Source organism: Lissotriton vulgaris, chromosome 8 (genome assembly GCF_964263255.1).
Source record: "Lissotriton vulgaris chromosome 8, aLisVul1.2, whole genome shotgun sequence".
Taxonomy (NCBI): Eukaryota; Metazoa; Chordata; class Amphibia; order Caudata; family Salamandridae; genus Lissotriton; species Lissotriton vulgaris.
In genome coordinates this window covers 1,331,182,569-1,331,440,862 of record NC_141696.1, presented here as the reverse complement: position 1 = coordinate 1,331,440,862, position 258,294 = coordinate 1,331,182,569, and the positions used below count along the sequence as shown (strand labels likewise).

At 44.7% G+C, this 258,294-nt stretch overlaps 1 protein-coding gene across 1 annotated transcript; it reads right to left on the bottom strand.

The window, feature by feature from the left end:
- Window positions 1-15,881: 15,881 nt before the first annotated feature.
- On the bottom strand, window positions 15,882-219,575 carry LOC147698690 (matrix metalloproteinase-20-like). Its single transcript, XM_086933491.1, has 10 exons — window positions 219,414-219,575; window positions 185,084-185,328; window positions 154,351-154,499; window positions 154,140-154,265; window positions 109,213-109,374; window positions 82,640-82,784; window positions 81,352-81,485; window positions 78,171-78,327; window positions 33,563-33,666; window positions 15,882-17,146 (listed from the first exon to the last, which is right to left on the bottom strand). The coding sequence occupies exons 1-10, from the start codon at window positions 219,534-219,536 to the stop codon at window positions 17,046-17,048; spliced, it is 1,446 nt and encodes a 481-aa protein (XP_086789617.1). The 5' UTR covers window positions 219,537-219,575; the 3' UTR covers window positions 15,882-17,045.
- Window positions 219,576-258,294: the final 38,719 nt, after the last annotated feature.

Sequence of the window (258,294 nt, the reverse complement as noted above, 5' to 3'; positions counted from 1 at the left end):
GGTTCATCCCTGAACTTTTTGCCTTCCTCCTAGCCTTTCTTCTGACTTGGTGTTGGTGGTTTTAGGACTCTGGGCACTTTTGCACTGCTCTCCTGTGTAAAGTGTGTGTGCTGTCTGTGGTGAACATGGTAAGATTGGTCTACGCCTGTTTGGCTTATTCAAATTACCTGTCAGCCCCTTGTGAAGTGGTATCTCAGATACCCAGGGCCCATAAATTAAATGCTACTTGTGAGCTTGCAGCGCTGATTGCGCCACCCACCAAAGTAGCCTTTCAGACCTGTCTCATGCCTCTGCCATTGCAGGGCCTGTGCGCGCAGTGTTACTGCTGCTGTGACATGGCACCTAAAGTGTGTGCCATGTCTGTGACCCCCCCTTTTACTGCATGTCAGTCACCCCTAAGGTAGACCATAGCTAGCCCTATGGGTAGGGTGCATTGTAGGAAACAGGTAGGACATGTATCTTAAGTGTGTGACATGTCGTGGTAGTGACAAACAGCCATTTTGGTTTCTCACTGCTGTAAGGCTGCCCTCTCATGGGAATGCATTGGGGATTCCCTGATACGTGTTTCAGTGGTAATTTCTGATATGAGAGGAGCAGCGTGGTCAAGTTTGGTATGTTCGGAATAGTGATAATAAATGCAGCGTAATGGTGTGTGCAGATTTATGATCACTATTTTATAAATGCCACTTTTAGAAGTTGGCATTTCTGTGTGCTATGTCTCTGCCTGCCTGATGTGTATTGCATGTCTGGCTCTGGAGTGACAGGGGCTGGTGAGGTGTGTGGCTCCAGGGAGGGCAGGGTGAGTCTGCGCTAGGCTGAAAGGGCAGATCTGCATTTGGAGTATTGAAAGGAGTAGTCCCTGACTCTGAATAGGTCTGTGCCTGCCTGGGTGAATGCTGGCTCCACCCCCCTATGGTGTGTCTGAGCACTGGGCCCCCACCTGACAAAGGAGGGTGTCAGCACTGCACACAAAGTGCTCCAGTACTCCCCAGAAGCAGATGTGCCAGGGCAGAACAAAGAGAAACCCTGTATAAATATTGGGGCTGTGACCCCATGTTTGTGTGCTTTGTGGGTGCTTACTTGTGTTATGCCTGCTGGACTTCTGGGCCCCAGGAGGAACCACCACGAGGGATTGCCCCTCCACTGAGGGCCCTGTGAGCTGGCCTGCCTGGGCCCAGCTCTGCCTCTAATAGTCTTGGGCTACGTATCCTGGGAAGCACACTCAGCGCGAAGAATGCCCCAGGGATCGTGAGGCCGGCAGCGATGAGCAGCAACCCTGAAGCCAGGCAAGCTGCCTGGTTGTAAACAGGGCCATGAAGAAGAAGTTGCCAGCCGGAAGACAGGCAGTGGAAGGCTTGATTGGAGGCAGGGTTTGGACCAGGAAGTCAAGAGCCCCTTGTGCTTTTGCCGAAGAGCGAGGCGGGAGTCCTGAAAAGAGATGGAGCCTTGAGGGCAATCACAGCAGGCCCATGAAGGGACCAGAGCCTCGTGGGCTCCATATCGAGGTCCTGGGTGCCGGCCACCGAGACCGGAGGAGTCAAAGGAGATCTCTGGTGAGTGGGGCCTGCAGAGACACACTGTCGGTGCCTGAATCCGGCCCAGAATAGCCCAGGGGATTGGGGTTGAGCATTGATCATGGTGGGTGCCGCGAGTGCCCCAGGAGGAGCCCAGTGAACGGGGCTCCCTAGGCACTGTTAGTGCCAGCACCTTGCCTGCACAGCTGCACTGCAAGTGCACGGGCAGCTGCACTGAAGGGGGCATTGCTTTTTGGCTCACCACGAGGAGCCCAGAGAACAGGGCTCCCTAGGCACTATTGGTGCAGGAGCAGATCATTCCCAGCTGCACTGTAAGAGTGTGGTCAGCTGCAACGTGAGGGGCATTGTCTTTGATCTCTAGAGAGACCCGGGTGGATTACACCCTCACCCTCATTTCTGGTGCTGGGATGTTGGGTCTGCACCCTGCCGCTGTGGCAGCTGAGAGCCCTGACTTTTGGGACAAAGGGCATTTGCGGGGAAGTCCCAGATGCGCCCCCGAGGAAGGTCAGTTGGCCGGTGAGTACCTGCGGTACTGGTAGGGAGCAAAACTCTAATGTTGCATAATGTGTTTATGCCCGATGTCATGCTATGATGTTTATGCCTAATGAGATGCAGACATAATGCGTTTATGTTGCTTCTGATGATGCTGAGTACAATATTTTACTGGTAGTTACTTATTTTGTTCATGCTTGCATCCTGATGGTCTGACAGTGGCCTGATTGGCCCTGTCATGTATATAATGCCCTATAAATTACTACCTGGTGCCAGTTGGCACAGTATATACTGTGTGATTGGGATTATAATGTGTTCATGATAATACAAAGGCTACTTTTTTTTATAACCTTGTTTTTTGAGGTTATAGTGTACTCAAGATTGCAGCTTGTGGTTGGTTGGTTAGTTATGCAAGAAAGAAACTGAACAGGAATCAGTTGTATTTCAGAGGTCCGAGATCTGGATGATTTGAGGTCAATTCACATTTATCAGTAAAATAAATGTAGAACCAACAAGCAAAACTAGAACACATCTTGCAGCTATTAGTAGACACAGTTGCATTTGCCCTATGGAGGTGTGTCTCTTGCTCCCATTGCAATGATAGTTTGATGTATTTTTGCAAATAAATAATTCAATTTACGCTTCCACTTTTGGTGCACTTATAGGGTAAGCCAACACTCAAGAACAATAGTAAAAATGTCAGTGATCTTCAAGGAGCAATTCTGGGCCTGGGTGAATGTGAGATTGAAATTCTGGCACCTTGACTACATAAAAAAAACAACATCAAAAAGTGTCCTTGCTCAATTGTGGTCTTTGGATGGCTACAGTTTTTTCAGATTGTCTGTGAATGAACTTGCAGCTTCACAGAAGTCTTTGCACCTCTAAGGAAGTGACACACTGAGCACCCGACAGCTGAATGGTTGTCGATTTGATCCTGATCTTTGGGTCTGCTATCTTTGAATCCTAGTGGAGCCTGCATTCCAGCAGGCTGGGATATGAGTCTGATGATGGAAGCTCCTCAAACAATGCTTACTAGCAGCTCACAGATGCCGGAAAAATTGGGACGTACAACAGCTTCTGACTTAAACCTAGCACTATTTTTCTCACCAAACTTTTGTTTAGAGATATTCTGTCAATGGAGCAGAAACATGAATTGTAGATCTTGTCTTCATTTAACTCTCAACACAATAATGTGGAGGAACGGGAAAGATGTGCATAGGTGTGTGGGGCATCTAGGACCCTGGAGTGATGATGGACTAGTTAAGGTCTCCAGTTGGGTCACGGGTAATAGATGTTTGGGACGGTTGTCTTCTAGAATGTAGCCTGGGACCACCTAATCAAGGGGCTATGGTTCATCAAGATGTGCGAATAAGACTGTGGTAAACAAGAAGGGTCCATTTTGGAAGTTTGATATGATGTCCCATTAAGCGGTAAATGTTTCTATGTGCTATATATTGCTAAATCTTTAAAAACTCATATCTTCGGTTCGCTACATTAGAGTTTTTTTCATTTTGATGTCATTTTAAAGATCAAAATATTTCCCATGTTTATAAATTGGTGTTGGATTTTTATTGTGTGTTGTGTCTGAATTATTTACTGAATCAGTGTTTTTAAATGCTTCACATACCTGTCTCTGAAGTTAGGCCTACCTTCTGGCAGCCAAGCTGCCAACGGTTGATCATGGGAATACTTTTCTATTCTGAGCCTGAGACTGTGTTAGTGGCCTTATTGCCAGTGGTAGATATATATTTATCACTTCTAATAATCCACTTTTTAACAATAGGAATGTTGGTTTAAAATAAAATTGGACCCATCAAAGAGAAGTGGCATTCATTTATATTGATGCCAGGTTTTAAAAAGGCTTGTCATTTTTCATAAGTTGGTTCATTTACAACTGCAGCCAGGAATCGAATAACTGAATCCTGCTATCAAATCCATCTTTGACCAGTGCCCCATTACTACGAGTTTACTATCTGTGCTTAGGAGTAGTAACACATTCTAATGTTGCTGTCCTGGACAGGGTAGTGAGGACCACAAGTAAAGATGGTTCATTAGAGGGAATAACTAAAGTAATAGCTAATTATTTAAAGTGAAGCATTTCGTAATTGCTATGAGGTAGTATAAATATTATTATAGCCCTATAGCCCACAGTAGTGGGCTATACCGGCTATTAAAGGCCCACTGAATCGTTAAAGGCTACGAAGGGCTATAAGAACATTCTGCCACTAGAGGGCTGAATGTTCTAACAAATTAAACAAAGGGTTCTCGAAGCTCGAGGGGATATAAATCCCCTCGAGCTTCGAGAAGCCTTTGTAGAACATTGGAATGTTGCTAACATTGGAATGTTGCTCTGCGGGCCTTTACCGGCCCGTAAAAGCAAGGAGCACTCCATTGTCTGCAATGGAGCTCCCAACATTCCAATGTTCTAATATGGAATATAAATGATACACCCAATGTCTGTCACAGTTTTAAAGTATGTGTATGATAAGTACCAAAATTACAGTATGAACACCCGCATAATCAAAATGGCAAATACAGTATTGACTTGAATTTTAGTTATACATAGGAGATCATATATGGCTTCACTTTTTAGATCTTAAATGTAATTGTCACAGATCTGACATTTATAGGGTTATGGTGTCTGTAGCATGAGTCATGTGAATGTTTGAGTCATTAATATTGTTTATGAGTTGTAAGATTAATAATTTTGGGCAGATGTCAGCTGAGCCTTCAAAGTACATGTTTGTATAAATGTTGTTTCAAATATTACAAAGTTAGTCTTTATTTGCAATATATTTGGATTCACATAGAAAGCTTTTGTTGGTGTGGGATTTTGATGTAGGGATTTTATTAGGCGCTTCATTTACTATAAAGGTTGTCTACTGGTGTTGTCACACTGACAAAAGTGGTCCTAAGAGACTAATCCGCGTAGATGTATACAGAATTATGTTAAAGAGGCATCACAAGGCAAGACAAACTACAAGGATTTTCCCAGGTGCAGGAATTGCATTCTACAATTTAGTTGCATACACAAGAAAGGAGAGTCCACCAAAGCTGCCTTTTCTATCACAGGATTCCATGGTACCGCCAAGCATTGGCAGTTCACTGGTGGTGTTGGCGGTACAAGGGCGGTTGGGCCCAGCTTGTGATGGGGAGGTCGGACCACCGGCGGTGCAGTGGCTGAACCCCCAGTGCCAGCTCCCACGTGTCTGGCGGACCAACACATAATTAGGGCCATCGTTGACAGGGTGGGCCCCCAGGATTGGTTGATAGATTTTTAGTGACTTGAGGGCCCATTATGATGTCGGGCGGATCGCCACCGCCATGTTGGCGGTGGCGATCCGCCCGACATAAATGCCCGCCTGCCACCCATTTCCCCCGCCATATTACTATGGTGGGGGAACCGCGGCGGACAGAAAGACCGTCCGCCGCTTTTCCACCCCGGTCTCCTTGCGGCCGGGGAGTAAAATGTTTAATATGGTGGCGGTATAAATAGAGAAGGAGAGTACCCTGCCTCAGGATATATAGGCCCTGGCTAGGGGGTCCTAACTGATGTGTATGGAGGGGTGATTAACCTAGGGGTTGACACTACATATAACAATCACATGGTCAAATCAAAAGGACTATACAGTTCAAGTTTTAGAAAATATATATTTTTTTATTATTGTTTTCTGATAACAAGGATATTACAAAAGATTTTTTTGGGAAAAATATATTTTTTGTATATCATAGGTACATATAAGTCATAAATAAAACAAACAGATATGGGGACAACAATATCAAGACAATTCGTCCTACCCAGTAACAGCCAATCTTTACACACACAGTATCATTCACTTCAATCCCTACTCACTCTTTCTCTCCTAATATCATACACCATTCATTCTATCATTCATTCTACTATTCCTTGCGAACACAGCACATAGGTGGTCAAATCGGGATGTTCGTCCGGATAGATGGTTTTAGCTACGGGTCCTGATGTAATGAGGACAATGACCGTATTCCTGGAGACATACGCCGACGCGCGTTTCGGTGACAGGCCAATAAGGCCGCACCTTCGTCAGGGCAAGGGGCAGTATACTGGGACGGGCACAGGGATAAAAACTCTGCAATATAGAGAGCAAAACAAAATTCATTTTACTTTTCTGTATAATCATGTACTATTCAAAATACAGTTCTATGCTAGCAACCAGCTTTCATCACCATAGATCACTACATTTTTCAAACGTTTAAAAAAACATGTTTCCAAAATTTCAGTAAGTTATTTTTTCCGTCTGATCAGCCTTGGAGCAATGCTCCTACATTTGACCGGTGATCGCCATGCTATGTCAACCCTCTAGAGACACTCCCTAAAATAGATTCCCTAGTACGTGGAATCTAGAAGGCATCATGATAGCCTTAACTGTATGGACCATAGAGCACATTTAGCACAACAAAAGAATCTTCACTTGCATACAGGTATATCTTCCTTTTATCATACACATTCACTTAGATTATAGTCTCTCTCAGTGCTCCTCTTGAGTACACGCATGATTCTATATTACAGACCAAGGACAAAGTTTTGGGACGGCAGCAAGTTCAACTAATCATGATTTGTCAGAATGGATCCCAGTTGGGGACTAGCCAGTGTTTTATAACCATGTACACAGCTATTAGGTTATTCCTCCGCCATTTAGAATCAATATTTTACCTGATTTTGTATTAGGTTCTGCTATTCAAGTATATCAGGCTTCAGATGGCGTCATAGGGATGCATGGGCGCCGATGCTGTTGTTGTTTCAAGGGACAGGCTACAAGCAATTTGAATCCTGTGAGGGGGGCAGATAAGTAACCTCTTATATCTCTAGAAGAATCAGATTTTAATAATTAACGTATACCCCTAATCTTCTCTGAGCTTATTGCCATATGGTGTTATCAGGTGTCCCTCTCTACAATTCTCTTGTTTTTTAGCCAGATCGGAACTGTCATATAGAATCTAGCTGGTAGGTACTTATCTTTTTGCCAATAGAGCACAATATAATACTGCCGGTGTTAGAACCACCTACCAGTATGGGTTGGCTCCTTAGCGTTATGCTTTATAGCACCCTTGGGTTTTGGCGATCATCTGGGTTCTAGACAGTAATTGGCACACATAGAGCCTATCGAATAAAACATTGTTGGGTCAATATAGCATCATGGCCACATTTAGTAGTTTATTATCACTATAAGGCGATAGCATGTTTGAGGGACATTTCTTAATACCTTACATCGCTACCCCCCAGCGCAGTTGTTATAATCAATACATACCGGGGGTGCAAGCTTATAGTGGTGATATATTTCGATTCAATCTTCATGAGGCGCAGAGGTGCACAATTCTATAGGGCATCTACGAGCCTAAGGATGGAGACAGCGGTTGAAGGAGCTAATAAACCCAACCCTTACAGCTTCATATATCGCGTTCGTTATCTAATTTTATTTACCTTTCAGGCTTCAAATAGGCGTTTTTAGGCGGGGATTCCAATCGTGTTCTGACCTATCGGTTCTTTCAATAAGTGCATTCAGAGGGCGCAGAAGTGCAGAATTCTAGAGGGCATCTGCGAGCCTAAGGATAGAGACAGCAGTTGAAGGAGCTAATAAACCCAACCTTTCTCGCTTCATGTTTCGCGTTTGTTTTCCCATTTCATTTACCTTTTAAAGGTAGAGTAGCCGTTCCTAGGCGGGGGTTTCAATTGTGCTCTGTTATGTCGGTTCCTTTCATGGGTAGCGGGTGGAAGCGATGCCGTCTTACAGTTCCGGGCCACCTTCGTAGGGTGCTGGCTGATGCACCGCCTAGGGAGGGGACAGTAGAGAGTATTTTAAATGGGGTAACCCCGAGCGAAGTTTCTAATTTTCGAGGCACTTGATTTGAGTGCTTACCTTTGTCCCGGAGGCTGTTATCATCAAGCTGGGATTCCGCCGACTCGGTCTGTCGGCCAATGGATGGATGCCGGATTCTCTCTTGTTTCCGGCGTCCTAATTAAGTACCGTCATGTTCGCGCCTCCTGGGATTGCCTTATCAGCTGGTCCCGATTGAAACAGTAGAAACAATTGAAGGACTATCACTCCCTCTATGCACTCAGTCGCCATCTTTTGTATACCGCAGGCGCTATTTTTTGAGGTATTATCTGAGGTAGTTTGGCGGCCATCTTAGTGCAACCGGTCGTCAGCTGTCAAAATAGCCTTTCCCATTACTGTGGGTCATACTGTCAACATACGTGTAGTCATATAAATATTAGAGAGGAGGGTGACACTTAGATCGATTGTCTGAAAATTAAAGTGTGACTTCTCTCTTTTTAAACTCTGAAACGCCACAGTGTTGTTATAGAAAGGCCTGATGCCAGGGGCATTCCTCATTCAGACCTTTTTTAACAGAGTCCAAATAAAAAATCCAAAAGACCTCCTGTTTCTTTCGGAGGCATGTTGGTTCAGTTCCAGGATTGGCTTTTATCTTTTCCAAGATAAACCAGCGAATTTCCACATCTTTGTGGTCTTTCTCTAGCCAGTGAGTCACAATAGGGGCTGCCGTCTTTTTGTTTCTTATATTGGACTTATGCTCCCCTATTCGTACCCCGCATTCTCTGCCAGTTTCTCCAACATATGGGAGATTGCACGGGCACAGAATAAGGTAGATGATGTTGCTAGTGCGACAATTGGTTAACGTAGCATTCCTGCTAACTGAGATGGTGCGTGTATTGGTGATGACTGTATCACCCACCATAGCCTGTGGACAAATGTGGCATGTCCCACATTTATGGTTGCCATATATTGGACCCATTCCTGTCAAGGTGGTTTGTTTGTTCGTGGGGGGTTCCTGTATTTTTCCTTTTACTAGATGGTTTTTTAAATTCTGGTTTTTCTTAAAGGCAAAGATGGGTCGTCGTAAGTGTGTTTTCTCATCCTCCAGATTCAAGATATGCCAGCTCGAATTTACAGCCTGCCTGATCTTGTGGTTCATTTCGGAGTGACGAGTTACACACACTAGTTGATTCAGTTTCTCCGATTCATTCTCCGTAAACAAAGCTTCCCTGTTTGTGTATCTGGCTCGTTTGAATGACTCTCTGATCAATCTCGGGGGGTATCCCCGGAATCGGAGTTTTTCCTGAAGTATGTCAGCCTGGGTCAAAAAATCTTGTAGGTCCGTGCAGTTCCTTCTAATCCGAAGGAACTGACTGTAAGGGATACTATCCCTCTGGCTGCGCGGATGGAAGCTAGCATATTGAAGCAAGGTGTTTCGAGCTGTCGGTTTGGTGTACAAAGATACTTTGATGACGTTATTCTGATGTTCAATCCAGATGTCTAGAAATTCAATTCTAGACCTGCTGGTGTGACTGGTAAATTTCAGATTGGTATCCGCCACATTGAGCCATTCAATGAATTCAGTCAGTTGTTCTTCTGCCCCCCTCCAGATAAAAAAGATGTTGTCAATGAACCGTTTCCAGTTCATGACGTTCTCGAAAAAGGGGGCCATTTCGTTAAAGATATTCGTCCTTTCGAATTCCCCCATATACAGGCAGGCAATGCTAGGGGCACAGCTTGCTCCCATACTAACACCGGAGGCCTGTCTATATAGGGTGTTATCGAATTCAAAGTAGTTCTCAAATAATACCACTTTGAGACATTGTAGGATGAATTCAGAGTTGGTTATGCTGGTATTCCTGGAAAGTACAGTCTCAATTGCATTGTATGCTCCTTGTTGTGGTATATTCGAGTACAATGCCTCCACATCAAGTGTGACCATTATTTCAGAGTTTTCGTGGAATGGACTCCCTTCCACTTGCTGGATAAAGTGCCCAGTGTCCCGTACATACGATTTCAGTTCTGTCACCATTGGGTTTAAAAATTTATCGATGTACTTCGATAATGGCTCGGTGGCGGAGCCAATGGTTGAGACTATTGGTCGCATGGGAGGATCTACACTATTTTTATGGGTTTTTGGTAAACCGTATATAATAGGTATTTTGGTATTGGATGGCGTAAGATACTCTGCTTCAGCTTCACAGATGTGGTCTTGGTTAACCGCTTTTTGGACCATTACCAGTATCCGTTTTTTCAGGGCATTTTCGGGGTTCCTAGTGACACGTATGTAGTGGCCTGAGGATGATAATAGTTCATTCATTCTCCTTTTGTAATCAGTGGTATCTAGCAGTGTTATCCCACCACCTTTATCACAAGGTTTAATTGTGATATTTTTGTTTGTTTCCAAATCCTTTAGGGCTTTCTTTTCCTTGATAGATAGATTGGCTTTAGGTAGGGGCACATATTTGGTCATCTTGTTGATTTTCTGCATGACGTTTTTTTCAAATATATTGACCTCAGGTCCCACCATCTCCAAAGAAGGTGTAAAAGAAGATGGGGGTTTACAACCAGATCTGTTGTTTTCATTGTTGGTGGGGGGTGCTTCCAGGAAAAACTTCTGGAGGCGTACTTTCCTAAAGAACAGTTGTAAATCTTTATTCAATTCAAATTTGTTAAAGTTGGAGGATGGTACGAATGAGAGGCCCCTAGATAGAAGTTGGATGGCCTCGGGGTCTACAGTTTCATTGGACAGATTGAATACAGGGAGCCCCCTTATGTTCGCCAATACTGATGATGGCGAGTCTGCACATACATCTGCGGTTGTCCGCGACCCTGATGGTAACTCCTCGTTTGGGGGGTTCTCGATGGGGGACGGGTGTTGCCCCGGCGGTTCCCTAAAAAACGGTTTGGTTGGTAGTTGCGGTCATATCCTCCATTTCTATTTCCCCTGTTGGGATTGTGCCCTTGATTTGGGTTATGTCCCTGTTCATAGCTTGGGTCATATTCCTCAGGGGTATCCCCCTCGGAGTCGGTCGTTTCAGAAAAGGTGGTGACCTTCCTTCCTTGTCCCCACCTTGGTGTCTGTCCTCGAGGGGCATTTTCTTCTTGGGTAGTATAGAAGTTGGTCCCTAAGTAGGGATAAGCCCTTTCTTGTGAGAACATTCGGACGTCCTTCCTTAGTTTTTCTGTTTTCCTTTTAAGAAGGCAGTCAGAGAAGGATTCCAATTCAAATTGGATTTCTTCAAGCTTCCTTTTTCCCTCATCTACTGAATCTCCCTCCTTCAGCTTATCTTCCAATTCTCTGATTTCTTTTTCAAGGATCTCCATAATGGTCCGTGCCGTTTCCACAATCAGCATCATCCAGTCCCTGGAGCAACGGTTGGAAATAAGGGCCCATCGCTCCAGGAACTGTCTGATTTCGATGAACATTCCAGGGATGTTACGGACTCTAAGCCCAATGGGGATAGTACCAGCTTGTAAATAGTCTAACATGAACGTAGCATGTAGTTCTGTTCTCTTGGATTTTTTCCGGAGATTTAACAATTTATTCAAATCTCCATTTAGTCCTTTGGGTACAGTGAAATCTTGATTGCCATCCACTGGGAGGCCAAGCATTTTAGCAAAGTCGTCGTCCGTAAAACCAAACGTTTTTATGGTGTCCATTCTAGTTCTTTTTCTGGGTGGGATTGGTATAAGGCAGGGAGGATGTTAGCTGGTTAATAGAGATAGGCTAATAGGATACCAATCGTCTAAGTATGGCATTAATTTTTATAGTTCACTGGGCCTCAGTTGATATTAAGCATAGATCATGGGTGTGTCACTTTCAAAACCCAAACAAATTGTCCTAACACTTACAAACAACCACTCAAGCTCCACTTGTACATTCTCTAGGTCCATTCAGTCACAAGAACCCGACAGCTGACGACCGGTTGCACTAAGATGGCCGCCACACTACCTCAGATAATACCTCAAAAAATAGCGCCTTCGGTATACAAAAGATGGCGACTGAGTGCATAGAGGGAGTGATAGTCCGTCAATTGTTTCAACTGTTTCAATCGGGACCAGCTGATAAGGCAATCCCAGGAGGCGCGAACATGACGGTACTTAATTAGGACGCCGGAAACAAGAGAGAATCCGGCATCCATCCATTGGCCGACAGACCGAGTCGGCGGAATCCCAGCTTGATGATAACAGCCTCCGGGACAAAGGTAAGCACTCAAATCAAGTGCCTCGAAAATTAGAAACTTCGCTCGGGGTTACCCCATTTAAAATACTCTCTACTGTCCCCTCCCTAGGCGGTGCATCAGCCAGCACCCTACGAAGGTGGCCCGGAACTGTAAGACGGCATCGCTTCCACCCGCTACCCATGAAAGGAACCGACATAACAGAGCACAATTGAAACCCCCGCCTAGGAACGGCTACTCTACCTTTAAAAGGTAAATGAAATGGGAAAACAAACGCGAAACATGAAGCGAGAAAGGTTGGGTTTATTAGCTCCTTCAACTGCTGTCTCTATCCTTAGGCTCGCAGATGCCCTCTAGAATTCTGCACTTCTGCGCCCTCTGAATGCACTTATTGAAAGAACCGATAGGTCAGAACACGATTGGAATCCCCGCCTAAAAACGCCTATTTGAAGCCTGAAAGGTAAATAAAATTAGATAACGAACGCGATATATGAAGCTGTAAGGGTTGGGTTTATTAGCTCCTTCAACCGCTGTCTCCATCCTTAGGCTCGTAGATGCCCTATAGAATTGTGCACCTCTGCGCCTCATGAAGATTGAATCGAAATATATCACCACTATAAGCTTGCACCCCCGGTATGTATTGATTATAACAACTGCGCTGGGGGGTAGCGATGTAAGGTATTAAGAAATGTCCCTCAAACATGCTATCGCCTTATAGTGATAATAAACTACTAAATGTGGCCATGATGCTATATTGACCCAACAATGTTTTATTCGATAGGCTCTATGTGTGCCAATTACTGTCTAGAACCCAGATGATCGCCAAAACCCAAGGGTGCTATAAAGCATAACGCTAAGGAGCCAACCCATACTGGTAGGTGGTTCTAACACCGGCAGTATTATATTGTGCTCTATTGGCAAAAAGATAAGTACCTACCAGCTAGATTCTATATGACAGTTCCGATCTGGCTAAAAAACAAGAGAATTGTAGAGAGGGACACCTGATAACACCATATGGCAATAAGCTCAGAGAAGATTAGGGGTATAAGTTAATTATTAAAATCTGATTCTTCTAGAGATATAAGAGGTTACTTATCTGCCCCCTCACAGGATTCAAATTGCTTGTAGCCTGTCCCTTGAAACAACAACAGCATCGGCGCCCATGCATCCCTATGACGCCATCTGAAGCCTGATATACTTGAATAGCAGAACCTAATACAAAATCAGGTAAAATATTGATTCTAAATGGCGGAGGAATAACCTAATAGCTGTGTACATGGTTATAAAACACTGGCTAGTCCCCAACTGGGATCCATTCTGACAAATCATGATTAGTTGAACTTGCTGCCGTCCCAAAACTTTGTCCTAGGTCTGTAATATAGAATCATGCGTGTACTCAAGAGGAGCACTGAGAGAGACTATAATCTAAGTGAATGTGTATGATAAAAAGAAGATATACCTGTATGCAAGTGAAGATTCTTTTGTTGTGCTAAATGTGCTCTATGGTCCATACAGTTAAGGCTATCATGATGCCTTCTAGATTCCACGTACTAGGGAATCTATTTTAGGGAGTGTCTCTAGAGGGTTGACATAGCATGGCGATCACCGGTCAAATGTAGGAGCATTGCTCCAAGGCTGATCAGACGGAAAAAATAACTTACTGAAATTTTGGAAACATGTTTTTTTAAACGTTTGAAAAATGTAGTGATTTATGGTGATGAAAGCTGGTTGCTAGCATAGAACTGTATTTTGAATAGTACATGATTATACAGAAAAGTAAAATGAATTTTGTTTTGCTCTCTATATTGCAGAGTTTTTATTCCTGTGCCCGTCCCAGTATACTGCCCCTTGCCCTGACGAAGGTGCGGCCTTATTGGCCTGTCACCGAAACGCGCGTCGGCGTATGTCTCCAGGAATACGGTCATTGTCCTCATTACATCAGGACCCATAGCTAAAACCATCTATCCGGACGAACATCCCGATTTGACCACCTATGTGCTGTATTCGTAAGGAATAGTAGAATGAATGATAGAATGAATGGTGTATGATATTAGGAGAGAAAGAGTGAGTAGGGATTGAAGTGAATGATACTGTGTGTGTAAAGATTGGCTGTTACTGGGTAGGACGAATTGTCTTGATATTGTTGTCCCCATATCTGTTTGTTTTATTTATGACTTATATGTACCTATGATATACAAAAAAATATATTTTTCCCAAAAAAATCTTTTGTAATATCCTTGTTATCAGAAAACAATAATAAAAAAATATATATTTTCTAAAACTTGAACTGTATAGTCCTTTTGATTTGACCATGTGATTGTTATATGTAGTGTCAACCCCTAGGTTAATCACCCCTCCATACACATCAGTTAGGACCCCCTAGCCAGGGCCTATATATCCTGAGGCAGGGTACTCTCCTTCTCTATTTATATTGTTTTTTCCCCCCTACTACCTGCCCATATCCTAAAGATACCCACGGGGAACCCCCTTCTTTGTCTAATATGGTGGCGGTGTCTATGAGACACCGCCAGTCATATTATGATGCCCTTCCTGACATGCTTTTCCATGGCAGCAATGCCGCCACGGAAAGCCATGTGGAGACTCCCTGCGGGGGCCCGTTGTGGGCCCCCTGGGAGTCCGGGGAGTGGGGGGTGCACATGGGGGTACCTATGGTACACTCCCGCATTTCAAAGTGCAACATGGCAGGCACCGCGCGGTGCCTGTCATGTTGTGCTTTGAAATGCACAACGTGCATTTTTACCATTGCGGCGGTAAAAATACAGGATGCGCCCGCCTGTGTGACGGGCGCATCCTAATGCTCAAGATGGGACCGCCGCTCCTATGGCGGGCGGTCCCGTTTTGCACGAGGATGGCGGGCGGGCAAAGTCCGCCCGCCATCCTAATGGGGGCCTTAGTGTCTAAAGGAGCACTAGACATCATGACCTGATTTTTTTTTGCAGATTTTGCTTTGACTTGATTCACATTTTGGTGGGATCACGGGAAGTGGTGAGACGACAATACACAAAGAGGTCCTGTGGCACCAATCTCTATCATGATAGAACCATGGCTGGGTATACAGACAAAATATTGAGTACAAAATATCAAATTACACAAATATCGACTTCAAAATATGGAATGGACAAAATATCGACTGGACAGAATATAGTCATAAAAAATATCATTTTTAAGATAAGTAATGTAATATCGATTTTTATAAATGTAGAAAGTCAAAATATCGAAGTGTATAATATAGGTTAATAAAATTATCGAATTTTTAATAATATTGAATTTTTTAAAGTGTTTTGTATGTTAGTATATGTGTGCAAAGTGTATATTTTTTTGTAATTTATTTTAAGTAATGAATTTTATGTTATTTAATGTTATTCAGTGCCTTGAGACCCACAGGTGATAAGTGCGCTTCACAAATACACTTGTTATGTATGGAAGCAAATTGACAGGTGGGTTGCATAGAATGAAGAACTTCACACAATCCTCAAGGTGACCGTACTGGGGGTTCATGCGTGGTAGCGCTTAATCATTTGTCATGGGACAGATCCTCAGATATGCATCTAGTTTCAAAACTCAGAATGGTGGAACCAACCCAATGAAAGGGTGATGTCAGGTTCACATTGAAAGGATAGACTATGACTTACCATTCAGATTGGTTTGGTCCATTCGATGGTCCCCATCTTCAAACTCAGTAAAATATTCAATAATACCTTGTGACATTTGTCTTGTTGTCAAATACATTACAATTAGACATCACAAAACAAGCATAAGTGGCTAAGGCTGATGCAAAACTAAAGCTTTACAAGTTCCAAAATGTTTAAATATTTTAATAAATGAAATAATGATTATATTATCTTAATAATTTATTCAACAAACGTTTTGAGCGATTGTACAGAAATATATAACATCAGAGTATTACGAAACACAGAGTAGCGATCACTAGTGTCAGCAAAACAATTAAATACAATGCATGAACTTTTTGTGAGTGTAAAACCACACACATATATTTTGCTAGGTTAAATGGCCTATTTTTTAGATTTAAGAGGTTAACAAATGAATGGCGGAATAAGCTATGATCTCCCAAACAGATGTCTCCCACATTGTTGAAGGAGCTACAAAGAATTACAGCACGGTTTGTTTTGTGCAATAAAACTGTGCAATTCGACCTTTTCTTCACACAAGAAGTAAGACCAAAGTGTTTTGAGTTCTTTATGCATCCTTTGGAAATTAATTAGAGAAGGCGATTGTGTTTGTGTGAGCAAAACCTAATTAAGAAAAGGTCTATAATAGTGACCGGCATTAGGGGAATATGCTGTGTTCACTGATGCACATTTCTGGATAATACATATATAAAAGTATACAGCAACCTTTTGTAAATTAAACTAGGACACATATTTCATGTGACATTAAACATGTTCAGAATATGTGTACATTTACAAGAACACTTCAAAGTTAACATTAGAGTTGGTAAAACCTGCCTATAGCATGTTGCACTTTTGCAGCAGCATAGGACGAGTAGCCATACGAAAATACAATATAAATGTATGACGACAGTAAATGGAATGTTGAGAGGTACAAACAGTGAGCTGGGGGCAAGGGGATGAGGTGAGAGGAAGTTAGATAAATTATGTGCTGAGAAATTATCAATCGTTTACGGCAAATGTGTGTGTGTATGTACAGAGTGCTAAGTGACAGATAGAAATGTAAAAGCAGTCTCACACAGAGTAAATACATAACCTACTTCCTTAAAGTGTTACAGTGAAGGCAAAATAGCAATGTCCATAAGGATGAGATTGTAGGTGAACTGAAAAGAGAAAATTCTTACATATTTTTTCGATATAGGTGTTAATATGGAATCGTGGTAGCTATTTGGATATTTATTGCCGTTTCTTATTATCATATAATCCTTCTTGAATAAAAACCCGCCTAGCAAGGCACACAGTGGTCATTTCCTTGGGTTTGTTTGTAATAACTGATTGTTGTTTTGGAAGTTTTATACAGTCCTCTTTTTTCTAACATCCAATCCAGGAACTGGATTTCACAACATTTACCACCTCTTCTTTTTCAGTGTCGTACTTGTAAGCTTTGGAGCCAGAAAAGAAATAAATATATCCTAGAAAAAAAGAAAGGTACACTCACATTAGAGGACAATATATAAAATGTACATGCTCTAGACGTGAATTTAGCGCTGCCATAAACAGCAGATAAAGCAATAAACATGTTCTCACATATTGTGAATCATAAAGCAGTCAAATAATAAGATTTGCTTTTCTTACATATAAATGTAAAACGAAAAATGCATTCCAAGATTATTTGCTTTTTTTTATATACTCCTATATTTTAAGGTGGGGATTAATGCAGTCCAGAAGAAATGGGGAAATTGACTATTTTAATGTTATTTTTTTCTTAAGGATAAGGCAGAGTTAGATTTCAAGCAGATAAAAAAAGTTAGATCAAGAATGGAATTGTTAGAGAGAGGAGAGAAGAGGTAGAGGGAGGTGGCAATAAACCTTTAAATCAAAAATGGTAAATAAGGGCCTTTTCAAAAAGACATTCTAGATTATGTGATGTAATAATCCTACAGTACTCTTTTATGTTCTCTTACATGCGTTTATGAGTTGACCCTAAGACACTTAAAATGGTAATAAAATTAGAATATTCAGGTATGTACATTTGCAAATTAGTACAAGCAGAAAGGACAGTACCCTCTATTCTGTGCCATCTATTATCTTTTACTAATAGGGTGTTTGATGTTTTGTTCCTATTCACAAATGTATCTAACAGTATGTAAATAGTACACTGAGATGGCATCAACAAACATTTCAGTGCAAAACCCATTAGCAAGAGACTGGCATGATGTTGTATCAGGACACCAGATGCCAAATATTAGGAAACAGAATGCTATTGGTCATCTGGACTATTATTAAAAGTCAGCATTGCCTTGTTCCTTTTAAGCCACGTTATTTGGCTGTTGAGCAGGATATTTGTCCACACAGTCAAACATGTCTTTATGTGAGCTATTTGTGCCATGCAAAGCGGGAAGTTAGTATTTGCTAACATGTATACTTTGCCTGAATTCATGTTTAAGCCCTGAGACTGACATTGATGTCATATGCAAATGGTTTATTATTTGGATAAAAACTCAAAAATCCAAATATCATAATCAGTGATTCCTAATGTTTTAAGTTATGAAGGTTTTATGTTATATTCAATGCAATAGAACTAGATAAATAAACAATTACACCATTGGGCTGGACAGAGTATAGAACTAAGCTATGGATATTGGTACAAGATTCAAAGGTCTTCAGCACAATAGCGGTGTGCCATGGGAAAATTCTTGTGCCTTGCTTTGAAATCGAAATTTGGTATAAAAGTCCTTGTCACTCTGTTCTATCGATGCCTCAAAAAATGTGCCCCCGAACACAATCTCTGTCAAGATGAACCACAAAAGTCACTAAATAAACCTGTACTTAACCCTCTGGTTGCTTGGCATGAAAACAATCAGGCTTAATTTAGAGGCAATGTATACATTATTTATGCTGCACTTAAACAGTACTAAAGTGAAATCACAACAGAAGAAAAAACCCGAACCAATTGAGAAAAATACACAATATGACACTAAAGCAACAAAAATCCAATAGATAGAACTGTAGATATGAATCTTTTCAGTTTCCAGTAGAAGTAGCGCCAAAAAGCACAAAGCTCCAATCGCGGTAATCTAGTCCCGCTGGAATAGGTCAAAGTCAAAATTTAAGGCTGGAAATAATGGAGCATGGGTCGCATACAGGGACCTGGTGTGGCTCAGCGGAAAGGTTACCATCTAACTTAGCCCACTTTCACTCAAGAATCTCTCCTCAACAAGGCCATTGAAGGTAGAGCAGCGCGGTGAATCAGTAGATGGGCTCGCTGATGGCAGGTTGCTGAAGTCCGAGGCCTTGATCAGAACTTCGCGCTAACAGTGAGGTCATTGTCGGTGCAAAGAGCTGGTTGACAATTATTACTTCACCTTGGCAGGAATCTTGTGGCGGTTGTTGGCAATACAAAGAGCTCTATGCGGCAAAGTCTGGGGTCTGTATCTGAGAAGGGCTTATTTGCAGTTGGATGCAGGTTACACATTGACCTCGGCAAAGTCTACTCATGTTTACGGGGAAACTGTGTACACTTTGCTTGTCAACACTAAGAGCCTAGAACTTCTGGATTTTCTCCTGAGGTCAATTTTTTTCAATTTAGGGTTGGAGGAGTACACTCTAACACCAGCCACATGACGAGGACCGGGTGAGCAATGCTTGGGGGCTAGGAACTTCTTCAGCAGAAGGCAGTTGCAGATCCAGTTGGTAGTAGTCAGCTGGGAACCTGCAGGAAGGCCTCTGGAAGCTTGTATTGTCCATGGAGGTTAGCCATCTCATCCTTGGAGTCACTTCCGGGGTTCTGGGTTCAATGCAAGCAGGTCAGCCTTCCTTCAGGCTACAGGCAGTAGGGTAGACCTTCTTCTGAGTTTCCAGAGGTCTAGGAGTGTTTTTTCGGATTCGGAGGGTACCACCGTTGTCTAACCAGAAAACTGGTTCTGATTAGTTCTTCTCTTCCCTAGGACAACACAGGCACCTTCTGAAGTCTGTAAGCGTCTGGGTACAACCCTCAAGCTATCCTTTGAAGCTCAGGAAGGACTGAGTACAACTGCTTTAGGCCATCCTGCTCAAGAGAGGAACACCCTTTTCCACACCGAAGGAACTTTTGTCCCCTGCCTGGAAGGAATACATATCACACCACAGGAGAGCCATCATCAGTATTGTGACCAAGGACATTGGTAGAAAGGCATATTTGGTTGAGGCAGAAAAATGCCAACTTTCTAAACCTAAAAAGAACAATTGATGGACAGAATGCTGCACAATGTCAAACATTCACCCCAGTACAGAGATGTGGGCCTAAATCCATCGTTTTTTTGCTCCCCGTGCCATTCCAGTTCAGGCCCAACCATATGCAAATCAGTCTTGACCCTGTTCTCCATGGGAACAGTCTAACGCCAACTGCCAAACCAGGTCCTCCCTGGACTGGAAACAAGCACCCTGGGACTGGTTTCGGAGCATCATCCCTCATCAGTCAGGCTAGTTTGACTCAAGTCTCTTGATTGGGGTGGATTTTTTATTTGCTCTGCATTATCATCTATGTGTCTTTTGCTTAACTTTCTAAATCTGGCGTTTCAAAATAGAAATTAAAAATCCAGCTTTATTATTAAGGATGATTTTAAATCACAATTTAAATGATTGGAAGGCGTATTTCTCTAGCTTTTCCTGAACTGAAGCCACCACTTATTAAATGTAATAAGGTAACTCATTGTTAGTCTATGCGAGAGCTAACCTTCACCTCAGGGAATGTAAATCTTAAGTACACTTAGCCTACTTTATAAATACCATGTACCCTGCCCTATGAGCATTTTAGGCCTACCATAGGTGTGAATAATGCATATTAAAAAGGAAGGTTTAGGTCTGGCCGAAGGTTTACTTTACCAGGTCGACACAGCAATTTCAAAACTGCACTACCGACTGCAGTGGCAGGCCTGAGACATGTTTATAAAGGCAACTTTAGCAGGTAATGCAAGAGTGACGAAGCCCACTAGTAGCATACAATTTACAGGCCCTAGGTGCATGTATTACCATATACTAGGATTTGTGAGTAAGTTAAATGCGCCATTTAGGTGTATACCAATTTTACCATGTATGAAAGTGAGAGCACAAACACTTTATTGCTGGTTAGTAGGAGTAGAGTGCACAGAGGTCTAATGCCAACCAAAAACGGATTCAGTTAAGGAAGGCAAACATCTGGGGTCACACTGTAAAAATATCCAGGATCAACATATGCTGTGCAGACACGGTGCCAGGAGTAGAACAGGGGGATCCAGTTGACCTATTGAATAATATCCAGTTTTTTGAAGGAGCACTGGCAGGACATTTACTGGACCTGTGCCCAGCTGAGAAGAGCCCCAACAACTTCCATGGGTCTGATGGAACCAATCCAGAAGTAATAGCAAGAATGATAAATAGTTAAAAATAATTTCATCTTATCATTCACGATTTGTAGAAATTCATATCTTTTGTCGGCAGGAATAATATCTACCTTTACCAATTGTGAAAAACTATGCACATCCAGCAGCTTCCCTTCACCAGAGTAGAAACCGTTTGGTCACAATACAACGTTTTTGCCTTTTAGTGCTCTTAGTGTTTGCATTGCTGCAATTTGCGTTCTCTGATCTTGCAAAACATAGGCACCCACCTCTGAGCTGGCTCCACTTGGCAGTCTACTTGTTTTCTCTAATGATTCAAATCATTTCACAGAAACCGTTCTGTGTGTGATGATCAGTACGCTGATCGGCCTGCAGTCCAATACCTACTCACAGATGATGGACAAGATGAACTCACCTTTAAGCCATCCATGATACCAGGTCCCAATTTTTATTCACAATTGGGTTTTGTCTTTTAAACAAGATTTCTACTGCTCCCATAGACTTAGATTGAAACACATTTTTTAATTGTATCTTATGGAATGGTTACATTTTACGTAATACCATTTACAGTAATCTGGTGGCACAGTCTTCCTCAGTGGTGTGAGAATAATATTTTTGTCCCCCTCACATTATTAAGCCAGATGCATTCATCTGTTGTAGAGAATCCAGATTAGGTATACTATCAATTTAGGTTGATTCTAAAGAATAATTGAGACAAGAATAGGTGCAACAGCAATTGCTTTTCCAAACTTACATTGACAGAGTGTCCTACATTTGGTTAACTTTGTTAAATGGGAAAAAAGGTTCCTCTAGTAAAGTGTATAAAAGTTCAAGAGAGCCTAAATGTGCTTCATGAGGTTACTGTCTTCATCTGGTCCATACACATATTGCAAATTATAATTTGAAAAGTGATAAGAATAATAATTGTACAATTTTTTCACAATTGTTCAATCTATGATTAAATAAATATTTTTAACATTGTCATATTGCATTTTAATATTTTATATGGTTTTGTAACGGATATGTTTTGAAACACAATCTTGAATGACAAAACCTAAATGCAAGACTAAATTAAAATCCAATACATTTCTTGAAACATTTAAACTGTGGATTGTAAGGTCTTTTTTGAGAACCAAGTTAAAAAGGATAACAAAGGATTATAAATTTGCTATTTGCTGAAGATTTGCCCATTCTGGAGGTTCACCCCAAATGTTTTGCTGTTTTGCTGAACCCTATTTTTGTTGACCTTAGAGCTCTGTACACTTTACTCCTGCTAACCAGGTATAAAGTGCCTATTCTCCCCGTTTAAACATGATAAAAATGAATGTGCACCTGATTGGTGCCAATTGTATCCATGGCCTGTAACTTAGATGCTATCTGCAGACAGCTGCACTCATTGTGCCATCTACTGCAGTGGCACTGTAAAGCATGTCTCCAGTCCCACCATGGTTGTCTGGCTTTGTAGTTTTAAACTGCAAATTACCCTGCCAAAATAACCCTTTTTGGGCAAACCTTAACCCTCCTTTGTGATATTTATAAGTTACCCCTAAGTAGGCCTTATTGCCCAATCAATCAACAAGGGTTGGTAAAGAGCAACTACTCACCCGTGAGGTTCTCAGGGTACTGGGGGCAAGGGGGCGGCTCCTTTGAGTATTGGGTTCACCCGACAATCCAGGTCTTGAGGTCCTTCCTCAACTGGGGCAATGTGGGAGATTGCCAGAGGTGGTCGGGGGAGGGTGTTCCAGGCTTTGGCTGTCCATAGAGCAGGGTGTATGGTATATGAAATTAGGCCATGTAGATGTTTAATGTTAAGCATGTCCTTCCAGTGAAAATGCTACCAAAGCTATTTTCAATGTAGCAGAGTTGGCCGTTTCATAGGAAAGCATTGGGATACAATATAATGCTTAATAAATGTTATCTTTGCTAAGGAAACAGTTACAAATGTAATTTCTTGACTATTTGAAATATTTAATACAATCCCAAGTGGCATTTTGTGGAAAGAAGTTTTTAGAAAGTCATCTTTGCCCTACTCGAAGTCCCTGGAAGCTAAACCTCCATTTTAATCTATCCCTTCTGCCAACAAGTAATTAACATTAAGAATAGATGGGAATGAGGTGTGATCTTGCTCCCAGGATCAAACAATTGACTGACATGAATGGGCTGAGATGAGAAATCTGAACCTGACAGAATATGAAGGGGAGGCTTGGAGGATCCTTTTTGGACTACAAAGTGTAATTTTATCCTTGAATGTCACATCCTGATTGATAGGGTTGCTTGGGCTTTTTGTATGACACATGAGGCACAATCCAAAGACGTCCCCTTCATAGGCAAATGCAAGCTGACACCTGCGCAGGGCCATAGTACCATAGTACCATAGTACACTTCCCCCCCCCCCCACCCAGGCCTCTGAGCCAAAGATTTCTGTAACTGAAGACTTTGGTCATCTTCAAAACGCCCAAAATGTGTAGGATTTGCCCCAGGCACATTTACCCCATTGGTTAGGAGGTCCCCAGTGGTAATTCCCATTCACTAGTGGAGTGGTGTGGCTCACTGGTTGGAGGCGGCAGACCCGGAAGCAGAGGTCGGCCCTGGACCAGGGTTCGATTCCCGACGCGGCAGGGTCTTGGGCCATGGTCAGCCGACTCGATAATTCTCGCCTTGGTGCCTACTCCAACCATGGGTCCCACTCAGCAACCCTGGGCAATAGCTTGCTAAATCTCTACTAACGGCCCCATCAGCGCCGGGGATGCTTGTCTTCACCTTGGAGATGCCCAGGAGGGACCATCTCACAGGGATAGCCAGGATGGGTTCCCCAGCGGTATACAGCGCCGGGACGCCCCTTTGCTGGGGCAGCTGTGCGCTTTACAAGTATACGACATTTAACTAGTGTTATGAGGCTTACATTTAGTTTATATTTTAGTTTCTTGTTTTAACATGTTTCCTCCTTGTCAGAATGACCCTTGCACGCATTTGTTGCTCTGTAGTCTGTGCATTGAGTTCCAGGATCGTACAATTCAGAATGTGATGTATTGTTTTATTTTCTATGCTGAAAAGGAGATAACTCTTCAGGTCTAGTTTAATTAAAACATTGTCCTGCACCTTTGACACAGTGTGATTAGATTGCCGTTTTGTTATTTAAATGATGTCCAAGCTGACGTCAGTGAGAAGTTCACTTCCACCAGATTCATCATGGAACGCTGCTGTAATGCTGTCCTACTGTCCCGACTTTCAACCTGAAAAGGAAGATAGCTGTAAACTTGGAAGTGCATCCGCGGATGCACTGAACCTGGCTTCCTGACATACAGTGACAAGGTATGGGGTTAGATCATTCCAACAGACCTGGAAGATAGGGTTCTTCCAATATGTTCTCTCTAGCATAGAGATAAGTAATAGATAGGAGTAACGGTAGCAATATTTTGAACAATTACCATGGTTGAAGTGTTTGTCGTTTTACCTATTCCATTAATAGTTATTGCAATAATATGTCTAATCTTTAGAGCTTTTCAATAAATGTTTGAAAATGCAATAATGTACCTTTTCTTTGTTAACATTTTGGGCATGCAAAAGTGACAAAATAAAAGGGTAGATCTGTTACCACGATTGTCGTGGGAATCTGAGAGCCACGTTCTAGGTTACTGACAACATCTATAACTCTGTAGGTTTAGGAGTTTAGATTCGGTACTGTGAGCTAGCCAAACAGACCAACACTTACTGAATATATAAGAAGAATTATTGTTGTTTTAAGTACACAATCATATTAGATCTATAGGAACTGTATAACACTAGATTGTGCCAGGCATTATTGTAGGACCTTGAGGCACCCACATCAGTACAGTCCTGGACCTGTGGAGGATCAGAAGAACACTGAATCTCCTCTCTGAGAACTAGAAGACAGAACCTGCTTTGTCTCTTGTTCCCATGACAAAGAAGTAAACTCTTAGGGGTCATGAGGCTTACCTCCTGTGAGAGCTACATGGACTCAACAAGCTAAAGTATGCTTTTTTCTGTAACTGCCTAGCTGATGAGTGGCAACATGACCTAGACTTGACCCTACGTGCCCCCTGCCATGTAAGGTCCTAAGTACCTCTGACATCCTGGGGGGCTTTAGAAGTATACTCCTGGGACTTAAATTACTAAAGTCAGACGGTAAAATCTTTGAGGAGGATGAATCTGGTTGGTGTATCTGACTGGTGCTCCATGACCCTCAGCGTCAAATTGCGCCGAGGTCCTGGGTTGCCTCATCCTTTGACTATCATTGATTCTTTGTGCTTCTTGGTGCTATTTTTACTTAAAACATTATATATCTGGTTTCTCTTATTGGATTTTTGTCACTTGGTGTAATTTTGTTTAGTACAGTTTACTCTATTTTTCTAATTCATTTTGAAATTGTTATTGTGTGGCATTTGAATTTTATAACTGTTTTAGTTCTGCATAAACATTTTACTCATTGCCTCTAAGGTAAGCCTTTCTGGTCTGTGCCATAGCTACCAGGAGCATGACCTAAAGTTTCTTTAATGATTTTAGAGGCTGACCCTGACAAGAATTGTGATTAATATTTGAGGTGGGTCCTCACATCGCTCAACTAATAACCCAATTTCTCTCACTATTCTATCAGCTAAATCCAGCAGTACTCCAGTTAAACAGTTAACTTAACTCTCTCCACTCAGTTTTTTGACACATTCAATGAAATTCTATTTCTCACCAGGCCCAGTTGACCGACCTCCAACACATGCTTTGGTCATGCCCCAGTGTTGTCAGCTATTAGCATGAAATACACACTCACCTGGCACCATCGAACAACTCATTGCACTGAACTCATGGGAGGCGATGGCCTTAGGTATCTTTCCTAGGAGGAAGAACCATAAAGTATGGGCACATTTTGCCAATCTTGCCATCCTGCTGGCTAAGCATCTTCTCACCATACATTGGAAAGCCTAAAATTCCCCGGTGATTTCCCAATGGCACAGAACACTTCTCCTTTGCGAAAGGCATAGAGCACTGCTCTATTTTGGAAGGAATCCCAGTGGTGGTGCCCCATTGCGGTAGAGTGGAACACCATGCTTACCCAACTTAAGGAGTTGGTTAGAGAAGTCTCCCCCTTCACCTTGACCCAATGAAATAAACCCCTCCATACTGGGTTGGTGTCTCCCTTCCATCCCGTAATGCCGGGGGGTGGCCAGGCTACTCATGGGACCACCACCTCATTCAAACTCTGTCTCCTACGACTTCTAGACCATGCCTACCTTTTCTCTCCTATATACCCCCTTGACGATCTGGATCATGCTGATACCCCGTTGCTTCTTTTTCCTCACACTTTTCCCTCATTTACCTGACCCCCCCTGTTGATTACAGGTTTTATTCTTGCTTATACAATACATCCACCCCTTAGGAGCACCTTGAATGCCTAAGCTCAGGCCCTTGATTGATAAATTCCACACGGATTTACAGCATGTGACCCATGCTATTGTATACTCTGTAAAGTATTTCTATTTGAGAATGTTTACTGTTTCCCATACCGCCTATTATGCATTGTTCATCCACCTCTTATTCGTTCTTTTAATGCTGTAACATGACTGTCGGTTATTTTTATGATTTGCACAATGTAACCAAAGTAATCACTAAAAACCGTAGTGAGAATTATTTAAAATAAAAATTATGTGAGTAGACATTCATTGTGAAGATTTTTAATTCTAAATTAAAGTCTCTGGTGCTTAACTGAATTACACATTATAAGCAAAATCTGCACTAAAGTATAGTTTCTCCCCACTTAGATCTACAGGGTTCAAGGAGATATCAATATCAATCTTAGTTTAAACTTGAATCCCAAGTGTAGATCCACTGTCCCTTTCACCATGACCACACCTCTTTTGGGGCATCAAGAATTATCATGTTTCACTGGCTCAGCAATATTAAGATTCCAGAGCTGGCCAGCAGTAGGATCAAAGGCCTTCCTATACAATGGAGCAATTAGCAGTGCTTGACCAAGTTCCTAGGGGAGCAAGGGGAGAGAAGGTAATCTGCATCTGCTAATTAACTGTTCACATTCCACCTGGCCTAGACAAAGCAAAGAACACAGAAATATAGCAGGAAGGCCAGACCTCAGCAGCCACACACATGAGAGGCTCCCCTTTGAAGCATTGATGAGAAGGGATCAAGCAGCTGTATCAGTTGGAGACAGAGATAAGACTCTCAGGGAAGGTCCTTCCATAGACCACAACACTCATTATCTGAAAAGACCCACAAAGCTGTGCATGAAGGGTGGGGTGGGGTAGAGTGATGAAGTGGCGCTCAAGGATTGCCCAGGGGTGCCTTGTTTCCGAAATGTTCTATCCTCACTTAAAAACTCCTACACTAGTAAAAGACTGTTGAGAAGAAATTGAACCCAGGAGCGACAATGGGGAACTGCGAGGATGAACCGTAGGACTTTAACACCAGCTGGCACCCAGGACTAGGATGAGTGTCTCCAGGGTCAGGGGTGATGTTTCCCTTATAAACCCTGAGGAACAGGTGTGAAATTGACCTGCTAAGGGATCCCTCATGGTTCCATTGGCCCTTCAAGTACTCAGGGGTTTGTGGAACCTGGAGGGTGCTTCAGGGAAGGTTTTTTACCTGTTGGCAGCAGTGGGGCTGTGGAAGACACCCTCCAAGAAGTAGAGAGTAAAGGGATGCCAGGTAGAGGTCAGGGCTGGTGAAGGGAGCAACTAAAACCAAGCTCCCCAACCAAAGTACTCTTTAGAGGGCAGGAGACCTGAAGAGGATGGTCTTGGTGGCGAGAGTTCTCCATTAGGAGCAAAACAACAACTTCCTTGTGAAAACGAGTCCAAGGGGGACCGGAGAAACAACCTTGAAAGGTTGATTCCCTGGGGGGACCAGGCAAAGACCAAAGAGTGTGGTGTTTTGTGGCAATTTCTGAAAATTACCCTGCAGAGGGTCAATCACTCAAAGGTTGGTGCAACCTCAACAATCAAAATTTTGAGGAGAAGGGAACATGCATGGGGTACCCTTCCCAAGCCATCTTTCGTGCAAGAACTCCATGTCCCAGGATAGGATGCAATTGACATTGTCCCAAGTCAACTTAACTTCCCAGGACTAAAGAAAATAGTATGGAGTGTCACAGCACTCTGGTAAACCAGCTCCCAGGGACCCCGGAGCCGCAGTTGAGATGTGGTGCGCCTACTCCACTCGCATGCTCATGTTTGGGGGGTGGAGAGAATGCTGTCAATAGCACTCCACCCGTACTCCATGTTGGTGGGATAATGAGCACGCTGGCTCTGACACGGGCACTGGACAGGGAGTCAGCTGTGCAGCATGAGAGTAAGTTCCCTGAGCTGTCTTTATTCCAACAAAGAATGAGGCATGATGGGACTGAGGCACCTGTACCATACAAAGGAAAAGTATGTTTTGAGGTCAATTACCTACAAAGAAAAAGCCTCTCTGCCATGTGGCGAAAAGCTGCTACTATAATATTCATACTATTGGTCCTAGGAAGAGCCCCATTAGACTTTGTAAAGGGCAGAAATGTGCATATTGGAAGAGATGTGGTGCGGCGGGTGGAAGAGGTGTGGCGCAGTGGGCAGGGTGCCTGATTCTGGACTACAGGGTTCACGGTTCGATCCCTGGTGCTGGCAGCAGGTTAGCCCAGCATCATGTGACTCTGGGCAATAGCTTGCTTAATCTTCCCGAGGGCCCCCAGTGCCGGGACACCACTTCGGAAGTAGCTGTGCGCTTCACAAATACTGGTATTTCATATTGTATTCATGCTGGTGGGCCGAGGGAAAGTCCCACAAGCCTTTACACAGGGCAGATATGTGCATATTTGTTGTATGTGGGCCTCACAGTAGGCAGGTAGTTTCACAAAACAGGCAATAGAACCAAAACCAGGGGCAGTCAGGCACATGTAGAACAGAGATTCCTTGTGGATGAATCAATAATAAACACATCAATGACAATACCTCACAGAGAACTGAATGTGATAATGAATGATCACAAAGGCCCTTAGAAGGTTGTATAATCAATCAATCAATCAATCAACATGTGTATAGTATAGTACAATCCCCCCTAGAGGTATCTTAATTCTGAGGGTGTCATGTTGCCATCAAAACGTCAGGTCTTGAGTTTCTTTGTGAAGTCCACCAGGGAGGGTGCTGTTTGGAGGTGATGGGGCAGGTTGTTCCAGGTGTTGGTGGTGAAGTAAGAGAAGGAGTGGCTCCCGCAGCTGCTGTGACCAATGTGGGGGGTGTGTACAAGGGTGTGGGAGGAGGAGCACAGGTGTCTAGGGGCTGATGGAAGCTGAGTCGATGGTTGATGTAGGATGGTCCTTGATGATATAGAGTTTGTAAGGCTGCATGAGGATCATGAACTGGCATATCTTCTTGATGGGGAGCCAGTGGAGTTTTCTGAGGTGGGGGTAATGTAGGTCAGTTTGGAGAGGCCTAGGATGAGTCTGTCAGAGTGTTCTGTATAGTCTAGAGTCTTTTAAGGAACTGGGAGGAAATTCTGATATAGAGAGCGTTGCCGTAGTCAAAGCGGCAGGTGACGAGGGCCTGCATGGTGGTCTTTCTGGTGTTGATTGGGATCCATCTGAAGATTCTGCGGCGCATGTGGAGGGCGTAAAAGAAGGACAAGGTGACTGCATTGATGCCTTTTTATGTGAGTATTGGTCCGAGTTCTGCTGGCCACCAGCTGTGGTTCAATACGGAGGTGTTCTTCCTGAATATCAGCACTTTGTATTGTTGGAGTTGAGTTTGAGGCAGTTGACTCTTGTCCATTTGGCTACATTGGTCCTGGCATTGCGGAAGTTGGTTTTGGCATTGAAGGGGTCCTCGGTGAGTGAGAGGATTAGTTGAGTGTTGTCTGCATAACAGATTATGTTGAGTCCGTGGGATATGATGATGTCAGTGAGGGGGGTAATGTAGATGTTGAACAGAATGGGGATGAGTGATGATCCTTGGGGTACACTGCATATGATGTGAGGAGATGAAGGGAGGCAGTTGGGTGCTCTGTGTGCTTCCTCTAAGAAAAGAGGCGATCTGCTTGAGGTAATTTATTGAATGCCGATGTTGAGGAGTCTGTCGATGAGGGTTTGGTGGGGGATGGCGTCAAACACAGCAGAGAGGTCGATGAGGATCAGGGATACAGTTTCTCCACAGTTGAGGAGAGTTGTGATGTCGTCTGTGGCATTAATCAGCACAGTCTCAGTGCTATGGTAGGCATGGAGTCCTGATTATGAGACGTTGAGTAAGTGGTTTCGTTCTAGGTGTTCGGTGAGTTGTTAATTGATGGCTTTCTCAAGTACTTTGGCTGGGTAGGAGAGCAGGGAGATCAGTCGATAATTTTTGAGATCGCTGGGGTCAGCCAATGGTTTCTTTAGGAGTGGTCTGACCTCTGCGTGCTTCCATCTGTCCGGGAAGGAGATGTAGGTGTTGAGGATGCTAGTTCTGTGCTGATAGGGTCGATTCTGAGGTTGAAGAGATGGTGAGAGCAGGGGTTGGTGGGTGCCCCAAAGTGGATAGACAACCTAACGGCAGTGGTGGTCTGAGTGGGGAGCAGAGACTATGTGATGATGGTTTGGCTTTTGTTAATTGGTTTGTTGAGGTTGTGGAGGCTGAGAATGGTGGGTTGGGGTTCAAAGTGTCCTCGATGGTGGCAATCTTGCTGTAGAAGTAGTCTGCGATGGTGTTGTAGAGTTTGGAAGGGGTAGATGGTTTTGTCTGTGGCTGTTGGGTTGGAGGATTTCTTTACTCTTTTAAGAAATTCTTGCGTGTTGTTGGCCGCTGTATTGATGTTGGCAGTGATGGCTGCTATGTTGGCTTTCTTGAATCACAGGTGATAGTTGCTGAGGGCTGCTTTGTGAGCAACTCTGCCAGAGGGGTTCTTAGTAATGTGCCATAACTTCTTGAGTTCATAGCAGTTGGGATTGGTGGTTCTGAGCTCTGAGGTGCACTAGCTGGCTTGTTTTGGGGTTATGATGGCTTTTGCTAGTCCCAGTGGGGAGACTCTGTCAGCACATTTGGTGATCCAGGAGGAGAAATTCTGGATGGCCTGGTAAAGTTCTGCTGAAGCTTAGGGTAGGGTGGTTGGTAATGAAGGCCTGTGTCCACTGAGTCCCGGATACTTTGCCCCAGCTGTGGTGGAAGGAGCTGAGGTGCATAGTGTAGGTATGTTGGGCATCAGGGATGGTAAAGTGAACAATGCCGTGGTTGGCCCAGGTGAGTTCTGAGACATGGCTGAATTTGATTCTGTCGCTGGAGGAAAAATTGGAGATGAGTGTGTGTCTGGCTTTGTGCGAAGGTTAGGTGACCAGTTGGGTGAGGCCAAGGTTGTTCAGATTTTCCAGGAGAAGGATGGAGTTGGCGTCGTCTGGGTTGTAGATGTAGAAATTGAGATCACTGAGTAGGACATATTGGTGTGAGTTAATAGCTATGGGGCAATGAAGTTGGAGATGTCATCGCTGAAAGCTGGTCGGCTCCTGGGGGTCTGTAGGCAAGGATGTCTCTTATCGTGGTCTTAGCATCAGTCTGTAGTCAAACGTTGAGGTGTCCATGGGAGGTGTAGGGTCATCATTAGTGAAAGTGCATCAGATGGTTTCCTTGACGATACATTTACTGCCTCATAATGGTGCTAAATATTCATGTGATCACAGTGAGTAAAGTTAACCGGTGCAGGGTCTGTATTATAAAATCACCAATTGATCAGAGAAAGTTTTGCACTGTTTGAGTCAGAAATGCTCAAGCACCATACAAGTTTATTGACACAATGTCCTAATTGTTATAATCGTCAACAGTGTTTTGACCCTTAATGATTCAAGTGTCATCATCAGGATGTGGTAAATCATATGGAGAACGAGTTGATTTCTGATGATAGCGATCATTTGTTCATAAAGAAGCTGACATTCAAACTAAGAGGAGTGGATGGGGCATTATATCTGAATAAAACATCTTACTCAGGTGATATTGAACTACTATGGGACACTGGTTTCCATTCAATAGACGTAACTGGTTTCTTACCAGGTTTGACCTGGCTTTCCTCAAGCAATAAATCACAATACTACTATCAAAAATTAGCTCATGCTTCATAGATTTACTAGGTCCTGATGAGGACCCTTGAATTACTTGTTTGAATTCTTTATCTGTATTACAAGTAAAAGCCCGGCCAGCCCTTCAGGGTTCCTCACAGGTCTTAACCAGCTGGTGCAGTTCTATTCTGTTCTTACATATTTATGTTTGGCACCATCCAAGTTCTTACCTTAATTTGGGTTTGAAGCATCTGCTGTATGATACTGGACTTACACCTTCACATCTGGTACTGATTTGCTATATTTCCTTCATTATTCTTTTCTTCCCCTCCCAGATCTGCTATTCTTAGCTACTGTGATGTTTTGATGCACCCTTTGTAACTGTTTTGTTTGATATGTATTTGACACCTGTACATCCCTGATCACCCTCCCTCCCATAATTGTGAAGGGCTCTGATATCCCTCTGGATCATGTTTGCGCTATATAAACTTTATAAATAAAATAAAATAAGTAAATCCAGTGGGTGGGGGTGACTCCTGGCTTCCCTCTAACCAATGGGTGTATAAGTTGCCAAGGCTCAATCCTTCCCACTTTTGTAGCAGGCCATCTTTGCCTTCCTGTAAACAATACCACAGTGACCATTACACACAAAACCCTAAATGGGTGAACCCTTCCTCCCTTGTGCAGGACCTGTGTGCCCAACCAGAGGCGTGGCCAGGCAGATGAGCTTTGCTATCCTCTGTGGTCACAAAACACATATTTAAGGGTAGCGTCCCTCTTACTCGGATTGGTGCCAGCCTGGCTGGGGGATCAAAAGGTTGCCATCTCCAGTTCTCAACTTACATTTATTTGTGAAAGGGCAGGCCAGGAGTTAATGAAGTTCCTGAGCCTACCTAAACTGGTCTTCCTACAAGGGGAAGATAAATACCTCCCTACACCCAGGCCATTGTTTTTGCTCTGACAGCAGTTTTTTTTTACCTCATTAAGGTCAAGCACTGGCTGGGCAGCTCCTGGAGAGATAATGCACAAAGCCAGGTCTACCATTGGTAGTAGATAGGGATTTTTGTCAAAACTATTGGTGATAGCGAGGGAATGCCCATGTACCACAGTTAAAACGCTCCTTGGTGCAAAGCAGCACAAATAAATGCAAACAGTTACTTGTGGTTCCCATGCAAAAAAAGGAACACTTTTTGTCAATTTTTGTGACTTTCCACCTGTGCAGTGTTGATTAATCTGACCCTAAATAATCATCAGCATAGTAGCGTCTTATACTTCTTGAGGTTGATTACTTAAGCATCATTAATCTCTGCAATAGCAACACCTGTTGTTATATACGTTAAATTACAAGAGCACAGCTGTAATATAGAGTGAAATAATGTATTTACTATAAAGAATCTGCATGCATTATCTAATAATAGGATTGTATAGGGATTTCTGAAACTGCTTTTTTACAATAACAATTAGTTATTAAAATAGATCACACTTTATAAAAATATAAATGTTCTTTAAATACTTACCATTCACCTCTTCTGCTGCATCTATGTTGCCTCCAATGCCTGCAAACTCATCTTCAATACTTTTAGGATACTCTGTTCCCATTTTCTTCTCAGTTTCATCATAGCTTTGAAGTACAGAATATTATTGCAATTGTTAGTCAATGATAATAAAATACTATATAAAACAGTTGCTACAAATGCTTGCTGTTGGATTGTATGTAGCAAAAACAATCACATGCTTGTCAAACTCAAAGAGTATTTACCATGGTAAAGTGAAAATACAAACATATGTGTATAAAATACATTTATAATTACAATGTAGAGGATATATGACAATTACAACGTTGAAAATCACAAATTGTATCCTTCATGACCACTTATAATATAATTATTTATATTAAACAAAATTTCTACCCTTTACAGTGTTCCACTTCCTTTTGACTAGGCTTGTCTCAAATATACATACATAGAAAGGAGACATGGCATCCCATATACATGCTTTTGGCTATTCACACTGATTCCAACACAGCACGCATGGTTACTATGTGTGCTTTAGTCACTCTATACAGTGCATGCACATGAACAAAAAAAAGGTCTGCCAAAGCAGAAACATGCTCCAATCAACCAGTGGTAGTACCAGGAGTACCTGTGAAAAGCCTTCTCCTAAACAAATCATGCCCATTCTTACTCATCACATAGGCTGCATTAAAATAGGTAATGGGAACACATTTGTGCTGGTAATATGAATCAATTTTTCCTATGAATTTACTGAGACACATCACAAGGATTTTGGAACTGGGTTTGGTATTGGAATTAATTAAAAGAAAAATAAGGTAGTATGAACCCCTTTCTACTGTTGGTTTTGTTATGTGGACACATTAGGCCTGGTTCAGAACTTCACCATTTTGCATTCTCATGTTTTCAAGTAGCCTTCCTTCCCAAACATAGTGACATTTGACACATATTTGCTTGCGTGCCATACAGGATAATTTTCTCTTGAATGGCTTTGCTTGCCTATCCAGTTCATATGCATATTATGACAATAGCTTGAACATTCTGTACAAGGGCTAAATTTAATGTGCAAAATGTTGTTGTTTGTTATTGTCCGCTTGACGACAGAACTATTACGAAGGAATCAACAATAGAGGCCTGACTGGGTCTTCAGTATCGCAACACGGATGATGTTTAATATATAAATAACAGCAGTCCCTTGTTTAAACAGAGGAGCATTTCACTGAGACTGAGAGGTCATTCCATGCTGGAATTCCAGCCCAGCTGATTCCTGTTTACATCTTGAGAGAGATGAAGCCCAGCTCTCCACCAAGATGAGCTGCCTGATGACACTTACTCACAGGTAACAGTGGAGTTAAATCACCTTGCAGGTATTTGGGAGATTCGCCCAGTCTAGACACACTAGGTTAGGTAGTGCTAGGTAGAAGTACAATATATCACAGTACTCATACACAAGCATATATTTTCTGGAACAACAAAATGGTTGAACTGCTTATCTGTAGCAACACAAGAACAAGTTCCTTGCCATGAAAGAAAACCTGTTGTTGTATATTAATATGTCATCCCTAAAGTGTGCTTGGTACAGCTTTGGTAAAGAGGCATTGTACACTAATATACCCCAAGATGAGTCACTATACGTTGCAGCCAACATTTTGGATAAAATGAAAATTCCACACATGGTTTCCACAGACTGTTTGGTCCAACTAGCTTCAATTTGTCTGCAAAGGAATATATTTCTGTTTAAGACAGAATTGTATCTCCAAGTAAGAAGAGAAATGGATATATGGCAAGAATAATCCTTATTAATATATAAAGAATGGGTATAGGTACATTGATGCATTTCACCAGAGATAGCCAATCTATGTATGGCATATTTCAAAGAGAAATTGATATATGACAATATTAATGCTCAAAGACACCTAAGGACCTGGTATAGATACATTGGTTTTCATCTTTTGGAAAAGAAAAGAGAGGTCCCTTGGAGACTTAAAAATGTCACACATGGCTGAATAATTGGTCAATTGAGCTGAGCTTTATGATGAACCGTGGTTATCCTTATATTGAGTTTTTTGGATCTCTGGAGTTTCCAAGGTGAGGAACATCTGTCAGGAAGTATATATTCGTAACCCATTGACAAAAACACACTTCTCCATTTCACCAGTGCCCACCCATGCTCTCTCAAAGAAAACCTTCTGTATGAGAAATGTTTGTGGGTCCCAGATACACTAGCCATAGGGAAGAGTATTTTCTGATTGACAATATGCTTATAGCAATAAGATATCTTCTCAGACTTGTCAGTGGTGCCTTGAAATGTGCCTGGTGGACCCTCTTGATACACTGCTGAAGCCAAGAGTGAAGGATAATAACATCCCCCTTGACATGTGTTATCACCTACTGTCCTATTGTAAGTAGAATAAAAAAAGATCATACAAATAAAATTGAAATTACTGTAGAACTATAATGCTCCTAGACACTTTTTTCCTTTAGCAAAGGTAAAAATATTCAACTATATATAGAGAGAGCAGGCAGGGCTAATAAAACATGAAGAGCAGATGCCACTTACTTACTAGGACTTCCTACAGTGCTAGTTCATTTGAAATGCAACACGTGTAGTGTCTGTCCGTACACTCAGAACACTAAAGAAGTGATCATAAATGACACTGTTAGAAATGGGAGTATCTATTTGGCAATGGTTTGCACCTTTGTCCAAGTAGGGACCCGTCTTCCTAGTCAGGGTAAGGGGGTAGACTTCTAAAATAACCCCTGCTCACCCCCTTTGTAGCTTGGCACATGCAGACAGGCTTATCTCAGAGGCAGTGTGTAAAGCATTTGTGCACACATACAGCAATATAGTGAAAACTAACCCCGGGTGGAGCAGGCAGAGTGCAACTACACAGAGGCCCACGGAGTTGGGGGAAAACTCCGCTCTGCCCCCAACCTCCACCACCCCTACATGCGCAGTTTGTGCAAGATGTATGGAGAGGAGGAGGAGGCCAGCCCGGGGACTCCGCAATACAGGTAAGTGATGTTTTATTTCTTTTAAATTATGTTGTCACTATTATTTTATTAGGGGGTTGGAGGCGGGGGGCTGGCTAACGCCGATCCACTGTGGAGTCTGAGTTTCTTTCCCTACTCTGCGTTCTCAGGGGGCGCGGAGTAGGGAAATCTCTGCACACTCCGCTGGCAGAGCGGAGTTCTCCACCCGCGCCTAGTGAAAATACTACAAATGGACACCACACTAATTTAGAAAAATAAGTAATTTTAATCTAAACCAAACAAGACCAAAACATCAAAAATCCACAATATAATAATCAAATTATGACTTTTAGATGGTAAAAAACAGTCTGTCCATAGAAAATGATGGATGCTGCACTTTCAACACAGAGTACCTTGGATGCATCAAAACCACAAGCAAAGAAGGTCGCAAGGAAGGTGATGCGTCGGTTACTTGCTCCGGGGGAGGGGAATCATTAGTTCCTTACTGCTACGCAGGGGAGGTGATGCATCGGTTTCTTACCCAAGAGAAGGTGATGCATCAGTTTCTTACTGTGTGGGGAGGTGATGGGTCGGTTGCGTACTGCGTCCCCAGTGATGCAGCAGGCCTTGCACCTTAATGCGATGTGTGATGATCCGACACAATGCAATGCGTGAAGATCCGGGAGGCGCTGATTGTCGGGGCGGCGTTAAACAGGCGCTGCAACAATTTCAGCCACATCCCCTCGATGCGTTGCTTCTTACACAGCAGGGCCTGCGTCAGAGTCAGTGCGTTGAACTCGGATGTCAGAAATCGCTGCACGGACACGTAGCACGGCAGACACTTCACCTGCAGGCAGGGGCTGCATCGGATCTTCAATTGCGGTGATGCGTTGTAAATTCATCTCACACTGCGGCGATAAGTCGGAACCAGGGGATGCACCGGTTTTCATAATTCATTTAGTCTTTTGCAGTTCCCAGCCCCAGAAACAACATCCAGAGGCCCAGAACACTGACAGGCACCTCTTAACAACTCCCAGCAGCAGAGTTCAGGGGGGGACTTGGGGTGAAGTCTTTGTGTCCCTGAGACTTCTGTACAGAAGGCAAGCTCTACTACAAGCCCCTGGAGATCTTCCCCAAGCAGGGGACACAGCACACAGCAAAGCCCTTGTCCTTTCTTTAGCAGAAACACACTGTAAGCCAAACACAGACAGCACACAGCAAAGCGGCAGTATTTCTCTTTCAGTTTCTACAACTCTTCTCCTTGGCAAAGATTCCTCTTGATTTCCAGGAGTGATATAAAGTTCTGGGGTCTAGACCCCAATATGCATATTCCATTTCTCTTTGTTCTCTTGAGGCAGAGAGGCTCTGTGCTCAGTCAAAACCAGTTCTGTCCTCTCTGGTCCAGCTTCCCAGCAGGAGGTGGAGACAGCAATGTGTAAGGCAGACTAGGCCCATTCAGGTGAAAGGAAAACCCCTCATCCTACTTTAAATGCAGCCCAGGTCTATTCAGCCCAGGCCTGACACATCCATGAAAGGCAGGACACACATCAGCTGCTCCCAGTGGATGTCTGAGAGAATGAACATCCCTAGCCCCTATCACTCCAAAGCCAGTTAATCCACCAATCAGCCTTTCAATAGTGAAAAACAAAATACACTGCATTTCACTATCAGGACATATCACACACATCATCAGGGCTCCTACCTTTCACATACACTGCACCCTGCCCACAGGGGTAGCTTGGGCCTACCTTAGGGGTGACTCACATGTAATAAAAGGGAAGGTTAAGGCCTGGCAAGTGGGTGCACTTACCAGGTCGACATGGCAGTAGAGACTGCTTTCAGACACGGCAGTGGCAGTTCTGAGAGCCCTTTTAAAGGATGCTTGTGTGGTGGGCACAATCAGTGCTGCAGGCCCATTACCAGGATTTGACTTACAGGTCCTGGGCACACACAGTGCACTGTACAGGGACTTAGTAGTAAGTGTGAGAAGTTGGCCTGGCATATGCTGTCCACTATTCTAGTGGGCACCTTTCACCAGTCCAAACGACCCTTATTGATGGTAGGTTTAAAGACAACCTATATAGAAAGCTATCAGAGTGGTAGCTGAGGAGAGCAGCCTTCAGTCTAAGTCTTGAAGGAATGTAAAGCAGCTTGTTTTACCAGTATGCAATCTTGTGAATGACCAAATGAAAGGAGAACTACACCAGGTATATAAAATATATGTATTTAATCTAAACACATCCCTCTAGTCTCTTTATGAGGCTAGAGGCAAAAGTACACACAGGAAACGTATTTAGCACACAGTAAATTAGCAAAGTGTACGTTTTGCCCTAGGGGTCTCACAAACCATATACTAAGAAAGTGGTATAAGTACCACTATGAACATAGAGACAAGGCCTAGGGCATGTAGAACCGTTGGGGCAACCAGGAACCACCCAAGGTAGGGACGCAGGAGACCCACGAGGGACGCGTGCAGTGTCTAAACACAACCGCAAATCACCATTGACGTCTATGGAGAAAGTTGCGGTTAGAATTTTAAAGATTAGGGACACTTAGGAGTGGACTAGGAACAAGACCCTTCAGTACTGGACAGTTCGAGAGTCAAGACCCACGGAAGCACGAAGTACTTGTGTTACCTCACCCAAGGAAGCCGGGTGCATAGGTGTCTTTTCGAGTCAGGTTTAGTTGTTGTTTCCTATTGAGAGCTGCAAAGAAGTGCTGCAGGCAACCAGATGAAAAGTGTCCAGATCCAAGGGTGGATCGGAGATCTGAAGAACCTGAAAGCAGAAGGGACAGAGTCTGGATCTCTAGTGGAGTGATCAGTAAGGCGAGGAGAAGATGCCAACCGATGTCGGGTGATTTCAGGTGCAGAAGGTGAAGCTTGACTCTTCAGCCACGAGGACCAGGTGGTGTTGATGACAACCAGGAGCTGGATTCCAGCTGTCCCACATCAGATGTCGAGTGCTGCAGAGTCAGTATCCTGATTGAACCCAACAAGCTTTGGCAACAGCAACCTATTCAGAAAGCACAGATTGGCTTCGGAGCAGAACAACAAGGTCTGAGGGACTCACCCTTTGGAGGGGAGTCAGGGCACGTCTGGAGCAACCAGGAAAGATCAAGAAACAAAAGAGTTACATTTGGAGCGACCCACAAGTCGACGGACCAGGGATCGCTAAGGGGCCTCTAGCAGAAATGCTAGAAGCGGGTCCACGGAACACTCGTGGAGTGTAGGCCTACAATCTTCAGTGCAGATGGTGCTCAGGGCTTGGACTACTAGTAGCCCAATGCACAACTTCGGGAAAGCTCGGGAATTAGGTGCACTTGCAAATATGCACGGAGTCCAGGAGTTCAGGTCCCACGTCTCTCGTGATGGCTACAGGTCTCAGCTTTGCAGTGATCTCGAGTCGGCCTCAGAGATGTCTGAAAGTGTATGTCCAGTGTCACAAATCCTTCGGGATCTAGTGGATGCCTTGGAAATGCAGACCAGCAAGATGCTTCTTTGGTGCCTGTTTGAACAGGGAGTCACTCCTTGACCCCAAGGGAGATCCTTCCATCTTCTAGTCAAAATAGAATGTTGAAGTTCCAGGATATATGTTGCAGAGTTTCGTTCAGGGTAATCTAAAGTCCTAGGGACTGGGTTTCTATACTTATACTAAGTTTAGGGGTTGGGCTAACTCTAAGGTCCCACCTCTGGGAGGACCTGGGGAGGTGGTGGTTACACCCCTTCCCCTTTGTCCAGTTTCACGCCAGAGCTGGGGCTGAGAGCCCCAGCAACTGGTTTGAACGGGGGTATGCTTTGGGACCCCAGGTGTGTCCCAGGCACTGTCTGAAAAGCATTCACTGAATGCACCCACCCTGCCCCCATACACTAAAGCCTGTCTGGTGAGGTGGTTACACCTCCCTGTGACAGGAAACCTATCGTCTGTGCCTCCCCTGACGACGTTTCGTCCAGTAGCAGGAGATCAGACTCGTGTCTGTGGCAGCAGAATACATTTTGTGATGCTGGGGCTCTTTTAAACTATTACCGGTCAGAAGGGTGGAATTCTACCCCTGCCACCAGGACTAGCGGGTGGTAGGATTCCAAAGTGTTTGACACCAAACACGACATGTTTTGATGCAGCCATTCCAAAGTTAGCATTTACCGCAAGGTTATAATGCACTTAAGAGTATATGGTATGGCTGTATCACAGAACAGCTTCAGAGAAGTGATTCCAAAAGCTGCAGAGGGGCTCAGCTCATGCTTGGGCACCCTCTCACACAAAACCAAGCACCTTGCCTTCAGGATTGTCAAGGCCTGCCTTAGGAGTGACTTATAGGTTTATATATGTCTGTTTTTAAAGGTAGATATAGGTAGCCTATATATTTGTAAGGGGTGCAAGCCCCACCTTACCCAGGCTGCAGTAGCAGACCTGTGGTACCATTTTGGAAAGCTTCCCAGGGGTGGGATAATACATGCTTTAGCCCATGGTAGGCCTCTGGGGTACCTTTGACCTTGGTACCTTAGGTGCCATATACTAGGGACTCACAAGGGTAACCCAGTAACCAATCTGGAGTGTACCTAATGTGCATGCAATCAGCTTAGAGAGGAAGCAGCTAGGCTGGGGTCTTGGTTAGCAGGGCCCCAACCAGATTAAAGTCGTCATATCAGTGAAACACCAGCAAAAAGTGGGGGTAACCATAGTAAGCAGATCCTACTCTCCTACAGTAAGTGAAACAAGCCAATCATGGAAACACCAATCTATACTCACAATTTATAGAGAGAACATATGCAATTTAGCACTGATCAGCAGTGGTAAAGTGCCCAGAGCCATAAAAGCAACACAAACAGGGTCAAAAACAGGAGATCAAAAATCTAAAAGTCTGAGGATAAACCCGCTGAAAAAGTCAGGTCTAACAGACACCATTCTGGAAAAATAATTATTTTCAAACTGCAATACTGAGGATGTTGTGTATTGCATATAATGCCCATTAAACCTATATTATATTGGCCAAACATCTCAAGAGGTAAAAATAAGGATCATTCAGATTAGATTGAGAATTAGTTGTAGTATTACAGGGCTCCTCTTGGTTGCACACTATAAAGAACTGAATCAACCTCAATCATCCTCTTGACCGTGCGGTCTGAATTAACTCAGGATCCCAGGGGCATATCAGTCGAAATTCAGCTCACAAGACAGAAAGGCAGGCTGATTGTGAAATGCAATACTGTACAGAGGGGTCTGAATGATCATGATGAACTATTTGTGTTTATATGATACCTTCCGGAAGAGCAATCAAATTTGTGCTAATATAACAGTAGTGGGGCAGTGTGTAACTCTTCATGTCGGCATGGAGTGAAACACAGACATGTGGACATAGACACAAATATATAATGTAACACTTCTGCTCAGCACGACTAGAACTGTGTCCAAATGCATTTTTGGTGGCATAGGTATGCACTACAAGTGTTCAGTATTTGTACATAATTGTATTCAAGGACTGCTAGACAACCTGTACAGGTATGCCATGGGGTCAGCTGCAGCACTGTATATCACTTATGGAATTTGGGGCATATGTATGAAAATCCCTGTTTACGATTCTCAAATAGCGATTTTTTGAGTATCGCTATTTGAGAATTGCAAAAAGGGATGTATGTACAAAATCGCAATTCTTTCGCGATTTCTTAGTTTTCCTTAATTGTGATTAGCAAATTGCGAAATCGCAATTAAGGAATACTTTCCCATTAATTTCTATGGGCCAGGAGGCCCATAGGAATGAATGTGAAGTCATTCTCAATTTGCGGTTCGCAATTTGAGAATCGCAAATTGGGAATAATTTCAAGGGTGCAAGAGTGTCATAAGGAGACCCTGATGCACCCCTGAAATGAACATGTGTGCGCATATGGCGCACATAAATGCCCTAAGGGCATGTCTGTGCACCACATGGCACCTTTACAAATGCCAAAAAGTGCATTTGTGAAAGAAATCACAAATTACCACCAACTTTAAGTTGGTGGTAATTTGTGATTTCTTAATGATAAATGGCACAACTTGGGTGCTTCATACATAGCATTTAAGGAATCGCAATTTGGGATTCCTTAAATGCTTATGCAAAATTAAGGAATCGCAAACTTTGCAATTCCTTGATTTTGCGATTCCTTGATTTTGTGATGCGATTTCCCTACTACATACTGTTTTGTGAATTTTTAGTCGCAAACGCTGCTTTTTTGAGAATCGCAGCATTTGCAACTAAATAAACGGTTGATACTTATGCCTCTTAATTCCAAGATAGCGCTCCGGCTTTCCCCGGGTTGCGCCGTGGTCCGCTGACCATTCTTGTTAAAGATATGAGTACCTTCCAGTCAACAGTTCTTCTGTCCTCTGCAGTGAAGGCGTCCTGACTGCTTGGAACCAGCACTCAGGAAATCTTATATGAGCAAATATGGTGAGGTTTTAGTTGAATTTTTGCTATTCATTTGGTCGCACAACCATCCAAGGTTTAACATGAATGTTTTAGCTTGAGATAGCTGGCATACAAGGAGAGAGGACATCTTGGTATGATCCACAAATTGCGGTACAGACTGGAATGGGACACGGTGCAACTCAATTGTTTTATATTCATGTTGATGATTTTGATTTTGTTGGGGATTTTTTTTTATCCAGCAAGTAGACCTGCATATAGTATTTAGCCATGATTCCTTTTGTTTGTTAAGGCATTAAGTGCAGTCAACTGGGAACCAAATATTGTGATTTGTAGTGCTATTACCGTTTTTTATCCAGCTGGCATCCGCTTGTTTCAGGTAAGATCTCATTTAGGCCACTTTTGCCTTTATGAGGAACATCTTTATACTTTACGACTCAGACGTGGGTGTCTGGGGTCGACTTATTGTGGGTTGGAACACACCTAAAACTAATAGAGGTTCCGTACTGCTCCCTACAATTGAAGAGGACCCTTTCTTTTATAGCGCCCTTGGCTCCATAAGAGGTCTATAGGATATGAACATAATGATTGTGCCTGCACACTAATTAATTGAGATAGGAGTACCAGATAATATGGAATGTAAAAATGTGAACATGTACCATAGGCTGCTATACTGGGCTCAGTTATCCAATTGGTTTGTGATTGCTTTTTTATCTATGTTGTTTTGTAGAGGGACCTTTGCATCTCCTGGTATAATGTCCTGAGAAAGTGGTGTACCTTGTACTTGATAATTTGGGTACAATGTTCACAGCTAATATGGTTCTACATTACAGGGGTACAAAGCAAGGGCAATTAATGTGTTTGAAATAAATAGTTACCAGTAGAGACTGATTCCAATACTTTGGTTGAGAGTTTAGAAAAGCTCTACAGAAAATCCTCTTCAGACAGATGGTAAACCTCCTAATATATATAAAAAGTGGCAGACTATATATTTAAAAAGTGTACCTTCACAGCAATTGGTGACATAATAGTTATTTCCACTGTGTAGGGTCAGCTATATATTCCATATGAAAAGTCTAGATGTGATAAAATATATTTTACATCATGGTTTTGGAAAATGCTAGAAAAGTAATTTTACAATCTAATTAAATAGTAAAATCAGATTTTTGATCACTTTATAGAAAAAATAACTTCATAAAAATGCAATTTGGGCTGCTTGAGCATGAAATGGCTGAAAACCACTTCGGCCTCACATCCCACTTCTACATGCCAGAATAAATGACTGGATGGAGTTTATAATTCTGTTTGCTAGAGGGTAAGGGCCTGTTTTCTGGACCCAGAAAGGCTGAAGTATTGTCAACTGGCCGCTTAGGATGGATTGACCATCTGGGAGGGTAAAAGTAAAACACAGGATCCAGAAAAAGAACACCCTTAACACTTATCATTTCTTCTTTTGACTTGCTTATCCTAAATGGAGCTGACATGAATTCCATAAAGTCCTCCTAGGCCAGTTGGTTCCATGACAGAGGTGAGGAGAGCTAATATAAATAGGGTGTGGCTAAGGGCCTGTCCAGACGTCCCCTAAATGAAAGTTGGTTTCAGTCATCTTGAAGTTAAGCTTTCTGTGAATTTTAAAGTAAAACAGAAGACGTGCTACCAAAGAAGGTGCACATTGGGCATTAAAATAGACAGAATTGGGTAGGAAACATTGAGAAATCACTTGCTAGTGTACAGGATAAAACTGGCACCTCACTGCCACCTCCTAAAACATTCCAAGACCTGAGAAGCCTTCATCTGCCAAAGAATGTCCTGCTGGAAAAATGAAAATGCCTGACCCTGTCTAGATGATGAGGACTCAATGACTCCTTCCACCTATTGTCAAACAGGAACTGTAATTGATCTGGAAATGATAGAATGGTTGGCCTTCTATTTTTCTTCTGATCTAGAGACACAAAAAGCAGAAGGAGCCCTTCTGCCACAGTACCCTTTTACAACGCCTCAGAAACATCGGAATACAAGGAAAAGCACTTGAATGGATCACCTCGTTCCTCACCGGAAGAACCCAGAGAGTCCGCCTTCCACCATTCAAGTCCGAGGCCACCGAAGTCATCTGCGGCGTACCACAAGGATCCTCACTCAGTCCCACCCTCTTCAACGTATACATGAGCCCCCTTGCGGCCATCGCTCGCCAACACAATCTCAACATCATCTCCTACGCGGATGACACTCAACTGATCCTTTCTCTCACCAATGACCCCAGCACCGCCAAAACCAACCTACACGAAGGAATGAAAGAAGTTGCCGAATGGATGAAACACAGCCGTCTGAAACTGAACTCAGATAAAACAGAAGTCCTCATCTTAGGTACATCCCCCTCTGCATGGGACGACTCTTGGTGGCCAGAAGCCCTTGGAAAAGCACCCATCCCGACAGACCACGCACGGAACCTAGGCGTTATCCTGGATTCTTCACTTTCAATGAACAGACAAGTCAGCGCCGTATCCTCATCCTGCTTCAACATTCTTCGCATGCTCAAAAAAACATTTCGCTGGATCCCCACCGAAACCAGAAAAACAGTCACCCATGCTCTGGTCACGAGCCGACTGGACTACGGAAACACCCTCTACGCAGGTACTACCGCTAAAATCCAGAAGAAACTCCAACGAATCCAAAACGCCTCAGCCAGGATCATATTAGACATCCCGCGTAACAAACACATCTCTGGCCACCTGAAAGACCTCCACTGGCTGCCCGTCGATAAGAGGATCACTTTCCGACTGCTGACCCACGCACACAAATCACTCTACGACATCGGACCAGAATGCCTCAACTCACGACTGTCCTTCTACACCCCCTCCCGCCAACTACGTTCTTCCAGCCAAGCCCTCGCCACTGTACCCCGCATCAACAAGACCACCATGGGAGGAAGATCCTTCTCATACCTGGCAGCTAAAACTTGGAACTCACTCCCCACTTACCTTCGCCTTACCCAGAACCACCTAGCATTCAGAAAGCAACTTAAAACATGGATATTTGACAAGTAATCCTCCTCCCCTCCCTAAGCGCCTTGAGACCCTCTGGGTATGTAGTGCGCTATATAAATTCTTTGACTTGACTTGACTTATTCCAAGATCGTTCTGCGCCACACAGTGGACTAGAGCTAATAATTGCCTAGCCTGCACTGAGTCCTATTGCCTACAAGCCTGCCTGAAGGAGCTGTGGGCTGCAGGACTGACCAGAAAGAACTATCCCACTGCTAGAAAAAGTGGGACAAAAACAAGGTGTAGAAGCTTGCCTAGGGAGGGCAAGGTTCATTCCCATCTGAGATTTCTACAGTCCTTAAAATGGGCTCAGTGGCAGTAAAAGTATCTGACCTCTTGAAGCCTACTTCTTTAATCTTTGCCTTGCTGAATGGTTCAGAGAACAAAAAACATGGCAAAGTCAGAAGGTAAAACCTTAGATTGGATGAGGCACCAAATTAGCTGACCTGTTAAGTGACTTCGACAGATACAGAATCTAGCTTTATCCTTCACTGAGCTTTTGGCTCCAAAACTAATGGCTTCAGTTGAAGCTCAAGGGGCCCTTGCTGACCTCAGCCTTGGACTATGCCCCACTGAAGGGTCCTGACTTACATTTTAGTGACTGAATCCAAAGAAAAACTCTCATCGCCTTTTTTTTTTTTTTTGACAACCCATTTGGTGATTCTGACCTCCGCTCAGTTGTGGTTGGCATGAAATCACACCTGCTTCCTGGGGAACTGCAAACTGTGGGCTTTCAAGGGAACTTTACTTATTAGGCCCTTGTTGCCTAAAAATGCAAATAATTCATATCTCTTGTTTCCATTATCCAATTCCAATGATTTTTGGAGTGTTTTCATTTATTACACTTTCCTCTATTTTTTCAAAATGTGTTTGTAAATGTTATTGTATTGTGTTCTCTGCAGAAAAATAGTTGGTACTGATTGAATGTACCATAAACTTATCTGGGGATTGTCTGATGTTCGTGCCAAACCACCAAGGGTTTAGCAGAGCGTTGAGCCTAATCAGATTGTGTCTATTAAATTGGCTGGGGTCACTCCCTTCCTAATTAATAATCCGGTTTCTCTCACCTACACTCTGAAACGATCTACTAGAAATGAAGTACTGCCAGCACTGAAACAGAGATTGTCAGTGTTAATCCATCTTCCAAGCATAGCTCCACGCCCCTCAGTTTGTGTCCACATTTTGGCCACAAGCCTCAAGCTCAGTTTGTAAATTGTGACCCATGACGTCCTTCTTGCTATTATGCTGTTTCCTTCCATGCCTTTGGTACTGCCATACACCTTGTGGTCAAGGTCATTGTGAATGCTGCATGCTTTGAAATTCTGTTTATCTCATTTTAGGTCTCTCAAGAAACAGTATCTTTACATCTCTTCCAAAGTCCATGCAGTCTGTGCAAAATGGGACATTGTTGACTTCCGTATGCAGTTCTTACACCTTGTGTGATGTAATTGTGGGCGTATTACACTCTGCACTATTAACATTATTTAGGTTATTGATCTGTAATGTTTAATGCATCCAGGCCTTCACAGATTTAATGATAGAGAAAAGCAATTTAATTTCAAGCCATTTTTTTTACTGCTGTCCCTTTTTGAATGGAATGAGTTGGAAATGGCACTTTCTGCAGGGTCATCCCACACTTTTTGTTGCTTTCCTCCTCCCCTTTTCGCTGTATTCATTTTTGTTGGCTTTAGGATTCTATGCACTTTAGCACTGCTCACTAGTGCAAAAGAGCTTATGATTTGCACTCTAACCATGTTAACATTGGCTTATCCACAATAGGCATATTTAATTGACTTATAAGCCCCTAGTAAAATCCACTATATGTGCTCAGGGCCTTACAATCAAATGCTACCAGTGGGCCTGCAGCACTGATTGTGCCATCCACTTCATCAGTCTTATGAACATGTCTCAGACCTGCCACTGCAGAGCCTGTGTGTGCAGTGTTAAAATGGATCAACAGCTCGGCGGCGATGGGTAGGTGAGGAAGCTAGTACGCGGTGATCGAGAGCCATACCTCATGGGTTCCATCCTGCAGTACCAACCCGCCGAGCATTGTTGTGGCATTTAGTCCCTGACCATTAGGCATAGGACAAATCTACAGAGGTAACACAAAGTATTCCACAATTTCGGTATTAGGTATATGACACCAGCAAGTTGTTTAATGTTTGTAGACCTTGCTTTTACCCACTATAGGTCCTGATGAATCGCGGGTACTTTACCCAGGCAAGAAAACATGTTGACCAATTTCGTTCCAAATCTAATCTAGGGCCACTATACCTAACCTGCTGGCACCTAGATAGTTATATTCACGCTTTTAATTGCAGTAGGGGACCCCCAGAATAAAGTAGTTTCCGGTACCCTCTACTTCATTTTAAATCACCACCCAGGCTACATACTGCATCACCCGCACACCCGCACTTCACCATAAGGCAGGTGGATTTAAAAGATCTCCGCCAAAGAGCACCTCTTTGAGGTGAGCCCGTCGGGGATTGCACTGCCTCCCCGACGAGGAGCAACGCCGATGATGAAGCATGACACCTGTATGGGTGTCTGAGGCAAACACTTCCAACAAAATGGATGCCCAAAGGTGTCACATCTTCTCCTCCGGTCACACCAGATACACACACTTCCTTATCTAAGGAACAGTTCAGCACCCCATTTTGTTGATCCATACTTGAGGGCACTAGCTGACACTGGACCTTCCACTTCTCTTAGTGGTAAATGGTGCCCAACCAATCGATCGATCTCTCTCCCTCCTCTTGATAACTCAGGAACACCTTACCTCTGGCCTTGCGGCGTACTCCTAATCTGCTCCTGTTTAGGAAGAGCCTCAAGACCTGGCTTTTTAACCTTTAGGATGTCTTTCTTTCCCTTATCTGTCTCTGTTTTATGGTGTTATGTTTTTTCACACTGAGTTGCCTATATAAAGCGCCGGGACACTCTCACTGAGTAGCCGTGCGCTATAGAAATAAAATTATAACATAACATAACATAACATAACATAACTGCAGTTTTAAAATGCCATTTCGATCTGTCAATATAACCTTTTATTACATATAAGGCACCTGTAAGGTAGGCCCTAGGCATCCCTATGGGCAGAGTGCAGTGTATTTAAAACACGGGACATATCTTTTTGAGTTTTACATGTCCTGGTAGTAAAAAGCTGTTAAGTTCGTTTTTAGGTCAAGCCTAGAGGCAGCATGCATGCATGCACTGCTCTGTGGTGGCATGTTGTAATCCCTCTGTGGGCTTTTTGGCACTCACATGCTTTCCATTCGTTATTTTGTGTGATGTTGTAAAATGCAGGTTTTTCATTGGTGCATTGGTTGCAATTGACCCTCCTTTGTGTGCTTGGTTGGCTCCCATGGCGACTCTTACATGTACTCTTTTCCTCCTTACTCTCTATGCTGGTTGCTGTGCAATATTTCTGTATTTCCTCTCGGCTCATGTTCGGTTTGGAGGAGCGGAGCTAGTGGAGGATTGGTCTTCGGAATGCTTGTGTTTTTACAGTTTAAATACAAAGCGCTTTTTGCTGAAATAGATAATTAAGTGATCCTTATTGAGGGTAAAGGGTAAACAACAAACACGGCTGAGGTACAATTACTGAGCAGTATTGACCCCACCCGCCATAGCCTCGCTGTGTGACCCTCTGCTTTAATTTCCATTTCCTCTCAAGAGCTCCTCTACCTGGGGTGAAATTCACGCCTCTTTCGAAGAAGCGCTGGGGTAGTAGCTACTGCGTGGGGCAGAGGTAGGCAGCCTGTGGAAAGCGCTTCCTTCCGAGCACTCCAAAGGTAGTGCGTGGTGAGCACTTTGTCTGCCTCAAACTGGAGCAGCACTAAAGTAGCAGAATATCACTTGTTGACATAGTGATTAGGATGAATTAAATGCATGAAAAATGCTGTTTCTCTTTGAATGGAATTCAGTGCCATTGATGCAAGCCTCACTCCCTGTTTATGCGTGGGGTACAATTAGTGTACCTGCGGATAGGTGGCCTGCGTGAGATGGAAGCAGAGGTGGCAGCCACCCCCTCACTTCCATTTATATCTGTGCTTGATACAAGCGATGCGGGCTCAGGTGATTAAAAAAGTGTATGCAACGGCGTAATGTACCTAACACCCAGTGCTTCACTTCTGTAAAAAAAAGAAAAAAGAGCAGGGTGACAAATTTTTCTTAGGAGGTCACCTGTTAAAACGGGACTGAGCAACGATATACGGAAACTGCTCAAACCAGCCCCACTCCGTTAGTCTAATTGCACAATCTCTTTTTCCATCCATCCATCCATTCTCTTTCCTTCTCTCCTCTTTCACTTCTCCCTCTCTGGTCATTTTTCTACATTCGTCCTCCTCCTCCTCTTTCCCTCTTGAACCCTCTCCCTACCTGTTGCAGCTAATCGCAGGCAAAGTCTGGGCCCTGTTCACAAGAAAGCGTTTGAAAGTCCTCACTTTTTTGAATGCTTATTTTACAGAATCTAATAACACATTGAAATAAACTGAAAAATTATAACCAAGTGCTGCAGAAATCCACAGTCTTGAGTTGTGAAAGAACAACAGTCAGCCAATATTCTGCTAGCAGGAAGCTATACCCAGCTTCTGTTTTTGTTGAATGGCCTAGTGGTATTTGGTTATAATAGCCCCCTTCCAGGCATGTCAAATGTAGTACTTTATATAGAAAGTGGTGGGTGCTCATCACAGTAAATTGATAAACATCTCTCTTCTCACTTGCATTTTAAGAATCAGGAGAACCATCCAAATACAGTATCTTAAAGTACAGTTTAATTCATGTATGAAGGCAACGCACATTTTAGTAGATTGAACTACAGGATGTATTGTTCATCACTTAGTGTGGACATTTTTGTCCATAACATTCCCTTGACCCACCTGCGATTTGAGCAATGGAGGAAAGGATGCCATATTTTGTGTTGGCTTAGGAATAGGTCAAAGCGGCAGGCCAGTTATGCGCTAAAACCAGGGGCACTGAAATGATGCGATTCTGCATAATTATGGATTTGACACCCTTGCTATATAACCAGTCATCTGCTACATTATACATAGAAACGAAAAATGTGTTTTATCTATACCTCAAACTGATGAAAAGTTACTAAAAACAAAAAAAACAGTGACATGTTACCCGCAGTAGAAAGTAGTTTGTAAAGACTGGCTGGTCATCTTTCAGCAGCTTATTGATGCATTTGGGTGTTAAAGTGATACTAATAACAAGAAACCTTTAATAAGGAAGTAGTTCCATACCAACATGTGCAGCATTATGCCACATATTTGTGTCAACCTTTCTGCATAATTTGGCCCTATCCTAGCGCATAGTTCCAGTGGCCCTGCCTAAACATTAGCTAAGAAAGTCTGGGCATTTTTGCCGGTCCTGTGTTCCTCCCTTTCTGGTAGAATAGGGCCTTAGCACCACCTCAGCATCTGCACTGCATCACCACAGCACAGCACCAACTCAGCTTCAGCTCATGACCACCACGTCAGCATTACTCAGCACCACAACATCACTCAGCACCACCTCGGCATCATTCAGCATCACCGCATTCTGCCCTTCGAACCTGGCATCTGTTAATTCTCCCCTGGTGTCCATCCGCAGCTTGTGTTATAATGCAGGTACCATTTCTTAACCTCCATCCTCCCGTTGTTTATGTCTACCCCATAACAAAACAATCTATAACAAACACGCATTAGAACAGGCAAGAAGAAGTTCCTAACATTGAAAGAACAAAAAAAACTGGAAGACATTTTAATGTTAATTCTTTTTCTTAATAGGGCTGTTCAATTGTACATGATTTCTGCTTGGTTATATATAAGGGTACAAAATTACTTATAACACTTTTTTACCATAACTTTTCAACATGCTGCACAGCAGTCACACAGCTCTACCACATATTTAAAGACATTGGCAAAGCAAATAGCTCTGGCTTAACATTTATGAGGTCTCAAAGGTGCGATCTATTGGCTATGCCAATGCTTGTTCACTACTACAAGGCCAATCTCTCCCATATGTCAACATTGAGACTGCCATAAAACATCGTTTTAGTGTAATTTCTAATTAGGAAAAGAAAGAGAGTTTAATTTCTCTAGACTCCCAATTTAAAATCACAACTTATGATGAAGTTGGGTTTTAAATTGTAAGTCTGTAATTCCACTTTAGAAAGTTGTCACTTTCTTAATTTAACCATTCTGTGCCTCTGCCTCTCTCTGAATGCACTTCAGGGTTGGGATGACAGCTGGGATTTGTGCATTCCCTCTCTACATTCACATGAAGGAGAAGGGGTGTGACATTTGCATCCTGATGGCTCAGTGCCATACTATTGGGATTCCTGAGGTGGATTGGGAGGGAGGGACTGACCCTTGCACTTGAATAGGGATGAATAGGGCTGTGCCTGTCTCCAAACCAAGAGCTTCATAACCCCCTCGTAGAGAGTCCAGAGCCAGGGCAGGAAAGGCAGGCACCTTGTGATCATCAAAGGTTTCTTTGATGTCTCTCTCTCTTCAAAGGCTCATTTGAGTATAAGGACTGGACCACTGACACCACCAAATCAGAACTCTACTGGAACCAAGAACATTCTGCTTGGAAGAAAAACTGCTGTGCTGTAGGAGGGCTACCACTCTGCTAACCTCATTGCTGTGCTGGCCTGCTGATTGCTGTGCTATAGGAGGGACTGACCCGTTGCTACCGGCTCTGCTGTGTTGACCTGCTGCCTGCTGCTTCTTGCCTGGGATTGAGAAGGACTGGACCTGTTCTCCACATCCTTAAACCCAGGTTTCTCCAAGGGCTTGCTGGATTGCTTCCTGTTTTCTGAAGGTTCAGGGCCATAAAAGACTTCTTGCAAATCTGCTGGTGCTGATAGAGTCAGCCATCTATGAGACCTACCCTTGCCTGAGGTGCCCCCTCCAGTCCTGGGCCTCCGAAGTGGGTTCTGCAGCTGTTTTCTTAAAAACTCAAAACAGTGATCATTTTCCGCCAATCAGGAACTAAAGTAACATAGTGAATCCAACCCAGTGCCGATTCAACAACAACACAGGTCCTGACTGTGAGGTTCAATGACGATGCAGCACCGATCCGAAGACACCACTGCGAGGCAGGACTCCAACGCAGCAGTGACCCTTCGACACCGACTGTGAATCTCGACACCAATGCATTGAGCCAACTTTGTGAATCAGAACCGACACGGGAGGCGCTTGCTCTGTACAAAGTACTTTTTCAGCTGGCCCTGCCCTCCATCACGGGTGGCCTGAACTTTGGATTCGCCCCGGAATAGCGCGACCTCAAGTAACCTTCTAGAACATTGAATTTTAAACACTGTTTGTACTGTTATATTTTTGGTCGTGTTTCACTCAGATAAATATTCTCTATTTTTCTAAACTGGTGTGGAGTCCTTTTGGGGTTATTGCACTATGTCACTGTAATTAAAGTGCTGCACAAATACTTTACACATGGCCTTTTAAGTTAACCCTGACTGCTCTGTGCCACGCTACCAGAGGGTGAGCACAGGTTGGTTTAGGTGAGCATCTGACATACCCTGACTAGGATTGTGACTCCTTCTTGGACAGGGTGTATACTCTGCCAACCAGAAACCTCAAATTCTAACAGAAGTGTTTCAGCCTAATAGAAGAAATACATATCTGCAATTCCCTTTCTAGTGCTGGCCAGAGACATCTTTAATCGAAAGCGATGAGCTCTTATCAGTAACACAAAATATATAGACACATAGGGGTAATAGATCTTCCTCCTTTCAGATATTGCTTCTTGAAAGTGTCACATTCTAGAACAGCCTACACAACACTAATTTGCTGTTGAAAATTTTAGTTACGCTTGCCTTTGTACCAATCGACAGCAGTGGTACTAGTTGCATAGGCTTGCATTGCAGTTCATTGAGAATGAATTGTCCATGTATTGCAATGGAGATCATGCATCATCACAACACAGTGTATATGGCACATATGTATTAATCCCAGGGAGAGCTGAAGGTGTGCCATTGGTTCTTGATTCCTGTCCTGGATGTGTAACTTCAGTACTTTTGAAGATGACTGAAGCTCTCCACTGGAAGTCTGTCATGTTGGATGCTGGTTGGTGAGCTGTTGATGCGAGGCCCTCTGTTTTCTTACCCAGGGAAAAACCAAGCAAACCTAAGCCTGCACTAATCCCCCAACAACATGCATCTACTCCCTTATCCACGCCTGAACATTCATCCATCTATTAACCAACAAACCCTAAATATTTCATCTGTCACACATCCGTCCATGAAAGCAAATGCCCCCAGCCACACATATTAGAAAAGAGGTAACAGAAGACGTCAGGAATCACCATCTATTTGAACTTCCATCAGTGCATATTTATACATTCATCCACATACATATGTTTATTTTTCCATCAATCCTCACCCAAGTCTTTGTTCATCCTTCCACTCCCACCCATCCATGTGCTCCTAGGTGGTTGGTGGAAGAATGGAGTCCATTCTTTCACCAACCAACAGCAAGGCATTCATCTTCTGACCTGTTATTTTTTCTTTTCTTATTATAGTGCAGTATTTCTCCTTTTCATGAAACCTTGGTGATAAATAGACGGAGACCTGAATGCAACTGCTGCCTCCAGTCAAGCAGAGGGATCAACTATTTAACTTGAGTTAATGGGATTAATCATCTTCCACCCGTTTGTCTGGACCTTTTTGGTGTGTTCTGCCAGTGTATTTTGCGAGATGTCAAAAAGGACAGGTTTCGGAAGATGGTGGGCGTTGGGCTATGCCACATCCCAGAGTTCTAAATGAAGATCTTTAATGAGGCAAAAAGCAGCACACATAGAAAGAGCAAAAAATGAGGAGAAATATAAGTATTTCTCCTTGTTGCGCCACTCCCACGCCTGCTTTTCAATGACGTTAGTTTTTGGTGCTGCCTCAGATTTAGAGATACTGGTAAATCTGGGGCAGCGTGAAAAAGCAATGGGTGTAATGGGTGTGGCAGTGAGACACCCACAGCAACATCCATTCCATGCCCCTTTGACACAGAAAAATCTGTGCAAGAGTACGATATTGGTAAATATGCATTGCAGCACTGGAGCATCGTAAAAAATGACGCTCCGTTGGTGCAATGTCCTTGTAAATATGCACCCAGGTTCCACTAACATACCTTCCTGCGAAATGAACTCGAATAGGATGGAGTCAACAGGTGAACATGTAAGTTTTTGTATAAAATGAAAAAAAAACGAAATTCTATACATTGAAGTGAAATGATCGCAATTAGAACTCAGGGAGTGGCACGCCAAAGAGGACGAGTTTTCTCCTTTAGTGACAGAAACATTTTCCCATTTTCTACACAAAAGCCACCCTTTTGCCTGGTGGACTTTTATAGTGATTTCAAAATTGCTCCTACCCCTAAAAATCAATTGCACCACAAACATGTGCAGTCCTTCGACTCCCATTTAAGCAGGATCAGTATTTCACGGTAAATGCCGTTACATCAGAGTCAGTAATATGAAATGCTAACTAGGCTGGGCTTAGGTCAGAGGAGCGCCAGGCCACCAAACATGAGCGTAGTTGTAATGTTCTCTAAAGGCAGCATAGTTGCTTGTCTGGCAGTGCAGTGGTGGCAATGTTGCACAACAGTATGAGATGATAACCGCTCGCACACTGGCCCTCACTCTCATAGCAAATTGCAATACATGGGAAATACGATTTCATTAGGAATTCCAAAACAATCCTTAGAAATCAGTCTCTGAAAGAAGTCAGTTGAGCTAAAATACACAAAATGTGCTGGGTACATTCTTCGATACCATCACTGGTCCCGTGACACTTTATTGTCTTCAACGGAAGTGTATTTATTCCAATATTTTAAATCTCTTGGAACAACGCCAGGCATAAGCATGCTGCAGTTGAAATTATCAGGTGAAATTGTGAAATATTCGATTGAGAACCGAGATCAATACATCAGTGAGTAAGGCATAGCAACCATGAGTATAATGTCTGAGGTTTTTGACTAATACACTGTAGCAAACACCTTAAGCAGGTAGTGTTTGTGAGTAATCCATGATTGAATTAAAGAGCTTCTATTCTGCAAGCAGGTACAATGACTCAGTTCTTTCTTCTTTGTTTTGGAAATAATAATTTTACTAAGTTTTGGAAGGAAGGTTAGGTAAGACGTTCCGGCACCTGAGCATCAATTAATATGTGTTGGTATTTTCTTTTGATCACAGGTGCTGGTGAAAGGGGGTTCTGTCCAATTTGGACATCAACATATAATCGTCTTTAAACACAGAGATTTTTGAGCACCCACATTTAACTTGAGTGTGCAAAATACGTACTTTACAAATGCAAATTCCACATCATGGCTCACAGAATCAAGAGTGGTGGAATAGTATCTTCATTAAGGGGCTGATAACGCGAGCACCACTTTTTCTGAAACCTGCACGTAGCATCGTTTCCAGGTCACAGGGATTGGTATTCTTGGTAATGCAAATTTTACAGCATTTCAGGGGGACATTTCAAGGGGATATTCACAAGGAAGTGGCAGAGAGAGGCATTAGCCTTCTTGGCTTAACGCCTCTCCACCACTTCGGAAAAGCAGGCTGCACATATTCACAAGGACATGGTGCAGCCTTGCTTTTCCACCTGCGATGGTGCTAAGTTTCACAACTTAGCGCCAAAGCAGGCACCCTTGCACCAGAGTGCTAGGGTGTCTGCAAGTAGGGAGTTTTGTTTATGTACAGGAAGGTGTCCATTCCTGCACATAAACAAACCTAAAATGCCAGTTTGTGACTTACATGTGTGCTGCTTCATGCAGCACACATGTAAGTTACAAAACGGGACACCTTCCTGTGCATAGACAAACCATGGCATTTTGTATGCACAAGGCAACACACATGGAAAATGCAAAAACTAGGAGAAATAAAGCATTTCTCCTCGTATCACCTACTTAAGACCAGGGTTTTCCTGGTCTTAAGTTTGGCGTTAGGTCCTATTTACGCTGCCCTTGTGAATAGGGTGCAGCGTAATATCAATGGGTGTTGCGGTGAAATACCCACCCCAACACATACTGCACACCCCTTTCAAGTTAAACACACCGTTAAGTGGCTTAACGTTGCGTTGTGAATAAGCCGTAGCCCCTAACGCCGCCACAACGTCACTGAAAGTGACGATGTGGTGGCGATAGGCGCTTACATGAGAACTCTGAAATTCTGATTGTATGATAGGTTTGCCACATTCACAAGTTTAGGTTGACGTGCATCTTTGTTGGAACTTCTGGATGGGACTCCTTTCAAAATCAGGTGAACTCACAGTTATGTCTATGATTGTGGTAGTCACATACCTCCTGCATGTAGTTTCCTACCTGGAAATACACATAAATCTGAAAACTGCTGGCTTAAGTGAGTTTGCACCTGAACAGAAGTTTAGAGAAAGGGGTTTCTTCCTCTAAAAAAAGTTTTTGCAGTGAGAACCATGCAGTTTTGTGATTGGTATAGGGATGTGTGGTAAAGATCCCACCCTATGCCACCTGTCCTTAGCCCTAACAACTACTTCGACCCACCTCGAGCCCTAAAAAGTACCCCAATTCCCCCCCTGAGCTGTAAAAATGTCTCTGGACGCCTCTGAGCCCTACAAACTACCTCGACTCCCGAGCCTAAAAAGTACCCCGACCCCACCCTGAGCCCTAAAAACTAACCCGACCCCCCAAGCCCAAAAAACAAGCCCAACTCCTAATAAAAACCCGCACCCTCAGCCTGAAAACAACCCAACACCCTAACACTTAGCCCTAAAACCTACCCCAACTCTTAATAAAAACAGCCCCCAATATCCCCAAAACTCGATCCCGCCCCCACTCACCTCACTGTGTCCTCTCCTGATCCTTCCTGTTCCTGCCCATCTCAGGATCTAGAGTGCACATATACCTTAACCACACGTGTGTGTGGTTAAGGTGCATGGTTGCACTTGCGTTGGAACGGCATGCGTGGCTCTACGCGTCTTGTTCAGGCCATTTCCCCTGGTTAAGATTTCATTAGGAAAGCTAGGAACCATAGTGAATTCATGAACTGCTGGAAATTTGGTGAAGCTTGGACCGTTGGGGCTTGGTACCACCACTGTTGGAGACTTGAGCTAATGTGAGGGTCCGAATTCAGGTATCAGTAAATGTCTGCTTTCACATGTCCACTGTATGTGGCCAGAGGGTGGCTGAGACATCGCCAGTGGAGTGGTATAGCATACAATGGAGTAAAGTATTGTAGACTGGAGTGGTGCGTGGTACAGTGGAGTGGCCTGGTGTGTTGAAGAGTGCTGGAAAGTACTGCAGAGTGGGGTACAGTTGAGCGCTACAGAGTGGATTACAGTGTTGTACAGTGGAATTGCATAGAGTAGACTGCGGTACCCATGTGAATTTGTGATAAAAATCACAAGGCAGTGTTTAGGGACCAAACATGAATTTACTGAAAGTGAAAACAATTGGACACAAATGTTATTTCTTCATAATATGACAATCTTTTGTTTCGAGTATCTAGAACACATTTAACCAAAATTAAGAGACTGTATTTGCCAGGAATGTGTGAATTTTCTGAAACTGTCACGCTGATGTTTAACTTGTCTTTTTGATGATCTTGAATTCAGGGTGCACTTACTGCTGCTCCTATTTAATGGCTTGTGTGTAGTATATCTAAATCTATACTGCTAAATATTTTCATAATTTATCTGTTACTATTGGTGTGGTACTAGAATGGACCAACCAAAATATAATCTGACAAAATATTGTGTCCCATATATTGTTTACAAGAATATCTCCCATTGGTTTTAATTACAGAACATCTACACTCAATGGGATAATATCGTTGTAAACAATATTTACAAAATAATATTTCTGAATTTGTTTTGCACGTCTATGAACATCTGCTTCCTAGTCCCTATGATTGTGAAATCCGTAAATATTTTTATTTTGCCCAGAGGTGCTGGAACAATTTTCACAGTAAGGATGTTGCCATCAGTGTTATAACACAGAAGTCATAGGGATTGTGAAAAATCTAAGCGACACACTAACCACAAAGAACAAGTATACCAAATGAACCATGCAAATTCAACAGGAGAGTGGTAAGGTTTTGGTATGTATTCAGTGATCCATTTTGGAGTACATTAATACAAATTTGTAACTTAAGTATGGTGTGGTAAAGTGCTGTAATTTACAGACAGTCTACTTACATTGAAATGACCACTAAATGTGTACAGACATGCAGATTTAAATTAAACTCAATACTGCACAATAATATGTAAACATGTGGTTTGAAGGAAACTTTATTATTTGCACATACCATAGTTAAGTAGCGTGATTGGGTTTGATCCTAATAAAATGTTTGTTCCATCATACTTCACAACTACAAAAAATATGTCCTTTCTTAGCTGGTACAATATTTGTACAGTTCATTTAAGGGTATTAATTTTTTGTGTGTTTTAGAGCAAAAATGACATCCTTGCATTTCCTTTGTTGCAGGGATTCTGCTCAGGAACAGAACAATGCTTGGCACCATAGAACATCAGTATGTAGCAGACTGAGTCGCCATACCACATCAGTATCTATGAGTCTGAGTCTGACTAGCTATAGTGCCTTACTTGCCCTCCTAACCTTTCCAGAGAGGCAAGTGATTGGGCACCCCAGAACACAACACTCCCAACCCGCTCCGGGATCAGAGTAACAGGACACACCCTTTCATTCTCTCATTTGTACTTGTCCACAATAAAATAGAAAAGAGATGTGAAGGAAGTAATGAAACAAAGAACCAACGGCACCTCCTAATGCCTCCCTTTTCTCTGTGTGTTCCCCAGTTATTATTTTGAGTGTGAAGGAAGTGTAGAATCTTTATTTAAACTATTGCTTAAATGCTGTGCGAATTCTGCCGAAGTGCGGCAGTTTTAACGAGTGGGCGGGGCCGCGTCGGCCAACGGACGTGCGCAGCACTAGCCAGGTAGTGCTTGCGACGGCCGTTGGCCGACGGGAGCACGGAAGGAGTTAATAAACTTTATACAATACAGAGTCCTGTCATGTTATCTGACTCATCTGCCTAAACCCTCCCTTTTCACTGAAGCTAAGTGTTTATAAAATATAGATTTCTCGGTTCAGTGGCAGACCCCATAACTTATAGGTTGATGTTCTACATCTCAGCCAATGCAGCACTCTTGGCTCAGAACCTTTGCTCTCTGTGTGTCATTTTTCAGAACCCCTGTCCTCAGTTACATGACAAGATATGTGTTTCAAAACAGGAGCTGCATTCTTTTATTATGTCTAGGTGTTAGTGTCTGACCAGAGAGAATAACAAGGGGCATTGTTGTTTGCCCTTGCTTACGCTATTCAGACTAAATCTCAGGAAAATAATAAAATGCGAAAACGCGCTGGTTCTGCATGAAAATGCAATGTGGCACAAAAGCAAACATGATATTTCGTAACATGTGCAAAACAAAAGCGGTGACAACGTTCATATAAGGTTAACATAAGGAAATCAACAATAGGCCGTACAAGAAACACACATCTTTAACACTCCATGTACCACAGCACGGTTGTCAAATACTTTACATAATAAAATCCTGTCACTTTGCAGTTGGAGAAGCAAAAGTAAAAGTAAAAGTCAGTCTCCCTGTTAAAAGAATACGAATCAATTTCTGAAGACATAGTATGTCATTCGACTCCTGTCTTTGAAAGCACAAAGTGGCACGATAACAATTTTTTACTCCCTCTTTATTGCTCAATCACCTTTTGAAAACTCCAGCATGGTATATTTGGGGTGCTGCAGCACCCCAGCACCGCTACTTCCAGTGCCTAGGATTTTGACACCCTGCCCATTTCGGGTTTATAGTCTAACAATCTATTTGAAAGGTGGTAAATTGGAGAATAAAATTGAGTGGGCATTAGAAGAGATGAAATCGGCTATTTAAGTCTTCTAAAATTACCGGTTGTTTGAAATCCCCTCCCCACCACCCCCATGGATTTTAAAATGCTTGAAATACCAATTACATTTTAACCAATTTTTAGCAACACTTTCTTGAGAAATACTAGCCTAGTTTGACATCATTTGGGAAAAGGTGTATGAGCCCCTGTACCCCCGGGAAGAGTAAAGCAAGCTTGGCTCATTATGAAGGCAGTGTCGGTGCCTCAAGAAATTCTAGGGGCCTCATTTATGAGGCCATGCGTCAGTTTTACGCCGCTGGTGCGTCACTTTTTGTGGCGCACCAGTAGCGTAAAAAATGCGCCTTGTTGCGCCATATTTACAAAGTGACGCATCTAGGTAGATGCATCACTTTGTAAACCCCTGAGCCACATCATACCTGCGCCAGGTATAATGTATGCAAGGGGGGCGTATTGACGCAAGAAAGGGTCATGGAAGTGACACAGTGAAATCTATGAGATTTCACTGCGCCACTTCTAGGACTCAAATGCGTCAGAATCTTACGCCTGCCTCACAGCAGGCGTAAGACTGACGCAGGCCCTTTCACATGGTACTTGCCCCATTTGAAAGGACACATTGCTGAGTTGCATCACTTTTGTGACACACTCCAGCAATGCTTCACTTTTGCGCCTACAGATACGTCAGAAATACTGACGTATCTGTAACTCCTTGCAACATGATGTGTCATACCGTTAATATGACGCATCATTGGTGTCGCAAGAAGGGCGCAATGAAAAGGGACGCATCACGGTTTTCACGCAGCGATGCGTCACTTTTCATAAATGAGGCCCCCTATTTTTTGTCAATTTACTTGAAAATGGTGCTATAACATAAGCCGTATCATTGCGTTTTTCAAAATATTTAGAGCAATTCTAGACCAGCATTAATCTCAGGTTCAGTGCCACCACTGAACCATAAAGAAGCAAATATCCAAATTATGGTACTGCCCTTTGCAAAATTAACCCATTACAGGGAAATGAAGGAAAGGTATTTGTGATATTTAGTAAATGATGTATTTATACTTTTTTCTTATCCTAAATAAACAATATATTGCCACTTTGCTGGTACTGTAAGAAGTAGTTAATGATGTATCATAGCTGGAATTGGGGTTATTCCCCTATGCAATCACCCCGAACACTGACATTAATTTGGGCATAGAGGACTTTTCTGTTGAATACACTGGACATTTCGCCATATTAAAGTGCTCTATTTGTTTGCTTCTCTTGAAATGAGGCTTCACGGGGATAAGAATTGTCCGTGTGCTGGCCCAGCACTAGTGCGTGGCTATAATTCTTTATTTTTAATGTACTCCGTGTCTTTATTTAGGGTTACACACATAGTGCATTTCCTCATAGGCCTTGCATTTACCGTGGACTCATGATTTGTATGAGGATGCTGCCATCTAGCATCCATACAAAGTATTACAAAACTATGGAGTCATAAGGGAGCTTGTGCATAGCGTAGACAGTTAGGAAAGGTCTGTGTGATGGCTGTGGGTGGATTGCCGTTTTAATAACCGAGCTGGGGGTGGTGTTAGTGTTTCATTCGCACATTGCGCCGGAACTGTAACGAAAAGTGAAGTTGTTGGCTGGAAGATGAATCCACGTTACACAACACGACAATACAACACACAACAAAATGTAGGATAACGTGTACCCTCCGCTAACCGTCACTGCACAATAACACAAATCAGCACACCGCAATACAACATAAAACACAAACTAACACAATAATCAACAGAAAAATAGCCCCATCACAGCCATTCACATAACACATACAAAAGCAATATCCCGATGCCACAATAGCAACAGCACACAAATTCACAACACAAGAAATGTAACATGTCAAATATACAAAACACAATGCAGTGTAACATGAAAGCCCAACAAACCATGAACCATCACACATTTACACAATAATACAACGAAAGCATATCACCAGTGGCACATAAATAAGTCACAACACAGACTATCATAATAATGGCAAACAATATGCAGCACAATAGAGCAAAACTGTCGGCTGTGTTCTTTTGTTTCTTTGTTGGGTTATTCTTATTTAGTATTTTTCGATGTGATTGTATTGAGGTGTGCTGTTGATGTGCTGTATTTTTGGTGTACATTTGATGGGTTGGTATTGTTGTGTTTTGATACATTAGGGGCATATTATCAACGCGTGCTTAGCGATAATTTTTCTATCGCAGGCTATCTCTGGAATTTATCGCCCTGGTAGGGCGTTATTAACAAGGCGTTCCTCCAGGGTGATCAAAATTCCAGAGATAGCGAGGTTATCGCAGTTTTGCAGGGAACATCGCTAGTTTTCCAGCGATGTTCCCTGGAAAACGGCGGGGTCGTATCAGCATAATCCACCACAATGTTAGGGATAGGTAAGTCTGCATTTTAGCAGACGTTAGTTTGTGGAGTAGACAGCGGTTTTCTCCAAAAACTAACGTGTGCTAAAATGCTGGGCCAGCCTTGTAAATATCGCGATGTGAACATCAGCGATATTTGCAAGGTTGACCATCCGGGGTACGCCCAGTGATGCGCACTTTGCATCTCATTAGAGGTGCAAAGGGAGGCGTTGGGACAAAGGGTGCTAACATGCGATTATGCATGCTAGCACCCTCATGTAAATAGGGTGATAGTTTTATCTCCTCTTTTTTTTACTTTTTAAGCCAAAAAAGCAGAGATAAAGCCCTTGTAAATATGTCCCTTGGTTTCTTGTGTTATGTTCTGTGGAATGTATGTTGATTTTGTGTTGTGTGATTGCTCTTTGATTTAACAGAGTTCGATCTTTCTAGACGTGCTATTTTGTTTACATTATGATTGTGTGTTGGTATTTTTGCATTTTGTTGCTGCATTTTTATGCTATTGTGCTATGCTTCGTGTGTTGTGTTGTTTTGAGGTGTTTCTTCATTTATTTTTATTTATTAGAAATTTTACTTAGAACAGACAAGACCCAACAGGTCAGTGAGCAATTAATAGAAGAACTGATCTATATACAAGGCCAGTTTCTTCTCAAGTTGATACAAAAGAGCAGTTTCCTTTGATTTGACGTCACATCTGACTAGTTGCATTATACAATTAAAGCGTCGTTTTGTTTTCATAAACAGTTTAACGCACAATATTCTGAATTGCCAAACAAGAACAGCTGGGTGGTGTGTTGCTTGCTTCTGGTGTTTTGTTTATGGTGCTGTGTTGGCACACCGTTGCTGTCTATGTTGTTTGATGTGGTGCTATTGACAATGTTATGGTATACTGTGTTGTGGCGGCATTGCGTTGATCATTTACCTAAACTGCATTACATGTCCTTGAGTATATAAAATCACTCTTGTCGCACAATAGCATTGCCCCAACTCCATGTTCAAGACCCTGTGCTTTTTGCACCAAGCATTTTGGTACGACTTAGGAAATGAAAATGTATCTAATACATAGTATTTTAACTCCCTTTATTCATTTTTAAAGTTATTATGTTTTGCCATCTGGCTGGAAGTACAGTGAGAGTGTTATAATATTTATGTTTTAAGAATGCTGCATTCATATTCAGGTTTGCCCCTAGCTATACCGTCTCCTGAGGAACTAACTGCATTTAATAAAAAATTATGAAAGTTGTTTTCAAAAGTGGCTCTATAACTTTCCTAAAAAAATATTTTAACGTTAGTAGTCATGACACTACTTATTCATCTAAATGCAGTCTCGGTTTTATGTGGATGATGCAGAGACAGTGTCACTGCAGTGTCTGCTATTTTTCAAGTCAATTAAAAATGACAAGAGTACCCATAGCCCTAATGATGGCTTGACTACACAGTGGATGGAGTGCCATTCTCGGGTGGGATACTGCTTCAGCTGCTCACAGGAGGCCTGGTGCTTCTGGGAATTCCTGGTGCTGGAACAAAGGCCCAACTTGAATTGCTGGAAATTTTGGCTGAGAAAATCATATGCGGATTACACTGCAATTGTTGTCCCCACCTGTTTCTTTCCTACAGCACTGGAGATCGCTGGATGCTTCCTCTGACAGCTTACAACCTCTCCTGCCACCTGAAGCCCTCCACACCCCATACTTGCCACCTCTATTCATCAGGGGCCCGATTCACACAACTAACTTAAGACAAAATCCTAAACTTACTACTTATGGTATTCACAGAAGTTAGAATTTTGTCTTAAATTTGTCTTAAGACAAACTTAAGACAAAATCCTAACTTCTGTACTTCTGTGTATACCATAAGTAGTACGTTTAGGATTTTGTCTTAAGTTAGTTCTGTGAATCAGGCCCCAGGAGCACCCTCACTCCCATGCACTGCCTGCAAACAGCAGGGGAGACGAGAGAGTAGATGTGTCCTCGTAATGGGACTCTGTACTTGAATGCGTCTCAGTATTTAAAGGTCTGTGTGCTATTCTTATTTTTCTTATTCAGACTGTCAACACCTGTCTGTCATCCCCAGGGTAAGGCCCATTCAGGAGGAAGGAGAATTTGAGTCAATGTGTCCACCCTCTGGAATGCTCTCCCCATAGGTTTGCGCGCGGAACCGTGTCTTTTACGTTTCCGTAAACAACTTAAGACCCTCCTCTTCTGTTAACTCATCCTCGCTCACGCTATTCCTGATGTGGTTGGTGGCAAAAGCGCAGGGATGCTCCAGGGTAACCGAGCGCTATATAAAACCGATCTAATAATAATAATAATAATAATTCTTCATTCAAGCAACAGAAGCTGTGCATAACCTGATTTAAGTGAGGCGACACCAGCTGTGACCAGTGTGCCCGATTCACAGAACTAACTTAAGACAAAATCCTAAACTTACCACTTTTGGTATTCACAGAAGGCATTTAGTAGTAGTAAAGTTAGGATTTTGTCTTAAGTTTGACTTAAGACAAACTTAAGACAGACTTAAGACAGACTTAAGACAGGCTTAAGTTAGAATTTTGTCTTAAGTTTGTCTTATAAGTAATAAGTTTTGGACTTTGGAATTGCTTTTAATTCCAAAGTCGAATTTGACCATAGTTTTATATTTACATCAGCTTAGAAGGCAGCTCTGGCTTTAAAATGATATCAGAGACACCACAGCAGTGCACACTTAAGTGGATTAAGAGAACTGGCAGTGCTTAATTTGTAAAATAATGAGTGCTGGTGCCGGGAGCTCTCTTCAGAAGCTCATGGCTGGTGCTATACTACATGAGTTTGATTGAGTCGGTGTGCAGACCCACCCACATTTCACAGTTCTTAACCTTTGGTACCATTTTGTGGCTCTAGCACCCTTAAAAATGTGGCAAGACATTTCAAATCTCACCACTAATCAGGCCAAAACAAAAGCCTACACTAGTGAAGAAGCAGATACTATATATGCTTTAGTAAAGGAAGTTCGCGAGTTCAGTACAGCGACCGGATCTACCACGAAACAACTGAGACAACTGGAGTACATGATGAAAAAGGAAATTAATCAGCGGTTACACGCTACCACGTTGATCGAATACCATAAGGTCAAGCGGATACCTCGAGGATTACGGATTGCCCTGCGCCCCATGTTATTTAAATTTGATAAGACCTTTATGTCAAGGTGGTACGCTATTTTAAAAAAATGTTTGCTGGATTTGATTTTATTACTGGTGGAGGAGATCTCCAATGCCTTGAAGGAACTTACACAGGATATAAACAAACTAAAAGGTGACCTTAGTAGCCAAATGGAACAAGAAGATTGGACAGAGACTTTAGAAGACATCAATAGAAATCTAGACATTCATGCTCGAGAAGTACATCAGCGCAAGACCCGAAAATTCAGAAGGGACACAATAGATTATAAACTGGACGAGGTATACACGTGGGCAGACAACTACGCCCAAAAAAGAGTTTTCAAAAAACCAGGGACCACCTCATCAGAAGAGAGCCTTGCCACAGATCAAGACCTAACCATGCAAAGACCCAGTGCTGCATCAGTCTCTCAGAGCTTAAGAAAAGCTAGAGATGAAACACCAACTTTCTCAGCTACTGGACAGCCTTTTTTAGAGGCAGGCCAGGGAGGCAAAATACCTCCCGACAAAACAGCCCCTGGAAACGGAGGACCCGCAGGGGACAAATCAAAAAAACCTACACCTGTGGAAACGGGCAGACCCAGAAGAGAAGTGAAGAAATAAAACCCCTATGAATCCTTGGTGATCAATATTTCACAAAAACAGTTTAGTCAAAAGGAATTGAGTATATTGAACAAGGGATTATCATTTGTACCCTCAGATACATCTGATGCATTGGAGACTGAAGTGTCCCTTTTCAAGTTCATGAGGAAACTAAGATTGAGATGGTTCTTTTCGAGTGGTACCACAGTGGATACATCTACTTCTCAAACTCAGTTCAAACCTAAAAGCAAAATCATTTCGCCTATATCTCATAAAACATTAGACAACTTTGAAATTCTAGTCAAGAAAGATCTTGAACAAGTGAAATATTCTACATCATCATATTCTAATTTCACATTTCAAGAACGAAGGATTCTAAATAAGATGCAACAAGATCATTCTACTACTTTTCAACCAGCGGATAAGGGAGGAGCCCTGGTAATTCTTGATACTGACTTTTACCAAGGAAGTGTGAACATGCATGTTCAAAATGAGGACACATATTTTCAGCTATCACAAGACCCGCTTTGCACTATCGATGTGGTGGCGCTATACACGTCCATAGCTCATGAAGAGGGACTTGAAGCAATGGAATGGAGATTGTTAAACTTGGATTTACCATAAGAAAAAAGTGTGTTTCTTTTGGAACTACTCCATTTCGCTTTGTTTCACAGTTATTTTTGCTGGCAAAATCGGTTTTATGTGCAGAGGACGGGTACCTCTATGGGATTCCCGGGGGCACCCGCTTACGCTAACACCTTTATGGCGTATTTTGAAGAAAAGTATATACTTCATCACCCAGACTGGCAAAAAACATGCTATCATGTTCATTCCATATATTGATGACATCTTGGTCATCTGGAAAGGTCCGCGATTGAAACTGGATAAATGTTTGCAAGAACTGAATTTATTCAACAGACGGATACAGTTTACACATGACATTAATGAGACCAAAATACATTTTCTTGATATCAAAATATTAAAGACAAGCACAGGTTTGGAAACTAAAGTCTTCAAAAAACCCCACTGATATGAACAGCGCATTACATTTCTCAAGTGCTCATCCCTTGTCTTTAAAAAAACATTTACCTATCTCCCAGCTGATGAGAATCAAAAGAATTACATCGAATGAAGATATTTGTGAACAACAGATGGATGAACAGGAGAGAAGATACAGAGAAAGAGGTTACCCGGAAGTCATTTTGAATGAAGCTAGAAGGACTGTGTCCAACATAAAAAGGAAGATCTACTGCAAAAGCAAAAAAAAAAAGTGCCAAAAAAGAGGTGTTCGTTTTAAAACACTCCACACAAGCCCCCAAAATAAAGGCTATCATTAGGAATAGGTGGGAATTGATTGAAAACGAACCTGATTTTCATGGAGTCTTCACTGGAATACCATTGTTTGCTCACACTCGAGCTCAAAATCTTCGGGAACGTTTAAAATCATCGAGGACAGATAAACTGGGGGAAGTCAAGGGCATGAGAAAATGCAACAATTGCAGACAATGTTGGAACGTAATAATTGGGAAAGAATTTCGACATCCCCAATCAGGCAAAGCAATAGCTCTAAGACACACTTCAGACTGTACGACAGAAAATGTCATCTATGCGATCAAATGTCCATGTGGACTGATCTACGTGGGCAGGACCAGTAGAAAAATTAAAACTAGAATAGTGGAACATAAGAGCCGGATCCGCAATAAAAACATGAATTCCTCACTGGCAGCACATTGGGTTAATGCTGTACATACTATCCTGCAGCTCAGGTTCACTATACTTGAACACATCCAACCTCACATAGGTACTGACATGAACACCACATTATCATGCAAAGAAACACAATGGATCAAGAAATTAGGGACGGTAATCCCAGGGGGTCTCAATGTGTCAGGAATCCCCGGCCTCCGGTAAATCACTGCCTGCAAAGCATATCTACCGGAACAAACGAAAACTACATTTCCCATGTTACCTAGCGCGGCGCATCAGAATGACGATGCGCGACCAGGAAACGGGATATTATGGTGTCAGCAGAAGACGCATTGCCGATTATTCGTTCCTGGCGTTCTGGTAGGAGGTTCGTGTGTCCTGTTCTTGGTTTGTGCGTGTTCAGGTGGGCTGAAGGAAGCTTACGCTAGACGGATTTCTGATCCGCTGGATTATTAGGTGGGGCTTAGGAAGCGCCCGTCCCGGTTTGCAGATTTTCTGAGTTTGGAACCCAGTTCTGCACCGCCTTTGTGGATTATCAGGAGGGGCTTAGGAAGCGCCCACTTCGCGTTATTCGAGATCCAGATACAGGTGTTCCCCGAGCAAGGGGGGTTCTCATACTGTGCTATCCTTTGTAATACTGTTTGCATATGGTCTCCAACTCAGCTGAGTGCGGAGGTCGGATCGGATACTGAAGCCAAGTATCCGTGTACTCAAGGGGAGGAGTGGTCCTGCTGTTTCCCTGCAGAGACGTATCTGCCTGGGAGTTAAGCCCTTCTCCTCATTTCGCTGGGCAACAATTATGTTTATGTTATTTCTTCCTGGACAATACCCTAATTGACTCCCGTGTTGGTTGAGAAACTCTTAGGGTGTGTTGAGTACCGGCTGGTACTATCTTTCACTGAACAAGCGGAGGGGAAATATTATTTTCTGTACTCAGTGACAAACAAGGTTTATCCCCATTGGCATTTAGGCTCCCTTCCAGTTTTCCGTGGGTAGGTGATGGATGTTCTGCCTTCCCTTTAATGCTTTTTGATACCCTATGTATAGTGGTGGGAAGGAAGGGGCATATTCATGGTCTTCTTTATATATTTAAGCAGGAAAGCCTGGGAATTGAGAAGAAGCCTGTTCTGTCACTCTTCGTTCCCTATCACCTGTAGACCTCTTCAGGTGGGTGTCAAACATAAACGCTTTTTGGTAGAGAGTAGTTAAGCATAGAGTGACTCTCCCATTGATTCCCTGCTTTGTATATTTACAGGTCTCCATTTCCCGTTGCCCAGCTGTTCCCCTCCGGACTACCTTATTTTTTCCCCCGCTTGATCTCCTTAATAGTCTGTGTCACACAAAGCCAGACTTGGGACGATCTAGAGGTGGGCCCCTGTTAAGCATCAATCCAATCCTGAGGAGCAACGACGAGAGGCCTGACAGAATAATCGGCCCACGAGTTCTTCTCCTCCTGGTTGGGTTGAAAATAGGGATGGCCACCTTAGATGATGTCCTGGCTGCACTAGCCTTGGTACAAACAGAACTCGCCACCTCTCGACAAGAGACTGCCGCATTGCAAGCTCGGTTTGATGCCTCGCAGTGTAACCCTTTTGATGCAGGGGCCACTGCCCCTCAACCTGCCTCAGTAGTAGTGGAAATGCCTTCCCCTGTTCCTTTAGCCCCCCCAGAGCGGTTTTTGGGTGACAGAAAAAAGGTACACGTATTCATGACCCAGGTTTTGTTACACTTCACCTGTAAACCTAAGTGTTTCCTAACTAACCAAGCCAGGGTTTCTTTTTTGATTTCTTACCTGGGTGGTGAGGCAGCTCAGTGGGCGGTTCCCATAGTGAAGAGTAATGATGCCATTCTTTATGATTGGGACCTATTTAGGACTGAGTTCGAAAAGACTTTTGACAGGAGAGCTGAAACCTTTTCAGCAGATAAAGAATTACTTGTGCATAAACAGGGCTCTTCAGACCTAGTCACCTACCTAAACCACTTTAGGAGATTAATAGCGGAAACCGATTGGCCTGAAGCAAAACAAATGGTTCTGTTCTACCAGGGACTCACAGAAAACCTTAAAGATGTCATCGACCAAGTCGAACCCCAGCCTACGACTTGTGCTGCCTTTATTGATTTAGCTTTACGGCTTGACCATCGTCTAAGGGAACGAAAAGGAGAACAAAGCAGAAAGGACCGACCTCTACTTTTGGGTGAAAAAACCGTCACGGGAGAGAAATCGGAAGGAAAAACAGAACCTATGGAGATCGGAGTGGTACGGGCATCCCTAACCCCCAGTGAACGAGAACATCGCCGAAAGTTTGGGCTTTGCCTCTATTGTGGAAAGAAAGGACACTTCTTACGGGAATGCCCTGTGAAACCTAAGGGAGGTCGTTTTCGTTCAGGACAGGTGGCAGGATCTACAGTGGAAAAGGGGTCGGAAAACTCCAACGCTTGAGTTTATCAGAAGGGAGAAACTCGAGCACTCATTTCATCCCTTCAGTCACAGAAGAAGACTACGTAGAAAACCGCCTGTTCTTCTTGACCTTGGAGTTGTGGATTGACAACACTCCCAAGAACATTCGAGCAATGATAGACTCTGGTGCCACTGGCTGTTTTATGGATCTAGCGGAAGCCCGGCGTTTGGGGGTAATCCCTGTTACCAAATCTGTTCCTGAGGCAGTGTTTGCGGTGGACGGACATGAACTGGAATCTGGCCCAATCAACCAACATACGCCAGAATATGAGATGTGGTATGGGAACTATCATACCGAAAACATATCATTCAACCTCATTCATGCCCCTACATACGGGGTTATTTTGGGACTTCCATGGCTGAAAAAACATGAGCCCACCATCAGCTGGACGGATCAGTCCTTGCAATTCCACTCCACTTATTGTCAAAACCATTGCCTTAGAGAGAGTTCGCGACTTTCCATGTCTATAGCCGCTACTCATTACATTTCCACGGCCGCGGAGAAAGAAGTAACGTTACCTCGTTGCTATCAGAAGTATGAAGAAGTATTCAGTAAAGTAAAGGCGGAAGTTCTCCCCCCACATCGTAAATACGACTGCCGTATTGATTTGATGCCGGGGTCTGTGGTTCCTTGTGGTAGGATCTACGCTTTGTCACAACCCGAAACTGCACATCTCAGGGAATACTTAGATGAACTTCTGAAATTGGGTTTCATTCGTCCCTCCCGATCTCCAGCCGCTTCCCCGCTTTTTTTTATCCCGAAAGCAAAGGGGGAACTCCGTTGCTGCATCGATTACAGGGCTTTAAATGCCATCACGATCAAAAATCAGTACCCGCTCCCCTTGATACCAGTGTTATTGGAGCAAGTGAGATCCGCCACAATTTACACCAAATTGGACCTAAGAGGAGCCTATCATTTAGTGAGAGTGAGAAGTGGCGACGAGTGGAAGACCGCTTTTAAAACACGGTACGGGCTTTTTGAGTACCTGGTGATGCCCTTTGGGCTTTGTAACGCCCCAGCCTCTTTTCAATTTTTTTTGAATGAGGTGTTGAGGGACTTTTTGGACATCTTCGTAGTCGTCTACATTGATGACATCCTGATTTACTCCAATGGGGAGATGGAACATCAAAACCATGTATGTCAAGTCCTTCACGCCTTACAACAGAACCATTTATATTGTAAGTTAACGAGGTGTGAGTTCCATGTCACCACTGTTGAATTCCTTGGAGTTATGCTCACTCCTTCAGGGCAAATTATGGCTGAAAGAAAAGTGCGGGCAATCGTGGAGTGGCCGAGACCTCACAACATCAAAGACATTCAACGACTCCTTGGTTTTGCGAACTTCTATAGGAGGTTCATTGCTCATTTCTCAGACATGGTAACCCCGCTTACTAAGCTCACTAGGAAGAACACTCCTTTTGCGTGGGGTTTGACAGAACAAACAGCTTTTGAACAACTAAAAAATGCTTTCATGCTCCTGTGCTCACCCATGCCGATCCGAAACTCCCGTTTGTAGTTGAAGCAGACGCTTCCGAACTAGCTGTTGGTGCAGTACTCTCCCAAAGAAATGAGAGTACCGGTCATCTCCATCCCATTGCTTTCATGTCTCGAAAACTGAACACCGCGGAGCGTAATTACACCATTGCAGAAAAAGAACTGCTCGCAATCAAAGACGCCTTCGCTGAATGGAGGCATTGGTTGATGAGAGCCTCTCAGCAAATCACGGTATATACTGACCACCGTAACTTACAGTTTATGCGTGCTGCTCGTCACCTTACTCCTAGACAACTACGCTGGATGCAGTTTTTTGCTGAATACCACTTCATGGTAACATTTCGTCCTGGTTGTGACAACCGGAAGGCCGATGCTCTCTCGCGTCAAGAAAACAGCCCAGCCATGGAGGTCTTACCAGAGAAATGCATCATTGATCCCGAGAAGGTGGTAGGAGTGATACACACCGAGGAGTTCCTTCACAAAGTCAAAAAGGGTATGCAAACCTTTAGCTGGAAGACATGGATCCGCCTACATCCTGAGTGGAAAATCCGACAAGGATTGCCAAAAAAGGGTTCACAGCTGCTCCTGCCCACGTTAGCGTTAAGACAACAGGCATTTCGTTGGTGTCATGATCTGCCATGTGCAGGTCACACAGGAGGAAAGAAAACTTTGGAGAAAATGCTACGCACGTATTGGTGGCCTACCATCCGTCCTGATGTCCTTGCATGGGTGCAGCGATGTGACATTTGTTCTCAGGCCAAAAGTGACCATCGTCCAACGCAAGGACTTCTGCAAAGCATGCCCACTCCTGTGAGTCCTTGGGAGAGCTTTTCTGTGGACTTTGTGGTGGGTCTCCCTAAAGATCAGGGGATGACAGCCATATTGGTAGTAGTGGACTATTTGACTAAACTAGGTCATTTCATTGCATGTAAAGGGGTCCTAACTGCCAGCCAACTTGCTCATCTATTGCTCCTTCATGTGGTCAGGTTACATGGATTACCCAAGGTAATAGTTTCGGACAGGGGAGCCCAGTTCACTGCTAAGTTTTGGAAAGTCTGGTGTAACAGGTTAGGCATAGCATCCTCCTTATCCACAAGCTTTCATCCTCAGACGGATGGACAAACCGAAAGGTTGAATCAAACACTCAAGCAATACTTGAGATGTTTTGTTGACACTACTACTGAGGCATGGGTTGACTGGTTATGGACTGCTGAGGTTTCATATAATGATGCTGCGCACTCTTCTACTTCCTACACCCCGTTTTTCTGCACATATGGGTTTCACCCTCGGTTCGCCCCTTTGAGTGTCCCATCCTCCGAAGTCCCGATCCCTCAGTTGCAGTCAAGGTTAGTTCAGTTGCGGAAAACCGTACTACTAGCGAGGAGAAATCTTGAAAAGGCTAAACTGAAATACAAAGCAAAGGCTGATGAACATCGTAGGCCCTGTTCTCTTTACAACAAGGGAGATTGGGTGTGGTTGTCCACTAGAAATATTCGCTTTCGCAAATATAGTGTCTTCAACCCTAGGTTTATTGGCCCCTACCAGGTGCTTCGTCACATCAACCCTGTAGCTGTGAAACTGCGCCTTCCGGGACATTTCAGGATTCATCCTGTATTCCATGTGTCGCTGCTCAAACCCGCGAAGGGTCCTCGAACTACAACTCCTGAACCGGTGAGGGTGCAACATGATGTTGAGTACGAGGTGAGGGGCATCCTGGACTCCCGCGAGGTGAGGGGTCGACTCCAATATCTGGTGGCCTGGAAAGGGTATGGGCCTGAGGAGAACTCTTGGGAACCTGCTGGTGCCGTTCATGCCCCTAGGCTGGTGAAGAGATTCCATCTGTCTCATCCTGGTAAACCTGGAGGCAGTCAGTGAATCTTGTGAAGGGGGGGTGTTCTGTCAGGAATCCCCGGCCTCCGGTAAATCACTGCCTGCAAAGCATATCTACCAGAACGAACGAAAACTATATTTCCCATGTTACCTAGCGCGGCGCATCAGAATGACGATGCGCGACCAGGAAACGGGATATCATGGTGTCAGCAGAAGACGCATTGCCGATTATTCTTTCCTGGCGTTCTGGTAGGAGGTTCGTGTGTCCTGTTCTTGGTTTGTGCGTGTTCAGGTGGGCTGAAGGAAGCTTACGCTGGACGGATTTCTGATCCGCTGGATTATTAGGTGGGGCTTAGGAAGCGCCCGTCCCGGTTTGCAGATTTTCCGAGTTTGGAACCCAGTTCTGCACCGCCTTTGTGGATTATCAGGAGGGGCTTAGGAAGCGCCCACTTCGCGTTTTGCGAGATCCAGATACAGGTTTTCCCCGAGCAAGGGGGGTTCTCATACTGTGCTATCCTTTGTAATACTGTTTGCATATGGTCTCCAACTCGGCTGAGTGCGGAGGTCAGATCGGATACTGAAGCCAAGTATCCGTGTACTTAAGGGGAGGAGTGGTCCTGCTGTTTCCCTGCAGAGACGTATCTGCCTGGGAGTTAAGCCCTTCTCCTCATTTCGCTGGGCAACAATTATGTTTATGTTATTTCTTCCTGGACAATACCCTAATTGACTCCCGTGTTGGTTGAGAAACTCTTAGGGTGTGTTGAGTACCGGCTGGTACTATCTTTCACTGAACAAGCGGAGGGGAAATATTATTTTCTGTACTCAGTGACAAACAAGGTTTATCCCCATTGGCATTTAGGCTCCCTTCCAGTTTTCCGTGGGTAGGTGATGGATGTTCTGCCTTCCCTTTAATGCTTTTTGATACCCTATGTATAGTGGTGGGAAGGAAGGGGCATATTCATGGTCTTCTTTATATATTTAAGCAGGAAAGCCTGGGAATTGAGAAGAAGCCTGTTCTGTCACTCTTCGTTCCCTATCACCTGTAGAACTCTTCAGGTGGGTGTCAAACATAAACGCTTTTTGGTAGAGAGTAGTTAAGCATAGAGTGACTCTCCCATTGATTCCCTGCTTTGTATATTTACAGGTCTCCATTTCCCGTTGCCCAGCTGTTCCCCTCCGGACTACCTTATTTTTTCCCCCGCTTGATCTCCTTAATAGTCTGTGTCACACAAAGCCAGACTTGGGACGATCTAGAGGTGGGCCCCTGTTAAGCATCAATCCAATCCTGAGGAGCAACGACGAGAGGCCTGACACAATGACCATTATGAACTTTTATGCTTTCTATGAGCAACACTACATGACTCTAGACTGTGAGGGGTTATTTACACGCTTTTAAACGACATTCTTTGTCATCACTGTCACTTTTATTTGCTATTTTCTACTTTAATTGCTTTCTTCTATTTTTTCTATCAAAACTGATCTATTTCTTCTAGGTTTGGACTCTTTTATCGTTTTCCCGTCATTACTATAACTATTTGCCCCCATTTTACTGCAGTCGTCTAGAAATTAGCACCTTTTTAGATCAGGCGAGCTTTGTGAACTAGTCCGTTCTTTATGTCTATCACATAGAGACGGCATGCCGCTTCAACGCGGAAGTATTAGGCATTACTTTAACCGCACACCACATACCCAACAGGAGCAACGAAAACCCGTTTACAGACAGCGTTCTGCCGTAAGAGGTATGGGATATTCAACTTTGGCTAAGGCCATGTCCTCTGGAATATGGGTTTAGCCCACATGCTTATTCCGAGTACTTTTCTTATGTTCACTTTAGATTCTCTTTGGACGCAGATTACGAGAACACAGAGAGAGGGGGGGCCGTTCCTTTATATTTAGGTAAAACTGAGACTCTGTTCCCATCTTAAACCTGAGCGTGTGGCTCGCCAGATTTGTTAGATTTAATTATGATTACGTACCCTTCATTCTAGTGAATCTAGGGGCTTCGTTGAATTACACGGGCTACGTCTTGAGCCTTCTTTGATGCTTTTCCACGAATAGGGGTACGTTGTCCTTTTGGTGAGTGTTCCTCAAGCTGGTGGATTCATTGAGATCACGATATATTTATACATTTATTTATATTTTCTTGTAGCATCCACCCATTTTCATAACTCTATTTTGAGAACACGGGATATACTCGTTTTGGCCCATGCTGGACAGCAGGAGGTATACTGTTGATATCATCATCTATGTGGGATGTAGGGAAACATCACTTACGTTACTACCTGCTTTTGGTTTTGTTTTTCACTTGGTTTCATCTGCTGAAATTAAATTGATTTCATCACATATGGTTTAGAGGCACTTTGCTGTTTCCTGACTTTACCTCATCATCTTTTCTATGATTATTCTATGTCATCATTCATTACCTTTCTTATTATTATTCTATTGCTGTTTTTCCTCTGGTGGTGTCGTTTTTTGGAATGTTACCACCCACAGCTAAATGGTAACTGCTGATTATTATTCGAACTGCATTGTATGATTGCTATAACTGAGGCTACTTTATATATTTCTTGTAGATTCGCAACCTGACTGACTCCGAATATTTATTGTTTGGTATATCTACACCCCTGATGAAGGGTTCAGAGTGAACCCGAAATGCATTCAGTTGTTGACGAATGTTCCTTTTGGTATCAGAATTGAAATTATTTCATATGTCTTTATTGTGGAAACTATCAGAAATGCATTATTTTTCAATTTTCATTCAATGATTCATCATTTTATGATGTTTTGTGCAACCACTTAAGTGAAAATTTGTGTTTATGATCTGTGAAAGGTTTGTTGATCACGTTTATTATATTTAGGCCTGAGTGCCGTTGGAGCTGTGCAGAGCTTAGTCCCGGGTTTCCTTGGACTCACATTTAGCCTGTTATACCTAGGAGATACCCTCTCCCACAGCACTGCACGCATATAAAATTTAAATTGCATTCGCATACAAACATGAGTTTGATTGAGACGTTGTGCAGACCCAACCACATTTCACATGGTGCTATTAAATGTCAGGACTCTGAATAACAAAGCTGCACAGTCTTCAATCCACCAAATGCCTTTTTAATCCACTACCAGATACTAAGTTTCCCATGATATCACACTTACAGGTTTCTGATTCTCCTTTTGTGATGGTTTTCCCATCTTTCCCATCCTTCTTCTTGCTACTATGTGTGTTTTTCCCTCTTTTGCTATCGGTAAATATCTGATGAGGAAAAAAAAGTGCCGGTCCCCAAAAATGAGTGCTTGTGACCCCCACCAGCTCAAATTAAGCACTGGCTACTGGTCTTTCTAAAACCTACATGACCTAGCATATACTAGGGAATTACAGGCAGGCTGTTCTTACCAATTAGAATGTGTACCAATCAGCATATACCATTATAGCATAGAGCACTAAACCTGGACCTGGCTAGCAAAGTCCAGAAAACTTTCACAGTCAGAAACCACCAGCACCAGCATAAATCCAAAAATGGGGGGTGATCAGGGCAAAAGGTATGACGTTTCCACAGCTACCCCCACACAATTGGCAATGGTATGACATTTTGCAGGCAGACTCCCATCAACTTTTGTGTGTTCCTCATAAAAAAAAATCATTTATCCTCAACAGAAACAACAAGTGAATATTGCATATTAAGATTTTGAAGTAACTGACCTGTAATAATCTTCACCAGTGAAGAACAAAGTCTTTTTGGAATCCTTTAAGTGAACAGCTGCATCTATTTTTTCTACATGGCTTGGAAATCCAAAGTCAGATATAGGCTGAGGTGAGCCTTGCATGTTAAATCCTCTTGTTTTCCAGTAATGAGGACCTAAAACAGAAGAAAAACAACAACCCTCATTGAAACCATTGGCGATAAAGTAAGTTAAAAACAGTGAAAAGCAATTGTACAGGTAATAGCCTCTGGAGGCTTGCTCTGGCATGTACTACAGCCGTATTGAGTCTTGATATGAGTCTACAAAGAGGTTTTAATTCCCAAACAAAGGGATTGTGCACTTAAAGTTGGAGTGAGTAGACATGGCTTAGCTGCTGAGCATCAAGGTTCCTCAATAAGCTAATGACAAACAACTGTGCCTGAAAATCCTTGCTGTCCATGACATTTAGTGGTTTAAAGAATCTTTTGAGCTAATTTGCAAATGGATGTCGATTTAAACAATTCCTCCACCTCCAGGTGCCCTCACTTAGCCTCTCACTTAGCCTATCAGGCTCAGTATATAAACCGGCAGAACCAGCCACTACTTACCGGTTCTGCGAAGGAGGCACAACAGGTCCCACGCCGGCGCTGACCAGAAATCCTGTGAGTATGCTGATCATCCACCTCTACGTTGGGTAAGCGCTACCACTCTCCCTCTTTTTCCCAACAGGTCTCCTAACCCCAGTGGTCCTACCTTCGTCTCCCATATAGGGTCAACCCTTTACCACTTCAATAACCTTGAAGCTAAATCAACCTAAAACTAGCGTAAGCCATAGACCTTACGCCTCATTTTTTCACCTTCTTCACCACTGTTGAACAATTTCGTTTTTTTAAACCACTTCACCATCGAAGTTCTAGTGCGATCTTTCACCATAATGGTACCACCAGTACCATTACACTTGAGCCGCCAATAGCCTGCACCCCATCGCTATTAAGCCGGCTGTCATAACCAATGATAAATATCTCCTAGTGACTCTTTTCTCCACTGTATGTTTTGTCTCTGTCCCTTTATGTTATTTGTACAGGTGATCTTGAGAAGGGAATCCCCCCTCTCACAGTTAGATACACTTTAGGGCGTGTAGACACATAGCCTACACTACACAACCCCTAATTTTAATTACACACACTTTTGTCTGTCCTGAAGAAAGCCAGATTACTGATAAGGCACTGGCTGAAACATGTTGACACATCAAAGGACGTAGGAGGTCGTAACCCGCCTCTAACGTCCCACAGCCTTATTTTTAACCGCTGGCGGAGGCCCATTTAATAAAGTGTCCTTACCCTCTGGGTACTGGGACCCCCGCCAAGCCGTTTTAAACTCACTTACTCAACACCCTTCACCGCACACACAGTGACATACCTGCTCCGCTGTAATCAGGCGTCGTAGCACACCCGGGACACGCTAGGTGTCACTGGGTGGGCCCGATGATGAAGCATGCCACCAACTAGGTTGGTGGGTGAAAGCTTTCAAAAGACACCCAGCAGGTGCCACCACCATTTGACAAAACAATACTGAGTCACACTGATGATTATAATATAATATCATACCAACCCCATTCCAAGCTAGTCCCTTTTTGATTAATTGATTTAAACAATCCAACACTAAATCAAACAACCACAATTTCAAGTATGGGCCTCCAAAATGAACTGACAAGCAAAGTAAAATCTCTTGGACTCCACTCAACACTGGCCTAAAAATGTGGGGGTTCTGATTGTTTGGCTCACTCAGGGTGTCAGTTTCATCAATTCCAGTGAAGCATCACTAAGAGTATAATAAGGCTTGGTGCTTCAGTCTAGATCAGTGAAGAAAAGAGTTTACTGTAATGTGTTAAGGGGAAGAACTGAAACTTATCCATTCCCCAAAAGATGGGGAAAATAAATACTCTTCAGACGGTAAGGGATAAAGGGGCCAAGATTAAGCAGGATTTAAAAAATAACTTTACTACAAACTATGCAGATATGAAATGGATATATGTATGTATGTATGTAGGTGTTTTCTTCACACTGCCTGAGTTTACGTAATATATATAATGGTAATTGATGTGTAATGTATTGTTAAAGCTCTAAAGTGAAATGGAAGCATTGCCTGGTTGTGAGATGCTGCCTTTGCAATTTATGTTACATCATAGACTTTCACTGAACGTAGTTAACAACTGAAGATGTAAGTGTGTGGCTATCTCAAACCTAGTCAGATGCTATGGGGTACTACACAAAGCCAAATGTCAGAAGTAAATTTAAGTGTGTCTACATATTGGAGTAGTGGGGCTATAGTCAACAAAGGAGCAAGGCATTTTAGTGTGTCGAAAAACAATGTTCTTTAAGGAGGTGAGTCTCTTGGTTTTTTTCTGAATCAAAGGATTATTCAGCATTTCTGTTGGATACTGGGATGTTGTTCCACCCCCTGCCGGGGAAGGTCTGCGGATAATGTAGCTGGTCTTGAAGACGATGTTGGTTTGCAAGGAGAACCACTGAAGTTTCATCGGGAGATGGGTCATATGGGTTAATTTCTTCAGGAACTTTAGGAGGTCTGTTGTAGTTTGGGGGATGCTTTTCAGGGGCCTAGTGTGGAGTCTTGCATACCATGGAACAGGATTGTACACAGAAGGACAAAAGTGGGCTTTTCTGAAAGAGCTTTCATGGAGGAGTGGTTTCACTTCCTTCAAAAAATGTTATCAAGCTTTCCTCACCTTCTTGAGATATGCTATTAATGCCAAAGATTACCTAATAACTTAGCTTTGGTCGATAACTGCAAGTTGAAGCACTCAAAGCTTAGGACTTTGTTGTTGTGATTGATTTCCTCCCGTCAAGAAGAAAGGTATCAGATTTATAAAGCTATTTTGCTTACCCCAGCACACAGTGCTGGCATAGTCCATGGTGGAAATTTACATATGTAAATATGTATATATGTATGGAATAATTATGATCCACATTGCTTTCAAAAATCAATTGTTGAATACAAAAACATATTATTGATATGCCATAGCTTTCAAAAATCAATTGTCGAAACAAAAAACATATTTTTGATATGTCATGTCTCTGTCATTCTGAGAATATCCAAGTTGTGTTAGAATTTACACAGAGTATTTTGGCATGTTTTATATAAGAGATTTACAATTGCCACCAGAGGAATCTATTTGGTACCTTTAAAGAAATAAGCAATTCCTTTATCTGAGTCCTCATAGGCTGCATCAACATTTGACATCAGCTTTGGAAATGAACTTGTAATGGAACTTGGCCTGACATCTTTTAGTTGAGTCTGTCTTCTCCAGAAGGACCTATTAATTGACAAAAAAGTAAAGCATGAGTGTGCATAAAGTAGCCTTATTACAATTGCCCCGCTTAGTTATTGAGGAGTTGGGCCACTATTTGTGTAACCGGGTTGTGCACTACTACTTTGACATACAGCTATGTTTGTGCAACAAGTACAGGATATGTTGATTTATCTTGCATTTTAACTTAAGAACACCTAGATTCACATTTGTGCCCACATGCATCAACATGGCCATTTGCGATTCCTTATTAGCGAAAAATAAGGAATCGCTAATAAAGAATCGCAAATGGCTATGCATGAAGAAATTGCTAAATAAATTGCGATTTCTTAAAATTCCTTAATTGCAACTCGCAAATTGCGCATCGCAATTAAGGAATAGCTCCCCGGCCCATAGGAATGAATGGGAAGACATTCTCAATTTGCGATTTGCAATTTGCGAATCGCAAATTGAGAATGCGATTTCAAGGGTGCAGGGGTGTCCAAAGGACACCCTGTTGCACCCCTGAAATCAATCTGTGCACATATGTTGTGCACACACATGCCCTAAGGGCATGTGTGTGCACAACATGAAACTTTGAAAAATGCACAAAAGTGCATTTTTCCAAGTTTTCGCAAATTACCATGAGGTTCAACCTCATGGTAATTTGCTCCCCCTAAGTGCGAATTTGCTATTTTTTAAAGTTTCATGCATTGCATTTAAGGAATCTCAATTTGAGATTCCTTAAATGCAATTGCAAAATAAGAAATCGCAATTTTACGATTTCATAAATTGCGAACAATACAAAAATTGTGATGCTTCCCAAATAATGATATTGCATTCACAAACGGACAAATTTTGCGATTCGCACCCTTTGCAAATGCAATTTTCATTGATGCATGTGCCCCTAAGTGTAAATATAACTCAAATCCCCCCTCAAATGAGGGTTGCATTATATTAATTGTACCATCTAATGGAAGCTTCCAAACAGGGCGAAAAGCAATTGAGTGATTTTTGTTTATTCTGCTGTACTGACACAGCCTATGATCCCTCTCCTTTCTGAAATCTTTTTTAAGGTAATACATTTTGCTCCACTGTGCTGCAATAGATTACATTCTCTATCTGGAAGATATAGTAGCACACTTTCATGTTGCACATATATCATAATGCAGAAAACGTACCTGTCCTTAAAGAACAGAAGTTCTTTGCCCATGATGGTCACTGCATCAAATGATAGGATGGTGTCACACTGGTCTGTGTCTGGTGTGCGCTGTGGAACCTGAGGAAGGCGCTGTAGCCCAGTAGACTTCGGAGATTGGCGTGACCCTAAAATACACCATTGATTTATATTAGCACAGAATGCAAAATAAAGGAGAGCAGATTCTATGAAAATGTCTTATGATCAATCCAAAAACCTATATGTTCAAAGCCTAGCCTAGACTTTATATCAATCCCTTGACTCAAAACAGTTATCCAACAAATAATACGAGTAGAATCAGAGCCCTTACTTTGTTGCCATAAAAATAGACATATATAAAGTTATGATATATTTTAAGAAGCCTATTAATTTGTTGGTGCTCAAGTGTTCTTCTTGTAATGTACAACAGAAATCAACATACATCCAAAGCAACTATACCCCCATACATATCAGATCTGTTCGTCATTATGCCAAGCTAGGAAAGTACTCCTAGAGTGATTTTCCAAATGTAGACCACTAAATTTGAACATTTGAAAGGACCCAGGAACTGCTGAAAAAGCCAGGGACCAAATATTGTAGCCAAATATTGGTCTGACAATCTATCTATCTATCCATCTATCCATCTATCCATCTCTGTATCTATTTATCTCTCCATCTATCTATCTCTCCATCTATCCATCTATCCATCTCTCCATCTATCCATCTATCCATCTCTCCATCTATCCATCTCTCCATCTCTCCATCTCTCCATCTATCTATCTATCTATCTATCTATCTATCTATCTATCTATCTATCTATCTATCTATCTATCTATCTATCTATCTATCTATCTATCTATCTATCTATCTATCTATCTAGCTATCTATAGAGTCTAAATTGAGAAATATGGTTAAGGCATCTGCTCTTATTTTTACAATAGCTGGGCGACTGATGAGGCCGCACTGGGCACTGACCTGGAGGGGGGGCACTGACCTTGGGAGCGGGGGGGGGGGAGCACTGACCTCAGGAGGGGCATTATGTTTAGCAATAACTTAAGATTTAAAAACACCTGCTGTAGAGTTCCTTGTGTGTACAGATTTCAGGAAGCATTAAAAATGTCAAGATAGCTCTTGTGTTTAATGTTCCTACTAGAGAGAGAGAGATTGGAGTTCTGTCTAGCTGCACTTTTCGCCATAAAGTAGCAGAGAGGATTTAAATGCCTGCTTTAAAGAACAGATCTATATTTAATGTCGTTACACGAGTAGATTATTAAAGCCAGCCTTTACCAGTGATTTAAAACAAATGAAATGCATGTCAGAGAGGGGCTATGGAGAGATGAGGAGTACTTTTGCTGGGAGGTAGTGAGGGAATCAGAGGAGGAGGTCATGGGGGGGACTGTGCCAAAACAGATTGCTTCACCAGGTGCCACCAGCACTAAAGTCGTCCATGGGTGGCAGTATTCAGTAGTAGAGGGTATTCCGATGAGCACTTACCAGGGAGAATCAGTAAGTCCACTTCCTATTAACCTGATTATTTCCATTTTCTCTGCAATATTTTACCCTGAGACTCCACTTCACTAGCAGCACTGCCAAATTTCATACATCAGTGATTAGAGTAATGCATTCTGGGATATTTCCTGCACTACCAACAGGCCCCAGATTGCACATGCAAATCAGCTGATCAATGCTAACAGTGCGTGTTTCTAATTCTCTGTCTCTGCAATGGTGAAGGTCATTATTTAAGCAGCATGCCGCCTGCATCTGCCTCCTACATGTTACTTGCAATCAATAAAGGGGCGTGTTATGACCTCGATGTATGCGGCCCAGCTTCCAAGTAAGTGCCTGAGTGGTCTAGCTGTATATATATCTTTGGCGGTCGATTGCCAGATTTAGGTTGTGTCGACCACAAACCCAGGAATACTGGCATTGAGAGATATTAGTCAGATTGCACCAGGACAGCTTTGCCCAAGTCAGGTGGGGCTCTGGAGGGGAGAAAACGGGCAGTATTCCGGTCGAGAGAGGAGTCCGCCAGGGATGTGTTCTGGCTCCCACCCTTTTCTCTCTCTACATCAATGGGGTGGTCGAGCATCTCCTCAAACATCCATCTGACGAGCCATCCCTGGCTGGCGAACGCATACCAACCCTCCTCTTCGCGGATGATACGCTTTTAATCTCCAAAACCCCAATGGGACTCCAGAGACTTTTAGACAATTTCCAATCCTTTTGTACCAAACGAGGTCTGGTAATAAATACAAACAAAACGAAGTACCTTGTCCTCAATCCACCGAAACAACATGTGCGTTCCCCCACCCTAAACGCTGAGCTCCTGGAAAGGGTAAAGGTCTTCGATTACCTTGGGATACGCCTATCGGACAAAATGGACTGGACGCCACACCTAGATAAAATGCTGTTGAGCCACAAAAGGATTACAGGTGCCCTTTTGAGAGAGCAACGTTCCAGTACAACAAGACCTATAGGAACAGTCCTTGAGATTTACACAGCTTAAGGTGTTAGCTCTGCCCTCTATGGGGCGGAACTTTGGGGCTCTTCGTCCACTGATGCTCTGCAGAGATCCGAGAACAAATTCTGCAGAGAAATAATGTCCCTTCCACAAGGCACCCCGACACTTCCTTTATTTATGGACCTTGGCTGCACCCAGATTGGCGATATTGCGAAATTTCGCCCTTTATTACTATGGGCCCGCATCTGGCGGGTAGAAGAACTAAGCGGATATGCCAGAGGCCTCAAGGAAATTATGTCATCACCAAGCTGGCATAAAATCAAATGGCTAAAAGACATGAAAAGCTTATTAACTAAGTTGGGTCAACTTGAATCATGGCTAAATAGAACTTCACCCCCAAAGCAAACACTTAAAAAGCTCTATTGGGACTGGATTTGTTCTCAAAGAAACTCTAGCACCTCCCTGGGCAGGCTAACAGAGGACTTTCTGAGGTTCAAAGACTGTCCCAGGCGGGAACTGTACCTGGATGCAATTGGAAAACCCTTTGATAGGGCCTTGTATTTCAGATTTAGAATGGGAACCCTACCACTTAACACCTTCACTAAAAGATGGAAATCCTGTATGGAAATGTCTGAGCTATGACCATCGTGTCTTGTTAAACCGGAAACACTAGCACATTTTATGTTTGTGTGCGGCGAGTACGCTACCCCAAGGAGGGTCTGGCTCAAAAACCTATGCCGTCAGCTGGGGACTAGGAGTCATGATGTGGCAATCAGGATACTTATTTCGGACAGTAGCGTACCCTATGCTTGCGCCCTAGCCAAATTTTTATCCTGGGCCTGGGCTATCCGAGCCAAAAAGCTAAAACAATCTGTTTAATTCTTTTTTAGAAAAATTTCTTAAATTGAAAATACTGCCATAATTGCTTAACCTGCAAAACTTAATCAATTAGTTGGCTAGTTTAACATTGAACAAGCATTTTTATTGAAACTATTGTCTTTCCTAAATGTTTGGAACAGAGATATAAAATCTTTTAAATTTATTACTGTTGTTCTTAACTGTAACTTTTTATACACTGAGCTGCTTTTATGATAATGACTTTTATCGAAATAAAGCTTTTTGACTTTGACTTTGACTTTTGAGATAAAAAGGGGGACATTAGATGGGGACTTAATAACTTTTACAACTCTATGGCCTGCCCTTATGGTGCCTGTAACATCACCACCCTGGGCGCATTTATTAGACAGTCTTTTGGCTCTATCCTACATAACCTTATTGTTTTTGGTGTTTTCAACATCCATCCTTGTGGAAACCCAATGTTATCTTTTATATCACAGCTGGGCTGTTCCTGTATGAAGGGGTTCCATTTTGAACGTCATACCCAGGGGGTATTGCTGAATAATTTGATAAATGAATTGGATATTATGGCCTTGATGTCTTTAACTGACCCGCACACCACACTTCCTGTGCCAACTTTAAAAGGGCGAAGGAGGGGGTCGTTCATAGATTTTATCTTAATTTTTTCTTCCCTACAATCTTTATTTCATGGTTTTAATATTGTTGAGAGCGAATATAGTGACTATAACCCGCTTTGTGTTCATATGCAGGGTCCATTTTCAGCACAAATTGGCGAGGTAACAAACAGGGGTTCAGCTAGACCAACTGATGGTAAACGACGACTTAAATGGTCGCAGATTTCCCCAGATAAATTTTACAGTGAAGTAAATTTATCCTGTGCTCCTGAGCTAGCACTTTGCATATCTGCAGGTTCCTCATCCAGTGAAGTTATTGGCGCGGGCGAATCCATAGCGCGTAAAGTCAGTGAAATCCTAAGTGCACCGGCTGGTAGAACGGCTATTCCCGGCCCAAGATGGTTTGACTCCCACTGTTCTAAGGCGGCAAAAAAGCTGAAGGAAGCTCTGTCTACCAAACCAAGAAATAAAATTGAGGTTTGCGTATGCTGTAAAGAATACAAGTCAGCCATGGTCCGACGGAAGGGTGCCCTGAAGGAGCTGATTGACTAAAGCAATCTCAGGAACAGCTCTAGGTTCTGGAGTGTTGTGAATCGCCCCCTTTTTGGACAGGATGTGGGGGGGCTTTAGATTCGCATATCACTGAAGAGGCATGGGTGCTCCATTTTAAATCCATGTTCGACAGCCCAATAGCATACTCTCCAAGAAGGTTGGTATGTAAACGTCCCTGTAATGATTTTTGAAATAGGCGAGGTTTTGGCAGGCATTTCAGGGCTATCCACTAATAAAGCGCCGGGCCCAGATGGTATCTCTCTGGACCTGTTTAAGTGTGACCCTTTGTTCTGGGCTCCGGTACTAGAGACTGTGTTTAATGCAGCTGCAGAGAATGGTAGTCCTCAGTCTTGGGCCTCTTCCACTATAGTCCCTGTTTTCAAGAAGGGTGACAGGAACAGTTCCCACTGTTACAGGCCAATCTCCATCCTTGATGCAGTGGTTAAGGTTGTAGGGCGTACCCTCTTGCAGAGACTATCCACTTGGGCGGAGGAGCACAAGATCCTGTTGGATGTCCAGTTTGGATTTTGGTCGGGACGTTCTACTGTTGCTCAGTGTCTTAATTTATGTATGTTACTGAGCAAATATACTGTTGTTTGTCCCGGCACTGTTTACCTTGCCTTCATGGACTTTTCCTCCGCAGTTGACTGTGTCAATAGAGTTAAACTGTGGCAGTCCATGAGGGCAATAGGGGTGGATAACAGTATTGTTAATTTTTGAGAGGACTTGCATAAGTCAACCAAGGCTAACGTCAGGTTCTCTCAGGACCTTCGGGTCACCAGGGACCTGGAGACTAAGAGGGGAGTATGGCAAGGGTGCATCCTGGCTCCATTATTGTTCAATCTTTATATTAATGATTTGGATACTGCATTAAGAGCAACAGGGGTTGAATATTTGTGTGTAGGGCATTGTGGCATTCCCGTCCTGCTTTATGCAGACAATGCCGTCCTTATATCTAGGACTGCAATAGGTTTGCAATCTCTATTAAAAGCATTCTCCAAATTTATGACGGACTGGGATTTGGCAATAAACAATTCAAAATCATACATAATGCAAGTGGGGCAACAATCCCAAAAAAGTTTTCAATTTAGTGTTGGCCCTGCTAAAATCCCCCTCACTAACGTTTTCTCGTATTTAGAGGTTCTTTTTGATGATCATTTAAAATGGGATCCATTAATCCTGGGTTAAAAGGGGGGCCTGGCCAGGGTGAATGCGGCAATTTTTAATTTTGCCTCAAAAATATGGAAGAAACCAATCGGAGCCATGCTGAAAGTTTACCAAGCCAAAAGCATGGCCATAGCTAGCTATGGAAGCAGAATCTGGGGACACATTGCTGCAGATTCCCTCCAGGTGGCTGAGAATGATTTTCTGAGGCGTATGTTGTGTGTGCCACGTGGAACATCTAACTTAGCGGTCCATGAGGAACTGGGGGTCCCCTATCTAAGTGATGTCCTTGCGTCATGCCCCCTGGTGTTTTGGTTGAGGTGCTGGCTGAATAAAGAGTTAACCCTTAACCATGTAATTTTAAGAGAGTTTACGTCCCTTGATAATGCATCCCAAATTCCCCGAGAGGACCTGGCCTGGCAGTTCAGGCTGGACTGTTCCCATTGGGGGCAGGGTCAAGGCTGATTTGCACATGGCTCGGTACAAACTGGAAGGGCATGGTAAGCAAAAACACAATGGATTTAGGCCGGATCTCTGTACTGGGGTGAATGCATGACATTGTTCTGCATTCTGTCCATCAATAGTTCTTTTTGCATTTGTCACCCCGAGTGGGACGGGTATGCTCAGACATGAGTACCGTGCTCTCCATGCCACTGGAATCAAGTTACCCTGGCTGAAGAGGGTTGAAACCCTGAAATCGGTCCTAGGATGCTTGTTTTCATTCCAGGGAGGACCTGGCCTGGCAGTTCGGGCTGGACTGTTCCCATTGGGCGCAGGGTCAAGACTGATTTGCATATGGCTGGGTCCAAACTGGAATGACATGGTGAGCAAAAAAACAATGGATTTAGGCCCAGATCTCTGTACTGGGGTGAATGTATGACATTATTCTGCATTCTGTTCATCAATAGTTCTTTTTGCATTTGTAATTACATTAAAAGCAGCCTTGAAGGGGTAGGGCGTGCTGATCTATTTTTTAAGCCCGAATCCATTGTCAAGAACGACATGGAAATAATTTGGACTGCCTTCTTAACCTCAAGGAAATTAGACAGGGAGGCACGGGAAATGATGGAACCAAGTTTTCATACGTTTTTGAAGCTCAAAACAATTCCGGCAGTGGAACCTTATCTTATAGGGCCACTATCAAGACACAAGAGGTTTTTAATAACTAGATTTCGGGTGAACCTTTTTCACCTCCTGTTAGCCAGGCCCAAGGGTTACAGCTCCCTGTGGCTGCGACACACAGTCTCCACAGAATCTGCTGCATTTTAAGTTTTTATATAAGTTTTATGAAACCCCTCGAAGTTATTTTCTGGTTCCCTTTTTAAAAAGAATGAATTTTACTCAGGCCCGTAATGCCCTTATGTATCTTCAACTGCTGAAAGAGGATTGCATTCATTTTATAGTGGGGTTTTTAAAAGCTACTGTGAAATTCAGGACCTGTATGGATGTTTAGACAATGGATGACCTATGTAGGATCCATTAGTTTAGAAGGCCTAGCGTGTGCCATGAAACAAATACAATAGGAAGCCATGTTCTTCGGGCACATTGCACTTTAGGTTTTGAATGTCTCTGGAGGCTGGGTATAGGGTTTTATCTATGAAATGTTGATTTTGTTTTACTTTATAAATCATGTTTTAATGTATCACTGTTTATATGTATATGTAACCTTTGTAACTTGTATGGTTCTCCGATGTGAAACCGAATAAAGTTTTATTGATTTGATTTGAGTGCCTGAATCCCTATTGGGTATCACGTATTTTACTCTACTCTAGCTGGCGCTGGGATTGGTGTGCTTGCATATATACCACCAGGCAGCAAAGACTGAGGGCTTGGTGCTCACTTTGATACGTGGCCGGTACTCTGCTTTATGTGGTAGCAGCAGGTCAGTCATCATGTAGGGACGGCTCATACTTCGAGCCATTGATGGATCATGTACAGCGTCATGCGCCATTCTGCTGTGTGTATGGGGATCTGTCCATGTGTGAAAAGAGCACAGATCTGGCCACATGCCTCCCAACAACTCCGACCTTGACACTCAAATTCTAGGACTCGGCCCACTTCAAGGTGACATCATTCTAGGACGAAGGAGGCAATTGCGAGACCATGTAGAGAGAGGGGTGGGCAGGTGAGAGGGTGAGGAGAGCAAAGGGGGATTCAGTTGCAGGCCATGAAAGGACGCTGGAAGAGGCAAAGATGAAAGAGCAGGCAGAAATCTGAGGGAGGGATAGGAGATGGGCCTACAGGGAGGCAGCAGGACAAGAGAGAGGCCTGTCAGGGAGTGAGAGGGGCATAGGAGAGGCTTACAGGGAGCCAAGGCGGCTGTAAGAAAGCCAGACAGTGACTCCAAGGCTTAGACGAGAAACCAATAAGAATCAACAGGTCAGCGAAGGTGCCTTGACAGCAAAGCCAACAAAGCTTAGACAGAAAACAAGTATGAGCCCTCACATGCACCCAGCTTTCGAATTTCTTACAGGAACAGTTTGCTGGAGTCCCAATTCTGCTTGACATGTAGGTTAGGAAATGTAAACCAGATAGGTAGCAAGTGCCCACTTTAGAATTTCTGCCTTTTTAGCCAACGGCCCATGCCTTCAATGTGTGTAAGAGAGAAACTCAAGGTCCCAGCATGCAGTTGCTGCTGGATTAAAAAAGCAATAATGGTTAAATGTTCGAGGACAGCTGTTTGAGAAAAGGGGAAGAAGCATGCATGCACCAATTCCCAATTCAAACAGAAGACTCGTTTTTTGGGCAGAAAACTACTACATTTTAGCTTTTAACTGATTAAAATTCACACTACTACATTGTTAACATGGAAATTCATTTCACCTTTATTTTTTTCCAAATCTACCCCTTAGGCTTTTTCTTACGTGGTGGAATGTGAGGGTTAGTGACCTTCCATAAAAATGGCAGGAATGCTTCAGCTTTAGAAACTTTTATGAAAAAGTTCATTTATAAAATATATCTCAAATCGCCATTAGAATTTCTTTTTTTTCTTGTGATAAATTGTCACACAAAGACATTGAAATACCACACATAAGCAGACGGAAAATATTGAACTGTCACGCATAAGCAGTCTGAAAACTTGGCAGCTGTGGGCGATGAGTAACTTGGAATTGCTACTTGCCTAATTTAGGCAATGTACCAGGGCCGGGTGGACTGAGCTTCTTATAAAAATATACTGTAATAGTGCTAGCCCATGGTCACAGCAGTGCGGGTCTGTGCAAGAAATTACTCGCGGACAGCGGCATCGCATAAGTCAATAGAGCCTTTTGGTGCCATTCCATTTCTGGTGCTTTGCAGCTGTTTTAAGATCTTCTTTAGAGTTTTTAGTTGCCCAAATTGCTGTAATTTTTGAAATGTATATGATTCCCTCATTGCTTGATTTTTCTCGCCAGAAAGTGCCACTCATTGTTGTTGAATGTCACTCATAATGACATTGAAATTATGAAAATGTCACACATAAACAATCTGAAACCTTGGCAGCTATTCACCTATTTTGAGCCATATTGTAGCCGGACTCATAAGTCCAATAGAAGCAGCAACTCGTGTCACACTCAGTAGAGGCCCGTGGAGGGAGTTACGTGGGGCCGAAAGTGGGGCGGAAAGGCGGGGCGGGGGAGGGGCAGGGTGAGGGGTATTAAACACCGGAGTATGGATGATCTGAGTTAAGTAAACAATTAAATAAATAAAACGGATTTCAGAGCGTGCACTGTATCGCATTTTGCGATGCAGGGCGCAACAAAATTTGTTTTATGTATTTAATTGTTTACTTACCTCCGATCATTCATATTCCGGTGTTTACTACCCCCGACCCTGACCCTCCCCCACTCTGCCTTTCTGCCGCACGGAACTCCCTCCACGGGCCGCTACTGGTCAAACTGTCATTGGAACGAAGAGGGCAATATTAATGAGGCCATTTGTATTTCAAGAGCATTCTTGAACCCACTGGCATCATGGCCTATCTTTGTTTTTAAAGAGTCGTAGGTCACTTCTTAGGTCATCTGTGGGACTGGGGAGAGGCTTTGATATCTAACAGGAACAAATAAAGGAAGTCCTGATAATGCTAACGTTACACACGGTCTGTGCTGCAGCTTTGGGCTGACTTGTGTCTTAAATAGTGAACAGCTAAAGAGATTGTTGGGCATATTACCAACAACTAGCAATAATTATCGCTATGTTGGTTTAGCGGCGATATTTTTATCGCCGAGCTGCGGCGATTTTTATCGCTTAGGAGCCTTGCTATTATCAAGGTTTATCTCCTAAGCGATAAAAATCGTACGAAATGCATGAATATCGCTGTAAAGTCCGCGATATTCATGCATTACCAAGCTAATGCTCTTAGCCATGTTATCCACCTACCATTGGATAACATTGCTAAGAACTGCTCAGGGGCAGGTGTTAGCTTTTGGAGATATTCACGCTTAGCGCGAATATCTCCAAAAGTTGGTAATAGGAGATAGCGATGTTAGCGACTGTTTCCAGTCGCTAACATCTTGGCACGCCCACTTTGCATGTCATTAGTGATAAATATCACTGACATGCAAAGCGGGGCCCAAGATGGTCGCTATCTCCTACTAGCTGTCGCTAACTGGTGTTAGCGACAGCTAGGTAATAGGGAGATAATTTTATCTCCGCTTTCTTGGATTTTAAAGCCAAAAAAGCGGAGATAAACCCCCTTGATAATATGCCCCCGTGTTTTTCTATTATTGACTGAGATAAATAGTGGTAGATTACTAGGCATTTAAAGAAATGTGCTGTTTCTGTCTTAACATATTTCTATAAAAATTGCCAAGCAGAACAGAAAACATCACAGTAACATAACACAAAGCAAAATAACAACGAAACAAAAACATAATAGCTGAATAGAAAAACAGAGTGCAATACAACAACGACAGTGCAACACAGTGATAAAAAACTAATTAATGAAGCAGAACAAAACAGCAGAAGAAAACAACACAACACTACCACAATGAAGCACAAACCATATGCAGAAATATTCTTGACACATCAACGCCTCCACAAATCTGCTTTCATAATATGGAGATAAAAGGTGTTTGTCCGAAGTACTGCCTTTATTGCTACCATGAACATATAATAGCATCTATGGAACGTGTTGTGTTCTGGCTCAGGTAGTTTCATTCCGGAAGATAGACCTCTACTATCATGAATGATGTAGTAAGTAGCTAGTGGGAATTCAGTTACTGGGTTCAATCTTTGCATCTTTTGTTCAAATTTTTCACTGGCGAGAAATGGGTGTGTGGCACATTAGGGACAGCTATAGATTTGTTTTGTGCTATCCTTGAGTGAGAACCAAGCATGACCTTTATGTAGTGCCTTATTGGGCCCATATTCAAAAGAGGAGTTGAAGAGGCGAGGAGTTTCTCATCACGTGTCCCTGCCACTCCAAGCTAGGAGCATTGTCACAACCTTAACCCTGGAAAGGTGGAAAGAACCCTTCCAGGTGATTTTAATAATATAATAATAAAGGAATTTCTAAAGCGCCTGGTGACGCCATCACGGCGTGTCCCCGCGCTGTGGAGTAAGAGTCAGAAAAGTGGAGGAACCACTATCCCTCCTTAGCAAACAGATGTGTTTTCAGCAGTTTTCGGAACATGGTTTCATTGTTGGCCAGTCTGATCCCAAGTGGAAGGCTGTTCCACTGGGTGGTGGCCAGCACCCGAAAGGAGCGGCCTCCCATCCTGGCCTTTCTAACACGAGGAACTGTCAGGAGACCCATACCCGCCGAGCGAAGTGCTCTTTGGGGACGATAGGGGATGGCCAGATCCTTCAGATACCCTGGCGCTTCTGCAGAGGTTATCCTGTAACAGAAAAGGAGGGCTTTAAAAAGGATTCTTTTCCTTACAGGCAGCCAATGAAGGGCAGCCAAAGTAGGCTTGGATGCTGTTCTTTTAGGGAGTCTGAGGGCTAACCGGGCCGCCGTATTTTGCAGCACTTGCAGTCTCCTCAGGTTCTTCTCCGTAGTACCTAATAGCAGCACATTCGCATAATCCATGCGAGAGGTGACCAGAGCTTGGATCATAATACGTCTGGCCTCCAGAGGCAGTAGGTCCAGAGTGCGATTCAGGGTCTTCATAACCCCAAAGCATTTCCCCACCACCTTGTCCACATGACTCTCAAACGAGAGTTTAGGGTCCACCCAGACCCCCAGGTTCTTGGCCTCATTGCAAGGGATGGGCAGGGAGCCAAGGCAGGGCGGCCACCATTCATGAGACCAGCTCGCCCCATCTCCCCCTATCACTAACACCTCCGTTTTAGCCCCATTGAGCTTAAGGCAGTGCTGATTCATCCAGCCAGCAAGCTCCTGCATGCAGGTTTTAAAGTTCGCCGCTGCTAGTTTCGGAGACTGTGACAGGGAGATGAGCAGCTGCGTGTCATCGGCATAAGATACAAGATCTATGCCGTATGACTGAACAACCGCTGCCAATGGAGCCATATACAGGTTAAACAGGGTGGGGCTCAGGGCAGAGCCCTGAGGCACCCCCTGCTCTAAGGCCACACTGTCGGAGAGGAACATACCTCTCTGAACCTGGAAACTACGGTCCGAGAGAAAGTCCTTGAGCCATCTCCAAGCTGCCTTTGTAACCCCCGCGCTGCTCAGACACCGTAGCAAGGTGGAGTGTGCTACGGTGTCGAACGCGGCGCTGAGGTCTAGCATGATAAGTGCCATGGTGTTCCCCTCATCCGCACCCATCCGTAAAGTTTCGGTTGCTCTCAGCAGGGCAGTCTCAGTTGAGTAGTTCTTGCGAAAGCCAGACTGAGAGCCATGAAACATGTTGTTAGACTCTAGATATTCCATGAGCTGAGTGTTTACCAATTTTTCCGTCACTTTAGCTAAGTATGGAAGAAGAGATATAGGGCGGAGATTTTCCATTATATCCTGACTTACATTGGGTTTTTTTTTTATTGGTAAAACTATGGCTTTCTTCCAGTCGCCTGGCAGAGTGGCCGAAGAGAAAGACAGCTGGATAACATATCTGAACAGCGGCTCTAGCACATCCAGACTGGCATTAAGTACTTTGGGGGGGGCCGGATCACGGGGGGAGCCTGATTTAACTTTCTTGCATACAGTAACAAGTGTTTCCGCAGCAGGGACATAAAAGGTGGGTAATTCAGAATCTAATGATCCTACCTCCCAGCTACAGTCAAGATCAGGGTCATTAATCAGATTCCCCGTAAAGCTGGCATAGATGTTCGAAATTTTGCCTGCAAAATAGTGAGCAATATTGTTACAGGTTTCCACCGAATCTGCGGACGGCCCACTATTGTTCGAGACTACCGAGATCTCTTTAAAAATTTTAAAAAGTTCCTTCGAAGAGTTTTCAGCCTCCACAATGCGCTTTTTATAATGTGTGGCTTTAGAGACCCTTATAGCCTTATAATACTCTTTTTGCTTTTTCTTATAGTCTGTTTTAATCTTTGGGCAGAATCTGACTCGCCACTCACGTTCCAGCTGCTTGCAGGCAGATTTCGCAAGCTGAAGTTCCGGAGTAAACCAAGGGGCAGTTTTCCTCACCTTCTTCGTGTTTCTCTCAGTACGCATAGGGGCCGTTTTATCCAGTGCACCTAAAATGCGGTTATGAAGCTCGTGATGGGCCATTTCACAGTCCATCCCTCCTAAAGGGCCGCCTGCTGTAATTAGTTCATTGAAGGTGGACTGCGAAAAACTTTTCCATTTCCGACGCTGATACCTCTGCTCAGAATCTCTCTTAGACTCCGCCTCCGCAATCTGAATCAGGAACGGAATCACAAAGTGATCCGACCAGGGGACTGGAATCGGAGTAAGAGGTTGTACCTCAGAGCGATGACCAAAGATGGGGTCTAAAAGGTTACCTAATCTATGCGTAGGGTCCTGATTGATAAGCTCAAGCTGAAGGGAATGGAGATTGGAGCAGATGTCCTTAGCATCCATATCCGTAGGGTCGTTGAAATGAACGTTCATGTCACCGAGCACGAGGAAGCTCCTTTTCCTGATAGCTTGATGAGCGGAAACCTCCATGAGGCTGGAGCTAAACTCAAACATCCTACCGGGTGGTCTATAAACCAAAATGCCTGAGAGAGAGGTTTGGGGTCCCAAGGTAATGTTAAAAACACCAGCTTCAGAATTGTTAATGGTGAGGGGTGTTAAGGAGCATTGGAAAGGCAGTCTGGAAGCGATAGCAATCCCACCCCCCCTGCCATTCCTATCCAATCTAGCCAAAGAAAAACCGGCGGGCAGGGATTCTATGACATCAGGGTCAGATGAGCCCCCAAGCCACGTCTCAGTAAAGAACATGATGTCATAATTCTCATCCTCAAGTAGATGGTATATTTGAGTGCTATGCTTACTGAGCGAGCGACAGTTGACCATTCCCGCCTTAATCTGCCGATTGCCCTGCACCTTCCTAGCAGTGGTGTAGGGCTTGAAAGAGCACCAAGAGCAGTCCCGTAGGGATAGAACATCCGAGGTGTGTAAACACTGAGGGGCAACCTCGGGACAGAGAGCTAACAACTCCCTACTATCATATTGTATCCTGGGGGAAGTTAAGTGGCCAGAGTCCTTAGTCCCTCGCCCCGTCCTGTCGCGGACGGGCGCAGACGGGCTGGACTTTGGCTCGACTTCGGCGCGCTTCCGGCGCGCCCGCTGGACGCGTCCGCTGCGCGGACGCGGGCCTACACACATTTATAGTCGACCTAGGGGAAACTAGAGCGCTGAACTCTCCGACCTTAGCCCGGAAGTGCTGGGCTCCTCCTCCACCCTCCGCAGCAAACGCCCACAGAGGACGCGGCGGACCGGGGCGGGAGTGATCAGGTAACAGAGGGAGTTACAGATGAGGCAAAGTTTTTAAAAATACAGTATTACACAACTGTTAAAAGTCCATAGAACGCCAATGTTAAAAAACACACGCTGTTCAGTCAGCGCTCGCTCGCAGTGTCACACACACACCAGTTTCCCAGCGTGAGCGGAGAGAGTCGACCACTGCCACCGGCCAGACTCTTCTCCACCACGCGAGTGTGCAGGATAGCGGTATTTATGCTCTCCGGTAATACAGCGAAACTAGAGCGCTGAACTCTCCGACCTTAGCCCGGAAGTGCTGGGCTCCTCCTCCACCCTCCGCAGCAAACGCCCACAGAGGACGCGGCGGACCGGGGCGGGAGTGATCAGGTAACAGAGGGAGTTACAGATGAGGCAAAGTTTTTAAAAATACAGTATTACACAACTGTTAAAAGTCCATAGAACGCCAATGTTAAAAAACACACGCTGTTCAGTCAGCGCTCGCTCGCAGTGTCACACACACACCAGTTTCCCAGCGTGAGCGGAGAGAGTCGACCACTGCCACCGGCCAGACTCTTCTCCACCACGCGAGTGTGCAGGATAGCGGTATTTATGCTCTCCGGTAATACAGCGAAACTAGAGCGCTGAACTCTCCGACCTTAGCCCGGAAGTGCTGGGCTCCTCCTCCACCCTCCGCAGCAAACGCCCACAGAGGACGCGGCGGACCGGGGCGGGAGTGATCAGGTAACAGAGGGAGTTACAGATGAGGCAAAGTTTTTAAAAATACAGTATTACACAACTGTTAAAAGTCCATAGAACGCCAATGTTAAAAAACACACGCTGTTCAGTCAGCGCTCGCTCGCAGTGTCACACACACACCAGTTTCCCAGCGTGAGCGGAGAGAGTCGACCACTGCCACCGGCCAGACTCTTCTCCACCACGCGAGTGTGCAGGATAGCGGTATTTATGCTCTCCGGTAATACAGCGAAACTAGAGCGCTGAACTCTCCGACCTTAGCCCGGAAGTGCTGGGCTCCTCCTCCACCCTCCGCAGCAAACGCCCATAGAGGACGCGGCGGACCGGGGCGGGAGTGATCAGGTAACAGAGGGAGTTACAGATGAGGCAAAGTTTTTAAAAATACAGTATTACACAACTGTTAAAAGTCCATAGAACGCCAATGTTAAAAAACACACGCTGTTCAGTCAGCGCTCGCTCGCAGTGTCACACACACACCAGTTTCCCAGCGTGAGCGGAGAGAGTCGACCACTGCCACCGGCCAGACTCTTCTCCACCACGCGAGTGTGCAGGATAGCGGTATTTATGCTCTCCGGTAATACAGCGAAACTAGAGCGCTGAACTCTCCGACCTTAGCCCGGAAGTGCTGGGCTCCTCCTCCACCCTCCGCAGCAAACGCCCACAGAGGACGCGGCGGACCGGGGCGGGAGTGATCAGGTAACAGAGGGAGTTACAGATGAGGCAAAGTTTTTAAAAATACAGTATTACACAACTGTTAAAAGTCCATAGAACGCCAATGTTAAAAAACACACGCTGTTCAGTCAGCGCTCGCTCGCAGTGTCACACACACACCAGTTTCCCAGCGTGAGCGGAGAGAGTCGACCACTGCCACCGGCCAGACTCTTCTCCACCACGCGAGTGTGCAGGATAGCGGTATTTATGCTCTCCGGTAATACAGCGAAACTAGAGCGCTGAACTCTCCGACCTTAGCCCGGAAGTGCTGGGCTCCTCCTCCACCCTCCGCAGCAAACGCCCACAGAGGACGCGGCGGACCGGGGCGGGAGTGATCAGGTAACAGAGGGAGTTACAGATGAGGCAAAGTTTTTAAAAATACAGTATTACACAACTGTTAAAAGTCCATAGAACGCCAATGTTAAAAAACACACGCTGTTCAGTCAGCGCTCGCTCGCAGTGTCACACACACACCAGTTTCCCAGCGTGAGCGGAGAGAGTCGACCACTGCCACCGGCCAGACTCTTCTCCACCACGCGAGTGTGCAGGATAGCGGTATTTATGCTCTCCGGTAATACAGCGAAACTAGAGCGCTGAACTCTCCGACCTTAGCCCGGAAGTGCTGGGCTCCTCCTCCACCCTCCGCAGCAAACGCCCACAGAGGACGCGGCGGACCGGGGCGGGAGTGATCAGGTAACAGAGGGAGTTACAGATGAGGCAAAGTTTTTAAAAATACAGTATTACACAACTGTTAAAAGTCCATAGAACGCCAATGTTAAAAAACACACGCTGTTCAGTCAGCGCTCGCTCGCAGTGTCACACACACACCAGTTTCCCAGCGTGAGCGGAGAGAGTCGACCACTGCCACCGGCCAGACTCTTCTCCACCACGCGAGTGTGCAGGATAGCGGTATTTATGCTCTCCGGTAATACAGCGAAACTAGAGCGCTGAACTCTCCGACCTTAGCCCGGAAGTGCTGGGCTCCTCCTCCACCCTCCGCAGCAAACGCCCACAGAGGACGCGGCGGACCGGGGCGGGAGTGATCAGGTAACAGAGGGAGTTACAGATGAGGCAAAGTTTTTAAAAATACAGTATTACACAACTGTTAAAAGTCCATAGAACGCCAATGTTAAAAAACACACGCTGTTCAGTCAGCGCTCGCTCGCAGTGTCACACACACACCAGTTTCCCAGCGTGAGCGGAGAGAGTCGACCACTGCCACCGGCCAGACTCTTCTCCACCACGCGAGTGTGCAGGATAGCGGTATTTATGCTCTCCGGTAATACAGCGAAACTAGAGCGCTGAACTCTCCGACCTTAGCCCGGAAGTGCTGGGCTCCTCCTCCACCCTCCGCAGCAAACGCCCACAGAGGACGCGGCGGACCGGGGCGGGAGTGATCAGGTAACAGAGGGAGTTACAGATGAGGCAAAGTTTTTAAAAATACAGTATTACACAACTGTTAAAAGTCCATAGAACGCCAATGTTAAAAAACACACGCTGTTCAGTCAGCGCTCGCTCGCAGTGTCACACACACACCAGTTTCCCAGCGTGAGCGGAGAGAGTCGACCACTGCCACCGGCCAGACTCTTCTCCACCACGCGAGTGTGCAGGATAGCGGTATTTATGCTCTCCGGTAATACAGCGAAACTAGAGCGCTGAACTCTCCGACCTTAGCCCGGAAGTGCTGGGCTCCTCCTCCACCCTCCGCAGCAAACGCCCACAGAGGACGCGGCGGACCGGGGCGGGAGTGATCAGGTAACAGAGGGAGTTACAGATGAGGCAAAGTTTTTAAAAATACAGTATTACACAACTGTTAAAAGTCCATAGAACGCCAATGTTAAAAAACACACGCTGTTCAGTCAGCGCTCGCTCGCAGTGTCACACACACACCAGTTTCCCAGCGTGAGCGGAGAGAGTCGACCACTGCCACCGGCCAGACTCTTCTCCACCACGCGAGTGTGCAGGATAGCGGTATTTATGCTCTCCGGTAATACAGCGAAACTAGAGCGCTGAACTCTCCGACCTTAGCCCAGAAGTGCTGGGCTCCTCCTCCACCCTCCGCAGCAAACGCCCACAGAGGACGCGGCGGACCGGGGCGGGAGTGATCAGGTAACAGAGGGAGTTACAGATGAGGCAAAGTTTTTAAAAATACAGTATTACACAACTGTTAAAAGTCCATAGAACGCCAATGTTAAAAAACACACGCTGTTCAGTCAGCGCTCGCTCGCAGTGTCACACACACACCAGTTTCCCAGCGTGAGCGGAGAGAGTCGACCACTGCCACCGGCCAGACTCTTCTCCACCACGCGAGTGTGCAGGATAGCGGTATTTATGCTCTCCGGTAATACAGCGAAACTAGAGCGCTGAACTCTCCGACCTTAGCCCGGAAGTGCTGGGCTCCTCCTCCACCCTCCGCAGCAAACGCCCACAGAGGACGCGGCGGACCGGGGCGGGAGTGATCAGGTAACAGAGGGAGTTACAGATGAGGCAAAGTTTTTAAAAATACAGTATTACACAACTGTTAAAAGTCCATAGAACGCCAATATTAAAAAACACACGCTGTTCAGTCAGCGCTCGCTCGCAGTGTCACACACACACCAGTTTCCCAGCGTGAGCGGAGAGAGTCGACCACTGCCACCGGCCAGACTCTTCTCCACCACGCGAGTGTGCAGGATAGCGGTATTTATGCTCTCCGGTAATACAGCGAAACTAGAGCGCTGAACTCTCCGACCTTAGCCCGGAAGTGCTGGGCTCCTCCTCCACCCTCCGCAGCAAACGCCCACAGAGGACGCGGCGGACCGGGGCGGGAGTGATCAGGTAACAGAGGGAGTTACAGATGAGGCAAAGTTTTTAAAAATACAGTATTACACAACTGTTAAAAGTCCATAGAACGCCAATGTTAAAAAACACACGCTGTTCAGTCAGCGCTCGCTCGCAGTGTCACACACACACCAGTTTCCCAGCGTGAGCGGAGAGAGTCGACCACTGCCACCGGCCAGACTCTTCTCCACCACGCGAGTGTGCAGGATAGCGGTATTTATGCTCTCCGGTAATACAGCGAAACTAGAGCGCTGAACTCTCCGACCTTAGCCCGGAAGTGCTGGGCTCCTCCTCCACCCTCCGCAGCAAACGCCCACAGAGGACGCGGCGGACCGGGGCGGGAGTGATCAGGTAACAGAGGGAGTTACAGATGAGGCAAAGTTTTTAAAAATACAGTATTACACAACTGTTAAAAGTCCATAGAACGCCAATGTTAAAAAACACACGCTGTTCAGTCAGCGCTCGCTCGCAGTGTCACACACACACCAGTTTCCCAGCGTGAGCGGAGAGAGTCGACCACTGCCACCGGCCAGACTCTTCTCCACCACGCGAGTGTGCAGGATAGCGGTATTTATGCTCTCCGGTAATACAGCGAAACTAGAGCGCTGAACTCTCCGACCTTAGCCCGGAAGTGCTGGGCTCCTCCTCCACCCTCCGCAGCAAACGCCCACAGAGGACGCGGCGGACCGGGGCGGGAGTGATCAGGTAACAGAGGGAGTTACAGATGAGGCAAAGTTTTTAAAAATACAGTATTACACAACTGTTAAAAGTCCATAGAACGCCAATGTTAAAAAACACACGCTGTTCAGTCAGCGCTCGCTCGCAGTGTCACACACACACCAGTTTCCCAGCGTGAGCGGAGAGAGTCGACCACTGCCACCGGCCAGACTCTTTAATCACCATTACTGCTGTGAAATGCTCTGAGACACTAAATTGAGTGGATGCTTCTCACGCACAGAGTGAGGTGTGTGTTTGATGAAGTAGTGACATTTGAGCCAAGTCTGAGACCTCCTGTGTCCACACATCCGCACGGACCTGACAGGGTAAAGTAAAGCAGATCCCTCACCTGTTCAAGTTTCAGAAATCTCGCAAAGTGTTGTGAGAATATTCCCTGAAGACGGAGACCTGATTACTGAAAGTAAGGGAACTGTTGATTCACCACCGGAATCATTGACCAACCCTGATGAGGGGACAAGTGTGAGGAGGGAAAAATTACAATTGAAATTGGAATGGCCAACTAGTAGGAGGCAATTGAGATCTAGTGTGTCAGTTGAATGCGTGCCACAAGACATCATCAAAGACACAGAGTCCAGTGGTACAAGTGAGTCAAAAGATGATCAACAGACACCTAAGAGACACCTATAAGGTTAAATATCTCCAATGGGAAAAATGAAATATTCAATTCCTTCCTACCAGGGTTTATAACACCTCTTTTATAAAGCCTTTGTTAATAATTATAGGGCCCCCTTCCCTGGAACACCTTAGTGAGACATGGGAGGGTTCCTAATATTAAACAATTTTGGTTATTACATCACAGTGCCCATGCCACCAAAGTCAAGTTTACAGTGAATTCTACTTTTAAAAGCATTGCAGCAATACAGGGCTGCTTTTAAAATGACCTTGGGCTCTCAGCAGTACACACATGCAAGTGCAACAAAGGCTGCTGGCCTCTAAATTTAAATGCCCTATTATATACTAGGGATTTATAGGTAGTTTTTATTCCCCGGCCCTAATATCCACTAGGGACTTATTGAGTAGGTCATGCCAATTATATATGTGCCTCAATGTTTGTGTTTGTGTTTAACATAGCACTGACCCTAGGCCTGACTAGCCGAGACAAGACATAGTCAGAGTCAGCTGCCACTAGTTCCATTCAGCACAATAAATAGGGTTGAACAGCCAAAAAGAGTGACTCTCTAACATGCCCCCCAAACAAAATGTGAGGGGTCACTAACCTGCACCCAGGTAGTCCTTATCAGCTAAGTGGAAAAACCTGGAAAGCCCATCCGCATGGGCAACACCAGGTCTGTGTTCCACTGTGAAATCCATTCCATATAGAGAAACAGAGTACCTCAAGAGCTTGGGATTCTCCTCCCTCATCTACATAAGCCATCTGATAGGTCTGTGGTCAGTTTGAACACAAAAGTCAGTACCAAACAGATATGGTCTCAGCTTTTTCAGGGACCACCCCAGAGAAAAGGCTTCCCTCTCAATGGCACTACATCTTTGTTCTCTGGGGAGAAGTCGCCTCTAAGGAAGGCATCATGCTGATCAAGACCCTATTCATTTACCTGTGCCAACCCTGCCCCAATCCCTTGTTCTGAAGCATCTGTCTAAACTACAAATTCCTTGGTATAGTCAGGGGCCAGCAACACTGGCGCATCTTTCAGAGTGTCAAAAGCCTTCTGGCAGGCTGGTGTCCACACAACTTTTCTTTAACCTCTGTTTAGCTTTGAGTTCTGTCAGGGGAGCCCTAATGGTCCCATAGTTATCAACAAACCTTCTATAGTATCCAGACAGTGCAAGGAAGGCCCTGACCTGTCTCTGGGTAAGGGGAGATGCTCAATCCAAAATGGTCTGTATTTGGCCTGGAGATGCAGTACATGGCATCCACCTACCATCTGGTACACCACAGAACTCTGCCTGATTTGGCACTTTCTGGCCTTAATAGTCAGGCCTTTTTGCTGTAGGCCTGAAGTACTTCCCTCAAGTGGTTTAAGTGATTCTTCCATGTAGAACTGTATACAGCTATGTCATCCAGGTAAGCTGCACTGAACTTCAAAAACCAACCCAGGACTCTGTACACCAGCCTTTGGAAGGTGGCAGGGATATTCTTTAAGCCAAAATGCATCAGGTTGAACTGGAAATGTCCCTGTGGCATGGAGAACATTGACCTCTCCGTTGCTTCCTCAGTGAGGGCAATCTGCCAGTAGCCTGAGGCCAAATCAAATGTACTCAGATACTTAGCAGCCCCTCACCTATCAATGAGCTTATCAGCACTAGGTATAGGATGAGCATCAGTCTTTATTGTCCACAAAGAACCTTAACTCCTTCTTTCCCTCCTGTGGATTAGGTTTGGGCACCAGCACCACTAGGCTGGCCCATAGACTGCCAGAGGGCTCGATTACCCCCCAGCTCCAGTATTTTACCTACCTCAGCCTTGATTCTGTTTCTTACATGGCCCAACTACCTGTACAGCTTATTTCTGACAGGTATGCTGTCACTAGTGTATATGTGGTGCACACGCCAATCAGTGACACCTGGGGCCAAAGAGAACAGACCAGCAAATAGCACCGGCTTGTAGTTTCTGTGCAAATCCCTCCACTGACCCATCTTGCACACTTTTGAAGAGGAGGTCGGGGACTGGCTCAGTCTTCTCCTCGTCACAGTCATCTGTGACTAACAACATGGTCATGTCTGCCCTGTCATGGTAGAGTTTGTGGAGAAGTGTGGCTCAGGGGTTAGAGGCGGCAGACCCGGAAGCTGAGATCGGCCCTGGACCAGGGTTCAATTCCCCGCCTCGGCGGGGTCTTGGGCTAAATTAATTCCACGGACTCGATAATTCTCGCTCCTGTGCCTTCTCGACTCACGGGTTCACACTCTGCGACTCTGGGCAATAGCTTGCTTAATCTCCACAACGGCCCCTCGCGGCGGGATGCCTGGCTTTCACCTTTTGGATACCCTGCCGGGGTTATCTCACAGGGGAATACCAGGACGGGTTCCCTAAGCAAGCACTTAGATACCGACCTCGTTCAGTGATTTGCGCTATATAAATAGATGTACATTTACATTTACATTGTTGACATACAGGACCCGGTGAGGGCACCTAGGGGGTGTTAAGGTCTATCAGGTAGGTGACCTCACCCTTCTTAACAAGGATTGGATAGGGCCCAGTGCACTTGTCATGGAAGGCCCTACGAGCTACAGGCCTCAACACCAATACCAATTGACCTGGAGCATTCTCAGGCATTGCAGCCTTCTGATCATATTAGTGCGTTATGATTGTTTTAGTCTGAGGGTGATATGGGATAGTGAACATGTAGGTAACATCACATTGGTCCTACACCACATTCAGATAGCAGGACAGGAAGTGTGTGCCTCTATCTGGGACCATCACTCTGGTGAATAAACCCAGTAAAGCCTAGCCACTGCAGGAGCAGAGACTGTCCTGAAGGGTATTTAGTCAGGGTATCTTGTGGAATGGTCCACTACCACCAAGATATACGTATTACCTAATGCAGTGGGTGGCACTAAGGAACCAACAACTTCCATCCCCACCCTCTCAAAGGGGGTCCCAACCACTGGCAGTGGTATACAAGAAGCCGTTTTGTTGTCCCTTGCCTTGCCACTGACCTGACAGGTGACACAGGATCTAAAGAACTCCTTCACCTTCTCAGACATTTGGGCCAGTAGAAATGATTCTCCAACCGGTTTCTAGTCATAGCCTGCTCCAAATGTTCTGCCAAGGGGATATTTTGACGTAAAGTTAGAATTAACTCTCTCTACTTCTGGGGAACCACCACTCTCCAGGTAGCCCCTTTCTTGAGGTTCCTGTCCTCAGCGTAGATCAGTTCATCTACCCAGTAGATTGTAGTTTCTGTGAAATCCACTGTCATCCCTCTACTCTTGCTTCAAGGCAAACCGCCTCCAGCTGTCCAGGGTAGGACAGTCTCTCTGTCCCTGATAAAACGCCTTTCTCGTGGGTCCACCTGCTCCTGTCAGTTCTGCCAAATCTGACAGCTCTGGCAGGAATGGAGTCCGTACCTCAGATGCCAAATCCTCCCCCTCTGGGTCAGATTTCTCCTGCACCTCTGGAGTTCCCTGGTCTGGCTCACCATACCCATTTCCCTTGTACTGGGATGCTTGACCCCTTGTTTCAGAGTCCAAGCATCCCCATTTCCCTTCTGGATAGCCTTCTCACCACCTCTGACCACTCGGAAGCTTCAAGCTCATTTCCCTGTAAACAGTGGACGGTAGCACATGAGACCCAGCTACCTTCTTAGGGCCTGTCACACCTCCCCATTCCAAATCCACCCTAGCCAGGAGATGGAGCTTGGTGCTGCTGTCTGCATATGTCACCTGGTGAAACTCACCAGGTAGGATCTGCTCTGGAGACACCAGCATGTCCATAACCATAGTCACACTGGTTCCTGTGTCTCTCAGAGCCTCCACCTCTGCCCCGTTGATTTTAGGCCTCTGTCTGTACTTATCCATGCTCGGACTTAAGGCAATCAGCCTTGCAATATCCACCTCTCCCAGGTACACCAAGGATGCCTCTGTCAATTCCCTACCCCTCTCTGGGGCACTCTCCACCCACCCATTTACACTAGCAACACCTGTGGGCTGCCCACCAGTGGGGACTTCTTTGTGCAGACAGCATCTTCCTTCTTGTGCCCTGGCTGACTACAGTTAAAGCTCCAGCCCACCTTCGAGGGGTCAAAGAACCTACCATTCTTTCCCTGGTACCACCTCCCTTTCAATTTGGGTTGGTTCTGGCTCCCCACTTTGTTCAGGTGTTTGTGGATCTTAGGATGACACCTTCTCTTTTCAACTTTATTTCCCCTGTGCTTTACCTTGAGGGGGACCTGTCCTCCTTTCTTTTGATCTCCCTTCTGATGCTGACTGGAAACCTGGGATCTCACCCACTCATCAGCTATCCTGGAAAATTCCCTATGATTAGACCACTTAGAGTCCATTAGGTACCGGTGTAACTTCTCTTGCACTCAATGAGTCAAAATATGTTCTTTCATGAACAAATTATACAACCCCTCATATGTGTCCACTTGGTTACCATAAATCCAGCCTCCTAGTGCCTTCTCTGAGAGGTCCATACAGTCCACCCGGAACTGGGTGCCCACTTTCTGGGTGTCCCTGAATTTCATCCTGTACTGCTCTGGGGGTCAAACAAAATTTCTTAACTAAGCATTGCCTCATGTGAGAGTTGGATTTGCCACATCCCCCTGAAGGGTCAGGAGCCGTTCACTCCCACATATTGGAATCAGTTCCCACAAGGGTGAACCCCAATGCTTGGGCCGGACGTCCCACATCTCAAGAGCGCCCTCTCAAATGCTGTGAGCCATTTGTCAATGTTGCCCCCTTTGTGTACCTGAGCACTATTCCCTTGGGGAGCATCAGGTTAACCCCACCACCCGAAGACACCTCAACCTCTTCTACATCATCACTTCCACCATTTCTTCTGTCTCTCTCTTCCCTCTCCCACTTCTTCTCAGCTAGGGCCAGCTCCCTTTCTCTTAGGGAAAGCTCCCTTTTCTTTAAGGGACCACAGAAAGCCCCGAAAAGGGGAGCTCATCCTCCCCCCATTAACAGGAATATTGAACAGGGTGCTAGAAGAAATTGAATGGAGATCATCACCCACCTCCTACAGGTGGCTAGGGGGGTCACCCTCCCCATCAGTTTCTGGGGCTGATCTTTCCCAGGCCTTAAGGGACCTAACCAATGCTGCCTTCCTAATCGTGTTAGTAGTATTCAGGGGGCCCTGGCCTTACTCAAAACCCTCCGCTCAGCCACTCTGAGTTTAGTTAGTTTAGTCAGATCCATTTGCACTTTTGGCCGAAAATTGCTGTTTGACAGTAAGGCCTATCCATTATTTGATCAAAATAGAGTACCCTAAATAGTTGATGCTTGATAGGTGATCAGCTCTTGGGCATACGGAAGATGTGTCTCCTGAAGTAATATCATCAGTCAGGGCTAACAGCCCATTCAATTTGATGATAATAACGGGCCAAAGTTGAGGGTTTCAAGAAAATACCGTACAAGGGCGACATGATTCAATGTCTTTTTTGCAATGCCAGAAAATATAATTAGTTACAACCTTGATTTAAGGTGTAAATGGCAAAGTCCACATAGGCAAAAATGAATACACCTGTAAAGGAAGGAGACACAAAAATCTAAGCATGTTCATCAAATAAGGAAATGCGGCATAGAACTGGAAGTCCAAAGGGAAAAAAACGAATAAATTTTTACATGTTTACAGGAATAATCCTTATAAAATACAGAAGCAGCAAGTGAAGGTGATTAATGTTAGTACAGATGCAGACAGAATGACTCCTCTATAGCTTCTCTACCTGAAGAAAGCTAACTCAATTGTGTCAGATTATAAACAAGCCAAGGTACTGAGGGCTCAGTAACGCGGATGCACTAATATATCCTCGATAAGAAAGGGACAATGTGACTTAAGAAGGGCACAATTATGCCACTACACCAGGTATTTAAGGATACCCTACACCAATCAGGGTTTTTAGTAGGGGCTAAACGTACACAGTAAACATTGTTTGATGTAATTTTGATCCTTGTTGCAGTACACAGGTTAGAGCAACCATTGTGAGTCATCAGTACAACATTATCTGATGGTCCACCTTACCAACCTGGAATAATTCAGTAGAATCCCTATCTTTGCATGCCTATTTAGCACATTCACATTTTTAAGCCTGCTTAGCTGAAAGAATGTCTGCTTTTCCTTTGTCATCTCCAACATCATACATAGGACATCACTGAATCAACATCTCGGAGGGGTCTGTGCAGTTTACCCATTATGCTTGAGTTTGAGTGCCTTGAGTTTTGTAGTAGTATTATGTGTCACAACCCTAGCTGAGCAGTTGACAACTGTGTATTAAAGGGAGGTTCAGAGACTATGCAAGAGCATGGTTTTTGATTTACACAAAATGAACTACATTCCACATGGAGGCAGATGAATTGGTCTTCTCAGAATCAAAGCATTTTTGGTGACATGCCAAAGTAGGAAGCAATGCCCTGTGCATTGAATGCAGCAACATCACCACATTCAACAACTTTTTGTCCCTAATACATCACAGCTAATGTCAATGCCCATCAAGAATGCATCTTTTGCATACCATATAGCGCCTGGATTCCTTTGGCATCATCCTTTGGAAGTCGGAAACCAGCTGGATGTTGATATCTGTACGTCGGGTACATCAAGGCAGAGGGATTCGTTGAATGAGCAAGTCCAAGTGCATGGCCAAATTCATGAGCAGCTACAGTGAATAGATTGAATCCTGAAAGAATAACCATTGATTCATGGATGAATCCCACTTCTCATTCAGGGTGAAGACATTTTAACGATGGTGAAATGCAAAATGTACAAAATAAGCCACTATAAACAACGTCCATTGTTGGCATCAAACATTAAAATGTTAGTAGCCCAGGCCCCTTTTAAAGGTAGGACAACATTTAAGCCCAACTTTGTTTAATGTTCATAGTGAAGCATTATTTTAACTCACAGTAGTTACTTAGTCAAGTGTTAGTGATAATTGGTAACATGGGATAACCCCTAGAAAAGATAACAACAGCTCATAACTAAAAGCTGCACAATCTTATTGCAGATCACCTAGGACATCATATGAGATATCACATGTGACCTCAAAATTATCTTGTGGAATGAAGAGTACAAAACATAAGTATGTTCTACGAGTCTCGTTGATGCTAGGTATATATATGACATGCATGGAGTGGCATGATTATTCACTTTGATTGCACAGCACACAGCCAAGTGCGTCACTTTTAATATGGGAAAAAGTGACATACTGGTGGCCCAAGGGACTTGTAAAAAAGCGCGAGTGAATTTATCTTGATCAATATTTCTCTCAGTTAACATTTCATTTCCAGACATTACAGCTCGTTAAAAGTGGGCAAGGCTTGCCTCTTCTGCTTCCAAACTGTGCTGTCAGACATAATGCACTGACTCTGAGAAATATTGGGTTAAATGAACTGATTCTACGTGCTGCAGGTGCATAAAAAGAGGATCTCTGCTTTGCGCCAAGCCCACAGCACCCTCATGATGCAGCCCTAAAGATTCCACTCTCATTTATGGTTATACTGGCAAAAGCCGGAGTGCTAGAAGGCATGTTGGTGCTGTCCCTTTCACTGCAATGCTCATGTATGTGCTATTTACAAAATCATCTAGGCAACAGCCGCGGCCGGCGTTGGGAGTACCGGGCGGGCGGTGACGCGGGGAGGGGAAGGGGCAGGGTGGCTGGTAGTAATGTATGGATTACTGACTTTAACAGGTAAGTAAACATAGAAATAAAAAAAACGAATTTCGTTGCTCGCACTGCATCGCATTTGGGGATGCAGTGCACGCAATGACATTTGTGGCCATTTTAAACTCTGCAAACAGTGGATTCGATAGTCCTGACCTTACACTTAAAAGATGTAAAGATGTAAAGATTTGTTTCTTAGTGACGTCCAGTGTTCCCTGGCTCCTTTTGGTAGCATGGGTACATTGGCCAGCACTATAGTGTAGGGTATAGCTTCTGGGGGGATATGTATTGTGTTAGATTCACAAGGCCCTCTCATTGACAAATTACCCTGAATGTTGTTGGCTTGTGAGTAAGATTCCTTATTTCTAACATAATAAACATTTCTGGAGGGGGGTTCATTTTTTATGTTTAGCAATAGCTCTTGAATGGAACCTGAAGTCTGTACTGTGTCATATGGCTTATTTGGGCCTGTGTTATGTCATGAAGCTTGGTTGGAGGCACCCTGTAGTGGTACTTGGACAAAGGATCCAGGGGAGCAATCTGGGATATTTCCACTGGGCCATCACCTTGAGTTCCAAACTGTGTACTCAATGGCCCATCACTACCATTCAGCTAACTAGGCCTAACTCCACAATGACAGATATTAGTTGGATGTAACTGTGTGGTCTGACAGGCCATCAGGATTTTCTGTGTCTGCTTATTGGACTGGGCACTACCTATGAGCTTTTCTATCTTCTCTATGCTAACTTCTAGTCAATCCAACTTTTGAATTAGAGGGTCTATTAGTACTGAAACAACCTCCCTCATTTTTTCCAAAAGCACCAAACTTTCAGTGCCCATTGGAGTAGCCACCCTATTGGTGTTCTTAATGGTTGAATGTTTCCACTCCTCCTCCTCCTCCCCCTCCTCCTCCACCATAATCTTACTTCTTCGTCCTCTCTTAGGTGCATGCTAAGATTACTCATTGGGCGCAAGACCTTCTCGTTTTCTAGACTGATTCGTAGGCTATTCCCTATAGTGTTCTTACTTTTTTGTCCCCTGGTGATTACTTTGGGATGAGTTGCTGGGTCGTTTGTCTTTAATACTTTAGTGCATTCAGGTGTCAGATTTGGCAATAGACTGGGTAAGGAAGATCCTTGTAGGCAATCAGTTGGATTTACAGGTTCAAGCATTGTGGGCTGACTTGAATGCACTTGTGGCTCTAATGAAAATCTCCTTTCAGTGAGAGCAATTTCATGCAAAAGGGCAGATTCAGCTAGTGTCAAAAAAGTATCCAAGGTCCCAATCACACCCTGTCCGATTGCTGACTTGCGCTTTGACACTTTCTGTGCCATTTCCCTTGATGCCATATAATGTGTCTGTGAAGATAGCAACACTAAATAGCGGTGTAGAGCAGCACAATTAGACCCAAGGTACCTTAGTCTTTGTTTCTTTGTGAAAACGTCAATTTTTATCGCTTGGAGAAAGATGTATAGCCTGTCTCTGCCTCCTCCGTGAGCCCTCAACCAAACTTAAAGTGCCTCCTGGTGCTGTAAACTGACGCAATGAATTGGCACCAGGAGCAGCAGCAGGGCAGTCTGGGCGGCGTAATCCTCCTGGACCAGCGGCAGTAAAAGAGCACAGGGACAATGCAAAGCGGGATCTTCACAAGAAGTTTCAAGTATAACTAAAGGTTATGCCCAAAAATAGAAGTCTCTTCAGGAAATATGGAAAGTGAAAAATATATTGTGTCAGCTCTTTACAAGATGAAGAGCTTAACGTTCTCCTTTATTTTAGGTCTTTCAGAGGCTTCCGTCAGGTCAGAGAACTTGAGTTCATTAGAGCACATATATAAAGAAGTATTGTCATAGCCAATAGGTATCACCTTTGGGACCTTATAAGTGTTTAGCAATGCAACAGTTGATGTAGTTGCACCAAGGATATTGTGCTGGATAACAAAACACTTATAAGGTCCCTAAGGCGTGACCTATTGGCTATGCCAATGCTTGTTATTGATAGGTTTGCTTTGCTCATTCATTCCAGTCCTAAAACAGGACCTGAATGATAAAACGCTTTTGTCTGCTTAGCAACTCGGATTAAGATAAGGCTTCATAAAATAGAGACAGGAATGCCTGCTACAGCTGGGCTCTCACAAGTCATAGGTATCCCCGACGATCTCTGACACGGCCCTGCTTTAGCAAGAGAAAGAGTGAAGTGGTCAACTGTGGTGCGCAAGAACATGTCCGCTCGTGCCATTATACAAAAATATAACCATTATGAAAACATTATCTTAAAACATAAACATATATAAACAATTACACATACCTATGGGTAAGGATAAAAAATCTATGATTTTCTTTTGCAGTTTTATATAGCAGCGAATTTGACCCGAAGGTACTGGAGCGCTTTACATGAGCACCAAATATGTTAAACAAGGACACATTTGGTAGGCACAGAGAGATTAAGTGATTTGCACAGAATCACTGGATGTTGAGCTAACACCGAGATTCGAACCTGGTTCCACAGCACCTAAGTCGACAGCTCTGGCTCTTGCACCACATCCTATCCCAATGTCCTGTTTGTAGTGTTGGGCCCTAGGTCCGCATTATGCAGAAGAACGAGACACAGACACCAGGATAGTCGGCTAGTTAATGGGCCACGAGCACGTGCGCTCGGCCCCCTTTAATGACCGGGTCACCTGACTCGTGACGCCGGTGGTGGGTGGGTGTATAGTGTGGGAACAATTTCTAAAAGACTAGAACGTGTCCAGCAGGACACTACATTCCTCCCAAACTTCAATAAAAATTAAAGGAACCAAGTCCGAACCTGTGGGAGAAAATAAACGCAAAATATACCATTGCCGCAATTTTACAAACGTCACTTCAGCTACTTGATAAACGATGATGGTAGAAATCTGCAGCTGGAACTACTAGTTCACACAGGCACGATGTCCTGGTGCTCCATGGATGTGCCTTTAAGAACTTTCAGCCTTGCTCTTGTAGTGACGACAGACAGATGCCAAGATGGCAGATCTGAGGGATGTTGTTCTCTACCAATCTATCTGGTTTCTTTACTGGCGGCAGCGTGGCTTCACTTTGCAAAGGAGGGAGTGGTTGAAAGACATCCTTCTCACTGGGACGCCCTTCTTGCGGGTGTTCTCCTGCCACGAGATATCCCGGAGGCCCTCTTCATCAGGTTTCCACTGGGCCGGGTGTTCTCCGCATCGTTGCTCCAACTCCACAGTCTGCGTGTGAATGGAGGAGTACTACCTCAAAGTCTGTAGCTCCACCTGGAGGGTGGTTGTTGACTCCTGCCTTTGTGCACAAGTTCCTCTTCTTCCTGGGACGTGCAGGATAGACGGCGGTAGATCTATCTCTCTTGTCGGGACCTTCTGCCACCGGTGTCCCTGAGGCCTTTGCCCCTTGGATATCCACGGGCTGGTGTGGAGTGGTCAGTTCTCCTTCTGCAGGACGTCTGAGCGCTCTCCCCATCCAGACTTCTGCTCAATCCCAAAGGTAGGTGTTGCCAATGGTCCAGCCTGTTCATTCCTGCAGCCGACAGGTTGTCAGAGGACTTGTAAGTAGATGCCTGTTCTTCTCCTGGTGCTACCGATGCTCCCCTGGACATGTAAGTCCTTGCACTCAATGTTGTGGTGCGTGTCACCTTCTCTTCTGGTGCGTGTTGGCTTGCCACACCTCTTCACATCTTCATGGACGTTATTGTTTCTGGTGGAACCATGCCCTTTGATTCCTTTCTTCCTTTCTTCCTCGCGACATGGTCCGGTCATCTTGCTGCTCTTGTCCTCCTGACCAGGCTTCTCCGAGCGGCGTGCACTCCGCTCGTTTCTCTCTGGTCGTGTCCTGGCTCTAGGGCACTGTCTTCTTTCCACTCTGTGACTGGACCGGTCGCCGCGACTTTCTTCCTTTGATAGTTTTACTTCTGGTACTTGATGATGTCGAAGTTCGTTGCTCCATGTTCGCGGACCACGTCTTATTTGAACTTCCTGGACCTCTTGCCAGTCCACTCTGCCGATCTCAGGCAGGCTACCTTCAGTCCACGTGTCGGGTCTCTTGTTATGTGGATTCTTGCTGACCTCTGCTTCGGTCACCTCCTGTCGCAACCTTCCCGTGGGTTGGCTTCTTTGCTGGGGCAACCATTTGGCTGGTCGGCTTCTTTGCTTGGGCGACCATCTGGCTTTATCTTTCTTGAAACCAAAGTGGGTGGTTGGCTTCTTTTCCCTGGTGACCAGACTGGGGGGTCGGCGTCCTCCTGGTGAGTCTTCATGCTTCCGGTGATCTGCGTGATCACTGTTCTTTTCTATTGCAATGTTTTTGCTTTGGTGCGCTTTTGTCTGCGCTCTTCGTGTGCTTCTCTGTGTCCGGAGGGTTACGCCACCGCTCCTGTGGCTTGCTGGGCGACGTGACGTCCGGTCTTGTGTCGCTGTTTGTTGGAGCGCATGGTGCTGTGGCGGCCTGCCACGTGTGGTGTGCGACTCCTCTCTTTCCGATCTTGGGTCGCGGCCGACTCCATCTTAAGGCAGTGTGAGGGAGGACACCGTGTGTGGTCTTCGGCCTACTGCAGGGCTTCACTGTGGCGGTGGAGATGTGGGTGCTCTCCTACCTGCGTCCAGCAGTGCTTCTTTGCGGAGATGTCTCCTGGGTGCTGTTTGTGCAATCAGGTGCACTGGCGCGGCTTTCTGCGCGCTTCTGGCTTTGCGTGGTCTTTACATGCTCGGTGTCGTTTCTGGACGCTTTCTTCTGGCACTTGGGGTGACTGTGGAGTGGTTGCCGGTTGTGCCTGTTCACCAGTAAGAGCGGGTGATGTGACCTCTTCACTGGCGGTGGCTTTGGGCAGCCATGTGTGCGGTGCATGCTCTGCACCAGTATTTCTTGCGCTGTTGACTTGGACACTTCCCTTGAGGGGATGCCGTTTATGTGTTGCAGCCTCCTTGGTGTCGGTGTTTGAGCTTGGTCGGTGTTGCTTGGGCTGGAAAGTTGTCAGGCTTTCCTGAGAGCGTTCAGTGCTATGCAGCAGTCCATTTCCCTAGGAAGTCAGAGTGACTTATTGGGGTGGCGTGCAACTCACCCCGCCTTCGGGTGTTTCTCTTGGGGTTGCCGTCTTGCTTGGCTTCGCTGTCTTTTGCTTCGTGGCATGTTCCTGTGCTGTGGTGGTCTTGGCCTCCTGGTTTCTCTATCCTCTTGCCTTTCCAGGAGTGGGCTCAGGATGGCTTCACTTGCCGGCAGACCTCAGTGGATGTCTTGCTACTTCCTCCTTGACGTGCAGAGGGCAGCTGATGTGTCTTGAGGTTTGTTTTGCTCAGCGGGGCTGCATGGGAGCAGGAACTTTGAGGCACTGCTTCTCCTCTTTGCTAGTCTGTGCTGAGAGCGTGGTTGATGTTGCCTTTAGCAGGGCGCCCTGAGGCACTCTCTGGGATGTGCTGACTACTGTTGCCGGCTGATTAGCAGGACACCGTGCGATAGTCTGGTACCGTTGCTCTGTGTGGTGCAGTGCCGCCACGATTGCCATTGATCTGTTGCTTTTGCCTGCTGACGTCGGTCGTGCTGGGCAATCAATGCGCTTGACCACTCTTGGGATGCACTGGTGTGGACCCTCCTGCCCGGATCAACCTGCAACTTTCTCTTGCTGCTCCTGCTTTTCCGGTAGGGTAGTGGGGCATCAGTGCCTCTCCTCCGGCCTACCTCAGTGCTGTGGGCGCCGCCCCCATTGGCAACAGGCCGGATCCTGCCTTCGCGCTCTTGCACCTCACTGCCGGAGCTTCACCTTTCATGCGCGGCGGGGGAGGGTGTCAGCGCTGTTCTCCAGCCGCACACACAGACAGGGAGCAGCCGCTTTGTCCGCCCGCAGTGCTCGGGCATTGGCTGGCAGACAGGCACTGCTGGAGTGCTCCCCTTTACTCCGGTGAGTGTCACCTTATTCTCGACGCCTTTCACAGTCCTCGCGCGGGCAGGGGGGGGGGGGCAAGGGGCCGTGTGTAGCCGGGCGGGGTTGGCACCCACCGGCTATTCCTTTGTTTCGGCACTGTCACACAGGTGGGCTCTGCTTTCTTTAGGCAGGGCCCGTCAGCTCTCCACACACTGCGGGCTCATTCACCCCGCCGCCGCAGCAGCCTCAGTCACACGCTGCGTTGCAGGGGCAGGGGTCGCTGCTGGCAGGCCGCGGGTGGGCTCTGCTGGCCTTGCTTCACTGGGGGGCGCAGTAGCCGGTGCCAATGACCACTCGTGCAGTTGGGGCCAAAGTTTCTATTTACAGCGGGTGGGCTCCACTTTACACGCTTTCTTGGCGGTGCTAGCTGGTGGCTGCCATTCTCTCTGCTGTGACCGTTGCAGGTGGGCTCCGCTTTTGGTATCTGTCTCTGGCTGCTGCACTTGTGCATAGGCTCACCTTCGGCCAACGGGCCACTCTTGCCACGCGGGTGGGCTCCGCGCGGGCTTCACCATGGTAGGGGCTCAGTTGCGGCTGACGCGGGTGGGCTCCCGCTGGGCCTCACTTCCTTGTGGTGCAACGGCAGGTCACTCACGCCGATGCGGGGTGGGCTCCCGCTGGGCTCCGTCGTCCTGCTGTCGTGACCGATTGGGGTGGGTTCCGCTCGGCGCGCTCATTCCCTCGGGGCACTTCACATGCCCTGCAGGCCTCTCGGTGCTCCCGCATCCTGCAAGGGGGTGCCCTCTATGCGGGCAGCAAACTCCCCCTTTTTCCCTCCATTTTGCAGCCTTTGCGCGCCTGGACATGGCTCCGCCTTGTCGCCAATGTAGTGTTGGGCCCTAGGCCCGCATTATGCAGAAGAACGAGACACAGACACCAGGATAGTCGGCTAGTTAATGGGCCACAAACAAATGCGCTCGGCCCCCTTTATTGACAGGGTCACCTGACTTGTGACGCCGGTGGTGGGTGGGTGTATAGTGTGGGTACAATTTCTAAAAGACTAGAACGTGTCCAGCAGGACACTACACTATCCTTGAGTGAAAGTCTTTCTTCAGATATTTTTTCAAAGGTTACTGTCTCGAAGTATCGAGCCTTAATATGCAAGCACTGATATGAGGGAAATGGACGAAAAAATAATAGATGCTCAATACTTAGGCAGAAACATGGACACTCATTCAAGCCTGTGTATCTGCCCTATTGATTATGAGAAATGAAAACCAATGATTACCAGTTATACCAGCCCAGGGGCAACATCTGGAGATGTGTGAGGGCTTTGAACGCTGATATAAGATTCAGTCAGAACAGCCAAAGAAAACACGGAGCAGCACGGCCGAGCTGACACTAGACAGAGCGTTCCATGAAACACTGCTGGCATGAATTAAACCACATTGCTATTGTTACAAAAACACATTTCAAAGAAGACGATAGAAAATGATGTGTTTGGTGTAAGAGCACATGGTGTACATATTCTTATCTTTCTCGGCGCAAACAGGAAAAACGCTGTCACCCTCCAGGCAGAAGACCTTGTGTCTAACCCAAATGTCCGCCTCATAAAAATGTCTCTTTACGTGATGCATCACTCTCAGATGACCCGACGCGTCCTGACAATACCGGATACAGCACAGATAAACATAAAGCAGCGTCTTCCTTTTGTCCTGGGAGCTATAATACTTGTGGTAAAAGCTATTGTAACACGCCGCCATTTGGGTCTCCCTCGTGATGAGATCAAGTTGTGATATATCCATTTAGAAGAAAGAATGCACATGTACAGCCCACGGAGTGCAGTCGCCTCTCTTTGTAAATACATCTTTATAAATGTTAGCAGGAGTTTCTTTGAAAGTTCTTAGCTCTTTAATAGCTGTAGCCGTTGTTGGCACAGGAATGTTAAACAAACATCACTGAACTGACTGGTTGTTCTCTGCTTGGACAGGGCCGCGGGTTGGCTACTCAGGAGCCAGTCAGGGAAGCCGGCGAGAGGGGGTGTGTCGGGGCCCGGGGATTAGTGATGGGCGGGGAGCAGCGGCAGCTCCGCCGGTAAGACCAGTGCATTTCAGGGAGATAATTCATATAGGTGCCTGTTTATTTGTCACAGCTGCCCTGTAATCATGCAGCTCCTCTTGTCTTTATGGCCCGCAGATCGCCCTGTACGTTAGCTGCACAGTGGTCCGATCCTGTCTAGGCCGGAAGGAGCTGAGTTATGTACGGCAGCGACGTACTGGAAGGACAGTCACTGGTGTTGCGAGGCAGTCTCGGACGTCTTGGCTTTTGAAAGGATCATAGGGAATAAAAGCAGGATACAGCAGTTTCCTTACGTGGAGCTACTTGGATGGTGCTCCGTTGGAGGAAACACAACAAGCATTGGCGGCCGCGAAATGAAATAAAAAAACGTGAGTGGTGATGCGCGTGGTGCGCACGCTCGTCACTGCAAGTGCTACTTTGCTGGCGATCAGCTTGCTATAACGCGCATGCGCACGCATGCTCTTGTACGCGTTCGAGCAAGCTGTTCGCCAGCAAAGTAGCATTTCCAGAGCACCTACTAAATGTCTCGGCCGAGAACAGCGCATGCGCTGGATCGGACCGAGACCTAAAAACTAAGCAGTCGCAGGGAGCACGTGACCCCTTATTGTGTTACTTTGTTGCCAGTCCTGGATTTTCTTAATAAACAAAGAGAGACAGGCAGCCTCTGAGTTCAGCGTATCCCTGCACTGCAGGAAGAAAAACAGAATGATTTTAAATAAACGAAGAGGCAAGCTGCCTCAGAGTCCAGCGTGTCCTCACGCTGTAAAGAGGAATCCAGCCGGAATCAAAATCACTTGACCGGACTTCCCCCACAGAGCCTTTCACAGGTCCTTCAGTTACCCCCAGTAGGCTGTATTGAGGAGATGGGGATAGGTGCTGCAGAAAAAGAAGACAGCTGCTGATTCCGCAGTTGAATCACAGTTTTGCCTCCGCTGCTAAACTGCTCAACTGCTTGGCGTCATGAATCCTGGGCGCTCGTTGCTTGCTTGCAGCAGGGGCCCCTGCTGAAATGAAGCCTGGGATGCAGGCTAAGGGCTCTACTGGTGGGTGCAGGCGCAGGGTGCAGGCGCTGGGTGAGACAGCAGTTAGTGTGGATGCGGGGCAACCAAGGAGCGACCAGCTCACACGTCCGAAAGACAAATTCAACTGGTTTCAGTATTATGATTAATTTGCTAACACTTTTTTCATGCATAGAAATTCTTAGTAGCATTCCAAAGAAAAGATCTGTGATGTTGCTGCACCAAGCCAGTTTGGCAGGCAGGAGTTCATTATAGATATATTTGGGTACAAATATGAGACCAAACAAAGGCATAGGAAAGAGTGAAGTGTTTTGAATACCTACCTTCTGCCTTCTTACCAATGTAATTTTTAAAAGATTTAGATACATCAGAATCAAATGGCCAGTGTTTCTGTACACGTTTCACTATTTTGAATATCTGATAATAACAAATCTCTTTTACTTTGTTAACTTTTTGGGGGATTGCATCAACGGTATTCTTTACATATCAATTTTTTATCAATTAGAAAGAAATAAGAACCACACAATAAGGCAAAAGTATAAAAATATTGCATTTTAATTTTTTTAATGTTTCATAATAAAATGTTATCTACAGTACATGATTTAAATCACTATCATTTTGGGGACTCCAATTCAAATATTGGTCCTTCTATACGACTCTGTATATATTCCCTCCAACCTACTGAAAATGTTGGGACTACATTATTGCTTAAAGAAAATGGAAGTTTATCGACAAAATAGTGTCATCTTATTTAGTCACATTGAAAAACTGAAAGAGGCTGTGTATTCCAAAACCTGGTAATTAAAACTGTGCCACCAGCATCAATATGAAAATAAATGTTTGATGGGCCTCTTTGAGATTGTCTCTATGAAGTATGCTCTCCAGCATGTTGAACTGGGATTTAAACAGATATTCTGACATGGAAAATGCCTCGAGTATTCTACGATATACTACCAAGAGGGCTTAAAGCAAGGGCAGGATCATACCAAGTTGATCCAAACACCTGTGCCACTCTTCTGAAACCATGGTCATGTATCAATAACATGTGAGTTTATCTTATGAAGAAAAGAGGGAGTGCAATTCAGTAGCTGAACTCTTAGAGATTTACTCCCAGAATGCCTCTGGTGCTAAGCTCTCATATTTCCTGCCATACAGGAATATAAGCTCTGCACATTATCAAATGACAAAAGATAGTCCTGACAACATAACTTCGAAACATCAACTACTACAATATCCTAAGGGCAAGTATACAACTATAACTATAGGTTTACTGTTCTTCACTCCACACCCACGTACCTTAATTAAGAATTAATTGTGTTTCTGGCTCAAATGCAGAAACAAAACCCCTGAATTTTATCAGTTAATGTTACCAATGCAAACAACATAGGCCATAACAGATGCTGCCTGCCATGCTGTTCTCTTGATAGCTTTTTGCTTTGTTTCTGTAGTGTTAAATGTCTGGAGGGCAGCCCAAGTTATGGTCTGTGATGTGTGCATTGGGGCCCTGAACTGTTACTTCAGTGGTTTTGCTCCAGAACTATAACAGTTTTAACTGTGGTTTTAGGTAATGTCATTGTTGTTTAGGTCTCGCATAGGCAGCGCATGCACTGCCTCTCAGAGGCATCAAGTAATCTGTATGTTACCTGAAACTCTGCCAATTGCCGGGTAATTTCTCCTGCCGCTTGCCATTTGTTTAACGTTGGTATAGCTCCTGTTAGCTGGCTTTTTACTGGCTGTTGATCGGATACTGACTTCCGATTAGTCCGGAAGCAGCTGTGCCTAACTACTGTTTTAGTCCGCTTTTGTGTTGTATGTGTGTTTGAGGGGAACTTTCTTTTACATACTTACTTTCATACATAATGAGGACGGAGCTCATCGCTTTTGTGTTGTATGTGTGTTTGAGGGGAACTTTCTTTTACATACTTACTTTCATACATAATGAGGACGGAGCTCATCATGAGCACTGTGCTGTTAATTATACAGAGCTCCTTGTTTGTTAATTTAATCCCCTGCGCGTTGCAATGCTTTCACTTTGATAAAGGCGCCTCTTATGCACACCGCATTTTTCACCCCCATGCTATGCTGTGCTTTCAGTTCGCTTTTACTTTGATTAAGGCGGCACGCGCCTCCTATGCACACCGCATTTTTGACCCGCTTACAGTTCCAGGCAGCCCGGGACAATGGCAGCCACTTCTTTGAATAGGTCTCGCATGTACAAGAGTTTGAGCTATTGACAATTCATTTTATTTATGTGTTAATTAGCAAAACAGATAAATAAAAGGCATTGTCATTTACAATGCCAATAGCTTAAATTCTCGCAAATGCGAGAATGATTGCATTGCAAATGCTTGTTTAATTGTATGTTTAATTTCCAACATGAACTATAGCTGCACAGTGACAAATGCCAGTGTGTCATTTTTGATTCTGCTGCATATTCCATTGGAAATATATTTTTGGAATTCCCTATAACTTGGATCACCATCAGTGGATCTACACCAACCTTGGCACTCACTAAGTGTAATCAACTGAGGTCTGGCATGCCAAGTTTCCTGCAGGGGAAAAAAAGTTAAAAGGGAGGCCAAAAAATCTATTTTTACTTTAGCCTTTGTAGGAACTCTTACTAGCACCTTCTGCCAAAACCACTTAATGGATTTATACTAAACTTGGTATGAATGGGAAGCTTTACTCAGAAGGCATGCTGTTGTTGGTTTGGTAAATCCGTTGAGTAATTTCTGAGATATTAGAATTTGAAAAAAGGAGGAAGGTGAGCTTGAAGGAGTTTTTATCTTATTTCTATGACGAAAATAGATCCCTTATTTCTTCACTTATTGCAATATTATCTGTAGGAAATTCTTTCAGTTGAACATCTTTGAATTCATCAAAATGGCATTCAGATTGCTAACTTTTTTTATCAATGCAGAATGTTAGCTCTTTAGTTGTTCATTGGAACACTGTGGTGAATCTGCAGTGACTGTGGTGAATTTGCGGACAGATTGCTACGGAGGATGGAAGTACATAGTTATTCAGAAATTAGACTTTGTTCTCATATGGCTCAGGAAGATAGCACAAATTGATTTTTTAAAAAACATACTCCCATTTTAGCTTCTGGAGCATTTTCCATAATCTTTATGAGAAAATCATGAGAGAAAACTGTTTACTCTCCAACATGTTTTATCAAATATCAGCCATGGAATCAGCATTTTTTATGGGGTCAAATATCCTTAAAATAAACCACAATTCCTAAAATAGGTACCACCAATTAACAATTTAGGTTATGACTAAACCCTATTATCACCCTTCATATGAGCTCCTTTTTGTGACCCTCAAAAACAAGATATCTCTACAGTGCATTTCAGTGGTGGCCATGTCCTAAAGTTCCAGTAATGGCTGCCACAAAATGTTGTTTATGTGGTGTCCAGCCAATCAAGATATGGGTAAATATTTTGGGACCCTTACCCCACATACCCCTAGAGGTAGGGTGTGCTCACCCTTCCCAATGATATGTTTCATAATGCATTTTCAGGATGCGAGCACCATGACTGTGCATGCAAAACATATTCTTCATCTTGCCGCCACGCAATCAGGATTGATCATTCCCCTTTAAACTGTCAAGCAGAGCATATATGGACGCCAATGGTCAATATATATCACTACCAAGTTCAAGTTCAAAATGCTTTATTCGATCTAAAAAGCACATAGATCATAAAAGCACAGAGCACAATTTACAGTAAAATATCATAGTTAAAAAGCATTTAAAAGAAATCAGATGAAAACACATATTTAAAATATAGCTGGTTCCAAATTACTTCATAAACCTTCTTGCTTTTCCCGCTAGAGATAAAAAAGATGCTACTGAATAACAGATAAGATGAAGAGAGTAACTTAGAACTGAGCACCGTCCCCTTACGATTCAGCATAGAGGAGACCATGCAGGCACTACAGGCCATCAAAGCAGGTAAAGCCCCAGGACCCGACAAGATCCCTGGTGATCTATTAAAGCATGATGTGGAAGTATGGGGGCCTTACATTAACTTTTTATGTAACTCCATAGTTGCTGGAACGCCTGATAGTTGGAAAGGGGCAGAAATTGAAACAATTTTTAAAAAAGGGGATCGTTATGACCCGGGCAATTATCGCCCAATTAGTTTAATTGATCTTTTACAGAAGGTTTTTGACAGACATATTTTAAATAGACTTTTAGAATGGATAGAGCGGACTCAGATATTGACTAAATACCAGGCAGGGTTTAGATAAAAAATTAGTACGGTGGATCAAGTGTTTAGGTTCACTTGTATCTGCTGGAAGTACATTAACATAAGAAAGGGTAGCTTGTACGTGGCGTTCATAAACTTGAGGGCCGCCTTCGACCTCTTTCCACGTAATCTTCTGTGCATCACACTAAGAAATATGGGGGTCCTGGAGAGCTACTAAAAGAACTTATTAGACTACACACAGGGAACTACGCCAAAGTTAGATGGGGAAGGGAGGTGAGGTTTCAAAGCCCATACCTGTGAGTCGAGGCGTGCGCCAAGGCTGTGTGCTGGCGCCTACGCTCTTCTCATTATATGTTAATGATATACCTACATATCTAAGGGATTGCGACCATGACTCCCGGAAGCTAGGAGATGAGGTGATTACGGCACTTCTTTTTGCCGATGATACAATCCTCATCTCACAGAGTCCGAAGGGTCTCCAAAATCTGGTGAATTCATTCTATGGTTACTGTGTAAAGAAGGGGTTAGAAATAAATTCATCTAAAACAAAATACATGTCCATAAACTTGCAAAAGTCCTTTAGGAAAAATTTGGCTTTAAATAATAAAAAACTGGAGTATGTGGGGAGTTTCAACTATCTGGGTATTATGTTGGATAGTAGCCTTTCATGGAAGGGGCATTTGGTAAAAAGTAGACTGCCCATCAAACAAAATTTGATGCCCATCCTAAAAGTGCATGGAGCTAGTCATTCTAAAGCTATTACACCGGCACTTGAAGTATTTAAGGCAAAGGCCCAATCTGCGGCACTTTATGGGGCAGAGGTCTGGGGGCATTGCTGTAAGAGCAACTTTGAACGGGAAGAAAAATATTTATACGTAGGTTGCTCAAATTACCAACTAGAACTCCACTAGTCCCAGTGTTTTTGGATATTGATCTTAAACGGACAGATTACTAAGCAATCCTAAGGCCATTGTTGTATTGGGTAAGGCTATGGACAACCCCGGAGTTGTGTGACTATAAAAGTGGATTGAGAGAAATTTTCCAGATTGATGAGTGTAAGAAAATCGCTTGGTTAAAACACATTTCCTTTTGGTGTATCAGGTTAGGGTTGTCCCATTATTGGGAAGAACACCAGAATATGACACCCCTGTGCAAAAAGCTCTTAAAGTCGATTTTCTGGTCTTATGTCAATGGTGAGCTACTTCATAGTTCATCCACTGGCACATTGGCTCAGAAATTCTTGATTGTAAAGGATAATGCTGTATTTGAACCATTCATGGATGAGATAGGACTACCACTAGCAAAAACTTTATACTTGCAATTTAGATATGGGGTGCTTCAGACGAATGCTAACACATGCAGATGGGGGGGTAAAAATGATAATGGCCTTTGTATCCTCTGCTCCCAAAAGGCAAAGGAAGACGATGTCCATTTACTGTTTTTTTGTCCGGTCTACAAGTCACCTAGGAACCGTTGGATTAGACCCCTCTGCAATAATATGGGCGTTAGGTCATACAAAGAGCAGAGCGTATAATTAAGTCTAATACCTCACAACTGGTAGTGTTTTGCACAAGTAGGTTTTTATTTAACGTGTACCTCATTAGAAAACAGCTTGGCTACAAGCTGTAATGCAGTAATGGGGTCCGTAGTCTTCTCTAACCTGTATAAGTTAGTATAGAATGCACTGAGTTCACTTTCTAAATGTGGTTTTTAAAGATTTTAAACTCTGGTTTTTTAATCTGGCTTTTAAATTATGGAATATAACTTTTTAATTATATTATGAAGTGAGATCTGATTTTAACATAGTATTGTAAAATTATTGATATGGATCAATTGTTATTTGCCCCATTATATTAATTGTAACCTGTTTATGTGACTATTTGTTGGTAAAGGGCACTGTATATATTGTCTGTAAATGTTTTTTTTCCCTGTACTTCCTGCTTTTATGGCTATATTAGCCGAAATAAAGTTGAAACAAACAAACAAGATAAAATGATCCTGTAACATTTGTAAAACATATTCAGCTACTTAAAATTGCCTAAAAATATAGTTGCGTATAATTGGAGTTATAAACATTTTCCCATATAGTGCATAAAGTTTACAAAAAAACAGGAAGTGGAAATCCATTAAGTCGAAACTCCAAAACATTGACAAAAAGGCAAAGCTTGTTACGAGTAGATACCAGAAGGATAACCCAACATGCTGGGGATAATCTGAACCTTAGCAATACAAATAGATGCTGATGATTTGTTACAAATGACAGATAGGAAGCTGGTCCCTAAGGGATAACAGGTATGTTCAAATTAGTTAAAACTGTTCGTTTTTTGTTATTGTGTGCATATCTTACTCCTTCTATTTCACATACGAATTTATTTTTTATTATTTTTTAATATTAAACTACAAGTAGATGGGGGTCACAAAAAAATGTTGTAGACCTAGAGTAGTGAGAGTACGTTGAACATACGAGATTCATGGCATCTTATGAACTTTATCAAGTGAAAGACAGTCCTTAATGATATTTTGAGTGAAGTGTAATGATTCCCTTCACCAGACTGAGTGCCACTACAGGATTGGTCCTGGACAGACCTGGTCAGTTATAATTGGTACTTCTAGCTCAAGGTGGCAAATAGAAAAAGAACAGCTTCTAGGAAGGGCTACTAATTTATTCAAGAATGTGTCTTCCATGGACTGAAGTGACTCAGAGTTCATGTATCCCCAGACTCCTGCTCCATATGTTGCACAAAAGATAGCTTTGGCCCTATATATCTGTTTGATAACATCTACTGGTTTAGGGCCCAGTTTTTTTATAAAACAAAAATTTGCATTAATACTTTTTTCCAAAAACAAGTTTTTGTTGTCAATCATATGGTTCCAAGTAGCGGTTTTATTAAACAATATTATCAAATACATAAAGGTATCTATTTGTTCAATTATGCGACCATCTATGTGAGGGACAGGGTTTTTCTTTGCCCGTTGGCTAGCCACTAACACAAAGGATTTGGCTTCATTTACATGAAGGTTCAGCTTTTTCATAAAAGACACATACTCCGTTATCAGTTTCTGCAGTGCCAGGCTAAACCAGGCTATTTGCACTGAATCATCCGCATAACGGAGTATGGGAATGCAAGTTTTATTTATCATGGGGACATCTGGCGTGGTTCAAGCAGGGGTGTCTCCACCCCATTAGTGTACAGAGCGAATAGAAGAGGGGCAAGGACACACCCCTGTCTGACCCCTCTTTCTATCCTGAAACCCCTTGTGCATTCTCCCTTATTTCCATATCGTGCACAGGCCATAGCCTGTGCACACAGGTGTCTTATAAAGGATATGATGGCTTTATCAATGCCCATTTTTCCCATAGTAAGCCATAATTGGGGAGGGGAAGCACAGTCATATGCTGCTGTCAAATCCATGAACGCCATGTAGAGCGTTCCCATTTTAGCTACAGTATATTTAGAGACAATCAAATGTAAATTTACACATTGATCCCTGGTGCCTTTGTGTTTCTTGAAGCCATGTTGCACCAGAATCAGACTATTTCTCTGACTGGCCCAATCCTCTTATCTATTTAGTAAGACACATCCCATTAATTTTGCGATGCTGTCCATCAACGAAATGGGTCGATCATTTTTCGGGATTGATCTATCACCTTTTTTGGGTATTGAGACTATAATTGATTTCAACCATGATTCTGGTGGGCCAACATTAGCTATTGCATAAAAAACACAAATTAGTTAAAAAAGGGTACTACAGATCCGGTTTATCAAGAAAGAAATCAATAGGTGCACTATCTGGTCCTGGAGCCTTATTCCTATTACGCTGCTCTATGAAGATCTCAAAATCTTCAAAAAATTAAAAAAAGTATTTGTAATTAATAAAGGATCTTTTAGATGAGGTTCCAACTCACCAGAAAGAAGACCAAAGATTTTGTGAAAATATTTGACCCACCTGTCTTCATCCACATGGGTCTCAAGAGAAGGGTCTGGATTATTTTACAAAAACAGTGAGTTTATTACCACTCAGAAATCTTTGGAGTTATTTGTAACGCAGCCTCTTTAAGACACTCCCAGGCCTCCTCCTTTAAAGTTTTCTCTCTATTCTTTCTGGCCTCTTTATATTCTTTACATAGATAACTAACCAATGGCTGGTCCCTAGGGATTACCTTGGGAGCTTTGTAAAGGTTTGTTAAAGTTTTGTACAGGTTGAATCAAACCAACCTCGACTAGAACTATTATGGCTAGTGACCTTATATACAAGATGGGATTTCACTTCCTTTAGAATTAGCCCCAAAACTGCTACCACATTAGTTGGAGGGGAGCCTAGATTAACACAAGTCATTATTTCAGAATATCTATTATTAATCACCAAGAAGACCACTTTTCCTTTATCAATACCGCCCCATTTGAGAGATATACAATTTATTTTCCCTATGCACGGCCTTGGGATACAACTAGTATCCAGAATGTGGGCATTTTCCCATTTCATTTTGCACACTAATGCCATGTGGTCACAAAATTGTGAGGGATATATTTGTATATCCCTAAAAAAGGGTCTTTAGGGAAAATGAGACTATCAAATAATCAATAGTCGTGCCCTGAGAGTTGGTTCCAAATGTTTTATGTAACAAACTTGTGTTACTATTGGCTGGATTAGTAATTTCTACATTTTTTTAAATAAGCAGTTTGTTAAGTGCTTGGCCATAATCATTGTGTGAGAAATGAGGGATCAATCAATCAATCAATCAATCAATCAATCAGGGGTTTATATAGCGTGCTACTCGTCCTTGAGGGTCTCAAGGCGCTGGGGGGGTGAGTGCCGCTCCGGTTAAGGTGAAGAGCCAGGTCTTGAGGCTCCTCCTGAAGGTGTGGTGAGCGTCTGTTGTTGACTGGTAGCTCGTTCCAGGCTTTGGCTGCGAAGTAGGAGAAAGCTCTTCCTCCTGCTCTGGTTCTGCGGATGCGGGGGGTCTCTGCGAGGGCAAGTCTGCGGAGCAGAGGTTCCTCTTAGGTACATGGAAGGAGACTCTCCCGTTGAGGTATTTTGGCCCGATGTTGTGGAGGGACTTGTAGGTGTGGGTGAGCAGTTTCAAGGTCACTCTATTCTCGACGGGGAGCCTTTGGAGGTCTCGTAGGTGTTGGGTCATGTGTTTGTGCCGTGAGGTTCCGAGAACGAGTCTGGCTGTGGTGTTCTGGATGGTTTGGAGCTTGTGTAGGAGAGTTTTGTTAATTCTGGTGTAGAAGAATTTTGTTAATTCCGGCGTAGAGGGCGTTGCCGTAATCCAGTCTGCTGGTTATGAGAGCATGAGTGACGCTTTTTCTGCATTCAGGGGGTATCCATTTGTTATGTTATGTTATGTTAAATTTTATTTATTCAGTGCACGTACGCCCGTGGGCTTCTTGGCGCTATCGAAGTTTTTTGGGAACACAGCATAACACTCAAAGGTACATTTCGCAAGGGTACATTTCGCACTTATTTAAGGATAGGCCTGTCTAAAAATCCGTGTTTTAAAGGCCTGTCTGAAGGTAAGAAGACCGTCACACTGTCTTAAACGATTCAAAAAAGGGGGTGGTGATGAACAGAGTGCCTGAATTAAGCAGACCACTCTTACCCAGTCAAGAGATCAGGGCTTGATCCATCACCGTTATTTAGCTCACTGCATCACCCCAGTTCAGAACCTACCTATATGCAAATTAGTGTGACCCAGTGCCTCATGGGAACAGGGCAGACCAAACTACCAAGCCAATTCTTCACCGGAAAGGAGACAAGCTTCCGGGGACCGGTTTCTGGCATTTCCGCCGTCGTCGGCCCGGCTTGCTTGAATCCTGGTGGTGCAGTGAGCAAGGGACTCATGTCTGAATATACCCTGCCACACTTGTGGTGGCCAAAGACGATTCAAAAAAGGGGGTGGTGATGAACAGATTGTCTGAATTAAGCAGACCACTCTTACCCAGTCAAGAGATCAGGGCTTGATCCATCACCGTTATTTAGCTCACTGCATCACCCCAGTTCAGAACCTGGCAATATGCAAATTAGTCTGACCCAGTGCCTCATGGGAACAGGGCAGACCAAACTACCAAGCCAATTCTTCACCGGAAAGGAGACAAGCTTCCGGGGACCGGTTTCGGGCATTTCAGCCGTCGTCGGCCCGGCTTGCTTGAATCCTGGTGGTGCAGTGAGCAAGGGACTCATGTCTGAGTATACCCTGCCACACTTGTGGTGGCCAAAGACGATTCAAAAAAGGGGGTGGTGATGAACAGAGTGTCTGAATTAAGCAGACCACTCTTACCCAGTCAAGAGATCAGGGCTTGATCCATCACCGTTATTTAGCTCACTGCATCACCCCAGTTCAGAACCTGGCTATATGCAAATTAGTCTGACCCAGTGCCTCATGGGAACAGGGCAGACCAAACTACCAAGCCAATTCTTCACCGGAAAGGAGACAAGCTTCCGGGGACCGGTTTCTGGCATTTCAGCCGTTGTCGGCCCGGCTTGCTTGAATCCTGGTGGTGCAGTGAGCAAGGGACTCATGTCTGAGTATACCCTGCCACACTTGTGGTGGCCAAAGACGATTAAAAAAAGGGGGTGGTGATGAACAGAGTGTCTGAATTAAGCAGACCACTCTTACCCAGTCAAGAGATCAGGGCTTGATCCATCACCGTTATTTAGCTCACTGCATCACCCCAGTTCAGAACCTGGCTATATGCAAATTAGTCTGACCCAGTGCCTCATGGGAACAGGGCAGACCAAACTACCAAGCCAATTCTTCACCGGAAAGGAGACAAGCTTCCGGGGACCGGTTTCTGGCATTTCAGCCGTCGTCGGCCCGGCTTGCTTGAATCCTGGTGGTGCAGTGAGCAAGGGACTCATGTCTGAGTATACCCTGCCACACTTGTGGTGGCCAAAGACGATTCAAAAAAGGGGGTGGTGATGAACAGAGTGTCTGAATTAAGCAGACCACTCTTACCCAGTCAAGAGATCAGGGCTTGATCCATCACCGTTATTTAGCTCACTGCATCACCCCAGTTCAGAACCTGGCTATATGCAAATTAGTCTGACCCAGTGCCTCATGGGAACAGGGCAGACCAAACTACCAAGCCAATTCTTCACCGGAAAGGAGACAAGCTTCCGGGGACCGGTTTCTGGCATTTCAGCCGTCGTCGGCCCGGCTTGCTTGAATCCTGGTGGTGCAGTGAGCAAGGGACTCATGTCTGAGTATACCCTACCACACTTGTGGTGACCAAAGACGATTCAAAAAAGGGGGTGGTGATGAACAGAGTGTCTGAATTAAGCAGACCACTCTTACCCAGTCAAGAGATCAGGGCTTGATCCATCACCGTTATTTAGCTCACTGCATCACCCCAGTTCAGAACCTGGCTATATGCAAATTAGTCTGACCCAGTGCCTCATGGGAACAGGGCAGACCAAACTACCAAGCCAATTCTTCACCGGAAAGGAGACAAGCTTCCGGGGACCGGTTTCTGGCATTTCAGCCGTTGTCGGCCCGGCTTGCTTGAATCCTGGTGGTGCAGTGAGCAAGGGACTCATGTCTGAGTATACCCTGCCACACTTGTGGTGGCCAAAGACGATTCAAAAAAGGGGGTGGTGATGAACAGAGTGTCTGAATTAAGCAGACCACTCTTACCCAGTCAATAGATCAGGGCTTGATCAATCACCGTTATTTAGCTCACTGCATCACCCTAGTTCAGAACCTGGCTATATGCAAATTAGTCTGACCCAGTGCCTCATGGGAACAGGGCAGACCAAACTACCAAGCCAATTCTTCCACGGAAAGGAGACAAGCTTCCTGGGACCGGTTTCTGGCATTTCCGCCGTCGTCGGCCCGGCTTGCTTGAATCCTGGTGGTGCAATGAGCAAGGGACTCTTGTCTGAGTATACCCTGCCACACTTGTGGTGGCCAAAGACAATTAAAAAAAGGGGGTGGTGATGAACAGAGTGTCTGAATTAAGCAGACCACTCTTACCCAGTCAAGAGATCAGGGCTTGATCCATCACCGTTATTTAGCTCACTGCATCACCCCAGTTCAGAACCTGGCTATATGCAAATTAGTCTGACCCAGTGCCTCATGGGAACAGGGCAGACCAAACTACCAAGCCAATTCTTCACCGGAAAGGAGACAAGCTTCCGGGAACCGGTTTCTGGCATTTCAGCCGTCGTCGGCCCGGCTTGCTTGAATCCTGGTGGTGCAGTGAGCAAGGGACTCATGTCTGAGTATACCCTGCCACACTTGTGGTAGTCTGAGACGATTCAAAAAAGGGGGTGGTGATGAACAGAGTGTCTGAATTAAGCAGACCACTCTTACCCAGTCAAGAGATCAGGGCTTGATCCATCACCGTTATTTAGCTCACTGCATCACCCCAGTTCAGAACCTGGCTATATGCAAATTAGTCTGACCCAGTGCCTCATGGGAACAGGGCAGACCAAACTACCAAGCCAATTCTTCACCGGAAAGGGGACAAGCTTCTGGGGACCGGTTTCTGGCATTTCAGCCGTCGTCGGCCCGGCTTGCTTGAATCCTGGTGGTGCAGTGAGCAAGGGACTCATGTCTGAGTATACCCTGCCACACTTGTGGTGGCCAAAGACGATTCAAAAAAGGGGGTGGTGATGAACAGAGTGTCTGAATTAAGCAGACCACTCTTACCCAGTCAAGAGATCAGGGCTTGATCCATCACAGTTATTTAGCTCACTGCATCACCCCAGTTCAGAACCTGGCTATATGCAAATTAGTCTGACCCAGTGCCTCATGGGAACAGGGCAGACCAAACTACCAAGCCAATTCTTCACCGGAAAGGAGACAAGCTTCCGGAGACACCGGTTTCTGGCATTTCAGCCGTCGTCGGCCCGGCTTGCTTGAATCCTGGTGGTGCAGTGAGCAAGGGACTCATGTCTGAGTATACCCTGCCACACTTGTGGTGGCCAAAGACGATTCAAAAAAGGGGGTGGTGATGAACAGAGTGTCTGAATTAAGCAGACCACTCTTACCCAGTCAAGAGATCAGGGCTTGATCCATCACCCCAGTTCAGAACCTGGCTATATGCTAATTAGTCTGACCCAGTGCCTCATGGGAACAGGGCAGACCAAACTACCAAGCCAATTCTTCACCGGATAGGAGACAAGCTTCCGGGGACCGGTTTCTGGCATTTTAGCCGTCATCGGCCCGGCTTGCTTGAATCCTGGTGGTGCAGTGAGCAAGGGACTCATGTCTGAGTATACCCTGCCACACTTGTGGTGGCCAAAGACGATTCAAAAAATGGGGTGGTGATGAACAGAGTGTCTGAATTAAGCAGACCACTCTTACCCAGTCAAGAGATCAGGGCTTGATCCATCACCGTTATTTAGCTCACTGCATCACTCCAGTTCAGAACCTGGCTATATGCAAATTAGTCTGACCCAGTGCCTCATGGGAACAGGGCAGACCAAACTACCAAGCCAATTCTTCACCGGAAAGGAGACAAGCTTCCGGGGACCGGTTTCTGGCATTTCAGCCGTCGTCGGCCCGGCTTACTTGAATCCTGGTGGTGCAGTGAGCAAGGGACTCATGTCTGAGTATACCCTGCCACACTTGTGGTAGCCAAAGACGATTCAAAAAAGGGGGTGGTGATGAACAGAGTGTCTGAATTAAGCAGACCACTCTTACCCAGTCAAGAGATCAGGGCTTGATCCATCACCGTTATTTAGCTCACTGCATCACCCCAGTTCAGAACCTGGCTATATGCAAATTAGTCTGACCCAGTGCCTCATGGGAACAGGGCAGATCAAACTACCAAGCCAATTCTTCACCGGAAAGGAGACAAGCTTCCGGGGACCGGTTTCTGGCATTTCAGCCGTCGTCGGCCCGGCTTGCTTGAATCCTGGTGGTGCAGTGAGCAAGGGACTCATGTCTGAGTATACCCTGCCACACTTGTGGTGGCCAAAGACAATTCAAAAAGGGGGTGGTGATGAACAGAGTGTCTGATTTAAGCAGACCACTCTTACCCAGTCAAGAGATCAGGGCTTGATCCATCACCGTGATTCTGTAGCTTGTTTCCTTCCCAGTATAAGAATTGGCTTGGTAGTTTAGTCTGCCCGGTTCCCATGATGCACTGGGCCAGGGGCAGACTAATTTGCATGGAGCCAGGTTCTGAGCTGGGATGGTGCAGTGAGCTAAAAAACGGTGATGGATCAAGCCCTGATCTTTGGACTGGGTAGGAGTGTTCTGCTTAATTCAGATACTCTGTCCATCACCACCCCCTTTTCTGAATCATTTTGTCCACCATAAGCGTGGAAGGGTATACTCAGATGTGAGTCCCTTGCTCACTGCACCATCAGGATTCAAGCAAGCCGGGCCGAAGACGGCTGAAATGCCAGAAACCGGTCCCCGGAAGCTTGTTTCCTTCCCAGTACAAGAATTGGCTTGGTAGTTTGGTCTGCCCTGTTCCCATGATGCACTGGGCCAGGGACAGACTAATTTGCATGTAGCCAGGTTCTGAGCTGGGATGGTGCAGTGAGCTAAAAAACGGTCATGGATCAAGCCCTGATCTTTGGACTGGGTAGGAGTGTTCTGCTAGTGGAAACAACCACCGCCCTGACGTTTTTTCTTAAATAAGGGGACCATTAGCAGATCTTGGTGGGCCGAGCGAAGGTTACGTGAAGGGATGTATTTGCATACCAAATTCCTAATGAATTTGGGACCCTTGCTCTGCAAGGCTTTAAAAATAATGCAGCCGGCTTTGAATGCACTCTCTGGGCTACCGGCAGCCAGTGAAGATTTTCTAATCCTGGCCTAATGGATTGCCATTTAGGTTGCTTACAAATGAGCCTGGCTGCCTGGTTCTGGACATACTGTAATCTCTTTAGCTGACCTGATGGAAGACCTAGGTACAGACTATTTGAAAAGTCAAGCCGAGATAAAACTAAGGCGATAGTTACTTGAATCAAAGCGGAATGAGTTAAGAGGTGGGCAATTTTCTTCATTTTTCTCAATTGACAGAAACTGAATGAAACTACCGTCCCTATCTGACCTTTAAGCGATAGATCCTCACTGAGAGTCACCCCTAAATTCTTAACTGTGTGAGATTTGGTGGGTGGAATTCCCATGTCAGATGGCCAGAAATGGGGTCCCCAACTAATTTCACTTTTCCCGGGCAAGACAAGTTCTGTCTTGCCCGGGGTTAAGTTTGAGGTGGTTCAAATTCATCCATCTCTGGATATGGGTCATAGTTTCCTGAAATTCTGTCACAGCGTCAGGGGAGTTCAATGAAAAAACAAGTTGCAAGTCATCTGCATAGTTAAAAATAGTAACTTTGTGATTTGAAGGTCTTTTTTTTTTTTTTTACATTTGTTTTTATTGCAGAATTAGAAACCATTGCATATAATAGATCAACCAGCACACTCATGGTGTCCCCACGCATGGATAAAATAAACAGTAAATCGTACACAGCCATTTAGCCCGGAGGCCGGGCGGCGTAGTAATCCTCACTTCCAGCAAGAACATCACAGTGAGCATCCCGTAGGGATGATTGGTCAATAACAGCTTTGCGTATCTGCGTTTTACCCCCCTAAACTCCTAATCCTCCCCCCACACCAGCCAGCAGTCACTAGCATTCTAGTTAGGCGAGCGATACTCGTAACCCCGGACCCCAGCCCATCTGATGGTGGGCCCCTATCGTGTTGGTCTAATGTGTCCCTATCCAGCCCTCGCTGCCTATCTGGGCCCTCCTGTCACGCTAGGGACACGGCCAACCCCGGGAATAACTGCTGTGCCTCTTGACCTGGGCCTCGGTGCCTAATATTACCCCCAAATAACCCCCAAACAACCCCCTTCTCACCCCCCCCCTGCAACCGCTGACGATATGGGCCTTATTCCTACCTCTACAATGGGGCTCGCTACAGATCGATTGATGCCGTTACACTCTCAAGCCTCATGGAGCCCGTATACACAAATAGCTTATTCTTCATCCTCCACCATGGAATCACGCAACGCCCGGACTATCATCTCCCACGCTCTCGCCATTTCTAAGCTCTTTTCATTATCAATCTTGACTGCCTGTCTCATTCGGAGCACACTCTCACATTCAGACCATCTCAGCAGTTCATTCACCCATCTCCTCACAGATGGTCCCTCCTTGGACTTCCAGTGCCAAGTGATTTCCTCTGCGCCAGTATAAGCCCCAGATCAATGAATTTACTCGTCACCTTGGTATTCTTCGTGTGTGGGAACCAGAGCAACAGACACGCCGCCATGTCAAAATCCACCTCCCGATCAGTCACTGCATTTAGGAGTTCCCCAACCTCCAACCAGTATGTCTCCAGCTTTGGACAGCCCCACAACAAGTGATCTATATCAACCTCCAATGCCAGGCACCTCATGCATCGCGCCTCCTGCACCCGGAAATACCGTTTAATCTTCTCCGGGGTCAGGTAAGCCCTATGTAGGACGTAAAAGTGTACCTGTTGGAAGCGTGCATTCCTTGTCCCCTTCCATGTGCGCTTCAGGATATGTCACCGTGTCTGGGATGGGCCTACCTATGCTAACCTCCCATTTCGATTTCAGGCCTAGGAGCGGATCCAACCCCTCGTGCAGCATCCTATTATGGAGGCAGGTCACCGCTTTAAATGTACCTGCGGCCATCACGACATACTGACAGGCCATGGTCGTTTCCGGCTCAAGGAGCCCTCCTTTCCAGTGTTTCTGCACTGCCGCCACCACAGCCGCATGCAAGAGGAAGCTCCCTTCCGGCAGCCCAAACTGTTCCTGCAGCGTCTGGAAGGGGACCAACGTTCCATCGATATACAGATCACCCACCATCTGCAATCCCAGCTCCTCCCATTCCAGCAGCGGAGACCAATCGCCACCATAAGGCAGCGCGGTCAGCATTCCCAATGGTATCTCCGGGGCATAAGGCCGGGACGTCTTTGCTCTCTTCAAACTCCTATGCCAACACAGCCTGAGCGTCTTTTCCTCCATAGTGAGGCCTCGTAACTCTAATTTCTGCTGCATGATAATGTAAGCCAGAACGTGACGTTGTATACCATTCCCTCGCTCGTGTTCCGGCCCTCTGAACACCCTAGCCACGTGCTGCGTAAGAACCTGAAGCTGCGCAGCCAAATAGTACAATTCAAAATCGGGGACTGCCATCCCCCCTTCAAGCTTGGGTCTAAGCAAGGTGTTCAAAGCTACTCTACGTCGTCCGTGCCCCCAGAGGAAGTCGATTATCATCGTCCGCAGGTCTCTAAAGATCCTCTGAGGAATCCAAATGGGCAGCGTGCGGAAATAATAAAGTAACCTTGGGAGCGCCACCATCTTCAATAGAGCTACTCTACCCAGTACTGACAAAGGGAGGGAGGCCCAAAAGGATATACAGCCTCTCAGTGCTCTTATACAACGCCCAATATTACCCTCCAACAGATTCGCGACCTCATGGTAAATGCGGACTCCTAAATAAGTGAAACAAGATGGCTCCCAGACCACACCCAAATCGCGAGGGGGGCATGGTGTGTCCGCCCTAGGCGGAAAAATGCAAGTCTTCGTCCAATTAACCAGAAGGCCCGACAACAGACCAAACTCGGATAACATATCCATTGCACCCTCCAGAGCCTGCTCTGCATCCGCCATATACAGCAGCAAGTCGTCCGCATATAGAGATATATAGTGCGATTGCTCACCTCGTTCAATCCCCCGGTACATGACTCCTGACCTGGCTCGCGCTGCCAATGGTTCCATTGCTAGTGCAAACAGCAATGGGGATAGCGAACACCCCTGTCTCGTCCCTCTACAGACCGGATAATCCGCGGATACAAGAGTGCCCAGGCGCACCCTCGCCGTTGCCGATGAATATAACACTTTCGTCCATCTACGAAACCCCTCGCCAAGACCAAACTTCACCAGAACTTCTTCCAAGTAAACCCATTCCAGGCTATCAAAGGCTTTCTCAATATCCACAGATAACACTGCCGGATCCCCACCTGCGTCCGCAGCGCCATCCAATATCCCAATTAGGCGACGAATATTGAGCGTCGTGTTCCTCGTAGGGATAAACCCTGCTTGGTCCCTGTGCACCAACCTGGTCATATGTGGAGCCAACCTGGTGGCTAGTATACGGCTCAATATCTTGTAGTCTACCGTTAACATGGACAAAGGCCTATATGACTTTACATCTGATGCCTCTCTGCCGGGTTTCAGCAATGGTACTATCAACGCCTCCCTCATCGATCTGGGCAGATACCCCAACCTTCTAGCCTACTCGTACACCACCAGTAATCTGGGTGCCAAACTACCCACATACTTCTGATAAAATTCAATCGGAAGGCCATCCACCCCGGGCGTTTTGTTCCTCGCCATGTGTTTAATGGCCGCCCTGATCTCGGCGAGCGTGATAGGCCCTCCCAAGTCCTTCGCATCGGCGTCATCCAGCACCGGAAGCTGCATCGATTCCAAGTAATCACTGATCTCCGAGGCCTCCACCACCAGTTGGCACTCATACAACTTCGCATAATAGGTCCGAAAACACTCCATCGCCGCTGTCTGCGAATAAACCATCTCCCCTGATGCAGTCTTTATGCTCAAGATTGGGCAGCCTCTGATTTCAGGATTAGCGAGCCTGGCCAGGAGCGTGCCTACTTTATCCCTCTCAGCATGCGCTTTAATGGCATATTGCCTATAATCATAGCTCCGCAGCCGTTCCGTTTCAGTCGCCACTACCTCTTTGGCTTCCAATAACCGGGCTTGTAAGTCCGGTCGGTCCGGTCTACGCTGTTCCAGACCCCTCAACTCCTCTTCCGCTTTTGCAAGCGCATTCAACACCGACGTTCGGGCATTTGAGAACCTACCCATACACACTCCTCTCACCACCACTTTCATTGCGTCCCATTCAGTGGACCTAGTATGAGCTCTACCCTCGTTTTCCTCAAAGTATTGGTCTATGCCTCGTTGGACCGCGTCACTAAACACTGAATCCTCCAAGGTGTCGGGCCGAAGCCGCCATGTTGGAATTGCGGATCTCGCACGTTGCCATTGTACGAATACCAACAAGGGGTTGTGATCCGAGATGGTCCTGGTCAGGTATTCTGTATGGGTGACCATTGCAGCCAGGGAACCACTGCACAGGACCGAATCGATCCTGACGTGTAAAGCATGGAGGGCCGAGAAAAAGGAATAATCCCTACTATCCTGATGTTGCTCCCGCCATACATCCAGCAGTCCCCACCTCTCTTGCCAATCCTTCCTATGCGCAGCTATGTCTACGTACTGGGGAATCAGCCAGTGGTGGGTGCGACCTATCCAATGCCACATTAGTGATTGAATTAAAGTCCCCTCCCAGAATCACAGGACCGCCAAGAAGGAGGCCAGTGAGCACGACAGGCCATCAAAGAAGAGAGCCTGGTCAACATTTGGGGCATATACGCAGCACAAAACCACATCCCGGCCATATAACCTCCCCTCCACCGCCACATATCTACCCTCAGGATCCACCAGCTGGTTCACCACCTGGAACGGTACACCCGCTCGAACCCATATCAGCACCCCTCTAGCGAATGCTGAATAAGTGGTACCAAAAACCTGACCTCGCCACCTCTTCTGTAGCGCAGTGCATTCTTGTTTAGTTAAGTGAGTTTCCTGTAACATTGCAATCTGAACACCCCGCCTCACCAGATAAGCATGCACTTTGTGGCGTTTGATCATAGTTCGCAGTCCTCGGACATTCCATGTTAGGCATTTCAAATTAGGTAACGTCCCCATGATAATCCTTAACGATCCAATTCAGGTACAGCCAGTCATTGCCCACATCGCAGCAGTTGCTCCCCCCCAAAAGAATTGTAGAAAAAACTCCCCAAACCCCACTCCCCAGGACAGAGCCTAATAACCCAGTTTCAGCCCTGTTCCAAACCTTGAACTCAACACACATCAGTCTAATCTGTGTTCGCCACCACAGAAGGCCTTAAGGGCCCCAAGGGGGTGAGTTATCGCCGACCCAGGGCAGGCGGAGCCCGCGCCCCGCGCCTTCCATCCCACACTGCTTATGCCACACCCTGCCTGCCAATCCTTCTAGTACCAACTGAGTATTTCTCCGTGAGAAGCGCAGTGTCATAAGTCCCATACATGAGTTATTCATTAAAGATCCCATCAGATGTCTGTAGGGTGACCGCAGGGCCCTTCGAGCTCTCCACCTCCGATAGTTCTTCTCCGGTCCTGCCTCCATCCTCACCAGAGTCCGATTCAACCAGTCCACTCTCCTGTTGCGACCTTGTGATGCTCGCCGTCGCTGCCAGCGCCCCTCTCTTGTCCGCAGCCATTTGACCTTCCCGTTTTGCTCTCTGAAGCTTGTTACGCGAGCGGATTCGTTGAGATTTCCTGATCTGGAGCGGTTTGGGCCTCTCCCGCTGACTTTTACCAGTTCTGTCCGTGCCGGTGCGATACAATTCTAGCCACGACCATGCTTCATCAGGAGTCTGGAAAAATTGAGTGTTCCCATCCAAGATTACTCGCAGCTTAGCCGGGAAGAGTAATGAGTACTGAATGCCCTCCTCCCTCAGCTCCTTTTTCACCGCCAGGAAGGATGCCCTGCTCTTTTGAACTTCTTGCGTATAGTCCGGGAATATCGTAACTCGGCTATTTTCCACCTCAAATGGGCCCAGTGTTCGCGCCCTCTGGATTAACAGGTCCCGATCTTTATAGTGTAGGAGCTTCACCACCATCGGTCTAGGAGGGCGGCCGAGCGCCGGTGGGCGAGCCGGCACCCTATGTGCCCGTTCCAGTGAGAAGAAGGATGAGAGGCCCTCCGGCGCCACCACCGTCCGAAACCAGGTCTCCATATAGGCCACTGCATCATCCCCTTCGATTTTCTCCGGCAGGCCTACGACCCGTACGTTGTTCCGTCGATTACAGCTTTCCGCTCGTCTCTGCAACGTGTCCAAGCGGCTGAGTATGTCCGTAATTTTATGTTCCGCGGTCACTACCGCCGGTTTCAGGTCTTGAAGCAGTTGCTCATGGTCCTTCACCTTGTCCGCCAGCTTAGCATGATCCGCCCTCAGGAGACCCAGCCCTGTGGCGACCTGCGCAATGTCCTGTTGCAAAGCCTCCTTAGTCGAGGTTATGGCCTCTAGGATAGTATCCAGGCGCTGATTCAGCCTCTGCTCCTGCTCGATCATCAGCGGGGAAGCTCAGGCCTCACCTTCACGGGACAGCGCAGTTGAGTCCTCCCGGCCTTGCTCCGCAATGGCCGCCCCGCCTGCAGCCGCCATTTTAGGTGCTTCTGGCGTCGTCATACGGCTGCCCCTGGTCTTCCTCCAGATCCCGTTATCCTCTGCCCGGGAGTCGTGCGCACCAACAGTTATCGTAGGGCAGTCACCCCTGCCGTACCGGCAACTCCAATAACCAGGAGTACCGGGGCCGCCTGCTCCACTGTCGCTATGGCCGGGACAAGGGGGGAAGGGGGGAGGTATAAGCGGGTGCGTACAAGCTGTGCACCAGTCCAACACTGGCCTCCGTACCCCCAGCTCCACCTCTCAGGCCCGTTTGGGTGTGTCCCAGCTACACCAGTCTCGCTGGAGGCGGTTCACACCGCAGTCCGAGTCCAGTCCACCTCGGCCTTGGCTCAGGGACCGGCGTCTCTTTCCGCCGCCATTTTCCTCCCGCTTCGCACAGCACCTCCGACTTCTTCTTTCGGGTCTCGGCAGTATATTCGGTCTCCCAAGAGCTCTCAGCCGCTCTCCGATGGTTCCCCAATACCTCACAGATAGACTTCGCCGATCAGGGATCCCCCAGGGTGTAGTTTTCAGGAGTAATAGCGGGACCTTGCACGGAGCTGCAAGCTCACGCCGCCATCCCGATCGGCGTCCAAACCACGCCCCGTGATTTGAAGGTCTTGCGGAGGATCCGAAGGCAGTTGAAACTGGTGGAGGCGATGGAGTTGATCTGGCAGGTCATGGTGAGGGAAGAGTCTAGGATGATGCCGAGATACCGTGTATGGTCTGTCGGAATGGGCGGGCTCCCAAGGGCGGAGGGCCACCAGGTGTTGTCCCAGGAGGAGGTGGAGTGTCTGAGGATGAGGACCTCAGTCTTCTCAGAGTTGAACTTCAGGCAGCTGTTTTTCATCCAGGCGGGTACGTCCTTCATTCCTTCCTGGAAACATAGTCTGGTGTTGTGGGGGTTGTTCGTGAGGGAGAGGATGAGCTGTGTGTCGTCTGTGTAAGAAACTATGCTGAGCCCGTGCTGTCTGATGATGGCAGCGAGGGGGGCCATGTAGATGCTGAAGAGCGTGGGGCTTAGTGATGATCCTTGGGTACTCTGCAAGAGGGTTCAGAGAGAAAAGGGGTGGAGTCTTCTCCTTTGGGTCCTGCCGGAGAGATGGGAGCAGACCCAGGTGAGGGCGATTTTTCGTATCCCGGCATCATGGAGTCTGGCAGCGAGAGTGTGGTATGAGCTGGTGTCAAAAGCTGCAGAGGGGTCTAGTAGGATGAGGGCCGCGGTGGGTCCCTGGTCGAGTAGCATGCGGATGTCGTCGGTGGCGGCAAGGTGGGCGGTCTCAGTGCTATGGTTGCTCCAGAACCCGGACTGGGAGGCATCTAGGATGGAGTTCTCTTCGATGAAGGTGTCAACTGGGTTTTACTTTTTACGAGTCTCTCTGTGACTTTGGCTGTGAAGGGGAGGAGAGAGATGGGACCGTAGTTGTTTAGGTCTGTCGGGTCGGCCGTGGGCTTCTTTAGGAGGGGCTTGACTTCCGCCCGCTTCCAGTCATCTAGGAAGATGCCGGATTCGAAGAAGGCATTGATGGTCCATCCTAGTTTGGGTGGAATGGCGGCGGCGGCTCTGTGGTAGATGTGCGGAGGGCAGGGGTCCATGGGGGCTCCTGAGTGGGTGTTTCTCATGGTCGCCAAGGTGAGTTTGATGGTGGGGGATTCCAGGTAGTGATGGTCGGCTCTATGTTGGAGATGGGGGGAGTCGGGTGTCCGGCATCTGTTCGATTAAGTTGTCGTAGAGGGATCAACTCTCCTTCCTCATTTACTAGTCCACACACTGGTTTTATCATATTGTGGCAGCTGTGGGCATTGAAATCACCCACCCATAAAATATTTATAGTACTATTGTAATCTCTAGTGTAAACTTTGATTACTTTATCCATTATGTCTAAGATCCTCAACTTCTCTATTGTACACTTATTATTATAGAAATGAATTAGTAGAATGATGATAGTATATGGAATCATTACAAGAAGCTAGTACTTTGAGGTTTAAGGTGTTACCTACCAACATCAAATTACCTCCACTTGCAGGTGCGGCTCTGGATGGTAGAGCTGGGGTACAATAAGAACAAAAACCATCTACATAGACCGAGCTATTTCCCCTGTCTCTTGTAGACATATTAAATCATATTTATTTGTGAGATCAATCCAATTTTGATCCGTTAATTTATGTCATAACCCTGGTGTATTCCAACTGATTATGTTCACCCACTCAGTTCCCTCTTCTAGTATCGGGAAAGACTTTGGGGTCCTGCCGGTCAGGGCCTGCAGGATATCAGGCCTCCTGCTATTCACACTTTGTCAATCACAAGAATGCAGGCCTTCTAGAGTTGCAAATCGGTTATTAATAGATATCATGGGATTTATCTCTGGTTCATAGAATTGGCATGCCAAGAGCTGGGGTAATATGGGATTATTCCTAAAATCCCCTTGATTTACGTTTCTATTTATAGGTCTGTAGAAAAAGCCCAACGGGAGAGCATACATCAGTAACTTAGGGGAAGGAGAGCTAGATAGTAGGTCCAATAGCTTATGTACCAAAAAGTGGCTCTTAAAAATGACCACTATATAATCCCCCCTATTGTTTTCTTAGAGTTACCTACCCACCCCACTCTTCTCGCCATACTAAAATGTGTAAAAAGTGGTAGCCCTCCCATGGAGTGTTTCTTCAACCATTGTGGGCGTTGGTCATGAGTTGTTCAGGGGATTCTACTTGAGTAGCCTTTAACTCTGGGACATTGGCCAGGATCATCACTGAGGGGCATGTATCTAGGGGCAGATTCAATCTCACAAAGGGTTGAACACTATTGTCTCTCACCCACCCATCCTGCAGCGAATTGCCTCTGTCATTGTGGGTTACTCCTGCTCTTCAACGCACAATAATACTGCGGTGCACTAAATTTTAACTCAAGATGATCTAGTTCTACTGTATTCATCAATGTATGTCCTGTCATAGTGCCGTGTCTGAAAACGCTAATGAAATAGATGTCGCAAGGATGCCAGATTAGGCTGGGAGACGGGCAGACTTAACTTCAAAACTGGTCAGTTTCTCTTCCAAATTTACAGTCTCATTCAACGCTTTGTAATGGCTTATAAGTCAAGAATCGTTCATCATTTATTTCTTTAATTGATAAACCATGAAGGTGATTATAATTGCTTTTTCATATGTGCTGCAGTTCAAATCGGTGATTTTTACAGAACCCAATGCATTTCGAGTCATTCAAGACCCTTCCTCAGGGGTCTCAAATTAACAATCTGGAAATGAAACAAAAAGTAGCTTAATTTATTTATTTATTTTGAAACTTATAAAGCGCTCAGCTACCCCCAATGGGGGTGTTCTGGCGCTAAGACAAGCAGCAGATGCAGGTACTAGTAGAGGGCTAAGGGCTGGAAAACAGCCAGGTCTTCAGGACACGTCGGAACATGGTTTCAGATTCAGCCATACGCAGGGACAGTGGCATGCTGTTCCAAGTTTTGGTCGTGATCACTGTGAAAGGTCTGCCACCCATTCTGGAAGGGCAGAAACGGGGAAATATTTCAATCTAAGTGAGCGGTTGGACTGAGAATGCTTAAGTGGAGCTCTAAGGTAGGCTGGACCCCGACCCTGAATTGCTCTAAAAGCCAAAACCAGCGACTTGAACTGAATGCGTTTGATCAGTGGAAACCAGTGGAGCTTCTTCAGGTGGGGTGAAATTGCATGGCGATATGGGATGTTACCAACCTTGCAGCCGCATTCTGAACAATCTGCAAGCGTTTGATTAAGTAGGCTGGTGCTCCTGCATACAGACTATTTGCATAGTCTATATGTAAAGTGATCAGGGCATGAATAATGGTCCGGCGAGACTCCAGAGGATGAAAATGGAGGATTTTATGGAGCATGTGCAGTTTACCAAAACAGGCTGAGGAACCTGGTTTATTTGAGATTTGCAGGATAACTCATTGTCAAATGAATCCAAGCTGAGTCCACTGGTTCTGGAGGGGGGTTTAACTCAGACGGCCACCAAAGTAGTGACAGAGGTTTTTTTTTTATTAAAGAACAACACCTCGGTTTTGTCTGAGTTGAGCCTAAGTGTGTTTAGTGACATCCAGGTGGAGATATTACACAGACAGCATCTGAAGTTGGAGAATGCTGCTTCAGAGTGATCTTTAAATGAGAACACCAATTGTGTGTCGTCAACATAAGAGTTCAATCTGACTCCGCAGGATTCTACCAATGTAGCCAGAGGAGAGAGATATACATTAAAAAGGAGTGGGCTCAAAGCAGAGCCCCGGGGGACTCCACAGCTCAGGAGTATCTCCTTGGAAACAAATGGCTGAAGGGAGACTTGTTGAGTGCGTCCACTTAGGTAGGATCGAATCCAGGACAAAGGAGTGCCCTGTATCCCGAGACTATACAGTCTCTCAAGCAAAATAGCATGAGAGACTGTGTTGAATGCCGCAGACAGGCCGAGAAGCACCAACATCGTTGATTCGCCTGCGTCCACGCATTCGTGAATGGTCTCAGAGACTTCAAGAAGGGCAGTCTCAGTGCTGCAACTGGATCTAAATTCGGACTGTGAGTTATGGAAAAGATGCCGAGACTCAAGATAGCTTGATGGTTGTTCCTGAACTAATTTTTAAAGGACGTGAATGCATATCAATTAGCAACTACCTTGCCAGGAACCGGGGAATTAAGTGAAGGGGAAAATGTTGAATATATATCCAAAATGTTATCATGAAAAAATCCTGGGTGGGGGGGGGACTGTGCTAGATAAAGCAGATGGTTTAGTAAAGGTTTTCACTATTTTAAAAAAGGTTTTTGATGAGTTACCAGCGGGGTTGACTTTATTGATGAAGTACTCTTTCATTGCCAAATGCTTGAGCTTGTGAAAGTTCTAAATGACGGCTTTATAAATTAATTTAGCCATCCGGATCTTACAATAATCTCCAGCTCCACTCAAGTCGGGGTAAAGCAAGAGGCTGGTGGTTTTTGTCTAGAGGAGACAATGGATTCAGCCCTTATTGCTTAAAGATCAATAAAGATAAAAAAGCAAAAAAATGTTTTAAAACGGAATCGAAGTGTCCGAATTATCAAGTGCTTATGTGTGAACTATACCCGTGCACGAGCGGTTACCAAAATGTTTTGTGGGATCACATTCACCATATAGATTGATAGGAATAGTGGTGGTATAATGCAAAAGTGTGCTGGTGTCTGAGTCTGTCATGCGTCGATCGTTTAAAGATCAATGAGGGTAAAAAAGGTCAAAAAAAGAGAATCATGGTGTCAGAGTTATCAAACATTTATGTGTGGACCATTCCCATGCTTAAGTGGTTACCCAAGTGTTTGTGGAGTCATCCACTACATAGGTTGATGTAAATTGTAGTGGTAAAATACAGAAGTTATTACAAAAAGCAGTTAAATTCCAATCTGTCATTCATCCCATACGGCTGCATGGCATTAAGTTTCTTGATCCCCAAAAATTTGATCTTGCTAGAAGTTTCTGATGATCAGTACCAGGTCTGGGTTTTATGGCTTTCAAAATGGTGAAACTTAATTGTGCTACATTATGTCCAGCTTGCTGCCAGTGCATTGCCACAGTCGACTTGGCAGTCTGGTTCCTGATATTAGCTTTAATGCTCAGATATACGAATTTTGTTCTTGTGTTCCGTTCTCCCAACATGCACACGAGGACATTTCAGTGCGCAAATGACATTTGACGTGTCACACGTACTAGAATTTTGTAACATGATAGCGGAACCTTTTGTCGGATGTGTGAAACAATTGCTGGTGATTACTTTATTATAGTGTACACAGTTGGCACACCGTTACATCCCTTTGTAGATGATGCTTTCTGTTTATTTCTTGATTGTTAGCAGTTTCTTGAGGTTTCTAGAACGTTGAAAAGCAAAGGTGGGTGCTTCAGTGAAAAGATTCTGAAGATCTGGTTCAGTTGGATAATCTCCCAGTATTTCATGATAATTGATTTAATTTGATAAGCTTTGGTAGAACGTTTCAATACACATATTGTAAATGTAAATGTAAATGTAAATGTAAATGTAATGGGCACTTATAGAGCGCTGCTACCACTCCAAGGAGTATCTTGGCGCTTACACAACCCAGGTGGAAGAGTTGGATAGGGAAAGAAGTCCAGGTTTCTTAAACACAGCCACTACACTAGGGTTCTACACAGAGTGTCAGACATGGAGAAAATCCAAGTTTTCAATGCCTTCCTAAAAGGGGCTTCTTGGGAGAAAGACCGCAAGGAAAGGGGGAGTTTGTTCCAGGCCTTGGTTCCTAGTACAAAGATGGATTTGCCACCCTTTGTAGCCAGTTTAAAGCGGTGAATGGTAAGTAAGTTCTGGCTAGCGGATCTTAAGCAGCGTGCTGGGTAGTATCTTTTGAACCCCCTTCGTAAATAGGTCGGGCCACGTTGATGGAAGGCCCTAAAAGTGATCAAGAGAAGTTTAAACAGAATTCTCTTTCCTATTGGCAGCCAATGTAAGATATTTAGAGCTGCAGATGATCTACGGGGCAGACGCAGTACGAGGCGGGCAGCCGCGTTTTGGATCATCTGCAATTTGTGGAGCACGATTTTGTTTGCTCCAGCATAAAGTCCATTGCAGTAATCCAGCCTAGAATTTATTAGGGCCACTGCGACGGTTTTCCTCGCCGAAAGAGGAAGGAGGTCAAAAAATTTCCTAAGTGCTTTAATAATTTGGAAGCACATACCTGCCACTGCTACAGCCTGAGGTTTGAAGGATAGGCAGTTGTCAAACTTTATGCCTAGGTTACGGGCGGATGCAATTGTGTTAGGTGGAGCTTCTGCATCCGATGGCCAGCATACTGTGGGGGAAAAAGGATTATTGATCCCTATGGGTAAAATTTCCGTTTTTCCGGCGTTGCACTTTAGATGGTTGTTATTCATCCATTTGAATGTTGCTGCACGACAGTTCCTAAGATCTTCCTCGGCACCTGGTTGTTCCTTATCCAGCACCAAAATCAGTTGGGTGTCGTCAGCGTATGAAATAGAACTGATCCTGAATGACTCGATCAAGTTCATCAGGGGTGCCATATATAGATTGAAAAGGACAGGGCTCAAACTGGAGCCCTGTGGCACCCCTGAGCTGACGTTTTTAGCCTCAGACTGATATGGGCCAAGCACTGTTATTTGGCGTCTGTTTGTAAGGAAGTTCCTACACCAGGCCAACACCTGTCCTCCCACACCTGCGGCAGCCAACCGGTCCAGTAAGATGTTATGGGACACGGTATCGAAGGCTGCCGACAGGTCAAGAAGGATAAGGACAGCCTGTTTTCCCCGATCCATTGCTGCTCTTAAAGTTTCAGCAGAGTATAGTAAAGCTGATTCGGTAGAGTGTTCTGACCGAAAGCCTGACTGATTGGGATGGAGAACGTTATTCTTCTCCAAAAAGTTTGTCAGTTGACTATTGACAAACTTTTCAGTCAGCATAGATAAGATGGGTAGCAGAGAGATCGGGCGCAGGTTGGAAAGGGTGGTAGGATCGGCCAGGGCCTTTTTTTGGAGTGGCTTGACAGCTGCAAGTTTCCAATCCTCTGGGATACTTGCTGTTGCTAGAGAAGAATTGATGATACTGTTAATCATAGGATTAACTATCTCTATTAGATGGTGCAACACCGGAGGAGGACAGGGATCAAAAGGGGAGCCTGATTTGCTGGCTAAAATAGCTTTGGCAGTTTCCTCCAGGGGGATTGGGGCGAACTCGTCAAAGCGGAGGGGGGAAGTCATCTTCGCTATCTTTTCACCATCCGTTGTGATGGTGGTTTCTGATGGGAAGGTATTAGTGATAGTTAGGATTTTGTTATCAAAATAATCAGATATCGCGTTACAGAGAACTTGCGATGGAGGGATCTCTTGCGATAGAGCTGAGGGCTTGATAAAATCCTTAACAATCCTAAAGATAGCTTTTTGTTCTTGGCCTGCTGAAGAAATGGCCTGTAGGTAATGGGCTTTTTTTGCTAATTTTAATCCTACATGATATTTCCGTCTAGCTGCTATATAGATGTTACGTGCGGCTGTGTCGTAATTACGACGCCACCTCCGTTCTAGAGTTTTCACTTCGCCTAGCTCAGCCTTAAGAACTGGTGAAAACCACGGAGCATTTTTTTTCTTATTCCTAGGTTTCATGTTCTCATTGTTAGCTGGTATAAGCAACTTGCCCGCTCCAGCAATCCAATCACAGAAGATTTGATAGTCTGAAGAAGTACAATCGGCAAAAGTTGGTGATTCATTTTTAAGTTTTTCAACAATGTCGGCTCTCCTGGCTAATGTCTTCCAATTAGGAGGGGGTTTTATGTAAGGGTTATCTGTACCTTTTAGGGAGTTAAAAAAGGATTTCCGGGTTTCAGCTATAAGGAACGGAATTAAAAAATGATCTGTCCATACCTGAGGGCAGGGAGGTTTGACTATCAGGCTGGAAAAGTTAGAGCAGATACCGTCTAATAGATGTCCTGCTTGATGTGTAGGTTCACGGTTCAGCAAAGTGAGTCCCAACACTTCAATTGTGTCTAGAAAGCAACTGACTCCAGGATCAGTTGGGGCCTCAAGATGTAAGTTGAGGTCACCCAACACCGTAAAATTAGAGAACCTGAGAGTTAAGTCACTCAACACGTCACCAACAGAGTCTAGAAATGTGGAGGGTGGGCCTGGGGGGCGATATATAAGGACTCCAGAAAATACAAGAGAGTCATGAATTGCTAGAGAAAAAGCTAGTGCTTCTGACTCTTTTAGCTCCGTCAATGCTTCAATAGTGCATTTAAAATTATTCCGATAGATAATTGCAAGACCCCCTCCTCGTTGTTCCTGCCTATCCAAACGTAGGATATGATAGTCATGTGGTAGGGCTATGGCAAGGGCAGGATTAGACCATGGCTTCAGCCATGTTTCCGTGATGAAAAGACAATCCAGATGAGATTCAGTAATAAGATCAAAGATGTTCTGAGCGTTTTTTACTAAGGAGCGGGCGTTAATTAGCCCGCCTCGAAGTAAAATAGAATCACTGGATGTCTCTGACGGCAAGTCAGAATTTAATGTTAGCCGGCAGTGAGCACAACAAGCCGGGCCATACCAAGTGTGGGGAACTAAGGAGTGATGACAGGGAGCATGAGGACCCCGAAGTGATAGTAAATAATCACGTGACATACTTGAATCAGGAGGCATCCTGGGGCGATAAGAATGAAGATCTGAGTCTCCCGCCTCTCGCGCCTCCTTAGCGCTGACGGGCGCAGACGGGCAGACTCTGGCTTGACTCAGGCGAGAGACAGGCGCTTCCTCTGCGCGTCACCGCTGCGCGGGAGAATGTGAGCTTTAAATACAGGCTCACCTGGTGTCCACGCAGAGCACTAGAGCGCTCTGACCAGTGGCACACTTGATCCTAAACAGTCCCAAGATGGCGGCCGGGCGCCTCGAGCAACACTAATATACCATAGTAATCCGCTCAACAAGCGGTGGGGACACAATTTAAGTGCAGGTATGTGGGCAGACTGGTGGGAGTTAAAAAACAAAGATTACAATTAAATTTTTCAAGTTTTGTGAAAAACGAAAGTTTTTTTTAAAAAGTTACAGCGCTGCGCGCCTACACACACGCTAGCACTAATGCGCGTTTTAAAACAGGTACAGCTTTCCCTAAGGTCGAGCCACACTAGGTGCTCGCCTTAAATACAGGCTCACCTGGTGTCCACGCAGAGCACTAGAGCGCTCTGACCAGTGGCACACTTGATCCTAAACAGTCCCAAGATGGCGGCCGGGCGCCTCGAGCAACACTAATATACCACAGTAATCCGCTCAACAAGCGGTGGGGACACAATTTAAGTGCAGGTATGTGGGCGGACTGGTGGGAGTTAAAAAACAAAGATTACAATTAAATTTTTCAAGTTTTGTGAAAAACGAATGTTTTTTTTAAAAAGTTACAGCGCTGCGCGCCTACACACACGCTACCACTAATGCGCGTTTTAAAACAGGTACAGCTTTCCCTAAGGTCGAGCCACACTAGGTGCTCGCCTTAAATACAGGCTCACCTGGTGTCCACGCAGAGCACTAGAGCGCTCTGACCAGTGGCACACTTGATCCTAAACAGTCCCAAGATGGCGGCCGGGCGCCTCGACCAACACTAATATACCACAGTAATCCGCTCAACAAGCGGTGGGGACACAATTTAAGTGCAGATATGTGGGCGGACTGGTGGGAGTTAAAAAACAAAGATTACAATTAAATTTTTCAAGTTTTGTGAAAAACGAAAGGCAGCCTTGTTACTCCTGCTCTTGCCATATTTTATGCCGCCATTTTGAGTCTAACAACATACTCTGTGTAGCAGCTATACTACTATGCGCCGGGAAGATATCATGTAATGGGGAGGGCATAACAGCCTATTTTGTTGAAATTGTGTCCCTCTATGTGGCCGAGTACCTGAATTCAGTTCAGAGTTGGGATTGTTACCTCCTGTGCTCTCTATGCCTGATCTTTGGTTGTTCCCCCCTGAGTCTGTCTTTCTGGTTGATTCAATATAGCAGAATCAAAGGGAAGGGGAGGTTCACCTAACACATGCACAGTAGGTGCCTGTGTTATTAACTCTGTCCCCAAAGTTATGCCCCGTCATGGTGACAATGCAGCCAGATTTATAGCTATTTTTTCTTCGATTATACGTAATCTTTCCACAAAAAGTTTTAAAGATAGTTTAATGATTTGCTCCATTCTGGAACAAAGAATGTCACCCTAAATGGCTTATTTTAATGAAAATTAGGTTGTAAGTGAGTCATGACTTTCGATTTTTCACAGGCTGATTTATTTGGGCACCCCCTTTTTTTTTCTTAGTTGGTCGTTCCGTGGGGGAGTTGGTGTACCTGACTTGGGTAGGTGTATTGATCGTAGTCGGGGTTTCACCACTTACATTAACATTGTCTGCATTGCGGTCAATCTCCCCCCTGGCAGTACTGAAGGAGATTCAGTTTCAAGAACAGGTTGTAAATATCCCACCTCCCCAACTGCTAGCCTTCGCTCTTCACTTTCAATCTCCTTTGCCAGTGCAGTCACTCCCTTGGCTAGAAAAGAGTCCAAGGTATTAATAGAGTCCCCACCTTTCTCTGCATTCTTCAATTTCCGTTTCCCGATCATTTGGCTAATTGAGTCTGCAGGGCTTTTGTATCACTACATTTTTCTGGAGGTTATGCATCTTTTCATACACTAACAGGCCAGATTATGATGCTGTTGGACCTTCCATCTGATCGCTATGGCCGCAATCTGATTGAAAGTGCTGAGGAGGGGAAGGTTCCCCTCACAGTATTACGATGCAACCGCTGCTACCACGGAGGTCTCATCTACAGGAGTGCACATACCCGCAAATATGTTGCTGCAAGTGGATGCAAAACCACAAGAAACATATGATATGTACACACACTCTTGACATATGTAGGGATATGCCTTGTGCACCATGTACCCCATTGCTGAAGTGTGGCAATCTGTGCTCAGTCCAGGCAATGGGGATGCATGCCACCTACGGAGTTACCTCCATTCTGGCACCCAGAGGGTCGTAGTCATCAGGGTTCAGCTGCTGTGGAGAAAGGGCTCCATCCCAGAGACTCAGGGAGTATGCACCCTAAATACATCATTTGTGACGACTCAAGGCAGGCTTACGGATCGCCAATCGGTGATCTTTCTGCGGTCGGTCGGAGTACAGGAGGCATGCAGCATAATGCAGCGGTGGAATCGACCGCTTCCGATGAGACCGCGGCGGTAGGACTGCCTCCTACAGAACTGTGGAAGCAGGTCCAACTGGCATTGTAATTGGGGCATCATTTCTCAAAAACTACTATGCAGATTTACACCAATCAATGAAAGTAAACTTTCTGAGTACAGTTCTAAATCTCTGACAGATTTTGTGTAATTCCATTCAGCTGCTTTTCGGTATCAGAGAGCAAACATTCCTATGGGAATTAAAATGGGGTATCGGTGTTTTGGAACTGTGTTATTTCTTGGTCCGCCTTGACAGATCACTGCAAAACTGTCCAGGAAGAAGCCAAAGTAAATGGATTTTTGTTTTGGAAAGTTCCATGCACATTTGTTGAAATGTGTCAAAGTTATTGTGAAAGCTATGGAAAGTCAGACACCTAATTATACTATCCCCAGGTACCAAAGTGTGAGCGTGTGTGTTTGTGTGTATATGTGTGTCTGTCTATCTATCTATCTATCTATCTATCTATCTATCTATCTATCTATCTATCTATCTATCTATCTATCTATCTATCTATCTATCTATCTATCTATCTATCTATCTATCTATCTATCTATCTATCTATCTATCTATCTGTCTGTCTGTCTGTCTGTCTGTCTGTCTGTCTGTCTGTCTGTCTGTCTGTCTGTCTGTCTGTCTGTCTGTCTGTCTGTCTGTCTATCTATCTATCTATCTATCTGTCTGTCTATATGTCTGTCTATCTATCTATCCATATATATGTGTCTATATATATTTCAAGTGCTCCCTTGTGTCTGGACAAAGATATGCCTCTCTGAAGTGCTCCAATGATAGCGAAACACGTGTCAGGGGTTGCTTTTATGCATTCGAGGTTGGCTTGGATTGCATTTTACCAATCCAAAGCTGTAATACTGTGCCTGGAGTGGTAAAAGGTGTTATTTTACAGCTCGGTATTTATCGCAGTTTGCTAATCCTGTGTGTAAAGATTTTGCTATATAAATGGCAAAAGGCTTCATCCCTTTCTAATCCTGCATGGATGGCACTGTGCTAATCCTATCCTTAAAAACTTTGCTAGAAAAACCAACATTTGAGGTGAGCAGATACAGAGTGTCACTGGTGTTGCAGGTTGGTCTATATAGGAGCTGCTCTCTGCTCTCCAACTAAATTTGGGAACTACCCACAGTTCTCTGCTTCCTATTTTGCATACATATATGATCAAGGGATGTAGATGTGTAGTTAAGATTAGTAAATCTACATTTTGTCCATATAGTTGAAATTTCAGTAGCATTTTCAATGGGTGTTCAAAAATATAAAAATATATATTTAATTTTTAGAGGGGGTCAAAGTTTTTGTATAGTATGCCTACTCTCTTCCCATGGAACAACCAACACTACTCATTTGCAGTGTAAAAGTATCCTCAAATGTATCTAGATCTGAATTCTCTAATTGGAAATTCCTAACAGGCAAGAAATAAAATGTATAACTCTAAAGGTTTAGACTCTGGTAGTACAACAAAGTATCCCCTCCTGTTAATTTGAGTAGAACCTTAGCAAAATGCAAGGAAGAAAGTAGCTTTTCCAACCGTTGCTATGCTCGAAGGATTTTAGGTAACTTTTCACAACTATTTATGACTTTTTACTACTAGGAATTCTAATAATAATAATATGAAGTACCATTTGTACCAGCCGTCCATTTTTCAGCATTGTCGAAGTGAGTGTCACCGCCCAGTCCTTCTCCTGGTGCAAAGGCATGTGCTAGTGTGCCCCGAGGACCATCAAATGGGTAGGAATCCCCGTGATCTGATGAGGGGAGAACAGTTAAGATTTACGGAAGTAAAAGTAATATCTCAAAGTTAATATTGAGGGAGAATGTTTGGTATTGTACCTCCAGTTTCAAAAGATATCATTATATCAGCTTCACCATTGTTTGTTTTGACAAAATTCAGAGGTGTAGCAGTACTCCATGCCTTTAGTCCCATCTCCACAGCTCTGTCAACATCAGCACGATTCATACTAGGAGTGTACTTTGCAATTCTGTAAAACAGAAGACATATTGACTGGCATAGTAATCACATTTAAGCTGTTCACCATATAGTTTGCCATTGCATACAGTTGTTAACACTCTCAGCATTGATGGATTCAAGACACTCTACCCTGTTTTCATCTATTTAAGTAATTACAATTGTGGGATACGAGGGCTTTTTGCTGTGTCCCCCCACTTTTTTGCCCCCATTTTGACTAATAGATTTTGGTTATCTGACTCTGATTGTGCCCTGGGCTCTGCTAAACATACCCAGGGCCTGTGCGCTGATTAAAAGTACATCGTACTAAAGTATAATTACAATTGGTACTGAAAACCTACCAGCAAGTACCTAGTATGCCCATTAGATTTAATGCACTTAAGAGTGCACTGCTGTGTTGCCTGCTGTCATTTTAAAGACAGCAGTGCTTTCCAGGCTGCTTTTATAATGAAATTATATGCAACATCGACTTTGGGCTTTTAAGGATTTGGCCAGTTGCATTGTGAGTCTTGTAGTCCCAACTTCACAAGGAGCATCTCCGAGATTCTGGAATCATATACTGATGTTGTAGACCCTCAAATTCCCAAAAGAAACATCTGGAGAAGAAGGACTGCCTGCTGGACCCTTGGACTGCACAAGAGCGGGCTGCATTCATAAGGACTGCACCTGCTGCACTCACAAGGCTTCACAACAAAATGACTTTACCTGTCTTAAAGGACCAGGAGTGGATTCCCTGATCAACAACAAGTAGAAAGTGCTGGAAGGGCTACCTGCAACATCAACAACGAGGATAACTCCAGCTGACAAGCATCACCTGCATTTTGCTTGGATTGACCAGGTGCATTGTGGGAATTGTAGTCCTAGACCACAAAAGACAAACCAGAGCTTCTGAACCCTTGGCAGGTGTTGTGGACCACTTTCCTGTATCAAGAAACCCTTCTGGAAGTAAGTGTAAAAGGTTTATGATGTAGGTGGCTTGGAATCTTGACTTTATCTTGGTCCAACATAACCTTTTTTAACCCTTTAAGCACTATGTGCTTCTAAGGGCTAGTTTTACTTTTTATCTTTAAAAAATAATATCTCTGGTACCCTACATTGGTTTATTATCATTTTGGGTTCATTCTGATCATAAAAATAACTTATATTTGTATAAATTATTGTTGGATTTTTATTGTGTGATGTGTCTTACTTATTTCAAGTATTGGTGTTTTTAAATGCTTTACACACCTGTCTCCTAAGTTAAGTTTGCCTGCTCACAGCCAGCTGCCAAAGGTTGAGCAAAGGAATTATTTATTTAGACCATGACTGGACCTTATATTGTAGGTGTGACCTTATTACTAGTGGTATACAACTACCTACACTTAATAATAAAACACATTCCAACATTAATGCACTGAGTACAAGTGCCTGGATTTCTTAGGAATTGGTTTACATACAGGAGGAGCATAACACAAATGATTATAACATTAATGATGGAACTAATGAAGCAGAAAAGCTTAGAGAATTAGACAAAAGCTTGACAGCTATGCTTGCTGCCAATATTAGTATTGAGATGGCCTCGTACCTCTGGCAGGATACTCTAAAAGGATTTACCAATATGGATCTACACTTTGGAACTACAGATGGACTAGGCACCTGAAGAAATTAAGCTGTGGAGCATGCCCCAAGGGAGACCCAACATGCAATGGCAGTATGGCCCAGAATGATCTTCTGAGGATTTCACAGCAGCATTGTCTCCAATTTCAGACTGTGAATTGTGCAGGGCCTGCACTGGGGCCCAACTTCAATTGTGGAGGGAGCTTGAGAGTGTCCACTGGCAGACTGAAGGAATGAGCACACAGTACCTGTCATATCTGCTGTTTATGGATATGATTCCTGTTGGACTAGGCCCTCTCTGCAGGGTCACACCCTAACTTTTTGCCTTCACTCCTCCTGTTTTCTGAACCCATTTTGTTGGATTTCAAGTTCTCTGTAGACTTTACCACTGCTTAACCCCTGATATGCTAGCAAGAGAACATTTTTCAAATAAAACATGGTATTCGTAATGAATCACATAAAACTAATGAGATTCATTTAAAAAGAAATGGAATTGCAATCTCTCAAGATATTTCATCGTCCAAGGGGACATTTCCCTATTAATCTATTGTTTATGATGAACAAAATGCAGCATTATGTAAGGATTCCAAAGCCCTTACTTTGAAGATGGCTTGACCTGCTGTGGAACAGGCTGGTTCTACTTCTGGTAAAGATTGTGAATGGAGAATGCAATGAATACAGAGAACTTGCTTGAGCGCTTGAAGAACACACAAACAATGACTCTTTGATAATGTGTGAACCACATGCAGCTACAGCGACTCAGGGATGTAAGACCAGTGGTCATATGGCTTTGCGTGATGAAATATGAGATGCAATTTTTGACTCCTTTGTTTCCTTCTCAGATGTTGTTAATCATGACGGAGTGCCTATTATACTGTGATGCGTCATGATCCATCTCTTCATTTCCTTACTTTCTAGCATATCTCATAGGCCAATAATGTTCCTGAGTGGCAATGTAGAAAACTGTAATACGATATGTGTAACCCGATTGTAGGGTTTGAAGAGCCCCATTTGCTCTTGCTATACTAGATTGGATTCATTAGGAGTAAAACTATACATGATAATGTTAGAATAGCAATAACCTTGATGGAAGGGACAGAGCACGAGAACATTCCCTGTGTCCTTCTTTCTTTCGACACCTAGAAGTTGTTCAATGAGATGGAGAGGAATTATTAAGATAACGTCCCTGCACTGTTCGTTAAACAGTATAGAAGGACAACATTTGTTTAGCCACAAGCAAAGATTAAAATAAGTGGAACTCGAAACCCAACTGTAATTTTCTCTAGGTGCATAAGGAAGCGATGTCTGGATTCATCATTATGGCTTGCTTTATTCCTGGAGCCCCTAATTTAGAAATACATTTCAACTCACAGTGTACAGGGCTATTTCCAGGACTGGGGTACCACAAGTGGTTTTACTCTCAAGTGATAGTGCTAGTGAAGTGATAGTGATAGTGATAGTGATAGACTTTGCTTTTTGACCCACTCATCTGACTTATAATCTACTCAGCTGTCCACTATAAATAGCTTGTAAAGGGTTTGTGGCTTTAAAATTACCTGGTCTAAATTCACAGTATGGACCTTAAAGTGGACAGAATGACTTGTGCTGGCCTATTTAAAGATCATGGTTTGCTGTGGAATGATGTCCTGAGTACTTGAGTAGATATTGATGTAAAACTTTCAGGAAAGATGAAAGATACCAATAATACAATCCCTAAAACTAATACATTTATTATTTAAGGATTACTGTCTATAGGGGAAACGTGAAATCACCTGGTTTGAAAGAGCTCAAAACTTTAAAATATACTTGGTGCAGAAACCTCTATAATTTGCACCAACACTGTCCTTGCGAGTTCCAAAAGTTATCTGTAAAACTGGGGGCCATATTTACTAATAGTTCATGTGACGCACTGCAGCAAGGCAAGTTGCTGTGCTACGTTGCGTGTATGGGAGAGAGCTGAACAACATAATATTTACCAAGGTATGTCACTGATCAGCTCCCTGCAGGTGCTGGTGCACTTGTGGATGCTTAGCACCAATGCAGGCACTCTTGGGCCATGGTGCAAGAGTGCCTGCATTACAAGCAGGATTGCTTTTGAGCAGGAAGGGAAACATCAGTGCACAAAAACATTCCTTAAAGGAATATTCCTCTTTCTATGTGTGCAGGAACGCCCATGTAATGCCTGCTTGACGCAAAGTAAAGCAACGCAGAGCAATGTGCGGCTTTTGCATTACTTTGTATTTACCCACGCAAAACCACGCAAAACGATTTTGTGTGGCCTAGTAACTGCCAAAAATGGATTTTGCATCCAAAAGTGATGCAACCCAAACACAACATTTTAGAAAATCTTGACCTAAGAGTCAGAAATTAAAGACTTCCTTAGAAAGGCAAAATATGTTGACTGATTGTCTTTAAGTTGGTAAATGATAGTAGTTTCATTTTCAGAAATATACGATTGACAATTTCCAACTGACACATCTATCACACTTTGCAAATAACCCAAGGATAAAAGAAAGGTGGCTAATAGACATGCCACTTGTGGAAGAAATTGTTGTAAAGGGGGAGTTTAGGCAGGGGTCTCATCGTCTTATAAAGGTTTGCTTTCCATGGCTTCAACACATTCCCATGTGTACATGACTTATGGATAAGGAATCTGTGGTGGGGTGTGTGGCAATAGTAGAGCCTGAACAGCATGTGTCCATGTGTTAGAGAAATCCCTCAGGCCCCCAATAACCTTGTCAAGCCCACAAATAGAGGCTAGGATACCACAAAATACAACCCTCAGTGAGCCCCGAGCACTGCTGGTGATCCAACTTGGTGGGTGCGAGCAGGCAGGAAAGAGCCACAGGCAGAGAAGACCTGGAGGTTGGAGGTGGGTCACCTCGCTTCTATCCTGGAGCTTCAGATCTGGCCCTGACTCCATTTAGTAAGGTTGTTTAATAGGTTCTGATTCTCCTGATGTGCCCAATCTTGAAAGGTTTGAGACTTGCGGCCTGCTGACAAAAGGGTCGCCTTTTGGACTCCCGTGCCTCAGAGGCTATGGAGTGGTGGCTCTGATTGCCCTGGGGTTTCATGAAGACCAATAAGTGATAGCTGGTGCCCGTGAGATGGAGCTAGGCTTGTTGGGTAGATTAAGATGCAGAGTAGTAAATATCTAGCTCCTGCTTTGAATTTCAGTCAATAAAGCCAATGTAGAGCCACACTGCTCCATTGAGAGGGAGTGACCAACACATGAGCACTGGCTTTATGCGTGCCCTTCTTCCTGTCTCGTTTGTAAGCTGCCCACTTGTTGGAGGGGGGATCATGTACTCATATATTCCTTGACTGAGTAGAAAGTGGCATCTCGATGTTAGGACTGAGGACCTGAGACATAATTATCTGATTTAACCTTCAGGCCTCCACACCTGGTCACTTTGGGATGTGCGGTGCCCTGGCGAGGTTTTGGGGAGCTCCTCCTACTGCCCACTTTGGTGCCTGGCACATGCCATGAAGGGAAATTTGCTACTGCTGCCATCCTAGCTGTCCCACATAGGCCCATGCTGAGGTGATAATGACAGCAGCCAATAAAACCAAGTAAACAAAAACGCCATTGATAAAGCAGATGCTCCATCAGCAGCCTGAGGGGCATAAATGGCAAGTTCACAATTTAGTGTCAGCCCCACCCTACCAGGATCCTCTGAACTCCACACTTTCCACCCAGGATTGCAGTCACGATCAGCAAAGTCCGACATACAGTTATTGTTCCAATGAATTTAAAAAATACTTGTTTTAGACCTGTCATCCTTAGGGTGGTTTTTCCCCAGACATTTTGTTGATACTTTTTGTTAGCCTTAGTACTGAGTACCTCACCATTGCTGACCAATGCTGAAGTGCATGTGCTTCTCCCCTAAACATGATGACATTGGAGTACACCTGTTTGGTATATTTGTTGTACTGGTAAGTTACTTGTAAAGTGGTATACCATATACCCAGGGCCTGTACTTCATATGCTACTAGAGGGCTGCAGCACTTATTGTGCCGCCCACAGAAGTATCCTTTCAAACCTGCCTCAGGCCTGCTACTGCAGTGCCTATGTGTGCAGATTACTGCCACATCAACTTGGCATATAAATCCACTTGTCAAGCCTTAAACCCCCCTTTTATTACATATAAGTAACCCCTAGGAAAGGCCTTAAGTAACCCTAGGGGCAGGGTGCTGTGCAAGTAAGTTAGGACATGTTCCTTTATGTTCCACATGTCCCCTGGTAGTGACAAACAGCCTATTTCATTTTTCACCACTTCTCTCACAGGCCAGCATTTGTAATACATTAATACAGTTTTAAGCAGTAATTACCGATTTGAGAGGAGTAGCTTTTTCATGTTTCATTTGTTTGCAATGGTAATGATAATCATCCTTATTGGTGAAGTTGAATTCAACATTACTGTTTTAGAAATGCCCCTTTTAGAAAGGGGACTTTTCTCTGCCCTTAGTGGGAAGGAATGAAGGAAGGGGCTAACACTTCACCTGAAATAGGCAGTGTCCTGTCCCCACACAAAGGACTGATTACCCCCCCCCCCACACACACACAGATAGCCTGGCAGACAGGACTGGTTTGAAATGGATACTTGGGCAATTCAGAAAGCTGCTTTGAAGTCACCCCCGTATGAAAGGCACATTTGGGTATAGGTACTGGGTCTCTGATCCCCTAAAACCAGGCACTACTGGATTTGTAACTGAAGCTGTCCCAGAAGAGCTGCTGTGCTGCTTAAATGAATAAACTGGACTGCTGATCTGGAAGGTCTCCTTTTCTGTTTGTTGCCCTGCTGCCTTCTGCTCTCTGGCTCTGCTGAAGGAGAGCAGGACTCTGCTTTCACTCCAAGTGATCTCCAAGGTCTTTGCTGGCTTGCCTTCTGTTGCTTGAGACTCAGGGATGTCAAAGTCTCTACACCTGCTCCTGTACCTGGCTTACTGCAAGGGACCCAGATACTTGCAACAGAGATTTCAAAGCATCTCCTGTCTGCGTGTAGCAGAACCGGTGCAAAATCGGGAATAAAATCGGCACATCGCATCAGAACCAACGTTTTGCTTCCAGAGATTGATGTATTGGACAACGTATCGCCACCACTGCAGCTTGGTGAGATCGACACATTTCCTCAACTTCGTGGCAGAATATAGAGCATCGCTTAACTCCTCTCGACCCAGGCACCCGTCTTCGGAATTGATGTATCCCCTTCACTGCGTGGAGAAGTTCGACACGTCCTGCCTCTGCAGGCCTTTACATCATCACATCTCGCTGTTTGTGACCAGAAAGGTACTTTGTTCACCGGGGCCTGCATGTGCCCTGTAGCCAGCTGGCACTACATCATGGTCGACCCGAAATGTGACTGTCCTCTGGTCCAGCATGATCTAATGAAATCTTTTTAGCCCTACTTGCATTTAAGCGCTTTACTGCATTTATTCCTTTAAAATTCAATATTCAAAGTTCTATACACTGGATTTTTTGTCATTTTTATCTTGTTTTGTTCAGAATATAATAATATTTTCTTCTAAGCCTGTGTGGAGTCTTTTTGTGGCACATTAATTGTGTTGCTGTGTGTTTGTGTTGCACAAATACTTTACACAATGCCTCTTTAGATAAGCCTGCCTGGACTGTGCCGAGCTAATAGAGGGTGAGCACAGATTATCTTTTAGTATGTATCTAGTTACCCTGACTAGAGTGGTGGTTCCTGCCTGGCCTTGGTGCGTACCTCAGCTAACAAGGAATCCCATTTCTTATACTTCTTCACTTTGGCATACCTTTCAGAAAGCGCTTCTGACCATGATCATTCCCTACAAAAAGCTGAGCACAGACTCAAACAAATTGAAAACGCCCTGGTGGAGAATGTCCACGACAATGATGAGCAAAACGTATGCTGGATAGTTGGAATTGTGCCAGACCTGGCTGGGGGAGAAACTAGAGGCCTACGAAAACAGGGAGCAACAGAATACCAACATGTTATAGGCTTTAATGAAGATGTCACTAATGCTGCTCTAGAGGTGCACATCGCAGACCTGTTCTGTCAGCGGTTGCAGCTTCCCCCCGATTTCAACATGATACTGCATTGTACACAAATAGTATATTTTCCCTTCCAGTAGAAACAGAACCTAGCCCCAGATTAGTTGACATGCAGGGTTGGCTTTAGGGCAGTGCGACTGGTGTGGTCGCACTGGGTGCTGACCTGTGGATGGGTGCTAACCTCTGTGGGGTCTGTGTTTAGCAATAACTTATGATTGGACAGATGAGGGAACTTTTGCCCAGTGGTAGTGAGAGAATCCTAGGAGGCGGTCATGGGATGTGGGGGTGCCAAAAATGATTGTCGCACCGGGTGCCACCATCGCTACAGAAGGCTCTGTTGACATGAGCAAACTTTTTCAAGGTTAAAGAATCCATCATGGCAGCGAACAAGTCTCAAGACAAGATACAATTCGGAGGTGATCAGCTCTCGATCTTTCAGAATGTTTCCTCAGCTACTTTGGCCCACTGCTGCAACTTCAAAGATGAGACGTTTCATCTTGGGGAGCGGAAAATTCCCTATTGCTTGGGTTATCCACTCCAATTACTCATAATGAGAGACAACAAACAATTTTCAGCTAAAATTCTGCAAGAGGTCCAGGAACTTCTCCACCTTCCCTCAGTGGCTGGTGCCCGGACCCTCCACAGTGCCGCAAATGGCAAGTAGACGACCCAAGAAACAAATAAAGCAATATGTCTGACATGTCAACTCTGGTAAATTTCCAAGCTGGTCATTCAACCACAGTATTCAGAGGATGCTGACAGTGGCATGGCTAGACGTTCTGCCTCCCATTGACGGTCCCTGCGTTTGATCCCTGGTGGACTCATGTGAGCATAAGGGCAGGGTGTGCTGGTGATTCCTACACCGCAGGTAAAAGTGGGGGAAGGTGGTTGGGAGGTCGCCGCCCCCTACGCCACTGGATGCTTAACTGGAACAACCAGTGAGCACTCTAGGATGGGGCTGCCCCTGTTTGACTTACAGTCTTGTTGGACCGACTGAAGAGCTCCTGACTTTCAAACTTGATATATGATTTTCTGTACTTCTTTTTTGTTTTGAGAAAGGATGAAGAGTGTAATGGGTAACCTTTGAATGTATATGCAAATTGTTACTGTTTTTTACAGACAAAATATTCCTTACTACAAATCTTGAAGACTCTGGGGACTTCCAGAACCTCATCGGGAGGGGCCCCACTATCTTTCCTTTCCACTACAGCTCCTACGTATTATCTGAATATGAACATACTTTAGATTTCTGTCTATTTACTTTTCTTTTTTTCTTTTAAGTTCGAAGCTATTTGACAGAGAGATGTCATGATGTACTTGTTGAGATCTTTGGTATCCGTCTTTGGCTTACTGTTGTAGTTGCTTGCTTCATCCACATCAGTATATATTCCAGACCACCCTCCTATTTAAGACACCATACACCTGATTTTGATGCAATGGTCTGCACTGTACCTGGAAAGGAGGGGACTAAGCCTGCTGCCTTCTTACGCTATGTGCTACCACTGAGCATTTTTTTAAAACCCTTTCAGTGACTAGACTACATTGATAGTCTCCACCCTCACCATACTCACTTATGAAACGTAGGGTGCTTCTTAAGTGGGTCCGGCATAACAAAGTGGCCGTGCTGCTGCTCCAAGAAACTAATCTTTTAGGGAAAGACGCAATTAGGCTAGGATCATATTGATGTCCCATGCAGTATCACCCCACTGCCCTCAACAAGACTAGAGGTCTGGCAATTTTGTTGAGACTGGGTCTGTTCTTTGCTTTGTACAACAAAACGGTGGATAGAGAAGGCAGATTTTTGGGCCTCAACTGCATAGTGGAGACCACACGGCATGCATTACAGCAGTATTCGGGTCTTGGCTTCTCACGTTGAACCAATGGGAATCCACTGCGTTAGAGTGACTTCTACAAGGATGTGGCAGCCTTACGTGGACCAGTTTCACCTCTAACCACACAACGAATATAGGCAGGCTCAACTGTTACAGTGGGTTAGGGATAAACAGATAGAATTAAAGGCCAATAGGGACAGGACTCCATTAAAGATCTTATTCCATAAACAGACCACGGAAAAGGGACCTCTTATCGATATAAAACAATAAAACAATTACATATGGAGTGTCCCCATTATACATGGTGGCCTGGAGTGGAGACAGGATGGGAGAAAGAGGAGAGGAAACATGGGGGAACTGTGTAGGCCAGGGCAGCAAAAGTCTTCTATATGTGTGCACTATAAATATGGCTGAGATACCCGCCACCCCCTCTCAACACAATCCCCAAAAGGAGGGAAACCGGAAACAGTTCTTGAAGTTTTTGGAAGAGGGAGGGAGTGACCCTCCCCGGCCGTATTTATTAAAACAAGAAATTAAACGTTAAACAGTTCATATTAATGTACAATTTCATAACCACATTGCGATGTTTGGCTAACCTTAACAGATTCTCTAATACAGAGGTTCTCCTAGCCGAACTACCAACCTGCAAAACATTTTCTTGAAATAATGAAATTGTACATCCTAACGTTTAAGGGCCAACGGCACGGTCGTTACCGGTGTCAAGATCCCTAACCAGAAATACCCCCCCCACTTGGGAGGGGCGACAGCACTGAGGCGTACCCCACGTGCAACTACCAATTTCCCTTTGACTTGTCGGGGGCCCCAATAAACTCGACGCCACTTAAAGGTCGTTCGAGGACTCGTGTGAGTATCTAGAAGGTAGCGTAGACCTCCCCCCAAACCCCACACAACTTACCACATCTGCCGTCGCAGACGTCACTGGCCCCGGGAAATTCCCCAGGAGGGGGCTGTAACCCCTCCTACACAGGAAGGGGCCTTGACCGCCTTTCCTTTCCTTCCGGCGGCCTCTCCTTAGACAGGACCGCCTCCCCATTGAGGGGCCAATGGCCACCTCTCCCGAGCGCTCCCATCCGTGTTGGGTGACGCCCACTCATAGGGATCTTCCAATTACTGCTCACCGATCATGACCTTACCGCCTACCAAATAAATACGACAATGCTACCTAAACCAACAATCCATTGGCCACTACGACCCGAATAAGCATGCTTATAACGGACACAAAACAGAATATCTTTAATCACAGAACATACAAAAATTCGTCCAACTTTATTACACACTCAATCTCAACATGGTAATACCAACGGACACAAAAACAGAATATCTTTAATCACAGAACATACATAAACGGCCAACTTTATTACACACTCAATATCAACATGATAATGCCACAACCTGTAAACGAAAAATTAGAAGTATCGAACCATCTTAAAACAACTAGCTGTCCTCAGGGGCTGGTGGGTGGGTCAAAATTGGCTCTTCGTTCCGTCTCGAGCTCACGTGCAGCGAGGAGGTGCAGCTTCAGAGCACAGGAACAAGAGGATGTCTTCCGGTCTTGCGTCCCTTTTTATCCGTCTTCAGGGCGGGCGTAAACCCGCCCCTGCCTGCCCCGAGGGCGTGGCCAGCTGCGTCAGTGTCTAGGCCAGCCCACTCCAGGGCGGGAAAGAGCGCGCCCCGGCTACGCCGCTTCGGGCATACCAGCCGAGACGCGCCTCCCGCCCAAAATGGCTTCCCGGGGGGATCGAGGTACTCTGCCATAAGTTCGGGGGGACCGAGTGGTCGCCCCTTTCCATATGGCTGAGATACCCGCCACCCCCTCTCAACACAATCCCCAAAAGGAGGGAAACCGGAAACAGTTCTTGAAGTTTTTGGAAGAGGGAGGGAGTGACCCTCCCCGGCCGTATTTATTAAAACAAGAAATTAAACGTTAAACAGTTCATATTAATGTACAATTTCATAACCACATTGCGATGTTTGGCTAACCTTAACAGATTCTCTAATACAGAGGTTCTCCTAGCCGAACTACCAACCTGCAAAACATTTTCTTGAAATAATGAAATTGTACATCCTAACGTTTAAGGGCCAACGGCAAGGTCGTAACCGGTGTCAAGATCCCTAACCAGAAATACCCCCCCACTTGGGAGGGGCGACAGCACTGAGGCGTACCCCACGTGCAACTACCAATTTCCCTTTGACTTGTCGGGGGCCCCAATAAACTCGACGCCACTTAAAGGTCGTTCGAGGACTCGTGTGAGTATCTAGAAGGTAGCGTAGACCTCCCCCCAAACCCCACACAACTTACCACATCTGCCGTCGCAGACGTCACTGGCCCCGGGAAATTCCCCAGGAGGGGGCTGTAACCCCTCCTACACAGGAAGGGGCCTTGACCGCCTTTCCTTTCCTTCCGGCGGCCTCTCCTTAGACAGGACCGCCTCCCCGTTGAGGGGCCAATGGCCACCTCTCCCGAGCGCTCCCATCCGTGTTGGGTGACGCCCACTCATAGGGATCTTCCAATTACTGCTCACCGATCATGACCTTACCGCCACAGGTCCGGATAGTTGACCGGCTATCCGGACCCCCCACAAAGCTCCTACCTAAAGGTCATGCTTCAACGTTTTTAACCATGCTAAGAAGTCTCCTATGAGTAACTCATTTCCCACCCGAGTCAAATGCACACCATCCCCCGAATACACACTGTCATCATTAATACATCCATGCGAAATAGAATGCAATGTCCCGGAACGGAACAACCTACTCACTTTGTTATTAAGCTTCCTAACAGAGTGATTCAAAGCAGGAATAGAAATAGCCCCCCGCCATACCTTTCGTGGGATCATATGGGACCACGCAATTGTGCACCCCGGAACTCTCCTCGCCAACCAACTTACAGTGGAAAGCATTGCCTCCAGGAGAAGTCGTCTACCGGTGGTGACCAAATCATTGCCCCCTAGATGCACTATGACTACAGACGGCGGTGACCTCGTCCGCCCTAACAAATCTTCAAAATATGCTTGAAACTGGTCAATACAGAGACCGCCTCTTCCGTAGAAGGACACCCTGTACCCGTATTCCCCAGCTACGTGAATCATGTCACCTGCTTTGAATACGTCCGCGGCACGCCTCACGTATGAGTGGCCCACGACCCACACCTCCTTTTTCACAGCCGGTGATGTCTGACCGCTGTCCTGGTGTTGGGTCGACTGCAAAGTCTGCCCCGCCTCGTAGGCTTGCGCAACTGAAAACCAAACAAAAACAAGAGGCGTAAGCACATCATTACAGCTTTACAACATGTGTAACCGCACATACCTCTTATAACAATTGGAGGACCAACGCCCCACTCGTTTCACTTGTTCAACATTAAGACCCCTGGCTGTAGCTTCTGTAGCAGCCCCTATCCGAAAGGAATGGGTCCCAAACTCGCCCGGGTTCAAGCCCGCAGCGGCAATTGACATCGCAAGCACCCGCTGAAACTGAAACCTCGTCAGTGGGGTGGCGTCCGCGTGTCTCAACAAGGTCCCCCCCCATACTGCCCCCCTTCGTGCTAGGTAATCTTCTAAACACTTTACCGGGCATATGGAGGACCCGGGAATCCTGCGTATGATTATGCAGTCACCCATCCGATCTTGATCGGTCTTGGACTTGACAAAGGAGACCGTCATTGCCTCTCTTCTGATCTGAACGTGTTCTTGGCACAAACCCCCCGCCACATCCTGTTTGTTCCTTGCCACCAGTTCGCTTACTCGCATCGCCCCGTGAAATGCTAGCGTAAAAGCGGCTCGGGACAACACTGCCTCAAACGGAGATGAACATGTGGCAGGGAGTGTAGCCAACAACTGGGCCAACCTATCCAAACCTATCGGGCGCCTCTCATCTACTCTGCGACCCTCAAGGCGTTGCCACCCACGCAGCGCTTTCTGTACAACGAAAGACGCTGTCGGGTCCTGGATACTATGAGCCCTGGCAACAAAGGAAATAGCAGCACGATGCCTCTGAGCCGTAGCCACAGATTTCCCAGCCCTACGTAAGGACATCAGGAAATTCACCACCCATTCCTCATGGCCCCAAAGCTTCTCTCTATCAGTCCCCAAGAAGGCTAAATAGGACCTAAACGCCCCTTCATATGCCTTCCTCGTCCGTGGTGCTAGACTCTCTCCCACGAGGTGACGAAGTTCGGGGCACCGAGAAACCAGAGAGCTTCGGGGAAGGGTGCCGGCTCTGGGTCCGCTGAGGGAAGGAAGCCCGAGAAAGCCTGCATATGAAAACGAGACAGTGCATCAGCCGCCTGATTCTGTACCCATGGGACATGTTTTGCTCTGAACAGCACATTCAGTTGCATGCACAACAAAACAATCTCTTTGAGTAGTCTTAAAATCAGCTTACATCGTGCTGCCTGACTATTGATGCACTCAACCACAGTCATATTGTCGGACCAAAATATCACAGAGTGATCCTTGAACCCTTCTGGCCAGGTTCTCAAGGCCACCAAAATGGGAAAAAGTTCCAAGAAAGCAATATTACTTGTCAGACCATTGTCGTGCCACCACGTCGGCCACCTTTGTGCTGACCATTTTGTGCCGAAGATGGCACCAAAACCTATGCTTCCTGCAGAATCTGTCCATAGCCCCAGCTCTTCAGAGGATACGGCTGGTTTGTTCCATATGACTCGACCATTAAAGTCCGCCAGAAATGCTAACCAAATACGCACGTCCTGGCGGACCTCAGCCGATAGTCTCGTGCGGTGGTGGCCCTCCTTTAGGCCGACCATAGCTTGTGCAATTGAACGAGAAAAGGGGCGGGCCATTGGTATAACTTTCAGGGCAAAATTCAACTGTCCCACCAACTGCTGTAACTGATGCAGCGTAATTTTTGACCCATTTAGACACTCTTGCAGGGTTGCCCTGAACTTTAACACTTTGTCAGCTGGCAAACGAAAACAACCTTCTCTGGAGTCTAACTCGATCCCCAGAAACTCGAGGCGAGTCGCAGGACCCACCGTCTTACCTGGTGCCAATGGCACACCAAACTGTTTCATTAATAAACAAAATTCGGCCAAGGCCCGGCCACATTCAAGATCCCCGGCTGCCCCAAGGAACAGAAAATCATCCAGGTAATGCATTACATTTTGGAAACCCGTCTTCTTTGTGAAGACCCATTGCAGAAAACTACTGAATTTCTCGAAATAGGCACAAGATATAGAGCACCCCATCGGCATACACTTATCCATGTAAAAACAACCCTGAAAATTAAATCCTAGGAGACGCTGATCGTCCGGGTGTACCGGGAGCAACCGGAACGCTGACTCGATATCTGACTTCGCCATCAGCGCCCCGGGCCCCAGGCGATTCAAAATGGCTACGGCCTCATCGAAGGATGCGTACCGCACCGAACACACTTCTGGGTCTATTGCATCGTTTACAGAAAGACCACGTGGAGCTGACAAATTATGAATCAATCGAAACTCACCCGGGTCCTTCTTGGGGACCACCCCTAAAGGAGAACAAACAAAATACTGTACCGGGGGTGCAGAAAACGGGCCGGCGACACGACCTCGGATAACCTCTTTCCGGATCTTCTCCTGTACTACAGTCGTATGCTGCAGGACGGAAAGTTGATTTTTGCATATCCCGACACCCTGAAAGTCCCCCACCGGAATGCGGAAACCATATGAAAAACCGTTTCGCAGCAATCCAGCAGAAGTACGATCTGGGTATTCACTGAGCCAGGGAATCATCGCCAAGGTATCAATCGGGGTTGGTAAAGGCGCCCCTCGGACTATGTTAGACCTGTTTGGCGCCTCCCCTACCCCCCTTCTCACCCGTTCTGGCTCTGCACGAGGACTCAGGATGGGACGAACCGCAACCACTACATTCGTGCTTGAATTTACACGATCCCTGTGGCCTAGTACATTTACCTTTGTTGAAATTGAAGCAGAAACCCTTTTTCCCTGCATTACCGGCAGATCTCGAGTAATCGTCGGTACTCGTACCTGACCGAAAGGGCGTCCCCGCATATTGGCGGGAGGACTCACCAACATTGCTCCCCACCAACGGCATTTTCAACATTCCTGACTCTTTCATTTTATCCCATGTCAAAGAATCATAACAGTCCCAGGTTAAACTTTTGTTATGCTCCTTCGCCTTCCTAAAGAGATTATCATAACAGAACCAGTGGTTACCCTGGTGAGACGTCGAGTACCCCATAATTCGTGACTGATAGATTGGTAACTCAGAAAGCAATTCAGGCCTACGTTCCCCTAAGATCGACGTAAAAATCCCCCAAGCATTGCCCCAATTGCCAATATTCTCATTTACTTTAAAGGCGGCCATTTTTGCGCGCCAAACACTCGGATGCATCAGATCCTTCTGACCTTTAACATGCTCCACCTCATAATGGTCGACAAGCAAGGAGAAAATGTTCACATATTCCCCTGCCCAAATCTTTTCCTTTATTGCCAAAGGAACATGTTGCCCCAACTTTTCTCTACGAGAGGGTGCTGACTCGTCCCTCGCGATCGGCAATGGCCGCTTACCTGCACCGGACGTTGCTTCTGTGGTCGCAACCGGGGCCTGCGGCTTGTCTATCACTGCCGCCGGCGCGGGCACCTTGGCTGCATCTCGCTTCTCGCGCAACTGTTTCATCAGCGCTTGTGCCTCGGCAGCCGTGGCGCCCTCGCTACTGTCGCCCAACCACGCTGCTAGCTGTGCCGCCAGCTCGGGGGGCATATCCTCAGTGGATGTCGGGGTGACCACGACGGGAATCGGATTCCCCTCCACCGGTACCGGGGTTGGCGCCTCGAGCGGGGTACAGGGAACAGGGACGTCTCCCCCGGCTGGTCCCCTCCTAGGCCTCTTGGCTCTCCCTCCAGGGGTTGCTCCAGCCGATGGACGCTCCGATCCCCCCTCCCCATCTCGCTTCGCCACCTGCTTTCTCAGTTCGGACATCTCCTTCATGAGGACCCGAACCATCTGATCCGTCGTCATTCTCTTCGCGCCTTTTTTGGGCATTGTTTCCGACCAAGTATCTAGAAGACAAAAAGAAAGTTTAAAACGCTCAAAATTGGCTCTTCGTTCCGTCTCGAGCTCACGTGCAGCGAGGAGGTGCAGCTTCAGAGCACAGGAACAAGAGGATGTCTTCCGGTCTTGCGTCCCTTTTTATCCGTCTTCAGGGCGGGCGTAAACCCGCCCCTGCCTGCCCCGAGGGCGTGGCCAGCTGCGTCAGTGTCTAGGCCAGCCCACTCCAGGGCGGGAAAGAGCGCGCCCCGGCTACGCCGCTTCGGGCATACCAGCCGAGACGCGCCTCCCGCCCAAAATGGCTTCCCGGGGGGATCGAGGTACTCTGCCATAAGTTCGGGGGGACCGAGTGGTCGCCCCTTTCCAGAAAACTCATATAAGATCCTCACCTGACAGTATCTCACTAAAGTCTGCTTAGAGGTAATGGGATGGGGATCAGAGCTGTGTTGGATGGGATGTGGTAACATGTGGTGGGCTCGCCCAAGGCTTCGCAACTACTGGGAAGAGGTGACCCATAGGAAAGAGTCGTTACAGGAACAAAACTCCAGCTGAACCCTTCTATCCTTTTACTCTGGCTCCTAGGGGCCGATTCACAGAACTAACTTAAGACAAAATCCTAAACTTACTACTTTTGGCATTCACAGAATCAACTTACTACTTTTGGTATTAACAGAAGTTAGGATTTTGTCTTAAGTTTGTCTTAAGACAAACTTAAGACAGACTTAAGACAGACTTAAGACAAAATCCTAACTTACGTCTGTCTTAAGTCTGTCTTAAGTTTGTTTTAAGACAATCTAAAAAAAAAATCCTAACTTCTGTGAATACCAAAAGTAGTAAGTTTAGGATTTTGTCTTAAGTTAGTTCTGTGAATCAGGCCCCTAGTGAGGAGTCAATTTATCCTTCCACATGCAAGTGGATAGTATGTTCTTAAATCCAGAATCCTCCTTGACTAGTCCATCGACCCTTTGGGCAAATGGGCCATAGCCATATGATAGAGGTACAGGCTAATAATTGTTTATTATTATAGCATACGACTGTTTGCCCCTGTGCACTATGGTACAGTTAAGACATCTATGTTGCAATGTGCTGTGACCGTTTAATATCGCGCTGGCTTACATATTTTTTTTAAATTACAATGAAATATCCACGCTGTGTTTAGCAACTCAAATCTGCCTATGGCAGGATGCTTGTAACGACACTCGTGGACATAAACACAGATTTGAACAAGACAAGGAACCTGGAACACATGATCCTAGAAGACCCCTGGTTGATTATATGGAAGAAGGCAACAAAAACATCTTTATTTTTAACAATGAATTTTTAACAATGTCTAAAATTTTATTAAAGTTATTCAGATGGTACCTCGTCCAGATTGTCCGTGATGGAGCGAGCTTTAGAAAATATTTTATTCTGGCTTGTGATGTCATACTCTCATAACTTGAAATAACATATTAATGAGTGTTTGCATGATTTGTTTGATTAACTCAACCTAGATTAAGTTTGCACCACACATATACACGCGGGAAACTAATTACATGTGCTCTTGTTGCATTTGCAAGTCTGTTTTGTAACACATAACTAATATTGTTTTGTTTGTTATGTCTGTCCTATTGTCTTTGTCACTATTAATATGCAGCTGATCATTCATGGCATGTGCTTTTTATATGTACTTACATGTATGTCCTATGTTGTGTTTGTCTGTCTGTGTATCATTTAATCATCTTTTTACTCTTTCAGAAACATAAAGCTGGATTACATGAAGAATGGTAGTTATTTTATGTGTTGCTTTATTTGTTTGCTTTTGCTAAATGTCTTTTATTAGTGGGTTAATTAATAATTAGCAAGGGCTGGGTGGTACAGAAGGGTTTGTTTTACCTGAATTAATTATTCTTTTGTGTTTGTTTAAATAATTGTTTTCTGAAAAAGTGACGCAAGCTGAAAGTGGCGCAGTGACGCAATCAGAAGTGGCGCAGAAAAGGCCTGTTGTTGTTGAAAGCCACATGAGAAAACCATATTTTGAAGTGGATGATAAACTTTTATTTTGAAATCACTTAAGAATGAACTGCTAAAGACAACTCTGTGGAGTGGGTTTGGATGTGCCACGGAAAGCTCAGAACGGTCTGGCTCAAGGTTGAAAGGAAGAGACGTGACAAGATTTTGTATTGCTTGAACATTTTTGCTACAAAATGTAGCAGACTAAGGAACTGTCGCCAGGATTCTGTGCATGAACAATGACTCTGTGTAAAGCCTGATCTCGTGGTGGAAGATGTCACAGTTTACTGTGGCGTGAGGTGATTCAGCCAATGGAGAGCCAGAATTCAGCTGTTGGAATGTGAAATTAGTTAGTTTAGCTGTAGTTTTAGGGTATAAGAATTAGCTCAAGGAGCAAACTTTGGGCTTACGCTTCTTGATACCAGAGGGACGTTCTGCTGTCCAATGATTACACGTAAGGAAATGTAACTTTTAAGATTTTGTTTTCAGGCGATAAGGGTAGAGACAGAGAGTTAGTTAGGTTTTGGAAATGCTCTCTTTCACTTATTTCTGCTAATGAATAATATTTTCTTGAATTAAGCTCTCTTTATAAATGCTAAATAAAACTTTCTTATGACTTTTTCTAATGCTTGCTTAATAAAGTTCCAAACCTACGTTTTCTTAAATATGTTTTAATAAACTTTTTAAAATGACAAGCTGGTCTTGTTTATTGTAGATAGTTTATTGCTTAAAGTCATACAACATAATGATCCATTCACCTCACTCTCTATGTTTTATGGGCCTGGTATTGATTGGTAAGTGTGATAGTGGATTGTAAAGAATTTTAGTTGCTGCGCTGCATCATCCGAGAGGTGTGCTGGGTGCTGCGGGTGCAAAGGAAGGGCCTGGGGCCAGAGGAGAATGCTGGAAACTTTGCGGTGGGTCTGTGTTATAGCGGGCAGGGCTTAACAAAGGATTGCACAGTGACTTTACCCTGACGCATTTTATTCAAGACAATAGAAGACAAGGCCTCACCTGGCAGAGGATGGTTTTTGCAGCATGTAATGTTTGTTAAAAGTCCAACGAACCTTGTTATACTAATGAAACGTATTTACACTCAGTAAGGAATGAGAGGAATTTTCTTGGTGGAAGTAAACGAAAGTCGAATTTTAAATCTATATATGTAGGCTTAATTCAATTTGAGCCCATTGCCCACCTTTGCAGGGACCTTGTTCAGTAGAGAGGAAAAGTGGTCACCTTAGAGCAATCATTGACATAAGCCCACACTGCACAGAAATGCATATTTTGCTGCTGCATTTCAATGTATACATCTTACTACTCAAAGGAAAGAAAGATGAAACTCATAAATAATGAGGGGTTGACTATTTTTTTAAATAATCTATGCATGCCTTATTTCTACTCACTAACTTCTAATCTTAACTTTAAAATCTTGTTAAAAACTCGAATTCTTCTGCATTTGCACATTTTGTTAACTTGAATAACTCTACTACAAAAGTTGCAGTCTAGGCTTTCTGACTCTAAAGTGTCTTACGGTTCTTTCTTTTAGTCTCCCAATGCAAAAGTTTTGATACAATTAGAACTTTTTATTTCAATTTCTTCAAGCAAAACACAGGGGTCTCAGGCTCTGTCCCAGCTTCTGATAGGGCTATGCCCTCAGCCCTAAGAGAAGCTGGTTGAGGCGAGCCTTTCCCTCTTATTTCGGCCCCTGCTGTTCTGTCTGGGTCCTCATTTCCAGTATAGAAATCGTGTCTTGCAGGGTCCTATGTCTAGTACTGCTGTTCGATACCATGAGTGTGCTTGTGAGTGAATGAGACTGAGTGTGAATCAGTGAGTGTCTAAGTATTTGTGAGAGTGTGAGAGAGTGAATGATCGTGAGAGAGTGCATGAGTGTGACAGGGAACGTTTGAGAGAGATAATGAGTGGGAGTGAATATGAGTGGAAGTATGGAGGAGTGTCAGTGAGTTAAAGAGAGTGAGAGCCAATGAGTCTGAAAGAGTGTGTGTGTGTGTATGTCTGTGAGTGAGTGGGAATCATTGAGTAAGTGTGGTGAGTAGGGGTAAGAAACAGTGAGTGAGAGTAAGGGGGATTGTAGTGTGACTGAGGGAGAAGGAGTGTGTGGGAATAGGAGTGTGGGTGAGTTAGAAGAAGAGAGGAGGTGTTAGGGCTAGTTAGTGAGTATTTGTATGAGTGAGAACATGTAAGTGAGAAGTGAGCTAGTTCAAAAGAGTACGAGAGGAGGAGTGAGTCTGAACAAGAGTGAAACACACATACGATCATTCTTAGATTATTGTTCATGGCAACATTTTGGCAATGACATGTTGGATGTAATTCTTGGCATAAGGGAAAGCACCCATTGCAAAAAAGCAGGTGCGGGCATACTAGAGGTTATATTTGCTATGCAAGGGAACAATGTTCGTTAAATCACCTAACAATTTGTTACTTAAGTATGTACATCAAAAATATTTTGGGAAGAGTTCATTCATCAAAATCTCCACTGGCAGCATCTATAGACCCAGCTCCATATGTCTGCTGCCCAAGGTCGAGTAGCCCCCCCTCAAGAACATTTCTGAACTGTAGAGCATTTATGCACATTGAAATTGCGAACCCAGGCACAGAGGATGTGTCTTCTTGGACATGCCATGTTTTGCATAGGTGGGGTAATCACCTAAGCAGCGCTAGTCAGGAAAAGGAAATTATTCAATCTTGAAGAAAAGGTGTGTGCCCTAGTGAATCAACAGTTGCTTTAGAATTCAGCTGTACTTGTTGGCCATTCCTACAAGCAATTACTGAAATGTCTTCATTGTTATCAAACACTCATACATTTGGTTCAAAATTCCCCACAATTCCCTTCACTAAGGTTGGGTGAAAAGATCAAGAGTGATATAGGAATGGAGGTACATCCATTCGGTTTCTGTTTGAAGTGTGTGGGAATTCTCCAAATTGCGTCCATAGTTCCAAAACAGGGTGCTTCACACTTCATGTCCCTCTGCCATGTGTATGACAATTCTGCGTGTTGCTTGGCTTCAGATCTGGTGCAGAAAATTAAAAGACTTTATCAGCTAGTCTCACTGTGTGGAAAATACTGTTGTGTTAGGCAATCTGAGTGGTCACATTGCAACCATTCAGCAGAGATCCTTACATTCAGGCCTCTGTGATTGGCCAAAAGACAGCTAATAAAACTCGCTAAAGACCCAGCTTCGTTCCTGTACTAGCTATCAATGCTTACTTTGAGCCGGTGGTTTCCGGTGCTCAGCACTGAATTATCAACGCCGGTGCTTTTCATGAGCACCAGTTAAGGACACATTCATTTTTGGTAGGCACAGGAAGATTAAGAATCACAGGACATTGAGCCAACGCCAAGACGTGAACCTGGTTCCCTAGCTCGGAACTTGACAACTCTGGCCATTAAGCCACATGCTCTCCCCACTTTCATGGTTTGTAGTTGCTTCTGTTTTAACCCCTCCCATGCTCATGATGAGCTGAGCTCGTCATAACGGCCGCAACGCTCGCATGCTGGGCTAATTCCCCCGCTGTGCTGAACGTTCTACAGAAACAGGTGTGGCCGTGACGAGCTCAGCTCGTCATGAGCACACGGCCACCGTGGCTCATAACAAGCTGAGCTCGTCACGAGCCCCGGGGCGCTGTGCGCGCCCCCCCCACCCCCCAGCACAGCGGGGGAATTACCCCTGCGGCCAAGGGGTTAAGCAGCGCTGACAGGAGAAATAGGCTGGTGCGAGCTGTCTCCTGAAAGGAGCCCTGGCACTTTTACGAATTAACCACTGCTAGCTGTGTTGTGAGTCCAGAAATCAGAGAAGCTTGTGAGTGTCGCTCTGCTGACTGTGGATTGCAAATTTACTTAAATTTATGTCCTGATGCTACCACTCGCCTGCGAATGGTGAAACAGATAGTTCTATCTGTTTCACAGCCTGGCTAAAAAACTAACATTTCTAGCCTTGCCAATAATTAATGGAAAATAATAATAGATGATTATTTGTCCTCAATTTCACTTATATCCAATGTTGACATGAATGGTGTGCCCATATTCACGGAGGAGTAGAGGTGCGGTCTGGTCTGGTGCTGCAGCGGCCGTGTTTTACCGCGAGCCGAAGCTGATCTGAAAGCCGCTCCCATGCCGCTACCTAGCCGCCACCAAGCTGTAAGGTGAGCCGCTGAGCGTGACATAGTGCAAGGCAGAGTGAGGCGGTCGCAGCGGTGCAGCGATGCAGTGGAGCGTCGTAGCGCTACCGACACCAAAGCAGAGGGGGACTTTGCAAAGTGTGCTGATTTGGAAACTTGAGCTGTAGCAGCACTCGTGGTGGCATCATGAAGCACAGTGGAGTGTTGTGAAACCCTGACCCGCATTTCGGAGCCGCGCTTGGAGAGCAGGGTGAGAGACGCTCTCGGCACACGCAGTGTCTCTGGGATTTTGAACTTGGATGTTTATAACCTCAAATACTTACAGAGGTACTTGACGAATTGTTCATGGAGCACGAACATTAAGAGCGATTTCAGCTCTTCTCTTGTTTGTTCATTTTTTTGTTTATTTTGGGGCTCTGCATTTTACTGACTATCCCTAGAGCTGTTGAGAGGCTCAGATTGTTCTGGGATAAACGCGAAGGAAGCAAGAAGTATTGTTCCCAAACGCTAATCCTGGATTGTGTTGGAGCTACGCTACTGAGCAGAAAGAGACTGCATTTGTGAGATAAGTAGCTTTCAACCTTTATGACTCATTAACAGTGAAAGGAAAGAATTGATTCGGCTTCGGATTACTAGAGAGCAGCAGAGAGCCGTCAGGAAGTACGGAGAGGAGCCACAGCAGCAGCTGAAGCAGGCTGTGGCGAACACGAACGTGAACGCCGAAATCCGCCACCACTATTGCCGAATTTGAATCTAGGAGGTCATAAGCTGCAGAGGCTGAAGCAAGATCAAGATAAAAATAAAGACAAGTCAAAAAAAAACATTTTTGCTGGTTATATCATGAGGTCTGGGAAAGTGAGGAAGGCTCCAGGGGATAAGACTCTAGCTATACGAGGCACCCGCAAACGAAAAAGACTGGAAGAACAGAATGCCAATAAAGCAAAAAGTTTTATACAAAATCCACTGATCTCACCAATTGCCTCGCTGTTTGAAAAATCAATCCAAAACAAAATTTCATCATGCGCTCGATTCCAGTATTTGAAAGACCCCGGGGATGTGGTGTTTTCATCAACGGAAGGAGTCCAGGGCCTTTTAACACCGATAGAGCCCACAACTGAGACCCATCATAGGGACACCCCAACCAAAGCCGCCTCAAACTTTTTTGTGACTCCTAATAATCCATCGAGTGATATAAGTAAACATACTGTTCAGAGGGAGAGTTTATGTAATAAGGAAAAATCAACAGGAGTGTGGGAAAAAAATCACAAAGTCACAATAGCAGCATTAGTTCACAATTCCCCGTTGATCAAACCAAAGACATCCTTAAATCCGCAGTCCCCAGATCTGTCAACAACTGTAAGACTGAGTCAAGCTCTTCCGGATCTAACGGAGCCTACAGCTTTTGGGGAAGCCTACAGCGCGGGTTCAACGGAAGTGGCCTGTTCTAGTCACAAAACAAGCTTATTGTCAGACAAGGATGACTGGAAGGACATGTTGGTTGGGTCCTTCCCAGGAAAAGGGGAGTCAAAGGGGGGAGGAACAACCGAGAGTGTCACGGAGGTCACCAAAGGTCAATCATCTGGCAGACGAGGGGCACATGGAACATCTACAGTGACCAATGGGTGCCAGGGAGTCTGAGACTTTATCATCAACGAATAATACAGATCACATAAACCACAAAGATCCAACTAAGGAAGAACCCATGACTAAATCGCAAATGGACTCGGCCTTTGTGAATTTGGTTGCCCCTCTTCTAAAAATCTTGCAAACATCTGTAACAACTATGACAATGCAATCAGATAAATTGGACATCCAAATCGATCTAATGAGCATAATTGCAACCAATATTGCCGGGATAAATACAAAGCTGGACAACTTAAATAGCCTAATATCAAGAGCTCAAGCCCACACGTATCAGGTACAATCCTCCTGTTCCTGTGGTCCCGTTTTGGACAAATTGCATACTCTCCCAGTCATCTTAGAACAGATTTTAACCCTAAACCAAAGATTAATTAATGCAGACGACACGCAGGTTGGTAGGACCAGTGCCAAGCCTGAGCTAAACTTACAGGTCAATGAAAAGACTACAAAAGTGACCTGTACCAATGAAGTTAACATGGCTTTGGCTAAGACTAATACAGGTGATGTCATTGACATAATAGTTGAGAAGACGCTGGAAATAACGAGACCACAAAGCCAACGGTAACCAAGAGACAAAGGAAAAAAGAGAGGAAAGCCAGAAATAAGAAAAGTGGGGTCATTCCAAACAAGGATAGTGGATTATATCCAATCTTTTTAAATTTGAACCAATGTTTGCCAAAATCAACTGGTAAATCTGAAAGCTACACAGAGTCAACAGCAAGTAATGAAACAGCTAAAGGAGGTAAATCAGTGTCCAAAAATGCTGATAAAAACCTCCAGAAATCCGACACACTTACTAATTCTAAATCTGTGGGAAAAATACAGCAAACCGAGACGGTTGGCACAAATCATCAACCTATTTTTACACCTAAAAGAGAATGCAAATATAATGATAATCAGAGCACGCAGCAAGAAGCAAATGACAACATCAACCATACTGAAGTCATGGTCCGAGGTTCGGATAAGGATGCAAAGAGGGGTCATTTACAACCTTGTGGGAGTATAGTGGAAATAGAATCAATAATACCACAGGTGGGTGTTCAGCCAATAGAAAAAAATACTGTCCCTGAATGTCTAACTAACCTCGCACAAATGTTAAACCATAGTGATGAGGGTCTAAAGGGAATTCCAGCTCCATTGACACAACCAACAACGGACAGGCCAATCTTAATCAGAGAGGTTCCATCCAATTACAAAAGTCATGGATTGAATGTAGACTCAAGCTCCCCGTCGCAGAGACCAATAAAACAGGGCGTAAAGAACATAGAGGTTGGTCAGGCAAATATGGAATCAGTCATCCCGCCAAGGCCGCCTAATCACAATGCAGGTGTTGAGCTGAATAAAGTAGTTTGGTCACCAGAGTATAAGTCCCAGGGAACACATGACATACTAAATAGGAGTAATATTCTGAAGTTACTGACAGAATTTGATGACCTAAAGGAAATCAACACGGCAGATCTTGAGCAGGTACAATTCTTTAAAGGCCCTAATGAAACATCAGCGGAACATACTCTGACAACCTGGAAATCAACGGATATAGCAGAAGCGATCATGAGGAAAGTGGACATCTTTCAATTGTGGGGCATTAAAATATCTTATCAAATTTCCCCTCGATACCCGCCGCCATTGAAGAGGTTGTGCGGAGTTCAAGTTACTAGGAAAATTGACGATACACATGTTAATCAAAAGAAACCAGTTTATTCAATTCTATTTAATGCAAAGGGTAGAAGCGAACCACCACCATTACATGAAGAACTAAAACGGGCAAATGATGAATCACAGAGTACACTAGACAATTGGAAATGGCTCCCTGGTATGCTAAATGCAAAAAAGCAGGTGTGACCGTTCAAAACTAAACAGAAACAAGACTCTAACAAGGATATTCATTTAGTTTCATGGAATATTGCAGGTGCTAAGAGACTGCTGGAAGGGGGGCTTCCTCCGAAAGAATGGCACGGTTGCGATATAATTGCGCTACAGGAAACCTGGCTCCAAGAACATATAGCACTTGCTGGGTTCATTCATTATAATGTAGCAGCAGAAAAATGTAAAATCTATGGCCGTGCAATTGGTGGCCTTTCTGTATATGTATCCTCATCTATAAACATTAATTCAGTACAATTACAATCACCCGATCCCAGTATTCGGTTAATCAAATTAACAGATCAAAGTAATAACTGTAACAAACCAACAATACTGGTTAATTATTACACACAACCAAAAATCAAGGCGAAAAATCTAAAGAATGAGACATTGTGCAAAGTCATAACGGATCTACGGTCTACTGATCCACTCTCCAACCTCATACTAACGGGTGACTTTAATTCCAACTTGATTTTAACACCTATAGACGATGATAAACTATTATCTGATAATATCTACTGGGGAGTCCCCCAACAGTGGCAAGGAGGTGCTGGTCCACGTAAAGACAGTCTAGCAATCCAATTAGTGACTGAATTGGAGTTTCTGGGAATGCGAGTATGGAACGGGAGATATTCCGAAGATCAACCCCCCAGGAAAACATACTATGGCCCTCATTCTCAAAATACGTTGGACTTTACAATGGTTAGTCTGTCATTAATCCCCTTGGTGATCAATTTTAAAATAGAGTTTACCCTGTTGAGCGACCATGCATTGCAACATAGCTTTTTCAACTTGAATAAGGAAAGATTGCAACCGTCACACTTACCAGAAGGCCAGTTAAGTACTGCTAATTTGAAACGGATAAACTGGTCTAACACAAATGATCATGAATGGTTCACTACAATGAAGGACACACTGATTGAGATAAGGAGTTACCCAATGAACGCTATCCAAAAATGGTCTCTTTTTCTGCAAAAATTAAAATAAAAAATGAAGCCGCCTATTATGAAACCAGATCCTGATGGACCAGGGAAAAAACACCCGAAAGAACTTCGAGACCTGCGAAGACAGCTTAGAAAAACTCAAAGGAAGCTACAATCGGCAAATCATGGTCCAAGCCAATGGGCCATTTTTAGGGCTCAAAGAAAAGAATACAAAAACATGATCTGGGAATATAAAAGATCAACAAATGACAGCTTTTGGTTAAAACTAATCTATAGCTCAAAACTACAGAATTCTAATGTATTCTGGCAAACAATAAACCAACTAACAAGACCTTGTAACGTCCTGAGTTCTAATGTGCAGGAATCAGAGTGGGCAGCATTTCTGGCATCTAAATTTTCGGTCTCTCCGGAAAAAACACAAAGTAGTGACCCATGCACTAAAAATCAAAATAAACTGTGTTATGTAGAAGAAAAAGGGGGTAAATCGTTGTTTAAAGGCCATAGCGATTTAATAAGCTCGACCCCTAAGAATAAACTATATACGGCGGAAGAAATAATTAAAAGAATCAAAAAAGGAAAAACAAGTGGGGCGCCAGGCCCGAATGGCATCCCACAAGCGGCGTATAAATATGCTCCGGAATTCTGGGGACCTTGCCTGGTGGAACTGTTCTCAGACGTACAGAACACGAACCAAGTACCAGAGAGTTCCAAAGGATCAATATTTACGCCGATTTATAAAGGTGGGGACAGATCCTTAGCAAACAACTATCGTTTGATAGCATTGCAGGACATCGAGGCAAAATATTTTGCTTCTCTACTCTTGGATGATTTGGTCGCATGGTCTAGTGAGAAAGAACTGATTCGCCTAAATCAAACGGGGTTCAGGAAAGGGATCGGAACAACAGCAAATATCCTATCCATAACTATGATCGCGGAGAAGTGCATGAGTAGAAAACAGGATCTGAACATGTGTTTTATAGATCTTCAGGCAGCCTTTGACAGTGTGGATCGTAATCTGCTGTGGGCGAAATTGAGATCATGGGCAATTCCTGAGTGTATCCTAATGGGTTTGTTGCTATTTTATTCTGAAACTTGGTCGCAAGTAAAAATTGGTGATGGATCACGACTGTCGAGAAAAGTTCCAACAACCATCGGCCTCAAACAGGGGTGTGTTCTTGCGCCACACTTATTTAACCTCTTTATCTCAGATCTCTCTGCGAAATTGAACCACTGCAATGCCCACCCACCAAAACTTGGCGATTTACAGCTCACGCATTTGGCTTATGCAGACAACATTGTCCTCCTGAGCCTAACAAAGGTGGGGCTAACCAGATTAGTAACGGAACTGTCGGACTTCTTGATGGCAAACAAGTTGTCATTAAACATTTCAAAAACTAAAACCATGTTGATTACTAATCGCCGTGGATTGCATCATGATATATGGTTAAAAGGAAAACCTCTAGAGAAAGTCTCGGTTTACAAATATCTGGGATTTTATATAGATGATAAACTTAACCTAAAAGAACAGAAGAACTATCTGACACAAAGAGCGGGTGCTCTGATATTTGGACTAAGTACCTTGGCAAAAAAATTGGAAGGGCCATCACTCAAACCCCTTCTAACCGTAATGGCAAACAAAATCCTCCCAACCCTGACCTATGCAAGTGTGGCAAAGCACGGAAAGGATGCCGACCTACTAAACATCCTGACAACTAAAATATACAAAAAAGTATTACGTCTCCCACGCACGACATCACCAGCGCAATTGCGACTTAAATTTGGACTAAAAAACGAAATACCGGGGAGACAATACTCGTATATTAAGGTCTGGTACCAGATCAAGCAAAAAGCAAGTAATAACAATCTGAATACCTACCTATGGCAAGAGTTTAAATCCCAAAAGAATTCCAAAGCAAATCAATTTCTCATGCAAGCTTTGGAGACAACTTGCTCAAAAACCCTATGGGATAATAATCTGTCATTTGTTGTCCTAAAACAGACCCTAAATAAAGTGGCCAAACTTCATTCGTTAATCTTGGACAAAGAAATGTTCTCCCATCGTTCGCACTCATGGGCTGTGATAAATGGCTATAAGACATTGATAGCTGCAAAATACCTGGAAACAACTTATTCTATTTTTATTAAGAAAAAGCTGATGGCGTTGAGATTTGGGGACTTTCCCACACGAGCAAATGAACCTGCCTGGAAATTGCCTGACGACGTTTCTTGTCGACTTTGTGGTAGCCCTAAAGAGGACCTAATACACATAATTTGTCACTGCAAGATGCTATCCAAGGAACGGTCACACCTAAAGGAAAGTTATCGGTCCATGAAACTACGAACATGTAGATCAGCCATTATTGGAAGCCTGGATACTACTGCTCCAAGAATACACTGCAAGCTGGTGAAGTTCTTGCAGGCATTTGAGAAACGTATAAAAACAATATGAACAATTAATGCTTTGAATTTTTTAACATTGTAACATTTTTTTTTACCGACAAATTTATAAATTTTATAATTGTGTGTGACATTCGTCAAATTGTTATGGTTTTAATTAACTAAACAATAAAGTTTAAATTTCAAAATTTCATATTCACATTCATTTAATAATTAGCACTTTTTCAAATAAGTTTATGTAACTGACCAAATGTTTACAACCTAATTAAAGGAGGACTAAGCACAATCTCCCCTACTGGGAAACACGACTGAGCATCATTTCATTGCATTAGAATTTGACAAATTCAGAGAAGGTTAAAAGTCTAAAATTAGAATTTTATGAGTGAACAGTCTTGAGGTTTTAGTGCTATGCATGTAGGAGACAGAACCAGACATTAGTGTCTGTTTCAGAAGATGAATGGAGAGCTATGCTGTTATCGGGGTGATTTATTCATCGGCACTGTCACCATTTGTAAGTTAGGAAGAAGATGACATCTTGGAAGCGATTGGCCACTATGGTCTCTGGTAACGGCAAATAATCCTTAATGAAAAGTTCTTTAGCTGTATGGTCAAGAAAGATCAGAGAAAAATTATGCATAAAATGCATAGAAGTCTTACTCATACGCAGTCTGCATAGGCACTTCCAGGGGCCTCCTACGAGTCTATTGTGTGCTGCTCGACCATTACAACGGATACAGCCTTGTTGAACAGCCAGAGACACAATTTTATATTTGTCTGAAGGAGAGTGAATAATTTCTGCGAAGTCCAGCTCTGACACTTGCACGATTAGTATGACTAGACACGTTTAGTAAGGTAGCCAGAAGAGCTACTCTATATTGCTTGTTCAGTAGACAGATTATCTCCAATTGACATCTCCCCATTGAAGACTGATATAAAGTAAACTCATGTGCAATGCAATAATATGAAAGAATCTACTTAAAGTAATCCGATACTTGGTTGGTTAATTACTTAAACCTCAAGCCATGTGTGAATTTGTTTACAATTCTGTGGGGTTTTTTTGCTTGTGATTTTCCAATTGAATAAAATGCAGGCTGAACACTTCAAGTACACATACATGGACAGAAACACAGTACCTGTATGATAAACTATTTTTGGGCCATTTAGGTTGACCAGGGAACAGTCGGTAGTTCTCCACATCAGGTACTCCACAGCGGGGAGCCTTCATAACTTCCATAGTCGTGTAGTCTAATTTTCCAGTGACTGGAAGTCCAAAGAATGTTTGCATTTCTTTGATTTTGCCTGTCATGGGATTTCCTCCTGCTACCATCTGACCTACATGTTGGTCACCATCTTTTGTGAAGTATTTGTCAAGGTATTCCTGTAAAGTAAACAGAAAGAAGTTACAGTAAAAGTGCATATCTTGAGTGAACACCACTCTCGCCTCCGGCTCAAAGAGCAATCTAGTCCCAACAGTCACTATTAACAACCACCTCAGTTTCAGTATTGCCATCAAGACTGTTCAGTCCATTTACCCTGCACACTGAAAGGCACTCCTTAAGCTATAATACCTGCATCTCAAGTACTGACTACTTTTCCAAGCACCACACAAAATATAAATTAAGCATGGGTGGAATTTGTAAACTCACGATGCGCGAATTCGTAATCGCGTTCTGCAAAAATCTGCCAAATTCCGCGAGCTTGCGAAATTGTTTTTTTTGTGAGTTTGTGAGATTTTTTTACCAGTTCCGGAACGAGAACTTGCGCATGCGGTCGCAACGGGTGCGAACATGTTGTTTCCACTTAACCAGCCTGCTCGCGATGCCTTTTTCCTGTTTCGGGTCGCAATGACGTGTTCGCGTTCGCAATTTCCTGTTTCAGGTCACAATGACGTGTTCGCGTTTGCGGGTGCGCTCGGCCAGCTACCAAAATCTCGCAGCGCACGCGAACAGGGAGGAAAACTCATCAGCGAATGCAGAATCATGGTAAGTCAATGCCACGCGCAAGATTGTATTATTGAAGCGCGAACAAGAAAAAAAAAATCTACCAACTCACGAATTGTGGATTTTTGGGCAATTTCACGCAATTCGCGGATCACGAAATTTCCAAAAATTTGCAAATTCCGCGAGCAGAACGAATTTTCCGCCCATACTTAATATAGATGAGAATACTGTGTTGATTCATCTCCTTTTGATATTTGTGTCAAAATTAGGGGTGGGCGAAGCTCATGGAGTTTTACTCTGAGTAATTCTATGGTGTTACATAAAACTCCATGAGACTCTGCGGAGTTCAGCAAGCAAGCGTAATTCAGCACGTCATGCTATTCACACTGATTTTTAGCACTAGGAACTTGTTCAGCGTGAACTGCACCACATGGCATGCCAGAGGGTGTTGCCTCTTTTTGTTGTTCAAGTAGATTTTCAACATGAGTGTCCCCTTTCTCTACGCGACCGTTAGCAACCTGCCATTATCGCCCACATTGAGAAATCTCGTCTGGAAGCATTGTAGCGCTCGAAAATCACACTAGGGGATACAAAGTGGGCAACTTAATGTTGGCGAGCTGCATGCGAGAAAAAACTATGCCATGCAGTGGTTGGAGAAGTTTTGCTGGAACTTCGCACTCCAAGAGGGGCGTGGGATGGGCAAAACTCTGCAAGCTCCACCGGTGGAGTGAAATCTTTCACCCATCCCTAATCTAAATCTGTTCTCATCAATTGGAAACAAGTTCATAATCTACCTGAGTACCCTTGATTTGCAAAGGTTAAATGGAACTTTGAAAGCAATTATCTGATTCTTAATTATAATTATTTATTTCACAGTAACAAACAACTTTGCACAAAACTTGATCCTTTCCTGAAAACTTAGGCTGCCTCTAATCTGTGGAAGTACAATCTCACACAAACACAGATGGACCTTTATTAAGCCAACTAGCATAGTACACATTTTACTGATCTCTAGCGATTGCATGTGGATTCAAGTGCAATGGTAATAATTGTCATTATGCAAATGAGGCTTTGTGGCCAAATGACATGTACAATTCAATGAGGGACATTTAGGGACAAATGGAATGGCATTCGGTACATTGCATACACTTGGGATTCAAAATGCACAACAAATCTACCTCTTGTTCTTCATTCACCTTTGTTCATGCACTATGCATCATATTTTTGGTACCAACAGTTTCACAGGATCCAAAATCAAGCAAAAGGATAAGAATGGAAATGAAAGTGAAAAGCGAGAAAACAAATCCAATTGCTGCTTATGACACTTTCCAACTGTTGTGAACCTTTAAGGGGCTGAGATTGAATCAGGGACAGAAAAAGGTATGATCCTACTAAAGTGGTAGCAAACAGTCCTACATAGGTATAATAGTAACAAGGAAAAAATAAATAAGACCAAAGATAGATGAAAGCAAGAAAGAAGGAAAGCAAAGTCAAGAAAGGAAAAAATAAGGCAAAGAATGAAAGAAGGAAAAAATGAGGACAGTAAGAAGGAAGGAAAAAAACAAAGAAAGAGAAAAGGAACAAAAAGACGAAAGGAAGGAAGAAAAAAGAAAGAAAGATTACAAGAAGCAAGAAATGGTAAGAAAATGGCAAGGAAAGAAGGCACAAAAAGAAGGAAAGGAAAGTAGGCAAGAAAGAAGCCAGTTGAAGAAAGGAAGAAGTAAAGAAACAAGGAAAGAAACAAGGAAAGAAGGAAAGAAAAGGAATGAAGGTAAGAAAGGTAGTAGAAGAAAGAAGGAAGGAAGGAAGAAATCAGAAAGAAAGAAACAGCAAAAGAAAGAAACACAAAGAACAATAGAAGGAAACAAAGAATGAAATCAAAAGGGAGGAACAAAAGCAACAAGGAAAGAAAAAAGAAAGCAATGATGAAAGAGAAAAGAACACAATAAGAAAAGAAAGGCAGATCGGTTTGCAAAGATTGAGCACACTCATGAGCTTAATTCACAGTGTGTGTTGTCCGTATTACTGTTTACCTTGGACTTTTGATTTAATCATGGTGTCTAACACTACCTGAGCATCATAAGGTATCATCAGGTAAATCTTACAAAAGTGCAAAAAAACAACTTTATGGCCCATAAAAGAAAGAGTACAAATGACAACTTGAAGGCTGTAAGGTCACCTAGGTTTATTATGTAACGAAGAGGGACGGGAAATGGGTGAACAAATCTAGATGCCTCCAAACCTATTACGAAATAAATCATGTTGGTATTAAGGAAAATGTTTTTCAGAAGATGGCAAATAGGAGGTCATATCCTAAATTAACAGCTGGTTCCTCATTAGTTGGGTACAATAACAGTCTGTTCCGCAACCTATCATCAGCCTGCAACACTTTGAACACACCCTGGGAGACCTGTTCTTAAAGGGACCTTTACATGTGTAAATTCGCTCATGTGTAAATCTACTACTGCAGCTAGGTGTAAATCTGCACCTTTCTTTTATTTAGCATTTCTGAGTGTATAGATACGCCTAAATGAGTGCTTACATATCTCCACCCCCTAGTGGACTCTCCTACAACAAGATTTATGAGTGTAAAATTATTACTAGTAACTTTTCACCTTAGGTCGAGATCTCCACCACTGTGTTGGTGATATCCTTTTGGAAAAGAGTAGACTATTTTACATATTTTTCTGATAAATATAACATTTTTTACAAAATCTATTATAAACCTAGAACAAATAAAATAAAATGTTACAGCATGTTAATTCTTTAATTTAAATGTGTATTAATTAACATATACTTATTTCATTTATAAAAATGATTTCTTAATATGTTCTTTAAAAAATCCTCATGTGTAGAATTAATTTAAATTAGTTGTAATGTTTTAACACAAGGTAAACTTATACCTTTCATTTTATTTTTAAATTGAGTTTAATGTAAGTATTGTTACATTTTAAACTATTGGAGTAATAATTTAATATTCATATATAATTTTTGTAACATTAAAAAAATATAGATATGTTTTTCAAAAGTCACAATAATTGCATTAATTTAACATTTGTTCTTATGGGGGGCCTCTGCCTCCATTATTTCCTATGGGAGTGTATTGCAGTACTTGTGATGGGCCAAGTGGAATGCTTGACTTGCTTTTAAGCTAGTCTGAAGTACGTTTACTACTGTTTTCCCACCAATAAGGCTGTAGTACTCTAAGAAGTGTAGTTTGTGAATAACAAAAGGCTTGCTTTTCTAGGCGGGTGTTTTTAGTAGCTGGTCCCTCCCTAAACAGCTCCTTACTTTCTCCTAAACATCTTCCATATTGTAGGGTATTGCCCACAATTTGATTCCCAAACTGTATGTTATAGTATGTAAAATGCAATTCACAAACCTACTTGTAGAGATCTCCACTACTGCTATCTTTTCCATGTGGAGATCTCCACTTATATAAGTTTACTACCTAATAATACATGTGGGCGGGGTGGGGGATTAGTGGGAAAATACAGAATATTTCCTTGTAACTGTACTAACACCCACCCACAAAAGAGTAAGTCCATTGATATTCACATTTCCAGTCAAGTCATGGTAACAGCACACCCCATAGGCACAGGTTGGGAAGACTGTGCTCCTGCTCTCCAGCTCAATTGATAAGAGCACAGGGAGCAGGCACTGGAGTGCACTGGCACTCCTGTTGCTTGCATGTTCCCTCTGCACAGGACACAAGGACTCAGGCCATGAGGCTTACAGGGCCCTATGTACTCAGACCCTGGGACTTTTCAGGGAGTGCAAATTCAATGTACACCAACCCTGGACTCGGCGCAATGTTAAGTTGTGTATGCATAGCTTTATCTGTTTGAACTGTTTTGCAGAATATGTAAAATGCTAATAAACATACTTTTGACAATAAAAAATGTACAGACAATCTGGAGAGACAATCTGTCACACGATTTTCCATTCTAGGAATATATGAGACAGAAAATTGAAAACCTAGAAGGCCCACTGACGAATTCCATATTCTTCAGGAAACAATGTCCAATACCTTTTTGTTGTACACTGCTAATATTAGCTTATGGTCTGTTTGGATTAGAAATTGTACTCACCACACAAATTGTTTTGGCCCAGAAAACCTCAAGGGCCTCCTTTCTGATTGTAGAATCATGTACGCCAGAGCCCTTCAGAGATCTAGAAGCTAATGCAATAGGAACATCCACCTCCCCTTGTTTCTGTCTTAAATCTGACCCAAGACCTTTGCCGCTTGCATCCGTGCCAATCACACATGTCTTCCCTGTATGAAACTCTTCAATTTCAATGCACAAATACTACTTTTTTTTAAATCCCCAAATTCATTTTGAAACCCCTTTAACCACTCAAAATGTACATTTTTCTTTAACAGGGATCTGATGGCTAATGTTCAACTGGAAATATTGGGCACAAACCTTGAGTAATATTCTGTTACAATTAAATCAACAAAAGAGTGTACCTCCTGAAGAGAGGAGTGGACAGAAGACAAAAATAATCAGATTAAATTCTTTTAGAAGGCCCTCACTCACCAACCTGGTTGGTGACATGCTTCATCATTGGGCCCCACCAGGAAGGTTTTATACCAACCAGGTGTGCTTCGACACCAGATTTACTGTGAAGCTGGTTAGGGTTACTGTGTGTGATGAGTGTAGTGAGTTAAAAGTGTACAGGTTGTAACCTAAAAATCTTTTATTCACAGGCCAGCCTGGCACGGTCAAAAAATGAAGCGGGCAGTTGGAGAGCTGGATCGCTATGTCAGCTATGCCCTGCTTAGTGAGGTCAACATGTTTCTGCCTATCAAGTTGCTAATCGGTAGGCATTCGTCAGGACCAGTGTGTAGACCCCGGCGGTATGAGCGCGCTAAGGCTGGTGACCTGGTGATCATAGTGTGAAAAGTAGAACAACAACAGGAAAAATATTCAAAACCTGGTTGTAGGTGATGTGTAGTGCGAGCGTTGATCGCACCATGGGTCTCGGGAGGGGGTGGTGGCTAGTAGGCACACCGCCAGCAAAGCCAGACACCCATTTGGTAACCTGGAGCGACCTCTGAAACTGGACCCCATCGACGGGGTCCGGTTTCAGCGCTCGTACTACACATCACCGCTGGGTGCTGATAATTTACGAGTACCTTACCTGCAACCAGGTTTTGAATATTTTTCCTGTTGTTGTTCTACTTGTTCTCTCAATTTGCAATTTCCAACGGGTTGTAAATAGACTTAACTCATGAATAATAATGAGGTAGGTCTCGGTTTGTGACCCATTAGGAATCACAAAAATCACAGGGATGGTGGCCTTCTAGGATCAACAGACCACCATGTCTGTAATTGCTTTTAAATAAAGTAATCTTTTTTTAATGCAGCCCATTTTCCTTGAAGGAAAACGGGATGCATTTAAAAAAGAAAAATGAAAGGATTTATTTTTATTTTTTCAAGGCAGGCTGTGGTCCATGGGACCACAGCCTGCTCCTAAAAACTGCTTTTACAAACATTGTCAAAGATAAAGGCGTCCCTTAGGGATCCCTTCCCATAAGCAAATGGATTAAAACCTACTTTAAGTAGATGGTAAAATGCAAATGTTTTGCAACACATGTAAAAGTAATGATTCTTAAAGTTTATCTACAAGCACTCGTACTACTTGTGTGAATAACATAATACATTCAGGTCATTTTGATCGTTTATTGCCTCCAATGTACTGAAATTTAAAAAAGAAACATGTTTTTCTGTTTCTCAGCAAATATAAATGAAAACCTCAAATTATTTTGCTTACTTTTAAAAGAAAAAAACATAACAAACTAATATTTTGATAATTTCCAATTACAGTGAAATTCACATGCATTTTTTAACGTATTACTATTAATATTATTTGGGTAAAATATTCCCAGAGGCTTTATTGTTCAAGAAAATCATAAATGTGAAAGTGTAACATGTTCAATGAATGCTAATGTTGAAAAATGTTAATGTTCAAAATAAAAGACCACACCCTGGTTGAACTACCAGAAGTGCATTTACTTTACTGAGCGTCCGCTGACAGGGTGTGAGGTAAGGGGTGGCGAGTTGCACGTTGTGAGCTCACTAAGGAAACCAACATGTCATTGAACTACAACTGTAGAAGGGGGGACCCGGGGAGAGCCGTGCGCGAGCCGGTCTCTCCCCGGGTAGGTTCGCGCTAGGAGATGGCCATGACAGGTGGGGTCCTGATTAGTGAGGGACAGGTGGGGCAATTAGGGTCAGCGCGAGGCAAGGGTTCACTGCGCACTAGGGAGGCGGGCGGAGAGGTTCGTTTCTGTGCTCGGTTGTGGGCTTCCTGCTGCGTCCCTCACCAGTTTGTGGTGCCGTGGAGGAGTCTGCTGTGGTACGGCGGGCCATTCGGGTCCTCCATGGCACAGGACGCGTGGAGTTTTTCTTCCCTGCAGTTCTGGTGCAGCGGGGGTCGGGCGAGGGCGCCCTTTCTGGACTGCGGCTGGAGGCGTGGCTATGGCGTCGCCGGCCTCTTTGACACCGCCTCTGGACGGAGAGAACGGCGCTGCCGCCCTGCCCCTTGTGCAGCTGGATCGGGTCCGCCGAGCCCCCCCCCGTCGGATGGTGCCCCCCCTCCTTCTCCTGGGCGCTCCTGTGCAGGTACATTCTGCCCCCCTACCTGGGGCGGGGTCTGTGGGGGTGCGTCTGGTGGCAGCCGGGGGAGGTCCTTTGGTCGGGCTGCTCGGGTGCGGGGCGGGGAGTTTGGCATGGGGTTCCCCGTTCAGCTTCTGGAGGCGGGGGAGGGACCTGTTTCTTGGAGCAGCCCTCGCTCGGCTGTTTCTTTTCTTCTCTCTGTTTTCAGTGCTGCGGTTTGTGTGGTGCGAGTTTTTTCCTCGGGGATGTCGGAGTGCTTTGCATCACGCACCTCTTTCCCCTTGTTCTCACAGTATGCTTCCTCTCACATTTGGTTTGCCTTTGATGCTTTCACAGGTGCCCCCATTGCCTACGTTACGTTGATGTTTGTGCCTGGGTTGTCTAGCTTATATTGCGATATTCTACCTCTACTTGTTCTTTGTTTCTTTTGTAACCTGCACACTTGTCATTTTTTCCTCCTGGCGCTTTTGCTACACATGTATTTTGTTCTCTCGCAATTGTCGCTTTTCCATCATGTTGCTTACCGGCTGCTTTTGTAATCTGTTCGTGGGTAATGTTCTCCTCATGAATCAGTCTGTTCTTTTTGGGGATCTCTATGGCGCCTTCGGGTGGGGTTTGCGCTTTCGGGAAACGCGTGAATGGCTGTCTAGCTCCTAAATATATAACCTTAAGTTTTGCGTGCGTTGCATGGGGGATGCATGGAGGGACAGGCTGTAGGGTCGCACAATGGGGAGACTGGTGCTTATAGTTATCTCTGTGTACGTGGGATGTGATACGCATGGATATACTCTACAGGTTACTTCGGAATTGTGGAGTACAGAGGGCTACTGCATATTCTAGTGCTTAGAGTTCTCTATATACACAGGGAGGGGATACGAATGGATATACTCTAAGCAACACCTCGGCATGGTTGAGGGTACAATGGCCCCGCCTCGTGCCCCTGCTTCTCCGGTGTGTAGTGGGGCTGGCCAGGTTTTCGCTACGTCTCTACGATTACTTGGAAGGGCTTCTGTGCTGTCCCCCTCTTACAGCAGGTTCAGCCTGGGGCCCTTGGTTCGTCTTGTTTCGCCGTCGGCTTGTTTGTGGGGCATGGGGGTGTGTTGCCACTGAGGTATGCTTCTTTTCCTTTGGGTCGCAAGCGGTTGGGCCTGCCTCTCTGCATGCTGCGGTGTCCTTGTTCGGGACCCTGCTTCAGGTGGCGATTCCTGCGCAGTTGTTTCCACTACTGCGGCGGGGGTTTGTGGGTATCTCAGTACGGTGCAGTCTGGCTTGAGCGGCTACGGCGGCACGGATACAGCTACAGTGCGTTGGTCCTCGGCTGTCAGGACACAGCTACGGGCTGAGCGGGAGGCATTTCTGTCTGGGGTGGAGAGCACTGGAAGGACAGATTTTATCTTCTGGAATGTGAGGCGCAGTGCGCAGCGAAGTTATCCAAGGGCATTCATACGCTGGTGGAATTGGTGCTGGCAAGTTGCCTAGGGGCTGTGGGGTTTATGTTGGACATGATGATGACCTTCTTTGGGATGTCTCTACTGATAACATGGAGGGGGGGTGGGTTGGGCCAATCTGTTGTGGGCCTCCCCAACGGTGTTTTTTTGGGGAGGGGAGAGCAGAAGAGGTTTCTGGAGCGGATTCTTCTTTTACGGAAGTATTACAATGGAGATGGGGAGATTCTTGGTGGAATTGGCAATTTTGTTGGGGGTGAATTACGAATTGAGGATGTTGCACATGTTTAAGTCACAAATGAAAGGGGTGGGTTGGGGCAATCTGTTTCTCTCAGTATTTTGCAGGAGTCATGTGCGGACCATGAAAAGTTCACGTTTCATCGTCATTCGAGTCGCGTCCAGGGGACCCTGAGTTGTTTCAACAGAGACTGTTGCGGTGTCGGAAGGTAAGTAAGGCTAGTGGTCTGTTTGGCAAAAAGGGGAGAGTCTCCCAGTTTCGTACTAGCTCTATTGGTATTGGGGTTGAGGTTGTTGGGGAGCAAGTTGCTCTTCAAACGCTGCTTGTGCGGCAAGCTGATGTGCATAATAAGTTTGGAGGGGACCATGCCGCCATTTCACGTGAGCGGGCAGGGGACTCTGTTGTGGGCTGCCCCAACTGTGGTTTTTGGGGAGGGGAGATCGGAAGAGGTTTCTGGAGCGGATTCCTCTTTTACGGAACAGGGCGCAGTGCGCAGTGATGGTATCCAATGGGAGTATTATGATGGAGGTGTGGGAGATGGGGAGATTCCTGGTGGATGTGGTAAGTATGTTGAGGATGATGTCTTGCATTGGGATATTGACGATGATGATTTGGGAGAAGGAGAAGTACGTGATGGGGAGGTTGGAAATGTTGCCACAAGGATTTGGAAAAGGGGTGTGGGGCAATCCCATGTTGTTCGTTTTTTGCAGGAGTCTGGTGCGGACCACGCAAAAGTGAGATTTACGGCTCCAACTAAGCCACGCCAAGGGGATCCTCCGGTGTTTCGACAGAAGTTGGCGCAGTTGCTTAAGGGTCAGGAAGGGTGGTGGTCTGTGCGGCGACTAGGGGAGAGTCTCCCCGTCAAACGTACTCGTTTTCTTGGTGTTGGGGATGGGGATGTTGGTGAGCAAGTTGCTCTTCCCCAGCTGTCTGAGCGGCATGCTGCTGTGAATGGTACGTCACAAGGGGATGTTACCGCCGTTCGTGCGGGGCGGACAGGGGATGATGCTCACACAATGACTTCAAGTGCGGGCCTCTGCGCTTTTGGGCTTGCGCACCAGGGTGGGCATGACCAGTGAGGCAGTGGTTCTTGAACCAGATAGGTTGCGCATCTGTTTGCGCGCTTCCAAAACGGACCAGCTGGGCAGGGGTGAGTGGGGTTTTTTCTTGGTAGGAGGGGTGTTGTGGCTTGTTGCCCGGTGTGTTTGGGAGTGGTTTTTGAAGTCTTGTGTTTTTTCGTCTGGTGAGATCTTTTGTCTCGTTGATGGCAGTCCCGTTACAGTTGTCCAGTTATAGGTTGTGTTACGGAAGGTTTTTGTTAGCTCTGGGATTGGAGTCTTCACAATTTGGTACCATTCTTTAGGATTGGGGCGGCGACTGAGGCTGCCCGGCGGGGGTGGGACTGGTCTCCGATCCGGAGAATTGGGAGGTGGAGGTCAGGGTGTTGCGAGAAATATGTGAGAAAGTAGCACATCTTTGCTTCGTTAACATTTCTTTTTCTACTAGGTCCCTGGCTCGGGCTGGCCGGCTTCAAACGGAGGGTGTGGATTATTCGACACTCCTTTGTGAGGTGGGCTGCAGTGGCTGCGGAAGGATACCCTTGTGGGTGATCTTTAGTTCTTACCGGTTTAACACATCAGGTTGTTTGGCATGGTATTGGAGGAAGGCGTTGGGGGGTTTGTTTACTTTGCTTGCTACTCTTGGTATTAAGGGTGGGGGCCCGCCTGACCTGCTAGTCATTCATCTGGGCGAGAACGACATGGTCTCTTTATCTGGCTTAACTTTTATTAACACAATGCAAATGGATCTGGAGGTACTCAGAGACGCATGGGCGAGCACCATGGTGATCTGGACAGAATTCGTGCCTCGACTTCACTGGACTGGTGCACGGGAGGATTCTGCGATGGACAAGGCGCGGCAGAAGCTGAACCGTTCTATGCGCTTGTTTTGTAATGATTTGGGTATTTATGCTTTGTCTCATCCTCATTTGCAGGTTTCGAATGGCCCCTATTTCGCGCGGATGGCGTCCCCCTTTCTCGCATGGGTCAATCAATTTATCTTTTAGAATTACATGATTTAATTGCAAAAGTTCTTGATGTTCAATTGTGGTGCTCTCAGAGTTCAATTTACCTGTTGGGGTGGGGCAGGAAAACTCTAAAGGTTTTCCTGGGTGGCGGATTTTAGTGGGGGGTGGGCAGCCTGGAGCGGGTTGGTCCATCCTCAATAGACAGTTGTAGGAAAGGAAGGGGTATACATAGGAGTTAGGGGCTTCTGGTTTGGTTAGGTTTAACTTGGTGGGGGGTTTATCAGTGGGTAGGAATGACCTGTTAGGCTGAGAGCAATTTGAATTAATAATTAAATAAAAGAATAAAGAAGTGGTTTGATGTTTTGTCTATAACCTGTCTTAATAAAGTGGCCTTTCTTGCTGACTAAGAAGTTGTGGACATGGACTTTATTGCGCGAGGGGGGACCCGGGGAGAGCCGTGCGCGAGCCGGTCTCTACCCGGGTAGGTTCGCGCTAGGAGATGGCCACGGCAGGTGGGGTCCTGATTAGTGAGGGACAGGTGGGGTAATTAGGGTCAGCGCGAGGGCGAGGCAAGGGTTCACTGCGCACTAGGGAGGCGGGCGGTGAGGTTCGTTTCTGTCCCACCCACCCTCCCCCTTTTTTCTTTAGGCCTTTTTTGTTTTTTCCCGTGCTTTCCGTGCTGGTTAGTTGTTTTTTATTTTTGCCACTTTAAGACAGGTTGTTTTCCTTTGTAGGCGGATTTTAGTGGGGGGTGGGCAGCCTGGAGCGGGTTGGTCCATCCTCAATAGACAGTTGTAGGAAAGGAAGGGGTATACATAAGAGTTAGGGGCTTCTGGTTTGGTTAGGTATAACTTGGTGGGGGGTTTATCAGTGGGTAGGAATGACCTGTTAGGCTGAGAGCAATTTGAATTAATAATTAAATAAAAGAATAAAGAAGTGGGTTGATGTTTTGTCTATAACCTGTCTTAATAAAGTGGCCTTTCTTGCTGACTAAGAAGTTGTGGACTTGGACTTTATTGCGCGAAGACTACTTGGAATATGTAATTTCATTTGAACGTGTTTATAAAGATGTCTGTCTCATGCAACAGGAGCCACTTCATACTGTAAGGACTGGAACGAGGAAGCTGGACGAAAGGGTAATTTGTCAATACTGCACTGAGAATGAGAGAATAGCGCAGCACAACCCGGAAAACTGTAACAATATAGCAGCAAAAAGATAGTGGTAACCTTGCACAAAAAATTGGGGTAAAAGTTGCAGTAACAGCATCACTATAAATAACTGTGTTTTAAAATTAAGCAAAAATGTGTTAAAAGGTGCATTAACTGTGTCCCCCAAATTATTGCCCATTTATGGGTTGGCAGTCTTTAAATCAAACAGTTTGCTGCAGTAATTTTACCACCTCATCGTGATCCAACGCCTGGATTTTAAGGCTCCTATTGCTGGTTCCTTTACACCAGTGTAACTTTCAGTACTACCGCTCACGCCTAAGGCCTTAAGCTACCATATTTTAAGTTAAGTTCGAATATTGTACCAGGGCCTCAATGGATCTTAAGAGGGCGCATGGTAGCTGCTGCTGTACATTACACTCATTTGCAAAATCCTTTTACACAGTAGTTCTTCTTGGTAGCCGGTTGTGCACAGGTTTGCCTTAGCTGCACATTTCTAATTTATAGGAACAAACTGTACCATATTTAGGGAAAACATGTTTATCATAGACTCTGATGTTTACAGTAGGGGGTGGAAAACTTCAACTGAGGATGTAATTAACCTGCCAACGAAAATCCTCTTGAAACTGATCATTACTTTGTTGGAATTATACTCTACAATTATCCAGTTTTCAGATCCCTCGGGGTAAGCCTTCATTTTATAAACTTCATCCCCTGAATAGGCACAATTTGGAAAAAGTAAAGCATGTGGGGAAATGTTGAATTTAATATGCGTGCGTGTAAACTAAAATGCCTGGTAAACTACTTTGATTATTTGTTCCCATATTATAAATGCATAAATTAATGTTGACTAAAACATGCCGTGGAAATGTTAAAGATCATGCCTCTTACTACCGTGAGTGAGGCCCATTCCAGCTCAACATAAAATCCTGCATTAAAGCAGCTACAGCTTAGTGACTCGTGTTATGTTGCATATCTGTGCAAGTGAATAACTTCAAATAGATATACAATACATGCCTTCTGATTTATAAAGGGAGGGTGCAGTCTTATGGAATGTCATACATTTTATAGCAACAAAGAATTTCAGAGTAGAGTGGTGCTCGCAGAGCAGAACACCGTGCACTTATTGATGTTAATTCAGACTGGTTTACAATTTAAATATTCATCAGTAGTGACAAACAGAATTATGGTTGTGGTAAAGTATATATGTGGATTGTCAATAACCCAACTATATTATACACTTCTACCTAGTGTCAGCACCTCCTATTTTTAGATTTTGCAAATTCTCCTTCTGGGTTTTAGGGACTGCAGCAATGCACTGCCAAAACAAATAATTATTGCTAAATAGGCAAGTACAAAGAACGTGGGGGACAAGGGAGACCTTCTCAACATTTTACTTCAGGAAGTAAACAAGGCTGTTACAACCATGTTTACTTTATGTAGTTACACTTGCCCTTCATACACCCTTTGGCAGGGTGTGGCGGGCATAGAGGACCTAAAAGTGGGACAAGGAATCAACTCTCTGCTCTTTTAGAGATCCAAGATTGTGTGTTCACCTTTTGCTAACTCTGATATTTTGAGGTATCTGTGTCCTTGGGGGCAGGTGGAATGCACCTACCCATTTGCCTGTTAATTGCAAGGTCCGTGCACACTCAGGGCAGCTCTGTTGGGCGAGGCCAGGGAATGCAAATTCTGTGCCACGCGAGGGCTAACCTAGCTGTGCCAACTGAGGGCTGAGCCTGTTCGATCTGTACAACTTGAGAGATAGCTGTGCTTCATGAGCGGTGAACTCATACGAGCTCTGTAGCTTGAAGGAGAACTCTGGTGTCTACATAATGAGTCTATAGGATGTATGTAAACCTAAGGATTGCACTGCTGTGTAAGGCGTGTGCCTGTAAGGTCTGTGTAACCCGAGTCTGTGTAACCCGAGACTCGGGTATTGTTAAATTGTACTGTGCTACTGTGTGGTTTTGCCCTCTCCTTTTTTTCTCTTTCCCCTGTACCCATTATGCCCCCACCTTTTTTTGCCTTCTGTTTTCCTGCCAGCCCCGATTCCCGCCACCCCCCTCGCCATCCACTCGCATCCCACCTCCCAGCTGCTCCTCCCTCCCACCTCCTGTTATATGGCGGCCGATGCACGGCAGTGAGAGCGACCCTTGACCCTGCTCCCAGGCAGGTTGCTCCCCATGCCGCGCAGCTCCACCTGTCTGCGCTCGTGTCCCAAGCTCTGCAGCTGCCAGGTTCACAGCCCACCGTAGGTCCCACTCACTTTTCCATTACTTATGCACTGTGATTGTCTCGCGTATTGTTAAATTGTACTGTGCTACTGTGTGCTTTTGCCCTCTCAGTTTTTTCTCTTTCCCCTGTACCCATTGTGCCTCCCACCTTTTTTTGCCTTCTATTTTCCTGTCAGCCCCGATTCCTGCCGCCCCTGCGCCCCCGCCCCTGCGCCATCCACTCACCTCCCGCCTCCCAGCTGCTCCTCCCTCCCACCTCCCCTTATATGGAGGCCGCTGCACAGCCATGCAGCTGACGCGTGCAGCGGGTGCGCCGCTGGCTCGCCGAGACCCCATCCAGTGTCAGGACCCCTGGCCCCTCCGAACGCTATGATGCCCGCCTCTGCTCCGACTCCGGCACCCTTCACGCACTAAACGCCGGATGATCACGCACCTGCTGCCTGGCCAGCCCGAAGTGCACCAAAGAACCCTTCTCCTGCGGGCACTGCAGCTTCACCAGCATCCGGCCCGCCAACCTGACCAACAAGGAACCCAACTTCCTCAGATGCATTCTGCTCAACACCCGCTCCGCCCGCAAACACGCCGTCGAACTCTGGGACCTACTCGACACCAACGCCCCAGACGTCACCTTCCTGACAGAGACCTGGCTGACCCCCTCCTCTGCACCCGACATCGCCATAGGCTTCCCGGAAGCCTACAAGATCACCCGCAAGGACCGCCCCAAAGGAAGAGGAGGAGGAATTTCCATTGTCCACAGGAACACTCTCAAAACCTCGGCACACGCCGACGACACCCTCAGCACCGCCGAACACCTGCACTTCCAGATCCACACCGAACCCAACACCACCCTCAGAGGCAACCTCATCTATAGACCCCACGGACCCCGACCGCAGTTCAGCAACTCCATCCCCGACTTCATCAGCACACACGCCCTCGCCTCAACGGACTACATCCTCCTCGGGGACCCGAACTTCCACCTCGGGAACAACAACGTCGCCAACTCCTCCACCCTGATAGACAACCTCGGCAACCTCGGACTCAGACAATATGTCACAACACCCACTCACTCCGCCTGCCACACGCTTGATCCCTTCTTCTCTGCAAGCACCCACGTCTTCTTCGACCGCACCCCCGTACTCCACTGGACCGACAACCGCTGCATCCACTTCACCTTCCAGAAACCCACCACAAACCACTGCACCCAGCAGATGCCGTGCCGCAGCTAGGACAAGATTACCGAGGACCAGCTAACCGCCACCCTCGCCCAGAGCCCACCCGTGGACCCGACCAACATTGACACCGCAGCCTGCAGCCCCAGACAATGGATTAACGACTGCGCAAACACCCTCACCCCACTCAAGAAGCCCCCCAACACCCACACCAGCAGGAGAGGCAGCTGGTTCACCGAAGACCTCCAGGCCTCCAAGCAAAACTGCCGAAAACTAGAAAAAACCTGGACCTGCAAAAGAACACTGGAGAGCTACACAGCCCACAGGAACGCCACCCGCCGACACCACAAACTCATCAGGTCCGCCCAAAAGTACCGCCTTCAGAGACCACATAGACAACAACACACACAACAGCAAAGAACTCTTCAGCATCAGGAAAGAACTCTCCAACCCCAGCTCCAACACCAATGACATCCCGCTGTCACAAGACCTGTGCGACTCATTGGCCACCTTCTACCATCGCAAGATAGCAGACATCCACGACAGCTTCGTGCTGCCACCACCCCGGCAACCCCTGGCGCTTCCACAACCACCGCCCGCACCAACCGCCTGCTCGTCTGGACCAACATCAACGACAACGACTCCATCAAGATCATGAGCACTGCTCACTCCGGATCCCCGGATGACCCCTGCCAACACCATATCTTCAACAAAGCCAGCAGCACCATCGCACCCCCCTCTGGAAAACCATCAACATCTCCTTCGAGACAGCGACCTTCCCGGAGGGCTGGAAGCACGCAGCGATCAACGCCCTACTAAAGAAACCCTAGGCAGACCCTAAGGACCTCAAGAACTTCTGACCCATCTCTCTGCTCCCATTCCCGGCAAAGGTCATCGAAATAGCCGTCAACAAACAACTGACCAGCTTCCTCAAAGAAAACAACGTCCTGGACCCGTCCCAGTCTGGGTTTTGCAGGAACCACAGCACCGAAACTGCCCTCATCGCCGCCACCGACGACATCAGGATCCTGCTCGACAATGGAGAAACCTGGCCCCCATCCTCCTGGACCTGTCAGCCGCTTTCGACACAGTCTGCCACCGCACACTGAGAGCACACCTCCACGACGCCGGAATCCAAGAGAAGGCCCCGGACTGGACCACCTCCTTCCTCACCCGGAGAACCCAGAGCGTCCGCCTCCCCCCCTTCCGCCCCAAAGCCACTGAGATCATATGCAGCGTATGTCAAGGTTCATCCCTCAGCCCAACGCTGTTTAACGTCTACATGGCCCGCTCGCCCACGTCACCCGACAGCACGACCTAAACATCATCTCCTAAGCGATGACACCCAGCTGATCCTCTCACTCACCAAGGACCCCCACACCACCAAAACCAACCTCCACGAAGGACTGAAGGCAGTCGCCGACTGGATGAGGAACAGCCAACTGAAGCTGAACTCGAACAAGACGGAGGTCCTCATCCTCGGCTCGGGACGACTCCTGGTGGCCGACGGCACTAGGAGCACCCCCCACACGCACCAACCACGCACGAAACCTAGGGGTCATTCTCGACTCCACAATCTCCATGACTAAGCAGGTCAACGGCGTCTCCTCCTCCTGCTTCAACACCCTTCGCATGCTTCGCAGGATCTTCAAGTGGATCCCCACCGATACTAGAAGATCAGTCACCCAGGCCCTCATCAGCAGTAGACTGGACTACGGCAACGCACTCTATGCAGGAGCCGTGGCCAAACTCCTGAAACAACTCCCAACGCATCCAGAACGCCTCCGCACGCCGGACCCTTGACATCTCCCGCCACAGCCTGATCGCACCCCACCTGAAGGACCTGCACTGGCTCCCTATCAACAAGAGGATAACCTTCAAGCTCCTCACCCACGCACACAAGGCACTCCACAACACCGGACCAGCGTACCTCAACAGCCGACTCAGCCACTACACCCCTGCCCGCCATCTCCGCACCTCAGACCGCACCCTCACCACCATTCCTCGCATCTGCAGAGTGACCGGCGGCGGCAGATCATTCTCCCACCTCCCCGCCAAGACGTGGAACACCCTCTCCATCCGCCACGGCAGAACGAAGATTCCTGACCTTTGGGAGACTCCTCAAGCCCTGGTTCTTCAAACAGTAGCAACGTTTCCCCCCCTTTAGTGCCTTGAGATCCTCACGGGTTGGTAGTGCGCTTTACAAATGCTATGACTGATTAATTGATTGACCCATGATCTGAAATGTGAACTAGTGGAATCTGCAGGCATTTCATCATTCTGGTGACGTCTGAGCAGCTCACGATCAAATACAAATGTATTAATGTATAAGGGGTCCATCAAGACAATAACATAATTAACAAAAGGTAATTCGAAATAATACGGTTAGTGCCATACCAGCTTTCTATTTTTAAATGCCTTATTTGTACATTTCTCCGTATTGTAAAAGTGTTTTCTCTTTGAGGTATATATACACTGCTTCAATGACTTCCAGCTATTGTGATGTCATGAGGTTCAGAGCCATATTGCATCACTTCCTGGGATTCAGGGTCTAAAATCATATAACATAACTCCTTGTAATATCATTGAGGTCAAAGGATGTGTGATGTTACTTCCGCTACTCTTGGCATTATCGAGAATTGATGTCTATGTATACAATACACCAACATTGCTGTGTGCCTTTTGTAATTTTAGTTAATTAAACTAGTCGGAGATTTGGTGTCTTGGTTTTGGCGTACAGTGCTTTGAGCTGGTGTAACTTTACATCAGCAGTGTGCATATTGTGCGTTTAAATTGAGGGGGGAGCATAATTGTTTGCTCTACATTTACCGCTTTGTAAAACAGTGATGATATATTTTGTTGTCCCTTTGTTAATAATATACAGGCCCCACAAATATTTAGGAGGTTATAGGGCAACAAAGATCAATCAGATAGTCAATTTAGAAGTCATTATAATGCCAACATGTGATGTCCTTACCTGCAGTTACTTAGAGGATTGTTCATTCTATATGTTTTTAGAAAGAGGCCCTTCATTTTTAGGTATCGCCTGCACAGTGCTTGAGCTGTGCTTGTGAAGTCTCTTGTATTAAATATATCTTAAAAGGGGGCTCTTATCTGTTCCCATCACCGAATTACTGTGTTCATTTGTTTTTGTGTGGAACATTTTTGTTGGGTTATCCTCCACTGGCTGCACGCATTTATAATACTTCTACTAAAGCTATTCACACTGTTTAAGCCACATTTACTGTCAAGATAAGATCTCTTCTGTCACGATACGAACACAGAAAAAGCAGACAGCTTTTAACAGTATGCTAAAATGCTTGATTTGTATTACTTAGTTGTGTAAAGCAGATGCTTTATTCCTTAGAATGTTTGAGGCATTTCTTAATAATGCCTCAGTACCTTTCTTTGCACTTTGTAGGCATTGTTGCATTGATTTTTTCAACTTAATCTATTTGGTCATTATGATCAAATTCTAAATATTATAATAAACTTTGCACATTAAAAATAAAGTTAATATACAATAGCTATGCTATCTTTTACTACTAAACAGGTTGCAACAAGTGGGTACCCTGCAGACAATAGGTTTATGATTTTAATGGTGAAGCAGGTGCAGTAGCACTGCGGACAAAAGTTGTCAGAACTCCTCTAAACACATTATATTGCTATAGTTGACTACTAAACAGGCAGCCACAATTGCAGTACCTTGCAGACAACAGGGACTTAATTTGAATGGTGCAGCAGGTGCAGTAGCACTGTGCCCAAATGTTTTCTGGACTCCTCTAAACACATAATATTGCTATATTTCAATAAAAAACAAGCAGTCACAATTGCAATTACCTTGCAGTTAAAAAGGACTTGATTTGAATGGTTCAGCAGGTGCAGTGGCTCTGGGGCCAAAAGCATTAGGGACCCAACTAAATTTTACTACTAAACAAGAAAGTCACAAGTGCATTTATCTAGCAGACAATAGGGTCTTGATTTGAATGGTGCAACAGGTGCAGCAGCACCAGGACCAAAAGCTCTAGCCACCCAACTAAACACCTAATATTGCTATATTTTACTACTAAACAGCCAGTCACAAATGCAGTTACCTTGCAGTTAAAAGGGGCTTGATTTGAATGGTGCAGCAGATGCAGTGGCACCGTGGCCAAAAGCCCTAGGGACCCAAACTAAACGCAGAATATTGCTAAACATTACAAATAAACAGGCAGTCACAAGTGCAGTTATCTAGCAGGCACTAGGATCATGATTTCAATGGTGCTGCAGGTGAAGTGACACCGGGGCCAAAAGTTTTCAGAACTCCTCTCTTACTAGATGTAACTACTAAATAAGCAGTCACAAGTGTAGATACCCTGCAGCCAGTAAGGCCATGGTTTGAATGGTGCAGCAGGTCCACCGGTACCAGGCCCAAAAGTTGTCAGAACTCTTCTAAACACATAATATTGCTATTACATTAATTAATTCTATTATTTCCCTCTTTCATTTCATTTTTTAAAATGTTTCTGTTACTTACCCGCACTATAACACTAGTAACAGCACAATATATTGCCTTTTTGTACATAAACAAGTCACAACACTTTAACAGACATTCTGTAACTTATATCATACAGCTACTAAGCAAGCTACAACTTACAACAAAAAAAACATATTAGTGATGACATAGGTGAAACCTAATGCATTTACCAATGCTTGTTTTTTTATTGTTAAAACAACAAGTGATGGACTGAATGTGGATCAATGTCACACACTCCCCCAGTCAAAAGATCTGGGCCCAAATCCATCGTTTTTTTGCACTCCACACCACCCTGGGTTAGACAATGGCGATATGCAAATCAGCTCTGACCCTGTTGTCCCATGGGAACAGTCCAGTCCGAACTACAAAAGCCATGTCCTTCCCAGAACGGAATCAAGCATCCGAGGACCGGACCGGTTTTGAGGTAACACCTCTCATCAGCCCGGCTACCTTGACTCCAAGTGGTGTGGAGTGCCTGGGACCCACGTCTGGGCATCCCCAGCGCACTTAGGGCGTCAATTGCAAAAACAACAAGTGATGGACTGAATGTGGATCAATGTCACACACTCCCCCAGTCAAAAGATCTGGGCCCAAATCCATCGTTTTTTTGCACTCCACACCACCCTGGGTTAGACAATGGCGATATGCAAATCAGCTCTGACCCTGTTGTCCCATGGGTGGAATGCCTGAAACCGGTCCTCGGAAGCTTGTTTCCGGTCCAGGGAAGGCATGGCTTGGCAGTTCGGGCTGGACTGTTCCCATGAGGCACAGGGTCAGACTGATTTGCATATAGCCATGTCTGAACTGGGGTGGCAGAGTGGGCTAAAGAACGGTGATGGATTAAACCCAGATCTTTTGACTGGGTGTGAGTGTTTGATTGGTTCAGATGCTCCGTCCATTACCACCCCCTTTTGTACTGTTTTTTTATTGTAACTTGTGATTAATAAACATGACAGCAGAGTGTTTACTAAGACCTCGCGAACAAGAGTAAAGTTAAAAGCTAGAAAACAAATTTTGCTACTGGTACTAACTACAAAGCAGATTTCCAAATTACTACATGTCTCCATCTCAGCACCGAAGAAACATGCAATTTAGCTTTTCACAAAACAACATTGTCATTTCCAAGTATGATGAATGTGACCGGGAAACAGGTCCAATACTATACACTATAACATAGGACCTAAACATAGTCCACCTGGACAGAAAATAGGACTTGGCACCAAAATAAAAGTGGATCCCATTAGCGAATAAGACAGCTAAAATAGGTTACACATTTGCAAATCGGGGCAGATTTGAACTTGTTAAAAAGTGCTGTATAGATGTGTCACAAAGTATAGGAGACGGCACGCATCTGTGCTTGCTGCAGGCACTTTTTGTGTAAAATCAGGGCACTCAACAGTAAAACCCAGTCCACCTGACCATAAATAGGCCTATAAACAGCAACAGCTTAAATAACAACCCATAAGCTGTCCTGTAAGACCAGCCCTTCTGGCACATCCAGATTGCACTATAGGCCAGTCCAATTGTGGACCATACTCCTGCTTAAAAAGGCTGTATGGGGTGCAGAATGCTGCAGTATCACCAAGATAATCTAAAACGAACATCTATAGAAACACACAATGTGCAATAAGTGCACTTTAAATTATCAATGGTAGCTTTATATCGTCAGTGTGAGTGCATGGATATCTTATCTTTTTAGATCTGACAGTAGCTAAGAACTTTTGATTTTACTAAAACTAAAGATAGAATACATTTACCTTTAAGGGCTTACAGGGGGATTTCAGCCAGCCCCCTTCTTCCACTAATCTGCTATTGTGTCATTCTCATTTTCTCTGCCAACTACAGCATACAGCATGGGCAGGGAGTCAGCCCACTTCAGCCATTGGGTAACTTCACTATACATGACATCATTCTACTATTTCACAAGGATCACTTCTACACACAAAGCACTTCCTGTCATAGCCAGGGACAACTATGGCAATGTGTACTTTTGGAGAGAAAATATATTTTAGCTTTTAGCCAATATTTTTATATTTGAGTTGATGAGAGCCCGGCAGCTCCACCAACAATAATGTTTTGCAAAAACCATGAAAAAGCAAAACAAGAATTCACAAACCGAAGAGGCTGCCAGCCAACGCCAGCTCTATTGGATTTGCCAATGTTTGTTCTGGTTGCAGCTCTTGCTTATCATAAACACAAATATTGGCGTGGCACCCCAGTCTTCTATTCAATGGCCTCCTTTAGTGAGACCTGAGGAGGAGGTGTGTTGACCTCTACTATTACCGCCACCTACGTTTACTTCTAGTTTTTGGGGCAATTCAAAGAATTGGACGAGGATGGCTCACTTGCATAATGTGACATGCTTCATCATTTGCCACCTCGTCCTACACTGGCAAGATAATACTACCAGGGTGGACTCAACCTCAGGCTGGGGCTTACCTGATGGAGTTCTTAGATATCTCCTGTCTGGACAGTACTGTGATCCAGCTGCAACAATTTTTGCACTTATATATAGTATCTAAGGGCAGGAGTAAACCCATTACTGCCTTATATCTCTCCCCTTGCGTGACAGTGCAGCTCTTGCTTCCCATGCACAATCCCATGGACTATTAATCTATTGCACTTCCATTAACATACCTGCCTTGTTGGACCTTAACCTTTCTGCAAGGCCACACCATATTTTTGCTTTCCTCTGGCTTCCTGTGCTGAACCTGTTTTTTTGGCTTTTAGAGCTCTGTGCACATTTTCCCTGCTACGCAGTGGTAAACTCCTTATGCTTTTACTTGAAAACATGGTAAAAAAGGCTTAAACCTGAGTGGTATATTTAACTTATTTTTAAGTCCCTAGCATATGGTACTACATGTACCCAGGACCTGTTAATTAAATGCTACTAGTGAGCTGCAGTCCTCATTGTGCCACCCACCAAAGTAACCTTCTTAAACAAATAAATCAATAAACTTTTTGCCAGCACTAAGTCTTCCTTTTTAATACCTATAGGTCACCCTAAAGGCAGGCCCTAAACGTTCATATGGCAGGATGCATGGTATATAAAAATATGGGTTTAATTCTTTACATGTCCTGGCAGTGAAAACGTCCTAAAGTTGTTTTTCACTTCTCTAAGGCTATCTTTACTATAGGCTACCATTGGGATGCCTTATTACACGTAATACCTGCTAACTTCATATTGTGACTAGAGGAATGACGTTTACACTCAAATGATTTGTAATATAAAATCCTCTTTAAAAAGACTATCAAATTTCTTCCCATACACATGTGGACGGACATTATTCTGGCACTTGTTATGACTAGATTACACTATGCCAGTATTTTGTATTTGGGGGCACTGGATGAACTGCTAAATAGGCCCCTAGTGGTGTAGATTGGAGCTTAATTCTGAAAACCCACAAAAGGCAGTCCCTCGGTAGGGGTTTAAAGGCCCTGCATTGGCTCCCTATTAGGCAAAGAGTCAGATTTAAAGCCCTAACGATTACTCATAGAGTTCTGCATTAAAAAGTCCCCTGTACATATGGAAAAAGTCAACGTTTATGTATCTAGTAGGGCACTTCGATCCACTAACCATGGCCTGTTATGTATTTCTAAAGGTCACAAAGCCAGAAGAGGAGGAATATTTTTCTCCTTTTTGACAGCTAGGCTGTGGAATTCCATACCAAAGCATTTATGGAAGATCGAAGTGGAATCTTGCCACAAATTTGCCCTGAAGGCTTTTCTCTTTAGAGAGATGTAGTTGAGCATCATTTACTTCAGTTATCTTAGCACCGGGACACTACTTTGGGGGTAGCTGTCTGTGCTTTATAAATTGCTCTTCATTTATATGTTGAATAGTGAAGTTGGAATTTAAGTTAGAATGTTTAAAAAACACTTTTAGGAAGCTGCAATTTGTCTGTTTAACCCCTTCGATGCTCATGATGAGCTCAGCTCGTCATGAGGCACGGTTGAGCTGTGCTGATGACGAGCTGAGCTCGTCATGAACAATGGTAAATCTGGGAATTCAGCGCAGAAGGAAAATATCGCTAGCAGCCAAGGTGTTAAACCAACTGTGTCTTTCTGCCAGTGCCCTGGGTCACATGACTGGGAATGGCTCTGCTGTTGTGGAATACTTCCAGACAGTGAGACAAAGGAAGCCTAGGTGTGGGGGGGAAAGGTCTTCTTGACATGATGGCTGTGGAGGAGCAGTACCCTTTCTTGACTACATTTTGAAAGGGTTCTGCCTGCAGCACACACAAAGGAACCTAACACCCTGCCTTTGCCGTAGTTACTCTAGACAGCTTGGAGCCAGATCCAGTGGAAGAGGAAGAACTGACTAGAACCAGTTTTTGGAGTAGGGCACAATGAGCTTCCAGAGGCCTTCCTTCAACTACCTAGACGATCCGCAACAACTAGACCTGCCTGATCTGCCTGAGCCCTGCTGCCGGCCTCTACTGGATTGACTGAAATATGTGGATGCCGCTGCACTCTCTGGGTAATTCAAATTAGAAATAGTCAAAAAGTTGTAAGTACTATTATGGGTGCTCAGGGTGGTCACCTCCCAGTCCTTAAGGTGCAGGACTGAAATACAAATAAAAAGCATTACACCCTGTAAGGACAAACACTGAGCACGCTCTTGGAGACTTGTATTTAGATTCATCAAAGACCCGTTTTGCGAGTCTTTAATAGCGATTCATAAGGAATCGCAAAATAATTTGCGATTCCTACACATTCCTTATTTGCGATTAGCAAATTGTTAATCGCAAATAAGGAATAACCCCCAATTCACTCCTAGGGGCCCATTCATTCCTAGGGGCTTAAAGGCCCATAGGAATGAATGGGGAGTATTCCTTATTTGTGATTAGCAATTAGCTAATCGCAAATAAGATAGCGATTCTAAGGGTCCCTGTAGCACCCCTGAAATGCAAATTTAAATAGGTGTTGCGCACACACATGTCCAAACTTTTAAATCGGTCCTTGCGACCATTATAGACAAAGCTTTGGCTCTTAAAACCATCACAGAAAAAGGCAAAAGATTTCTATTGAAAGAACATCCACAAGTACCGTACATATACCTGTTTCCAACAATACATAAACATCCCAGTAAACCACCATTTCGACCCATTGTCAGTACGTGTAACTCCATTCATGAACCAACAGGATTATACATTGATAAACATCTGCAGTTAAGTGTAAAACTTATGTCTAGTAACATACAAGACACCACAGATTTTTTAACAAAACTCCACAACATCAGCATTCCCAAAGATCATCCGGTTATCCTCTGTACAATTGATGTGAACTCTTTATACACCTCCATCCCCACAATTTGGGACTTGAAGCAATGGAATCAGCTCTTGTTCAGGCTGACAAACCTCAAGACTTACAGATCTTTCTAATTGAACTCATGCAATTTACACTTCATCACAGTTATTTCAAAACCCCTACCACCAATCACTACATCCAACTCTCCGGAGTAGCTGTTGACAATTGTGCGGCTCCTGCATATGCGAACTTGTTCATGTACCAATACGACACTCAACATATCCTCAATAACTTAAATTGGCAACCATATATATGTGCATACTACCGCTACATTGACGATATCTTCCTTATGTGGAAGAGAAGTGAAATTCAATTGTTGACAGCTATTGGGAATCTCAACCAAGTGGATGACAGAAAACAATTTACCCATTCCATGAAATATCATTCCTGGACGTACACATCAGATTCATCGACAACCAGTTGGTCACATCTATTTTCACAAAAGCTACTGACCGTAACAACTACCTTCATTTCAAAAGTTTTCTCCAAGCCAGTCTGAAAAAACATCTACCATATTCTCAGTTACTACGGGCCAAAAGAATTGCATCCACCGAAGATCTCTTCAAAGAAAATAGCACTAAAATCATTGAGAAATTTCATCAACGCAGCTACCCCAGAAACATAACCCAATCAGCAGGAGAACGAGTTACTAAGATAGAACGAAAAGAATTACTGAAGCCTAAGGACAAACGTACAGAGCAAGATTCACAATTGGTCTTTGTTTCCAAGTACTCCATGCAAAGTGATAAAATCAAACACACGATACGTAAACATTGGCCACTCTTGCAATTAGAAAATGACTTCAACAATGTTTTTGCTAATTATCCTATATTTGCATACCAACGTTCAAAAAATATACAACAACTGTTGAGAAAACCACAATCCATATCTACCATCTACTTCAAAGGAACTCTACCATGCCACAATTGTGGCCACTGCAACAGTATAATCAAAGGTAATAACATACCACACCCCATACAAGGGACACCGATACAACTTCGAGGAAATACCACATGCGACACGACCAATGTCGTTTACCTCCTTAAATGGCCATGCGGCCTCCCTTATGTAGGGAAGACAGAACGTAAAGTCAAGATAAGATTAACGGAACACCGCAGCAACATTCGGACAAAAAATCTAAAATCATGTGTAGCTGCACACTATTTTGAAAATTCTCACAATCCCAGCCAAATTCGTTTCTTGGTTTGGGAAGTGATTGAAAAGTTGTCACACAGAGACAACAACAAATACCTACTCCAGCGTGAGCTATTTTGGATACACAGACTTAACGCATTACAGCCCAAAGGCCTCAATGAAAGACTTGAGTATAGTTGTCACCTATGACACTGATTGTCATATTCTATACTCTATTTTCTCAATCCTTATTTTTTGGACATCATTAAAGTCTTGTTTCTATGTCTATTTTTATGTTTCCCCGTTCTATTATTCTTATTATCTACAATGTTATCAGTTTCCATGTTTACCTTTTGATTTCTGTGCTCGTTCATTCCATGTTGGCTTTAAGTGTTCGCCTAGTTTAATATGTGCACTGAGGCTTACTCGTATTTACCCGTTATTGGCACACTTTTATAGTCCTGTTTCTGTGTTTACTACACCGAGCTATAATACGCATGCGCACATATTCTAGGAATACTTTGCGTTTTGTATGGTCATGGATTACTTAACTTCCCGTACGGGTCTCGAGTCAATTTCAGCCTACGCTGGTAAACGTACCGCGCATCTTCAAGGTTTCTATTTTCACCATTGCATGTTCACGTGTAAGCTGTTACGAGTCCATTCACATTTACCTGGCCATCCGGACTTTTTTTTCTGCACGTCGCATGTTTCTGATTTTTATAACACTTCCTAGTTATTTTTTCACTTTATTGACCAGCACGGATTATGTTTACTTTCATCCTTATCTTGGGATATGCACATAGCGAATCTTTTTCACTGTGGACTTTCACTGTTCTAATACCTTCACCGCATGTTTTCTGCTATCTGTGTGTTACAATTTGCGCTAAGCATTCCCCCCCCTTTACAGATCAGCGATGGACACATGTTTTCGTTGCTATTTGTTTACAGACTCCCCCTGATGAAGTGCATCGCGCGAAATGCATAGGGGATAAAGTTCACGCTGTTTTCAAATATTTATCGATATTGGTATTCATCCAATTGATGCAAACTGCTTTAAATGCACTGATCATATGATGGAATATGAAGAAGAGTGACATGAATATGTTTAAAAAATAAAGCAATAATTCTTTGAATCAACTCACAGATTTGATTAGTGTCATTACGCGCCAAGTCGCCAAGAGCGTGCTCAGTGTTTGTCCTTACACGGTGTAAGGCTTTTCATTTGCTCTACTGGATTGACTCATGAATCCCAAAGGTTGCCCCTCTGTGTCGTGGACCTTTGACTGCCATCAGTGAAAACACCTCCTCAAGTGAAAGGTGAAAATCGAATGGGCCGGTTTAGGCCAAAACACGCCCCCCCATGGCGACCACCAATGCGAAGCTCTGGTGGCACTTGCTCTTCCTGTTAATATCGACTGTCCACGATGACTGGCCAGACGAGGCCTGCACTTGGTGCCGACGATGAACCATGGCAAACCTCCAGGGAAGGGAAGCTATTTGCGCTACAGCAAAGACTAACCACAATGCTCAGCCTGCTCTTTAAGCAGAAAGCCTTCTTCCTACAGCCACCTGCAACGTGACTTGAGAAGGTAACTCTTCAGTGGGACTAACGGAATCCCTGTATGAGAACCGTACACCATCACAGTAAGCCTGAACCACAATCCCACAGAAAAAGAGTGCTGCAATCAATGGACAATTAAAGATAAAGGGGTTGACCCTGTGTGCCCCAGAACCTGGGAACCTGGGTTTTGGGAATATAATATACAATGGGTTCTGTTGGGAAAACCAATTACTTTTGACCCCACCTACACCTGACTGTCTCCACTTCTGTTATCGGTCTTGAGGAAGGACAGACCCGCATTGATTCATATTATGTGCACATTGTTTGTCTTTTATATTCATTTGTAGCACCACCTTTCACTTTGTCACTCAACTCACAACAGTCATGTTCTTTATGTTGTTTGTTTCCAAATATGTTATATGACAGCCATATACTAAAGTGGTAAATGCTTTATATAAATAACTGAATCAGTATCTTCGGTGTGATTCGTTTGCTATTTAATGTACATTTAAATGATTTTGTGTTGTACCATTTATTGAATGTAGTTCGCAAACCAATTGGTTTACGCAATAAAAGTACAGCATAACTGTGGAAGTTCCATGATCATAAAGTTCAAAGAATAAACATTTAAGCGTTTCATGCAGAGTGTTACAGGTTTTGGTGTGGTAATACTACCACTGAAAATATCAATATCACAGATTGCTGTACTTACTGATTACTGGGTAGTGTATTACCTACCTATTGCAAGTCATGTATTTCCCACACAACAAATGGTAGAAAACTTAGCACAATCAGTTACCAAATGTTTATGTTTATGTTTATGGGATTTGTAGCTACTCATAAGAGTGTCCTGGCACGAACCTGGTGGAAGGAAGGCAGAGAGAAACTGCTAGATAAAGAGAAAACTCTTGATCCTTTTCCTTAAGAGCTTGGGGTCTTGAACGTTGCGGAGGCCAAAGGGAAGAAGGTTCCAGGCCGACGCTGCCCTGAAGACGGAGTGGTGTGGCTCACTGGTTAGAGGCGGCAGACCCGAGAGCATAATTCTCATCTCGGTGCCTACTCTAACCAGGGATCACACTCGGCAACTCTGGGCATTAGCTTGCCTCATCTCCACAACGTCCCCCCACACACGCCAGGGATGCCTGGTTTCACCTTGGAGATACCCAGTAGGGACCATCTCACAGGGAAAGCCAGGACGAGTTCCCCAGCGGTCTACTGCGCAGAGATACTCCTTCGGGAGTCGATTCTAGCGCATTACAAACCCACAATTAATTAATTATTAAAGGCAAGAGAGGTCCCTCCAATTCTATTAAGGCAAAATCTCGGAAACTGGGCAAGAAGCTGTGTGGCTGAACGCAGATGCCTGGTGGAGATATAAAACCTGAAGCGTTTTCTCAGGTAATTAGGACAGGGTCCATATGGAGCTGAATGTGCCAGGTCAGGGATTTCAACTTTAATCTCTCCATCACAGGCAGCCGGTGTAGGTCACACAACTGTTGTCTCACGCTGCTCTTTATGGGAATATAGAGAAGAGTTCTGGCAGCGGCATTCTGTACGACCTGCAGTTTGTTCAGAAGATAGCTGGGCCGGCCTACATACAAGGCACTGGCATAATCAAGGTGTGAGGATACCAGTGCATGGGTAACAGTTTCCCTTGCTGAACTTTGTTAGGGATTTCAGTGTGCCAAAGCAGAAAGCCTTCTTTCTTGTTATGACTAGATTACACTATGCCAGTGTTTTGTATTTGGGGGCACTGGTTGAACTGCTAAATAGGCCCCTAGTGGTGTAGATTGGAGCTTAATTCTGAAAACCCACAAAAGGCAGTCCGTCTATAGGGGTTTGAAGGCACTGCATTGGCTCCCTATTAGGCAAAGAGTCAGATTTAAAGCCCTAACGATTACTCATAGAGTGCTGCATAAAAAAGTCCCCTGTAAATATGGAAAAAGTCAAAGTTTATGTATCTAGTAAGGCACTTTGATCCACTAACCATGGCCTGTTATGTATTTCTAAAGTGCACAAAGCCAAAAGAGGAGGAATATTTTTCTCCTTTTCGACAACTAGGTTGTGGAATTTTTTACCAAAGCATTTATGGATGATCAAAGTGGAATCTTGCCTCAAATCTGCCCTAGTAGAGAAGTTAAACTTTTCATCAAAGCAAATTCCATAGCTTTTCGTGGGTTGGCCCTCGGAGGTCGGCATGGGAGATTCATCTGACCAATGCAATTTCCGGAGCTGAGGAGGGAAGTTCCGGAAAAGAAGGATCTCAGGGGCATATTACCAAGCAATAGCGATAATTATCGCTATAGCTTGTTTAGCGATAAAAATTTATCGCCGAGCTGCGACGATTTTTATCGCAGATAAACCTTGCTATTAGCAAGGTTTATCTCTGAAACAATAAAAATCGGCCGAAATGCATGAATATCTCTGTAAAGTTAGCGATATTCATGCATTACCGAGCGAATGCTCTTAGCCATGTTATCCACCTCCCATTGGATAACATGGCTAAGAGCTGCTCAGGGCAGGTGTTAGCTTTTGGAGATATTCGCGCTTAGTGCCAATATCTCCAAAAGTTGGTAATAGGAGATAACGATGTTAGCGACTGTTTCCAGTTGTTAACATCTTGGCACGCCCACTTTGCATATCATTAGTGATAAATATCACTGACATGCAAAGTGGGGCCCAAGATGGTCGCTATCTCCTACTAGCTGCCGCTAACTGGTGTTAGCGACAGCTAGGTAATAGGGAGACAATTTTATCTCCGCTTTCTTGGCTTTTAAAGCCGAAAAAGCTGAGCTAAATCCCTTGATAATATGCCCCTCAGTTTTTTCCTCGTTGTATTTTAACTGGGCAAATGTGGTACCTATTTCCAACCAGTTTTCCTCATTCATATTTCATATGGTATTTCCTTGTGAAATGGGAATAGATGCAAATTATGGTTGTGTCATTTTTACTGCACACATTGTAATCATGATCCATGTGTGCCTAAACTGATTTTACAAAAGGGCATAGGGTGAGGCTTTAAACGGGGATAATATCTATATGCTAATAATGATAAGTAACTTGTTATGTGTCCAGTACTTCATACCCCAGTTTTTGCCATTAGAAACATCTTCTATGTTGTAAAATACACTGAATGGCAACTATACAATTGCCTAATTATTTACTGAGACAACGAGAATCTAAAAAAATGATATTAAACTAATGTTATTTTAGCCGTCTGTGGATCACACAAAGTAAAACGAACACTTGTTATTTTACCAACCCTATTTAAATGTGATTTCAGGTCATTTCAGCATTAAGAGGCCCAATTGTGAAATTATATTAACTTTATAAAAGTCAAAAGATAATGTTTCTTTTCTGCTTCTGTGTGCTTATCCGAGCCCCCTCGCAAGAGTGTCACTAAAGTTCAAATTGCGTAAAATAGAGCTGCATGAAAGCAAGCAGTGGTTTTTCAGGGTTTGTTAATGGACTCTGTTTAATTATAATTGACCTTTGGCAGTCATAGACAGAAGGCGAATACTTAAAGAAAAAGCAAGTCAAATGACTGTTCTTGCTCCTTATTCCTCCGACCTCCCAGCTAATTTAGAGATGCTGTAGTGCCTGCTGCATACCCAGTTCAAGTGCCTATTGATGATCCTAGAGAGTAAACAACCTCAATTTAGAAAATAACCTTTAGTTTACTAGACGTCTCATTGGCCAGCCCATGTGGAATTTCCCCCCTGTGTGTGTGAAGGGGACAAGGTCCAGTGGTCTGAAAGGGTTCGACCTGTTGTGAAGAAACCAACAGGAACCGGTTTCTACTAGACACTTTGCTGCAAATCTGGATGGGAGACGTAGTTAGCTTTCTACAAGTTTATCCTACTACCTTGTGGCTAAACATACTTTTCTGAAGTTTTTTAAATTTTGAGACTTACAGGAGAGCAGGCATGAAGTTACAGAACAATTCTGAAAGTTGGGGCTTAAAATGTTTCTATCTTTAGAGGACAAGGACAAGGTGTGCAGACTGTCTAAAAAGGCGTGGCTTTGCTAGCTACATATTGAAGGTTGCGCCCAATCCCAGTTTTAGAGCACTTTAGCACTTTGACCATTTACTGTGTTCAGCTGCCTTTTCGCTAGGTTCACACTATAGAAGTACCTTATGCATTCTTACATACATACATATATTGTGACTAATTATTAGAAAATGTATTTACATTTTTTTCCTATACTTTTCCACAGGAAGATATCCACCCTGACTGTGGTGGAGCCTCCTTGGGGTAAAGTTTGGGGAAAATTTAAAAAAAGTTTATTAACCCCAAAAAACTTGTAACAATAATTTTATGTTAATAATAAAGTACATTATAAATGTAGGCCAAAATAAGAAAAATAAATACACCACTTTTACCTTAATTTTAAATTACTTCTTTAATTAATTAAAGATATTACGTTAAATAAAATTATTTTCTGATGCATAGATAAAATAAATAATTCCCTCCTACAATGGAAATAAATTATTATGCATTATTAATTATTAACTGTTCTGTATAATATGAATTAAAATAAGAGCAATTATATTTTAATAAATAATACTGTTACATTATAATTTAAATAAAAAAAGTTGATAAAATATTTTAGAATTAAATAATAAAGCTGTTTTGTTTTTAGATTGATTAAATATCTAACTATAGTAATTTATATTCTTAACAATTTGAAATACTATACATTATGTTAATGTTATTGCAAGTCCCTACCTCCGTTATTTTCTATGGTAGGATGTCTCAGCACTTGTGGTTGGCCATGTGAAATGCTGGAGTCGCAACAGTTTCTTTATCGCAACAGTAACGTACACTTGTAAATGTGGTTTCCCTCCCCGTTTTGGCGGTGGAGACATGCAAGTCTACACTTTTGAGTAACTTTCCACTCACATTTTGTGGTTGGCCAAAGGTAGTAAATTTACTCAAATGTGTAAGAGTAAATTACACGTGTACATTGCTTACAAGTGTAAATTATATTTGTGACTATCCCATCCCCCTGAATTTGAGGATAATATGGCACTGAGAAAAAGTGGTACCTAGTTCGGGTATTGTTACCAGCCTTGTCATACGGAATATCTTTGACATGTTTCTAATTGTATGTACAAATGTGGAATCTATGAGTGGGATCAACCACCAGCCCTACCCAGAAATCACTGGAAAAGGTGCCAGTTTCTCATTCCTCATTTGATCTAAGTGAACCTACAACTTGTTTCTGACCATGCTTCATTCCCAGTCCGCCTTGAAGGGCCCACCTGTTATAGTCAATTGCTCAGTATTGACTGATTGCAAGTTAATTAGGAGAAAAGACTTCAAAAATTGAACTAAGAAGTATATAATACTAGAAGATGGTTGATTTGGGAACTTTGCAAATATAATAAATGCCTCAAAAGTAATCAAACTTTATGTGTCCGTCATTTACACGAATTGCAAATTCTTGAAAGCACCTCCATACCAACTGCTGGCATTTATGACCATTGACTTAATGTTACTTACATAAGGTAAAGGTCCTGACCTTTTTCAGACATACTGCCATAGTTCACACCATACTTCATGGCCAGGCTTGTTCTTTCTTTTTAATTAACATGCTTTTATTTTGTCATCCTACGCCTCATACCATTAAATGGCCACGCTTGATGCCACTGTTCTACCGGGCATCCCGACTTATGCCCTGGACTTGAAGAACTGATGCTACTCACGGGCCTGCACCTACATATACCCCGGACATTCAAAGGTTGCCATTAATTTTCTCCAGTCTTTGCGTTTGTGCCTTTGAGTCCCTCAAAAGGGTTCTACTGGATACAAACCCCCATAAAATGTTACATATTGGACATCCTTCTAGGTGTGTTTCTTGTCAAGCAGACACAATGCTGCAGATGACACCCAGTATACACAATGTTTGCACACATTCATTCGTCCCATTCTCTGTCTTGACTGTCTTTTATACCGCACCAGTTGAAACAAACTTTTAAAGTTCCTCCTTATTGAACGTCGATCTAAAAACCTCAACCTTCTCTGCATTAACTCATGTACAGATTGGCCCCAGTCAGACAGACTCCCGAATCTGGCCTTGATTTACCCACCTGAGCGATGTAAAAGTCTTTCCAGTTTGCTTTCGCTGTTGTGAAGGCCGCGGGGGCTGCTGATAGACATGGCAAGGCGACTGCAAGTTGAAAACAAATCCATAGAAGGCCAGGAGTCTGCATTATAAAAATATTAATTTGATGGGGAAATTTGAAAGTAGATGAAGGTGAAGGCAGAAATGGAGGCACAACTAGATTTTCACAGCTTTTATAGAGGCGAGAGTCCCTCCAGAAGCGCAGCCCCGGTGATTCATGTCTCAAAAGGTAATTATGCAGCTGAATGTGTTAATGAAGGGGTAGGCGGCGTCCCTCGCCGTTACCAACAGGGCTGCAGCTCTCTTTCATGCTGACTGCAAATGAACTCATTCCATCCAAAGAGTGCACGTTACACTTTGTTTCTTCCTAAAATCCTCATGCCGATGTACAAAAACATCACCTAGATCTTTACGCTGCAGAGTGCACAGCATGACCAGAGATACTTTGCAAATACCACTTATCCTGCATTTGCATTTTGGAAAGTTCATTCTTACACTAACGTGGAGGGGGCACTTGTTTACAGTGTATGCACGGAAAGAATAAAAAAAATAGGCATAGCTGTAAGCGTCAAACATAAAAATACGAGAGCCAATTCTAACCTGTTCTCAATTAGCAGCAGCTTTCTACATACCTTAACAACTTAACGGGGCTAATTCTTCACATATATAGCAGGCAAGTCTGTGGGTATTCACGCAGGCAAATCTATGTGCAGAGATCACCACACTTGTAGATGTCCGTCCACCCTGGGTGAGGAAATTCGCCTGCTACCTAGTCACTACTTCTTGGCAGAAATTTCCTTCCAGTAGTAAGACTACATGAATACATGCACTTAAACGAGGGGTTGAGGCATTAATGACTAGATTTACAAACATAACCGTACTATAAGTAACTTTATGAGTATATTTAGGTGTACATCTGTAAACAAAGTTCTATGCAGTGGAGGCTGAGTGATCCGCCTATGCTATGTATAACTACAAATGGAAGTGAATAGGGAAATAGCTTTCACTAGAGCATAATCACACACACAACTTTACAAATATTCTTCCTAGGACTGTACCAAAATCCCGTCTCTGTCTCACCCCATCAATACATATCCTCATTAAAATGCATTAACTGGAACATAACTCCCCAATCAGTTCACACTGTCCTCAGACAACACACATCTCATCCTAGTGGTTCCCTTGGTGTGAAACAACTATAATGTAAATAACCAGGTTTTCAGTCCTCACCTAAAGGAGAGGAGCTCAGTTTCATTTCTAAGATGGTATGGTAGATTGTTCCATGCTTTTGCGGAGGAGGCACTGAAGCTCGTGCCCGCCCCAGCATGCTTTTTTGATCAAGGGAACTCTTACCAGTTTAGCTGCCTGAGAGCGCAGGGTTCTTTTAGGGACATACCACTTAAACTGTTGTTTCAAGTAGTCAGGACCTACTCCATTTAATGCAGTAGAAAGACATTCCTAAGAATGTTCTTTAAAAACATTCACTACATCCTTCACTACGGTGCAGTAGCTTGATTTAATTCATGTAAATTGTTTTCATAAAGTTTTTGACTGAAGGAAAGTACACCTCAGGCTAAAATGTGACTGTATCTAAACGGTATGATTATGAGAACAAGAGTCGAGAGGATGCTTTAAGTGATTTCTATTCCCTTCAGGCAGCAACATTGACTGCTGTTAGTACAAATGTGCTATTACGGAAGAAACTTAGTGTGAGTAAAGTACATACATTCTGAGTGTGTGATAATGCCTAAACAGATGAAAGACAATAGTTCCAACACGGAATTTGCAGAGGCTCAAAAATCGAAATTTGATCAGCACTTTAATTTATTTACTTTATTTTGGCTCCTTGGTCTGATTTGTTTTATTGAAATAGTATTTATCAATTTTAAACCATGCACAACGTATTGGTTGCCATTCAAATTGTTTGTCCAGTTGTGTCATCATCATGTGTAACCCTACTCAAATAGTGAAAGTCCCCTCTGGCATTCCACCACCAAAACAACTTACCTTCCTGTGGAGGAGCTGATTCTGAAACAGTCCAGGTGTTAATTGCGTATTAAAACTCATTGCAAGGAATTAGGCCATATGTATCTTTATTGGAAATAGTGATTACCCACTAGAGATTCTCTGCGAATCACAATTAGATAATCGCTATTCCTAATGTATGAAACTCCATCACCCACATGCATCAAGGTATTTAGGAGTCGCAAACAGTGCGAATCAGTAAATTCGGCCGTTTGCGATTCCTAAATATCTTTTTTGGATGCATCAAACATTTTTGGGAAAATCGCTATTTTTAGCGAATTCCAAAAATGCATTTGTTTTTAAGGAATCGCAAATGTGCGATTCCTTAAAAGCAATGCATGATTGCATTTTAAATTGCGAATTCGCAATTAAGGGGTGCAAATTACCACGAGGATGAACCTCGTGGTAATTTGCGAAAAAGTTAAAAAATGCTCAAAATTGCATTTTTAAACACTGTAATGTTACAGACACACATGTCCTTAGGACATGTGTGTGTGAAACATGCACTTAAAAATGCATTTCAGGGGTGCAGGGGAGGGTCATTTGGACCCCCCCCCTGCACCCATGGAATGCGTTAACATTTTGCGAATCGCAAATAGAAATTCGCAAAACGTCAATGCCTTCCCATTGATTCCTATGGGCCTTTTGGCCCATAGGAATCAATGGGAATTGCGAAATCGCACTTTAGAATTCGCATAATCCTTGCGATTCGGTAAAAATTGCGATTTTCACCGAATCCTAATTTGCAATTCCCTATTTTTAGCAAATAAGGAATGTCCCGATGATGCATGTGGTCGCATGAGTTTCATTTAGCGATTCCTAGTGGGTCACAAATTGACTTATCTCATTAACATTAATGTGGTAGGTCGCAATTTGCGACCCATTTGGAATAACTAAAATCATGGGGATAGTGGCCTGCTGGGGTCCGCAGACCACCATGTCTTTGATTGCTATTTAAATAAAGCAATAATTTTTTTATAATGCAGCCCTTGAGTTAAAAAAAAAAAAAGAAAAGAATAGTTTTCTTTTCTTTTTTTTTAAGAGCAATCAGAGGTATCGCGTACCACTACCTGCTCTGAAAAAACAATTTTGTTACCATTCCCAAAGGGGAAGGAGTCCGTTTGGGTTCCCTTCCCGTTTGGAAGTGGGTTGCCACCTAATTGATGTAGGTGGCAAAATGACAATGTTTTGCGACCGCATTTCGTTGCAAAGCATTCTTGCATACAGTTGCAATTCGGTATAAGGAAGGGACGCCCTAAACACGCCCCTTCCTAATACCAAATCAGAATGCATTTGCAATTCCAGTTTGCGATTCGGTAACATGTTACCGAATCAAAATATTGGAATTCATACATACCAAAATATAACTAGTTAAATATATGATACATGTGGCCCTAGCTTATTTTTTTCTTAGCAATACATAGATCCCATGTCTCTTAAAAAGAAAAAAAAATGTAATGCTCTAAAGCTTAGTGGGCATGAAGTGTTCAGAGACCTGTTTAACACCTTCGCTGCTAAGGCAATTCCCCTCCTGTGCTGGAAATTGCTATTTTCATTGTTTTATGACGAGCTGGGCTCGTCATCAGCACACGACCACTGTGCACCATGACGAGCCCAGCTCGTCATCAGCATCGAAAGGGTTAAAGAATAAGTCAGTACATGCCCCAAATCCTCTTGAACTGATGGTAGCTGTCTGAGAATGCTGAAAAATTGCTTTCAAAGGCCATGATATGCCAGAATCACATATACCATTATTGCATGAATGGTGTTGCTTTATGTTTCCAACTAAAAGTTAGGGCCAGTTTTGAAGCCCCCAACAATTACACATTAGTGTCCTGTCTTTTTTCGATTGATTGGCATTTTAACATCGTGAAATGTCAATCCAAGAACACTGAACCCATGTCATTTGGTAAAGGGTAACCAAAGATATCTTTGGTCTTCACTGGGATGTCTTCCCAGAAAGTCTGATGAGGGAACAATCCCACAAAGTGTGATGAACGCCACCTACAAATGTGCGTCATCTTTAGCATAATTAAATAATCTCCCAAAAAATGTGATGAAGCTTCATCGCGTAGTAATACCAGCTGAACAGTGCCGGGCTCTGATTGTTTCCTTTCAGCACATGCCTTCAAATTATTTCCCTATTTCCTTCCTTAGGGTCACAGACATCATTCCTTATGAGGCCAATGCATTAGCTATGGTAGAATATTATATACAGGACATAGTGCTCCTAATTCCCTCTGCTGAAGCTTTATATTTTAAACTTTTCAAATGATATGTGCTCCCTAATGGTTGCTATCTTCCCTCAACCTTAACTCCATTTTACTGGAGTGAAAATGATGTATCTCTAAAGATGACAAAGATCATAAGACAGCCCCTCTACCTCCATCTATCAAAGGGGTCATAATATTGTACAAGGGAAACACACAGCGTTGAATGAATTAAGGTTCATAGATAGAAGAATGCAGTTAATCCATACTGTCTTGTGTCTTGTGACAGTGTCCCAAGCATTCAGGACAGTGCACATCAGGGTGCTACATTATACATTCTGAGTTCAATTTGTCCTTGGTTTTCCTGGTTTCCCTCATTATTGCTTGTTTCATAACCTATCCATTTTGCAAAATTACTAGCTAAGTAGCACTTACTCATTAAGGACCAGATGTACGACGTGATTTTGCATGCGCAAACTGGATCTGTTGGTGCATATTTGGACATGTAGAAGCAAATTAAGTTTTCATTTAACACAGTGCACTGCATTACATGAAAGGGAGGGAGCAGAACAAATAAATATTTACTGCTGCACTTTAAGTTGCCTTACACCTATGCACTCAGCCTTACACTATAGGGCACTATATTGGAGCCAGCCACAGCACCAAGACAGACCTGATCACAGTCACTGAAGACACCAGGGCCATCCTGGAGCACAGCAAAATGGCAGCCCTCATCCTCCTGAACCTGCCAGCAGCTTTTGACACCATCTCACATCACACCTTGATCAACAGACTCCTCCCATTGGAATCCAGGAACACTCTCTCAAATGAATCGCATCATTCCTCTCTGGAATAACCCAGAAGATCTGACTCCCACTGTTCACATCGGATGCGGAGCCCAAGAACATCATCTGCCGAGTTCCACAAGGATCGTCCCTCAGCCCTACCCTGTTTAACATATACATGACTCTCCTGGTACACACCATGAGATCACATGGACTCAACATCATCTCCTACTCTGACTACATCCAGCTCATCATCTTGATGACAGGAGACCCAACCCCCACCTGAGCCAACTACCACACATGCATGTTGAACGTTGTCTAATGGATGATGAACAACTGTCTCAAACTCAACACGAACAAGACAGGATTTCTAATCTTCAGGAACAACAACTGGCCCTGGAATGACTCATGGTGGCCCGTAGAACTCGACCCAACCCAGCCCCTACAGACCATGTCCGGAACCTCAGCATCATCCTAGACAGCAACCTTTAGATGAAAAAACAGGACAATGCAGTCTCTTCTGACTGCTTCCACACCATCTGCATGCTCCATAAGATCTTCAGGTGGCTCCTAGTCAACACCAGAAGGACCGTCATGCAGGCCCTCATCACCAGTAAATTGGATAACGGAAACACACTCTACATGGAAATCACTGCACACCTCATGAAGAGACTTCAGACAATACAAAACACTGTGGCAAGACTCATCCTCAATCCCTGCAGAAGAACCCCACCTTATGAAACTGCCCTGACTCCTGATACAGAAAAGATGCCAGTTCAAGATGCTGGCACATGCTTCCAAAACCCTTCACAATGAAGGGCCATTATACCTCAACAAAAACCTGACCTTCCACCTCCGATGGACCTCTCTCTTCCTCCCAAACACCCCCGGACCCACCGAACCAACAGCGGAGGACGCTCTTTTTCATACCTGGCGGCCATGCAGCAGCCAGCATCTCCATTTCCTTGAGACCTTCACAGGTGATTTGTTGCATTCTATAAATGTTTGATTGTTTAATTGATTGAGGCTATATGGAAGATGTCAAGGATAGGCTTTATACTGGACGGATGCCCTTTCAGAACAAGATGTTATGTTTAGACATAGTCAAAATGTTTTCTATCTTTGTATGTGGGCTGTAAATTATAGCATATATACAAAACTAAAACATGTTATTTTTCACACATGTTGCTTCGACCTCCAGGAGGCAGAAGTTTGTATGTGAATTCCTGCCTAACGCTTTAATTAGATAGAGATTTCTTTCAAAAACCAAGGGGGGTTGCATGGGAACGTCCATTTACCATCAATGGCGCATCCCACTGATGAATGTAGTGCGAATAGAGCATACCAGCATTCTGTGTTATTTTAGGGACATTTTGCAAAAGTAAATACCTAGTCTTTCCAGTTCTCACTTGATTGCAATTAGGAAAATGCTACAGATGACACTAATTTCTTTTTCCATGGAAACAAGAAAACATTGTATTTCATTGGACCTTTGTTACCTTGGTTCCATGTAGTGGAAAAGTAGTAGAAGAGCAATCCACAAATCTTTTGCAAAGTGTTGGAAAATGGCCCTCTGAAGGTTCACCCCAAACATTTTGCATTCCTCCTCCTCTTTTTCTGGCCTTGTTGTTGTTGGCTTTAGGACTCTGAGCACTTTACAACCGCTAACTAGTGCTAAAGTGCATGGGCTTTCTCCTCTAAACATGGTAACATTGGTTCATACCCAATTGGCATATTCAAATTACCTATAAGGCACTACGTGGGCCCAGGGCCTGTAAATTAAGTTATACCCACTTAAGTAACCCTTTAAACAAGCCTCAAGCCTCAGGCCTGCCACTGCAGAGTCTGCCTGTGCAGTTTACACTGCCACGTCAACTTGGCATTTAAAATCCCTTGCCAAGCCTGAAACTCCCTTTTTATTACACATCTCACCCCTAAGGTAGACCCTAGATAGCCCATAGGGCAATATATTGTATTGGTAAAGGGTAGGATATTTACTTTTAAGTTTTGCCTGACCAAATCAGACACTTCTGGACCTATAAAGAACTCTGTCAGGGAGAAGGATTGCTGTGCTGCTACACGGACTGTCACTCTGCTGGGCTGCTACTCTGGAAGAACTACTGTGCTGCCCTGCTGCCTGCTTCCCCCTGACCCTCTCAAGCAAGAACTGGAGTATGCTCGAACCCAGAGTGATCTGCAAAGGCTTGCCGGCTTGCCTCCTGTTTTTGAGACTCAGGGATACAACGTTTCATCACCTGCTTCTGTGCCTGGCCCATTAAAGTAGACCCAGGTGCTTGCTCCTTTCAAACTGATGCATCTCCTGTCTGCGAGCGGCAGAACAGATGCGTTGTCGTAGTTGCTGAATCGGTGCATCACCTTAAAGAACTGATGCATTGGAATCAATGCATAACTGCTGCTGTAGTGTGGGTAGATTGATGCAGCCCCTCAACTGCCTGGAGAAGCCCAACACATTGTCTATGGAACCAACGCCTCTCGACTCTGTGCATCGTCTTCGGAACAGGCCCATCACTACCATTGCATGAAGAAAAAGAAGAAAAGATGCATTTCCTCGACTGCGGGATCAACACCAACGCACCACTCAGCTGCACCCCGCATTTTGCTGTTGCGACCAGGATCAAGGTACTTTGTTCAGCAGGCCTTGTGTGGCTCCTGTATCCGGCCCACATTCCAACGTGGTTAGCCTTACGCCTTACGCCTTGACTTTGCCCTGGTCCAACGTCCAGGTGCTTACTGTTTTTAAGTGATACTTGTACATTTAGGGGCTCATTTCGATGTCAGGCGGACAGGCAGAAGCAGAAAGGCTGTTGGAAATCGACAACCTAATCCCAACAGCGGAAATATTGTCCATAGGGGTGTACGATGTGGTTCCAACCGACAAGAATTTCGGGAGTCCGTCGGAACCGAGTCAGAATGACTGTGCTGTTTACGTTCCGACTGCGAACATTGTAATCGGGCAGTTGGAATGTAAACGAGTCGGTCGGAAAACCTCTGACAGGGTTCAGGAGATTCCGATTGTTGAAAGAAGGCTTTCCGTCCAACATCGCAATCAGCTGCTAAGTGTTTAAAAATTCCTATCTCAACTTCTATTTATTGGAATATTGATGTTTTGGCCTTGTTGTATTCATAAAATCACAATCTATTTTTCTCAACTAGTGTGGAGTCTTTCTCTGGTGTTTTCACTGTTTTACTGTTTGTTGTATTGCACAAATACAATACACATTGCCTCTTAAATTAAGCCTTCCTGCTCTGTGTCAAGCTACCAGAGGATGCGAGGCCCTTCTCTTTTCAATAGGCTTATCCAGTAAAGCCACTTTCAAAGGTATGTTGATCTACCGCCCCCCAGGATCCAGAGCCAAATTCCTAGCACGCTTGGATCATATAATCGAGACATCAATTGGATCACCACAGTTTACCATCTTAGGTGATCTAAACTTTCATCTCGAAGTTTTAGATGACCCAGACACCATAACGCTCCTGGGAGATTTAGAGACAGCCGGACTCACACAAATTGTTAAAAAACCCACGCACAAAGCAGGGCATACGTTGGATGGATTATTCACCAACCACCCTGAAATCTCCATCACCGAGGTCTTCCCTTTAATCTGGACAGACCACTCAGCAATATGCTTCTCTATTCCCACTAAACCCACTTCCCCGTGCTTGCCTCTTCCCCCCCCCCACCAAATTCAGAGACTGGAAAAACTTAAATCTTGAACGTCTCACTCAGATGATACAGGACAGCCCATTATCTAATGAGCATGATCCCATAGCAGCATCAGATACCTACATGGACAATCTGACTGAAGCCTGCGATAAATTAGCACCTTTCAAATCATCCCATCGGAGTAGAAAACTTCCTTCAGCCCCTTGGTTCTCTGAATCACTCAGACTCCAGCGCCAGCACTGCAGAAACCTCGAACGGCAGTGGCGTCGTAACTTTAATACGTCTGATAAGATCACTTACAAAAGCGCTCTCTCTAACTATAAAAAAATCATTAAAATAGAGAAAACCACGTATTACACAAATCAAATTAATCAGGCTAAAAACTCCTCAGGGAAACTATTCCAAGTAGTAACTTATCTGTCTAGCCCACCTGCCCCCCAGTCAGAGGGATCCCAAGCCCTCTCTGATTCATTGGCAAAATTCTTTGAGGACAAGGTCAGAGCCATTTTTAATACGTTTACACCTGACGTAGTGCGCTCTCCCCCTCAATCGATTGCCGATACTGGCCCCACATTTGCAGCTTTTGAACCTACCACCTGCGAAATCACCCTTCCCCTGATCGCTCGAACCAAATCTGGTTCACCTTTGGACCCTTGCCCTCCAAGTATCCTTAACCTCATCCCGGAAGTCATTGCTCCACCTCTAACCATCATATGCAATGCAATGTTTGCATCAGGTGTCTATCCCTCAGTATGGAAAAAAGCAATAATCAAACCCCTACTCAAAAAACCCAGCCTAGACCCTCTCCTGCCTGCCAGCTACAGGCCCATTGCCTGCCTCCCATTCCCTGCAAAAATCTTTGAAAAGATTATGAACACCCAGCTGTCACACTATATTCACCATAACAATTTACTAGATGACACCCAATTTGGGTTTCGACAAGGCCACGGAACGGAGACGGCTTTACTAAAAGCTGCAGATGAGATTAGGGCTACGATGGACAATGGAGGAGCTGCAGTACTGATACTCCTCGATCTATCCGCGGCCTTTGACACGGTCGACCATGCCACCTTGATCGACCGTGTCGAGGCCATAGGAATCACAGACAAAGCCAAAAACCTCCTGGCCTCATTTCTGGCAAACCGTCCGCAAACTGTAAAGCTAGGCAATTTTACATCCCAGACATTCTCCCTGCCATGTGGAGTACCGCAGGGATCCTCGCTAAGTCCGACACTATTCAACATCTATGTGTCGGACCTGGCGAGGGTCATAAAATCCTGCGGAATCTCCCTGACTACTTATGCCGACGACACCCAATTGGTGCTGTCAATACACAACGATGGAATCTCGGTGGCAGCCAACTTCCAAATGGGAATGATGGCAATAAGCTCCTGGATGTCATCCAACTGTCTTAAACTCAATTCTGATAAGACAGAAGTGATGACATTCGGGAGGCTCCAACCTACCTGGTCCCCACAATGGTGGCCCCACCAGATGGGACAACCCCCAGAACCTGTAACGAAGGTACGCAACCTGGGCGTTATCTTCGATAACAAGCTGTCATTTCAGCAACATGCTAATGCAGTGGTTTCTTCTTCCTTCCACACACTAAAAAGGATAAAAAAATTAATCCCATATCTTCCTCCTCATGCAGGCAAAACCCTGGTCAGTACTTTGGTATTCTCCAAAACTGACTACTGCAACGCACTGTTCCTCAATGCACAACAAAAGGTCCTCAATAAACTGCAAACAGTGCAGAATGCAGCCGCCAGGATACTGCTATCTATCCCTAAGTTTGCATCGGTCTCCCCCTACATCCGACAGCTGCACTGGCTACCGGTGAGGAGCTGTATCAAATTTAAAGCATTATGCATAGCATATAAGGCTATCCATGATCACGGACCCCTATTCTTAAGAAGAGCCTTCCGACCGTTTGAACACACAAGAACCTTGCGGTCATCCTCAGCACATTTACTCATGGTCCCCCGTACAAGAAGGGCCAACTGGGGCGACAAACGTTTCTCAGTGGCAACAGCCATTTTGTGGAACACACTCCCTCTACACATCAAGTGTGCCCCGACCCTTCTGAATTTCAGAAAGAAACTACAAACCTGGTTGTTCCCTGCCTAAACCTCCCTACCCCCCCCCCATGAGAGTTCTGCATCTACAGCGCCGAGACACCCAAGGGTATTTGCGCGCTCTAAAAATCGCCAAAATAAATAAAAATAAATAATAATAATAATGAGCACAGGTTAATTTATGGTGTGTATCTAACTTACCCTGACTAAGATTGTGGTTCCTGCTTGGACAAGGTGCATACCTCTGCCAACTTGAACCAGGAATACGCATCTACAGTTCTACACTTGCTTCAAGGACAGAAAGAACCTCATGAAAGGCTGCAGCAGACAGGTTGACGCCTGGCTGTATTGTGATGCACTTCTTTCAGGAACATCAGTGAAGTACAGGAAGCACACAGCAACAGCACATGTTTTCCCCTCATTCTGAGTTATGGCTGAGGCATTCCCTGACCTAGCAGATCAGGGATCACCTGCAGCTTTTTCTTCATCTGAACTTAATCTAGCCAATACTCCAGATCAGCTTGCAACCAAGCTCACAGTCACTCTCATCAGAAAATAAAATATGAAAAATATAAGAAAATATGGTGATGGGAATGTGCCTATGTGATTCCAGTGTCTGCCTGCAAGGTAAATTGTGAGGGAGGACAAGAAAAACAAACGACCAGCCAAGGTCCAGCTCAACCAATCCACATTTACAATCAGTAACAAGATGGTGAACACACTTCCTGCACTGGTCGTCCAAAGCTGCGAGTCACAGTCACAATTTTTCAAGCGAAGGAAGGTGCACTTGTTGCAAATTTAGACACGTAAGCAGCAGTTCCAAAAGTACTTCTTTTATTAAATGAATCCTTAAGAACCGGCTCACAGCTGTGTGCCGGTCTTTAAGGGTTGATTTAATAAAATACGTACTTTTGGAACTACTGCTTACGTGTCTAACTTTGCTACAAGTGCACCTTCCACTTTCTCTTGAAAAATTGTGAGGGAGGACCCGCAGTAAATCTGGCCTGCTAAACACAGCAAGAAGCACGTATTTTCCCTTCAGTTATGGTAATGAGGATTAATCTGACCGCCTGCTGTAAAGTGGCTATGAAAAAGCAATGGAGGGCCAGAAGGCCGGCCTATCAAGTGCTTGACAGAATGAACGTTAACACTTGCTCCTTTCAGAGTTACCAAGGATCAGAGGTGACTCTGCCAACACTGGAATTCACATGTGGGTTCTAAGAAAGGTGTGTCTACATCCCCACTGTGCTAATTTCTGGAACAGCTGTTGAACCCTCAACGTACATTTCTGGTTTTCTAGTAGACATGCAGGGAGGTAGGGGAAGGGGGATTTAGAGATAGTGGATTTCCCGAGTAAGAATCAATTAAATAATAACTGCACTTTGATAGGAACACCCCCACAGTGTAAAGGAAACATGTTGTAATATGACCCTTTAAGTGAATTGTTAGCAAACCCAGCACAAAGTGTTAGTAAATCTGGGCCACAGTTTTAATTTAATTAGAAAGAAATGCCTGAATGGTAATAAAAGCTCTCATTGGGTAAGCTGCTTCAAGTATATTTTTAGGTCTCTTAGAGAGACCTATTACAGCCAAACCACAAAGCTGACTTTTTACGATCGGGATTTGTAAAAGTGCACGTGCTCGTGAACGCGCTTCTATCCCCTGCCTTGCTCTTCAAATGCTCCTTGCTCCTGCTTCCCCGCCCACTGCTTCACACTTCACGGCCGCTCGCTCCTGGGCAGACTGTCTCCATCCCACCTCTCCCTGTCTGTTCTCCTTTTCTCCACCACTCGTCCCTTGCTGCACTCTTTGCCTCTCCATTTACCCCGTCCACCTTCTCTGCTTCGTACTGTATTTCTCACTCTACCGCCCTCTCTTCCCATCTTCCTTCACTTTCCTCCTGCCTGCCCAGCCTCTTCCCCCACCATAGCCTCCTAGGCGCACACCACTGCTCGCAAACCACTCCATTTCATATTCTCTCGGTGACAATTCACACTTTGTTCAAATGCTGTGAAAATGCTGCCTGGTTGGCCCTGTTGCGAATCTTGGCCTGGCAGACAGCCCCAGGCAGACCCTTGCCTCCTGCCTTGAAGGCAATCTGCTTCTCCGCCCCCCTGGTGTTTCTGGCAGCCAAACGCTCTTCAAAGGGGTTGCTCCACGCCCCCCCCCCCGCCTGCACCACTCGCACACCACATCAAAGCGTCCAGATCACAGCCTGTCCAGCCTGTGCTCTCTCCCTACCCCTTAACCCTTCACCCTGCCCCCAACACCTCTCGATATTGCTGCTTGTTTTATTTTTAAATGCAGTTATATTTCCTTGTTTAGATTGCTGTGACTCATGCTGGTTTGCTCGCACTCCCCCCCTCCCTTCTCCCCCTCTGTTTTCATCACTTTTGTCACTGCCGTTTTGGAAATGCTTTCGCTGTTTTCAGGGAGGCACACTGTGTGATCTTGAACATGTCGCTGCAGGAACTCGACTTCTTTCCTTCCACACAGAATGTGAGAAAACTTCCATTAGGTACAGTATTTGCCTCTCCCCTGTTGACCATTGATTAGACTAGTTAGTCAGCCCACGCCAACTAATGAATGGCCTCTCAGCCTCGGCGAGTCAGGGGACGTTCCTCTGCTGCTGGCATTCCCCCCTCCCTTCTCGCCCAGTCCTTCTTGTCACCTCGGCGTGCACTCACCCCTCCTTTCTCCCCTTTCGGCTGCTCATTCATTGTTTTCAAGGTAATTGGCAAAAAGTTGTTTTCACAATGTGCATGATTTCCAGCGTGTCGCATTTTCAAAGACTTTCCATCACCATAAAGCAAGATCTGTGCCCCCATGTTTGATATTTCCATGCGTTCTTAACCCCGGTTCAATACATCTTCAAATGCCACTACGTAGTCTTCCTTTACCCACCTCTGCTCTCATGTTGAGCTCTCCAGAAGCAGGCCTGCTCCTCATAGGAAAGATGCCGCCTCTTGTAATGTGGTTGTTACATATTAGAAATGTTAATGTTTCCCTTTTAATTATCGTCAGTGGTCTGCGTGGTAATCTTAGAACTCTCACTTGAACATAACTGTCACGTGAAGATTTGGGAGCTCTGGGGACTCGAGGTACACTTCACAAAAAGCTCCATTGGAAAACAGACTACATTTCCACAGTCTTAGCAAAGGGGCCAGTGACTGCATAGGCACAGAGTGCAGCAATCCCCATGGAATTGTTTTTTTGGAGGGGGCTAAACACACGCGCTAATTACATGCAAACCCTGTGCTTGTATAAACGCCCAAAGGAAGCAGCTGATACGTCATTAAAATAACAGCCATGTTGAAGTCGTGCAGATACTGAGGTCTTGGGACAAGCACATAAACAACCATCGCCAGCGTGTATTGCGATAACCTTTGAACTCTCACTTTAACATGACGGTCACGCAAAGAATTGGGAGCTTTGGGGACTCGAGGTGCACTTCACAGAAAATCACATTGGAAAACAGACTAAATTTCCACAGTCTTAGCAAAGGGGCCAGTGACTGAAGGAGCACAGAGCGCAGCAACCCCCCACCTCCCCCCACCCCCCATTATTCCCATAAGGCAGGTCCTACAAGAGCCGGCATCACGGCCTGGGGCGCTCCTACTAACATAAATTAACAAGTTGTTGTCGCCAAGCTTCACAGGAACCAGACCAGCGACGCCATATGAACAGCAGGCAGCCACAACACATCTCCTAGTCTTTTCCTACCATTTTTAGATTGAGCCCCCATGCTGTTGCTTTGATCATAGTTTGGAAATTGTGGTGCAGTAAAAAAATACCTTTGAAACGTTTTGCAATCTTACAGTGCATGGTAGAATGTAAACACTGAGATCTTTCCACTGGGCCCCTTCTGTCGAAATTAAAGCCCAGACCACAAAAGCTAATTGGCTTTGAAATATTTCTCGGGCATTGGTGAAGTAAAACGCACTTCCTGCTTCCTGCTATGAAGAGCATCACCGTTATTTGGCATGCCTTGGCGTGCCTTGGCTTAGGAATTATGCTAATACCAGTCGCTGTAAACAAATGGCAACACTGAGACAGTATCGGGGTCAGACTAGGTAGACAATAGGCCCAGACACCAAAACAAACGTTGCCTCCATTAGCGAGTCAGATGGCGAAAGAAATGTCCCTTATTTCAAGCAACAGACATCCACAAGCATCAGACGTCCACAAGCAACAGACGTCCACAAGCATCAGATATCCACAAGCAACAGACATCCACAAGCAACCGACATCCACAAGCAACAGACATCCACAAGCATCAGACATCCACAAGCATCAGACATCCACAAGCTTCAGAAATCCACAAGCGTCAGGCATCCACAAGCTTCAGGCATCCACAAGCGTCAGGCATCCACAAGCGTCAGGCATCCAAAAGCATCAGGCATCTACCAGCGTCAGGTATGCACAAGCGTAAGGCATACACAAGCGTTGGGCATGCACAAGCTTCAAGCATTCACAAGCGTCAGACATCCACAAGCGTCAGACATCCACAAGCGTCAGGCATCCACAAGCGTCAGGCATCCACAAGCATCAGACATCCACATGCAACAGACATCCACAAGCAACAGACATCACCAAGAAACAGACATCCACAAGCGTCAGACATCCACAAGCGTCAGACATCCACAAGCGTCAGGCTTTCACAAGCATCAGGCATCCACAAGCGTCAGGCATCCACAAGCGTCAAGCATTCACAAACGTCACACATCCACAAGCGTCACATCCACAAGCATCAGACATCCACAAGCATCAGACATCCACAAGCATCAGACATACACAAGCATTAGACATCCACAAGCATCAGACATCCACAAGCATCAGACATCCGCAAGGATCAGACATCCGCAAGCATCAGATATCCGCAAACATCAGACATCCACAAGCATCAGACATCCACAAGCATCAGGCGTCAGACATCCACCAGCGTCAGGCATCCACAAGCGTCAGGCATCCACAAGCGTCAGGCATCCACAAGCGTCAGGCATCCAAAAGCATCAGGCATCCTCAAGCGTCAGGCATCCACAAGCGTCAGGCATTCACAAGCGTCAAGCATTCACAAGCATCAGACATCCAGAAGCAACAGACATCCACAAGCGTCAGACATCCACAAGAGTCAGGCATCCACAAGCATCAGGCATCCACAAGCAACAGACATCCACAAGCAAACAGACATCCACAAGCAACGACATCCACAAGCAACAAACACCCACAGGCAACAGACATCCACAAGCAACAGACATCCACACGCAACAGACATCCACAAGCAACAGACATCCACAAGCAACAGACATCCACAAGCAACAGACATCCACAAGCAACAGACATCCACAAACATCAGGCATCAGACATCCAGAAACATCAGGCATCCACAAACATCCAGAAGCATCCGACGTCCACAAGCATCAGACAACCAGGAGAATCAGGCGTCCAGGAGCATCAGGCATCCACAAGCATCAGGCGTCCACAAGCATCAGGCATCCTCAAGCATCAGGCATCCACAAGCATCAGGCATCCACAAGCATCAAGCATCCACAAGCAACAGACATACACAAGCAACAGACATACAAGCGCCAGACATCCACAAGCGCAAGACACCCACAAGCAACAGACATCCACAAGCAACAGACACCCACAAGCAACAGACACCCACAAGCAACAGACACCCACAAGCAACAGACACCTACAAGCAACAGACCACCACAAGCAACAGACACCCACAAGCAACAGACATCCACAAGCAACAGGCATCCACAAGCAACAGACACCCACAAGCAACAGACATCCACAAGCAACAGACATCCACAGACATCCATAAGCAACAGACATCCACAAGCAACAGACACCCACAAGCAACAGACATCCAAAAGCAACAGACATCCACAAACATCAGGCATCAGACATCCAGAAGCATCAGACATCCACAAACATCCAGAAGCATCAGATATCCACGAGCATCAGACAACCAGGAGAATCAGGCTTCCAGGAGCATCAGACATCCACAAGCATCAGGCGTCCACAAGCATCAGGCATCCACAAGCATCAGGCATCCACAAGCATCAGGCATCCACAAGCAACAGACATACACAAGCAACAGACATACACTAGCAACAGACATACACAGCAACAGACATACACAAGCATCAGACATTCACGAGTATCAGACATCCACGAGCATCAGACATCCACAAGCATCAGGCATCCACAAGCATCAGGCATCCACAAGCATCAGGCATCCACAAGCATCAGGCATCCACAAGCATCAGATATCCAGAAGCATCAGACATCCACAAACATCAAACATCCAGAAGCATCAGAACTCCACAAGCATCAGACCTCCACAAGCATCAGGCATCCACAAGCATCAGACATCCACAAGCATCAGGCACCCACAAGCATCACGCATCAGACATCCACAAGCATCAGGCATCCACAAGCATCACCCAGCAGACATCCACAAGCATCAGGCATCCAAAAAGGGTCTGGCATGCACAAGCGTCAGCCATCCACAAGTGTAAGCCATCCACAAGCATCAGACATAACAGCTCTTCTGCCGGGCCTGCCTTCCCTGTCCATTCTCGTCTCTGAGCCCACAGCAGAAGGCGTGCAGTGTGTTTTATTTATTTTACTGTCCATTTCAAACTGACTTTGTTGGTCAAAAAAGGATAAACGTCTAACTCGCCCCGACTAGAATCAGACCCCAGATACTTCTTGTTGCATGCAGAAATATGTGGTGTAGTTAACTTGCTGAGGTGCCTTCACTTCATGGCTGGATAGAAAAAAAACTGTAAGGAGGCAGTCAAAGCAATGAGCACACTGGTAGTCCGGCTTCTCAGCACTCACTGTGCCCGCCTGCTCAGAAAGCACAAAACTGTCAGATAAGACGCTTTGCCTATGTGCAGAAACTAAGATCAGGTTTTGTGCCTTTGAAGCCAGAGGCCACATGTCCGCCTTCTTTTGTTTGGTTACAGTGATTAACATCTTAGAATTCATTTTTATTTATTACGCCTCAGTCCTAGTGTTAGGGGATTTTAATTATTGGCCCACGGACGCCCTTGAGTGCACTTCCTCTAAGCAGTTTACAGAATCACTTCAATCCCTGAATTTTGTTTCTCACATACAAGTCCCCACGCACATACACGGACATGTGCTAGACCAGGTTTGGTCTCTTAATATTTCCGTTTCTTCTATGTCCGTGTCCATATGTCCCTGGTCAGATCACGCTCTAATCTCCTTCTCCCTCCACCTTAACCCTGTAGCAAAGGTCCCGCTTGGTAAAAACACCTGGGCGCGGAATTGGAACCGTGTCGACCTCCCTCTGTTATCATCTACCCTCCTGAACTCTTTACCTAACCTGGCGGGCTTATCTTCCTCATCTCAGCCACCTCCATTAACACCTGGCTTGCTGGAGGCTGTGACTCGGTAGCCCCCCTACGTCGGATTTCAACTAGACGGCCTAAGGAGTCAAATTGGTGGTTCAGTGAAGATCTGAAGGCAAAAAAGCTGACCCTTCGGCGGGCTGAGAGGCAATGGAGAAGGGACTATTGTCCTTTACTGAAAACCCACTACACCACACTATTAGGTGACTATAAAAGAGCCATACTAGGCGCCAAAACTGCCTACTTCTCAGCAAAAATTTTGGTGGCGGAGAATAAACCCAGGGAGATTTTCACAATTATTCACAACCTGGCCTTCTCTGACAGGGCTACACTTAAACCTCACCCTACCCAGTCCTTATGTGACTCTTTGAATTCTTATTTTTTGGAAAAAATTATTAACATCAAAGCCAATATTCCACTCCCCTCCCATACTTTTGTTGAACCCCTTCCCCCGACTGCCCAGTGCTGCCTTTCTTCGATCCCCCCTCTCACCGAAGAAGTTTTCTTGGCAATACTTCCTAAAGTAAAGTCAGGCTCCCCGGCGGACATTTGCCCGGCCCGTATTCTCCAACAGATTTACTCTGTCTGCACTAAGCCCCCGATTACTTTTCTTAACAGTTCCCTCGCCCAGGGGGTTGTGATCCCAGCACTTAAATCTGCCACAATAGTGCCTATCCTGAAGAAGCCTGGTGCGGATCCTTCCGCCCCAGTTAATTATCGCCCTATTTCACTGTTGCCCTATTTGGGCAAGGTGCTTGAGCGCCACGTAACATCGGTACTCAGCGCCCATGTAGAAGTGAATGGGGGCCTAGCGTCTCGCCAGGCAGGCTTCCGGTCTAGGCACTCTACCAAGTCCGTCGTGGTGTCGGTCCTGGACAACCTCAGGGAGGGCATGGACCAGAACAAACACCAGGCCCTGGTGCTCCTCGATCTCTCCGCCGCTTTTGACACGGTGGACCATTCCATCTTGCTTTCACGTGTCAGAGCGGCGGGTATCGGGGGCTCAGCCTTGGTCTGACTATCGTCCTTCCTGAGGGACCGCACCCAGGCGGTCCGGTTGGGGGATTTCTCGGCCACCCCACTTAAGGTCACATGTGGTGTTCCCCAGGGTTCTTCTCTCTCTCCTCTTTTGTTCAATCTTTATATCTATGCCCTAATCTTTGCGCTCCAGCAGCTGGAGGTCACCGTTTATAACTATGCGGATGACCTCCAGCTCATCTTTAATCTATCTTCTTCTTCCCATTCTATTTTAAACTTTCAGACTATTATGATCTTTATTAGGGACTGGATGAACCACAACCATCTGAAGTTGAACCCGGATAAAACTGAGTTGGTTCTCACGGGTGGTTCTTCCAGTCCCAGGAACTCTTTATTTTGGCCTTCTTCCTTTGGTCCCCCTCCCACTCCCTCTCCCTCAGTCAAGACCTTAGGCATCAAAATCAACAATCATCTTACCCCCCACTCACAAATTAGCTCTGTTGTTTCTTCCTGCTTTCTTACTCTTCGCACTATTCGCGCTGTTTCTCATTTCTTTTCTCCCCTGGCACTTAAACTGATCATGTCCGCCTTGGTGATCTCCCGGCTGGATTACGCTAATGCCCTGTACATCGGCATTCCGGCGTACAGCCTACGGAAGCTCCAACTGGTCCAAAACCAGGCGGCCCGGTTAGTGTATGGCCTTTCCCGCTCTCACCACTCAACCCCTTTATTGAAGGCGCTTCACTGGCGGCCTGTCAGGGAGCGATCCCTTTTCAAAACAGGTTGTATGGTCTTCCAGGTGCGCCAGGGCTCAGCTCCCGCCTTCATTGCCTCTTTGATAAGGGAGTATATCCCCGCTAGAGAGCTTCGTTCATCATCTCAATCACTTCTGCAGGTACCCCGCTACAAGCACAAAAAGTGGGGAGGGGCCAACTTCTCTTTTTTGGCACCCTCTTTTTGGAACTCCCTCCCCGACCACCTACGGTTGGCCAAGCACTACCCTCTTTTCCGTAAAGACCTCAAAACTTTCATATTCAATCAGGCCTTCCCTCTGTAAATTGTCCTCATGTTTTTCTTTATTTGCACCAGCACCTACTGCCTCTCCTCTGCTATTTTAGCCTCCATAGCGCCAAGAAACCGCATGGTGAATGTAGCGCTTTACAAGTATTTTAAATTCAAATTCATTAGTAGCATAACACAGGTGCTCGAGGGGACGCATTGAAAACTTGAATCAATAATAAAATTGGACACAGTAAATTCCTCGAATACAGGATGTTTACTGTCGCTATCTATCTATCTATCTATCTATCTATCTATCTATCTATCTATCTATCTATCTATCTATCTATCTATCTATCTATCTATCTATCTATCTATCTATCTATCTATCTATCTACCTATCTATCGCCCTCACTCTATCTAACTATCTATCTATCGCCCTCACTCTATCTATCTATCGTCCGTGCCTGGACCGCGCCCAGTGCCAGGACCCCTGGCCCCCGCAGATCCCAGCCCACCCGCCGGACGTACGACGCCGCCACCCTCATCGCACTCAACGACGGACGAGTCCCGGGATGCTACCGTGCCACCCCGAGACGCTCCCACGGACCCTTCTGCTGCACCGCCTGCAAGTTCACCTGCATCCGGACCTGCCTCGCACCAGCACCCGCCAAGACGAACACCAGTAGCAACCACCTCAAGTGCATCCTGCTCAACACCCGCTCAGTCCACAGACACGCCATGGAACTCTGGAACCTCATAGACACCACTGCTCCCGACGTTGCCTTCCTCACGGAGACCTGGATGAACGCCTCTTCAGCGCCCGACATAGCCATCGCCATCCCAGAGGGCTACAAGATCACCCGGAGGGACCGCACCGCCAACCAGATAGGAGGAGGCATCGCCATCATCCACAGGGACACCATCCGCATCACGACCTACACCGACGACATCCTGACTACCGCCGAACACCTACACTTCCAGATCCACACCGACCTGAAGACCACCCTCAGAGGCACCCTGATCTACCGACCCCCGGGACCACGCACACAATTCAGCGAGGACATCGCCGACTTCGTCAGCCCGCATGCCCTCCCCTCCGCTGACTACATCCTCCTGGGGGACCTCAACTTCCACCTGGATACAACAACGACCGCAACACCACCACCCTGCTCGACAACCTCGCCAACCTCGGACTCAAGCAACTGGTGACCACCCCCACCCACCTCGCCGGACACACACTCAACGCCGTCTTCTCATCCAGCAAAGACATCGCCTTCAGCCACGCCACAGGACTCCACTGGACGGACCACAGCTGCGTCCACTTCACCTTCAGAAGAACGACGACCCACCACCACCAGCAACAGGTCGCCCGCAGAAGCTGGAGCAAGATCACACCCGACCAGCTCGCCGCTTCCCTGAGCCAGCACCCTCCCGCCAGCTCAGCGAACCCCAGCCAGGCCGCCGACAACCTCACGAAGTGGATCAGCAACTGCGCAGACGAACTCGCCCCACTGAAGACCCCGCCCAGCAGACCCGGCAGCAAGAAGGCCCCATGGTTCACCGACGAACTCAAGAGCTCCAAGAAGAACTGCCGAGCCCTCGAGAAAGCCTGGAGAAGGGAGCCAACACCGGACAACATGACCACCCTCAAACTTGCCACCCGGAAGCACCACCAACTGATCCGCAAAACCAAGAAAACTGCATTCAAGGACCGGTTGGATAACAACGCACACAACAGCAAGGAACTCTTCAACATCGTGAAAGAGCTCTCCAACCCCAACGCCGGAAACAACGACATCACCCCATCGCAAGAACTCTGCAACTCCCTCGCCTCCTACTTCCACAACAAGATCGCGGACGTACACAACAGCTTCAACACCCAACCAACGAACGCCACGTCCAACTCGACCGAACCACCGCCCCCCACCACCACCCTCCGCGCCTGGACTCCGATCTGCACCGAAGACACCGTCCGCATGATGAACTCCATCCAATCCGGATCTCCGACCGACCCCTGCCCTCACCATGTCTTCAACAAGGCCGACGCCGTCATCGCACCCCACCTGCGGGACATCATCAACACCTCCTTCACCACCGCCACCTTCCCTGAGAGCTGGAAGCATGCCGAACTCAGCGCTCTACTCAAGAAACCAACAGCGGACCCCACCGAACTCAAGAATTACCGCCCCATCTCGCTGCTCCCGTTTCCGGCCAAAGTCATCGAGAAGACCGTCAACAAGCAACTGGCTGCCTTCCTCGAGATGAACGGATCCCTCGACCCCTCACAGTCTGGCTTCCGAGCCAACCACAGCACCGAGACCGCACTCATCGCTGCCACTGATGACATCCGAACCCTGATGGACAACGGAGAAACAGCGGCCCTCATCCTACTAGACCTCTCCGCGGCCTTCGACACCGTCTGCCACCGCACCCTAGTGCAGCGCCTCAGCAACGTCGGAATCCAGGAGAAGGCGCTGGAATGGATCATCTCCTTCCTCGACGGAAGAACACAGAGAGTCCGTCTACCACCGTACAAGTCAGAGGCCACCGAAGTCATCTGCGGCGTCCCTCAAGGATCCTCGCTGAGCCTAACCCTCTTCAACGTCTACATGAGCCCCCTCGCGGCCATCGCACGCCAACACAACCTCAACATCATCTCCTACGCCGACGATACCCAGCTGATCCTCTCCCTGACCAACGACCCCGCCGCCACCAGAGCCAACCTTCACGAAGGAATGAAAGAGGTAGCCGAGTGGATGTCGACCAGCCGCCTGAAGCTGAACTCGGACAAGACGGAAGCCCTCATCCTGGGATCCTCGCCCTCCGCCTGGGACGACTCCTGGTGGCCCCCCGCCCTGGGCACCGCACCCAAACCGACAGACCACGCACGCAACCTGGGCTTCATCCTGGACTCCTCCCTCTCCATGACCAAGCAAGTCAACGCCGTCTCCTCGTCATGCTTCAACATCCTGCGCATGCTACGGAAGATCTTCCGGTGGATCCCCACCGAGACCAGGAAGACGGTCACCCAGGCACTCGTCACCAGCCGACTGGACTACGGCAACGCCCTCTACGCCGGAACCACCGCCAAGCTCCAGAAGAGACTCCAACGGATCCAGAACGCCTCAGCCAGACTTATCCTCGACATCCCACAACACAGCCACATCTCCGGACACCTAAGAGACCTACACTGGCTCCCGGTCAACAAGAGAATCACCTTCCGTCTCCTTACCCACGCACACAAAGCTCTTCACGATCAAGGCCCGAGCTACCTCAACAACCGCATCAACTTCTACGCTCCCAAACGACACCTCCGATCAGCCAGTCACGCCCTCGCCGCAATCCCCCGCATCCGAAGAACGACAACAGGAGGAAGGTCCTTCTCCTACCTGGCCGCCAAGACCTGGAACTCCCTCCCGACCGACCTGTGCCTGACCCAAGACCACCTCGCCTTCAGGAAGAAGCTCAAGACCTGGCTGTTCGGGTAGTAGCAGTCCCCCCACCCCCCCCCCCCAGCGCCTTGAGACCCTCCGGGTAAGTAGAGCGCTCTATAAATGTCTATGATTGATTGACTCTATCTATTTATCGCACCACCACAGCATCACTCAGGGGCACCACAACATCACTATGCACTACCACAGCATCACTGAACGCCACAGCATCACTCCTCACCACCACATCATCACTCAGCGCCACCACAGCATCAATCTGTGCAACCATTCAACAACAACTGGTTCAAATATGTTCTCTCAATGTTTCAAGCTTTATTACAAATGTCGCAAAAAGATGTTAATATTTAAGTATTAATTATTTAAAAAAATGAAAAGCCATTGTTATTTGTAATATCAATACATCTAAGTCACGTAAATACAACACATATTGCATTACCAATGCTACAGGTGTCACATTTGCAAAAGTTAAAACTATTGGCATTGTAAATGACAAAGCTATTAATTTCGCTATTTTGAAAACAAACACATAAATAAAAAATGTGTAATTTACAATACCAATAGCTCAAACTTTCCTTATGCGAGACCGATTGCATTGCAATTGCTTGTTTTCAAATCACAATTCTGCTTGTGTGAGTAGTACTTTGGTTTAATATGCATTTTTGGTTAGTTTTTAGTTTGGGGTATTAGGTTATATTCAAGTTGAGGCTATATATTTAAGTAATCTACGCCTTGAGCGTTTCAAATAGTTGTCCTTTGTTTGACAGCATGCTATCCATGTATTTGTTTAGTTAGGATATTCGAGGTTGTTCTATCTCCTATCTTGATAGCTATGTTTTTTTGTTTTTTTGCTACTGAGGAAGTGTGGGGTGGTATCTCTCTAGTGTTCTTTGCGAAGAGGTGCTATTTTTCTGTTGATTTACTTATGTAGCTTCTTTGTTTAGTGTACCTTCATAAACATTCCACCATGGCTTGTGAAAACTGGGCTCACATCTGTGCCCTGATGTATTCATTTAACAAAGCCAGGTACTTTGGAAACTGCAATGTTTGTGCATGAATGCATATAAAACTGGTATAGTAACTTTTATTTTGGACCTTTAATCAATCTAATGTAGCGTGTACGCCGAGGCCTAGGCCAGTGCTTGACAATCCGAGGTTGTGGACCTTTCCTGTTACCTGCAGTGGCCATCAAGTGTGCCCTCATAGTATCAGAGGCCTTGCTTGTGTACATCACATTGAGTCATTGTGACTACGAACCATATTTTAAGAATCTGGGCCTGACCAGTGGTGACTCGCATAGGGCATGCTGCGGGGCAGTGAGTCGGGGAGGGGTATGGTGGGGGTGTAGTAAACAGACATACGCCGGAACAAAGGAATGTTCTTCTGTTCTGTTGTATGTCAGAGTTTACTACCCCCACATCCTGCACCTCCCCGGCCTCACCGCCCGCAGCACACCCTATGCAAGCCACCACTGGGCCTAACTAGATCGTTTTCTCTGTTAGTGAGAGTACAGTCTACAGTACCCTCTTATGTAAAGTTCAGAAGTAATGTGAAATCAAGAACCTTGTGGTGACATCCTGTGTGCATATTGAGCATGTGTATGTGCAGTGAATATGTAGCACATGTATAGTAGAACTCTATGTGTTATGTGACTCTAAGTATTAGGTCAGTGGGATCCATTTTGGATGCCCCTAATTTATTATGGCAGAAGAGGTAGGGGGAGGTAGTCTCCCCAAACGGTGGAAAGGTATTGAATGTAGGCCTGTGTCAGGAACCTTGAGACCTAGACACTGAAATGAGGACGATGGAGATAAGGCTACATCTTGAAATCCATGGTATCCTTGTTAGCAAACGGTTCCTGATTAGTTCTTCCTGAGCGCTGCCATTTGGTTTATTATTGGGTTGATGGGTGGAACTGCAATTTCTGTTGTTCAAGGAGAGGGAGTATCTAGGCAGGGCCTGTCCTTTTGTCTGTATCTAATTATGACTTCAGTAAGGCTGATCACAACCAAATGCTGAAATCTCACACCTCATTGCACCCCTGTTTTGGATACTCCTGCTAGCCTCAATGATAATTACTGTGGGGCTCCATCAGTTTGCACAAATGCGGTGTCTGCAGAGCAACCTTAAACATTACATATTAAATTGAACCAGCCCAATCCGATTCTTCAGCCTAAGGCAGTGGACACAGATCCCATGTCTAGTAAATTTATATATAAGTGGGATTCAAACTTCCTCACTTTGTTATGGTTTCACACTCTTCCTTGGTCAGATTATTCAAAGGACTGTCATGTGACCATGGCTGGTGTCTGCCTGACATCCAGCCTCACATAGGTGAGGAGACATTACCTTAAGTCTGTGCTTTCTGCTTGAGGAGCTGAGGGTCTATCGGGTGCCTGCAAGCAGAGAGAGGGAGAGAGTTCCTGGCCCTGTAGGTTTAGAGATTGTTCAGGAGGAGATGGCCAGCATGTTCCTGGTGGTAAGAATACCCAAACAAAGAGGACTCACCTACAGAGTGAAATCAGGTTTGACCCAAGTCATGCGGGGATGTGCAGTCTCTCTACATAGTTTCTGCTATAAATTGCACTAAGATTTTACATGTGCACGTACCATAGTGTCAGCTGACAGCAGCTATAGGCCCACAAAGTGGAGCTGCACCTGCTTAGGCCAGAGAAGGTTAATTGTGATTGAAGTGGAGCTCCATTGGCTTGGGGGGCATAACCGCCGGAGACACATCATAGCTGATGATTTGGAATGGAGGCAGCAACTGCTTTGTTTGTGTACCCGTCAGCACTCGGTCCGGAGAGGTGCTGCAACTGCGACACAAGACCTGCCATGCTAATCTCATTCAGCGACTGCTGTTCCAGATGGAAGTCACTGCTGAAGTCACCACAAAGAGGAGATGTTGTTGTAAAAGGAGAGGACATGGGCTGTGCCCTTTGCATCACATGACCTGCAACACCATCAGGCAGGTCAATGTGGTGCTTAGCCTTTGAATGGTGGGAGGAACTGAACACATCGAGGAATCTTTTGTTGTGAGTACTCTTTACCTGAGTTGTTAGATCTGGGGGTCTCTAGTTGGCAGAGGTAGGTACCAATGTCCAAATAGGGACACTTACTTCTAGTCAGGGTACGGGGGATAGATACACTCTTTGGATAACCCCTGCTCACACCCTTGGTAGCTTGGCACGAGCAGACAGGCTTATCAAAGGCAATGTGTAAAGTATTTGTACCAACACTCACAGTAACACAGTGAAAACAGCACAAATGGACTCCACACCAGTTCAGAAAAATAAAGTATCTTTATCTAAACTACACAAGACCAAAACGACAAAAATCCAACTTACACAGTTCAAGAATAAGTCTTTAAAAAGAGTTCAAGGGTTTTGCATCAAAATAATCCAGAGGTACGTCACTTTTAGCCCAAAGTACCTGTAGATCCAATAAAAGTTACAAAGCGGCAACTGCAGCGTCGAAAAACAAGCGATGCGTCACTCCTGAGACCCTGGTTAGGCGATGCGAGAACCCCGCTGCACGCAGCGGGCTTGTTGCTATGATTCCAGTCTGTAAGGGGAGCGATGCGATATCTTGTGTGGATTCCGGCGCACAGCTTCTCCAGTAGGATGCATCTCGCACAGGCACAATGCAACGATCTTCGGGGCAGCAACAATCCCCGGTGCAGCAGCGATGCGTGGCGCAGCATTGATCCTCTTCTGCCGCGGCCCCTCGATGCGATGGCGCTGGACTCTGCAACGATGTTCGCAGCAACGGGATGTGATCCGCAAGCAAGCAGTGTAACGGTTCTTACAGCGATGACAGGCTCTGTGACGAAACTTGCAGCAACAGGAATCTTCCCGCACCGGGGCGATGCCCTCCGCAAGCAAAAAATGCGTCATTTCTAGAAGAGGAAACAGGCGCTGCAACGATCTTCGCCGCGACGGGAATTCTCTTGCACTGTCGACAATGCCCTCCGCAAGCGAGCGATGCGTGCACATTGTAGATCTTCTTCTTTTCTTCTTTTCCAGCTCCATAAACATCAGGCAACAACCTCCAGAAACCCCACAAATGGATCAAGCACTCTAGGCAGGTCAGAACTCACACAGCAGCGTTCAGGGGGGGAGCTAGGGGTGAATTCCTTTTGTTCCTGGGACTTCTTAACAGGAGGCCAGCTTTCCTCAGGCCCTTGGAGATCTCTTCAAGCAAGGGGACACAGCAACAGCAAAGTCCTTCCCCTCTCCTTGGCAGCAAAGAAACTGCAGGTCAGCCTTACAGCAGGTCAGTCCTTCTTCTTCAGTCTTCCAGCTTTCTCCTTGGCAAAGGTTCCTTCTTGATTGCAGGATGATCTAAAGTTCTGGGGTCTGGGTATCCCTTTTTATACCAATATTTCCTTTGTTCTCTGAAGGCAGAGAGGCCTTCGCCTTGTCCAAACCAGTTCTGGTCAATCCTGGAGCGATTTGTGTACCTGACTACTTCTTTCCTTTGAGAGAGGGGCAGGGTCGTCAGCCGCCCAGCAGGAGGTGGAGCCAGCATTGTGGAAGGCAGGCACGGCCCTATTCAGGCCCAGGTGCTATCCACTCCCGCCACTCAAGATGCAGAGGGAGCTATTCAGCCCTGGGCTGACTCAGCCAGCCTCCTGGAGCCACCACAGCCCCTGCTACTCACAAACTAGACAGTCAATTCACAAACAGGCAATGGCACACAGAATGGTCAGCCAAGAAAACATCCACTTTCTAAAAGTGCTATTTTCAAACACAGGATTTAAAAAACATCCTTCCTAAAAGATGTGTTATTAAATTGTGAGTTCAGGGATACCACATTTCAATTTTTTATCTTGCTCCTATGGGAAGATATTCATGTACACATTATACACAGCATTCCCCATTCTAGCCTATGGGAAAGATAGCCTTTCAATAGTGAAAAACAAAAATGGCTGTAATTCACTATCAGAGCATGTCACCCACACTAGTACATGCTCTACCTTTCACATACACTGCACCCTGCCCAGGGGGGTACCTTAAGCCTTCCATCGGGGTGTCCAATATGTACAGAAAGGGAAGGGTTAGGCCTGGACAGTGTGGACACTGGTCAGTTCAGCATGGCAGTTAGCAACTGCACACAGGCACTGAGGTGGCAGGCCTGAGACACCATTTTAGGGCTACTCATGTGGGTGGCACAAACAGTGCTGCAGGCCCACTAGTAGCATTTGAATCACCATTCCTGGCACACTCAGTGCACTTTACTAGGGACATACTCGTAAAACAAATATGCCAATCATGGGTATCCAATCACAATAACAATTTACCCAGAGCATCTAAAGCAGCAAAAACGAAATCCAGAACAGCGTCAAAAATACAAGAGTTAGAGGCAAAAAGTCAGGGGAAACCACGCCAAAGATGCCAGGTCGAACACAAGTTAATTCCTGGGATGAGAATTACTGAACTAAGTGCATCAGAGCTGTGAGGGTAGAAGTGAAGTAATATGCATCTGTGCCTAATTCATGTCTCTGCCAGGAATATCAATGAATAATGTTGGTGAGGAGCGCACTCTATTAGTGAAATTACTCTGTGTATTGCGGTATGTGTGCAGTGTTGGTAATATGCCTGCGGAGCATATGAGTAAGAAACCATGAAAGTAGCTTAGCCCCAAATAGCGACTAGGACTCCAACACGCACTTTCGATTAAACAATTCAAACATTCAATGCATATTTTTTTTTCAAAAGAATCAATTCTTTATAGTTCAATTCTGTCACATATGTTTTTCTTGTATTTATATGTTGTTTTTCAAACATCAAAAACAAACAATCTTAAACCAGATTTAGAGTTTAACAACAGATTCTTATATGCAATAAATTGCAATAACCCAATGCATATTGGGACATTTAGTCCCTTCGTCAGGGGTATTCTGTAAAAAGAAAGGAAACGTTTCAAATAAAGCACTTTGGGATCGGTTGTAAAAGTGTAACTCTTATGTGATTATAATGTTGTGTCATGCAACCCACACCACAGTGACGTGAAGTATCAATGATTAGGCAGCTCTACTTACTCTCAATTGACAGCACTATGCTAGATCACCAGAAGGACAACAATAAAATAAAAATGAAACAAATTGTCAGACACTTCCACCTGATTATTTCTCTATCAAATCAGGCCATATAGCAGAGTCTCATATTTCAACATACCTGTGATTCAGAAGTTAGTTCCACTACTGGAGATTTCAAAACGATTAGACAGTGAACAATCACCTGTTGATTAAGGAACACATCTTTAGATCACACCTTTGGGTCAACTGCCTTCTTTGAATGCCAGTCAGTGCATTCAGAAATTCATCAAGCTCACCTTATTACTGTTATGCGGAACTCCAAATGTTGCAGTGGCTTGAGTATTCTTTCCATGAGACTGAAATACCAATTGCATGAAGTCAGTAAACAAACCATGCCATTAGTACTACTGACTGTAAACAAACTAATGCCGTAGCCACTGACCTCCAGAATGTTCCAATGTTGCCAATAAATACACATGCGAAAGTTATTTCAGGGCTACACAAGCTCCCAATTCCACCTGCGGAATTAAAGAAAATCATGAGGAAACACTTGTTCCTCTTAGTGTCAAATACTGTGCTCTTTCTGTAAGCCGACAGACACATAGACACGCGCAGTACAAAACTAAGGGCCATATTATCAATTAAGGGCGATATATTATCGGCGATTTTATCGGCAGGAAACTGCCGCTAAAGCGGCGATAATGGGCTTGATAATAGGCCCTTGTGAATTCCCATAGAAGCCCAGGTGAACACCAGAACCTGGGCTTCTATGGGAATTCACAACAGCATATTTTCAAGCCCATTATCGCCGTTTTAGCGGCAGTTTCCTGCCGATAAAAGCTGCGATGATGTATCGCCCTTTCTTGATAACATGGCCCTAAATTCCACAAAGAAATCAAACTCCCGTTCGTTATGTTCATTAATCCAGTGCTCATCATTTAATAAGCCAGCCGCCTCCACATACGCACTGAGTCACCAAACCTTATTCTATGAAAAGGTCACCATTCAAAGCCTCAGCTCCACCGTCGAAAAACTCCTGCAAAACCAACTCCCTCGCCGTTCAAATCGGCGCGGTTCCGACTTGCGTGTCAACAACGATTACTTCCTGGTTTTTGTAACACCGCGATCACGTAGTCACATGATCCTGGAAAGTAAAGGAAATAAACAGCTGACTCTGTGTGAACTCCCCCGTAACCACGGTGCAAATTCATCTCTAAAACCAATGTAACTGTTCCCAGAGCTCCTAGACTTCCGTGTCTGCCTGGGAAATAGCTTAGTACTCCAAGTTTCAATGACTGTTGGACGATGTACTGAAGTGCTTATGAGTTAGTGAGAAAACATGCAGTGTCCATGTTCAGGTCAATTGCAATGCATTATGGTCAACATAGTAAATAAAGGAAATAACAAAAACAAAAAACAATAGTTTTCAACAATGCTTTTGAAACTCATCCCAAGTCAACATTGGTACCTTTTACTACACAATTGCAATTGCATGGTTAACATTAGACTAATATGATCTGTTCCCCACAATTTAAAAAGCATCAGAGATGAGTTGTCTGTGCCCCTTGTGTGTGTGCGTGTTCTGTCTTGATATGTATGTGCCTGAGTGGTGTGTGTTATTCATATAAGATAAATCTTAAAGCGATTATATGATTGGGATCCCTCAATGGTTGTTATGATCCTGGTGTACGTCGTATAAAGGAAGCATACCATTTCCAATTTGTCATTTAGACCTTTTGGCATCGTAGTCTGAAGTCTTTTTGACCAAAAGACTTCTCTCTGTAAGAGATTTTTGGAATTGTCCACACCTGATATTTTCACAACTTGCTTTATGATTTGAAATTTGAGTTGTGCGATGTTATGGTGTTCTTCTTCCCAATGCACCGCCAAACTGGAACAGCTGATTTTTGTGTGTATCTTACTTTTATGATCTGTTAATCTAATTTTCTTTTTTCTCTCAGTTTTGCTCACGTAAAGCAATCCACATGGACATTTAATTGAGTAAACAACATTTTCTGAGTTGCAATTGGTACTACTCTGGAGTTTGATTTTTTCTCCAATTCAGGGGTGTAGCAAGAGTTCCCCGGTGATGACGTTATTGCAATGAGTGCAATTCCAGTATTTTTGTGTTCCTTTTTTGCCAGTTGTCAATTGTGTGGTAGTTGGTTGTTTTTTCTTCCTACTTAAAATCTCCTTTAGGTTTTGAGTTCGCTCGCATGTATCTGAACAGTGGGTTGTTGCAGAATAATTTGTTGAAATCAGTTTCAGACTCCAAAAGTTCCCAACGTTTGTTTAAAATAGTTCTTATCTTTGTGAATGCTGTGGAATATTTTGATACGAACACCATTCTGTCCTTTGATTTATTTTGTCACTTTTTCCAGCAGTTGTGCTCCGGGTAAAAGTTTAACTTTGTTTAGCTGTTGGTTCAAGACTTCCTCTGGGTACCCTCTTTGGATATAGTTAGTTTTTTGTTTCTCCCAGGTTTCTTCACATGCCTTGTTTGATGAAATTTGTCGGGTTCTCAAAAATTGAGACACTGGTATATTCCTAATTAAGGATGGGGGTGAAAACTGCTGTACAGCAGAGCATTGTTTTTGTCTGTGGTTTTTCTGAACACACGTGTGTTGAGTTGACCTGATTCAATTTCAATCCATACATCAAGAAATGACAAGGCTCTATTGTGGATCGTATGTGTGAATTGAATCCTTGGATCTTCTAAGTTCAGTGCGTGTATATTTTTTCTCAATGCCAACTCTGATTTGTTCCAGATGAGGAAGATGTCAATTAACCTACAAAAGAAAACCAATCCTTTTTGCCACACTGGATCAGAAAGAATGTAATAATTCTCAAATTTTGCCATAAACGTGTACGCATAAGCAGGTGCTCCTAGAAATCCTATCGGAGTTCCGTTTAGCTGAATGTAAAACTTCTCATTCCATGTGAAAGAACTGTTTTGCAAACAGAACTCCAGCAGTTGTAAAATGAAGCATTTAGGTGCATATAGATTTTCTTTTGTTAGCAGTGCCCATTCGACGGCTTCCAAGCTATTTCCATGCGGTATAGAAGTATATGGTGCGACCACATCAATGGTGCAAAGAATCACATCTTCTGAAACCTTATCTGTGAGTGTTTTCAGGCTGCACAAAAATCTGTTGTGTCTTCTACGTACGTTTTCCAGCTTTTGACAAATGGTTGCAGATAAGCATCGATGTACCGCCCGGGGTTTTCGAACAGTGATTCGCATCCTGACACAATAGGTCTGAATGGCGGATCGACCAAACTTTTGTGTGTTTTTGGCAGTAGGTAAATTCTTGGTCTTCTAGGGAACTGTTGGTTAAGAATTTTTTTGTCTTTGAATCAATCCAATGAAGATCTTCCTCTTGATCTAGATCAGCTATTTCAACAGTAGGATCCCCATTTAGATATCCATAAGTTTCTTCATTGCTGACATGCTCAAACACCTTACGTTCGTAATTCTCAGAGTCCATAATTACTAGACCACCTTCTTTATCTGCCTTCTGAAAAACGACATGTGGATTGTTGGCCAGTGTTTTCAATGCGCTACATTCTGTTCAACTCAAATGTTTTGCTTTTCTTTTGTATTGAATATTCTTGAGGTCTTTCTTCACAAGCAATTCAAAAGTGTCTAGGGTTTTGTGTGACACTGGAGTAGTGAATGTGCTTTTAGGTCTGAATTTGAATGCTGATGTTTCTTGATTTGATTCCTGAGGACATATGTTCGAGAAAAAATGCCGTAATCTCAATGTTCTCATGAATTTATAAAATGCCACTTTTGTCTCCAATTCTGTGGTGTTGTAAGTACTTACGAACGAAGTTCCTTTGTTAAGCACTGTTTCTTAAAATTTTGTTAATTTAAATGTTGAAATATTGATTACACAGCTTTGGTTTGGCTCCTGAGGCCTTTCCTGCTTTTTTCCTTTTCTTTGTCCTCTCCTGGTTTTGAAACGCTGCTTGCTTTGTCCTGACTCTTCTCTGGGATTTGTTCCGGAGGTCGGCCTTGTTCTTTGCCCCCTTCAAATGTCTTTTGAATTTAAAGCTAATTTAACGGATAATTGAGCTTCCATTAAAGCTTCCACAGCTGATGAGGATAATGAAATTTACAATCTGATAAAGGAAACAAAATCATTTGACGCACAAAGTGGCTAGGTCACCCAACAATTACGCCAACTGCAGTACCTCACCAGAAGGGAACTAAACCAGCGTTTACATGCCTAATTCAATACCATCGAGTTAAGAGGATCCCACGTGGTCTGAGATTAGCAATTCGACCTATGCTTTTTAGACTTCATAGTAACCAACAATTCATGGAAAAGTGGTATTCTATACTTAATAAATGCTAAATAGATCTGATATTGCTACTGATTAAAGAATTTTCAAGAACTATTTACAACTTGGAAGAGGAAATCTACACACTGAAAACTGATCCTTCTAGAAGAGTGGAAGAAGAGCCATGGGGGAAATTTCTGGAAGACCGGCCGCTGCTCCCTCTCCTGCATTCTCTTCCTGGCTTTCTTGGGGGAAACAGGAAGCAGGCAGCACCAGGGCTCCCACGCTCCCTGCAGCCAATCACAACACTGTAATCTAGCGTTGTGATTGGTCTGAGCATTGTGACACGGCGCTCAGCAAGGGACTGGAGGCGTTTGAATGCTCCCCAGGCAGGCTGTAATGCAGCCTGCATCGAGAAAATCACTCATGATCACATAGGGAGTGCAAACCACTCCTCCCCCTGCTCTGAGAGCAGCCGTGCCTCATAAACACGCAGCAACAGGAAAAATAAAATGATAATAACCTTGAGTTATCATTTTATTTTTCCTTTTTTTACACTCCTCAAAGCAGTGGGGCGACGCTCCTCTGCCTTAGCGGAGGAGCCACCACTGACAATCAGCAGCATGTAGATAGAGTTATATATTAGTGAGCTGATTTTCCTTCGTCTTGGACAAATACTAAGACAACTAGGATGAATCATTTATACAAAATATTTCATTGGTTGACGGCTAATACAGCATTTCCCATACTTTGTCACTCATTTAATCCATAATACTCTTTGTTTGTTTCATCAATTTTTCATTGAAGAAAAGCTGCCAGCTTTTATTGACAGAGAACAGCCGACACATGTTTTGCCCTTTACAGCAAATCGAGCCAGGGCTTTCTCAAGGCTGTAACACAATGAGAGTTCAATCAATACTATGTCAGCAGTGAAGGGTGACCCCAAGAGTGTGAACTGAGTGAACCAACATGCTTGTGATTAAGTTCAGAAAAGTAAGGAGACAGAAGCCAGACTTAGCTTCAAAGAATTTATACTATTCCAAGACAATTAAAATAAATGTACGAAAAAGGTTTTTGAAAAAAGCAAGCAGGAAAAGCTGTAAATATAAATATATCCTGCTACTAAAGAACACTGTGTTTCCCTAATTTGTGCAGTAGTGAACCTTTAAAAACGCATAATCTAAAACTAACATATACCACAGATGGTAATATCTTTGAATAGGACATAATAAGATTCTATTGTTTAGAGAATGTTTAGAAAAGCAAGTATTGTGAGTAAATGGTGGAAAGGTTATCTTCAGCTAATCAGATGAAGTGCGCAGAGAATGGAATCAGTGCTTCTGTTAATCAGTAAAGTTCATGCTCAAGCAATGCATGCAGTGCGAGATAAAGTTTATAGCAAATCACAGATGGTTTATAATAATACCTAACTAGTTACAGTAGTTGTTATCATTAAATCGCAGTAGGCAGTATTTCAGGTGTTGCAGTAGCACATTCAAGTTTCTTTTTTTTCTCTTTTTTTGGTCCTCATCTCACCTTTCAAGCCTCTGCGGGTCCTATGCAGCCGCCTTCGTAATCTGTCGCCCCTACGGCTTACCGCACTCGCTTGGGTCGTCCGACCAGTCCCTTTGTTTTGTTAGGGACCCTGGTGTAATCTTAAAACCAATGATGTTACAATAATCTTAACTTCTTACCCCAGCTCACGAGGGGGTGCCAAATGTTCAAAATCTGATCCCCCACACCCTCGTACACTAAACGTGCCATAGAGAATGCAGCTTTAAGCCAATCTTCCCTTTGTGGGGGTAGGGGATCTTTCCACCTTTTACACACTTCCCTTCTGGCCAACAATATCAAATACAATAATAAAGAGAGGTTCTGGCTGAGGCGACCATCGTCTCCAAAAAATACCAGTTGCATATTGATCTCTATGATGGTGTTAAAGATGTCCCGTAAATTGTCACCCACCTCAGTCCAAAATCTTGCAAGTGTTAAACACTGATAAAAGATATGTAGATCGTTGGCAATTGGTGCCGCACATATGGGGCATTTGGGGGCAGGGTCAGGGGCGAACTTTGCAATTTTGCAGGGGTATAATAGAGTCTATTGACGACAAAGAAATGTTTTTTTTTAAACAGGCAGGTTTAACAGATCTGTACAGGGTCTTTAATGAAGATTCATACATAGAGTCTGCTGATGGCCCAAGTGGGGTTTCCCTCCATACTGCAGCAAGGGCAGGTGTCTCATGGCCCTCGACCTCCAACAGACTTGTACCATATAGGTATTTGCTTGTTTAATGGGCATATCCCTTGCAGCAAATCTTCAATCTCTTTTTTTTCCGCTGATCTCCCGCTTTTCTGCCTCATACCATGATGTTAGCTGTATGTATTTAAATCTTGAGAGCCCCGGGCCGACCTTTGCCCTCAGGTACTCCCAGGGATATACCCCCCAGAGTCCAACAATTCGGACCAAATTCTGAAACCTGCCCTCTTTATCGGCAATGCCAAGCTATCCTGCAGGCAATCCGGAGTCCCTGGTGTATCCCACACGGGGGCATTTTCAGAGTAGTATCCAATGCCCCAGCTGCGCCTGAGCCTACACCATAACTCCAAAGATGCCCTTAAAACTTTTAGACGCACCCTCTTAAACAACCTAGGTGATCCAAATTTATTCAGAAACGCCTCGCCATCTCCTCCCCCTTCCACCCGCACCATTTCGCCAAACAGCCTACCCCAGGCTGATTCCCCAGGCTTCACTAGCAGCATTCGTATGCTTTTGAACTGGAATGCTGCTGCGAACAGCCTTACACCTGGGAGGGCTAACACGCCTTTTTTAAATCTGCGTCTGAGTTTTTTCCACGCCAGGCGAACCCCTTTATTGCCCCAGATGAAACTGCTGATCTTACTCTGTACTTTCATCAGACTTTTACTCGGAAATGTTAGTGGAATTGAAGAGAAGAGGTAGGACAACTTAGGAAGGATAACCATCTTTACTAATTTGGTTTTCCCATAGATGGTCAGAGGGAGATTTCTCCATCTGCTAAATAGACTGTCAATTTCCTTTACCACCCTCTTGAGGTTCAACTCGGGAATCTTTTCAACTTCCTTCACTACATAGATCCCCAAGTATCTCATCTCTTCAGTTACTATCCCTGGCCACTCCAGGTTCCAACACATCACCTCCATCTTAGTTCTATTAACAAGAAACCCAAGAGCGATCCAAACTCACACATACACTCTTCCGCCCTCTTAATAGCTATGTCTGGGTCACTTGTGTACAATATCAAGTCGTCAGCATACAGAGCTATTTTTGAGCCATATTGTTCTGATCTAAATGGATAGATTGAATTGTCCAGTCTTAGCATCTGGGCCAATGGATCCACGTACAAATTAAACAAAAGAGGTGATATCGGGCACCCCTGCCTAGTTCCTCTCTGAATATTAAAACTCGCCGTTAGGAACCCATTTAGAAATATTCGGGCAGAGGCACCCTGATAACAGTTCTGCAGGGTTTGTATGAAGATTGAACCAAATCCCATAGCCTTCAGAACCTACCATAGATATACCCAGCAAACTCTTTCAAAGGCCTTGGCCGCGTCGACAGCGACGATGGCCAAGGGTTCTGTCCTCTGGATAGCCAGATCGATGTTGCCTATGAGGAGCTGTTTTTGTTCCTGGATATCTCTACCTGCGACAAACCCTTTCTGATCTGGATGTATTAACTTTGGTATCAGTTTGGCCAATCTCCCTGCTAAAATGCCCATAAAGATCTTATAATCGGCATTCAGCAGGGAGATTGGAGGATAAGAGTCTGCCTTTTTTGGATCCTTGCCAGGTTTTAATATCAGAACTATTATTGCCTCTTTCCAAGTGTTAGGGACCTTTCCAGTTAAACTATAGATTGAATTAAAGGTGTCTCCCAGTACTTCTAGGAGCTCCACTTTTAGGTGTTGATATATTTCACTCGGGAGTGCATCTGATCCAGCAGCTTTTTTGTTCTTAGATTTATTTATCTGAGCTGCAATCTCCTCTGACGTAAGGGGGGCATCTAAGTTGTTTTTGCTTTCTTCTGAAAGTACGGGGAGTTCTTTATTACTGCAAAATGACTGAATCGAACTTGGCAGGGGAGCCAGGTCTTCTCTATACAGCTCTGAGAACATAGAAAGAAGACAGGTCTGTATATCCTCGGTCTTATTTGAAATATCCCCGCTGGCGTTGATTTTAAGTTCTTTTATATAATTTCTGGCTCGGTCAGTTCTGGCTTTCCATGCTAATAAAGCACCAGCCTTTTCCCCATATTCGTAATTCTGCATCCTGCTAGTATCCCACTGCACCCTACATTTAGCTTCTAGTCTCCCTCTGTATTCTGATCTAGCCTCTTCCAACTTCCTTAAAATCTGAGTGAGTTGCTCCCGGTCCCCGATGCTAGCACTATCTCTTTCTCTCTCCAAACCACTTATCTTCCCTTCAATACCCTTTAGTACCCCAGCTTCGGACTTATTCTTATAACAGATATTTCCGTGGAGTTTCCCCCTAAGCCAGGCCTTGTAGGCATCCCAAACTACATCAGGTGTTGTAGAGCCCGAGTTCTGCAAGTAAAACTCCAAGTATTGGGCCTGCACAGCAGCTATCACCTCGGGGTCCTGCAACTTGGCCCTGTTAAGGGTCCACCTTGATGCTTGCCGCTGTACCTCCTTGATCTGATATACAAAATGTTAGGGGTGCGTGGTCAGACAAGTGACTCGGTAGAACTGAAACTTCTTGTAAATTGGCTATTGAGCCTCTATCTAAAAAAATGTAGTCAATCCTAGAGGAATGACAGTGCTTTTTGCTATAAAAGGTAAAACCCTTCTCGTCTCCTTTTATTTCCCTCCATAGATCGACCAGGTCCACATCGTGGATCATATTAACTAATGC

Excerpts from the sequence above, each read along its gene's own strand:
- LOC147698690 (XM_086933491.1), bottom strand. The coding sequence starts at position 219,536 with ATGCAGACTCCTGGCCTTCTATGGATTTGTTTTCAACTTGCAGTCGCC. Across the intron at positions 81,486-82,639 it reads CTTCTGTTCTTTAAGGACAG|GTCCTTCTGGAGAAGACAGA; the intron begins GTACGTTTTCTG and ends GTCAATTAATAG. Across the intron at positions 17,147-33,562 it reads TGCAGCAGAAGAGGTGAATG|GATATATTTATTTCTTTTCT; the intron begins GTAAGTATTTAA and ends CTTTTTTTCTAG.